Consider the following 288293-nt stretch of genomic DNA (forward strand, 5'->3'; position numbering starts at 1 on the left):
TACATTTAATACCTGCTTTTTATTCCCATTGCGATTTGAAAAAGGGTCCTTTCTTGGTGCTAGCTTTTTAATCTCTTAGTTGTTGTTGTTGTTGTTGTTGTTATTATTATTATTATTATTATACAATTGTATCACAGCGGCCAGTTGTTTCGCCGGATTTGGCATTGGTTACTAGTCGGGCCCCACCCAGGGGCCTAGGACGTCGTAACGTATTTTCGTAATATGCGTGCAGATCCAAGCAGTGCGGCTTTTTGCATTTGACTGATGGTGATTTTGTCAATTTTTAACTGTTTTAAATGTAAATCCAGTGCTTTTGGAATAGCACCCAGTGTGCCAATTACCACTGGAATTACCACTGCTGGTTTGTGCCATAGTCGTTGAATTTCGATTTTTAAGTCCTGGTATCTTGCGATTTTTTTCATGTTCCTTCTCGGCGACCCTGCTATCACCTGATATTGCGATGTCTATGATTGTAACTTTATTTTTCTTAACCTGTGTGATGTCTGGTGTATTATGCGCCAGTATTTTGTCCGTTTGTATGCGGAAATCCCACAAGATCTTGACCATCTGATTTTCGGTGACTTTTTCAGGCTGATGTTCCCAACATCATCATCATCATCATCATCATCATCATCATCATCATCATCATTATTATTATTATTATTATTATACAATTGTATCACAGCGGCCAGTTGTTTTGCCGGATTTGGCATTGGTTACTAGTCAGGCCCCACCCAGGAGCCTAGGACGTCATAACGTATTTTCGTAATATGCGTGCAGATCCAAGCAGTGCAGCTTTTTGCATTTGACTGATGGTGATTTTGTCAATTTTTAACTTTTTAAATGTAATTCCAGTGCTTTTGGAATAGCACCCAGTGTGCCAATTACCACTGGAATTATCACTGCTGGTTTGTGCCATAGTCGTTGAATAATAATAATAATAATAATAATAATAATAATAATAATAATAATAATAATAGTTGTTGTTGTTATTATTATTATTATTATTATTATTATTATTATTTAAATTTATAGGCTGCCCAATCCCGAAGGACTCCGGAAGGAATCGTACTTTTCCTTACTTGGCATTAACTCCATTAAACCTGATGGGGAGTTATTTTTGAAGAGGGGAATTTACATTGCATAATTTTTCTAGGAATATTCTCGCCTTCATGGAATTGCTTTGCCATGTTGTGTGACTAAAAATTGGAATGAAAGTCAACAAGGCCGACCTTTGTATAGAAACAAGAGCTGCCTAACATCCAAAACAGATTATGGAGAAGCTTATTTGAGATGTTGGCTGCTAACTAGTAACTGCGAAGTACAGGACGAGAGATCAGTAGAAACATAGCTAAATAAAAATAAATCAAATCTTAAGTGTTCAGGTCCTCTAGCATTTACACCACACAGTACTAAAAAAAAGTAAAACTCTCCAAGATCTACTGCAGCAGTAATTTGAAGAAAAATCCTGGGATTTATATCATATCCTATCTAGTCAACCTATGATGAAATGCTTTTTTTTTTTTAACCTTCTTAATACATTTGCATCATTTAGATATTCCAATATTCATAGCATTGGTAACAGTGGTGGGTTTCAAAAATTGTTCGAACCTACTCTGTGGGTGTGGCCTCCTTTGTGGGAGTGGCTTGCCGCCCATGTGACCGGATATGAAGATGCTGACGACACTTGTCAGAACCACCTTAAATTACCTCACACATAGCACTGGCATGCATAAGAATAGGATGTAAACTTGTTTTTTAAAAGGCATCTTTGGTTTGCGTTAAAACAACTTCAACACACGCAATGTTCTGATTGCACCACAAACGCAGTAGTCATCCTTACCTTTCACAGAGGCACTGAGTTTTATAAATATGAGCATGATAGTGTAGAATAATCATAACCGAGGACCAGTGGGGGGGGGGTTCAAAAATTTTTGGAACCTCTTCTGTAGGTTTGGCCTGCTTTCGGGGTCCACTGGTGGAACCTCTTCTAACCGGTTCGGTAGATTTGACGAACCGGTTCTACTGAATAGGTGCGAACTGGTAGGAATCCACCTCTGATTGGTAATATTGTTTTATTTCTAAGACTACAAACCACAAAGAGAAAACTTGAAGAAATAAGGAAAAATAAATATTATTTTCTCTCCTCCCACTACATAATACATCATGTTTCATTAAGAAACTCAAGGTGGAGTACACTACATCGTTTTCCCTAAATTTTCCCCAGAATCATATATTGTTCATCTTGAAAATCTTGGAAAAACCGAGAAAGCCAGATGAATATAGGCTAGACAGGGAGATTTAAAAAATACCAACCCATATCCTGAAGAGCCGAGGTGCCGCAGTGGTTAGGGTGCAGTACTGCAGGCCACTTCAGCTGACTGTTATCTGCAGTTCAGCGGTTCTAATCTCACCAGCTCAAGGTTGACTCAGCCTTCCATCCTTCCGAGGTGGGTGAAATGAGGACCCAGACTGTGGGGGCGATATGCTGACTCTGTAAACCGCTTAGAGAAGCGGTATATAAGTCTAACTGCTATTGCTATTTGCTATCCTTGAAGAAGATAGTGGCAAACCATTTCAAATGATTGCCAAGAAAACAACTCAGAATATGTTCATGAGATCATCTGGAACCATATTCAACTCGTAAGGGATTTTATATTGATTCATTGGAGTCCTTTGCTGATCAGGTATTTTTATAGGAAAAATCTAACATATAAATGGAATAGCTAGCAGTCTAGTTAGCAGTTTCTGTGACTGTAGTCTTGTTTTGTTTAGTTTTGTTTTGTTAGCTAAAAGATGTAGTTATCAACTGATCTTAAATGATGTTTTTCTTTCATCTTTATTAAAACATTTTATATTTATTAAAAACATTTATGCCATGAATTTTATATTCTGTACATATTTGCTGTGTCCATTGCTGCAACCTATGGTTACGATCTGTAGTGACTTCAGCATGAAGAACATTGAAGGAAAGGAGATGATCATTCGAGCCGAGGTGGCGCAGTGGTTAGGGTGCAGTACTGAAGGCCACTACAGCTGACTGTTATCTGCAGTTCAGCGGTTCTAATCTCACTGGCTCAAGGTTAACTCAGCCTTCCATCCTTCCGAGGTGGGTGAAATGAGGAACCCAGACTGTGGGGGCGATATGCTGACTCTGTAAACTGCTTACCGTATATACTCGAGTATAAGCCGACCCGAATATAAGCCGAGGCACCTAATTTTACCCCAAAAAGCTGGAAAAGTTATTGACTCGAGTATAAGCCTAGGGTGGGAAATGCAGCAGCTAAATTTCAAAATTTCAAAATAAATTTGAAATTAAAAATTTCAAAAATAAAAATAGATACCAATAATGTTTTTGAATATTTATTTCAAAGAAAAAATAGTAAACTAGCTCTGTATGATAAATAAAGATATGAAATTAATCAAGTATTGCATTTATTTTTCAAAATGAATGTACAATTTTTTTATTATTTAAGTTTTGTACCCCATCAAGGTATTCAAAGCAGTTAACAGATTTTTTTAAAATTGAAATCTACTTAAAAACTGGTGTTAATTTAATTCAAAAAGCCTGGCTAAAAAGGGAATTATCCTTTTCTAAAACCAAAAAAGAAAGAAGAACTGCCACAGGATTGTATTCCATAGTATTTAATCAATGCATAGCTTTCAAATGTAATCCAAATTATATATCTAAACAACATTATAAATCATTTAAATATCAGAAGATTCGAGCATTGTTTTTTCTGATCTCTTGGCAGAAAGAATTTGTACTGGCATTTTATGGAATTTAAAATGATTAAGTCCATGACACAAATTGCACAATAGGAAATCCAGGCCAGAATGCATTTAACTCATTGTATCACCAGGGACTAGAATTTAGCAGGCCCAGGAAAAAAAAGTACCGTAGGTAAAGCCACTTTATAGCTAAATTTGATACCATTCAAAATTAAATAGGATTAAAATCTGTGGTTTATAATTTACCAGTTGTGTCCACCCCACTCCTTTCACCGGCGTTAGCCCGCTGCACCAAGGGGGGCACGTAAGAGGAAGGGGAAAATACAAGAGTGGCCACAGCTAAGCACGCGGCAACCTCGATGTCTAAGTGGGCAAGTTCACAGCATGCGCGCCCGCACGTCTGAGACAGGGCATAAAAAGGGAAAAAAAGGCTGATTGGACCCAGCTCTGTTTGGGGCGCAGGCGTGGCGCGGAGGACTTTCTTCCAACCAGCGGAACCCCCTGGCGCAATTGGGCTACGATCGGCGGCCGTCCCTGCTACAATCCACGCCGCCTGCCGCATCAGCGGAATCTACCGTACGTAATTCAAGAGATCTTAATTTTGACAGCGTTGTTGGGATATGCGGTGAAGAAATTACTTTAATCAGTGAGGCAAAGTTCTTTCTTTCGCTCGCCCGAGCTCTGATGAGGGGGAAAGAGAGGACTTTTCTTACGCCTGCATCAGAGCTGCGGGGGGGGGGGGGAAGAAAGGACTTTACCTCACTGATTAAAGTAATTTCTTCACCGCAGATCCCAACAATGCTGTCAAGATTAAGATTTCTTGAATTACGGTAGATTCTGCTGATGCGGCAGGCGGCGTGGATTGTAGCAGGGACAGCCGCCGATCGCAGCCTGGCTGGGCTGGCAGGGACGGGCGGAGGGGATGCCCAGCAGTTTTTCAGGCTGCTCCCAGATGGGAAGGGAGGGGGATTGTAAACCCCTTCTATACCCTGGCTCCTCCTCTTCCAGAGTTCAGGCTCTCTTTCTTTCTTTCTTTTTTTCTTTCTTTGAAAGAGAAGCCCAAATTAGCCAAAGGGGAGAAAGCGAGCGAGCAAGGGACCCCAGGAAACTAGACTCGCTTGGCTGGACTACGTACGCTCCTTGGCTTAGTTGCTTTCCACGCGCCTGTTAATATATTCACGGAAACAAACCGTGGCAGTTTTCCCCAAGGGCAATGCCGAAGAGCAGAGCCCGGAGAGAAACCAAGGAAGTCACAGAGGGCATTTGCCACTTTCTCTAGAAGGTGATACGAGCTTCCCTTTCAAATGGGAAGGGACGGGGGGTTGGCTGGGCTCTTCCCAGCAGGAAAGGGGGTTGTTTGAAACATTGGGACCGGGGGAGGGGTTGGTTTTGTTTTGTTTTGAAAGGAAATCTCGACCTGTTACAATCGTCCTTCCCAAATGAGCCGAGGACAGCGGCGAAAAGTTTTCTCCAACATTTAGGGGAAAGTCGCGAGCAGCATTGCCCTCACAACTGAGGGGAATAACGCCTTTCCACTGGGGATCGTGGCCACCTTTCAGAAACTGAGCGCAGTTTTGCGCCCGGTATTCTTGGAAGAGGTCCCGTTGGAGCCAGAGGGGTTTTTATACAAAGAAAGGAACTGCAAACAGTAAACGTGATGGCCCCAAGGAAAGGAGAGGCTGAGCCACGGGAACGAAAAGAAAACCCGCCCTCTTCCCCTTCCAGGTTTTCTTAAAAAGCAGGCAGCGCTCCTTGGCCGCAGGGCTTCACAGGGACCTTTCCCCCTCCCACTGCTTCGCTCGCTCGCTCGCTTTCCCCCCTTTGGCTAATTTGGGCTTCTCTTTCAAAGAAAGAAAGAAAGAGAGCCTGAACTCTGGAAGAGGAGAAGCCAGGGTGTGGAAGGGGTTTACAATCCCCCTCCCTTCCCATCTGGGAGCAGCCTGAAAAAACTGCTGGGAGGTATGTGGTCAGCGGCGCGTGGGATCAAACTAGGAAGAAACTGGAGGTGGGGGGGAGCAGTTCGAGAGACTATGGAGAATATGGACTTCAGAGGCGGACCAGAAAGAGGTCCCGACAAAGATCCGAGGCTGAATTCGGCAGTGTTTATGGATCAGGGTCAGCCCCACCAGCTGGCGACAGGAGAGCAGAGAGGAGCGGACGGAGCAGAAGCAGCCCCAGGGCTCCGCTGCCGCTCCCCGCATTTTCTGGACGGGGATCCCTTGGAGAGGGGATTCCTTCCTGCGAGACCCCGTCCAGAAAATGCAGGGAGCAGCAGCGGAGCCCCGGGGCTGCTTCTGCTGCGTCCGCTGGACTGTGGGGCTTGGAAGGGGGCGGGAAGAGCGGCGGGGCTGGCGGTGGCCGGCGGTGGCAGGCTGGTTCGCCTCCTCCTCCTCCAACAGGCAACAGCACTGCCGGATCCAGTTGTAGACTCGAGTATAAGCCGAGGCGGCTTTTTTCAGCCCAAAAAGTGGGCTGAAAAACTCGGCTTATACTCGAGTATATACGGTAGAGAGAGCTGAAAGCCCTATGAAACGGTATATAAGTCTAACTTATATAATAGCTATTGCTATTGCTATTGACAAGGCTGTTGCTATGAATGAACTCTGTGAACTGGAGTATACTGTACATATATAATGAGCACCTAATTAAATCTAATGATCGTTTTCATTGTAGCTGATTAAATTTAGAAGTAGAGAATGTTAAATATTGGGTGGGTTTTGATATTTTTATTATTTTGTTATTGTATTGTTTTTGGCAAACTGCGGCTTTCAATGTAGTTCAAACAATGACACTGTGAAATCCTCTAATAAAGATTTAAGGCTTTTCATATCCATGAATTTCTCATGATCCTTGCATACTTCCTATGACTGGCTGCTATAATTACAACCATATTTCAACAGAAAGTAGCTTCTTATAGTACCTAACAAGATCATGTCCTACCAGTCATTGCTATGCATCAACTAAATAACTTAATAAATCAGTTATTAAGGAAACTTAATTATCAGGAGGATATCAGAATCTACGACAAGGTAGTGGTAAAGAATGTAATCTGTCACTCACAAAGAAAGTTTAATTGTTAAGAGAATATTAAAATCCATAACTAGGTTACTCAAATAGCATATTTCAAAATTATGGTGGCAGTAATTATGCCATTTCTAAAATATTACAGATTTTGTAATATTTAGTTCCGTTCATAGAATCGCAAAAAAATGTTAGACTCTTATGGAAAAAATCTTTATAGAATGAACATTAGTAAAAAAAAGTATTGTAAGAAATGGATTTATAATTCTACATCCATGCTTAATCCATAATTGATAATCTAATATGTACACCCTTAATCTTGTTTTGTTTAGAATGTCATGATTCTTGGCAATTCTTTCTTCACAAGAGATGGAGCAAAACATGAACAAAATCCTGTTGTTGCACTCCTATCTAGTTGTTTACATCATGTGGAACCATTCCTGCAATAATTTACTCTACTTTTAAATTTAGCCAAATTTGCAATTCTTTGAAACATATTGCTACCGACAATAATTTCTAAATTATGATACCTTTATGCGGATATATAGTATGTTTAATATGAAAGTTTTGACTTAACTGAATAAGGATTTATAAAGTAGTTGGCTTACAACAAGGCATCAAAATTATTTACTTCTATTTTAGGGAGTAAGTACATTGATCAATTTTACCTGTCATGTTTCTATTACGTAATCATTTTTGCTTATTTTCTAATGCACCAGCATTATCGTACAGAACATGGTCTTCCCAAAATTATATTAGCACTCTGAGATTAGGAAGAAGATTCTTCCATTCTTAGTGTTGGTATCGACAACAGTTTTTTTTAGAATTGTTGAAGTAATATTGTAGAGCGATGTTGTAAAATTTTGGCCAGAAAGCAGACACAAAAACAACTATACACATTGTCATTTTTGTGTCTCCTTTCTGGCCAAAATTTTACAATTCATATAATCTTGATGTTTGATATTTGATGTTTAATAAATTTATATAATCTTAAATTATAGTTTTGAAAACCAGCAAATTAAGATCTGCTTTAAGTATTTATGCCATGTATATTCAGCAAATGTATCTGTAGTAGTTATTTATAATGAACATTGTAGAACATACATACATACATATATATATATATATATATATATATATATATATATATATATATATATATATATATATTTCATGTGCAAGAAATTCTTTTTAAAAAATCTTTTCTTTAGGAGTGAAATGACCAGACTTCTAAATGCTTAAATTGTATTGAAGACATTTAAATACTTAATTGACTTAATCTGTAGTTGTAACTACTTATTAATAAATTCTGAAAATATTTTTCCTATCACACTCCCTCGCAATATTTTTCATATACAGTAGTTATAATGGAAGCTTAGTGTCATGGTAGAAGTAAGAAAGAAATTTAGGTTATTACTACTCAGAAGCAATAATCTTTATTCATTAATATTTAGGGCATGTTATTAGTAAATATTTAAAAAGGGTGTTTGTGAATTTTTTTGGGTGTAGAAGATATCAGTGTGCCTTTACTATTAAGAGTGGACTGAGGTGGAATAATCTGTTGAAAAACTCAAAAATTCTTCCTGGTTGAGAATTATGTTCTGGCCCTTGAAAAGATAATGATGCCTTTGAATCTTTAGTGAATGTATTCATGATGTCAACTCATAATGACATGAATATATTCATCCATTCTTGGCAACAGTAAAGAAGTTGTTTTTCATTTCCATTTTCTATGACAAGTTTTATAATTATCCAATCTAGCCTCCTATTTAAGTATCAAGTCCAACATGGATTAGATTTTGAGGCCAATCAGGTACTATCCAGCTACTAAGACCTACCTACCTTCTTTGCTTCCTTAATATTTGTTTAACTGCCTGTTTGTCAGAGGATCTCAGGGTAGCAAACAGGAAAAAAAAAACCTCTTAGTAAGTTGTGTAACTAATTTTTATACCATTCAGCCAACGTAAGATATTCTAGATCCCTTTTCTTTAAAGTTCATTTCAGGCAAGAAAGAAAGCTGAATTCTTTCTTCTCTTCTAATCCAAATGTGATTAGTTCATTTATTATGCATTTTGCCTTTGGGCTCATACTTCTTCATTAAACTGAACCCAGTCCAAGTACTATGTTAATTTTCAAACTCACCTTTTTCAGTATTACATTAACCACCACAACAGTTTCTAAAATGGTGTATGCTTTACTATGATGTCACTTGAATACTTCCAGCTGCAGGGGGAGCAAATAAATTTAGCTTTTTTTTTTGCGTGTCAGTATTTGAAAATTATTATACCTAAAGCAATGCATAGGTCACACTTTTAACAGAAGTAGACCCAGAGACCCATTTCATGCCTCATCTGAGAACCTTTTTTTTTTTTTTTTGGTAAAAGAAGTTTTCCAAAGTTTGTTTTTAAATACTAACTCACTCCTTTCTGGCTTGCCATATTTCAAGCTTCACTTGTAAGTATAAATGTAGAGGGAGTGGTAGTATGCTCTGAATTGCAGTTCTTGAATGAAATATAAAGTATGTGCTTTGAGCAAAAATTCTAAATAAGAAATGTCAGAAATATAATAGTTCTGGGGGGGGGACCCTAATTAAGGTATAGTAAGGTCTAAGATATAGGCCTACTCACACTACCATATTCTCCCAAGTATGTGCAAAACTGCTAACATAGTTAATCTGGTTTGTTTCTTCTTACTAGGTATTGGTGCAGGTCAGTGGTGGGATTCAAAAATGTTTACTACTGTGATATGGGGTGTATCTAGATACACCCATGTTACACCTATCCTCCGCGAGCTGCACTGGCTCCCTATTGGTCTCCGGACGCGCTTCAAGGTGCTAGTCGTTACTTTTAAAGCCCTACATGGTTTAGGACCTGGTTACCTGAGAGACCGCCTCCTGCCACGTACCTCCCAACGACCAACAAGATCGCACAGGTTGGGCCTCCTCCGGGTGCCGTCAACCGGACAATGCCGGCTGGCGGCTCCCCGGGGGTGGGCCTTCTCTGTTGCTGCGCTGGCCCTGTGGAACGATCTACCTGCAGAGATCTGGACCCTTACCACTCTCCTGGCCTTCCGTAAAGCCGTCAAGACCTGGCTGTTCCGGCAGGCTTGGGGCTGTTGATTGATATCCAGCCCCGCTTAGATGGAATGGGTGATGTGAATTTTAATATTGTATTTTTATTTCTATTTTTTAAACTTTAAGTGCTTCTTGTTTTGTTGTGATCCGCCCAGAGCCCCAATGGGAGTGGGCGGCATACAAATTCTGTTAAACTTGGAAACCTACTACTGGTTCTGTCGCGTGGCTTGGTGGGCATGGCTTGATGGGTGAGGCAGGGGAAGGACACTGTAAAAGTCTCCATCCCCACCCACTCTAGCGGAAGGTTACTGCAAAATCACCATTTCTTCCCAATCAGCTGGGACTCAGGAGGCAAAGAATAGATGGGGGCGGGGTCAGTCAGAGGTAGTATTTACTGGTTCTCCGAACTACTCAAAATTTCCGCTACCGGTTCTCCAGAACTGGTCAGAACCTGAGGTGTGTGCATACCACCTCTGGTGCACGTTAAATTGAAATGAGATAAGTTTGTTGTGAATTATTTTCCTTTACCATGGTGTAAATTACATTCTTGTCATATGCAAAAATTGAAACTATATCCCATTAAGCACTAGCATTTCTCATAGATTCATGGTGATTTCAAATTTCAGAAGGGATGCATTGTTATCCTTTTGATCAAGGTATTTATCTGTGCTTATTTGAGTGGTACTTTTTGAATTTCCCAATAATAGTTTTTACAAGAGTCCTTTTCCTATGATTCAACAACATGCCGACACAATTATATACAGTATACCTCTATATTCTGAAGTGCAAATATTAACAAAACAAGAACACTCACATAAAATTGTAATTTTCAGATAATACTTTTAGTGTTTCTAGAAATAAAAACTTGGGCAATCATGCTTATCTGGCTTTGAATTTCTACCGAGAGTCTTGAGATATTTTTAAATCAAGGAACTCTTTTTCTCATACTCTCAAGAAATGTTCTTTTTTACAATTACAGTCTCCGTTGTGCTCCATTGTACATGCATGGTCTAATTCTGTCAGCTGCCTGGTGGGACATAAGACTCATCCTTGTTGGGAGAAGATTCCATTGTGATGGAGAATATTTTTCATGAAAGACATGTCATTCTCCTGTTACTTAAACTCCCTTAGTGTGAGTAAAAGTTCTCCATGGAGTACTGGCAGCACCTCATAGCCTCCTACTCTGACATATGAGCTCCCTCTGCTAGTGCATATTTGTAAGCTTTCGGCTTGTGTGATATTCAAGTCTATTTATATTTACTTTGGTCACGGTCTGTGATCTGTAACCTCCTTCCCCCCCATCCTTTTTTTTTGGGACTTTTTTCTTGTTTTAAATGTTCTCATTTAATAGCTGAAACTCTCTCTAGCAAAATAAGGAAATCTAATAGCATTCTACTTCTTATCTCTAGATCCACATTTTTATCAGGTATATTCATTTTTTAAAATGTATTTAGGGACAGAAATAATATGCAGAAAAGCATTCAGTTGTTACAAGGAACTTAGTTTGCTATCACATTTATTGTGTATTTCAAATTTTCATGCATTTCCCTGAAAGAAACAAATAAGTTTGTTTCCTGGAGCAGTAACAACTTTATTATAAACCACTTGTACTAAACAATATTCCAAGAAATGAATTTCCTGATCCAGAGGCTTTACCATTGGCCTATCTAGATTACTGTTGTCTCTAGCAAGAGCAGACTATGTGAGATCCTTCAAATGTGGTTGGATTCCAAGTTTTTAATGAGCTCTAGCAGCTTGAATAATAGTAAGGGATGATGAAAATGGGAATTCAACATCTGGAAGAACTTACTCTGGCTGTTCAGTGACTGACCATGGGTCTTCAAATACATGAGGGGATTTTTTTTTTCATAACTTATCTAGAAATGCCAAAATCCAAGTCTCAAAAGTTTTGCAGATGAATAACTTTGCAGTTGAATGTTATATCATATAAACTAAGGTATTTTTTTTCCAAGAATGACACGTTATTTACCTAATAATAGTGTATTGATCATTATTAGTTTATTAAACATATGCTATCAGACTCTCAGAAACTAGTATTGATTTTTGACCGTTGCCGTTTATTTTCAGTTTGAAAAAAGGACTGTTATATAATGAAAACCTAAGAATATTTATTTTTCTAGCTCTCTGATTATTATTACTTAATAGCCCAGAGGTACAGATGAAGGTACAGATGAGGTACAGATGAAAAGCAGTGTTGCTTGCAAACTCAATTCTTGATAAAGGTGTTTCTTGATACATATTTATAAGTTTTAAAATATCTCCGTAATCCTACTATTAACTTTTAAAATCTCTGTAAAGGCTGCATCTCAACATTAACTTATCATATTATTCTGTAACTAAATTGGAATCCATGCAACCAGAGCAATCAGATGATCAATCTATTTGCCATTCCTCTTATGCAGGGGTGGGTTCCGCCAGACACTACTGCCAATTTGCGCATGTGCATGCTTCACCCGCATGCACAGTGCAATTAAAATTGTTCTGCGTATGTGTAGAACTGAAAAACAAGATGGCGCCGCCCACGGTACTGCCCAGGGAACCAATTTGGGGGCGTGGCAGGCCTGGATCGCTGCGGGTGCCAGCAACCCAGGCCGCCAAACCACTGCCGGTTCATCCGAACCAGTATAAACCAGTAGGAACCCACCCCTGTTCTTATGACAATAATTCCATCCTATCTGATTTGCACCAGTTTATATTTTAATTTTCTGTAATCGGGGATATGACCACTGACCTTTTATAAAATAGCTTGTGGATGAAGCTATGTGTTTGACTATTTGTTTATCCTAACAAGAGAATTAATTCTCTGGTTGTGTTAGGTATAAATTATGTTATAACCCACTCTCTTGTGGGCAGTGTAATGCTGTGCCAGTGGCAAAAGGGTATGATCGTTAAATTCTGCATTCATAAGAAAATAATAATGATAAGGCATATTGATTTCAGTTTCTTGAAATACTTCTAGCATCCTCCTACAGTTTCCTGGATTGAAGTAGCTATGATATTAGCATGACAGGTGCAGTTTAATAGCCTGGTTATTCTGAACCCTCCTTCACATGGTCAATATAATCTCTTTTAATTTTGTAAGAGCAGTGTGTACCAAGCAAACTCTCAAAAAATTATTATCTGTAACACAAATAAGCCTGTTAAGATATCCGCCATGTCGTGGCCAAAGACAGTCTTACGTAGTGAGGCTGGTACCCTCCCTTTTGGAAACAGTTCTAAAACTTCAAAGAATTCAGAAAGATCCAATTAGGTGGTTAATTGGAGTCAGCTGATACAATCATATTATACCAATCTTTCTTACCTACTAGCTCTCTTTCTGAGACCAATTCAGATTGCTTGAGGCTTATCTATCTATCTATCTATCATCTATCTATCTATCTATCTATCTATCTATCTATCTATCTATCTATCTATCTATCTATCTATCTATCTATAAAATTTATATGCCGCCCAATCCCGGAGGACTCCGGGCGCCTTACAAAAAAGAGAAAGAGAAAGAAAAAGAAAGAAAGAAAAAACGGTTTAAAATCGCAACACCCCACATGCATTCATTCTAATCGGGGCTGGACCTCAACAGTGAGGTCAACAGACCCAGGCCTGCTGGAACAGCCAGGTTTTTACAGCTTTCCTGAAGGCCATGAGAGTGGGTATGGTCCGGATCTCGGGGGGTAGCTGATTCCAAAGAGTCGGAGCAGCCACAGAGGAGGCTCTCCTCCGGGGGGGGGGGCGCCAGCCGACACTGTCTGGCTGATGGCATCTGAAGGAGGCCCAATCTGTGGGATCTTATCGGCCGCTGGGAGCTATGTGGCAGTAGGCAGTCTCGAAGGTACGCTGGCCCTAAGCCATGTAGGGCTTTAAAGTCCTTGAATTGCGTCTGGAGACCAATTGGTAGCCAGTGCAGCTCGCGGAGGACAGGTGTAACGTGGGTGTACCTCGGTGTACCCAATATCGCTCGCGCGGCCGCATTCTGGACTAACTGCAGTCTCCGAACGCTTTTCAAGGATAGCCCCATGTAGAGCGCACTACTTGGACTACTTGTAGAAACATCTTTTCCCATGTTTATGTAATAGATCTCTAAGATCTTCAGCTTCTTTAGTTTCTCCTCCCAGTGACACATGCAGTAGCATCCACTTCCTTGGGTGATCTTGGCTATAGAGCAGGGATGGCGAACCCTTTCGGCACTGAGTGCCCAAACCGGGATGCGCGTGCATGAGCCGGAGCACAGGAAAACCAAAGACCAGTTAACTGGTGCACATATGCCAGTTTTGGGACCGTTTTGGGGCAATTTTTGGTCCAAAAAAATGGCCTGAAAATGCCCCCCCAAAACCACCCCGTTTTGGGGCGGTTTTGAGGGAGTTTTCTGGCACTTCAGCGTTCATAAAGACCACATGTGCATCAAAACCAGAACAGCAGCTGGCGATGGCGCGTGTACCCACAGAGAGGGCTCCGTATGTCACCTCTATGCCATAGGTTCTCCATCATGGCTATAGAGCTTTAAGAGAGTTCGAACCTTGTGCATGTAATTTTGTCTGCTAAGCAGTGTCCAAAATCTTGTAGCCTTTCTCCTAGGTAAGGCCTTTAAGATATCTTATCATTCTGCTGAAATTGCTTGTTTTTTTTCTTACTAGTTCTGCTGTTTTCTGGATTGGATTTTATGCTCTTTTATAGGGCATAAACTATATTAAAACAATATAGTTTTATTGTATTTTATAAGATTGTAATCAAATATGTATATAATTTAAAATAAATTAGTACCCTATGCACAGCATTCAGAGAATTCTTGCAATTGACGGCATTAAAGTACAAAGAAAGAGAAGGTAGGACGGAGAAGAAAAAGGGTAGGAGTAGGGAAGAGATAAGGGGAAGAAGAAGGGGATGGAGACAAGGAAGGAAGGAAGTAGAGAAGGAAGGGAGGGAGAAAGGAAAAGAAAGAGAAAACAAGGTGGTATCTTAGCAGGTGCAAAGGATGGTAAACAAAGCATTCTAAACTATACCTTATAACCTTCCAAATGGGATAATAATAATATAAGAATGGCAAAGAAAAAGAATAATTATGTTAATGTATATCTATAATCTGCATGTAAGAGAACAAATGACAGTAAAAATATAAAGCATAATATAGGTAAATAATATCTGGTCATAAGTAGCTAAGTTTAAATAAATAAAGAAATGGATAACGAATAAGGAGATTATGAATGAAAGATAGAAATGTATAGTAGGGAAAACACTAACTCCAAAGAAACCGATTCGGAACTGCGGTATGATATACGATGGAAATTATTGTTCCTATGTTGTTTTTAAGTTATGTGTTTGTTTTCGTTGATGTGTTTATGTGTTTAAAATAAAAAAAAAATTATCTAAGAAAAAAATAAAGTACAAAGAAAGCGACTGATGGGAAATTAAATATTCATACCATTTGTTTGGGAGCACTAACTAGTCCTTGCTTCATTTAGAAACTGTTTGAAGTTACAACAGTGCTGAAAAAAAGTGACTTAAGACTGGTGCCCACATTTATGACTACCAATAGCATTCCTGCAGTCATGTGATAGGCATTGCAACCTTCCCAGCCAGCTTCCAACAAGCAAAGTCAATGGGGAGGCTGGAAGGAGATTATAATTAACAGTAACATTGCTTAATGAGCGCAGGTGACTCATTTAACAACTGCAACCAGGATTGCTGGAGCTGCCGTTACTAAGCAGGGCAGTCATGTGAGGTTTTGCTTAATAACCACATCACTTAGTGATGGTGTTGCTCCCAATGATGGTCATTAAACAAGGACTACCTATATGACATTAATTGCAGCAAGGCTTTTTGCCCAGTGTTCATCTTTAAATTAAAACAATATCCCAATTATTTTGTCCCAGCTTATTTGCCACAGTTGTTAAGTGAATCACTGCAGTTATTTGAGTAACACTGGTGTTACGTGACCCGACAAATGCGCGCACGACAAAAGCGTGCCAACAAAACAACGGCGAGAAAACCGTGATGTCAAATTTGCGCCCACAATAGCGCGGTGAGAAAACCGCGCCCACAAAAGCACGATTAGGGTTAGGGTTATTACCTTGTTTTCGCGTTGTTTGTTGATGGCACTCTTTTGTTGGCGCGCTGTTGTGGGCGCGATTTTGACATCGCGGTTATCTCGCTCTGGTTTTGTCGTCCGCGTATTTGTCGGTGAACCCTGTTGTTAAATGAAGCTGGCTTCCACATTGATTTTGTTTGTCAGAAAGTTACAAAAGGAGATTACATGATCCCAGGATGTGACCATGGGGATTCTGCAATGGTCATAATTGTGAAAAATTGCCAAAAAAAGTCAGTTTTTTTCAGTGCTATTGTAAATTGAACAATCACTAAATGAACCGTTGAAAGTAAAGAACTACCTGTAGTAGCTAAAGTATGGAGGTTTATTTGCCCCCCCCAATGCATGTATGATCAGTGGTCAACAATAGTTAAGTATTTTGTGTATAATCAGACTGTATGTATGCATGGATGTATATATTCATTTGATTTATATAGCCATCCATTTCGTATTCATGAGTCTGGGCAGCTTACTATTAAAACATAACATAACAACAAAAAACAAAGAATAAATTAACCCTACTAACAAAACAAAGCATTAAAACAATTAAATAACATGTTGTAACATGCGGGAGAGGCCTTCTTCCTGCTGTGGATAGACAGTGGCTAAAATGATGCTGATGATGATATACGTTTTAGAACTGCTATGGATATCTGGAGTTAGATGGTTCATGAAAAGTAATTTTCCAAAATTCATATTCATCTCTTTAAATGGTTTTCTATATTACTAGCATTCCCTACTTTGACGTGGTTTATAATGATCCTTTTAAATTTTAACCAGTGAGGACTCACAATCCTATCAACTTAAAAAGTGGTTTGTGCAGTACTGTAATGATGCTTCTTTTTTAAATTAACATTGAGATTCTTAAGATTTTGTTAAACAACTGGATCTGTAACTGATTTTATAGTAGTTAATTTTTTTTTAAAGACTACATTAGTCACCACTAACAAAATAAATGCTAGATTGTTCAGTAGTACATGCTTTAATTATTTTGATCTGATCTCTTGTACATTTTCATGGTTAATTAGCATTGGTCTAAACTGAAAATTGTTCAGCTGAGATAAAACTGATAAAACTTCAGCTATTATATTTTGAAATTCAGCTAGCCAGTATTAAATATTAAATTCATTATTCAGTATTAAACTTTTGTTCACTCTGGTTCAGAAAGTAAATGGATCTGAAATTGTTAACTTAGTTGACTTAGAATATCACATAGTTTAATAGCAATTTTTTTTAAAAAAAAAAAAGAAGGTCATTTTTATGGCCCTTGATGAATCCAAGGTTATGAAACCAGTCTTAAATCAAGCTTTGATCTACCTTTAAAATTACAGACCATTAGTTTTTTTTTTTAATTTTAGGAGAATCTATTTTGAACTGAACAGTCACCGTGAAATTATAATGTATTTGTTTATTAAGAGGAAAGCCTGCATAAATGTAATTCACTTCAGGCTATGTTTGTTTTTTTATGAGGATAGAATGTGCTAACAACTCTCTTTGATTTCCATTCCCTAATAGAGGAGGCTTTATTATTAATAAAATTAATAATAAAACAATACTCCCAAAATTGTTCTTCAATACAAAACACAGGTAGTCCTTGATTTACAATGTTAAACCCTGAATTATGTTCATAAGTGGTTGTGATTTTTAAGTTACAACATTTTTCATGGCAGTCATTAAATGAATGCCATGGCCATTAAGTGAACATGGAATGGAGGTCATTAAGCAATTTTACCCAATGGGAGGTTTTTTTTTTTTTTTTTTTTTTGCTGAAAATTAGAAGTAGATATCAGAATCCTGCAAAAAGATGTCAAAAATCACAGTCATCAAACAGCTATAAAGGGGAGACAATTGCCAAATGCCCAAAATGTGATTTCATGACCACAGGGTGTGGCCATCTTCACTTCAAAATTGGGTCATAAATAGGTTTTTTGAGATGTGTTGTGACTTTGAATGTAACTCGGAGGTGGGTTCCTACCACTTCGCACCTATTCGGTAGAACCGGTTCGTCAAATCTACCGAACCGGTTAGAAGAGGTTCCACCAGTGGCCACACCTACAGAAGAGGTTCCAAAAATTTTTGAAACCCATCACTGGTCCTTGGATATGATTATTCTACACTATCATGCTCCTATTTATAAAACTCAGTGCCTCTGTGAAAGGTAAGGATGACTCCTGCGTTTGTGGTGCAATCAGAACATTGCGTGTGTTGAAGTTGTTTTAACGCAAACCAAAGATGCCTTTTAAAAAACAATTTTACATCATATTCTTATGCATGCCAGTGCTGTGTGTGAGGTAATTTAAGGTGGTTCTGACAAGTGTCATCGGCATCTTCATATCCGGTCACATGGGCGGCAAGCCACTCCCACAAAGGAGGCCACACCCACAGAGTAGGTTCAAACAATTTTTGAAACCCACCACTGGTTGGGGGTCACCACAACATGAGGAACTGTATGAAATTTTGGTTTTTATTAAAGGACAGCGGTTGACAAGCGGTTGTTTCCTAAAAATGGTAGGAAGAAAAGAAGAATTCTAGACAGAGGTGGGTTCCTACCTGTTCGCACCTATTCGGTAGAACCAGTTCATCAAATCTACCGAACCGGTTAGAAGAGATTCCACCAGTGGACCCGGAAAGCAGGCCACAGCTACAGAAGAGGTTCCAAAATTTTTTGAAACCCACCACTGGCAAGGATCTTGTAACTTGACAGCTTTAAGACTTGCATGCTTCAATGCCAGAGTTTCTGAATAGCTACTTGGACTGACCTAAGTACTAATTCATAATTTCATATCCGGTCACATGGGCGGCAAGCCACTCCCATCCGGTCACATGGGTGGCAAGCCACTCCCACAAAGGAGGCCACACCCACAGAGTAGGTTCCAACAATTTTTGAAACCCACCACTGATTCTAGAGTAGGTAGCTGAAATGCACAAATGAAAGTGAACCGTACCCGCCAGCTGCCTCTATTTTAAGCACAAATACTGTATAGTCTCTTTGCTGAGTTGGTATGAAGAAGAGTGGCCAATTCTTGAGAGCCGCTGCCAGATGCCTGACATACTGACATACTGTAAAGTGGCAGCCAAAAAGCATTTGTTCGTGATAGCTTAAGAAGTTTTCTAGAAATCCTTGGCTGTTCCCTTGACTTGAGACCTTCATCTGTCTTCATTTCAAGCCAAACCAAAAACAGTGTAGAAACAGTAATAAGTTCAACCCGCTCTTCCTCTTTTAATAGTTGTCTCTTTGTTTTTGGTTTGGGGTTGATGAAGAATGCTTTAAAGGAAAGGAAAATAGACAAAACAGGGACGGCATCCAAACAAGATGCATGACAGGACAATGCCATTTCAGCTCCATTGCCAATTTTAGTTTTGCTGTGATGAATAGATTCTTTGGGCTTGTTACTCTGAATACCTGGAGTAAATTGCATCTTCTTTTGCTGAAGATATTTTTTCTTCACTAGGCCAATAAGATCCCATAGATTAGGCCTCCTCCGAATTCCATCAGCCGGTCAATGTCGACTGGCAACTACCCGGAGGAGAGCCTTCTCGGTGGCTGCTCCGACCCTATGGAACGAACTCCCCGTAGAGATTCGTATCCTCACCACCCTCCAGACCTTCCGCATAGCCCTTAAAACCTGGCTGTCCCGACAAGCCTGGGGCTAAGATTTCAACCCCACCCGAATAGTATGACTGTTGCATTTTTTTAACGATGTACTGTTTTATGTGTGTATTTTTGTTTTGTACTCCCCTCCCCCTTGGATTGTGAGCCACCCTGAGTCCCCCCAGGGAAAAGGGCGGCATATAAATAAAGTAAAATCCTAAATCCTTACTAATTGTAGCAATTATTATGATACAGTGTAGCAATAGTTAATTACCTTTTCAACGTGACCCGACAAATGCGCGCCCAACAAAACCGCGCCGAGAAAACCACGATGTCGAAATCGCGCCAACAACACCGTGCCGACAAAAGCGCGATTACTGTTAAGGTAAGGGTTAGGGTTAGAGTTAGGGATAGGGTTATTACGTTGTTTTCGCGTTGTTTGTTGATGGCACGCTTTTCTCAGCGCGCTATTGTAGGCGCGCTGTTGTAGGCGCGATTTCGACATCATGGTTTTCTCGCCGCGGTTTTGTCGGCGCGGTTTTGTCGTGCGCGCATTTGTCAGTGAACCCCTTTTCAAAACTATTGGAGCAATTAACATTGCAAACTTTGGCTATAATATTAGACTATAAAGATACCTGCAAGTACTGTATTGCAGGTACAAGAATCGTGGCCTAGCCAGTCATAAATATTTGTGGAAGTGCGTTTTTCCTGTGCGTTTATATGCTTTTTACATCTGCCTGTCTATCTATCCCTCTGTCTCTGCATGCTTTTTTCTCTTTTCCTGTGCTCTTCCTTCTTTGGCCCTTTGCTTTCTCTTGACAGATTCCTGCTGGTTGTAATGAATCCTACAAGGTCTCATGGTTACTGTAAAATATTTGCTGTGAAATGTTACAAGAACTCATGGTGACTGTATCTTTCCTTGTACACAAGATAGGGGAGTTAGAATAAAAAAGTCTCTCAGTAAAAGAACTCCAAAGCATGAGTTTCCAATCTTTTGGCTTGTCTTGTCTGCATTGAGTGAAGAGGAATTGTCTTGGGCCGCATAATAAAATATATAACATAGTTAACGTGCATACAGTACATAATAATGCTAAAAGTTTGCAAACCTGTGGGGCTGCATTACTATTTTCCAGAGCCACATCCGGCCTGTGGGCCAAGAGTTGGACATGCCCACTCTAAACATATAAGTATTGTGCTTCTTTTTATTGCTGTATTTGAAATAAGGGTTCTAATAATGGTTGATAATATATTCAACTCATAGATTAATAGATTGTAATGATAGGAAGAATCTTTGGAGATCGTATAATTCATCCCTCTGCTTAGTGTAGGAATTTACTACTCTGCAGGTGGCCATCTAGGCTCTATTTAAATTGTTGTACTATGGAAGAGTCCATCATCTCCTGAGATATATGCTTCGCAGGATATTCATGTGTCCACTTAAAATCTCCCTCCTTGTAATTTAAACCCATTGTTTCCTGTTGTGACTCAGCAGAAGTTTGCTGTGAGTTGAGTCGGGATGCAGGAATAACAATGCAGCTGGGTCTCGTTAGTGTGGTCTTCTGAAGATAAAAGGACTGATGGTGCCACGCTCTGGTTGCAGAAGTCAACGTTCATCGTTCATCGGTCGTGGTTTGTTTGTGAGAGGCACTTGGATAAGTGATTTGCTTTCTGTAACCCTGATTCAAAGAGACACTTGGAGAAGTGATTTGTTTTCTTTCTGTACACCTGTTGTTGCCGTAAGAGATCTTTGTTTTTGCATTCTGTTATCTACTTGCCCGAGACTTTATTTCTGTTCATTTTTGGGCTCGCAGCCAGCGGAAGCCATGACTGATAAAGTTATTTCCTTTTAAGTCTGTCTGCCTGTTGTCTTTGAACGAGTGAAGAAGGGGGGACAGAACAGTTTCCTATCTACTATTTTGGAACAATACTTCAACAAATGTTCTTCATCAACACAACATTATTTCATATTGAAGATAGCCGTCATATTTCTCCTTATATTTCTCTTTTCCCAGTTAAATGAAGGCAGTGTTTCCAACTTTTTCATCATCATCATCATTAGTATTATTAAGGTTTCTTAGGATTCTGTGCCTTTCCTTTGGAACTGATTCAGTTTGTCAACGTCCTTAAAATACAGCATGCATAACGATGTTAAATATTTTCTATCTTCATCCTGAAATGCCTTTTCAAAAAAACTATGCTTATATGAAAAACTGATTTTTGTTCTGTGTAACTTCTCTGTGTCCAAAATGTAGAGCCGAGGAGCCGAGGTGGCGCAGTGGTTAAATGCAGCACTGCAGGCTACTTCAGCTGACTGCAGTTCTGCAGTTCAGCTGTTCAAATCTCACCGGCTCAGGGTTGACTCAGCCTTCCATCCTTCCGAGGTGGGTAAAATGAGGACCCGGATTGTTGTTGGGGGCAATATGCTGACTCTGTAAACCGCTTAGAGAGGGCTGAAAGCCCTATGAAGCGGTATATAAGTCTAACTGCTATTGCTATGTATGATTGGTCTTATACATTAATTCTTTGCAAGATATTTTAACATCTATTTTGAAGGACATCCTTCTTTCAAATAACTGCTATTTGTCTTCCTGAAATTGTCTGTCTTTTCATGGAACATAATAAATATCTGATAAGTAGAGAGCTTTTATTTGACATTTGTATTCAAAGGGCCTATATAATGGTTTTATAATGCATTGCTGTTGAGAACTGAAAATCACTTAGAAATAAATTTAATTTTAATCTATAGGGAGACATGTTTATTTATAGAGTCGGTGAGATACTTATGTAAGAAATCTGTGTGGCCTAAAATAGAAGCTATCCTTGCTAGAGCAAACTATATTTATATAGCGAACAAGACATCTCATGACCCAATATTTCAAACACATTTCCTTTCCTAAACAGAGAAACAGAATGGTTGCAGGCAATAAAAAAGGAAGTGTAAGAGGGAATTACCGTATTTATCGGCGTATAACACGCAGTTTTAAAACTAAAATTGCAAGCTTAAACCCTGCCTGCGTGTTATACGCCGATACTGCGTGTTATACGCCGGGTCCCAAACTGCCTGCTCCAGCTGATTCACCGGCGCCCATGATACTCATAGAAGTGCAGCATCCATTTCATGGCAGCGTCGGCGGCTCTCCAGCTACCCTGCCTGATATAACCCCTACCTTGCAGCAGTGGCGGCAGCTCTCCAGCCACCTGCTGTTCGCTTTAACCCCATCATTGAACAAGCAGCGGCTGGAGAGCCGCCCGCTGCCTGATTTAACCCCATCCTAGCAGCAGCGGCTCGCAGCGGCCAGAGAGCCGCCCGCTGCCTGTATTTTTTCTCCATCATTGCGGGTGCTTACCTTCCCGCCCGCCTGCTCTCTGGTCCCAAGTGTACGCGCCGGCATTCTCCCAATCAGCTGTGAGTCCGCAGCCGCCCGCGCTGCTGTTACTTCTGCCGTACTTCTGACGAGTGACGTCCCTGACGTTACGCTGAGGACGTTACTCGTCAGCGCAATTAAAGGGGGAAATGAACCGCATGTCTGACGGTAACTTTTATTGTTTAAACAGCCATAGGTAAAATACTGTATATCCCTGATGGAATCAAGACAGAAGCGTTCAGCATATACAGCTGCTTTCAAGTTAAAAGTTGTAGAATATGCCAAGCAACATGGGAATAGGGCTGCAGCAAGGCATTTTGGAGAGCCACCAACAGAATGCACAATACGAGAGTGGCGAAAAAATGTCGAAAAAATCAAGATGTTACCAAAATCAAAATGTGCTTTGCGCAGTGGCATAACGAAATGGCCACAACTAGAAAGTAAAGTGAAGGAATTCGTCCTGAACCAAAGAAAAGCAGGCATTGCTTTATCAACAAAAATGCTGACTTTTGAAGCTGTGAAAATCAGCAAAGAGCTGCAAATCCAGGATTTTAAAGGGACAACGTCATGGTGCCAAAGATTTATGAAGAGGCATGACCTTCGGATGCGAACAAGAACAAGGATTGCCCAGCGTATGCCAGATGATTATGAGGAAAAGATAATACATTTTCATAGATTTATTATCAATGCAAGAAAAAGACAAAATTTTGAAATGGGTCAAATCGGCAACATGGACGAAGTTCCCCTCACTTTCGATGTTCCTTCAAATAAAACTGTGGATTCAAAAGGTACTAAAACAGTAACAATTAAAACTTCAGGGCATGAAAAAAATCGTTACACTCTTGTTCTTGCCTGCACTGCAGATGGAAATAAGCTGCCTCCATTGGTAATTTTTAAAAGAAAAACGTTACCAAAGGAGAGAATTCCTAGTGGCGTACAAGTGCATGTTCATCCAAAAGGATGGATAGATGAAGAAGGCATGAAGCTTTGGATTAAAAATGTGTGGGGGAAGCGCCCAGGTGCTTTGTTAAAGAAGCCATGCTTATTGGTATTGGACGCATTTAGATCTCATCTTACAGAAAGAACAAAGGCGGAGTTTCAAAAGTTCAAAACTGATATAGCAGTTATTCCAGGCGGACTGACCTCACAATTACAGCCATTAGATGTTTGCATTAACAAGCCCTTCAAAGCTTTTATGCGTGAAGAGTGGAATAAATACATGTGTGATGAAACTCAATATGAAGTTACAAATTCTGGGCGAATGAAAAGACCTAGCATTTCAAAAGTGTGTCAGTGGGTGAAAACATCATGGGACGCAGTCAAAGAAGATATTGTTATCAACTCTTTTAAGAAATGTGGCATAAGCAATGCTTTGGATGGGGAAGAAGACGAACTGATCTATGAAGACAGTGAAAGCAGTGCTCAGTTTGATTTTGAGGATACAAGTGAAGATGAGGAAGAGTTTTTTGGTTTTCCAAAAAGCAGTGATTCTGATTAAGTTTTTTTGCTCAAAGAGGTGTTTTTTCATTTCATATTTGCCTTTTAAGAGGAGTTAATGTTATAATTCATGTTCTAATGTTATAAATTTTAATCCAACATTAAGTTCCGAGCTTCCAAGTCATTTATTTTTAATGAAAAAAATTTTTACTCAAATTTTTGTGTTAAAATGGGGGATGCGTGTTATACGCCGGTGCGTGTTATACGCCGATAAATACGGTACTTCTGACTTCATGCTGGTTTTTCCATTGACTTTGCTTGTGAGAAGCTGGCAGGGAAGCTGGAAGTAACAATCATGTGACTATGGGCTGACCACAACAATATTGTATTGACCACAAGTTTGCAAATACAACTGGTGTGAAGATCTTTGAAATTTCAGTTAGATAGAAAGATACATCCTTGCTGGAAGCTACATAGAGCATAATCTAATGTATAAATGAATTGGAATTAGTGAATTAACCCAATATTCCTTTGATTTCTGTGCAAAAAAAAAAGCCAGCACAAGGAAACATTTCTGTAATCAGAAATTAGCACAGGAGGAACATTTTTATATTATTTGTGCACAATCACCACTACCTGATTCAGACAGAGGCTGTAAATGGTCTCAATATTAATTGAGAGGAGAGTGTTTCTACTTGATAGCAGTAGATACCCAGATACTGTGTTTCCCCAAAAATAAGACAGGGTCCCCGGAAATAAGCAGTTGGCCTTATTTTGGGGGAGGTCTTATTATTTTTGAGGTGTAGGAGGCAGCAAGCGTGGTGACCTCATGGCTGCTGCTGTGTTGCAATATTTTCAGGGAAGGCTTATTTTAGGGTGAGGGCTTATTTGAGCGCATGCGCTCAAAAGCCTGATTGGCCTTATTATTGGGGAAGGTCTTATTTTCAGGGAAACCAGGTAGTCCTGAGGTAGATGGCGTAATATTTTGACTTATATAATGTTCTGACTAATTTTATGATTTGATTTTATTCTTAACTCAAAATTTTATTTGTTTCTAAAAACAAAGAAAATTTGGGGGGGGGGAAAGCTAATTAGTAATAATTACCTGGTGCCTGCTTCTGTTTGATCTTAAGGAATTGTTCTAATTTCAAAATGATTTTTTTGTGCAATGGACATAACGAAAAAAAATAAAATGAACTCTTCTCTCCTCAAATTCAAATAATAATGTATTTCCTGAAAATGGCAGGTGTGATAATGTAATATTTGCAGGCTAGAAATCTGCAGGTAAATTGTATAGCTGTTATTTATGTCCTTAATTTGCTTTGTAGATTTCCATATCTTTATATGTATTCATAATCTGTATGAGATTTTTCAATCTCTGATTCTGATAGCGCTAACGGTGTTTTTTATGACAAAGAACAAGACAATATGTGGAGCTACACCACGGGGATAATTTGTGGTCTGGGGAAAGATTAAAAAATATTATATGATATTAATTTGAATGCTTCCCTCCCTCCCCCCTTCCCCCATCTCCCATTTTTGGGATTCTAATGCAATATGCAATTTTCCCATTTTACCTGCTAATATTGATAAGAGCAATTTGTTTCCTGTTTCACCTTGAATGAAGGTGGAATTACTCACACTGTGCTGCTTTTTAAGCCCATTAGTAGATGCTGATTTGAAGCATGCCTAGCACTGATCACGTACCCATTAGATTAACTTTCCTGCTTTCCTCTTCCTACAGCCGAGGTGGCGCAGTGGCTAGGGTGCAGTACTGCAGGCCACTTCAGCTGACTGTTATCTGCAGTTCAGCGGTTCAAATCTCACCGGCTCAGGGTTGACTCAGCCTTCCATCCTTCCGAGGTGGGTGAAATGAGGACCCAGACTGTGGGGGCGATATGCTGACTCTGTAAACCGCTTAGAGAGGGCTGAAAGCCCCACGAAGCGGTATATAAGTCTAACTGCTATTGCTATTGCTATTTTTTCATTGCTATAAACCAGTGATGGCACCATGTCCAAACAGGAACATACATGCGCGCATGCGCCGGAGCACTGGAAACCTGAAGACCAGCTGGCCAGTGCACATAGACCGGTCTTTGGGTTTCCAGTGCACACATGGACGCTAGTCAGTTGGTTTTGTGGTTTCCGCACTCTGGCGTGCGCAAAGACCAGCTGACCAGCATGCATGCTGATCTTTGGGTTTCTGATTCTCTGGTGCGCAAGAAGACCGGTGTAAGAGCCGAAGTGGCGCAGTGGTTAGAGTGCTGTACTGCAACCACTTCAGCTGACTGTTATATGCAGTTCGGCGGTTCAAATCTCACTGACTCAAGGTTGACTCAGCCTTCCATCCTTCCGAGGTGGGTAAAATGAGGACCCGGATTGTTGCGGGCAATATGCTGACTCTGTAAACCGCTTAGAGAGGGGCTGAAAGCCCTATGAAGTGGTATATAAGTCTAATTGCTATTGCATCCCAAACCTGCAGCATTTCCTAAGTATTATGATTGTAGCACAACCAAGAAAAGTAGCTCATTTTTGGATTAAACCAAATATGTTATTCAATTTTAGACAAACAAATTAAGGCATTTGTGGATGTTCAAATGTTACTGTTTACTATTAGATGTATGTGAAAGAGTGAATGTAGAATAATTCCAGAACTGATTAATGGAATACATAGTGTGACATGAGTGGTGTGGTGGCCTAGTGGTAAAGATGCTTGCCTTCCACTCAGAAGGTTGAAAGTTCAATCCTAGGTACCAGATGTTTCTCCCTGAGGGTGCAAAGAAAAATATTTGCTGTGAACTCAACATAGTCATCAGGCAAGTAAATGTTCAGCTCCATCCAGTCGTCCTGATTCTACACGAATTGGGACTATAAAGTCATAAAAATAAAAAAATAAAGGGCTTTTATTAAAAAAATAAAACCATTTATGACTAAAGTATGTTCTTGCAATAATTCTTAGATAGCGATAGCGATAGCACTTAGACTTATACACCGCTTCATAGTGCTTTGTAGTACTCTCTAAGCAGTTTACAGAGTTAGCATATTGCTCCCAATCTGGATCATTATCAATAACCCTTAAATATCATTTCCAAACTGTATTCTATCAGTCCATATATCTTAGTGTGTTCCAATAATTTCCCAGTGGGCAGATAGTTTCAGATTATCCAATACAATGATTTTGCATTGTATTTAAACAGACTTAAAATATAAAAGAAATTTACCTTATTTTAGATCAGATTTGGATAAATTTAAACTACTCCTAACTGGTAACAGGCTATAAAAGAAGATTAAGCAACAAAGAAAAGCAGGATTGTAACAGGATGGACAGAGAAAAGAATCAGTGCTGTATAGATATAATTTTATTTCATCTGGTTATGTAGCCATTGATTGTCAGATTATCCAAGCTATACTTAACTATACTTCCTAATCACTGTCATGATGTAAGATATGTTCTGACTACAGCATTCCCAGCATCTGTTAAGGAAGTTATACAGTTGAAAAAGACGACAGTTAATCTGGCAAGACTCGTTTTTGACAAACCCAGTGACCCAGTGGTGGGTTTCAAAAATTGTTCGAACCTACCCTGTGAGTGTGGCCTCCTTTGTGGGAGTGGCTTGCCACCCATGTGACCAGATGGGAGTGGCTTGCCGCCCATGTGACCGGATATGAAGATGCCGACGACACTTGTCAGAACTACCTTAAATTACCTCACACACAGCACTGGCATGCAGAAGAATAGGATGTAAACTTGTTTTTTAAAAGGCATCTTTGGTTTGCGTTAAAACAACTTCAACACACGCAATGTTCTGATTGCACCACAAACGCAGTAGTCATCCTTACCTTTCACAGAGGCACTGAGTTTTATACATATGAGCATGATAGTGTAGAATAATCATATCCAAGGACCAGTGGTGGGTTTCAACAAATTTTGGAACCTCTTCTGTAGGTGTGGCCTGCTTTCCGGGTCCACTGGTGGAACCTCTTCTAACCGGTTCAGTAGATTTGACGAACTGGTTTTACCGAATAGGTGCGAACTGGTAGGAACCCACCTCTGCAGTGACCACAAATGCTTCCAAGATATTTACAGACCCAACAGCTTTGTTATTTTATCCTAGAATCTTTCCAAGTATTAATAGAAAACTAAATAATCTCAGACTCCTCATTCTTCTTTTTTTCTTATTTTTGAAATAAAAGACATTTGTGTGACTCCCACAAATACACCTGGACCCTTGGGGTCACAAAATCACCTCTTTTCTTTGTCACAGAATGAATTTCAAATGGAATGCTACAGAGCATGTCCCTTATTTTGTCATCTTGTGCCATTTTGTTTGGAGAAATGCATTTTCTATATATTTTATACAAACATTAAAAATAAACTGGGGATGCTTCTCTGCATTAACTGGCCTAAGCAAGTCATCTCTCTACTTCCCTGATGCACAGTTGATGATCTGAGGACAAAGTTTAATGGAGAAGATGACGGGGTATTAAGGGTTTGGCTCCCAGGCCAAATCCAGTCATCATCTTCCTAGGGTATCTTATCTTCCATTCTTGTTGTTTTTTTAATCTAATTTTTTATTTATTTATTTATTTATTTATTTTCAAAACAAGCATATATTGTAAAAAGTATATCAGCTGGTTACAAAAAGCTTTTGTGCATCTCTTCCACCGTCATCAAATATAATTCATATTAATTCAAATATCTTAACTCAAATATTTACTATATTAACATCATCATACCTCCACTTTTATTTGACTACAGTTATTTAAACATCCTTCATCCTTAAGTATACCAAGATTCAATACATAACCACATACTGGCATTTCATTTACTTATTTGTAAAATCCTCCATTAACATTAAATCCTCATATCCTGTTTTAGCTAAACATTCATAATATTTATTACCAAAATTTTCTAATCCTCCATGTATATAATTTATTATCATTATCCTTTATTTAACTATATCCTATATCATAACATTTTCCCCCTATTAGTTAAAATTTAACTGTATATAGTTTTGTTTTTTTATTATAATTATTATTGTTATTAATAATCTTTATATATAGTCCAAAAATATTTCTAACCTTCCCTTCTCATATCCAATTATTACTTATCATAACAGCTCAACATTGTACACATTACTATCGTTATCAATTTTTATTTAACTATACCTATTACCAATGGATTTAACTAAGTTTAGCTAATTTTGAATTATACTCTTCCATCTATCGTTCTGTTCTTGTTTTGAGACTCTATAGCAGGGGTGTCCAACCTTAGCAACTTTTAAGACCTCTGGACTCCAACTCCCAGAATTCCCAAACAGCATGGGAGTTGAATTCCATAAGTCTTAAAAGTTGCCAAGTTGGACACCTCTATTATACAGCTTAGAAGATCATTCTAATTTCTGTACCCATAGCAATTCTGAGTTGCATATTAGATGTTGTATATTCTGAAATTACTTAAAGCAAGTTTCCTCCGTCTCGTGCCATATCAATACGTTGGTCACATTTTTCAGCTTTGAAATGGAAAGAGATCAATATGGTTTGGGACCCTGATAAAGCTCCGCTGGCTCGTGAAATCTTTTTTTCATTCTATAAAAGTAGCCAGGAGGCTGATAATTTCCCCACAGTGAATGCTATCTTATGCTAAGTTTCAGTTTTCATTGCATGGGAGGCTGATATATACATACATACATACATACATACATACATACATACATACATACATACATATATATATATATATATATATACACACACACACACATATATATATATATATATATACACACACACATACATACATACATACACACACACACACACACACACACAGACACAGACATATATATATTAGATTTGGCTTGGCTGATAACGGATAAGAGCCTGTGGCCTAATGGCTAAGATGTCTGCCTAGTATGTAATATAGCCCAGGTTCAAATCCCAGTAAGGGTATGGCTAGCTGATGAGAGCTAAATATAGCCTGACTGAACCGCTGAGAAAATAATAGTGGGAAACAGGCTGCTTTGTGTGATTGTTTAAGAACCTCGTGTTGCATTGTCGACTTGCAAATTGCATCTGCTATCGGATAAAGCTTTTTGGCAGTGGGAGGGTGGGTGGGAAGAAATCGCCTTTATTAGCTCATATGCTTTCTTAATCTATATGATTTTAATCTTGAAGAGCAAATATAAATTTTAAAAAGTTCTAGACCCAAATCAGTCACAACGTTTATGTCATCTTTTTCACATCACGGGGAAGATTGCAACTCTTCAAGGGATGGTGTTAAGAAAAGTTTGTGCATTGTTGTTTTTTTTTTGCAGAATCGTCCCATTTTCACAACAGATATCATCTGTCTTTCAGTTTAAACACAACTATAATAAAACAGCAAGGGTGTATATGTCTTATACCAGCTTGCTTTGAAATTAACATGTTTTAGTTTGCGTGATTTTCAGTAGTGACAGCTGAAACATGGTACCTCGAGGGACCAGTTCTGTCTCATACTGCTGGCTTGTTCTTTATCCATGCTCTACAAATAAAGCTGGTTTTGTGTAGCATACGAGGGAGCTTTATGTGGGGGGTAGCAATTATTTATTGGCAGCTGTTGAAATAAAACGAGGCCTTCCTTGTTCATTAGGGCTGGCCCCACTTATATTTGTGATACAATTGTTTCCTTGTTTTGCCATTGACTCTCAGGGCATAACATTTGCTTACTGGCAAAGCACAACAGTGAATTAATAGTCATATGTACTCTCCGGATATTTTTTACTAACAATAGGTTGTATCTGTGGTATCACCCAGAATGAGTCAAATAGGATATTTGTGTCCTGACGATCTCTCTCTGTTAAAATAGAGGTTTTTAAGCTCTTGTCTATAGACTAACTCAGTGGCTAAGATGTTGAGCTTGTCGATCGTTCGGATCGGCAGTTCGGCAGTTCGAATCCCTAGCATCACGTAACGGAGTAAGCTCCCGTTACTTATCCTAGCTTCTGCCAACCTAGCAGTTTGAAAGCACGTAAAAAAATGCAAGTAGAAAAATAGGGACCACTTTGGTGGGAAGGTAATAGCACTCCGTGCACTTTCGGCATTGAGTCATGCCGGCCGGTTCACTGACAAATGCACGCTTGACAAAAGCGCGCCTACGAAACCGCGGGGAGAAAACCACGAGTTCGAAATCGCACCGACAAATGAGCGCAGAAGCGCGCCGACAACAGCACACCGACAGAAGCGCGCTCTAACCCTAAACCTAACCCTTACCCTAACCCTTACCTTAACCATAATCGCGCTTCTGTCGGTGCTCTTTTGTCGGCGCTCCTTTGTTGGCGCGCTGTCAACATCGCGGTTTTGTCGGCGCGCTGTTGTCGGGCGTGCATTTGTCGGGTCATGATGCTGGCCACAAGAACACATCTTCACACAGCGCTAGCTCTTCGGCTTAGAAACGGAGATGAGCACTGCCCCTAGAACTGGAAACAACTACCACATATGTGCGGGGGAACCTTTACCTTTACCTTATAGACTAACTGGTAGAGATTTTTCAGGACCAAGTGAAACAGTTAAATCACGGGGTTGGGACATGGGTTCCTGCATTGCTATATTCCTCCCTCTTCAATGACTCACAATCAGGATGAATTACACAAAATAAGATAAATTATGCCAGGTTGCTAAATCAGTATAAATCTAGTCAATTTATACAGATCACAGGGTTTGGAATTTCTTGGTGCAGAAGCTGATAGCCTGCAGCAGAGTAGATAAATTGTTTCACCTGATTCATTAGAGATAAACTTGTTCTATACCATACATACAGCTAAAAGAAACTCTCAGTATTAATGAATGGAAATACTGAACTTTTCATCCTGTGAATGTGTATATAACACACAAAAAATTGGTTAAATAAATTATTAAATTTAATTAATGCAAGAAGAATTATTCCAGAAAACATGAGTTAAAAATGAGTTTGTTTTATGAAGACACAGGAATTTACTGAAAAACAAATGCAGCTCTTTAATCTTTATTTTGCTCATGTTTAGGATTCTTTTTTGGTCCAAGGCCTGCCCTCAATATTTGTGAGTACTTGAGCCTAGGATAAAAGCTAAGTTTGGTGTACATGAATGTGATTAAATTTAATTTGATCTAATGGGATTAATCTGATTCTCTGTTTATATGACACCATCCTTTCTTGCATTAAAAACTCTTGGTAACATTTGGAACAGCTCTGAGGGAGGTTTAGGAGCTACAAATAATGTCTTATTGCCTTAAGATAAGAGCATGCGGGCTGCCTCGTTCATTCAGGCCAAATTCAGCTTCTGGCCTGATGTAAATCAGCTTTCCTCAAATTAATACCACCAGGTGTTGCTTGAGAAGTTAGGAATAAAGAGTGGGAATTGTAATCCTAAAACCTTGGAAGACTATTGTAACAGTTTGTTTTCATATCTGTTTCATCATTGTTTTTATCCGTGACCCGACAAATGCGCGCATGACAAAAGCGTGCTGACAAAACTGCGGTGAGATAACCACGACTTTGAAATCGCGCCGACAACAGCGCGCCGACAACAGCGCGATTAGGGTTAAGGTAAGGGTTAGGTTTAGGGTTAGGGTTATTATGTTGTTTCCCCGTTGTTTGTTGAAGGCGCGCTGTTGTCGGCGCGCTGTTGTGGGCGTGATTTCAAAGTCGCGGTTATCTCACCGTGGTTTTGTTGCCGCGCTTTTGTTGTGCGCGCATTTGTCGGTGAACTGTTTTTATCAGTTATACAAACCTGCCAGTAGAAATCCTTGGTATAAAATAATGAATTTCCCTGAACTGTTTCTGGCAGTATCTGATCTGTTTGCTGGTATACAGGTAGTCCTCAATGTATGACCATAATTACAGTCATAATTTTATCCATGTTGAATGATGATGTTCGTGTGCACTTCAAAAAAAAAATCCTTACGGGACTCTTCAAATGTTTGCGACTGAAATTTGTGCCATATCTTTATCAAGAAAGAAAATAATGCTCAAATAGAAACATATCAACTATGAGGATAGTGATATTCCGTGTTTATGCTGGCTGAGCCCCAATTTATACATTTTTCTGATCAAAGAAAGCAGAGTGACGGATGTAGCAATAGTTGATGAAATAATTAGTTAAATACCATAAACTATTCATATGCAGCCAAAACAAGACTGGTCAGGTAGAATTCACTGGCACAGTAACATTGGCAAGAACCTGTTTCCTTAGTTTATAACCCAATTCAGAATTTCTGCCAGACATACAGTATTCTGTTTATCTTTCATGCAACTTATAACTCACTTTCTGTGTCGGTTTTTTCCCCTCAGCATTGCTGTCATATGTTTTCCTGACACTTCATTCATCACTTGAGAAGTTCAAGCCAGGGGGAAAATTTGCCAGAGTTATAGTTGCCCCTTTTCTCTATGTAGATGTTGATCTTGGAATTCTTTGGTTTTTCCTTTACTGCTTTAGTGTATACTGGCAAAGTTGACCAAGTGCTGCTGGGAGCATTAAAACAGCCGTATCTTTCAACATCTTTTGGAGCTAAGCTCAGGTCAGGATACAAATTAAAAACCCAAAGTAATTAACATAGAATATTAGGTGTCTACACTGACATTAGGACAGACCTTCCGTGTATTTCATTTTAATGCTTGAATGTCATGGAATGTCAGAAAAAATTCAGTCTCAAATATCCGGACATCTTATTCCAACAACTTGAGGAACAACTTAGAAATGCTAGTTTTGGCTTTGAATTAGAAATACTTTCTCAGAACTGTAGTTAATTTCATAGATGATTTGTTTGATAGGAGATTCATTCATTCATTCATTCATTCATTCATTCATTCATTCATATTTTCAGTTTTGCCTTTGTTTCTTCCTAGGGCTAAGAGCAAGTGACTGCCCCAGAGTCACCTACAGGTAGTCCTTGACTTATTGGAAGTTTGGAAGTTTATTGACATTTGTATGCCGCCCACTCCCTAAGGACTCTGGGTGGCTTACAGACAAACAAGGGAATATATAAAAATTAAAAATAGAAATACAATTGTTTAAAATTACACAACATACATACTAATTAAAGTGGGGCTGGATACTAATCAACAGCCCCAGGCCTGCCGGAACAGCCAGGTCTTAGTGGCTTTACGGAAGGCCGGAAGAGTAGTGAGGGTCCGGATCTCAACGGGGAGATCATTCCATAGGGCCGGGGCAGCAACAGAGAAGGCCCTCCCCTGGGCGGTCGCCAGTCGACATTGACCGCCCGATGGTACCCGGAGGAGGCCCAATCTGTGTGATCTTATCGGTCTTTGGGAGGTAAATGGCAGGAGGCGGTCTCCCAGGTAGCCAGGCCCTAAACCATGTAGGGCTTTAAAAGTAATGACTAGCCCCTTGAAGCGTGTCCAGAGACCAATGGGCAGCCAGTGCAGCTCGCGGAGGATAGGTGTAACATGGGTGTATCTAGGTACACCCATTATCGCTCATGCGGCTGCATTCTGGACCAACTGCAGTCTTCAAGTACTCTTCAGGGGCAGCCCCATGTAGAGCGTGTTACAGTAATCCAATTGTATGACTATAATTGAGCCCAAAAATGTCTGTTGCTAAGTGAAAAATTGGTTAAGTGAAGTTTGTCCCATTTTATGACCTTTCTTGCCACAGTTGCTAAGTGGATCATTGGAGTTGTTAAGTTAATAGCATGATTAAGTGAATATGGCTTCCCCATTGATTTTGCTTATCAGAAGATCACAAAACATGACCACATGACCCTTGGACTCTGCAAGTGTCATAAATATGAACCAGTTGCCAAGCATCCAAATTTTGACCACATGGCGAAGTGGGATGCTGCAAATGTTAAGTGTGAAAAGTGGTCGTAAGTCACTTTTTTCAATGCTGTTGTAACTTTGAAGTCACTGTTGTAAGTTGAGGACTACCTGTATTTGGCTTCAAATGTACAGTCTCCCATTTTCTAACCCAGTCCCTTTAACCTTTACCACTACACAAAAACGTGGTCTTAGATTGTTTTTATACTGTGATTAAAATGAAAGAGATTCTTCTAACTTTGCAGCTGTATCCCAGGAATAACATAAGCATAGAAGCACAAGGAAAGCTTCTTTATATCATTAATAACATCTATCCACAGTCAACCTTTTTTTTAAAAACCTTGTTTAAAATTGGCTGCTAAAGAATAATAATGATGATGCATACTTTTCCTTTAAGTACCTAAGTATAATTATTCTAAGAATTGTTAAAGCACACATGAACAATAACAATGGAACATTGTCCTTTTAGCCTCCACCTTGTTGACAAAGAGTTGGTTTAAATGATTAACTGGACAAATTTTGAACAAAATATTTCAGTACTCATTTCACCTTATCAAATCAGGTGATGTTTGAAGTCAGTTAATGAAAATACCATTTCAGCCTAACCCAAGCTCCGTAAAGAATAAAGAGTTGGTTGTATGGCATAAAACCAGTCAATGGATTCATTGTAATTGATTTGGGAAAACATTGGCTATTACAGTACTTTGCAGCAGTTTGTTAGTTTGTATTTGACAGCGAGTTTCTACTCAACAGTAATTATTGATTTTTTTCAGAAATCTGTTACAGTGTTAGTTACCTCCTTAATATAGAGATGGAAAAATTATTTCCTTGTTGAAACAGTGCAACCAATTTTTGCCTAGATTTGAATTGGAATGCATTTGTATGTCCCAAAATAAAACATTTTAGAATATTTTAATGCAATTACCACCACCACCACCACCCAAATTACAGAAATATCCCAATATTAAGTACTGGTTTCCAAGAATGTATACATTAAAGGAAATGGAAATACACTTAAATGACTTTTTATGAAAGTTAAGAATGTTTGACAGATTGCTAACAAGAATCTAAAAAGGTACTTATAGTCAAGAAAATCAGGAATTAAATAAAACCAATTGGCAAATTTATATTTCTCCTTTCACCTTTCAAGTGCCTTTTTAAGTCCTACTAGGACTCCTTATTTAAGAGATGAGCAATTTAAGATGGAAAGACATGTCATTAGAATAAAAACCACTTGCAGAGCACATACATGGTTTTAACTCTAATCTTTTAATGTTGAAGTCATTTAGACTATTAAAAGGTTTCCTAAGAATCTCAAAGAGATTATTTGCCTGTGCAAAGCATTTCCCGTCTTGTTAATTACTTTGGAAAAGAAAGCTGATGTTCCCTGCAATTTAAAGGTTTTTGGAGTAACATCTATAAGGTCCCAGTTGATAATTATATAACATATGTAAATGAAGACATCCTTATGTGCACATTGGGGGGGGAACCAAATTCATAGAGAAACGAGCTTCGTTTTTTTTTTTTGTAAAAATGTTTTTTTTATTTTCAAAACAAGCATACAAATCCTCCTTCTTTACATACTGTAGCTGGTTACAAAAGGCTTTTGTGCATCTCTTCCACCGTCATCAAATATAATTCGTATTAATTCAAATATCTTAACTCAGATATTTATTATATTACCATCATCATGCCTCCACTTTTATTTGACTATAGTTATTTAAACGTCTTTCATCCTAAAATATACCAAGATTTAATACATAACCACATGCTGGCATTTCATTTACTTATTTATAAAATCCTCCATTAACATTAAATCCTCATATCCTGTTTTAGCTAAACATCCATAACATTTAATACCAAAATTTTCTAATCCTCCATGTATATAATTTATAATTTCTTATGTCTACTGCCATTTGTGGATCCAATTCTCCAAACATCTTTTTAAACAAGTCTGTATGGAGTCCTCTTTGCACCTTCTTGAGAAACCAGCTTCTTAAAGGAGACTCAATAACATGTTTGTATTTCCTTCTTAGAAGCTGGTTGGTTTTTTCCAGCTCTGTGGGGAAAAAAAACACATTTTAGCAAAGTAGTAAATGACAGATGGTAATAGATGAATAGGTAAGACTGATATTGTTTAGAGCTGGTAACAAGGAAACTTTTTGAATATTTAGTGAGGGAGGGAACTGATTAATAATTCTTCTAGAATAGTTGCTTCAAGGTAAAGGTTCCTTCGCACATATGTGCTAGTCATTCCTGGCTCTAGGTTGGCAGAAGCTGGGACAAGTAATGGGAACTCACTGCTGAACTGCCGACCTTCTGATCGACAAGCTCAGTGTCTTAGCCACTTAGCCACTGAGTCCTTAAGAGTCGAGATGGCGCAGTGGTTAAATGCAGCACTGCAGGCTACTTCAGCTGACTGCAGTTCTGCATTTCGGCTGTTCAAATCTCACCGGCTCAGGGTTGACTCAGCCTACCATCCTTCCGAGGTGGGTAAAATGAGAACCCGGATTGTTGTTGGGGGCAATATGCTGACTCTGTAAACCGCTTAGAGAGGGCTGAAAGCCCTATGAAGCGGTATATAAGTCTAACTGCTATTGCTATTGCTATAGTTGCTTAGGGATTCTTTATTTTAATGAAAATTTTTATAGGATTTGAAGGTTTCTGACTATATAGCGTATAAAGACTGCTGAGCCCGAGAAATAGTTTGAAAACTGATATTCTGGATATTTATTGTATATATCTTTAACTGAAAAAATGGACTGTATAAGGTTACATTGATAAGCCATGATAATTTATTGTCTATCTCATAGTCCCAGTTCACAGATATTCCACTACATGCAGTTCTGTTATAGTACGGATGTCAAACTCGATTGCGTCACGGGCCAGATGGTGACATTTTTTTTGTGGGCATGATGATGTATCCGGCCCGTGGGCTGCCAGTTTGACAGGCCTATGTTGTAGCAATAGCAATAGCAGTTAGACTTATATACCGCTTCATAGGGCTTTCAGCCCTCTCTAAGCGGTTTACAGAGTCAGCATATCACCCCCACAGTCTGGGTCCTCATTTCACCCACCTCGGAAGGATGGAAGGCTGAGTCAACCTTGAGCCGGTGAGATTAGAACCGCTGAACTGCAGATAACAGTCAGCTGAAGTGGCCTGCAGTACTGCACCCCAACCACTGCGCACCTCGGCTCCGTTGTAGGTTTTTCACCATATGTATCAAAATAATTATCCTAGGTTGCTTTATCAACTTTCTCTAACCTGGTGCCTTTCTTGATTTATTAGACCAAATTCTAAAATCCTCAGCTTTTAGGCACTCTGGGAATTGGGGAAAAGATGGCCTCAGTTAAATCTCATTACATAAGTTGAAGGCCTCGCACTGTGATTTTCCTTGCTTACAATCCATGTTTATTTGTCGTTATTAATTGCTATTGTTGCTGCTGTGAATTCTCCCAGGTACTTGCGTGATCAGGGAAGCTGGGAAATTCTCTTTGGGAGTTCCAATCCTTGTAAAGAAATATGATCTCAATTGGCCTTCGTTGCCTGGGGATGTTTGAGGATTGAAGGCGCTTATGGAAAATGGGGCGCACACCATCCCATGGCAAGAAGCCACTTGCTCTGCATTAAGTGAAATAAGCTGTAAATTCAATTACGAGCAGGTTGTAGGCAGTTAGGGCTGGTAGTAATGGCCTCTGTGCTGATTTCACCTTTGAATGAAAAAAAAACCCTATTGATTTAGGAGCAGATCAATTATTGGATTGAGAGCTCTTAAATAGCAAAGCTATTAAATCACAAAGTTACAGATAACACAGAGAATTTTGGATTTTTGTAATACTGATTTTAAAAAAAATGTCTTTGGCTATCAAAGCGTTCCATTTCTTTCCAAGCATATGTTCAATTTTTTCCTAGATTGATGTGGGATGAACGGAGCTATATGGGCAATATTGTGCGGTGTGCTACAGAAAACCCACAGGATTCATTTGAAAAGTAAACAGAAATATTTTTATTCCTTGTGGTTGGAAAGCGATGCCTATAAATATGAAGACAATACTCGAAGAAATGCTAGAAGCCAGATGAGTGTATTTCCAATTGATGGAGATATTCTTTCAAGTGGACAATACATTATTTATTTCTCTCACTGACAGTCAGCAATAGAAAAACAACAACAAAAAAGAAATTAGTTCTTTTCTGTCAATTATAACTTTACAGTTTCTTGATTGGAGTATTTGTTTCATTTGCAGAGCACACACAAGATTACAAGATCACACTAAAATTTAATTAACATTGACAGCTTGCTTGGCTAAAACAATGACTCACCGAGCAAGTAACATGGAAAAAGCCATTTTTAAGCTGAGAATATATAAGAAAAGTTTGGAAAATAAAAGTGCCAGTATCACAATGCCGTTATAGAAATTTAATTGTGTGAGCTTGGTATTCCATACCTTCTGGCCTCAAACTCTCACATACAATATTGACAAAAACTGGGGGACAGAAAGAAGAGTGCTCTCCAAATGTTGAAGGGGCTACAGGAAAAGCTGTAACGCTCTGCTCTACATGACTTAGAAAGAGGCAATAGTGTGCATACTATAAAGCAGGGGGGTCAAACTTGTGACCCGTGGGCATCATGCACTGGCCACGCCCATCCCCGGTTTAGAGAGGGGGGGGAAAGTTGCAATACATCAAGTGACAACAACGTGTCATCATGAGTTTGACACCCCTGCTCTAGACAAAAAAATTTTACAGACATTTTTTCCTTCTCTCTTATTAGAATCTGAAATTATTGGTAGTCCTTAACTTGCAACCAAAATGGAGCCAAAAATTTCCATTGCTAAGCAAGACAGTTCTTAAGTGAGTTTTGCCCCATTTGAGGACCTTTCCTGCCACATTTGTTAAGTGAATCACTGCAGTTGTTAAGTTAGTAACACTGTTGTTAAATGAATTTGTCTTCCATATTGACTTTAGCAATAGCAATAGCAGTTAGACTTATATACCGCTTCAAAGGGCTTTCAGCCCTCTCTAAGCGGTTTATACAGAGTCAGCATATCACCCCCACAGTCTGGGTCCTCATTTCACCCACCTCGGAAGGATGGAAGGCTGAGTCAACCTTGAGCCGGTGAGATTAGAACCGCTGAACTGCAGATAACAGTCAGCTGAAGTGGCCTGCAGTACTGCACCCTAACCACTGCGCCACCTGCGCCACCTCTGACTTTGCTTGCCAGAAGGTCCTAACAAGTGATCACATGACCCTGGGACACTGCAACTGTCACAAATACATGCCAGTTGCCAAGTATCTGAATTTTGACCACATGACCAACAACAATTGTTGCAACAATTGTAAGTATGTTGTATGTGTAAGTGTCATAAGTCACTTTTTCCAGTCCCTTGTAACTTCAAACGGCCATGAAACAAATGGTTGTAAGATAAAGACTATCTGTATGTGGTGAAACTGCATGGAAAGAGGGGAAAAAAGAGATTCAGAGATTAAAAGAAGTATTTCTTCATGCAGCAGGCATATTAATACATTTACTATTTCAAAGTTCTAATAATGACAGCCGGTCATGGTCAGCATTAAAGGAGGAATAAGCTGTTTTATGGAAAATAAGGCTAATTACTGGGTCCAAATTATTGTGCATTTCTTTTTACATTGGAGGGAGAATGCCTCTTGATATCAGTTGCTTAGTGAAATGATTGTGAGGGTGCTATTGTGTCCATGATCTTGTTGTGAACTTCTTATAGGTGTCTGACTAATCATTATAGCATAATCTGTTGTTCCATTCAATGTGATGATTTTTATCTTTTTAAAAGATTGAATAAATCTTGAGAGACTGCCTGCTGCCAATTACCTCCCACAGACCCATTAGATCTCACAGGCCTCCTCCGGGTTCCATCTACTAGCCAATGCCATCTGGCTACTACCCGGGGGAGGGCCTTCTCTGTGGCAGCTCCGGCCCTCTGGAACGAACTCCCCGCAGGGATTCGGACCCTCACCTCTCTCCAGGCCTTCCGAAAAGCCGTCAAAACCTGGCTTTGCCGGCAGGCCTGGGGGTGATGAGTTCCCTCCCCTCTCGACTTGTATGGTTGTGTTACTCTTGCTTATTTTAATTATCTGTATTTCGTTTTATGTTCCCCTTTTTCCCCTTTTGAATTGTTCGCCGCCCTGAGTCCTCCCGGAGAAGGGCAGCATACAAATAATAAAATTCTATTCTATTCTATTCTATTCTATTCTAAAACAATCCAAGTAAGCATTACCTTCTTTTTTCTTGAATGTCGTATAAAGGTATGCCTGGGAAGATATCCTTCCTTATAATCAGAAAAGCAATGTTTATTTTGGTGTTGAATTTCTTGAGCATAATTGATTTTTATCTGGGCATTCAATTGAAAGTTTGGCTGTAGACCCAACATTTTAAGTCTCCTAGTGAGTTAGTCCTTCAGTCAAAAGCCCTTTCAAAAACCTGGTTTCAGAATGCTAAAGAATAAAATAAAAATACATGCTGAAACATGTATATAAACCCACTCCCCCAAACCATGGTTTTTAAAAATAACATTCCCAGCCTTTTCAAACTAATGACATAAGGAGATGCCAAGCTAAGGCTTGTATTGGCATGACAAGGCATGTTTGCAGAATCTTAGTCCTGTGTATGCTGATAAACCAAACCTTTTTTTTTTCTCAGGACCAAACATATAGTGCTTATTCCCAAGTAGTCAGCTGAGAATCAGCTCTGGAATTTAAGGAATGTTGGACCAAGCAAACAGACCATGGAATCTAGATCTTTGTGTAGAGACACAATTTGATAGATGATGTGTCAACACTTTTTCTCCCCTCTTACACTGCGGTATTTTTCTCTGCATCTGTCTATATCAAGATTAGCTAACCTATGGTGGCAGATACCAGGCTGCAGCTAGAATATCTGTCTCCCAGTTTTCCCTGTCCTTCCGTCACATTTACCGTATTTTTCGGACTATAAGATGCACCGGAGTATAAGATGCACCATGATTTTGAAGAGGTAAATTAAAAAAAAAAGGTTTTTGCACTCTTGCCTCCCAAACCATCTGCAGGCCATGGAGAGTTTTGGGAGGCTTGTAGAGTGCTCCTGAGGGCTGGGAGGGGGAGCAAAAAAAAAAAAGGGCAATTTTTCACAAAAATGGGCTGTTTTTTTGCAAGAGGGCATGTAGAGACTTTGGGAGGCTTGTAGAGTGCTCCTGGGGGCTGGGGAGCAAAAATGGCCCATTTTTTTTGCTCATTTTTGCTCTCCCCAGCCCCCAGGAGTACTTTGCAGGCCTTCCAAATCCTCTGCACATCCATTTTTGCAAAGGGGGTGGGGTTTCGGTAGGCCAAAAATGCTGTATTTAGTGTATAAGACGCACCCAGATTTTCACCCTCTTTTTGGGGGGGGGTGCGTCTTATACTCCGAAAAATACGGTACCCTGTGTTTGGATGAAATGATTCTGCTACGTTTCCCTGGCAATGTGCCAACCAATGGAAATGGAAAATTCATGACATCAGATTGTAAAGTATAGAAAACTACAGGTAGACCTCGACTTATGATTAGAGTTGAGCTCCCGATTTCTGTTGTTAAGTGAGAGAGTTGTTCAGTATCATGGTTGTTAAGTGAATCTGGTTTCTGCATTGACTTTGCTTCTCAGAAGGTTACAAAAGGAGAATCACATGACCCCAAGACACTGCAACCGTCATAAATAGGAACCCGCTGCCAAGCGTCCAAAGTTTGATCACGTGACCTGAGGATGTTGCAATGGCTGTAAATGATTGAAAAAACAGCCATCATTCACTTTTTTCAATACTGTTGTGGCTTTGAATGGTTACTAAATGAAGTTGAGGACTGCCTGTGTGACTCATTGTGATGGTCCCTTTACTCCTTGAAGTACCAATATCTGGGATCACATAATGAACAGAACGTGTCTGCTTCTACTTCATGGGAAACATGAAGTAGAAGCAGTGAAAAACAGTGCCTGATTTAAGGGGTTGGCTATAAATGAGGTTGGCATGCACATAATTGGACAAAACTGGGTACAATTTGGAATATACTATCAGGACCCGTGCCATGAAATTATGGATGAATTACATAATTAGATAAGATAGCTCTGATTTATAATGTTTAAATATAAGCATTTTTGCATAGAACGTGCAACTTCACCTTTAGAGATTTGGTAAGGTTGAAAGTTCTATATTTATGTTGTTATTATTTTAAAATCAGATTGAATAAGCTCTACTTTGTACTCCTTCATATGCTAATAGCAATATATTTATATACTTTCTTTTAAAATGTTGACTGTTGGATGTCTTTATTACTTTAATTGTCTCTTGTATCTCCGCATTGGGAGCTTTTTCATCTACCAGAAAATAAGTCAATTATTGGATATGGATTTCATTAATGCAAATAAGAGTAAAGCTTGGTATCCATAACTAAAAATAAACAAGTCTAGAGTTGCCTATTAAGTTTTCTTTCCTTGCATTGCACCTATTAAAGATCATAACCTTATCTTCATAGCTTATTGTCACCTTCTCTTTTATCTGAGCCATGTTGATCTCTGCCCTGGCTCTAAAAACGCTGGTAGCTTTGATCTTTCATCTGTTTCAGTTGCAGCTGTCTTTGTGCTTTCCTCCATAAGATTATATAAGGGCAAAGCTTATAGTAGTTATCCACAAAACCCCAAGCCAATTAATTTGGTTAAAAATCTACGGAAGCATTTTAAAGTTGATCATTTGGTATCTCATTTCATTTCATTTATTGAATTTCTATGCAGCCCAATCCTGGAAGACTCCGGGCGGCTTACAGAAATGAAAAAGAATTAAAAAGAATTATTAAAACAATGGGACACAACAAGTTAAAAAGGAACACAACAGACACCCAATCAGACGGGGCTGGACCACCATCAAGGGGTCAACGGCCCCAGGCCTGCCTGCCGGAAAAGCCAGGTTTTAATGGCTTTGCGAAAGGCCATGAGAGTGGGTAGGGCCCGGATCTCAGGGGGCAGCTCATTCCATATGGCTGGAGTGGCAACAGAGAAGGCCCTACTCCTAGGCATCGCCAGCCGGCATTGTCCCGCTGAAGGTACCCGGAGGAGGCCCATCCTGTGTGATCTTATTGGTCTGAGGGTATACTGCAGATTTTTGCAAAAGAATTGTTTGTTCATTCGTTCAATTTCTATAGCTGCCCGATTCAACCGAGCTTATATAGTGATTTCTATCTCAGAAAGAGCCATAGAGATCCAATCAGGTCACTTCATGATTCCTCCAAAAAACTAATACAAGTAGCCTCAACTTACAACAATTTGTTTAATGACTGGTTCAGAGTTACAAGGGCCCTGGAAAAAGTGACTTACGATCATTTTTCACACTTATGACCATTGCAGCATCCCCATGGTCACACATGATCAAAATTCAGACGCTTGGCAACTCATATTTATGATGGTTACACTGCCCCATAGTTGTGTGATCCCCTTTTGCGACCTTCTGGCAAGCAAAGTCAATGGGGGAAGCCAGATTCATTCACTCAACGACCATGTTACTAACTTCACAACTGCAGAGTTCCACTTAACAATTGTGGCAGGAAAGGTTATAAAATGGGTCAAAACTCACTTAACTACTGTCTCGCTTAGCAATAGAAACGTTGGGCTCAATTGTGTGGTGGTAAGTCAAGGGGTTCACCGACAAAAGGGCAAATGACAAAACCGCGCCCGACTAAACTGTGGTGACAAAACCGCGTGTTCTAAAGCGCTCCGATGAATGAGCACTGAATCGCGCCGACAACAGTGCGGCGACAGAAGCGCGCTGTAAAACTAAACCTAACCCTAAACATAACCCTAAACCTAACCCTAAACCTAACCCTAAATCTAACCCTTACCTTAAGTTAAATCGGCTTTCTGTCGACCCACTGTTGTAAAGCGCCCTTCTGTCTCCACGCTGTTGTCGCCGCGCTGTTGATGACGTCACGGTTTTAGCGACGTGGTTTAGTCGAGCGCGGTTTTGTCGTTCGCCCTTTTGTCGGGTCACGAGTCAAGGACTACCTATATTTAGATTTTTCATTTCTGGAATTGTAACAAGCTACTTTAGGGTGCCTACCCAATGATGAAACCCAATTTTAGGGAATCTTAGCAAGTACACATTCAGTGGATTTGAGAGAAGCATTCAAGGCATCTTGCATTATGATTTCAGTAGGTGGAACCGCGAGCGCCTGGTCAGGTTTTGCAGCTGCCTTATCCAGATGCTGTGGAGTTGAGTAGCTTCGGCACAGATACATTTTCCCTGTGTTTGGGGTCTTCTTTCTGCATAATGAAACAAGCTCTATTTTCTGCCTCTTGTTACACTGAAGAACCATACAGAATGGGACATCAAAGACCGCATGTTATTATCCCATATCTTAAATCAGTATACAATGACTCTCGCCTGGAGTATCACTTCATCTTTTTTTAATCCCTTGTAACGTTATTGATGATTCCTTATTTCAAGGAAGGGGAAAATTTCAGATTTTGGGGGGAATAGTTTTTTTTTTTAATGCATTCTAGAAGATCTAACATGTGCAAAAGACGTGCACGCTGAACTGAAGATCTTAAAGCTCAGAATTTTTCTTTTTTTGGGGGGGGGGGGGAGCATCAGAATTCAAAATGTTCCACTCCTGATCTCTCTTGTCTCTGAAACACATTGTGATGATATGGTGGAAACCAGTTATCTCTACAGGAGCCGAGGTGGCGCAGTGGTTAGGGTGCAGTACTGCAGGCCACTTCAGCTGACTGTTAGCTGCAGTTCGGCAGTTCAAATCTCACCGGCTCAAGGTTGACTCAGCCTTCCATCCTTCCGAGGTGGGTGAAATGAGGACCCAGACTGTGGGGGCGATATGCTGACTCTGTAAACCGCTTAGAGAGGGCTGAAAGCCCTATGAAGCGGTATATAAGTCTAACTGCTACTATTGCTACATGGTTTAGGACCTGGCTACCCAAGAGCCCTACATGGTTTAGGACCTGGCTACCTGAGAGACCGCCTCCTGCCACATACCTCCCAACGACCAACAAGATCCCACAGGTTGGGCCTCCTCCGGGTGCCGTCAGCCGGACAATGCCGGCTGGCGGCTTCCCGGGGGAGGGCCTTCTCTGTAGCTGCGCCGACCCTGTGGAATGATCTACCCGTAGAGATCCAGACCCTTTCCACTCTCTCGGCCTTCCGAAAAGCCACCAAAACCTGGCTGTTCCGGCAGGCCTGGGGCTGTTGATCAATGTCCAGCCCCACCTAAACAGAATGGATGGTGTGTAATTTTAATAACTGTATTTTTATTCTTAAATTTTTAAATGTTTTTTTATCTTGTTTCTGTAAGCCGCCCAGAGTCCTACGGGATTGGGCGGCATACAAATTTTATTAAATTAATTAAATTAAAATTTTAAAAAAATTAAATTAAATCTCTGCCATTTGTTAATCAGTTTGGAAGCGGGAATCCTTGTTGACCGAGTCACCCAGGATCTAGTAAAGTATGCATCAGTTTGGGCTTCTGATCAGTCCAGTCCTCATTTCCATTCCCCTTTTCACAAGCTGAGACATCTTCTCCCCCCCATGTCATTATGTGAACGTCTTTATTTAAAGGCAGTATTTTATTGCGGCAATAAATTCGTTAAAAGGGAAGCCCTGCTCCCACTCTGTGCAACCAAGAACCCCCTCTTTGCTCCATCTTGTAGCTTGTAGATTTCCAACCAACTTTTTATAGTACGAAACAATGGATGGAGGAAGAAGAGCTAGATGGTGGCTCACATCAATGCAGGGAAGTTATTTTGCAAGACGGCTTATAAAAGGGAGATTGAGGTGGGTAGTAGCTGCATAGGCTGTTCCCAGAGCACTTATTTTCAGAGGTGGCATGACCTTGAAACAATAGAATTACAATGGGAACTACTATTTGCTGGTTCCACCACAAAACCGCGGTAGACAAAAGTGCGGTCGACGAAAGCGCGTATGTGACGTCATCACAGCGCGACGAAAAAGATCGAAAAATGTAAAAATAAAGCGAAAACCTTACCCTAACCCCCCCAAACCTAACCCTAAACCTAACCCTTAACCTAACCCTAAACCTAAACCTAAACCTAACCCTTAACCTAACGAAAAACCTAACGCTAACCCTTAACCTAACGCTAAATGTAACGCTAACGCTCTAAACCTAACCCTAACCCTTAACCTAACCCTAACCCTAAACCTAACCCTTACCTTTATGTGAATCGGCTTGCTGTGATTTAATTTTTATTTCAATTTTTCGATCTTTTTCGTCGCACTGTGATGACGTCACATACGCGCTTTCGTCGACCGCGCTTTTGTGGAACGCGGTTTTGACGGGTCACGCTATTTGCTACCTAACTTGGTATCTCTCGTCTTTGGAGATGATGTGTTGTTGGTTTTTTTGGAGAGAAGATCTGTTCCCATAACTTCATGTTTACTCAGGGCCTACCCAAAAAAAAATCAGTAAACCTGCCCTGCCCTCTCCTAATATTTGATAATTACAATAAAACCACAAGCTGTTCGAACTTGTGTCTGGGAACCGGCCCTGAGCTTAGCACCCCAGGAATGGGCAAATCATCTGCTTGTCACTTGAATTTTGCAAACGGGTGCAGAATTCAGCGGGATATTATCTTTTGTCTCTGCGAACTTTGGAACATCACCTGGGGCTTCTCGGGATAAAACTGGCAAGGCCGGTGGATTGCTGTTTAAGGCAGTGCTGTGTTTGATTTCGAAAAGCTCCAGCAGAATTGTGCTTCCCCCTCTCATCTAGTCCACAGCAATTATACAATGGTTCAGGCTAACCAATTAATTAGTTAGGTTTCTCTGTCTCGCAAACGACGAATGTTTTAGAGTTTGGTGCTCCTGAATTTTATTTATCATAAAGAGGAGACGAAGGAAGGCTGCCCCACAAAATCTTGGAGGGCTCCTCCAATGATGGACTATAATCAACAGAACTGCTATTAAAAAACTGAAAAGATCCCTTTCAGTGCAAGATAGCATACACCTTTAATCCCGGCACACAAGAGAACAGGTGTTGACACAATTGCTTCTGAGCAGAGGGGAGTGAAAAGTGCCATTCGGAGAGCTAAGCCACTTCATTTGCAGCACTGTTTGCAAACGAAATGTTTTTTTGGTAGTTACCAGGTAACTGGAAACCAAAGTCCTGAGTCAGATTGCTGGGACCTCATTATTAACAAATGCTTCCTCTGCTAATAAGCTTACATCTGCAACAAAGTCATAATTTATTTATTTATTAGACTTATATACCGCTTCATAGGGCTTTCAGCCCTCTCTAAGCGGTTTACAGAGTCAGCATATCGCCCCCACAGTCTGGGTCATCATTTCACCCACCTCGGAAGGATGGAAGGCTGAGTCAACCTTTGAGCCGGTGAGACTTGAACCGCCGAACTGCAGATAACAGTCACCTGAAGTGGCCTGCAGTACTGCACCCTAACCACTGCTCCAACCTCTGCTCAATTCCTCCCTCCCAACAGAGCCATCCTTTCCCCCAAACTCTAGGAAAACTTTTGTCAGGGTTTTAACACCCCCAACAAAAGAAGACCCCAAGGCTTGAATTTCCTTAAAGTTCCTTTTTATTAGAGATGTCATATCGACACATATGGGAAAATCTGAGTCTGAAAGCTTCCAGGTTTCCAAAAAAATAAACTTCAGGTTCCTTCCCAGCACCTACATGTCCATCACATGATCCAATCAGGTACCATCCAAAACAGGAGATTCCTCCCAGTCACCTCATCATGGCTGGAGGGCCAGATGACCTTGACTTTCTGAGAAATAATGTTGTTATGGCTATGTATCACCCACACTCTGTATAATCCCCCCTCCCATTTTCCCACAGTCACGTAGAATTAGGCTTTATACTTCGATTGTCTATACTCCCTGCAGTAGTTTTATACTACAAATAGAATTGAATTCAATTCTTTATTGGCCAAGTGTGATTAGACACATAAGTAATTTGTCTTTGGTGCAGATGCTCTCAGTGTACACAAAGAAAAATAAAATAGAATATATTCATCAAGAATCATAAAATACAACATTTAGTGAAAGTCATAAGTAACTTGTGACTCAGCAGAAGTTTGCTGTGAGTTGAGTTGGGATGCAGGAATAATGAGCAGCTGTTGCTCGTTAGGGTCGTCTTCTGCAGATTAAAAGACGGATGGTGCCATGCCTTAGTTGCAGAAGTCAACGTTCGTTCGTGGTTCGTCGTTCATCGGTCGTGGTTTGTTGTTCGTGAGAGGCACTTGGATAAGTGATTTTGCTTTCTTTCTGTAAACCTGGTTTTGCTGTAAGAGCTTTTTGTTTTTGCTTTTGCTGTGTACCTTTTTGCCAGAGACTTTATCTACATTTATTTTGGGGCTCGCAGCCAGCTTGAGCCAGGACTGATAAAGATATTTCCTTTGAAGTTCTGCTGTCTGTTGTCTGTGAACGAGCGAAGAAGGGGGGTCAGAACAGGTAACTAGTAAGCAATCAAATTATACTAGGAAACAAATAAAACAATATAAATTTTAAAGATACAAGCAACATGGTTAAGTGGGAAGAGATAGGTACTAGGAAGAAAGAGAAGAATAATAGTAATACAGGCTTATTAAGTAATATCACAGTGTTGTAATTGTTTAGCAGAGTGATGACATTCAGGGGGAAAAACTGCCCTTGTGTCTAGTTGTTCTGGTGTGCAGTGCCGTATTGTGTCGTTTTGAGGGTAGGAGTTGAAACAATTTATGTCCAGGATGTGAAGGGTCTGTAGTTATTTTCACAGCTCTCTTTTTGACCTATGCAGTATACAGGTCTTTGATGGAAGGCAGGTTGGTAGTAATTGCTTTTTCTGCAGTTCTAATTATCCATTGAAGTCTGTGTCTGTCATCTGCACTCCAGTTCTCCAATTGTTGGGTTGAAGAAACGAACCAGACAATTGGAGAATTGCAGATGACAGACTCAATAATTCCTCTGTAGAACAGAATCAGCAGCTCTTTGGGCAGTTTATACTATAATAATAATAATAATAATAATAATAATAATAATAATAATAATAATAATAATAATAATAATAATAATATACTAATATAATATACTATAATATTTTATACTATATATTATTATTAACATATATCAATATATTAATTATTAATATATTATAATATATAATACCATAGGATAGCAAAGCATAGCATAGCATAAAGCAGTGGTTCTCAACCTTCCCAATGCCGCGACCCTTTAAGGTGCTCCTTCGTTTAATAATCAAGAAAGAAACCACTCAACTCCACGCTTAGAATTAAGTGTACTTTTACTAATTACAAACGATGAGTAGCAAAGCAAAGCTGAGTCTGAGTAAATTGGCGCGAAAGCAATAGATATCATGTATAATTCAATCCCCTCCCCTTGGCACCCCATTTCATAGTCCAATAATAATTCACCCAACCATCAGGTGGGAGATGTCTTCAAAAAGCATCATCAGGGTGGAATTCTGGACAGTTGGCCTTGGCGGGAAACTCCCTTCTTCCACATGCGCAGATAGATAGTCAGGGCAGCTCCTAATAACAATCCTCCAGTACATAATGATTCCCCTCCCAAATACCATGCCCCCCCTCCCCGTTTCAATGGCAGCCGAAAAGCAGCAGCGAAGCAGAGGCTGGCAAGTTCCTCATGTTGTGGTGACCCCCAACCATAACATTGGTGTCTCTGTTCCTAAGATATGTGTTTTCCGATGGTATTAGGCGACCCTTGTGAAAGGGTCGTTCGACACCCCCCCCCTCCAAAGGGGTCCCGACCCACAGGTTGAGAACCACTGGTATATAAAGCCTCAACCACTCCTGCGGGGAGTATGCACAATCAATTTTAATCAGGTCTGCTAAAATTTCAATAAAATGTAATTAACGTCTCTCACTGTTCATATTCTTGGGATAAGGCTGGTTTCTTGGCACCACTCATGTTTTGTACGTATTTCTTTATGGCAGTGAATAAAAAAAAAATCTTATTTAAGCTTTGGAAAGTCATCCTAAAATGATGAAGATGACGATGCAATAGAAGAAATAATGGAATCCTAAGAGGGAAAGACTTGTGTTCATGTATATCAGTGAGCCGAGGTGGCGCAGTGGTTAGAGTGCAGCACTGCAGGCTACTTCAGCTGACTGCAGTTCTGCAGTTCGGCTGTTCAAATCTCACCGGCTCAAGGTTGACTCAGCCTTCCATCCTTCCGAGGTGGGTAAAATGAGGACCCGGATTGTTGTTGGGGGCAATATGCTGACTCTGTAAACCGCTTAGAGAGGGCTGAAAGCTCTATGAAGCGGTATATAAGTCTAACTGCTATTGCTATGTATTGATTGCTGCACATTCAGTCGCCTTCTTTCTTTTATCTTTTTGCAGAACTGTCAAACTTTCAACAGTCTTAGCACCACAGTTGATGACTGCCCTCAGCAGAACCAGTTCTCCCTTGGCACCAGCAGCAATAACTCATGGGCCACCAACGTGGATGTCATGCCTGGCCGGACACCAGCCTGCACCCCTGTGCCAGAGCCTCACTCAAATTCAGAAGAACATCACCCTAGCCAGGAAGAAGACTTCTCCTACGAAGACTCAGATTTCTGTGCGACAGAAGATGAGAATAGTAGGAAAGAAGTTGAGCACTCCTCATGGAGGAACAGTGGGACTGGTGGGGATAACATCTTTCAGTTGGGGGGTGAATTAGATATTGAGCAAATAGAAAACAACTGAGAGCACTAAGGGGGAAGGATTTGCCTGCACCAAGGCTTTTAGCAGTGGCAAACTCACACATGTTAACGCAAACCAGAGGAGAAAATTCCACATTTTCCCCTCTCCTTGGCAGGTCAACCAGTACAAAAAGCTTTGCCAAAATGTGTTTAGCTTTTTTGGGGGGAACTTATTAGAACTACTGTAGCTCTTCATAGGGAAAACTCCCAATGTTAACATCAACGTATTTAAAAGAAAAAGCTCTGTGGATGTATCAAAACTTGAAAGGAAAGACCAAAAATTCCTGGTCATTATTTTTTTTTTTCAAAATAGGCTAATTTGCCGCCTAGAGAGTCAACAGGTCCATCTTTTGATGGGAATGGCATTTGGTAATATAAATAAGCTTTTTTTTTTTTTTGCTGTTGGCTGATATAAATTGCACCTCCGCTATCCTTATCAAAGGAGCAAAAAGTGGAGATTATCATTATGATTTGAATTCATTTTCTGTCGTTCTTTTTAGATCACCTATTCATAGATCTTACAGAATCTCACAAATCAAATTTCTCATGCTATATGTAAAGTCATAATTCCAAGAATCACAGTGGTTTGTTATGATTTACTAAACACACACACACACACACACACACAAACACCAATAATATGAAAAGAAAGCACAGTGGATTTTCATCCATATTAGTAAAAGAGATCTGTGCTTATTAAGAGGCCTCCTGATACAAATCAAACATACAGGTATCATTCGCAATCCGCTCTTCCCCATCTTCACCTGGACCAGATTTAATGGGTTGGATGCACTCTTTGACTGCTAGTTCATGGTTGCAAGAAGAGGGCAGAGGCTTTGTCTAGAAAAGTAAAAATATTGAGAACATTTTTGCACTCTTGATATTTTAGTGAAATCTCAAGGAATAATGAAATTAAATTGGTGATACTATAACCTGCGAAGAACTGCTGATTTCAGGTATATGGTTTAATATGGGGGAGAGAGAGATAATTTAGTTGTTGGCATCTGAAAAGGGATCATGGCTCTTATCCGGGGTGAAGTCTCTTAAACCTGCGTTTTGCACCATTTCTCGTCCTTGATATATAGTCTATCACATTCATCAGTATAAAAAAAATTAAAGATAAATCTCGTTTTTCAGCCATTACTCAGTATTTAGGTATTTTCATCAAGTGAAAAAATAGAAATAATATAGAGTATATACAGCATTGTGTTACTTCTATCTTAGGTGAAAAGCAATAGCCCAATAGTTGAGCACACATGACACATGTCAGATTACAGATGACACTTTCTGCCACTGCTACCATGGGAGATAAGCATGAATATAATAACGAAGAGAAAAATAAAAGACATCCAACAGAAACCCACTTCCCTGTTTCCTTAATTTGCCGTAGAAGAAATTAAACCTAGTACAAAATACAACCAAATCTTGAAAAGTGTATTATTGTCAAAAAAGGAAAAGAAAAAATTGAGTGCATCATTCAGCATTTCCATTGACTTATGTCACATCGGACCCTGCTGTATATGAGCATTGGCAAGCTTTAGATTCTAAAAGATACCTCCACTAGTTTCCTTATATTCCCCTTCCTTTTTAATAACCCCCAAAAAGTCTTGATTAATGTTTAATTTAAAGAAGACTTTCCCATCCACCGTGCTGGGATTGAAGTCCATGCATCTTCAAATTGCTGAGGTTGATAAATTCTTGTCTGGGGCAAATAGCTCTGTTTTATTTTAGGATTGGTTTGCTTTGACTTTATGATGGTTTAGTGTTTCACTGCAGAAGCAGTTTACACCGCCTGACTTATGATAGTTACATTAAGTCCTGTGAGAAAGATGTCATCACTCACTTCCTGTTGTGGTTATTTATAGATTTTTCTCACCCTTTCGTTTTATGCCCACCCTGATTTTGCTAGCCTCATTCTCGGCTTTCAGTTCTGCAATGTATTAAATCATATTACATGTAGCATCCCCAAATTCACTAGCCATTTTAATACGCATCTTCCAAAGACAGTGCAAATAATCAAGCAGAACCAGGCTTTGTTTCCAAACACTGGAAATTCTGCTCAGCCACAGCTCCGGATTCTGTTTTTTCAAAGTACATCTAGTTTATTTCTAGAAACAAATGAATGTGCACAGGTGTGTGTGTGCGTGCATGTGGTGTGGCTTTTGTAAAATAAGTCTTGATATTCAGGAGGCTAAACTTTGTGCTCAGCATAAAAACCCAGGAAACCACAGCCATGCTAAATGAATGTTCACACAAATGTGACAGAAATGTACTCGTCTAAACTTGGTGCAGTTTTGACTTGATTGTCAAGATATCTAAAGTAACAGAAGGTTGTATTCAATTGTAACACCAAGCCATGCTTTAGTAAAGGCAAACAAGCCTTCATTGTCAAAGGATGCAAATTGCCAAAAATAGTGTTTGCATTTCTCTTCTAAAATAAGATTATAATCCATGATCAACCTATTCCTTACAATTGTTATTTGGTTGGCAAGCATAAATCATAGTTTGCAGATTATGAAACAGTGGTTTCAAGATACATTATGAAGGAGAATGGAATTCAGTTTTCCTTATGAATTGAGTGGTTGTTGCATTTTATATTTCATTCTAAGGAAACTTGATCATATAGCTATATAAACAGGGACAGATGAATCACAATAGATAATGAGAAGAGTTTTAGACCGCAACTATTCAGTTGATTTTTCCATTATATTGCTGGAACATGTGTTTAACCACCATGATGTTCAATGCATATTTTAAAATAGCCTTTCTCACTTGAGTATCCTCTAATACATTGTGATTATAATCCCATGAATTCACAGCAGGCTTAGTTTAAATTATGTGGGTGGCAAAGGCTTGGGGTTTTGCTATAACAAAAGTAATACAAAATGCTGTTTTGAGATCCTAATATTCACTTGACACTCCAATAGTTTATCTTCCACCTCTTAACTCCTTACGTTTGGGCATAATTTAGCATGTAATGACACAATCAAGTTATTCAGTTATGAATGAAATCCAGTTTATGAAAGGAAAAACAAGAGGTTATTTCTTTAAAATGGTATCCTAGTTTTAAGTTTTCCCATAATGGCATTAATCCGAATGGCATCTAAAATCACAGAAGATCTCATCTAAGCTACAGCTTTACAATTCCTCATTTAAACTTTCATAGTAAGCTTTATTTCTTCACATGTTCATTTTTATTATTTTCCCTCTGAAGCTTATGTGACGTATAAGCCATATGTGGATGTGTGTATGCGCAATAACAGATATGCAAGTGAAAATAAAAATAGTACTAAGCTGGAATATCTATTTACATTTTGGTGCCACGGAGTAACTTGTTGGTCTTTATGAAAAGACTCGATTTTCATGCTTGCAAAATCTGTGTTAACATAGAAAAGTTATAAGGGGCAAGTTTTCATAGATTTGAGTTGGAATTGGGATTTGTTTTGTTATGATAATTTGGTTTGAATTAATTATTTTTAGATCTCACTGGGTTATCAGGATCACGAGAGATCTGGAAGTCTTCCTTCTGTCTCTCTCTTGTAAAACTTTTGTCCCTTCCCCATCAATTTTACCAGGTAATGGTAGTGGCTGTAATTAGGTAGCAATGTTATTATGAACACTGAATGTTAGGAGCTCAGAGAAAATCTCTTACCTTGGCAATAGTATCAATTCCACTGCTCCAGGTGCATTGCACTCACGTAAATTGTGTCTGGATTCGTCATGGGCATTGAGCTCCTAAAAATTGTACTTATACCAACATTCTGTAATTCCTGTAGCTCTTGGAGGGTTTTTTTGCCCCACAAAAAGATATATTCCAGTCCTTCCATCCGTTTTTGGTGTAAGGATAAAACAGTGGTTGGTGTGTATGTGTCTAGCTGACTCTAAGACAAATCCCAGCTTTGAGTTGATATTGATCATCTGAAAGTTAAGATTACCATTTTCCCCGCAAGGCAAAATTATCCACTTTTAGACTTCAGGCTCCATTAGTACTGCTAAAGTTAATCCTTCCTGATCAAAAGAAAGCTTATACGGCAGGGGTGTCAAACTCACGGGGTCACGTTGTCGTCACGTGGCATATCACGACTTCTCCCCCCCTTCGCTAAAATAAGGGAGGCCGTGGGCAGCGCGTGATGTATTTGGTCTGCGGGCCGCAAGTTTGAGACCTTTTCTAAGGCACACTAGGAGGAAGATGCTTGGCGATCACGCACACCGAAAAGAAAATTGTGTTTTTCTTTTTCCTGAAGTTTGCTGCGCTACAAAAGTGTTAAGATAGTTTAGTGTGCTGCTTTAGAGATAGGAGCTTCTGCAGCCTGAACACAAAGCCCTTCGCAACACCACTCTAAGGAAATCATATTTTCTTCTTGAGGATTTCTTCCTACATGGAAGAACCTGGAGAAAGAGTAGGTGAAATGAATGGCAGAGGGGTTGGATAATACAGTATTTTGTGATAAAGGAGAAAGAATAAAATATATCATTTTTAACCATACAAGTTGCTGAGGACAGCACCAGAGTCAAATGGTGCTATAAAATTTGCCTTTGTTCAAGGGATATCCAATAATTAAATACATTCATGCTGACTAACGAAGCCTGTTGTTTATCAACTGGATGTCACTATGAGCAAAAATCATAATGGCAAATGAATCATCTTTAATTATTGATATGAACAGAGTGCAGCCTGTAAGGCGTGATGTGCAAGTATGCATATCATGTTATTAGATATAGGTTTTGGTTATATAACATCTGGACAACCAATCAGGTGGCTTATGGCTTACTCAAAGAGCATTCTCAATGCAAACTTTGAATAATAGATTTGATATTCAGGCTATACATGTGTACCATCAGAGATCTGTTGAGCAATGCTTGAAAATTCCTACCATGGCATAATGGAACAAGCACTCAAATGGATCATTACTTAGGCTATTAACAATGTCGCATATGGCACATTGATCCATATTTCTGTTCCTGTTTTTTTCTTTGGGAAAAAAAATAGCACGCTGTGCAAATATAACACGCTGCATTTAGCTGTGGTACTGTTAAAATAATTGCAATTTTTGGATCAGATCCATATCATGATTGTAGTTGTATATATATATATATTTACATCAAAGTAACTGAGTTTGGTGTGACTTACTTCTGAGTAAATGTGTAGGGTTGTGCGGTAAGTTACCGAAGACTCATTAATTTCAGTAAGTGGTATCTTCATTTCATTTAATCTGGATCCAACCCACTGGATTTATTTTCCATTATATTGCATGGTTCGGTCAAAATTCTCCCCACCAACTTGAATTACATTGATTATTTTTTTTTTAACTAAACATGTCCTATCCTCAGAGAAATGGTTACCCCGTCTGCTGTGCACAAATATAGCATGTTCTTTGCTATCACATTTTCACTTGGAATTAATGATTGCTAATCATAGCATTTTTATGTGGGCTTGCCAACAAGAGAGTACATCTTATGCCATTAACCTTATGCTTTTTGAGATAGTGTTATCCGCTTTTACTTAACATACATCTTGATTAATGAGAGTTTGCTTTGTCTTTAGTGCTGTAGAGGCAGCCTTTTCTTATTTGGGGTTTTCATGCATAAGGGCTTTCTAAAAACAAAAAAGGGCTACAAGCTATGAGAAGCTAAGTACATGGAGTAGGAAAGTGCCCCCCCCCCAGGATCACTACCCAACTCGCCTAGCTGTAGCTTAATTTATATAGCTGCAAACTTTCTTTGCCTTAGCAATGATGCTTCACTAGCAAATGGCCTTACAATGAACACATCTGCATACTTAACAATATAGCGTTTGCCTAAGATTAATCCCAGGTGGCGTTTCATTGGATTGCATTGGGTTTGGTGGTGTTGTATGATTTATGTATTGAAACCGAGTCTTTAAAGCCTTACTTTTTTTTTTTTAAATAGAAGCAAAATGTTATGGGATGTAAGGATATGTGTGTATACGTATGTATGGGTGTATATATAGAGGGAGACGTATGTGCATATATGTACATTCACACAAAATGTAGACATCTGAAATATAAGTTTATGTTTACGGAAAATACTTTTGATGATAACATACAGGGGTGCTGTTCAGAAAAAAAATAATGATGTTCAGCTGCATCTGTGCTTGGTCATATCCACTGAAAAAAAAAATCCTTTGGATTCCTCTACTGGGGATCCTATGCTCCTGCCGGATTGGTTAGTTTACTGGCGTGGCACGACAAAACTGCGCTCGACTAAAGCGCGCCCGATTAAACTGCGTCGCTGATGTCATCAACAGGGCGACAACAGCAAGCCGATTCAATTTAAGGTAAGGCTTAGGTTTAGGGTTAGGTTTAGGGTTAGGTTAAGGGTTAGGGTTAGGTTAAGGGTTAGGGTTAGGGTTAGGTTAAGGGTTAGGATTAGGTTTAGGGTTAGGTTTAGTGTTAGGTTTAGGGTTAGGGTTAGGTTTAGGATTAGGTTTAAGGGGGTTAGGTTTAGGGTTAGGGGTTAATTTTAGGTTTAGCGTTTACAGCGTGCTTCTGTCTCCGCGCTGTTGTCGCCCTATGATGACATCAGCTACGCGATTTCGTCGAACACGCTTTAGTCAAACACTGTTTTGTGGTGGAACCATTTACTGGAACTAGGTTCGGTAGCAGGTTTTGATCAGGTATATTGACTTTTTTTTGTGTGTGTGAACATTTACTACCATCGCAACAAATATTTTTATTTGCCAAGCAGTACACATTCAAATCAACAGGGAGACGGACAACATCTTAGTTGGCACATGGATCAATCTGTACTGTGGAAATGTAACGACAACAGCAATAAATGTCGATCATTTTCCCTTTTTTTTTTAAAAAAAAAGTTTTTAAATGCAACTTTTAGGGAAGGGTTTTGTCCTATTAGCACTGATGAATGTTCTTATAGGGAATGTATTGTAGATCTACAGTCATGGCTATTTAGAACTGGTTTTCACGAAAGTTTATATTTAATGACACACTGAAAGAAAATAAGGTGAAATGGAACATATTTCTAGATCTTACTGTTAACTTTCCACAAGTAGCATAGTTTCTTTGGCCCAATAATAATTGTATAATAAATACATTTTAGATACTCCTTGTTGAAACAGGGCTAGAAAATATTTTTAGAATGATAGCAGTCTTTTTTCAGAATTTTATATTTTCAGTGTCTAAAGAATAATGAATCAGAACATGATGATGGCCAAACAGCCTTTGAAAATCCATGAAGTCTAGGGATGTTTAGTTCCAAGAGTGTGTGGGTATGTATGTGTCTTTTTGTTCATGGTAATTGCACAGATGCAAACATATTGACATGTATACGAAGTCAGCTCTGTAGTTGGTGTTTGTTCAAAATCTAATGTTGGTGAAGACTGTTCCCTGACATGAAAAATTAAGAAAACTGCTGATTTGTACTCTCTCAAATGACTTTATTGCACTATAGAACAGCGCAGTCTCAGGAATTTACTTGTTACTCTGTGTAAATAAAGCTTTTCTGATTCTGTAACTGCTACTCAGCTCTATTTTTTTTTCTTGTATTATGCCATTGTTAAATATATTCAGCTGCTGAAAAATTGTGCCTCTTCAGTTGCAGGAGTATATCTGTATTCTGAATATATTCATTATTTAGCATATTTTTAAATTGGTCACGTTAGCTCAAAGCACAAGGAGATTCCAGCCAGTCCTCCATAAAATTATACAGGTAGTCCTTAATTTACAACAGTTTGTTAAGTGACTGTTTGAAGTTATGACACTGGAAAAAGTGACTTATGACCATTTTTCACACTTAACGACCATTGCAGCATCTCCATGGTCACATAATTTACATTCGGATGCTTGACTCACTTTTATGACGGTTGTAGTGTTGTGATCACCTTTTGCAACCTTCTGACAAGCAAAGTTAATGGAGAAATCGGGTTTGGTTATCAACCATGTTACTAATTTCACAACTGCTGTGATTCAGTCAAATAAATGTGATAAGAAAAGTCGCAAAATGGGCCAAAACTAACTTAACAAATTTCTCAGCAACATAAATTTTGGGCTCAGTTATGGTCGTAAGTCGAGGACTACCTGTAATGAGATGAAGCATATTCTTTTTAAACAACTATTACTGTGCAGCAGTGGTGGGTTGCTAACTTGTGCACGCGCGCAGTTCACGCAAGCGTCTTGGCGCCTGCGTGATGCTCCAGCTGCTCATGGAGAATCGCGCAGGTGCTGTATGTGCCATCCAGCTGCTCGCGGAGAATCGCGCAGGCGCTATATGTGCCATGCGCCTGTGTGGAAGCGCAGAAGCCTTCAAAGACAGGTAAGGAGCGCGGGTGGGCGGGTGGGTTTTTCGCCGTTCCCGGAAGTTACTTGCTTCCGGGTTCGCCAAACAACCGGTTCGCAGGGACCACCACGGACCGGTTGAAACCCACCCCTGCTGTGCAGAAAAATGTTCAGAACTGCCAAAAGAAGCATCACGATGGCAGAATACTAGTATAATGTTAGAATTACAGTAAAGCATTTGCTGTATATAATGGGGGTGTCAAACACGTATCCCGCAGGCTGGATGTGTCACACGCTGGCCGTGCACACAGTGACTAGAAGTCAACACTGAGTCCAAGGTACAGTCAACCAATCAAATAGTGGAAGGGAACTGGATAGGGGGTGTTTTGTCTACACTTTTTGCTTCCTTCCATTATTAGCAGATTCTCCTAGGCAAATCACTGTATTTTTCAGACTATAAGATGCATTGGTGTATAAGGCGCACCAAGATTTCAAATAGGTAAGTAAGGAAAAAAAAGGTTTTTGTCCTTCCCCGCCCACAGGAGCATTCTGCAGACTTCAGCAGGGCTGGGGGAAGGGGAAAATCCCCCAATTTTTGCAAAAAAAAAATGGGCCATTTTTTGCAAAAAGAGAGGCTTTCCCCCTTCCTCCAGCCCCCAGAAGCACTCTGCAGGCTTCAGCAAGGCTGGAGGAAGGGGAAAATGCCTGAGGTTTTGTGAAAAACGGCCCATTTTTCACAAAAATGGGATGCAGGGACGGGGCTTCGGGAGGCCAAAAATGGCTGTATTCAGTATATAAGACGCACCAATATTTCCATGCTCTTTTAGGGGGGGGGGGAAGGTGCATCTTATAGTCCAAAAAATATGGTAGATCAATCCAATTGTTGTCCACTGGAGTTGAGTCACCATGGGACAATGCAATAAGTGATGATTCAGTTACCCAGAAGTTACCTTGCCTTGAAACATAATTAGTAAAAGATGGAAGAAACAGATCTTGAGTTGGATAATCATGTCTTTTGCAGTGTCCCTACCTTCTGACCAGAATAAAATATGCTTTCATTTATGTGGAATCTCTGCATTTTTGGAAGAAAACTTTCCCAAAAGTTTATGCCTGTTCTAAACATGTAAACCGCCTTGGCTCAAATGCACATCTAGTTACCACTGCTGGCGATTTCCCGCCTACTAGCATGATACTACCAGCATTAGAGTGAATGGCAGCTATATCTCAGAGTAATTTTAGAGTACGGGAGCATCATATGACCTGATGCATTTGCATTCTGAATCCAACTCAGCTGGAGAACACAAGGTTGGAGAAGAGTAACTTAGATAAATTCCAGAAAATGTAAAGATTTACACAGCAATTGCTAGCAAGATGGAAAGACCCTGGTGGTCCTCGACTTACAACCACGATTGAGCCCAACATTTCCGTTGCTAAGTGAGACACATTCAGTGAATTCTGCCCCACTTTATGATCTTTCTTGCCACAGTTGTGAAGTTAGTAAAAATGGTTGTTAAGTGAATCAGTCTCCTCCATTCACTTTGCCTGTCAGGGGGTTGCAAAATAAATCACACGACCCCAGGACACTGCAACCGTCATAAATACAAGTCAGTTACCAAGCATGTGAATTTTGATTACGTGACCATGAAAATGCTGCAACGGTTACCCGTGTAAAAATGTTCATGTTTTTTTCAGTGCTGTTGTAACTTCAAATGGTCATAAATGAACTGTTGTAAGTTGAGGACTACCTGTAGCTGAATCTGCAATTTTTTTTTAACACAGCTGAGTATAGTTGCCTGTATACTTAGCTTATCAAAAGCCTCTCAGTTTATCTGAAAATTGAAAGTCAAGTACCCATCTGATTTGGGAAGAGATCATGGCACCAAACTCACTATGCTACCCATCAATAGGAGGGAGAGGCAAATTAATGTTTTAGTGAGCAAACATTGCAACATTTGAAAACCCCTGATTTAGCAGAATAAAATGGTACATCTTTAGGCATGAAATCATCTAAAAGTAATTTCCTTGCTCTTCAGTGACCATCTAAGCTGCTAATTTAATTTCTTTGCAATAAACAGCCATAGATTTCATGCTCTGTAGTGTAAGCAGTCAACGAAATATTTTCTTTCATTTGCATCCATCTCCCTTCCTCTCACAAGTCTACTCAAGCTTTACAGAAACAAAATTTGGTATCCTAGTCCTAGAAGGAAATATTGAATAATTTTGGCCATACACAGACGGTAACAAGAGTAAAATTTGAGCCAAGGACCAATGAGAATAATGACACAAGGATTATATTTCTGGGCTCAGGTGTTCATAAAGCTCACAGTGGTAACCTCTGAATTCACTAGGGGCTTTCAATTAATATAAATTGTCCATCAAGTTTTTCAGAAGGATTTTTTCTAAATCCAACCTTGCTTATGTGATTTGTCAGTCCACTTAATCATGGTGATCCCTTTATCAAGAGAATAAAAAGAGAAGGTTCTCCTAAGTCTGATTCCCCGGAAATCTGATAGGATGGGCTCTAGAAGAAATTTTGGTAGGATCAGAGGATTTCCATCCTACCAACCAGTGGTGGGTTTCAAAAATAGTTCGAACCTACTCTGTGGGTGTGGCCTCCTTTGTGGAAGTGGCTTGCCACCCATGTGACCGGATGGGAGTGGCTTGCCGCCCATGTGACCGGATATGAAGATGCCGACGACACTTGTCAGAACCACCTTAAATTACCTCACACACAGCACTGGCTTGCATAAGAATATGATGTCAACTTGTTTTTTAAAAGGCCTCTTTGGTTTGCGTTAAAACAACTTCAACACACGCAATGTTCTCCTTGCACCACAAACGCAGTAGTCATCCTTACCTTTCACAGAGGCACTGAGTTTTATAAATATGAGCATGATAGTGTAGAATAATCATATCCAAGGACCAGTGGTGGGTTTCAAAATTTTTTGGAACCTCTTCTGTAGGTGTGGCCTGCTTTCCGGGTCCACTGGTGGAACCTCTTCTAACCGGTTCGGTAGATTTGATGAACCGGTTCGACCGAATAGGTGCAAACTGGTAGGAACCCACCTCTGGTACCAACAGTTCAGTTATTTTATTTAGTGTATTGCAGCACCCAGGACCTCTAGTTGCTTCTAGCAAATACTATCGCCTACAATGTGTATCTCCAGACATAATATTTTCCAAGCCAATTTTGTGTGGCAGCAAAACCAGCACAAAATGGTGATGTTTTTGGATACTAACATGAGGACTTTTATTCAATCAATTGATTCCCCAGCTCAAGTCTTTCAGCTGAGTTTTGACTCAGGAAATCTGTTGCCACCCCACATATGCCTTTTCCCATGGAGTTAATGTTATTCCTTGGAAAAAGGAGTGTTTTGGAGGAAAAAATGCAGAATAAAAATATTTTTGGTAAAATAAAAGATTAAAAAACATGTTTAAGAAGCATTGAACCATGAAAATGCCTATGAGAAAACAATTTAAGGAACATAAATATGAAAATATGCAGATGTTAGAGTGACCTCTCACATTGAGTAAACAGTTGCCAAAAAAGGATTTGATAATGACTAATCAGATTCTTTTTTTCATTAGCATCTGTTAACATTGTGCACTGAAAGGAATAGTGAATATTTACAAATTGTTTTGGCATTAACTATCAGTGTGCCCATGTGTTTCATACAACGCAATGTTTCAAATCAAAAATGTCCTTTCAATAGCACATAAACATATATGAATAGATGTGGTAGTTGTCAGATCAGTTAAAGCTAAGATTCAGCTTAGTCAGAGATAAATGTTATAAAACACTTCCGCACAGGAATTAGTATATCATTTATAGTAACACATGTATAGCTAATGCTTTCTCTTCCAATTTGGGCAACATCTAGTCGTATCTATAAATGAAGCATAAAACCAACGTTGATCACATCCACTTTTTTCCAACTTTTATGACTCTGGAGAGTTTTGAATTCTAGGTAAACCTTCTAAAATACTGTTCTGGTGTGGCACCAAATCAAAAATGTTTCTGAGGTAACAGATCCAAACAAGAATATATGTATTTATGCAGGAAAGAGATCTGGTTACAACAGCTTAGCATTGATAGTGCAAACTGAACAATTTTGCAAAGATATTTGTGTAGATTTAGGGGTGCTCAACCTTGGAAACTTTAAGACCTGTCAACTTCAACTCCCAGCATTCTCCAGACAGACAGCCATCATCAGAGAGACTTAGATATTTTGCTAAGTTAAAACAATATAGAAAACTCTACAAAAGTACATTTTCTCTGCTCTGCCCCGCTCTTATCAAGCCCCCAACTATTGCAAGTCTATCTCATTATTTTTAGATTTGCAAAGATACTTTTGATGAAGAATTTGGAAGCCACCAAGTGAAATTCCAAGTAATAATTAACATTCATTAATGTCTTAATTCCTTCCTTTATGGAATATTATAAATGGAAACGTCAATCCATACCCAGCCAAGAAAGACTGTCACTGCAAAACGCATGCCCTCATGAAGCCTGGGATCTTGAATGCCAGTTTGATGAGAAGCCAATTGTGTATTGGGTATGATTCGCAACCAGGTTGTAATTAAATTTGACAGAACAATCCATGTAATTAGATGGTGTTAAGAGGGGGTTTATTTTTAATTGTGAAGGACTTGATCTGAAGGAGAGGTGGCTTTAAGTAGAAGGATATGCCTTTGTGCCTTTAAGTAGAAGGATATGCCTTTGTGCCTGACCCCTGAGCCGAGGTGGCGCAGTGGTTAAATGCAGCACTGCAGGCTACTTCAGCTGACTGAAGTTCTGCAGTTCAAATCTCACCGGCTCAGGGTTGACTCAGCCTTCCATCCTTCCGAGGTGGGTAAAATGAGGACCCGGATTGTTGTTGGGGGCAATATGCTGACTCTGTAAACCGCTTAGAGAGGGCTGAAAGCCCTATGAAGCGGTATATGAGTCGAACTGCTATTGCTATGTGCACATGAGATATTACAGAGTGGGAAAGGGCATGGGTGGGGGGCGGCTAGTGATGGAACAGGCCACCTGCTTAAGGCCTCCCCGACCTGCTGAAATACCTCATGCTCCCCACAATCGCTCACTCCAACTTGCTGCGTCAAGTCAGTTACCGTGTGAAGATCTAACAAGCTGCCCCCCTCTCCAGCCTCTCAGCCAGGTGGCCCTCGGTAGCTCCATTATGGCCTGTGCAGGGCTTGCCCACACTTTGCTGGCCAAAACGGAGCTTCGGAGGGGCAGGCGTGCCCCTCCAATGCTGTGTTTTGGCCTGCGCAGGCCTCATCTGGCAATTTGCCTACCAAAATGGAGCTTCAGAGGGGTAGGCCCGCCACTCCAATGCTCCATTTTGGCTGGCAAAATGCAGGATGGTTGGTTGGTTTTGGTTTGGTTTTATTAGTTTTGTATGCCGCCCACTCCCAAAGGACTCCGGGCGGCTTACAATAAAAAGGGGAAGGGGATAAATAAGGCAATACAACAATTTAAAATACAACAGCATTCATAGTTACAGTGGGGCTGGATACTTCAACAGCCCCCGGCCTGCCGGAACAGCAGGGCTTAGTGGCTTTACGGAAGGCTGGGAGGGTAGTAAGGGTCCGGATTTCCACGGGGAGCTCGTTCCAGAGGGCCGGAGCTGCAACAGAGAAGGCTCTCCCCCGGGGGGTCGCCAGCCGGCATTGGCTGGCAGATGGAATCCGGAGAAGGCCAAGTCTGTGCGATCGAATCGGTCTTTGGGAGGTAATTGGCAAGAGGCGGTCTCTCAGGTACCCAGGTCCGATGCCATGTAGGGCTTTATAAGTAACGACTAGCACTTTGAAGCAAGTCCGGAAACCAATGGGCAGCCAGTGCAGCTCGCGGAGGATAGGTGTAACATGGGTGTACCTAGGTGCACCCACAATCGCTCGCGCGGCTGCGTTCTGGACTAACTGAAGTCTTCGAACACTCTTCAAGGGCAGCCCCTTGTAGAGCGCGTTACAGTAATCAATGAATGTTGAGGATGAATGTTGCAGAGCCTCTATGGTTGTTTGTAAGGGCCAACAACTGCCATGGGGCTGCAAGGGGTTTGTTCATAAAAACTAGGGAGTCCTTATCATGTAACTTCGGCTAAGGGAATGCTCCTAATCCGGGGATTACCTGTACGCAAAATATCAAACTGATTGTCAGCCTCTGCTTTGCTGCTGCTTCAGCTGCCATGAAACGGGGAGGGAGGGCATGGTATTTGGGAGGGGTTACTAATTGTGCTGGAGGAAGATTCTGGAGTTCTGCTGCCTGTCGGACTACACATGCGGAGGAGGTTCCCGCCAAGGCTAACGGCACCGACATTCTATCTTGGTGATGCCTTTCGAAGTTATCTCACACCTGACACTTGGGAGAATTATGATTGGACTGTAACTGGGATGCCAAGGGGTGGGGAATGGGTTATTTTATATATCACTCGCTTTCGCGCCTAAATAATCAGTCTTCGCTTTGCTACGCTTCTAATCATTTATAATTAGTAAAAGTACACTTGATTTCTACCTATGGAGTCTCGTGGTCTTCTTTCCTCATTACTCAATGAAGAGGTGCTGACACTGATGAGCTCTTATTTAATTTGGGTTTCATCAGGAGGTCACAATAACTGAAGGTCAAGTATTTTTTGAAACTACATAGGGATAGTCCAGATTCCTGTAAAAAAAAAAACAGTCATAAGACATTTCTTTCAGTGCTGTTGCAACTTTGAATAGTCACTAAATGGACGATTGTAAGTCAAGGGCTATCTGTAATAATGTTCAAGTTTCAAAGGAGAATTGTAATGTATAAACATAATAAAAAATAGCACCCACCGTATGTGGATTTTCAATCCAGGTTTAAAACTAAAGTAGGAGATTTACGCTCACCCGTGATTCAAACGCTGGTTCAGAATCTGTGGTTCCTCCTTTAATATTTCAGGAAGGCTGCATGCATCTTAAAACCATCTACATGTTCTGAATTATGTCCATTCATCTTCTTGTTAAAACAGATTAAAAGAAAGCAAAATTGCTTCAGGGACTGAGTGTGTGGAAAGTTTTGTTTTGATGCTACAGGATGCCACCCTCAGAACACTGGAAAAGCAGCCTCTATTGAAAACTTGGAAGATCCGTCCCGCCCCAGAGGAAGGAGAAGGAAACATTTGGGCCAGCTGAAGTATGGAAGCTGATCAACACTCTGACTGTTGCATAAACATCTGTCTATATTCCTTAGCATCATCCTTTCCTTTCTCCTACTGAATGGGTGGAGACAATGAAAATGAAAAATTATCCGAAGATGTCATCTTACTTGTGTCTGCTGAGGCAATTCTGCACAAAACTCTTTAGAATAGCAATAGCAATTAGACTTATATACCGCTTCATAGGGCTTTCAGCCCTCTCTAAGCGGTTTACAGAGTCAGCATATCGCCCCCACAGTCTGGGTCCTCATTTCACCCACCTCGGAAGGATGGAAGGCTGAGTCAACCTTGAGCCGGTGAGATTTGAACCGCCGAACTGCAGATAGCAGTCAGCTGAAGTGGCCTGCAGTACTGCACTCTAACCACTGTGCCACCTCGGCTCTTGACTGTGCAATACCATAGAATCTGCAGTGATTGCTTTCTGTAGGGCAGGGGTGTCCAACCCAAGGTCCACGGGCCATATCCAACCCGGGGGAGGCTTGTGGTGACTCTGCAAGTGAAAACGGAGGTTGGGAGGGCTACAAGCGGTCCTCCCGAGCTCCGTTTTCACTGGTAGAGGGTTGCAGGAGGCAACCAAACATGGAGCTCGGGAGCCTGTTTTTGCTGGCAGAGTGCTTGGGCCAGCATAGGTGCTCCCGACACGAGTGATGCTGAGCTGGCCATGCCTACCCTAGCCACACGCACCCTGGCCCCCTGAAATCAAACACAACCTTAGCAGTTAGACTTATATACCGCTTCATAGGGCTTTCAGCCCTCTCTAAGCGGTTTACAGAGTCAGCATATCGCCCCCACAGTCTGGGTCCTCATTTCACCCACCTCGGAAGGCTGGAAGGCTGAGTCAACCTTGAGCCGGTGAGATTAGAACCGCTGAACTGCAGATAACAGTCAGCTGAAGTGGCCTGCAGTACTGCACCCTAACCACTGCACCACCTCGGCTCATTGATGTGGACCTCAATGAAATTGAGTTTGACACCCCTGCCTATAGGGTTCTTTTTTGCAAGAAATAAGTATATATACACATCATGTATTATGTGTTTCTTTTAATGTTGTACGCCGCCCTGAGTCCTTGGGAGAAGGGCGGCATATGAATCTAATAAACCTAAACCTAAACCTAATGATAAAAAATGGCCAACACAAAAAACAGTTCACATGGCACAGAGGTTTATTCAGTTATGTGTTACAGGATCCCCAAATCAGACAGACAAAATTCAAATGATTCCCAGAGCAGAGTAACAAGGATGCATTGAACTTTGCTTTTGGGGTATTTTTTTGTGGTTAATACAGTACATCACTTTAGCTGGATACAATGGCAAATTAAACTAGACTCCTGGAGGCATCTATGTGGGACTGTAAATAGCTTCCCAATTAGTCCGTAAACAATGGAGGAAGGCTTGAAGATTGCTAGAAGTGTTGCAGCTATGCCAAAGATCTCACATTAACATCTGCCTAGAATGGACTCCTGCAGCATTTTTATTTAGGCAAATACTTGAGAATTGTATCGACAGCTTCTGCCAGGTTGTTCACATAGAGGTCGGCTTTGACTTCTGGATGCTGCTCATCACAAGGTCTGCAAAGGGGATAAAAGCACAAAACAGCGAGAGGATGAATTGGGCCACGTAAACAATAGCAAGTTACACATTTTCATTTCCGCGGAGTCTAATTTCCTAGTGCTACTTCACACGGTGCCTTCTGTCTCTTTTAGCCATGAGTCAATGTTTAAACAAAGATGTAATGAACATGGCCCACAGCAAATTTTGAATTTTATCTCCCCCCCCCCTACTCCCACCCCAGCTTTGTGATGTGTTTGTCCGTGCACTTATTGTAGGGGTTGCTTACCCCTAGAGCCGAGGTGGCGCAGAGGTTAAATGCAGTACTGCAGGCTACTTGGGTAAAATGGTGGGTAAAATGAGGACCCGGATTGTTGTTGTGGGCAATATGCTGATTCTGTAAACCGCTTAGAGAGGGCTGAAAGCCCTATGAAGCGGTATATAAGTCTAACTGCTATTGCTATTGCTATTGCTTGTACGGACATGGTTTTGAGCAGAATTAGGCAAATACCAGCCCTGAATTCCGTTTTTTTTTTTCTTTTGGCAATCCCTGGAACCACTTCAGAGGTGGGTTCCTACCAGTTCGCACCTATTCGGTAGAACCGGTTCGTCAAATCTACCGAACCGGTTAGAAGAGGTTCCACCAGTGGACCCGGAAAGCAGGCCAGACCTACAGAAGAGGTTCCAAAATGTTTTGAAACCCACCACTGGTCCTTGGATATGATTATTCTACACTATCATGCTCCTATTTGTAAGGTAAGGACGACTACTGCGTTTGTGGTGCAATCAGAACATTGCGTGTGTTGAAGTTGTTTTAACGCAAACCAAAGATGCCTTTTAAAAAACAAGTTTACATCATATTCTTATGCAGGCCAGTGCGGTGTGTGAGGTAATTTAAGGTGGTTCTGACAAGTGTCGTCGGCACCTTCATATCCGGTCACATGGGTGGCAAGCCACTCCCATCCAGTCACATGGGCGGCAAGCCACTCCCACAAAGGAGGCCACACCCACAGAGTTGGTTCAAACAATTTTTGAAACCCACCACTGAACCACTTCCAAACACACCATCCACATGTTGGCAGTGCAAGTCCTAACAATCTGTAGTGGGCTTTTCCTACCATTATGGGACAGTAAACCACAAACATTGTTCAAAGAATCCCTGAAATTCCTACATGTTATATTTTACATTTAAACTGTAAAACCCAGCGTCTATAAAATCAGGCCATCATTCACCTTAATAGGACTTAAATAGGAGTACTGCCCCCTTTGTGTCATCAAACTGGTCACTGTCACCTTCCTTCTTCCTACCAAAACCAATAAATTATGAACCATATCTACAAATGGACTGTTCTGTTGTATGACAAAGGAGACACTAATTCATCCTATCCACTAAGTTGTTATTTATGTAATTTTATGTTAATTTACCCACAAAATACCCACAAATTTTAAGGTTTTGAACATGTTGTTCAGTACCAGTGATGAAGTTACAAAAACAAACACCCATCCTTCTTAATACTTAGGAAATTAAAGGAGGATCCCACTTCTACTCACATTATAATTATTGAATGGGTCATGGTTAGTATGCAGAGAAACTTGCCAAATGCTCCCTTTACTAATTACACTAAATCACTTCTTGTTAAGCACTGCAAAATGGTGATCAATTTCACATATATTTTGTTCGTAACATCTTGAAATAAGGGCTAGTCCCATAGTCCCGTATAACATGATATTTGGGTTTCAAATAGCATCCTCAATAAAGTAAGAATGCGAGGCAAGAGATTCCTCAAAACACCAAGAAGAGCCATATTGGCACAATTGGGAAGACCTGAATCTGAAAGCCTCCAGGTTTCCCCCATCTAATTGTAAGTTCAAGACCCTGCCCCAGCCCCCACAAGTCCATCACTTGATCCAATCCAATGAAAATTCCTCCCATCCCCATCCGTCCAGGTATAGGGACAAGGCGACCTTGATTTTCTGAGAAGGAATGTTATTTTGGCTACACATCTCCCAAGCTCCATACCATCCAGTGATGGGTTTCAAAAATTGTTGGAACCTACTCTCTGACGAGATGGGAGTGGCTTGCCGCCCATGTGACCGGATATGAAATTATGAATTAGTACTTAGGTCGGTCCAAGTAGCTATTCAGAAACTCTGGCATTGAAGCATGCAAGTCTTAAAGCTGTTAAGTTACAAGATCCTTGTCAATGGTCGGTTTCCAAATTTTTTGGAACCTCTTCTGTAGGTGTGGCCTGCTTTCCGGGTCCACTGGTGGAGCCTCTTCTAACCGGTTCGGTAGATTTGATGAACCGGTTCTACCGAATAGGTGCGAACTGGTAGGAACCCACCTCTGATACTGTCCCTCCTCCCACGTTCCCATAGTTACTACGTTTGAATATGTGGCAGGCTTGAGGCCCTATACCCTCAGGCTTCCAAGCCTGACACACGATTTATTAAATACATTACATTAAACGTTCAAATTGGCTGCCAGTTTGTTCTAAATACTTCCTGATTCCTTTAACTCATGACCTATGAATACACAGTAATATTTCCTCTAATGTGAGTTCTAATGGGAAGGTCTCTTTTACATCATCTATTGGCTTAGGGAGTCTGACTTTTGGTATATTTTATATATTTCGATTGCAGATTTGACTGCAGCTGCAGTCTTCAATGAGCTTCTTTTTGGAATGATCCAAGGTGATATCTTGAAGTGATATTTTGGAATGAAGGTGATATCTTGAGATATCTTAAGACCAGGGGTGGGTTTCTCGCCCCGTTCCAACCGGTTCGGTTGGAATGGGGCCGGTGGCGTCCTCGTGCACGCGCACGGTGCATGCATGCGTACTAGCATCTGTGCGATGCTCCAGCTGCTCCTGGAGGATCACGCAGGCGCTGTATGCGTCCTGCGCATGCGTGGAAGCGCAGAACTCGTCAAAACAGGGTAAGGAGCGCGGGCGGCAGGTGGGCCCTTCGCCGTTCCTGGAAGTTACTTACTTCCGGGTTCGCCGACCAACCGGTTCGCAGGGACCGCCGCGAACCGGTTGAAACCTACCCCTGCTTAAGACCATCTGATGAAATCATCTTGGTTCTCTGGGCTTCAAAGACAGGAATCAGAATCAGTGCAGCTTCAGCCTATTCAGGATTCAACACATGCTTGTCAGCCCAAATCATATATTTGATTCGGGGTGAGGCTTCCGGGGAGTTTTCCCTTTTGATAATGCTCTGAAATTGTCTTTGTTCCTCAAATGGATGAAAGTCCTCATTTATACTGTTTAGACTGACTCTTCACTGTTAGTCCACTGATCAAACATCTCTAATTTGCCACACAGCCAGTGTATGAAATTAAAACTTCCTTCTATTTATTCAGAGAATTTCACTTTTGTGAAAACTGAATTGAATTGAATTTATTGCATTTATATGCCACCCTTTTCCCCCGAAGGGGACTCAGGGCGGCTCACAATCCAAGTCAGGGAAGGGGGTACAGATAAGGGATAAAAAAGACGAACAGAACAATACACAATTTAAAAGCACACAACAACCATACCATTCGAGGTGGGGGCAAAAGCTCTTTAGCCCCAGGGCTGTCTGAACAGCCAGGTTTTAAGGGCTCTGCGGAAGGCCTGGAGGGTGGTGAGGGTTTGAATCTCCACGGGGAGCTCATTCCAGAGGGTCGGAGCAGCCACAGAGAAGGCTCTCCTCCGCGTGGTCGCCAGTCGGCATTGGCCGGCGGATGGAATTCGGAGGAGGCCTAATCTGTGGGATCTGATCGGTCTATTGGAGGTAATTGGCAGCAGGCGGTCTCTCAAGTACCCAGGTCACTATAGAACACAACACTATAGAAGAATTAAAAAAACAACCACCAGAAATCGATAGGATAATGAAATGTCCAAGTAGTGATGTAGTCATTAGCAATAATTAAAAAAATAAAACGATTAAGTGGTACTTATAATGAGATTGCTTTTTATTATTTATGTATTTATTTATTTAGCTGCCTATTCGCACACGGTGACTCAAGTCAGCTTCTAAGAATATAAAAACATCATACAAAAACAATAAAACTAATAAAAGAATCGTATATAATAAAATACCCCCCCCCCTTCCAGGCGACAACACATCACACAAGCCATTTAATGGGCTCCTTCCCACTCTGGGTTCCCCAGGCCCGCTGGCAGAACCAGGTCTTCAGGGCCTTCTGGAAGAGTGTCAGAGTGGGGCCCATTCTAATCTCTGGGGGAATGATGTTGCAGAAAGGGGGAGCCAAAGTTCGTTCTTGAACTTCTGGTTGGGCCGCTTTTCACCTTCCCCAGGCTCTGGAGGCTTTCCTGAAGCCTGGGGGGGGGGGCCGAAAAGCAGACCAATGGCCCGACCGGAAGTTTGGGAACAAACTTCCGATTGGCCCGTTGGGCCTGTTTTTCACCCTCCCCAGGCTCTGGAGGCTTTCCTGAAGCCTAGGGAGGGCGAAAAACAGATCCAATGGGCAAAACAGAAGTTTGTTCCTGAACTTCCAGTTGTGGACCACTTTTTGACTTCCCCCAGCCCTCCCCCGACCCTCTGGGGAGGCCATTTCTGCCCTCCCCAGGCTTCAGGAAAGCCTCCGTAGCCTGGGGAGGGTGAAAACTCCCTCCGCAGGGGCGCATGTGCAGGGGGAGCGTGCACGCATGCACAGGCAGTGGTGGTTGTGCATACATGCACATGGATGGGAATGTGCATGCATGCAATAGCGCATATGTGCAATTTTGGCACACCTTTAGAAAAAGGTTAGCCCTAGGGGATGGGACCCACAACAATTCTTGACTCCTTGCTCTGGTGGGTTAAGTAGATGTGACCAGCAAGAGATGGTCTCTCAGATAACCTAGCCCTAAGTCATGAAGGGCTTTAAAGGTGACAACCAGCACCTTGAATTGCACCCAGAAGCAAATCGGCAACCAATGCAGAGCCGAGGTGACGCAGTGGTTAGAGTGCAGTGCTGCAGGCCACTTCAGCTGACTGCTATCTGCAGTTCGGCGGTTCAAATCTCACCGGCTGAAGGTTGACTCAGCCTTCCATCCTTCCGAGGTGGGTGAAAATGAGGACCCAGACTGTGGGGGGCGATATGCTGACTCTGTAAACCGCTTAGAGAGGGCTGAAAGCCCTATGAAGCGGTATATAAGTCTAACTGCTATTGCTATTGCAGGCGAGGTGATACATGTAGACAGTAAGGTGTGCACTAAACCATTCGGGACGCTGCATTTTGTATCAACTGGAGCTTCCGGATGCTCTTCAAGTTCTGCTCCTTGATGCTCTTTATTTATATTCTTTGTATGGACAAAGAATACAGAGATTAATGACAGCGTCACAAATAAGGCAAGAGTCTTAAAAAAAACAAACGCTATTTATGTTGCTTCCAAACTCTGGAGGGTAGTCCCTTTTGTCCTGAAAAATTATTATAGCAATAGCAATAGCAGTTAGACTTATATACCGCTTCATAGGGCTTTCAGCCCTCTCTAAGAGGTTTACAGAGTCAGCATATTGCCCCCAACAACAATCCGGGTCCTCATTTCACCCCCCTCGGAAGGATGGAAGGCTGAGTCAACCCTGAGCCGGTGAGATTTGAACAGCCGAACTGCAGAACTGCAGTCAGCTGAAGTAGCCCGCAGTGCTGCATTTAACCACTGCGCCACCTCGGCTCTGTTCCATAATGTTCTGTTCTGTTATCCATAATAACAGAAATGCTTTACTCTGCAGATAACCAATTTAAAAGCATTCAGGGTGTTAAATCTTAAAACAAGCCTCTCGAATTAAGGCTGTGAAAAAGCTTGTAACTAGTGCTAGATTTTCAATATAGAATTGATGCAGTTATTTATACTATGTCCAGTTTGGCAAACCCAGACCTGTTCTTTGGGTAAATAGAAATATATAGTTGTAAAATCTCTCCAGTCACTCACTGTGCCCAAGGCCACATGAGTAATGGAATATAACAGCTTGTTTATAGGCAGATCAGAAGTGGGTTGCAAATTGCGGCGCTATCGGTTCATTCGTGCTCTCATGTGCACACACTACGCTTCTGCACATATGCGGGTGGGTGGGCGGAGCCTCCCGCTGCTGCCACTTCCGGTTCGCCCGATCCGGGCCAAACCGGGAGCAACCCACCTCTGGGGCAGATCCATCTCTTTAATGGTTACCCATTAGTCTCCGGATCCGCTTCAAGGCGCTGGTCGTTACCTATAAAGCCCTTCATGGCATCGGACCTGGGTACCCGAGAGACCGCCTCCTGCCGATCACCTCCCATAGGCCGATTAGATCACACAGGTTAGGTCTCCTCCGGATTCCATCTGCCAGCCAATGTCGGCTGGCGACTCCCCGGGGGAGAGCCTTCTCTGTTGCAGCTCCAGCCCTCTGGAACGATCTCCCCGTGGAGATCCGGACCCTTACTACCCTCCCGGCCTTCCGCAAAGCCGTTAAGCTCTCGAAATATCCAGCCCCTCGGAAATTGTGACTGTTGTTTATTTTAATATGTTGTTTGTGTATTATCCCCCCTCCCTTGTTTTATTGTAAGCCGCCCGGAGTCCTTCGGGAGTGGGCGGCATACAAATCAATAAAACTCTAACTCTAACTCTTTAATCTGCTGATTGTGGTACTGAAAACCACTTGGCTCTGATTCGACCCTTTCCCTATTCTTTCTAATCCTGTTTTGTTCTATGTTTTTAAATCTGTAATTTCTGCAAGAAGGGATTGTTTCACTTATGATATTTGTAAGCTATATTTTCAGATGAGGAATGGTGTAAAATGCATCCTTTAATGCAGAAAATTAAAGCTTTCAGTGTATGCATTACACGCCCATCATTTTCTGGGTTTGTACACTGTAATTATAGCAGTAGCAATAGCAATATAGCAGTAGACTTATATACCGCTTCATAGGCCTTTCAGGCCTCTCTAAGCGGTTTACAGAGAGTCAGCATATTGCCCCCAACAATCTGGGTCCTCATTTTACCCACCTCGGAAGGATGGAAGGCTGAGTCAACCCTGAGCCGGTGAGATTTGAACCGCTGAACTGCTGATCTAGCAGTAGCCTGCAGTGCTGCATTTAACCACTGCGCCACCTAATTAGAAACAGTGCTGTCTTTCTTTATTAAAGCAGTAACTTCAGAGTTAGTGCATTACAGCAGATAATCATATCCTAATATCTTGTAACCTTGAGCTTAGAAATTTTTATTATTGTTGATACATCAGACCATCTGGTAATCTGCTGTTTATTTTGCAGTTTCCTTTGTAGAGCTCAAAAATAAAGTCCAATGTTCAAAGGAATGTGTTTTCTTTCCTTTTCACACATGAGCATTTAGTGAGATGCCAGAATCTATGAGCAAATGCTTCTTATGGTAATGCATTTCACTTTTTAATAGACAAGAAAACTATTGCTGACACATGGAAAGTTTTATTTCACTGGATAATTTCAAGCCTTGACGCTGATTTGGAAAATATTTCATATTTTCCCAATACAATTTTCAAATTGTATTTTTTTTTTACAATTAATTTTGAGCATATGTAAGGTGCACACATTTTTCAATAGGGCCGCTTAGCCGAGGAGCAAATTGAATATAAGAATTGAAAAAATAATATTTCAATTTAATAAGCTGTTAAGGACATTGCCTATTAAATCAAAGTGTATTAGAGGAATATGGACTTTCAAGAGAGTTAATAAGACACAGGATTCATTGATTATTTTTTTATTTTTTTATTTGTTTGTTTGTTTATTTATTTATTATTTATTTATTTGTTTGTTTAGCAGTGAAAGATTTCAAGCCAAATCAATGAAATATTATTGTATTGTATTGTATTGTATTTGGTTTATTTGTATGCCGCCCTTCTCCAGGAGGGACTCAGGACGGTGAGCAACTCAGGGGGGAAAGGGGACATAAACACAATACACATAATTAAAATACACGAAAATCACACAGCCATACCAGTCGAGAGGGGAGGGGAACTCATCAACCCCAGGCCTGCCGGCACAGCCAGGTTTTGACGGCTTTCCGGAAGGCCTGGAGAGAGGTGAGGGTCCGGATCTCCGCGGGGAGTTCATTCCAAAGGGCCAGAACTGCTACAGAGAAGGCCCTCCCCCGGGTAGTAGCCAGATGGCATTGGCTGGTGGACGGAACCCGGAGGAGGCCTAATCTGTGTGATCTAATGGGTCTTTGGGAGGTAATTGGCAGCAGGCGGTCTCTCAAGTACCCAGGTCCAATACCATGAAGGGCTTTATATGTTATGACTAGCACTTTGAAGCGTATCCGGAGATCGATCGGTAGCCAGTGCAGCTCGCGGAGGATAGGTGTAACGTGGGTGTACCGAGGTGCACCCACAATCGCTCGCGCGGCTGCATTCTGGACGAGTTGAAGTCTCCGAATACTCTTCAAAGGCTGCCCCATGTAGAGCACCCCATTTAGCATTCTGCAGGAATGCTAGGTTGGAAATATGTGAAGAATTTCGACCATTGCAAAATGAAGAGTTACATGCTGGTATGCATTTGGCTAATGCAGACAAGGACAATTCTTTAATTCACTGTTAGATGATTTTGGAATATTGTGACTTTTATGTGGTCCAGGCCTATCTGCAGCAAGCCAAGATTTTCTCAAAATGACAACGGAGTGTGCCATGACATTGCAATGCAAGTTATGCCCATTACATACTGTAAAATATGAAATATATTTGAATATAAGTAACTCGGGTTGGTAGTTAAGTTGTTGGTTTGAGCTCTGAGCTTGGCAATTTGGTTGCAAATGTTTCGTCACCATTCAGGGAGACATCGTCAGTGTACTTTGAGTTGTGCTTGTCTGTCAGAGCACAACAACCAGCCAATCAAACAGCCCAAAATCAGACCACGACTCAGAAGTAGCCAAACAAACAACATCCACACTAATTTGCATCACATAAAAAGGTATTTAAAGGCCAGCGCTCGGACAGATGAGCAAAATTAAAAGCGCACTAACAAGGTCTCCTTGAATGGTGATGAAACGTTTGCAAATGAATTGCCAAGCTCGGAGCTCACGCCAACAGCCCATGCTGTAAAGTATCATCGTGACCCGTCAAAACTGCGGTCCACAAAAGCGCACTCGACGAAAGCGCGCATTTGACGTCATCACAGCGCGACGAAAAAAATTAAAAATTGAAATAAAAATAAAATTAAAGCAAGCCGATTCACATAAAGGTAAGGGTTAGGTTAAGGGTTAGGGTTAGGTTTAGAGCGTTAGGGTTACGTTTAGCGTTAGGTTAAGGGTTAGCGTTAGGTTTAGGGTTAGGTTAAGGGTTAGGTTTAGGGTTAGATTTAGGGTTAGGTTAAGGGTTAGGTTTAGGGTTAGGTTTGGGGGGGTTAGGGTAAGGTTTTCGCTTTATTTTTACATTTATCGATCACAGCGCGATGTTTTCGTCGCGCTGTGATGACGTCACGTACGCGCTTTCGTCGAGCGCGATTTTGTCATCCGCGGTTTTGTGGTGGAACCAAGTATCATAATGCATGGTTCTTCTTTTGCTCATCTGCCCAAATTGTGGTTAGCTGAAAAAAAGATAACTCTTGTTTTTAACATCCCTAGGCAATTACATTTATCAACTCTGTATTAATTTAAATAGCAGAATTGTGCCTTGTTGTTGATGACATCCAAGGTTTGTGAACCTAAAATGCTGGATCATCGGTAGTCTTCAACTTACAACAGTTCATTGAGCGACCATTCAAAATTATAATGGCACTGAAAAAAGTGACTGAGGGCCACTTTTCAGGCTTACAACTGTTGCAGCATGATCACGTGATCAAAATTCAGATGCTAGGAAACTGACTTGTATTTATGACAGTTGCAGTGTCCCCGGATCATGTGATCACCTTTTGCGACCTCTGGCAAGCAAAGTCAATGGGGAAGCCAGATTCACTTAACAACTGTGTTACTAACTTAACAACTGCAGGGATTCACTTAACAACTGCGGCAAGAAAGGTCATCAAATGGGACAAAATTCATTTAAGAAATGTCTCGCTTAGCAACAGAAATGTGGGGTTCAATTGTGGTCTTAAGTCGAGGACTCCCTGTAGTTCCATTCATTTTCTGAAATATTTTTCTACACGAAGACCAACCTTTCCCTTCCCAATCTGATGTTTCCCAGATGTGTTGGCTCCAACTCCTGTGCATCCTGCCCAGTGGTGGGTTTCAAAAATTGTTCGAACCTACTCTGTGGGTGTGGCCTCCTTTGTGGGAGTGGCTTGCCGCCCATGTGACCAGGTGGGAGTGGCTTGCCACCCATGTGACCGGATATGAAGATGCCGACGACACTTGTCAGAAGCACCTTAAATTACCTCACACCCAGCACTGGCATGCATAAGAATATGATGTAAACTAGTTTTTTAAAAGGCATCTTTGGTTTGCATTAAAGCAACTTCAACACACGCAATGTTCTGATTGCACCACAAACGCAGTAGTCATCCTTACCTTTCACAGAGGCACTGAGTTTTATAAATAGGAGCATGATAGTGTAGAATAATCATATCCAAGGACCAGTGGTGGGTTTCAAAAAATGTTGGAACCTCTTCTGTAGGTGTGGCCTGCTTTCTGGGTCCACTTGTGGAACCTCTTCTAACCGGTTCGGTAGATTTGACGAACCGGTTCTACCAAATAGGTGCGAAATGGTAGGAACCCACCTCTGATCCTGCCCAGATTGATCAACGCCTATATTGAAATTGTGGAGACTAAACTCCAACTCAAGTGGATTGGAGGAAGTTGCCTCCATCCTAAATTTAGAGGGATAAATCTAGATGGAGTATAGTTATATTACACTTGTTGAAGTTCCACCAGGTGCTATGTCCTGAAACAACTAGCATCTTGAATTGCATCCAAAAGATAACTGGTAGGGTGTTTAAAAGTTTATTAATAAAAATATTGAGACTTTTGTCTTGAGGCATCGGTCAGGTTTCTTTGCATCCAGAATATAAAGGAAAGAATGGAGGGCAACCAATAAAGATAATCCTAAAAAAATATTGCAAATTTGTCTTCCTCAACTCTCACTTGACATTAGCAGAAACTGCTTTTGGGGAGGGAGTTTCAAAAGAATGTCATTGTTTTAAAAATAATATATAATTATATTTATTATTAATGACGTTACTTAAGAAGGATTTGTATCTTAAAAGACAAGATACTTGAAATTAATCAAATAAGAGTCAATAAATGTACAAGCACATGCTATTGTATCTCTCTGAAGCAAGTTCCATCAGCCGAGGTGGCGCAGTGGTTAGAGTGCAGCACTGCAGGCTACTTCAGCTGACTGCAGTTCTGCAGTTCGGCGGTTCAAATCTCACCGGCTCAAGGTTGACTCAGCCTTCCATCCTTCCGAGGTGGGTAAAATGAGGACCCGGATTGTTGGGGGTGATATGCTGACTCTGTAAACTGCTTAGAGAGGGCTGAAAGCCCTATGAAGCGGTATATAAGTCTAACTGCTATTGCTATTTCTAATTACCGTATTTTCACCCATATAACCCGCGGGTTATATGCGGTTTTTACATGCACAGCGCCCCCCTGCGGGTTATATGCGTGGGCGGGGTATACAGAAAATATTTTACACGATCGGAGGCTTACACGATCGGAGGCTTGCTTCTTTCTCCGTTTCTTCCCCCACCCCGATCTCAGCTGTTTCCTTCTCCTCCGTTCCTTTCCTCTTCCCCAGCGTGCGCAGGGTTCTTTCTCCGTTTCTTCCCCCACCCCGATCTCAGCTGTTTCCTTCTCCTTCGTTCCTTTCCTCTTCCCCAGCGTGCGCAGGCTTCTTTCTTTCTCCGTTTCTTCCCCCCCCATCTCAGCTGTTTCCCTTCTCTTTTACTCGCCGCGGGTTATATGCGTGTGCGGGTTATCTGCGTGTGCGGGTTATCTGCGTGGGCGGGTTATATGCGTGGGCGGGGTATACGGGAAACATTTTACACGATCCAGAAAACCCGCGGGTTATATGCGTGTGCGGGTTATCTGCGTGGGCGGGTTATATGGGTGAAAATACGGTAATATTGAGACCATTTACAGCCTCTGTCTGAATCAGGTACTGGTGATTGAAAGCTCTATGAAGCGGTATATAAGTCTTAACTGCTATTGCTATTGCTATCATATATTCTATGTTGGAGCCAAGATTTAAGCATACACTCCTCCCAAATATCCTAATGTAAAATTAATAAATCAGTATTTTAAGCTGGGCTGATACTCCACAATTCTTTGGGTACATTGGATCAAAAAAAATAATCTAAATGAATATAAATATGCATACACACTATATTACCAAAAGATGTAAAGGAATATATTGTAACACCACACAGACAGTATTCACATACTGAACTGTGCCCCCTACAGCTTTGGTCTTTAGAGATTTGTGAACTATGGCTGACTGTGATGTGGGAACTCAGATAATGACTTTGTTCACATCTCATGCTAAGCCATAAATCTTGTGGCAAGCATGCCCACGCAGACTAATTGATTCCATTTCCGAATAAGCCTGAATAACAAGTGATCCACCCTTGATTATCTTAATCTAGTCCCATGCACAAATACAGGACTCAGGAGTTGCCTGCGCAGAAGACACTGTTATACAAAGCCATGGTTTGGTTTGTTTTTAAAGTTTCAATAGTTTTGTTCTTTGACTTTCAGAGACATTAGCTGCAGCCACCCACCATTTTTCCATGGCTAGGATTGCATTATTTCTTCAGGGCCAAGAACCAAGTTCTTTTAAATGGAAGATTTTGTCAGCTTAATTTAAAGCACATAATCTGCTATTTGTTTCTTTTAGGTGATTAAAAAAAATTACGCGCTCTCTTTTAATTTCTAAATACTATCAAAAGGAGAGATGCAACGTACAATATTTAAAACGGCAACGACATTCAGCTAATGAAATTATTCCCTGCACAGTTTTAATAAGGAGGGAGGGAGTAAAATAAAGACATTAGAGCTCATCATGTAAAATGCTCATCACATTAATATTATTTATCATGGACAGACCAGATAGCTGACCATAGATTATATTTTTCTTCACTGCACAGGAAAGGACCAATCCGTAGCGGGAATCAGCGAACCCTGGCATAACGCGGGAATAACACTGGGAAGAAGACTGCACATAATCAGGAAGGTAAAATAATTATTTCCATAAATAAATAGGTAAATTGAATAATGTCAGGAAACACCAGTCTTTGTCTTGTGTTTCCTGCTACTGTTTTTTTCCAGCAAGTCTGCATGCTGATAAAATAAAAGAGCTGGCCAAGGAGATTTACCTCAGAGACCAACAAGTTTGCATTTTGATACAGGAACCTCATGTTTTTTTCTCTCCTCTTCAATATCCTTGATGCCTGAAGATCATAGGTTGCAGTGGTGGGTTTCAAAAATTGTTGGAAACTACTCTGTGGGTGTGGCCTCCTTTGTGGGAGTGGCTTGCCGCCCACGTGACCGGATGGGAGTGGCTTGCCGCCCATGTGACCAGATATGAAATTTTGAATTACTTAGGTCGGTCCAAGTAGCTATTCAGAAACTCTGGCATTGGATGTTTGGATGTTTATTATACTTGTATGTTACCCTATTCCCGAGGGACTCAGGGCAGCTAACAAACAAGTGGGGAAGGGAGAAATACAAAAAACAAACAAGACAGAAACAAGATACACAAAACAGATTAAAAACAACACAACAGTCACAGCAATTCAAGTGGGGCTGGGAACTCATCAGCCCCAGGCCTGCCGGAATAGCCAGGTCTTGACGGCTTTGTGGAAAGCTAGAAGGGTGGTGAGGGTCCGAATCTCCACGGGGAGATCGTTCCAGAGGGCCGGAGCAGCCACAGAAAAGGCCCTCCCCCGAGGGGTCGACAGTCAACATTGACTAACTGATGGTATTCGGAGGAGGCCTAATCTGTGGGATCTAATTGGTCGTAGGGAGGTAATTGGCAGGAGGCGGTCTCTCAAGTACCCAGGTCCGATACCTTGAAGCATGCAAGTCTTAAAGCTGTCAAGTTACAAGATCCTTGCCAGTGGTGGGTTTCAAAACTTTTTGGAACCTCTTCTGTAGGTGTGGCCTGCTTTCTGGGTCCACTGGTGGAACCTCTTTTAACCGGTTCGGTAGATTTGACGAACTGGTTCTACCGAATAGGTGCGAACTGGTAGGAACCCACCTCTGATAGGTTGGCACTGTAAAATACTGCATGAGGATGCTGGGAAGATTTGGCAGGAAGCATTAGAGAGAGAATTAGAGAGAACGGACTTGTCACCTTGCTCCAAGTCCTTTGTTTTGGTTCACAATTGTCAGATGACTTAACAATACGAATAAATAATTAACAATATGGCTCCATCATATTCCTGATGAACAGAGAAGGAAAGCTAACAAAGTGAAGATAAAGATCACTAGGGAAGAATTCCTGCGCAACTTTGGTGCGTAGAAAATGGAAGCATAGTATGATTTTTCAAAAGTGATTCTATGCCCCTGGAGCAAAGCCAGTTTCCTACAGCAACTACAATTTTCCATTATTCCAAAGCAATCCCATGTGCTACAGAATAAATACGTACAACTTCATAGTTCAAACACCAACTTATCAAGTTCTTCTTTTCCTGTATCACCTTAGCATTGTTACTAAAGATACAGGCCCATGCCTCCACATTTAGAACGAAAATCCCATTAAATTTCATAGGATAAGAGCGCATACTGAATCAAAATGAATAAAAATAGCGGGAAGCTTTCTGCTTTATGATAGCATTTAGGTTTCTAGTTTTTTTATGCTTTTCCTCTGCCACCCAAGAGCAAATTTCAGTGATTTAATTAAAATAAAGTTTCAGAGCAGTGTTTCTCAGCCTTGGCATGAAGTTAGCGCCCAGAATTTCCTAGCCAGCATTGAGCTGGGGAATTCTGGGAGCTGAAGTCCACACATCTCAAAGTTGACAAGGTTGAGAATCGTTGCGGAGTACGGTAAAATCTCGTATTAGAATGCTGGAGTTTTGTTAATGAGAATAAATAACTGCAGATAATTGCATTCATTTTACATGTATTCCACAATACACTTCTAAAGACAAATATGTACAGTTAAGAAAGAGAAACGATAAACAAAACAAGGGAAAATAAGATTGAAAGAACTCATACTGTGAGAATGATCACTGGCTGTGCAACTGATTGAAAACCAGGGATATTTTTACAAATCTACTTTCTCAACCACTTCTGGCCGAGTGACTGCAGTCTGCTTTCTGGCGGGCAAGAATTATTGATGAAAATAAGACTCTAGTTCCAGTATAAACAAGTTTCACATTAAGCAGTTCTTCCAACTCTAATCTGCTTCTTATGTGCGTTAGGCATCTTAATTATATCAATGTCTGTCAAACATTACAATAGCTGTTCTTGATGCATCTCTGCTTTCTAAACACCTCTGGCTCTCAAAGATGAAGTAAGAAGGCAGCAAATAGACAATGCATTAGCTAATCTACTGTCAACCATGTAATCAAGAATCCCTTGTTTACTGATTTTAATTGTATGTTGCATGACTGGGAGCTAAATGCTCCCAGTCTCTTCTCAGGATATCAGGGATCGGACTCAAATCCCTGAATAAGAAGGAGCTTTGGAGAATATGACAGTTGAGTACACACTCCTTCTGCTATTGGTATTTATATTTTTATTTATTTATGTAGCAAATCTGTTTGCTGCCTTTGAAGCCCTTGAAGAGCATTCGGAGACTCCAGCTCGTCCAGAACGCAGCCGCGCGAGCGATTGTGGGTGCACCTCGGTACACCCACGTTACACCTATCCTCCGCGAGCTGCACTGGTTACCGATTGGTCTCCGGATACGCTTCAAGGTGCTAGTCGTCACTTATAAAGCCCTTCATGGTATTGGACCTGGGTACTTGAGAGACTGCCTGCTGCCAATTACCTCCCAAAGACCCATTAGATCACACAGATTAGGCCTTCTCCGGGTTCCGTCTACTAGCCAATGTCATCTGGCTACTACCCGGGGGAGGGCCTTCTCTGTGGCGGCTCCGGCCCTTTGGAACGAGCTCCCCGCAGAGATCCGGACCCTCACCTCTCTCCAGGCCTTCCGAAAAGCCGTTAAAACCTGGCTGTGTCGGCAGGCCTGGGGTCGATGAGTTCCCTTCCCCTCTCGAATCGTGTGGCTGTTGATTGTTTTTAAATGCCCTGTACTTTTTGTTGTAGTTCTTGTGTTTCCCTTCCCCTCCTTGGGTTTGTGCGCTGCCCTGAGTCCCCCCGGGAATAGGGTGGCCTATAAATAAAATGAACCTTGAACCATGTTGCCATGGGTTATATCCCATCATCACTTTCTGGAAATGTAAGAAAGAAGGATTCTAGACAGTCATAGCCTAATTATGAAATATTGTCAATCTCTCTCTCTCTCCCCCACTCTCTCTGTTCCCCCTTCCCTCCCTCCCTCTTATACCAGGGTAGATGCTGCTTCAAACATACGAATTTAAGAAGCAAAATTTCAATTTTGCCACTTCTTTGAGGTAATATGCTACTGTATACCCATAGTTTTCACTAAGATCACTGCTGTAAAATTTACTTTTACATAAATAATTATACAATGATAATCTAATTATCATCATATTAAATGAAGTTTTTCTTTAGAAATAGGTATTTGCTATGCATTTATAAGGTTCCACCACAAATGTGCGAACGACAAAAGCGCGCCTTACTAAACCGCGGTGACAAAACCGCACCAACAAAACCGCGCTGACAAATGAGCACTGAAGCGCGCCGACAACAGCGCGCCGACAGAAGCGCGCTGTAACCTAACCCTAAAAATAACCCTAAACCTAACCCTAACTCTAACCCTAAACCTAACCCTAACCCTAAACCTAACCCTAAACCTTACCTTAACTTAAATCGCGCTTCTGTCGGCACGCTGTTGTCGGCGCGCTGTTGTCGGCGTGCTTTTGACATCGCGGTTTTAGCGCCGCGGTTTTGACGTTCGCGCTTTTGTCGGGTCACGCATTTATAAACTACTTCAAAGAAACTCTATAGTTTACAGAAGCAACAGATAAATCAATGTACAACAACAAAATACAGTGATATACAGTAAGAGCAAAACAATATATAATTACAGTTAAACAGTAATTTTAATAGTAATGAGATCTGTTTAGCTGGTTCTTTCAACTCTTCAGCTTCAAATAATTTCAGTTAAATACACCCCCAAGGACAGTAAATATATATTCGCACAAAAGGGGGAATAAATCTCCTAGAACTATTCAGTGTCTCTCATAGATGAAATAAAGTTTATTTTTATTATTTTGAAGAGTAAATTATTTATTTATTTATGTATTTATTTATTTATTTATTAGACTTATATACCGCTTCATAGGGCTTTTAGCCCTCTCTAAGCGGTTTACAAATTTTTTAGCAAATTGAGTCAGCAACTTGCCCCCACAGTCCGGGTCCTCATTTCGCCCACCTCGGAAGGATGGAAGGCTGAGTCGACCTTGAGCCGGTGAGATTTGAACCGCTGAACTGCAGATCACAATCAGCTAAACTGGCCTGCAGTACTGCACCCTAACCACTGCACCACCTCGGCTCTCAACATCTATAAAATAACACATGCTAGTAGCATTTATCCTAAGTCCAGACAACATCAAATTTTACAAAATACAAAGGTACATAGGAAGCAAAATCATTTTTCCATAATTCCTAAGGAAGATTCACACAATCCTTTTTGCCTTAGGGAACAAATTCCCCCATTCCAGGAGGTGAATCCCTTTCAGCCCTGTAATTACTTTCATTAATGCGCAGACTTACATTGTGATCACAATTAACCTGGTGAGCTATGGTTTCTTAACATGTGGTAATTTGCAAATGTCATCTAATCACATCCTCAATCAAACCAATCACCACATCCCCATGAAGGTCAAAAGTCTCACAACCACATAAAACTGATCGGCAGAACTGCGGCGTGTGTGTCTTGGTGAGATGCATACATATAGAACATGCATATTTCTCTTTATAAATCTTCTCCCCAACCAGTGATGGGGATGTGAAAAGGAGAACCGCAACAGATATTGTCCCAGCTCCCCATTCTATAAAACTGTTAATTATATGGATGGAATTCTTAAAGGATGTTCATTTTCTTTGTGAATATGAATCAATAGTCCTGCCTGGTTTAAAAAAAGGATTTTTTTTTTTTATCACTGGCCTTTCCTTTCCCAGAGCAATTTGTACTGCTCAAGACATCTGTTAATCATTTCAGCCTAGTCACTCTCTAGGACTTTGAATAGAGGTCTTTCTCACTGCTAATTAAATATGACAGGGATTAAATCTGGATCAAATGTATGCAAAGCATGTGTTCCAACACCATCCTTTTAGACTTTATTGTCATTGGAACGTTCCCCCTGCAAAGTTATTGGTTTCATCATATTTCCCCTTCCCTTTAAAACAATAATTATGGGAAGAATATGTATGGCAGTAAAAGAAAGATAATCATGCTATTTCCTATTACAACTAGTTATAGATTCAATTCATCAATTTTCACTCACTCATTTTCCTGATCGCGAGTTTAACTCCAACTTTCTAAATTCTGTCACAAGAAGTTGCATTTTGTGCACAATATTCCTAAAATGGTCCATTTAGTGCACAGTTCTTATCATGCCCTTAATGCTTGTTTCTGCATTGCCCCCGGCATGCATATTTTGTGCAAAAAATCAAAAAACGAACACAGAAAAGTGTTGTCACATTTCAAAACTTTGTAAATGCATTTGATTCATGTACATTTGATGTGCGCTTTGTATAAACAATATGTAAAGGCACATTCTTTGTTATTACATAATTAAAAGGAAAGAAGGAATCTTTTACATCGTGCCGTAAATGGAGCGTTGAATGTTGCCTACCAATATATTCACATTATATATTGCTCAGGGCCTGGTCACCCAACTGCAGGAAAAGCTTCTTGGTCTGCTTATCTGTGCTGAGAGACGCTCTTGCCAGCTGCTCTGGGCAATGCTCAGAATGTATACTTCAATATCAGACAACTCCTTGGCTGGAAAGAATGAAAAAGCTACAATACCCTCTAGTGGTTTTCTCTAATCCTGGGGATGATATTTGAAACTTGCTACTTTGCTTTTAAGCAACAAGCGTCCACCCTTTCAGTGATAATTCTTATCTACTCTTTTCTTCCTTTTGGTTCACCTGCTAACTTTAAAAACCTTTCCGGGCTAATAAGTCACGCATTTGGGGAATATATTGATGCTAAATTATCATATGGAAAAGAATGATAGGACTGTAGGCTTAGAGGTGATAGATAGATAGATAGATAGATAGATAGATAGATAGATAGATAGATAGATAGATAGATAGATAGATAGATAAATAGATAAATAGATAAATAGATAGAGATAAATAGACATACATACATACATACATACATACATACATACATACATACATAAAAAATTATACAGCCCCTCTAATATTGTGACCCAACAAATGGGCGCACGACAAAGCGCGCCGACAAAACCGTGGTGAGAAAACCACGATGTCATAAACGCGCCCACAACAACGCGCCGACAAAACTGCGCCCACAAAAGCGTGATTTAAGTTAAGGTTAGGTTTAGGGTTAGGTTTAGGGTTAGGTTTAGGGTTAGGTTTAGGGTTAGGTTTAGGGTTAGGTTTAGGGTTAGGTTTAGGGTTAGGTTTAGGGTTAGGTTTAGGGTTAGGTTTAAGGTTAGGGTTAGGGTTAGGGTTAGGATTAGGTTTAGGGTTAGGTTTAGGGTTATTAGGTTGTTATTAGTTGTTTGTTGAAGCCGCGCTTTTGTCAGCACGCTGTTGTCGGCGCGCTTCTGCGCTCATTCGTCGGCGTCATTTCGACCTCGTGGTTTTCTCAGCGCGGTTTCGTCGGCGCGCTTTTGTAGAGTGCACGTTTGTCGGTGAAGCCTCTAATATATACTACTACCAGTAATAATATATCTAATAATATACATACACTAAGAAAAACTTTTTTGGGACTGGAACACAGCTGTTTTCAATAAATCGGGGCCTCTTTCCCCTCCCCTCATCCGAAACAGTAACTATTCCCATTTTATCCCCTTACACCAATTTATTGAGAAAATTGTGAAAAGAGCTTTCAGTTCAATGATTAAAATCTGGGCTAATATCCCTGTAATTCGGTTTTATTAATTGTGAGCTACATTGTTGATTCCTCTCCATCTCTTCCCCCCCCCCCCCAAAGTGGCCTGTTCTGTATCATGGTAATTCGATATTATCATGAAAAGTAATCTTTCATGGAAAAAAAACAGGCTTCCAAATATAAAAAAGAAACTTGAAATTAGGCTACAGAATTACATAGGGTGTATTTGAGATGTTCACGTTTTGGTTTCTCTCAAGCTGCCTAAAAAACTGGAATCCAGTATTTTAGTTTCTAACGACATTGATCAATCCAGATATAAATCTGTATATTAAATATGCTAACAATAACTTAGGAAGGCAATCCTTACACATGAGGTGACCCTGTACAAGAGGACTCAATGCACAATCCTACCAAAATATCATTTAATCTGTCTCAAGTAAAATTTGGTTTATTTATTTATACCCCACCTTTTTTATTTTTACAAATAACTCAAGGCAGGAAACATACCTAACACGCCTTCCACCTCTTATTTTCCCTGTAACAACAACCCTTTGAGGTGGGCTCAGAGGTGGGTTCCTACCAGTTCGCACCTATTCGGTAGGTGACCGGATATGAAATTTTGAATTACTTAGGTCGATCTAAGTAGCTATTCAGAAACTCTGGCATTGAAGCATGCAAGTCTAAAAGCTGTCAAGTTACAAGATCCTTGCCAGTGGTGGGTTTCAAAAATTTTTGGAACCTCTTCTGTAGGTGTGGCCTGCTTTCCGGGTCCACTGGTGGAACCTCTTCTAACCCGTTCGGTAGATTTGACGAACCAGTTCTACCGAATAGGTGCGAACTGATAGGAACCCACCTCCGATAGGTTGGCACCAGAGGTGGGTTCCTACCAGTTCACACCTATTCGGTAGAACCGGTTCGTCAAATCTACCAAACCGGTTAGAAGAGGTCCCACCAGTGGACCCGGAAAGCAGGCCACACCTACAGAAGAGGCTCCAAAATTTTTTGAAACCCACCACTGGTCCTTGGATATGATTATTCTACACTATCATGCTCATATTTATAAAACTCAGTGCCTCTGTGAAAGGTAAGGATGACTACTGCATTTGTGGTGCAACCAGAACATTGCGTGTGTTGAAGTTGTTTTAACGCAAACCAAAGATGCCTTTTAAAAAACAAGTTTACATCCTATTCTTATGCATGCCAGTGCTATGTGTGAGGTAATTTCAGGTGGTTCTGACAAGTGTCATCGGCATCTTCATATCCGGTCACATGGGCGGCAAGCCACTCCCATCCGGTCACATGGGTGGCAAGCCACTCCCACAAAGGAGTCCACACCCACAGAGTAGGTTCGAACAATTTTTGAAACCCACCACCGGGTGGGCTAGACTGAGAAAGAGTAACTGGCTCAAAGTCACCCCTCCAACTTTCATAGTACTAGAATTCATGGTGTCCTAACCACTTGACCAAACAAATTCTATTTGACTTTTAGATACAGATTTCCACTTTTATAATATAAAAAGGATGTTTATCTGAAGCAATATTAATGAAAACCTATGCCTATTATGTGGATTAGATAGTAGCCTCAGAAAATAACATTTTTTAAATAGGTAGGTTTTCTTTAGAAATGCCTGGATTGGTAATAACACTTCTATCAACAAAGCATTACTTCTATGCTTCCTGTATAGTAATTTGCTAGTAACGCAGGAACTTTAATGGTCATTGAGGAGGTTGGTTCAATCTGCCCACCAAGACTGAAAACAAACATTGATGTCTCCCTCCACTGATGCAAAAGGATCAACCTAACAAACAGGAAAGGAAAAACCTGTGTGTGTCTTTTATGCACAGATAATAGAGAAAGAGTATGTACTGTATATTCATTCCTTCATAGGAAAACTATACAAATCCAGGCATTTATGTAGAGTTAATTACACCACAGATCAAAGAAACAGAAACAAGTTGGCTTATCATGCAATCTATCTCTCATTATTACTTTATGACCTTTCAGTAAAATATAAGATGTAAAAATGAAATTTGATTCTATTCCTGTAATTGAGAGATGACACAGCTCTGGCAAGCTAATTATAGAGTTTTAGTGACACAGAAAATCCTTCTTGCTCAAGAACGAGAAGGATAACTCAGTCAAACATCTTTTCACATTTATCTGACTCCCTGTTTGATGTTTCCAATACCATTTACCACTCTTTTTCTAAATCACAAAGATTAAATTTAACATACTGAAGCATGTGTTGAACATCTGCTTCAGGAAATCCAATTCTACATACTTCTAATGTTTCAATATTGCTTGGTCAGCAATGATAAAAAGAAAAAAATATAATAATGGAATACAGTTCAATCAACATAAGTTTATAAAACATCTAAGGCCCAAAATGAGGCAGGCAGGCAGGCATCCGTCTGTCCATCCATCCATCCATCCATCCATCCATCCATCTATCCTTCCATCCATCCAAACTACCTAACTATCCAAAAGTCACAAAATTTAAAATACAGCACACCAATACATACAGACATAGCAAGACAACATATATATGAGGAAGAAACACTATAAAATTAGCAATTCATTGGAGGCAACAAACAATTTCTACAAGCTAAGGCTATAAATAAAGATTTTGCATTCAAAACACCCAGTATTTATCGTTTAGTATTAATAATCTCATAATGAGTGGAGTCTATCAGGCTCAAGAAGGGGTGCATTACTTCTGAGAAATAATCTTAAATGGGTCAAAATACACTTTGAAAATGCCCATACCAGGCATTAGGGGAGGGGGTTGAATTAATATTGTTTTCTGTTCTTGTGAGAACTTCAGATTTTTTATATAAGAAGCCAAAATAATCTTATGATTTTTGTTTGTCTGTTGACTCTCTGCCAAGCATTCCTTGGCATATTTGTTCTTTTTTTTTCTTTAATAGGTTCTTTTATCTCCTTTTGTTCTCATAAAATATTTTATGGAAGCAGAAATTATTGGTTAAACATGCCTTCTTAAATCTCTGCATTACCTGGAATTTAATCAGGACACTTTTTTTTTAATTGAACCATGGATTTAAATATCCTAAATGATTGATATAAAGATGGGATAGTTGTAGATTGGACAAAATTTTGAATCAAATTAATAAAACTTTGAAAAACAGAAAAAGTTTCGTTAGAGATGCTCAAAGCCAATAGAGGCTGGGGTAAAAGGGCAACTTGGGGACCATTAAAGAACAGCGCTCTATATGGGGCTGCCTTTGAAAAGTGTTCGGAGACTACAATTGGTCCAGAATGCAGCCGCGCGAGGGATACTGGGTGTACCTAGATATACCCATGTTACACCTATCCTCCATGAGCTGCACTGGCTCTCTATTGGTCTCCGTACACGCTTCAAGGTGCTGGTTATCACCTTTAAAGCCCTACATGGCTTAGGACCTGGATATCTCTGTGATCGCCTCCTGCCACATACCTCCCAGCGCCCAATAAGATCGCACAGGGCGGGCCTTCTCTGGGTGCCATCGGCTACACAATGTCATCTGGCGGCTCCTCGGGGGAGAGCCTTCTCTGTAGCTGCCCCGGCCCTATGGAACGATCTACCCCCTGAGATCCGGACCCTCCCCACTCTCTCGGCCTTCCGAAAGTCTGTTAAGACCTGGCTGTTCCGGCAGGCCTGGGGCTGCTGATCTCTGATTGAGCTTCAGCCCCATTAACATCGAGTGTATGTTGTGTCCCTTTTTAATCTGCTGTTTGGTATTTTAACTTTTTTAGTATTTGTTTTTAAACTGTTTTTATGTAAGCTGCCCGGAGTCCTTCGGGATTGGGCGGCATACAAATCTATTAAAACTTAAACTTAAACAGGGAGGCAGCCAAGATTAACGTATTCATTTCAACCTGATATAACTTCCGTTGGCAGATAACAGCTTATGGTCTTGTTGTCCGTTCTGCCTGATACCAGCCAGGGTAACAAGGCCCTGTATGGGGAGATCATCACTCACCTTATGGAGTACCACTCTGATATCTTGACCCAAAGACATGTACTCCATGTCAGCTCCTCTCCATTAGTTAATTAGGAAAGAAAGACCATGAGACTCCATGCGTAGAAATCAAATGTACTTTTACTAATTAAAAATGGTTAAAGGCAATGCATAGCGAAGTCTGATTAATTAGGCGCGAAAGCAGTTGATATATAGAATAGCCCATTCCCCACCCCTTGGCATCACAGTCCCAGCCCAATCATAAGTCTTCCAAATGTCAGGTGCAAGATAACTTCAAAAGACATCATGAAGATGGAATGTCAGTGCCGTTAGACCTGGCGGGAAACACCCACGCATGCGCAGTCCGATCAGTCGGTGAACTCCAGAACCTTCCACCAGCACAATGAGTAACCCCTCCCAAATACCATGCCCTCCCTCCCCGTTTCATGGCAGCTGAAGCGATAGCAAAGCAGAAGCTGACACTCCAGAGTACATATTGCCAACAAAACTATAAGAAAATATATTGCTGTAATTCTTAAAAATTGGGTTTATAACTATTACTTCTTGGCATACAAGTATCACTATTTCAATGACTCAAGTGCAATAGAAAATGGAAAAGTAAAACCACAACAAATAGCGCAGAAGAAAAATGTCCAAAAGTAGTTCTAACGCCAAATATGCCTATGAAATACATGGTTTACTCTTTCTTTAGATTCCTCAGGTTCCTGTTGTTGTATCTGCCCTGTGGAACCTCATCTTTCTGTAGATCAGATAGGTCCTGACCCTCTTGGTTTTTTGGAAGGCTCTGAAGACATGGTTCTTTGAATTGGTTTGGGAACCAGAATGTCTATTGGAATCTGGAAAAATAGTTGTCTTGAAATATTTGCATTGTATCTCCATGGGTTTTCTTTTTTATCCTAGCTATCAATTATCTACAGTAGTATTTTTCAACCTTGGAAACTTTTAAGACACGTGGAATTCCCAAAATTCTCCAACCAGCCTATGATGGCTGGGGAGTTTGGGGAGTTGAAGTCCACACATCTTAAAGTTGTCAAGGTTGAGAAACACTCATCAACAGTATTCGACTTGTATTTCTGTTTTCATGCTTCGTTTTTCTTTTTAAATTGTGGTTATAGCAATAGCAGTAGACTTATATACCGCTTCATAGGCCTTTCAGGCCTCTCTAAGCGGTTTACAGAGAGTCAGCATATTGCCCCCAACAATCTGGGTCCTCATTTTACCCACCTCGGAAGGATGGAAGGCTGAGTCAACCCTGAGCCGGTGAGATTTGAACCGCTGACCTGCTGATCTAGCAGTAGCCTGCAGTGCTGCATTTAACCACTGCGCCACCTTGGCTCTTGGTTAGATGAACATTCATTTAAGTTGTTTGCCAATTGACTGACTGACTCAATGAATGAATAAAATCTTGCTCAATATTTGGAATTGGAATTAGCCTAACAAATGTAATTCTGAGTAGACAAAAGTACCCCTGACTACTTAGGCAACAAGTCAGTTTTGGATCTGGTAGGTTACTACAAAAACAATGGACAGGTTTTGTGTATAATCAATGCCTACCCCAGGTGTGTCTGTTAGATAAAGGAAGATTTATTTGCAGTTGCTTTAAGAAGCTCATTGTTGCTTCACTGGAATGCTAAGTATCCTACAACATTGATATATTTTTTTACTGAAAGACAATGGAGATCAATCAAATCTATAAACCAAAATGCTTGCTGTTGACATCAAAGATCATCATATAAGAATTCCAAATTTTTTGAAGTTTCAAGATGCAAATGGCAAGATCTCAAAGATGAGGACATTGAATTTTTCTGAGATATGATGATTCTTCGAAAGATTCTGTACACTAGAAGGATTGACTTTATGAAAGATCCTCCAATGGTATTCAGTACCTGAAAAAGATGCCCATTTTACCTAAACAAGTTTAGGTTTTGCTTATTTTTATATGCCATTGATTTTTAATTTAACTTTTGCTCTCTTTTTTTTTTTTTTTACTATTCCTTTGCTGATTTTGCTCACATTTAACTGATGTTTGTTTTTGCCATTGCTCAACTCCTTGAGTTCCTCCTTAATTTTGAATAAGAAGGATGTAATCACCATAAATATCCTGGCCATAATACTTCTATATATATATGTCTCTATTTTAAAGCCCACAATGAAGAGCTGTAAGATGCATTGCATGTTCAACAATTTGACACACAGTTTAAATATCTGGGCTACATTTCCTGTCATGTGATGGGACTGGCCTTGAATAAAATTAAGAAATATGCTTGCCTTTTCTATTATCTTGAGTGAGGGTTAAAAGAGGCCAATATAATTATCTGTTTACATATAGCATATGCAATATGAAAAGAGCCATTACAGAAGTGAATAAGCTTACAGTTTCACAATCAGTTTTAATGCTTACTCTCATATGTTATTAAAGGTCTTCAAAAGAATTTCAGTTTCATGCTCATATATATGCCTATACTTTAAACAAAAGTCTTCTTTAGGCTGAGATCCACTTCTGATGTCTCCCTGGATATGTAGACTTCTGTTATGGTTGGAGAGTTGGGTGAAACAAGAATACAGAAAAGAAACAGTTTGGGTGAGGAAATACCTATATGGTAAAGCGTGACCTGACAAATGCGGGCCCGACAACAGCGCGCCAACAAAACCGCGGCGCTAAAACCGCGATGTCGACAGCGTGCCACAAAGGCGCGCCGACAAGAGCGCTGACAGAAGCACCATTACAGTTAAGGTAAGGGTTAGGGTTAGGGTTACGTTTAGGTTTAGGGTTAGGTTTAGGGTTAGGTTAGGGTTAGGTTTAGGGTTACCTTTAGGGTTAGGTTTAGAGTGCGCTTCTGTCGGCGCGCTGTTGTCGGAGTGCTTCTCTGCTCATTCGTCAGCGCAATTTCAAACTCGCGCTTTTCTCCCCGCGGTTTTGTCCGCGCGGTTTTGTCGAGCACGCATTTGTCGGTGAACCATGGTAAAGAACCTCCTCTATTTCTAGAGTGCTAATACTTCAAGTTTGCATCTAATAAACTGAAATGCTTAAGTGAGTTGGAAAAATCCTAACCCTAGAGAGACTAAATTCTCTCTATATATAAATAGTGAACACAGACCAACATACTAATGTTCCTGTTCATTTAAGGTTCCACCTCTCTCATAATGTTTTGTAATGAGGGCAGATGGCAAATACGGTAAATACAAATATATATTTTAAGCAACTCTCAGGTATAAAGAACAAAAGAGAATTATTTTATGAACTTTTGTTTACCTTTCCCAGCATTTGAATGTAAAGCTTTTAAAGAGGTAGATTTTAAGAAGTTGTGCAATACAATTCTAGATAAATCCATGATTAGTAATTTATTCTATTAAAATAAAAATACATGCATTTTTTCTATCTACATGGAAGCTCCATGAGTAACAAGAAAAAGGAATTTTGCCACCTGCGATTCTCAGTTACATATCCAGCATTGAGATCAGTTAAGTATTTATTTGTGGCCTGCAGCTTTTGCCATGATAATTAATCTCATGTGGAAATTGCAGTGTTTGCTAGGCTCACAGAATGTTAAAAAAATAAAATAACCCACAAACCTGAGTGACAAGTAAGATTAATAAGAAAATTCAAGCTCACTTGAGACAATTAAAAGACATAGTTTGATCTAATGGTTAAGGTGCTGACCGAGGAAGGAATATTAGATATGTTCACTCCCTTGAGTTATTTATAAATCAATAATAAGGGGGGGGAGATAAAAATTAATAAAATAAATATATATTTTTTAAAATCATATAACAGCAGAAAGAAGGATACTGTTGAGCATTTCTGAAATGGTTCTTAGGCTCTTCCACATGTCCTCCTTGTTATATAGCCATCATGGCGAACCCATGGCATGTGTGCTTTTGTGTATTGTGAGGGAAGACGCAGGATTCAGAGAACAGGTTCTTTATTAATTACAAGATGACAGCGATTCGCTTCCCCTGCAACTGTCAGGGTATTTATACTCGAACCCAAAGCAACTGTCACGAACCCAAAGCAACTGTCAAATGATCAGCCAATCAGAGAGCTGGTAGGGAACATTTGCATATATAATTTACATATTCCACATTTACATATTCAACATGTGCCACAGGTGGCACGCAGAGCCATATCTGCCGAGCACATGAGCCGTCAACTCCAGCACGCATTTTCAGCCTTCTGCCACGCTACCAGCCCCCTCTACCCCAAAGATCCCGCAAGAGAAGAGCAGTCTGGACAACTGTGGGATCTGGCAAGGTGAGAACTGTGAACCATAAACACAAAGCTTTTGCTGTGTCCCAGCATGACAGATATGGTGCCCTTGCTGACATTAATGGGGACACTAAAGTGACAGGTCAAGGTAGCGATAATGATGACTCAAATAAGCAGGGGATCGTGGTCCAAAGCGAAGAACTTACTTCAGAAAGGCAAAAGTGTGAATCAGGTATCACACATCAGCCGCACAAGAAGAGCAAGATATCCAAAAAGAGAAGTCACCTTCTGGTTGGTGATTCAATCGTAAGGGATGTAAATTCAGGAAAGGATATGGAGGTTTCGAAAGAGGTCAGGTGTCTGCCAGGTGCTACTGCCAGTAGAGACAAGAGGCGTATTCTTAAGACAGTCGAGAATGCAAGTAAGGACTGTGATGTTGATACTATTTTACATCTGGGCACAAATGATCTGTCCCAAAAAGATGTACTTTCTGTGCAAAATGATTTCCAGAGCTTGGGGTATGAACTTAGTAGTATAGGTTGTAGGCTTATCTTCTCAGAGGTTATACCAGTATATAAGGAACAAAAAGGGAAGGGCCAGCGTGTAGCAGAGTTTAATGTGCAGCTAAAGGAGTGGTGTAAAAAGTCGTTGTTTTTATTAGTCATGATGCCTACAGCTGGTCCAATGAAAAACTGTATAAAAGAGATGGTTTGCACTCATCCAAGAAAGGGACTGAGTTACTTGGCATTAAATTCACAGATTTTCTGGATAAATATTTAAACTGAACAGCGGGGAGAGAGAATTAATTGATACAGAACATTTCTGTCCCCCAGCAATCTAAAATTCATAGGGTTATCAGGGCATGTAACATAGATGTTTGTGCGGGTAAGATTATCAGTCCTGCTGTCAAGCAAAACCAAGCATTTAATAGTGAATGCCATACCATGTGCACAAATCATACAAGTGGCAAGAAAATAGGGGCAATCAGGCATAACACAGGTTATGTAGACAGTAAACACAGGGTCAATCAAAATGGACTCAAATGTCTATACACCAATGCACAGTATGAGGAATAAACAGAATGAATTAGAAATTCAAGTAAATGAAGGCAGATATGATATTGTTGCCATTACAGAAACTTGGTGGGATGAAACCCACAATTGGAACAAACAGCTAGAAGGATTTAAATTATTTAAAAGAAATATACCAAATAAAAGAGGAGGTGGAGTTGCACTATATATAAGAAATAACTACATATCTACAGAAATAGAGCACAACATTGATGAGAACTATCTTGAATGCATTTGGATCAATATTAAAGGGGGTGGGATGACATTGCCGTAGGTCTATACTACAGGCCACCAAACCAAGCAGAGGAAGTAGATGAACTTTTTGCTAGTCAGCTAACTAAGGTATGTAGGAAGCATACCACAATAGTAATGAGGAATTTTAACTACCCTGACATCAACTGGGAAACAAACTCTGCACCAAGTGGAAGATACAAAAAGTTCCTAACAAACCTAGCAGACAACTTTGTTTCCCAAAAGATAGAGAAGGGAACAAGGGGATCGGCCATATTGGACTTAATTCTCACTAACAGAGAGGAAATGATAGAAGGTGTTGAAGCTACAGGAACCTTGTGGGCAAGTGATCAAGCAATACTGGAATTCAACATTACGCAAACACAAGTAGTAGAACAAAGTCAAACTAGAGTATTGGACTTTAAGAGAGCTAATTTCAATGAACTTAGAGAGAGCTTGGGAAGGATTCCATGGATGAGAATCCTCAAGGGGAAGACAACTCAAGAAGCTTGGGAAATTTTGAAAAATGAGATTATAAAAGCCCAGTCTAGCACAATACCAATGAAGAAGAAAAATAACAGCTCCCAAAAGAAACCAGCATGGCTGCACAAAGAACTCTCTGACAAATTGAAAGACAAAAAGGATAAATATAAAAAGTGGAAAGAGGGGGATATAAGTAAGGCAGAATAACAGCAAATAGCCCGAGCCTGTAAAGATGAAGTGAGGAAAGCTAAGGCTCACAATGAAGAAAGGCTTGCCACAAAAGTAAAAAATAACAAAAAAGCTTCTTCCAACATGTTAAAAACAAGAAAAAGTTAAGGAAACAATTGGTCCATTGCTGGGAGAAAATGGCAAGAAGGTAACAAGCAACAGGGAGAAAGCAGAACTCTTTAACTCATTTTTTGCATCTGTCTTTACACAAAGGGGGAAAAACAGTCCAACCTACCAAAAACAGCACCACAAAAATCAGATTAGGAACACAAGTTGAAATAGGGAAGAAAATGGTAAGTGATCCCCTGTCTACCCTAGACGAGTTCAAATCACCAGGACTGGATGGATTACAACCCAGGGTTCTGAATGAACTGGCAAACAAGATCCCAGAACCACTGAACTATATCTTTCAGAGATCCCAGAGCACTGGGGAACTGCCAGAGGACTGGAAAAGAGCTGATGTGGTTCTCATCTTCAAAAAAGGAAAAAAAATAGATCCAGGAAACTATAGACCTATCAGCCTGACCTCAATACCAGGAAAGATTCTGGAAAAGATAATCAAGCAACGAATTAGCAAAGACCTAGAAGTAAACAAAGTAATAGCCAAAAGCCAACATGGGTTTGTCAAAAACAGATCATGCCAGACTAATCTTATTGCATTCTTCGACAAAGTGACAAAATTAGTGGACCAGAGGAATGCCATCGATATAGTTTACTTGGACTTCAGCAAGGCATTTGATAAAGTAGGCCAAAACCTACTACTACACAAAGTAGAAAAATTTGGATTAGACACCATCACCACCAGATGGATTCGTAACTGGCTGACCAACCGCACTCAATGTGTAGTCCACAATGGAACTGCATCTACATGGAGGGAAGTATGCAGTGGAGTACCCCAAGGCTCTGTTTTAGGCCCAGGACTCTTCAACATCTTCATCAATGATCTGGATGAGGGGATAAATGGGGAACTCATCAAATTTTCAGATGACACCAAGATGGCAGGAATAGCCAACACTCCAGAAGACAGGCTAAAGATACAGAAGGATCTTGACAAACTTGAACATTGGGCACTATTTAACAAAATGAAATTCAGTGGTGAAAAGAGTAAGGTTCTACATTTAGGCAAGAAAAACCAAATGCACAGGTACAAAATAGGTGGTACCTTGCTCAATAGTATTAACTGTGAAAGGGATCTCGGAATCCTAGTGAACACCCATTTAAATATGAGCCAGCCATGTGCAGCAGCTGCCAAAAAAGTTAATACAGTTCTAGGCTGCATAAACAGAGGGATAGAATCAAGATCACGTGAAGTGTTAATACCACTTTATAATGCCTTGGTAAGGCCACACTTGGAATACTGCATTCAGTTTTGGTCACCACCATGTACAAAAGATGTGGAGACTATAGAAATAGTGCAGAGAAGAGCAACAAAGATGATTAGGGGACTGGAGACTAAAACATATGAAGAACGGTTGCAGGAACTGGGTATGTCTAGTTTAATGAAAAGAAGGACTAGGGGAGACACGATAGCAGTGTTCCAATATCTCAGGGGCTGCCACAAAGAAGAGGGAGTCCAACTATTCTCCAAGGCACCTGAGGGCAGAACAAGAAGCAATGGATGGAAACAAATCAAGGAGAGAAACAACTTAGAACTGAGGAGAAATTTCCTGACAGTTAGAACAATTAATCAGTGGAACAGCTTGCCTCCAGAAGTTGTGAATGCCCCAACACTGGAAGTCTTTAAGAAGATGCTGGATAGCCATTTGTCTGAAATGGTATAGGGTTTCCTGCCTAGGCAGGGGGTTGGACTAGAAGACCTCCAAGGTCCCTTCCAACTCTGCTATTGTATTGTATTCCACAGTGAAAATGTCAAATTATGCTTCCAGTGTAACCTATAGGATGGTTCATATGCTCAATTCCTGATTACTAATATGCTGAGGCTGAATGTTGACCCATTTCACTTTCCTGCTTCATCATTATTTAATGTGGCTTATAATGTTGCTTCGGTTCCTGTTCTGAACCCCCTCCTTTGCTCGTTCAAAGACGACAGGCAGACAGACTTAAAAGGAAATAACTTTATCAGTCCTTGGCTCAGACTGGCTGCGAGCCCAAAATGAACATAAATAAAGTCTCTGGCAAGAAGATAACAGAATGCAAAAACAAAGATCTCTTACGGCCAAACCAGGTATACAGAAAGAAAGCAAATCACTCCTCCAAGTGTCTCTCACAAACAAACCACGACCGATGAACGATGAACGAACGACAAACGTTGACTTCTGCAACCAGGGCATGGCACCATCAGTCCTTTTATCTCCAGAAGACCACACTAACAAGCCCCAGTTGAGTCGGGATGTTGTTCCTGCATCCCGACTCAACTCACAGCAAACTTCTGCTGAGTCACAACAGGTTCCTATCTTGTAAACTAACATTAAACCACAGATCCTTGTTTTGGATGGAACAAGTAAGTGTTTTAGACCTCAATCAGAATGTAGGGACTGTGAAAAGGGAAGGAAAAGGTGCGTAGAAATAGCTAGGAAGAAAAAAAGAGGAGAGGAGAAGCGTGCATGTAACTCTATTCCAATTCCATCAATGAAGCACAGAGTAAACTGAAACATTCTGTTATCATATCCATCCCAAGTCAAGTGGAACTCGGGTAATTCAAACAGCCTAATATTCAGAGCAAATAATAATAGTAATAAAAATTCCTACACTTTTGCAGCTCTGGAAAGATCAAAGATACAATGGCTTAGATAAAGAATACTTGGCTTAAGAAATCAAGCAACCATTTAAAAAAACAGGAATTTAGGAATTATGCTGGCCAGACTAAAGCAACAGAAAATGGATTAATGAGTATGTTCAATACACATATTTAAAACTTTCTAAAAAAAATCTTTCGATTACTTTAATACCCTCCACCAGGATGTTCTTTGTAAAAATGTTTCACTTCCCTGTTAAGTAACCTTGAAGCAATTTTCTCCTTTACAAATTACAGAGCTGGACTGTTTTTAGACAAATCTCAAAAAGATCTGCAGAGAATTTAAGGAAACCTACAGAAAACCTATTGAACCCAGAGATAAACTCTTGTAGAGAAGGCCTTGTGTCAAGAAAAAAAGACTGTTTTTTCTGTCATACAACCTAATCTTGTTTCTGCATAGTGACATGCGGTGAAGTTTATGGCTGGTGAGGCAGTCCTCTCCCTCGGCACCCCACTGATTAAAGCGCTTTCTTTCGCCCGCAGCAGAGCTCAGGCGGGCGAAAGGAAGCGCTTCAATCAGCGGGATGCCGGGGGAGAGGACAGAATGCCTGAGCATTCCCTCCTCTCTCCCAGCGCCCCACTGATTAAAGCGCTTTCTTTCGCCCACAGCAGAGCTTTCAAGAGGCAAAAGCCACTCTGCCGCCCCGGCACTATGTCCGACATAGAGGCGTCCCGCCTCTATGGCGGACACAGCACCAAAAGCCCTGCCGCTGTGTCCGACATAAAAAAAGTGCCAGCCCACGCGCCAGCAAAGGCAGGTAAAACACACACACACACGGACACAAATTACTTACAATAATAAAATTACTTACAAATTACGTTAATTTTGAATTCCTCCCCCTCCCTCCGAACCACATACCTTTTCCAGCTGTTTCACAGAGGATTTCAACTCTGCTCTTGTCTGCCATGATGAAAATGTAAAAATGTAAAAGGAAAAAGGCAAGAGCTGCTGAGGTCAGGCTGGGCTAGTTGCTGCCAGGGTCTCCAATGGATGACTCTGCTTAACTGTTTAAAAAAGCCTCTAAAAAAACGCCCTCTACAGGAGGAGGCGAGAGAACCACGTGCCTCATCTACATAAGGAATTTTTCGCCTTTTAACCCTTGCTCAACCCTGCTCGAGTGATCATAAAGATAGACTAAATGAGGCACGTGGTTCTCCCGCCTCCTCCTGTAGAGGGAACTTTTTTAGAGGCTTTTTTAAACAGTTAAGCACTAAGCAGAGTCATCCACTGTGACTCTGGCAGCAACTACTTCAGCCTTTTTCCTTTTAATTTTTTTTTCTTTTCATGATGACAATGGTGAGACCCTGCCCCCCCTAACTGCACGTCACTGTTTCTGCATCCAAACCAACCAACCAACCAAACATATTTTAGGGTCCATACAGGTTTATCTGTAGCAGCACATTTAAATATAACCTTTTAGATGATGGACTTCTACAATTCTTAGTTTACTGGACTCCAGCAATGTTTAATTCCTCTGAGGCGAACTATGGATTATATACAGTGCACATTCTGTATTTAAATGGAAATTTAAATTTAAAAACAGTACTGGAAGAGAGAATGACATTTTTTTAATCATTATTTATTGATTTATTTCTTCCTCAAAGCAATGGGTGGAAACTAATCAAGGAGAGAAGCAACTTAGAACTAAGGAGAAATTTCCTGACAGTTAGAACAATTAATCAGTGGAACAGAAGTTGCCTCCAGAAGCTGTGAATGCCCCAACACTGGAAGTCTTTAAGAAGATGTTGGATAGCCATTTGTCTTGAAAGGGTATAGGGTTTCCTGCCTAGGCAGGGGGTTGGACTAGAAGACCTCCAAGGTCCCTTCCAACTCTGCTCTTATATTGTATATGCAAAGAAAAATAAGCCGAATTGCTTTATTCTTGTTAAGAGAAAACTTCTGGAAACATTTAGAAGAGAAAGGTTTTGAACAGAAAAGGAACATAAAGCAAAAAATAAAATAAAAAATCCCCACCTGGTTTTTTCGCTTCTAGGATTTCTGTGTCTGGTTTTCACAAAAAGTTGGAGAGGATAAATTACATATAACTGAAACAAGCCATGTTTACATCCAGGCCTCTGAAAACTTTCTCAGGCCTTAATGCATAATATCTTCCAATTTCCTATTGCTTTAAAAGGTGAAAATCTTCACACCCCTGAACTATTCATAGAATTTTTTCTGAACTAATTAATGAACTGAGAACTGTCACTGTGTCAGGGAAAAAAAATTGAGTCGAACTCAGATATTTCTTTTCTTTTAGCTTTCAAAGAAAATCTGAGTGGACGGATTCATTCCAAACTTTGCTCTGCTTTAATGATAATTTTTGCAAACTTTATAAAAAGAAACCAACCATCAATCAATTTAACTGGCTTTTTCTGAGTTGGAATCAATGGTCGTTTTGCTTTTCCATAAAAGCAAATAAAAAGTTGAAGTATTACATGTAGATGCATTAAATTGGGAGAAGTCATCGTTAAGTAATAAAAGCAATGTATCTTTTCAAAGCAGCATAGAGGAGAATTAATTTATAGGATTGTGCAACGCTTTGGAGTTGAAGGCAAAGTGGCATTTCAAATCAGTGGGGGCACAAATACATTCGTTTGCAAGTTTTAAACTAGCCGTGTGTTTTCTCCAAAAAAAAATGTGCACCCCATGCTTCAGAAAAAAAAACATCCTTAATTTCAGAATTGGTTCATACAACACATTAAGCCATAATATACTTTTTTTGGCTCAGCATGTAATGTGATAGTATAGTATAAAATGCTATATAATCCTTAATGTCCAACCTACCAAAAACAGCACCACAAAAATCAGATTAGGAACACAAGTTGAAATAGGGAAGAAAATGGTAAGTGATCCCCTGTCTACCCTAGACGAGTTCAAATCACCAGGACTGGATGGATTACAACCCAGGGTTCTGAATGAACTGGCAAACAAGATCCCAGAACCACTGAACTATATCTTTCAGAGATCCCAGAGCACTGGGGAACTGCCAGAGGACTGGAAAAGAGCTGATGTGGTTCTCATCTTCAAAAAAGGAAAAAAAATAGATCCAGGAAACTATAGACCTATCAGCCTGACCTTAATACCAGGAAAGATTCTGGAAAAGATAATCAAGCAACGAATTAGCAAAGACCTAGAAGTAAACAAAGTAATAGCCAAAAGCCAACATGGGTTTGTCAAAAACAGATCATGCCAGACTAATCTTATTGCATTCTTCGACAAAGTGACAAAATTAGTGGACCAGAGGAATGCCATCGATATAATTTACTTGGACTTCAGCAAGGCATTTGATAAAGTAGGCCAAAACCTACTACTACACAAAGTAGAAAAATTTGGGTTAGACACCATCACCACCAGATGGATTCGTAACTGGCTGACCAACTGCACTCAATGTGTAGTCCACAATGGAACTGCATCTACATGGAGGGAGGTATGCAGTGGAGTATCCCAAGGCTCTGTTTTGGGCCCAGTACTCTTCAACATCTTCATCCATGATCGGGATAAATGAGGAATTCATCAAATTTGCAGATGACACCAAGATGGCAGGAATAGCCAACACTCCAGAATGATAGGCTTAAGATACAGAAGGATCTTGACAAACTTGAACATTGGGCACTATTTAACAAAATGAAAATCAATGGTGAAAAAAGTAAGGTTCTACATTTAGGCAAGAAAAACCAAATGCACAGGTACAAGATAGGTGGTACCTTGCTCAATAGTATTAACTGTGAAAAGGATCTCAGAATCCTAGTGAACAACCATTTAAATATGAGCCAGCCATGTGCAGCAGCTGCCAAAAAAGTTAATACAGTTCTAGGCTGCATAAACAGAGGGATAGAATCAAGATCACATGAAGTGTTAATATCACTTTATAATGCCTTGGTAAGGCCACACTTGGAATACTGCATTCAGTTTTGGTCGCCACCATGTACAAAAGATGTTGAGACTCTAGAAAGAGTGCAGAGAAGAGCAACAAAGATGATCAGGGGACTGGAGACTAAAACATATGAACAACGGTTGCAGGAACTGGGCATGTCTAGTTTAAATGAAAAGAAGGACTAGGGGAGACACGATAGCAGTGTTCCAATATCTCAGGGGTTGCCACAAAGAACAGGGAGCCAAACTATTCTCCAAGGCACCTGACGGTAGAACAAGAAGCAATGGATGGAAACTGATCAAGGAGAGAAGCAACTTAGAACTGAGGAGAAATTTCCTGACAGTTAGAACAATCAATCAGTGGAACAGAAGTTGCCTCCAGAAGTTGTGAATGCTCCAACACTGGAAGTCTTTCTTTCCCAGCGCCCCACTGATTAAAGCGCTTTCTTTCACCCACAGCAGAGCTTTCAAGAGCTTTCAAGAGGCAAAAGCCCCCCTGCCGTCCCGGCGCTATGTCCGACATAGAGGCATCCCGCCTCTATGGCGGACACAGCACCAGGGCATCCAAAAGCCCTGCCACTGTGTCTGACATAAAAAAAGTGCCAGCCCACGGACCAGCAAAGGCGGGTAAAACACACACACACACACAAATTACTTACAATAATACAATTACTTACAAATTACGCTAATTTTGAATTCCTCCCCCTCCCTCTAACCCACATATCTTTTCCAGCTGTTTCACAGAGGATTTCAACTCTGCTCTTGCCTGCCATGATGAAAATGTAAAAATGTAAAAGGGAAAAGGCAAGAGCTGCTGAGGTCAGGCTGGGTTAGCTGCTGACAGAGTCTCCAATGGATGACTCTGCTTAACTGTTTAAAAAAGCCTCTAAAAAAGTGCCCTCTACAGGAGGAGGCGAGAGAAACAGGTGCCTCATCTACATAAGGAATTTTTTGCCTTTTAACCCTTGCTTAACTCTGCTCGAGTGATCATAAAGATAGACTAAATGAGGCACGTGGTTCTCCTGCCTCCTCCTGTAGAGGGAACTTTTTTAGAGGCTTTTTTAAACAGTTAAGCACTAAGTAAAGTCATCCACTGTGACTCTGACAGCAACTACCTCAGCCTTTTTCCTTTTACATTTTTTTTCCTTTTCATGCGTCCCCTAACTGCACGTCACTGTTTCTGCATCCAAACCAACCAACCAACCAAATATATTTTAGGGTCCATACAGATTTATCAGTAGCAGCACATTTAAATATAGCCTTTTAGATGATGGACTTCTACAATTCTTAGTTTACTGGTCTCCAGCAATGTTTAATTCCTCTGAGGCGAACTATGGATTATACACAGTGCACATTCTGTATTTAAATGGAAATTTAAATTTAAAAACAGTACTGGAAGAGAGAATGACATTTTTTAAAAATCATTATTTATTGATTTATTTCTTCCTCAAAGCAATGGGTGGAAACTAATCAAGGAGAGAAGCAACTTAGAACTGAGGAGAAATTTCCTGACAGTTAGAACAATCAATCAGTGGAACAGAACTTGCCTCCAGAAGCTGTGAATGCCCCAACACTGGAAGTCTTTAAGAAGATGTTGGATAGCTATTTGTCTTGAAAGGGTATAGGGTTTCCTGCCTAGGCAGGGGGTTGGACTAGAAGACCTCCAAGGTCCCTTCCAACTCTGCTCTTATATTGTATATGCAAAGAAAAATAAGCCGAATTGCTTTATTCTTGTTAAGAGAAAACTTCTGGAAACATTTAGAAGAGAAAGGTTTTGAACAGAAAAGGAACATAAAGCAAAAAATAAAATAAAAAATCCCCACCTGGTTTTTTCGCTTCTAGGATTTCTGTGTCTGGTTTTCACAAAAAGTTGGAGAGGATAAATTACATATAACTGAAACAAGCCATGTTTACATCCAGGCCTCTGAAAACTTTCTCAGGCCTTAATGCATAATATCTTCCAATTTCCTATTGCTTTAAAAGGTGAAAATCTTCACACCTCTGAACTATTCATAGAATTTTTTCTGAACTAATTAATGAACTGAGAACTGTCACTGTGTCAGGGAAAAAAAATTGAGTCTAACTCAGATATTTCTTTTCTTTTAGCTTTCAAAGAAAATCTGAGTGGATGGATTCATTCCAAACTTTGCTCTGCTTTAATGATAATTTTTGCAAACTTTATAAAAAGAAACCAACCATCAATCAGTTTAACTGGCTTTTTCTGAGTTGGAATCAATGGTCGTTTTGCTTTTCCATAAAAGCAAATAAAAAGTTGAAGTATTACATGTAGATGCATTAAATTGGGAGAAGTCATCGTTAAGTAATAAAAGCAATGTATCTTTTCAAAGCAGCATAGAGGAGAATTAATTTATAGGATTGTGCAACGCTTTGGAGTTGAAGGCAAAGTGGCATTTCAAATCAGTGGGGGCACAAATACATTCGTTTGCAAGTTTTAAACTAGCCGTGTGTTTTCTCCAAAAAAAAATGTGCACCCCATGCTTCAGAAAAAAAAACATCCTTAATTTCAGAATTGGTTCATACAACACATTAAGCCATAATATACTTTTTTTGGCTCAGCATGTAATGTGATAGTATAGTATAAAATGCTATATAATCCTTACAGAGTTGGAAGGAATCTTGTAGGTTATATAGTCCAACATCAGTGCTGGGTTTCAAAAATTGTTCGAACCTACTCTGTGGGTGTGGCCTCCTTTGTGGGAGTGGCTTGCTGCCCATGTGACCGGATGGGAGTGGCTTGCCGCCCATGTGACCGGATGGGAGTGGCTTGCCCCCCATGTGACCAGATATGAAGATGCCGACGACACTTGTCAGAACCACCTTAAATGACCTCACACACAGCACTGGCATGCATAAGAATATGATGTAAAGTTGTTTTTTAAAAGGCATCTTTGGTTTGCGTTAAAACAACTTCAACACACGCAATGTTTTGATTGCACCACAAACGCAGTAGTCATCCTTACCTTTCACAGAGGCACTGAGTTTTATAAATAGGAGCATGATAGTGTAGAACAATCATATCCAAGGACCAGTGGTAGGTTTCAAAAAATTTTGGAACCTCTTCTGTAGGTGTGGCCTGCTTTCCGGGTCCACTGGTGGAACCTCTTCTAACCGGTTCGGTAGATTTGACGAACCGGTTCTACCGAATAGGTGCGAACTGGTAGGAACCCACCTCTGTCCCAGTCCAAGACCTTTACTATGATACCACACTGGGTCTATATTTCATATGGAAATATAAGGTCAACACCTTTGTAACTTCCCAAAGATGAGTTTGGGAGTTCAAAATACATGTTTTACTCTTTTTTTTTAAATTTCTGTTTCTTTTACTTCCTTTTCTGAGGTGTCCTTCTGATCCTTTCAATGCCAAAGTAAAGAATATGTTCTCCATTTGCCTACAGCTGCTAATTATTCCCACTCGTGACCTCCCCTTATAAGTCTGGATCAAGCAAAATTGTAAACTGTACTCAATTGAATGTGGTGTGTGAATTGGGTTTTTATATTTTATGAAGCAGTGTAACTGCGTTTAGCTAGATCACATGAATATAGGCTTTTTCCATCTTCTACCTATGCTTACATTTTTTTTATAAAACCCAATCAAGGTTTATTTCCATTGTAGCTCTTTTGAACTTGCCTTCCAAACACATTCCTCATCATAGATTTAAAAATTGTTAGTCTTGAAAGTGCTGTTTTGTTTCAGAGCCTGTCTTTAACCATCTTCAGGGCATCAGTAAATCCTAACTTTTGTGCTATACAATTTCATTTCAGGGCGTTTCTTAACTGTTTTTATGATCTTCTTTGCTATTAAAAAAAAATTATTTACTTCATAACTTCATTGACCTCTGTGTGAAATAGCTAGACCACAAAAAGTGATTAACAATAGTTGGCTAGAGATCCATCAGATTTTATTCCTTATTTAAGTAGAGATTCTGTTTTGCCAAAAAGCACATTGTGCAAACTCGTTTTCTGAATCTACTTTCAAGTATAATTCCTGTGTTGCCTAAAGAGGCTTCTTTTTCTCCTATTCTTTTTGTTCTCTCAGCAAATGCATTCCTGAGTAAAAGCTTTTGCTTCCCCAGCCCCCACCCCCCAAGAAAATTAGGCAGCAAAACAATTCCTGAAATCTTTTCTTCCATTGAAAGTAGCTGTTGCTGTACAACAGTGATTTATATTAATGTAAACAAAGTTTTATATTTCATTTAGTTAGCAATTTGAATGTATACAATACCATTCAATAGCATCACATTACAGAACTTAATGTTCCACTGGAGTTTGATGGCCAATACATTTAAATTAATCATTATCATCATTTGAAAAATATTTGTAAAATACTTTAAAGCTGATTTGTAATATTTCATCCAAGTTTATTGCACTCAAGATGGGTTCTGCCTGATTTATTTATTTATTTAATTTTATCAATTTCATATATACATTCACAATTATATGATCTCATAACTGTTATTAATAATACGTATTTATAACATTTTTTCCCTACTGTTGACAATATACTTGAAGATTGCTTTTTTAACATCCCATAGATCCATTTTATCTTACAACGGTCCTACTTCTTCTTCCCTCCCTCCCTCTTTCCTTTCCTCGTTTCTTCTCTCCTACTCCCGTTCCTTCCCTCCCTCCTTCCCCTTCCCTCCTTCTCTCCTTCCCTCCCTCCTTCCTTCCCTCCTTTCTTTTCTCCTTCTCTCCTTCCTTTCCCCCTTCCTTTCCTCCTTCCTTCCCCCTTCCTTCTCTCCTACATTCCCTCCTTCCTTCCCTCCTTTCTTCTCTCCTTCTCTCCTTCCTTCCTTCCTTCCTTCCCTCCTTCCTTCCCTCCTTTCTTCTCTCCTTCCTTCCCTCCTTCCTTCCCTCCCTCCTTCCCTCCCTCCTTCCTACCCCCCTTTCTTCTCTTTCTTCTCTCCTTCCTTCCTTCCTCCTCTCCTTTCCCTTCTCTCCTTCCCCTTCCTCCCCTTTACCCTTCCCCTCTTCTTCCCATTCCTCCCCTCTTTCCTACTCTTACATTCCCTGCCTGATTTAAATGTCTAGTACTATACTGTAATACTGTAGACTTTGGTTCAATCCAGGCAGGCATTTTTCTTCTACCTTAATTTAATACATTTTTTTTAAATTTGGAAGTTTCAAGAGTTATACACAAGTAAGCATTGTAGCATTTTTTCCTGATACACATAGAAGGCGGGCTGATGCTTGCAAAAAAGAAATTCTAGCAAGAAGTTAAACCTCTGATAAAGGCTAATGTGCAAAGCTATGGCTTCCATCTTCAGCACTATCAAAGCTTTTACAAGTACTTCTTGGGTACAGTCTATGATTTTCCTGAGAAAAACCAGCTAAATATGCATTAAGCCTCACCATAGTAGCAGAGGAAGAGAATGTACAAAGGTTACAGAAAACAAAACATTAATTTTCTTGACCAGCTGCATTGGAAGGAAAATACAGTTTATTTATAACCATGGCATGCAGTTCATAAATCAAGTTTTTTCTTCTAAAGGAGAACTATTAAATGTTTTCATGTTATATTCATCATTGCCATCTGATTTATTTTTTTGTATGTGTTTGCTTTTTTTGGGGGGGGGGAGAAACACTCCTGGTGGTGCTTTTTCATGAAAGCTTTTTGTACACGGACAAGACCAAAAAGCTGTTTTGCAAATCTTTAGCATAACTTTGTGGTTCAGGGAAAAGCAGCTTGTAAATTACACATAACTTCCACCCCAACTTCGTGTTGCCGTAAACTTCTCCCTGTATTGGTCAAACCTGAAAGTTCTTGAGGCTAATTTAATGATATATTAATAAGTAAAGTGATTGTGTGAGTGGGTACCATGGAAACCAATTGATAACAAGCGCAGAGCTTATTTTGGTAAAACCACAGTTGTAACCTCACTCGGATTTTACATGTTGCAACCTGATTGCCTGTTTCCAGCTGGTTTTGAGAAGGTTTTCAAATTTGCCCTCAAATGGGATAAATATTATACTAGCCCTATTTGAAATGTGATGTTCCTGCAGGATGAGGGGGAAGGAATTGGTTCAGATATATTTGCCTGTTAAAACGGTTGCCAATTACCTCCAATAGACCAATTAGATCCCACAGATTAGGCCTCCTCCGAATTCCATCCGCCGGCCAATGCCGACTGGCGACCACCCAGAGGAGGGCCTTCTCTGTGGCTGCTCCGACCCTCTGGAACGAGCTCCCCGTGGAGATTCGAACCCTCACCACCCTCCAGGCCTTCCGCAAAGCCCTTAAAACCTGGCTGTTCCGACAAGCCTGGGGCTAAAGAGCTTTTGCCCCCCCCCCTCGAATGGTATGGTTGCCGTGTGCTTTTAAATTGTGTATTGTTCTGTTCGTCTTTTTATTTCTTATTTGTACCCCTTCCCTGACTTGGATTGTGAGCCGCCCTGAGTCCCCTTTGGGGAAAAGGGTGGCATATAAATGAAATAAATTCAATTCAATTCACTTTTTGATCTAGGTTTTAGTGACTAACATAAATTCTTCAAACATGCTAAAACTCCTCAATGAACACATCTGTTTGTTTGCTCATCTGTTAGTATCCCACCTTTATTATTTTAACAAGTAACTCAATGCGATGAACATATCCAACACACCTTCCTCCTCCTATTTTTCTGGCAACCACAATCATGCGAGGTGAATTGGGCTGAGAATTAACAGCCCAAGATCATCCAGCAGGCTTTCATGACTAAGGCAACACTCAAATGAACAGTCCCTACTTTTTAGCCTGATGTCTTTACCAGTAAAGTGTAGAATTTGGGGCATTCTGGAAAAAAAAATGCACAGAAGGGACAAGGGTGTGATGTTCCCGTGGTTCGTCCATGAGGCCAATGTGGAGAAAAGACAGGACACGATCTTTCTCGGGATGGAGCGACCCAGATTGGGGGTCTAAGAGCCCCTTTTATTGAGATAGGACAAAGGTAGGAGGGGCAATAGCATGTGCTTAAAAACAGCCTGTAAAAGTACAATTTCTATTCTACTGCTCAGGGAAGTTCTGTCTATATATGGTCAAATCCTGGGCGTCATTGGTAGGGCACATCTCAGGATGTTATGTTATGAACTATCAGGATGTTATGGAGTTTTAGGAGTTTGTTTTCTCCTGTGTGGTTCAGCGTGGCTCTGCATGCCTCGTTATGAACTGGGCCATGGGTGACCCACACCTACACAAGGAACTATATTACAACACAAGGGAACTGTGCAAATGTACAATATAAGATATTTCCAGAGATCACCCTCAAATCACTGTATCCCATATCCTTGTCAGGCAATGATGTTTTAAAAATCACCATGGTTATTACTATTTATTTAAGCATCCATGTCTGTGAGAGATAGAAAGATTTGATATTCAGACTATAACTGCAACTTGCGCTACTATAACTGTACCAGAGGTGGGTTCCTACCAGTTCGCACCTATTCGGTAGAACCGGTTCGTCAAATCTACTGAACCGGTTAAAAGAGGTTCCACCAGTGGACCCGGAAAGCAGGCCACACCTACAGAAGAGGTTCCAAAACTTTTTGAAACCCACCACTGGTCCTTGGATATAATTATTCTACACTATCAAGCTCATATTTATAAAACTCAGTGCCTCTGTGAAAGGTAAGGATGACTACTGCGTTTGTGGGGCAATCAGAACATTGCGTGTGTTGAAGTTGTTTTAACGCAAACCAAAGATGCCTTTCAAAAAACAAGTTTACATCCTATTCTTATGCATGCCAGTGATGGTGTGTGAGGTAATTTAAGGTGGTTCTGACAAGTGTCGTTGGCATCTTCATATCCGGTCACATGGGCGGCAAGCCACTCCCATCTGGTCACATGGGTGGCAAGCCACTCCCACAAAGGAGGCCACACCCACAGAGAAAGTTCGAACAATTTTTGAAACCCACCACTGAACTGTACTATTTTCAAACTTATATAAATACACAATTCTTATTGCTGCCATGTTTGGCTTGGCCAAGGCAACTAAATACATTATTATCAGCAGCTCCCTGAGATTAAATCAAATGTCATTCTTCCTGGTTTTGTTAGTTGAGCAATATCCTACGTTCAGTTAAGGTATTATCTTTTTGTTCTAAGGGCTTCTGTGGCGCTGAACAATGTTTGCTTCTTCCTAGATTTGTTAGTACTCATCTCTGTTCTGCTTTGGCTGGGATTTCCAGTTTTCATGTCTTTATTCTGAAGTTTTTGACCAGACTGACAGTTATTCAAAATGCATGATTCAGTTGTGTCACTCCATGGCAGCTTAAATGCACAATAGATTATAGTGCCAGATGTACACAATTCTGTATATTGCTTAGAGTGGAATCTCTATGGCTCATGCCTCATACTCTGCTTGGAATAAATCCATGTATTCAAGAGATCAGCTCACTCTCCAAGGAAGAATATAATGATTTATCCAGCCCTTGCATTCTATGTAACAACTTTTGACAGGAAAAAAAATTATTTAGCAATGGAATAACCCTAAGAAAGCTATAATTGTCTGGCTCTCTACCAGATTTGGGAGGTGGGGAAGGGAAGGCGACGCAGTATTCAGTTGCTATCCAGTTCCCAACAAATACTATCCCTTTGTCAAATGCACATTGGTGCATTGAAATTTGGGGCTGTTGGTTGATTTATGGGACAAGACTTTCAAAAAAGCAATGAAACCCCAAGCTTTTAAAAAAGCTTGCTTTTTTTTTTTTTTGCAACTGCTGATCAGAAGTGTTGGATTCAGGGATTGCGAAGATCTTATGTTAACTTTTTCCCCCCGTCCAGAGTTATTTAATAATGCAATTGTTTATTTGTAATGTGTCTGTAGAAAGTGCTAAAATGCTACCATTTCACATTATTTTATTTTTATGAATAGGGAACACGCCAATATTTCATTTTACTTCAGCATTTTCAATGTACCAATTCACAGGAGGCCAGATTCTGCCCTCTATTTATTCGGACTTTTCTTACAGCTCTCTTTTGAATTTATTTCTTTGGGACTACTATACATTTATAGCTCTTTAATCTAAACTGAAAATATTGTATTGCGATAGCTGTCACAGGCTTGCAAGCCTCTTGTATGTGCCAACTCTTCTTGATTTACGTGACCGTTCTGAATGAATTTATTATTTTTAGCCTTTCGAATCATGGCTAGGTTATGATATCCCCTGTTTGAGGTAGTCTGTGAGCCAACTCAAGTAATTTAATTTCCAAGGCCAAAGATTTTCAATGAAACTTCATTTTAATCCAGAAAATAAGGACAGTATTCAGTGGAGGTTCATTGTTGAAAGTCCTAAAATAATTCCTGCAGAAAACCTAATCCTTTGGGAAGAAATGATGTGATTACAGCTCTTAAAGAAAGCAATTATAATTTAATTATTTACTCCATCTAAGGACTTACATATTGCATTTTAAAAAGAAAAGTATTCCTTCCTTTATAAGCATTTTCCATCAGTGTCATAGAAGACTGTTCTATGACAAACAGAAGGAAGATGTCCCAGTGATTGGGAATCAGTCATAAGCATGAATTATATAACATATTTGCTTGCTTGTCTGCCTGCCTAATTACTTACTTGATTTTTTTTTTTGCCTCCTATCTCATTTCAACCTACTTTGGGAGGCCTACAGCATAATTAATAATAAAACAATAAGAACAAATTAACAACTAAACATTCTAAAATGGGGTGGGGGGGAAACCCAATCATGCCAACTTATCTCAGATTTATTTCAGAAAAAATATGTTTTTACTCACTCCAGGAAGAACAATCAGGGTGGGCATTACCATGGGTGCTGCAGTAACAACATTGTTTGAGCCCCTATCTTCTTTACGTTTCAAGAACTGAGAACTGTTAATAGATTTTTGCCAAGGAGCATGAACTGGGTTAGTCTATTCTTACGTGACCCGACAAATGCGCACACGACAAAAGCGTGCCGACAAAACCACAGCAAAAAAACCGTGATGTCATAAACGCACCCACAACAACGCGCCGACAAAACCGCGCCCACAAAAGCGCGATTTAAGTTAAGGTAAGGGTTAGGGTTAGGTTCAGGGTTAGGTTTAGAGTTAGGTTTAGGGTTAGGTTTAGGATTAGGGTTAGGGTTATTAGGTTGTTATTAGTTGTTTGTTGAAGTCGCGCTTTTGTCGGTGCAAAAGCGCGATTTAAGTTAAGGTAAGGGTTAGGGTTAGGTTCAGGGTTAGGTTGAGTTAGGTTTAGGGTTAGGTTTAGGATTAGGGTTATTAGGTTGTTATTAGTTGTTTGTTGAAGTCGCGCTTTTGTCGGTGCAAAAGCGCGATTTAAGTTAAGGTAAGGGTTAGGGTTAGGGTTAGGTTCAGGGTTAGGTTTAGAGTTAGGTTTAGGGTTAGGTTTAGGATTAGGGTTATTAGGTTGTTATTAGTTGTTTGTTGAAGTCGCGCTTTTGTCGGTGCAAAAGCGCGATTTAAGTTAAGGTAAGGGTTAGGGTTAGGGTTAGGTTCAGGGTTAGGTTGAGTTAGGTTTAGGGTTAGGTTTAGGATTAGGGTTATTAGGTTGTTATTAGTTGTTTGTTGAAGTCGCGCTTTTGTCGGTGCAAAAGCGCGATTTAAGTTAAGGTAAGGGTTAGGGTTAGGGTTAGGTTCAGGGTTAGGTTTAGAGTTAGGTTTAGGGTTAGGTTTAGGATTAGGGTTAGGGTTATTAGGTTGTTATTAGTTGTTTGTTGAAGTCGCGCTTTTGTCGGTGCGCTGTTGTCAGCGCGCTTCTGCGCGCATTCGTCGGCACAATTTCGACCTCGCGGTTTTCTCACCGCGGTTTCGTCAGTGAGCTTTTGTCGAGCACGCTTTTGTCGGTGAACCCTATTCTATATAGGGAAGATAGTGCTAAAAATACCTAGGAACGAACAAAGCCATATACAGCTTTAAAAATTAAATAATCTGCTGAAAGTCTCCAGGTGCGGTCTGAAGGTAGCATAAAAATTTTGTAAATAAACATATTCTTAAATGTACTCAGAAACACTTTTTGATTGCTTAGTATAATGGACAGATTGTGTCCTAAGTGCTCTCTGACTTTGGGCTGTTAATGCACTTATCATTTTTCCCATTTTAGTTTTAGGCAAAACAATGTATATTATAGGAGCTTTTGTGTGGGTGGGAAAAACCCACACAAAAATAGAATAAAGCAGCCATCCAATTTATTTTGTCCTTGTAGATTTATCAGATGAATGTATTCATTATGGGTTTTATTTACCCTTAAATTTCATTTTTTTTTCTTTGTAATTTTTTTTCTACAGAGCTGACTTGAGAGGTCTCTCTGAAAATTTCTGGTTACAAAGCAGTGGGGGGGGGTCTTCTTGTTTCATTTTAGCGACGTCACTAATTTAGTTACTATCATTATCAAAGGAAAAATGTAAAAATCGTAGAAGGCAGAATAAAAACAAGAAGAGAACCAGGCAGGTTAAAGGGAGACTATGCGAGCTAGAAAGAGGAAATGGAACATTTCAGAGAAAACATGGAGGTGTTGATAGAAATGTCAGGACTGGTATGTTTGTAAGGAACTAGTTATCATCTTGAGCAGTACTGTATGACAGAAAAAGAAAGCCTGTAATTTAATTTTTGTGGTCCAGGACACCCATAAATTGCATTTTTTTAAACAACGACAACCCTGAGCTTAGTTTAAAATGGCCCTCAGGATTACTGTGCCGCTGAAGCTTAGAGTTGTCAGCATTTCCATACAGCCCTCTAATTTTCAGGTTAGTGATTTAACCAAACGATGTGGTTTGGATAGAAATGTAAATGATAGAAAACCAGCTGCAAGTTTTCATGCTTGGGTTGTCTTAAACAATTAACGCCTTGTGTAATTCTTCTGTATTAATACTGAATTTCAAACATCTTCTTGGTTTTTAGGCCTTCTCAAAGATACTGAGATGGCAATGAGTCTTTTCCATAAGCCACGTACCAAAGGAAGCCCATGATCCTCCAAGTGTAATTTCTATTTGAACCCTAGGTACGTTAGAGCAGTGTTTCTCAACCTTGGCAACTTGAAGTCCTGTGGACTTCAAGTTGTCAAGGTTGAGAAACACTGCATTAGAGGAGCTTAAACAAATTGGGGCAGGATTGGTGAGGACAGTAAATTATGTCCCACAATAAACTAGACTATCAATTAAATCTACTCTTATGCTGCCAGGGTAAGACATCTGTGATGCCTTCCATGAATTTAAGAGCTGAATTCCTGATGCATAGTTGGATGGGATCCTATATAACCGTGGAACAATTTACAATTACCCAAACCTACTAACAACATATGAAACCTGAAACAAAACATACACATACCTCCCTACCACCAATTAGATCCCACAGATTGGGCCTCCTCCGAATACCATCCGCTAGCCAATGTCGACTGTCGACCACTCGGGGGAGGGCCTTCTCTGTGGCTGCCCCGGCCCTCTGGAACGATCTCCCCGTGGAGATCCGGACCCTCACCACCCTTCAGGCTTTCCGCAAAGCTATTAAGACCTGGCTATTTCGGCAGGCCTGGGGCTGATGAGTTCCCAGCCCCACTCGAATTTGTTGCGACTGTTGTTTATCTTTTAACTTGTTTTTTGTCTCGTCTGTTGTTTGTATTCCCTCCCCCCCCAATCTGGGTTTGTTAGCCGCCCTGAGTCCCTCGGGAATAGGGCGGCATACAAGTGTAATAAACATTTCCAAACATTTCCAAACCAAACGAGGAAGCAAATTCTAAATAAAAATTAGCACTTGAAGATCATGGGCAATTTAGATTTTTACATATAGCTGTTAATATTCAAGATCAGGGGAAAGGTGACATCTCAAGCTTGAAGTCTTCCTTCTCCTTATGATACTCCTGTTTATCGTGCTGATACCTCTGGTTACCGTGATGCTTGTTTATCAGCTACATTTAAGGAGACTTAAATAGCTGCACATACAAGATCAAAATTTCCCAGATATTTTATCAGGTGGGGAGTTATGAAATGAATCCATGATCTTTATGCAGAGTACAATATAGCAAAACATGGGTTCACCGACAAATGCGCGCCCGACAAATGCGCACCGACAAAACCGCACCCACAAAAGCACGCCCACAAAGGCACACCATCAACAAACAACATAGTGGGATGCGAAAACAACGTTATAACCTTAACCAACCCTGTATAACGTTGTTTTCGCGTCCAACTATGTTGTTTGTTGATGGTGTGCTTTTGTGGGCGCGGTTTTGTGGGCGCGCATTTGTCGGGCGCGCATTTGTCGGGTCACGCAAGAACATGAGTTGTGGTTTCAAAGAGAGTCAGCATATCGCCCCCAACAATCTGGGTCCTCATTTCACCCACCTCGGAAGGATGGAAGGCTGAGTCAACCTTGAGCCGGTGAGATTTGAACCGCTGAACTGCAGATAACAGTCAGCTGAAGTGGCCTGCAGTACTGCACCCTAACCACTGCGCCACCTCGGCTCTTAGGGGCTCAATCTCAGCTCATATGGGACTTTTTTCTATTAGCCCTCCAGAACTGCTGTGGGAAGAGAGTTAGTGCCCCCCCAAAAGTTTAGAAACCATTATATAAGCATCTTGCTGGTTTATGGAGGGGGTTATCTCCCCAATTCTTGTGACATCCTTATCATCTTATTCTGCCTTCTACCCCTGAGAACAATGTCACAATTAAAACCAGCCAAATTAACACCTTTACTTTCTAAATAAGATTGCAAACATGCTGTTCCTTGGATATTTGTGTATTTCAGCTTATTAATACACCTTGCCCAGTATCAGAGGCTTCACTATCGAATTGGAATATCAATCACATAGTCAATTTAAAAATAATGCAGATATGTAGCCCAGTTCACATCAGGGGTGGTATTCAGCAAGTTCCGACCAGTTCTTGAGAACTGGTAGCAGAAATTCTGTGTAGTTCGGAGAACTGGTAAAGACCTCTGACTCGCCTCGTCTCCATCTATCTCTGCCTCCCGAGTTCCATCAGATTGGGAGGCAATGAGGATTTTGCAGTAACCTTCCCCTGAAGTGGGTAGGAATGGAGATGTTGCAATATCCTTCCCCTTGGTCATGCCCGTGACCCGTCAAAACCGCACTCGACTAAGCTGCGCCCGATTAAACCGCGTCGCTGACGTCATCAACAGGGCGACAACAGCCAGCGCAGAGAAAGAAGGGCACTTTAAATAGCGCTTTGAAAGCAAGCCGATTCAACTTAAGGTAAGGGTTAGGTTTAGGGTTAGCTTTAGGGTTAGGTTAAGGGTTAGGGTTAGGTTTAGGGTTAGGTTAAGGGTTAGGATTAGGTTTAGGGTTAGGTTAAGGGTTAGGTTTAGGGTTAGGTTTAGGGGGGTTAGGTTTAGGTTTAGGGGTTAATTTTAGGTTTAGGGTTTACAGCGTGCTTCTTTCTCCGTGCTGTTGTCGCCCTGTTGATGACGTCAGCGACGCGGTTTAGTCGGGCGCAGTTTAGTCGAGTGCGGTTTTGTGGTGGAACCGGTCATGCCCACCAAGCCACATCCACCAAGCAATGCCATGCCCACCAAGCCACGCCCACAGAACCAGTAGTAAAAATTTTGAATTCCACCACTGGTTCGCATCATATATTACATTTTTTTAATGTAATTAAAAAAAATTAATTCTGGTGTTCCTCCACAAATTTCAGATTAGCATATGCATTCTTTCATCCATTTTCCCTTTTATCCTCATAACCTCATAGTGAGCAAAGTACTGTAGATTTGAATATGGCTTGGATTAGACCCTAATCTTTGAACTTGGTTTTGATTGATCTTAACTGAAGAATTAGCCTTTCACAAACTTAAATTGTGCAAAATGGATAAGGACTAGAATTCACTGTTCTATCTAGGATTTACAATCCAGGATATTTTTAGGTCCCAGGTGAGGGTTCCACCACAAAACCGTGGTAGAATAAAGCGCGCTCGACGAAAGCGCGTATGTGACGTCATCACAGCGCGACGAAAACAGCACGCTGTGAGCGGGAAACTTAAAATTAACGCGTAAATCTAAACCTAACCCCCCCAAACCTAACCCTAAACCTAACCCTAAGCCTAACCCTTAACTGAACCCTAAACCTAACCCTAAACCTAACCCTTAACCTAACGCTAAACCTAACGCTAACCCTTAACCTAACCCTAAACCTAACCCTAACGCTTAACCTAACCCTAAACCTAACCCTAACGCTTAACGTAACCCTAAACCTAACCCTAACCTTTATGTGAATCGGCTTGCTTTAATTTTATTTTAATTTTAATTTAATTTATTTTTAATTTTATTTGTCGCGCTGCTGATGACGTCAGGTACGCGCTTTAATCGGGCGCGCTTTAGTGGACCGCGGTTTTGACGGGTCATGCCAGGTGAGTAGGTCTGCTCTGAACACATCACCATAGTAGCTCTCTTGGGAGCCTTGAATTTTTCAGCAATATTTCTTTTCACTTGATCAGAAGTTGCATTTTAATATTTATTTTTCCTCATATACTTTCTGCATTTTAATTTTAGTTTTGTTTCAGTTTAAATATTGACTCTTTCTTTTCTGAAAGATGACTTAGGTCCAAAAGCCACACAAGAACCGTGCATCCAGTAAATTAATTTTCAACATTACTGCAAGTCCACACTTGGAAAAATCTTTATTTGGCCAAGTTAACAATATTTAGCTAAGATTTTTTTTTTTAACGCACTTTTCGGAATGAGTTAGAAGAGAGCACAGACAAGAAAAAAAAATCATGCTGTTTCCTGTTTATCAAATATCTCTTCTAACGATATTTGTATTGGATCAATAAACTGGAACCACTGTTGAAAACAGTACTTATTTTCTGGAACCCCCCACAGTATGCTAAGGTAGTTTGTCAAAAGAAGCAAATTTTTTTTCATAACCCATAGCATCTAAGAGGTTCTTACAAAATTGTGAATCGTGATGACCTTTGACGTACAATTTACTTATTTCAACATCTGTTTCAATATTTTTTCATTTCAGTAATTTGTGTTAATACACAAATTCCTTGTGTGTCCAATCACAATTGGCCAATAAAAAATATTTATTTATATCCATCTTCTTTCTTTCTTTCTTTTTCTTTCTTTCTTTCTTTCTTTCTCTCTCTCTCTCTCTCTCTGTCTGTCTGTCTGTCTGTCTGTCTGTCTATCATCTATGATTATCTTTGACAAGGGCCTTCATCAGTGACCCTCCAGAACCAAGAAATTAAATTGGCATCAAAAGAGGTACCCTTTAAGACAGTGTTTCTCAACCTTGGCAACTTGAAGAGGTCCGGACTTCAACTCCCAGAATTCCCCAGCCAGCATTCGCTGGCTGGGGAATTCTGGAAGTTGAAGTCCGGACCTCTTCAAGTTGCTAAGGTTGAGAAACACTGCTTTAAGAGATTAGCAGTTGGTTAAGAAATTAAGCAAGGTAAATAGTTAATACAGGGAAAAGTAATTAGTGGAATTCTCTATATTAAGTTTTATTCATTCTTTTTTTTTCTTCCATTAATTCACGTCCAATTCTAGGAGTCTGCAATTTTTTTGGCAAGGTATTTCTAAAGTGGTTTGCCATGGTGTCTTTCCTGGGGCTAAGAGAAAGTCGAAAGCCGTTCAGCTGATTTTGTGCCTAAGGCGAGATTAAAACTCTCAGTCTTTTAGTCTGATGCTTTACTACTACACGCAAATTTGCTCTTTAAAATGTACTACTCAACTAGAAATGAAAGAGAGGGAAGAACGTACAGACATTTGAATTGAATAACTCAGTCTTCCAGTCAACCCAAAGATGCCTTTTCAAAAAGCCACTCGACTTTGTTTCTTCCTTGAAGACTTTTCATTTCTCATCCAAGATGCTTCTTCAGTTCTTAATGTCTGTGGAGATTCTCAGTCATCCAGGTCATGGTTGTTCCAAAGGGTTCCACCACAAATGCGCGCACAACAAAAGCGCGCCTGACTAAACCGCGGTGACTAAAGCGCGGTGACAAAACCGCGCGACGAATGAGCGACGAATGAGCCCTAAAGCGCACTGACAAAAGCGCGCCGACAGAAGCGCGCTGTAACGTAACCCTAAACCTAACCCTAAACCTAACCCTAACCCTAAACCTAACCCTAACCCTAAATCTAACCCTAAACCTAACCCTAAACCTTACCTTAAATTAAATCGCGCTTCTGTTGGCGCACTGTTGTCGGCGCGCTTTTGACATCGCGGTTTTAGCGCCGCGGTGTTGTCGGCGCGCTTATGACGTTCGCGCTTTTGTCGGGTCACGGTTCCAAAGGTGCTTTTCCAAGAAGCAAATGGACTTTTTTGGTTTTTCCTTCAAGACATTTTGCTTCTCATCCAAGCATTGAAGACGCTTCTTGAACGAGAAGTTAAATGACTTGAAGGAAAAAAACAAAGTCCAGTGACCTTTTGAAAAAGCATCTTTGGAGCAACCATAACCTGGATGATTGAGAATCTCTATAGATATCTTCCAGTTAACTTTGAAGCAGACCGTGGAAACCTTCAGATAGTTCTTATAATGAATAACAACATACATTGTTAAGTAGGAAATTATGAACGTTGACTAGAACTGAACCTTATCATGGCTGTAAGCCACAACTGGGCACAATTAACGTTTAGAAAAATGTTCTTTTTTGAATTGAATTGAATTGAATTTTATTATTTGTATGCCGCCCTTCTCCGGGAGAGACTCAGGGCAGCGAACAACTCAAAAGGGGAAAAGGGGAACATAGAACAGAATACGAATAATTAAAATAGGCAAGAATCACACAGCCACACAAGTCGAGAGGGGAGGGGAACTCATCAACCCCAGGCCTGCCGGCAAAGCCAGGTTTTGACGGCTTTTCGGAAGGCCTGAAGAGAGATGAGGGTTCGAATCCCTGCGGGGAGTTTGTTCCAGAGGGCCGGAGCTGCCACAGAGAAGGCCCTCCCCCGGGTAGTAGCCAGGTGGCATTGGCTAGTAGACGGAAGCCGGAGGAGGCCAACCCTGTGTGATCTAATGGGTCTTTGGGAGGTAATTGGCAGCAGGCGGTCTCTCAAGTCTCTTTTGTGCTGTGCGCTACAGTAGCCATTGAATTATGAAGAGATGCAGCCTTGATTGAAACAGCTGCAGTCAAGCTGGGGTAGTAGATAGTAAAAGTTGTTAAATGAATAAAAGCCAACGGTTTAAAAATGGAGTTGTGCTCACATTGTGGGTTATTAATTGAGGAATCAAGAATCACATTTTCTTCAAAGAAAGGCTACAATTGGGTTTTCCAGGTGATCTTACAACTGTAGTTGTTAACATAACACATCTTTGGTTGGATGGAACTGTCCAGTCAGTCCATTTGCTGGTTCTGATTTTGTGGAAAGAGTTGTACAGATCCGTGACCTGACAAATGCGTGCCCAACAACAGTGCGCCAACAAAACTGCGGCGCTAAAACTGCGACGTCGACAGCACGCCCACAAAGGCGCGCCGACAAAAGAGCGGCGACAGAAGTGCGATTACGGTTAAGGTAAGGGTTAGGTTTAGGGTTAGGTTTAGGGTTAGGGTTAGGTTTAGGGTTAAGTTTAGGGTTACCTTTAGGGTTAGGTTTAGAGCGCGCTTCTGTCGGCGCGCTGTTGTCGGCGCGCTTCTGCGCTCATTCGTCGGTGCGATTTCGAACTTGCAGGTTTTTTTACCGTGGTTTTGTCAGCGCGCTTTTGTCGAGCGCGCATTTGTCGGTGAACCGTACAGATTGCCCAGGGTGATCACTTGGGGAAGTCTGATCCTGCATGTCATCCTTTCCTTTTAAGATAGTCTCTATATCATTGCCACTAATTGTTTTGGTTTTGTTTAATTTTATCTGGCAACTCTTAATTAGTTTCCTCTGTTGAGGTGGTGGTATTCCTCCGTCTGCAATACACATCAGTAAAGGTCAGTACAAGCATATAAAGGCATAGAAGGAAGTAGACAGCTTCCAAATGTCAGCCTCGGGCACTGACTTGGTTTGATTTATTCACAACGACCTGCCTTGCTTGAGTGACCAGGTTAATTGCAGCCCAATGCATTACCCTCCACATTATCCAAGCAGCCCTCATGATATGCAGAGTTTTTATGACTACAGAGGAAAATAAACGGGAAGGGACTTGGCATGGGGTCCTTTTGACAGGACGAAAAATTTGAAATAGTTGTTCAAGATTGTTATATTTCACAGCAAGCCCACGATTTTCTTTGGACGTACATAAAATATGTGCTTTACGAGCTTTGACCTCTTTGCACAATTTGTAAAGCATTCAATGGGCCTTGTTCACGTCTTCTGCTTCTTCACTTTTGTAATTTCTATGTTTTGAAAATAAAGAATGGATCTTGTGTTTTTCCACTGCCAATGGTGGTAGAGTGACCTATGCTACTTAAAACCTTACATGGAACTAATGGTTTAAGTAAAGTTCCATAGCTGAGTATTAAATAAATAAAAATCCTTCACATGGAAAATGCTAAGTCAGGCATAATTGTTTCAGCCAAACTTTCTTCCTGCTAAATTAATAAACTAGTCTATGTAGATTTTTTTTTTTTTAGAATTTAAAATGACATGAATTTTTACCAATAGTGTAAAATGATATAAACAAATCACAGATTCAACCTATTTATTCAATGGAAGAAAAGAATATTTCTTCCCTTTATTTGTATGCCGCCCTTTTCCCTGGGGGGGACTCAGGGCGGCTCACAGTTCGAAAAGGGGGGGGGGGAAGGACAAACAATTTCCAACATAAAGACAATACATCATATTAAAAAAAAAACACAACGGTCACACAATTCGAGTGGGGTTAGGATCTTAACCCCAGGCCAGCCGGGACAGCCAGATCTTTAGGGCGGCGCGGAAGGACTGGAGGGTGGTGAGGGTCCGGATCTCCACGGGGAGTTCGTTCCAGAGGGTCGGAGCAGCCACCGAGAAGGCTCTCCTCCGAGTAGTTGCCAGTCTACACTGGCTGGATGATGGAATTCGGAGGAGGCCTAATCTATGCGATCGTATCGGTCTAGTGGAGGTAATTGGCAGTAGGCGGCCTCTCAATTTGAAGCAGAATGTTAGTTTAATTGTCAAATTAGAAAGGAATATTAATATAACAATTAATGTAGAATAGTGGCTAAGGTGGAGGAATGAATCAAATCTCCATTTAGTCCTGAAACAAAAAAGCTGTACAACAGAGGATGTACTACAGCTATTAAATACTCTGCTTTTCTTATTGTTCATAGCTACTAGTCTACAAGTTGGGACATGCCAGAAATTGGAGCCAGGTTTAGTTTTCTGCTACACACCACTTCCTCTTGGCTGCAGTCTCCCGACCTTCATCTTAATCTTGCACTGCAAACAATATTTCTAGAAGCAAATAGAAGCAAATTAAGATACCATTGCATTGGAAAAAGAAGTAGAACTGTATTCAATGTGTAGTTTTACATGTCTCAAAAACCCTGAACTTTCTCTCTGTTTGCTTCCTTTACCTCCCAGGGTTTTTTATGAAGTTAAGTGAAGGAGGTGGTATTAAATCATATTTAAGAAGAATGATTTTACTAAAACAATGTTCTGAAAAGATAAATACTAGGGCGCATGAAGAAAAAAGAATCTTATTTACAGTGATGAAAGAAATATCCTTCTGGGTTCGGCTCCAAGTGGGGAAAAAGACATGGAGGCTGCTTGGAAAGATGGTTTATTGGTGGTCAGGACCACATGGCTTGAGTCCTGAACAGAAAAGGTGATCACATGCTTCAGTGTTGGTGAAGAAGAAGAGAAGGAAGGGCTGAGATGCTGAGACCCTGGTTTTATGCCCTCTCTGGCCTTTGATCTTGAGCTTGTATTCTGATTGGTTGTCAGACTCCCATAGGGCTATGCAGGGGCAACTCTCTAGGCTGCGTTTTGAATCCAGGTTTGGTTGAGTTCTCAGATGCCATGTGGTGAGTTGGGTATCGTGCCAATATTATCATGCCTTAATCCCATCCCCTGGAGCTGGAGGGGAGAACTCTTTATTATGTAAAGGGACTGGCTTAATGGCCCATTGACAAACCGGGTGGGGGCAGGAAGCTACAGGGAGCTATTCTGTCTTTAAAATCTTTCTCCCTTTTCACACCCAGAGAAATATCCTGCCTTTTCAATATTTCCTAGGATATTTCATTTTTCTGGGAGAGGGCTGGGTGATAACTTTCCACAACAGTGAATAATTGTTGAGAATTGGGGTTCGGTAGTTAGAGAGTTTTCTGTAGCTATGGGAGGAACTAGATAAGATTCGGAGATAAATTGTCTCTGGGGACAATCACAAGTGGATGATTTACACAGCTGATAACTCAAAATAGAAAATACAGGATGTAAGCGTTTCACTTTTTAGGAGTGACTGGTAAATAATGCCATGGTTTCAAGGAAAATAGAGGTCAAGCTTTTTCATGTTAAATTGTTAAGACCAAGATGCTAAAATATATGAAGGATTGTTGCAAGACCGGGGCATGGCTAGTCTAATGAAGAGAAGGACCAGGGGCGACATGCTAGCAGTATTCCATTATCTGAGGGACTGTTGCAGAGAGTAGAGGGACAGCCTATTTTCTATAGCACCGGAAGGCCAGACAAAGAACAATGGATGGAAATTGATCCAGGAGAGATTCAATCTAGAAATAAGGAGAAATTTTATGACAGGGAGAACAATTAACCAGTGGAACAGCTTGCCTTCAGAAGTTGTGGGTGCTTCACTACTGGAGGATTTCAAGAAGAGACTGGACAGAAATGGTGTAGGATCTTCTGCTTGAGCAGAGTGTTGGACAGAGGTGGGTTCCTACCAGTTCGCAACTATTCGGTAGAACCGGTTCGTCAAATCTACCGAACCGGTTAGAAGAGGTTCCACCAGTGGACCCAGAAAGCCGGCTACACGTACAGAAGAGGTTCCAAATTTTTTTCAAACCCACCACTGGTCCTTGGATAGGATTATTCTACACTATCATGCTCATATTTATAAAACTCAGTGCCTCTGTGAAAGGTAAGGATGACTACTGCGTTTGTGGTGCAATCAGAACATTGCGTGTGTTGAAGTTGTTTTAACGCAAACCAAAGATGCCTTTTAAAAAACAAGTTGACATCCTATTCTTATGCATGCCAGTGCTGTGTGTGAGGTAATTTAAGGTGGTTCTGACAAGTGTTGTAGGCATCTTCATATCCGGTCACATGGGCAAGCCACTCCCATCCGGTCACATGGGTGGCAAGCCACTCCCACAAAGGAGGCCACACCCACAGAGTAGGTTTGAACAATTTTTGAAACCCACCACTGGACTGGGACCAGCATTTTCCAGGTTCAAGTCCGCCATCAGGCTTAGAAGCTCATTGAATGACTTGGGGGTAATTCACTCCCTCTCTCTCCAACAATAGGGTTGTTTTGGGGGGGTGGGGAGCGGAATTACAAGAAGGAATGCTATGTACTTGTAACTGTACCAAATATATAAATAAAAATTCAAAACACAAGTCTTTCTAGATCTTTTGATACATCAAACCAGCTTTGTATGTTCTAGCTAATGAAGGACTTTGATTGAGTTAATACTTTTTCTAAGCTATAATATGGTTTTGTTTTGATTTTGGCCTAATGTTTTTATGTGAGTCCAATCACTTCATATATGGAATATGTTATGGGTTTGTGAAATGTGCAAACATAGTTTATGCACTCTTTTAATGCTGATAAAGCTGCAGAGTAAATTAAAAAAAGATCCCATAATTGCCAATCTCTTTCCCTTATTCTATTAAAATAAATCAAGTTTCTTTAGAGGTTTTATTAATAGCAATAGCAATAGCAGTAGACTTATATACCGCTTCATAGGCCTTTCAGGCCTCTCTAAGCGGTTTACAGAGAGTCAGCATATTGCCCCCAACAATCTGGGTCCTCATTTTACCCACCTCGGAAGGATGGAAGGCTGAGTCAACCCTGAGCCGGTGAGATTTGAACCGCTGACCTGCTGATCTAGCAGTAGCCTGCAGTGCTGCATTTAACCACTGCGCCACCTTGGCTCTATCCCATAATTGCCAATCTCTTTCCCTTATTCTATTAAAATAAATCAAGTTTCTTTAGAGGTTTTATTAATGTAAAAATACCTTTTTTTCTCCTCGCTTAGTATGTGGAATTTACAAAATAATGGCTGTATTTTCAGACATTCATTTTCAATAAAGTTCATTCATTACATAAATCACTATACTCTGTCCTAAATTCAGTCACAGAGCTTTATGAAAATGAATGGGTAAAAGTACTTCCATAATCTTGTAAGGGCTGAGCTCCAAGCTCAATTATTCCAGATGCTTCAAAATAACTTTCCCACAGGGTAATATTGGCTGACACCCTATATAGTAATAATGAAATCCCTAAAATAAGATACAGGGGTTTTTTCTGTGGTTACTTAACACCGATTAAAACACATGGGTAGCAATCACAAGAGAAAAGCTAGTAACTATACTGCAATTTTGATATAATATCCTGATGTGCTAATGTAGTGTAAAAGAGTATTAAGTGGGACCTCGTAGTGACAACAGTGGGCATTATTTGTTTCTCATAAATTAATAGGATAGGCTATTTATTCAGTCTTACCGGACACCCTTTTATGCAAGTAACTATTACCTCCTAATCTACAATTTTAGAAAGGTTATGTATAGAAATTCTGCCTCTTCTATCCTAATCTTTGGGAGAGGTGGAAATTTGGCTCCATGTTCCTATGGCATTAGTACAAAAGTACAAGAAAAGAGAATTCATTTTCTGTAATAAAAATACAAATATATCATCATGGTTTTAAAATTATAAGAGCTGGTGTGTACCTGGGAGGGAGTTTAACTGTTTAATAAATTTATAGGCCGCCCAATCCCGAAGGACTCCAGGCGGCTTACAGAAATACATTTCAAAAATAAAAAAATAAAAATATAGAGAGTAAAAACAGATTAAAAGATCACTTCATACACTCAATCTAGGCGGGGCTGGACCTCGTACATGAGGTCAACAGCCCCAGGCCTGCCGGAATAGCCAGGTTTTAGTAGCCTTTCAGAAGGCCGCGAGATTGGGAAGGGTCCGGATCTCCGGCGGTAGATCGTTCCATAGGGTCGGAGCGGCTACAGAGAAGGCCCTCCCCCCGGGGGTCACCAGATGACATTGTCCGGTCGACGGTACCCGGAGAAGGCCCACCCTGTGTGATCTTATCGGCCGTTGGGAGGTATGCAGCAGAAGACGGTCTCGCAGTTATCCGGGTCCTAGGCCATGTAGGGCTTTACAGGTAATAACCAGCACCTTGAAACGCGTTCGAAGACCGATAGGAAGCCAGTGCAGCTCACGGAGGATAGGTGTGACATGGGTGTATCTTGGTACACCCAATATCGCTCACGTGGCAGCATTCTGGACCAATTGTAGTCTCCGAACACTCCTCAGGGAGACGGAGATGGAGAAAGAGAATGAAAGAATTTTCAAATCCATTTTATAGCAATAATCCTTTTCCAGCTATTTCTGTACAGAAGAACATATTCATAAATATTCTGACCATTAAGAGCCTTAACCGGGGCACAGCTATTTTTGTAGTTTATTAGAAATTAGAGCATCCTCATGGGACTGCCTCCTACCTATATAAGGAAAAAAATAATGCTTTCCTCTTATATTTTGGCGAGCCAAAATATTTCTTATAAGCCTCCAGGGAAAAAATTGTCTTCAGTTATTGGCTGTGGATCTAGCTGAAAGCAACGTGTGTTTTTCTGGACAGGAAAAAAGTAAAGAATTACGAATTATATATAATATTGAAAAGCAAGGGTGTTTTTTGGTTTTTTTGCATGGCATCTGTAGCATTCTTGAAACATTCAAGTATTGCAGATACACCCCAATTTTTGCGTATTATCTGATGTCAAAAACATTTTGTTCATGCTTCCTTCTGTTTTAACTTCGGTGGAGTACAGAGATAATAAGCTATGAAATGCTTTCCAAATGCTAGCAACAAGGCTGGAAACTCATCTAAGGATGAAGTTGATTTTTGATTGCATAGAAAGCAAGCCTAAAGCTCAAGGAAAAGGAAGGGAAGCGTGTTTCAGTTTATTTAAACAAATCCAGAATGACAACAATTACCTGAAGCAACAACATATTTGTGTTAATGTAGCCGTTTAATAAGAACACTGAGTCATACTGTGCAGGAATAACTAAAGAAGGAGAGACACGATGTCCTGTCAGCAGTTCTCTGGTATTGTTTCAGGCCCTTACATTAAAAGATACTAATAGTCCTGTTATGCTTAGCAAATGGATATTTTCTATAGATGCACAGGATGAGGCAGGTTAGTTATCTGATTGGCTGACTGCCTCTGAAACATGATGAACAATTAAGATATGTCATGTGACAGCAATGTGACATGGTGAGTATGACATCCATGCTCTGAAAGATGCGATTGCCCAAATTCAAGATGAGATTGTTTTGAGTGATGGAAATAAACCCTTTCCTACCTCGATAAAACTGAAGTATCTTGTACTTATCTCCCCCCCCCCCCTTTCATCATATAGGGATGCAGTGGCTCAGCTAAGATGCTGAGATTGTCGATCAGAAAGTCGGAAGCTCAGCAGTTCGAATCCCTAGCGCCACATAACGGGGCGAGCTCCCGTACTTGTCCCAGCTTCTGCCAACCTAGCAGTTCGAAAATATGTAAAAATACAAGTAGAAAAAATAGGAACCACCTTTGGTGGGAAGGGAACAACGTTCCGTGCGCCTTCGGCATTTAGTCATGCCGGCCACATGACCATGGAGATGTCTTCGGACAGCGCTGGCTCTTCGGCTTTGAAACTGAGATGAGCACTGCCCCCTAGAGTCGGAAATGACTAGCATATATGTGCGAGGGAAACCTTTACCTTTAATCATATGGCTAGATTGAGGGGAATACCTAAGTGTCTATAGCCATATTTCTATACAGTTGATCATATGATACACCTTAGTGTGGATAGATTTGAGGTGACAGGAGAATAAAACTCTGTCCTTCTATCATTTTTAATTATCAACTGGATTATTGTAATGCGCTCTACATGGGGCTGCCCTTGAAGAGTGTTCGAAGACTCCAATTAGTCCAGAATGCAGCCGCGCGAGCAATTGTGGGTGCACCAAGGTACACCCACGTTACACCTATCCTCCACGAGCTGCACTGGCTACCTATTAGTCTCCGAATCCGCTTCAAGGTGCTGGTCGCTACCTATAAAGCCCTACATGGCATCGGACCTGGGTACCTGAGAGACCGCCTCCTGCCGATTACCTCTCTCAGACCAATTAGATCGCACAGGTTAGGTCTCCTCCGGATTCCATCTGCCAGCCAATGTCAGCTGATGACTCCCCGGGGGAGAGCCTTCTCTGTTGCAGCTCCGGCCCTCTGGAACGAGCTCCCTGTTGAGATCCGGACCCTTACCACCCTTCCGGCCTTCCGCAAAGCCACCAAGTCTTGGCTGTTCCAGCAGGCTGGGGGGAGCTGAGAAGCATCTACCTCCACGGAAATTGTGAATGTTGTCTTTGTCTCGTTCCCCCCTTTCCCTTGTCTTTTGTGAGCCGCCCGGAGTCCTCCGGGAGTGGGCGGCATACAAGACAAATAAATAAAATAAATAATAATAAAATAATAAATCATTTCCAAGAGTTAAATTTGATTTCACACTGCTCTTTCTGCTGCTAAATGATGCACAGGAGTAATCTACTAAACACAAGTGATCTTGAATCTGACAATGTTTTTCATTGACTTAGAACGGGTCAGTTCAAAGCAACAGAATGAATTGAACTTCTCATTATTATGGAAATCATTAACATAAGTTTTATAGTCCTTAAGTACGTTAAAATGGTTAGTTATTGTACATATTTGGTAAAGTTTGTATTGCTTTATTGCAGGGGTGTCAAACTCGCAATGGCATATCATCACATGACAAATCACAGCTTTTTCCTTCGCTAAACCAGGGGTGGGTGTGGCCAGCCCGTGACACATCTGCCCCACATCCCTCCTTTATTAGATTAGCTGCATTTAGAGTGAGATTAGAAGATTAGAAGATATAATTTTCCACAAAGAGAAGTCATAACACAGGTGGCTTAATATTAAAAATGCGGTTGGCAATTTTTGAATAGTTTCAAAAAGTGTGAATGCATAAGGGATTCTATCACAATTTATGACTGGAGATGCTTAGTAGAGTACAATATTTAGTGCATCATAATTTACGTTTTTATCCAACTCGCAATGGTGCTTTATGTACTTTATACAAAGTGTTGGGCTATGGGTGGATGGGGGATTGATTTTTATCTCTTGCTGCTTTTTCTCCATCCGCACAGCTGCTTCCTCCACTTGATCCCTTTCCTTGCTTTCTTCAATACTTTCCTCCTTGGAATTCAAAGCAATCTTTGAAACCGCAGACCTGATAATTCGTCTCTTCCAAGCATTGTGCAGTTAACAAACATCTGTTCTAGTTCTTTTCAAGTACAGATTGCATTTCTCCAAAGACAATAAAGCTTTGCTTTTTGTCAACTGAACATAATTTCGGAATTTCCTAATTTTGTTGTCTTGGATGCAGATTTAAGAAGTTAAACAAACAAAGTCTGGGTTATAAGGGAGGACTGCTACAAGGAAATAAATAATTGGCCTGGATTTCATTAGGAAAAGAGGGGAAACTGTTCCTTATTCTTTTAAATTGTTCTTTTCATTCAGTCACTTTTGACAGTTGATGGACAAGAGTTTGCCAATAGCTCCCTCTTTTGAACTCAATTGTACAGGTGAAACTCAAAAAATTAGAATATCGTGCAAAAGTTCATTTATTTCAGTAATGCAACTTAAAAGGTGAAACTAATATATGAGATAGACTCATTACATGCAAAGCAAGATAGTTTAAGCTGTGATTTGTCTAAGTGTGATGATTATGGCTTACAGCTCATGAAAACCCCAAATCCACAATCTCAGAAAATTAGAATATTACATGCAATCAATAAAACAAGGATTGTATATAGAACAATATCGGACCTCTGAAATGTATAAGCATGCATATGTACTCAGTACTTGGTTTGGGCCCCTTTTGCAGCAATTACTGCCCCAATGCGGCGTGGCATGGAAGCTACCAGCCTGTGGCACTGCTGAGGAGTTATGGAAGACTAGGATGTTTCAATAGCGGCCTTCAGCTCTTCTGCATTGTTCAATCTCATGTCTCTCATCTTTCTCTTGGCAATGCCCCATAGATTCTCTATGGGGTTCAGGTCAGGTGAGTTTGCTGGTCAATCAAGCACAGTAATCCCATGGTCATTGAACCAGGTTTTGGTGCTTTTGGCAGTGTGGGGAGGTGCCAAGTCCTGCTGGAAAATGAAGTCAGCATCCCTAAAAGTTCGTCTGCGGAAGGAAGAAGTGCTCCAAAATCTCCTGGTAGATGGCTGCATTGACCCTGGACTTAATGAAGCACAGTGGACGAACACCAGCAGATGACATGGCTCCCCAAATCAACACAGACTGTGGAAACTTCACACTGGACTTCAAGCATCTTGCAGTGTGTGCCTCTCCATTCTTCCTCCATACTCTGGGTCCTTGGTTTCCAAATGAGATGCAAAAGTTGCTCTCATCAGAAAAGAGGACTTTGGACCACTGAGCAACAGACCAGGTCTGCTTTTCTTTAGCCCATGTAAGACGCTTCTGACGTTGTTTGTTGTTCAGGAGCAGCTTGACAAGAGGAATACGACATTTGAAGCCCATGTCCAGGATCTGTCTGTGTGTGGTGGCTCTTGATGCACTGACTCCAGCCTCAGTCCACTCCTTGTGAAAGTCCCCAACACTTTTGAATGGCCTTTTCCTGACAATCCTCTCCAGGCTGCGGTCATCCCTGCTGCTTGTGCACCTTTTTCTTCCACACTTTTCCCTTCCACATAACTTTCTATTAATGTGCTTTGATACAGGACTTTGGGAACATCCAACTTCTTTTGCAATGACCTTTTGAGGCTTTCCCTCCTTATGGAGGGTGTCAATGATGGTTTTCTGCACAACTGTCAGGTCAGCAGTCTTTCCCATGATTGTGATTCCTACTGAACCAGACTGAGAGACCATTTAAAGGCTCAGGAACCCTTTGCAGGTGTTATGGCTTAATTAGCTGATTAGAGTGGGACACTTTGAGCCTAGAATATTGCACCTTTTCACAATATTCTAATTTTCTGAGATTGTGGATTTGGGGTTTTCATGAGCTGTAAGCCATAATCATCACAATTAAGACAAATCATGGCTTGAACTATCTTGCTTTGCATGTAATGAGTCTATGTCATATCTTAGTTTCACCTTTTAAGTTGCATTACTGAAATAAATGAACTTTTGCACAATATTCTAATTTTTCGAGTTTCACCTGTAAGCTAAAGCTCATGAAATCAGTGAGGTTGACTAATCTTATCTATTGCCTTTGATTTTTTTTTCAAGCATTAGTATCTTCTCCAAAGACTGTTGGTTCCCCATTATAACAGCTATTATTAAATCTTATATTTAACACTTAGTACTTATTAGCATTTCCAGTGAACTCTCTGGTTTTACAACTATTACTGAATGATTTTTTTCTTTTTGCTGTCCAAGGTATTCTAAAGACATTTCTTTTCAGCACCACAGTTGAAAAACACTGATTTTTCTGTGAGCATCTTTTCCAGTGAACCAGCATTTACATTATGACTGGGTCAGAGGTGGGTTCCTACCAGTTCACAAGAACCGGTTCGCCAAATCTACCGAACCGGTTAGAGGAGGTTCCGCCAGTGGACCCAGAAAGCAGGCCACACCTACAGAAGAGGTTACAAAAAATTTTGAAACCCACCACTGCCACACACACACACATAGACAGACAGACAGACAGACAGAGAGAGAGAGAGAAAGAAAGAAAGGAAGAAATAAATAAAGAAAAAAGAAAAAAAGAAAGAAAAAGAGTGAGAGATGAAAGAAAAAAAGAAAAAAGGGACAGAGAGACAAAAGGAAGGAAAGAGGGAGGGAGAGAGAGAGAGAGAGAGAGAGAGAGAGAGAGAGAGAGAGAGAGAGAGAGAGAACACATGGCCGGCAAGCCACTCCCACCAGGTCACATGGCTGGCAAGCCACTCCCACAAAGGAGGCCACACCCACAGAGTAGGTTCCAAAAATTTTTGAAACCCACCACTGGACTGGGAACACCATACCCATGCCTTTTCTGAAGCCTGATATTTCTGTACTTTAGTATTTTGTTGAGATTTGCTACAAGTTTTTCCCCAGAGTAGCAGATGTCTATTTATGTCAAAATTACAAGCAACATCCCTGTGGAGTTTTGAGCATAGGAACATAAAGTCTGTTACTATTTCCATTACTTCATCTTCATCTATTTGCATTCAGTTACCTCTAACAGCTGACATCCTTTTTTTAAAAAAAAATTAAGAATCGGTATGACTGTTACCCTTGTACTTCACCTTCCTCAGGAGATTCTCTAAGTCTTTCTCACTTCCAGCCACCGAAATGCCATTATTAGCATATCAGAGATTGTCAATCTTTTCTTCAGCAACTTTAATTCCTGAACCTCTCTCCTTCCCTCCCACATCCATCCATCCAGGCATCCATGCATCCATCTTCTTTTTTTAATTTTTTAAAAATATTTTAAACACATAAGCACATCAACAAAAACAAACACGTAACTTAAAAACAACATAGGAACAATAAGTTCCATCGTATATCATACCGCAGTTCCGAATCGGTTTCTTTGCAGTTAGTGTTTTTCCTACTATACATTTCTATCTTGCGTTCATAATCTCCTTGTTCGTTATCCATTTTTATGTACAATTCTTTATTTAGTTAAACTTAGCTACTTATGACCAAATATTATTTACCTATATTATGCTTTATATTTTTATTGTCATTTATTCTCTTACATACAGATTATACATTCACATAATTATTCTTTTTCTTTGCCATTCTTATATTATTATTATTCCATTTGAAAGGTTATAAGGTATAGTTTAAAATGCTTTGTTTACCATCCTTCGTACCTGCTAAGACACCACTTCGTATTCTCTTTCTTTTCTCCCTCCCTTCCTTCTCTACTTCCTTCCTTCCTCATCTCTGTCCCCTTCTTCCTTCCCTTACCTCTTCCCTACTCCTACCCTTTTTCTTCTCCTTCCTATCTTCTCTCCTTCTCTTTCTTTCTCTTCCTCCCTCCTCTTCTTCTTTTTCTCTCCCTGCTACCCACCTTCCCTTACCTCTTTCTTCTTCCCTTACGTCTCCTCCACACTTCTTCTTCCTCTCCTACTTTCCCTCCTTCTCTTCCTCTCTCTTCTACCCTCCACTCCTTTCCTTTCCTTCGTCCCTCCATTCCCATGCATCCATCTTCTTATTTAGATGGCTGTCCATTTCAAAGAAGCAACTCCACGTACAATAATGAAAATCAAAATAAGCTAGCAAGCAAATAAACTGATAAATTTCTAATCATCTGCTCCGTGAGTTCACGCTTGTGGCAGAATAAAAATAGAATAAATAAATGCACAAGGCAACAATATGCAACTCCTTTCCTACTTGTGAACCACCATGTGGTCCCATATTCCGTTCTGATTGTCTTTTCTTCATCAAGGCGTAAAAACTTAAATATGCAGATGAAGTGGCTGGGTATGCTCTTATCTTTGAATGCTAGCCATCTAAAATTGATCTGCCGAGATGGCGCAGTGGTTAAATGCAGCACTGCAGGCTACTTCAGCTGACTGCAGTTCTGTAGTTCGGCTGTTCAAATCTCACCGGCTCAGGGTTGACTCAGCCTTCCATCCTTCCGAGGTGGGTAAAATGAGGACCTGGATTGTTGTTGGGGGAAATATGCTGACTCTGTAAACCGCTTAGAGAGGGCTGAAAGCCCTATGAAGTGGTATATAAGTCTAACTGCTATTGCTATTGCTATCTGTGGAATCAAGAGTTTAAGTTAGCAATAAATAAGTGTTAAAGCAAAACTAAATGTATTTTTGAAACACTTTGTGCCTTTTTCACTATCTCCTGGAAATCTGTGCCTTGCTGGTTTTTATTTTTTTTAAATGAGCTGGTACTTCTAGAAGCTTTTGTTGCCTGTTTTATTGAAGTTTAGATTGCAAAATCTTGAGTATTATCTTACAAGTGTTCAGGAAAATTGTAAATGTTCAATAAATTGAACATTATTATTACCAGTGATCTTTCTGAAAGATAGCTTGATCTTTTCCCCCACAATCTTCTGGCCACAGTCTTATAAAACTGGTTTTAAGAGAGAGACAGGGAAGTAAGTTTGTAAGTAAGTTTAAGTTTGTAAGTTTAATTTTATTTAAAGGCCGCCCAATCCCAAAGGACTCTGGGCGGCTTACAGAAGGGAAAAGAAAGAAAATAAAAAAATAAAAATAAAATAAGACAAGTTAAAATGACACAGATACATTCATTTCAGTTGGGGCTGGACCTCAATAATGAGGTCAACAGCCCCAGGCCTGCCAGAAAAGCCAGGTCTTGACAGCTTTTCTGAATGCCATGAGAGTGGGTGAGGTCTGGATTTCTGGGGGTAGTTAGTTCCAAAGGGTCGGAGCAGCCACAGAGAAGGCTCTCCTCCGGGGAGCCACCAGCCGACATTGTCTGGCTGACGGCATCTGAAGGAGGCCAACCCTGTGGGATCTTACCGGCCACTGGGAGGAGTGTGACAGTAGGCGGTCTCGCAGGTATGCTGGTCCTAGGCCATGTAGGGCTTTAAAGGTAATAACCAACACATTGAATTGCGTCCGGAGACCAATGGGTAGCCAGTGCAGCTCGCGGAGGATAGGCGGCTGCATCCTGGACTAGTTGCAGTCTCCGAACGCTTTTCAAGTTGAGGTAATAGATGTATAAGGTAAAGAAACTGCAGAACACTTAAGTGTTATGAGAAGTGAGGCCACCTACGCTATTAGATTTTCTTCTGGGAATAAGGAGAGCAGTCCCAGTGGGAACTGAAAGGCAACCTTCACATAATTAAATGCACAAGTAGTCCTTGAGTTACAATCCTAATTAGGACTGGAATTTCTATCACTAAGGGAAGCACTCATTAAGCAAAAATCATATGACTACGCCCCTTAGTGACAGTAGCCCCAGCAGTCTAAATTTAAGTCAGGGCTGCATTGTTGTTAGCAAGGACTTCAAGCTTCTCTTGCCGTTCTCAGCTCCCCTTCACTTTAACTCTCTTGACTTGCCCATCTCCCTCATCACATAGCACAGTGAACTGTGTCTCTGGGACAAGCAATGCAGCTCTTTAGGTGAAAGTAGCAGCTCTGTGGGAGGTGCACAGGGAGGTTCCACCACAAATCCGTGGAAACATAAGCGTGAAGACTAATTTGCGCTGTTCAAAGCGCTAAGGAAAAACGCGACCCTACCGCGATGACATAATCACGGAGGGCAAATCCGCGCATTCCCAAGCACTCAGTACCCTAAACCTAAACCTAACCCTAACCCTAACCCTAACCCTAAAACAAACCCCTAAACCTAATCCTAACCCTTACCTTAATGGAAATCAGCTTTCTGCCGCGGCGCCGTTTTAAAGCGCCCTTCTGTTGCCGCGCTGTTGTCGCGGCGGTGATGATGCGCGATGATGACGTTGTGGCATTAGCGACGCGCTTATGTCTCCGCGGTTAAGGGCTTTGTAGTTTTGTCGTGCCACGGCACAGGGATACAGCACACTCTGCAGCTCATGTTGGAAGTATTATGAAGAATTGGACTGTGGACTTCAGCAAGGGTTGGGAGCAAACCCAGTGCCAACAGAGCCTACTGCAGGCCCTCTACTCAACTGTCCCAGACTTCCTCCTGCACCTCCATCCTTGTGAACGGTTAGCCATTTCCAATGTGTTCCTGAAGACCTGGCCTGCCAGCATCAGGAGGAAGAAGGCAAGGTCAGATGAGAATGGGAAGGCAGAAGAGGTTAGAGGTGAATTGCGGGGCAATCTAAAAGGCAAAGATGAGAGAGATAGGCAAGAAAGGAATTGAAGCATACAGATTTGTACTTCAACTCCTTTCAGCAGAATGTGACCGTGGGATTCTGTGACAGGTCGTAAACGCAGGCCACTCCCCAAGTGCCCAAATTTTGATCACATGACTGGAGGAGCGCTGCAATGGCCGGAACTTGGTTGGTTAGAACCAGAAGGACTGGTTAGAACTACCACTCATTCTGTGCCACTATAATTTTGAACAGATGCTGAACCAGTGGTTGTCACCTGATAATCACAGCACCTGTGCTTTTACTGCAATCTTTTTCCTTAGTAGAAATAATCTTTGGCTACATTACTTAATTTGTTGCAGAGGAATACAGAGATGTCCTTAAAGAAGTAGTTAACTAGCCATTGGGCAAACCCAACAGAAGGGAAGGAGGGAGTAACTCCCTGCCTTTGTTGCATTTCATATAAGATGAGGAGAGAAAAACAAGATCAGCCTTTCAAGATCCTATTATTATACCCTGCATCAATACTGTAGAGTTTTAATAGTCCCTGTGGAATCTGATCATTGTTCTGGCCTACCTCCAAGAATTGACACTTGTCCTATTCAGGATTTTAATACTTCTCATTTTTCGTTTGCATAAGATACACTTTGCTATTTATTTCTTTGTTATATTGTTATATGATATCGATGATTGCAATTGCCAAGCCTCGGCAGCAAACATAAAAGCCAACAAAATGAAACTAATGAATAAACAGCAATAACACAATAACAACACAGCAGCGCTTGAGAGAAATTAAGTCAGACAGATAACCACGGTCATGCTAACAAAATTACATGATGGGTCATCCATCCTATAGGCCTCAGACTTGGGGGAACATCCAGGTCTTCAAGGATTTCTAAAATGCCAGCAGTGTTGGGGCCAGAAGTGGGTTCCTACCAGTTCGCACCTATTCGGTAGAACCAAAGTTTGACATGTGAACATAGCCAAAGTTTAGGATACTGCAAACATTATGTTTTGACTTAGCCAATGTAGCTTTCTAAACTATGATCAAGATTTTTATGATTCAATAAACCATTGTTAATGATTGCTTAGCATGATAACATAACCTACGTCAGAGGTGGGTTCCTACCAGTTCGCACCTATTCGGTAGAACCGGTTCGTCAAATCTACCGAACCGGTTAGAAGAGGTTCCACCAGTGGACCCGGAAAGCAGGCCACACCTACAGAAGAGGTTCCAAAATTTCTTGAAACCCACCATTGACAGACAGACAGACAGACACACACACACACACACAAACACACAGACTCACACAGAGAGAGAAAGAGAAAGAAAGGAAGAAATAAATAAAAAAGAAAGAAAAAGTGAGAGATGAAAGGAAAAAGGGACAGAGAGACAAAAGGAAGGCGAGAGACACAGAGAGAGAGAGAGAGAGAGAGAGAGAGAGAACACGTGGCCAGCAAGCCACTCCCACCAGGTCACATGGCTGGCAAGCCACTCCCACAAAGGAGGCCACACCCACAGAGTAGGTTCGAAAATTTTTTGAAACCCACCACTGGTTGCGGCTTAATAAAGCTGAGAGGGTACGTTATCCAAAGTGTAGGTACTACAACAGGGAAGGTTTAGTACACCAAATATAAACAACATCAAAAGAGAAGCAGTTCTCAGACAATAGAAAGTAACTGTCTTCTCTACTAGAGGTAAAATATAACCGCTTCATAGTTACTAATAGCTTGTCGTTCAAAACTCTTGTGGATATTTTTGCCAAAATTCTCAATGCATATTTTGTTATACACTCCGTCTCTAAAGGAATTGCGCCACTTTTAAAACCCAGAGACACAATATGTTTTTTTTTAAATAAAAAAACTGAACATTTTAAAATAGTATTTCCAAGAACGAATATTTCTGATTTCCCCAGAGAAAATGACAATGACTTAACTGTTATTGGATGTTCATATATCCTGATCTGTGACGGTAATGATGAATTTTATTTTGTTTTATGTTCTTATATAGAAAAAAAAAGACTTATAAAAAGAATTCCTTTGCGGAAATAGAACAGATGGAGGATGCAACACATGAGCCACAAGTCAGCTATCACATAGTTCTATCTTCAAAGAAATTTTGGAAAAAAGAAAGGTAATAAGACAGAAAACAGACATCCTGAAACAGTTGGGGATGAGTGTAGATATTTGGAAACCAAGCATTGCGCATTTCACAAGAGACTGATTGATGTGCTCTGAAGGAACATCTGTGTAAATAATTTTGTTTGGGTTTGCGAGAGGAAAACATGGAAGGTAAAGGTCTCAATGAGATTTGCAGGTATCCAAACTGTGCTCACCTTTTCTAGTCTCATTTGTATGGTTTTAACTAATGGAAGAGAAACATAAAACATTTTAAAAGGATAGGTTTCAACTTCCTGTAGTTGCTCTGGTGAGAATAAAAAAAATAGCTTAAGAATGGGAATTTTGCCATTTCCCTTTTTGGACAAAACTCTTTATTTTACTGAGCAGACTGTTTGGACTTATTCATGTATTCTGCTTTGAAAAAAAGAGAACACTTTTCAAAAGTTTGCAGAGCATCTTTCATAGTTGGTGGGTTTGTTTTTTTAACGCTGAAAAGAGGATTAAATATTTATAAATACATACATAACTTTTGTGCATACATTCCATAAACAACTTTAAATGCTAAACACAGTCTTATCTGCGTTTTCCTTTTTCAAAATCTTTTTTTGCTTTACTTTTCTTTTTCTGAAACACAATTGGAAAATTATGGGAAAGTGCACATTTCAGTAAGCATTTACAATTCATGTATCTTTTTGCCCAATAAATGTATACAAATTCCCATAAATTCTCTAGATGAACACTTAGTCAAAGTCTGTAAAAGTTTAAGTACTGAGCTGTTTTCAACAAAGTTGCTCAAAACAGCACTTCAGAATATTATGAGAGATAAAAAGAATTCTATTAACTTCCTGAAATGCCATTCTTGAGAAGGAGAAGGAAATATTTTGCACTTGTGAACTCTAGAAATTCCTACAAGAACACGACATTTCTAAAACAGCCCAGTTCCTTCCACAGTTAGAATCACAAATAATTCTTCGCTTTTGAATCTTCTGAACTGAAGAAGCTTCTTGGATGAGAAGCGAAACGTCTTCAAGGAAACACAAAGAAAAATCCAGTTGCCTCTTGAAAAACACCTTTGGGATAATCCATCTCACACATGATACGGTGCATACTATTTCCTTCAGCGTACATGACAAAATGCTGCTAACATGGCCTGATATTGGGCAAATGTTATTTAGTTTTAATCCTATTTACTTTATATACTTTTAAACGTGCTATATTTTTGTCACCTATTTAATGCCTGTTTTATTTGCTCAGTGTTGAACATTATATGTCTATAGTTTGTAGGTGCTTCTGACACAAATAAACACAACCTGGAATGAACAATGGATGCTACTGTAGCTAATTAATGACAAGCATATATATTCCTTTCCACAATTTATTTAATTATATGTTCATTTAAATAAATTTAGGGGGCTGCACAATTGATTCAAGGAGGTTTGCAAAGAACTGAATAAATATAGATTATTGAATTAATATTAAAACAGTTAAAGAGATTCCATGCTAGGAAAAGATAAAAACTTAAATTTACCATATTACATTTAGAAACCATCTCAGATGACTCCTGCTAGGGGAGCAAGATTTTTAAGGCCTTCAAAAAGGATTGCAGGATGGGAACAAGATGGATCTCAAGGAAAGAGCCGAGGTGGCGCAGTGGTTAGGGTGCAGTACTGCAGGCCACTTCAGCTGACCGTTATCTGCAGTTCAGCGGTTCTAATCTCACCGGCTCAAGGTTGACTCAGCCTTCCATCCTTCCGAGGTGGGTGAAATGAGGACCCAGACTGTGGGGGAGATATGCTGACTCTGTAAACCGCTTAGAGAGGGCTGAAAGCCCTATGAAGTGGTATATAAGTCTAACTGCTATTGCTATTGCTAAACTACTCTTCCAGACGGCAAGTATGGTGATAGGATTTTAGTTTTTCTAAAAAAGAAAAAGAGGTGCCTAAATATAGTTGCCTTTTCTACACATAACAAGCGCTAAGGGGACATTCACATCATGGAGCCCTGGTGGCGCAGTGGTTAGAATGCAGTATTGTGGGCTAATTCTGCCCGCAGCCGGGAATTCAGTCCTGACCTGCTCAAGGTTGACTCTGCCTTCCATTCTTCTGAGATTGGTAAATGAAACCCCAGATTGTTGGGGGTAATATGTTGACATTGTAAACTACCCAGAGAGTTTGGTAAAGCACTATGGGGCAATATATGTGTCTAATTGCTATTGCTATTTTTGAAGAAACAAAAGAATTAGTTTTGGAGTTAATGAAACATAAATTGGTAAATTCAAATTCTCATATAATAACTCAAAATACAAATAACCGAAGTAATTTTCTTAAAAGAAGGATAATTTTTAGATTCCCGGAGTGATAATTTCAAGATAAATAGCAACTGCTTTTACAGAACAGATCAATTAGCATTTGTAATAGAAACGTCATCTTTTTTTCATACCACCATTATACAGAAGAAAAACTAAAACCCCATTTCAAAACAGATTAAAGTTGGTTACGTCATAAAATCAAAATTACAAATTCAGAATAGAAGGATCAAGCAACATATAATAGCCTTTAAATATTATTAAATAATAATGCTATCTTCTAAGCTTCCAATGAAAAGAATTCAAAAATACACAGTGGAGTAGAACATAAATTTCAATATTCATTTAGAGCCTCACTGCCTCCATTCTGCAACATTCTGCAGTTAAAAGCATAATGCCTCTTAACATCTATGGAAAATAGTATATTTGCTAAATCTTTTCACCAGCTACTGCTCTTGGCTATACTCTGAAGGTAGTCAAGGGAAACACGTAAAAAAACAACAGAAACAGGCTATGCATCCCTTCCTCTAATTATTTCACCTTTACACACCTGCTTAACTCCACCTATAGCAATAGCAAGAGCAGTTAGACTTATATACCACTTCATAGGGCTTTCAGCCCTCTCTAAGCGGTTTACAGAGTCAGCAACTTGCCCCCACAGTCTGGGTCCTCATTTCACCCAACTCGGAAGGATGGAAGGCTGAGTCAACCTTGAGCCGGTGAGATTAGAACCGCTGAACTGCAGATAACAGTCAGCTGAAGTGGCCTGCAGTACTGCACCCTAACCACTGCGCCACCTCGGCTGTTGGTAAGACAAGGGATTTTCAAAACTGCTTGGTCATCATTTTATGTCAAATTGATATGATTTGCAATCATAAGACAGGCATTCTCCATTTATGAACTTTTCCTAATTTTTGCAACTCAGTTCCAAGCAGATAAGAGGCACAACTTTAAAAAGCATGCATTAGATATATTTTAGGGAAAATGCAGGCATCTGCATTTTATGCTAACATATGTTCAGTGTACAGAAAAATAAGAGTAGATTTAGGGTACAGGACTATAATAGGTGACTTAAGTATTCATTTCTCAATAAGTTCCATCAAAATAACTTCATGGATATATAAGGCAGGATGTGCCAAACACAAGCTTCCTTAAATAAAATCTTTAAGAAAATGATTACAATGGACTATTTGACTGAATGGTGGGGAGAGAAAGAGTTTCCCTTCTTACAAAGGCAAGGCATGAATATTTAACATGTAGCCAATTTAGTCTGATAGCTTTGTTTGGAAGCCTTAAGCTATAGTTGCATTGAAAGCACATGATGTGAAACACATGTTTAGTAAAAAGGATAAAATACCTGAATTAGAAAGTGAACTGCCTCTTTCCATTTTGCTGCCTAGAAACTGTTTGGTTGAAGCTTATTACCGCCAGAGTTATAACCAGATAAAACAGATGGGACTGACACATTAGCATGTTCATATTCTCTATTTGCTTTGTAAAGTCACAAGTGAAATGTTAGTGAAACATACAATCCCTCCTTAACATTCTGAGGTTCAGCAAGATGCCTTCGAGACCGCCTACTGCCACATACCTCCCAGTGGCCAGTAAGATCCCACAGATTGGGCCTCCTTCAGATGCCGTCAGCCAAACAGTGTCAGCTGGCGGGCCCTCGGAGGAGAGCCTTCTCTGTGGCTGCTCCGACTCTTTGGAATCAGCTACCCCCAGAGATCCGGACCATACCCACTCTAATGGCCTTCAGGAAAGCTGTAAAAACTTGGGTGTTCCGGCAGGCCTGGGGCTGTTGACCTCACTGTTGAGGTCCAGCCCCGATTAGAATGAATGCATGTGATGTTGCGATTTTAAACCGTTTTTTTTCTCGTTATGTGTTCGTTATGTGTCTTTTTCCCCCCTCTTTTTTGTAAGCTGCCCGGAGTCCTTCGGGATTGGGTGGCATATAAATTTTATAAATAATAATAATAATAATAATAATAATTATAATAAGTGATAATAAGTGATAATTCCAGTGGTAATTGGCACACTGGGTGCTATACCAAAAGCACTGGAATTACATTTAAAACAGTTAAAATTTGACAAAATCACCATCAGTCAAATGCAAAATGCCGCACTGCTTGGATCTGCATGCATATTACGAAAATACGTTACGACGTCCTAGACCCCTGGGTGGGGCCCGACTAGTAACCAATGCCAAATCCGGCGAAACAACTGGCCGCTGTGATACAATTGTATAATAATAATGATGATGATGATGATGATGATGATGATGATGATGATGCCTTGGCCTGATTCAACAACATTTTATCACATTTTTCTTTGTTCCCATAAAAAATATTATTTATGAACTATGTAGTATACGGGCATTGCGATGGCTCAGCGGTTAAGATGCTGGACTTGTCAGCTGAAAAGCCAGCAGCCCAGATTTGAGACCCGAGCGCCATACAATGGGGTGGCTCTTGTCCTTACGCCAGCTCCTGCCAACCTAGCAGTTGAAAGTATGCAAATGCTAGTAGATAAATAGGTACCACTTTGGTAGGAAGGTAATAGTGTTTTGTGATGTGATGCTGGCAGGTGGAGCGTTGCGCAGGTGCCATATGCTGTGTGCGCAGAAGCACCAAAGAGCTCAAGTACCGATAAGGAGCACGGGCGGGCGGATGGGCCTTCTGGAGTACCGTATCAGAACGGTTCCCGGTGCTCCTGGCAGGCACCAATACGCCTGTACCGGGGTGTACCGGTTGTAACCCACATATATAATGACAATACCTACATAGTAATTTGATATTGCTCAAGGTAGAACATGTATTTGCTGTCTCTGCCAAGTAAAGTGCGAATTGTCTGTAAAGATTCTCTGTCATCCAGGTCATGGCTGTCCCAAAGGTGCTTTTTCAGAAGACAACTGGACTGGGAAAAAAAACTGGGGGAAAAACCTACAAGAAAGTCCAGTTGCCTCCTGAAAAAGCACCTTTAAGACAACCATGACCTGGATGACTGAGAATTGCTACAGATTTTAGCTATGCCACTTGGGATAAACGCCCTTTGAACCGTGTAGGACAGGGGTAGGTTTCAACAGGTTCGCGGCGGTCCCTGCAAACTGGTTGGTCGCCGAACCCGGAAGTAAGTAACTTCCGGGAACGGCGAAGGGCGCGCCCACCCGCCCGCGGTCCTTACCTGGTTTTGATGAGTTCTGCGCTTCCACGCATGCGCAGGACGCATACAGCACCTGCACGATCGTCCAGGAGCAGCTGGAGTGTCGTGCAGATGCTAGTACGCATGCGTGCACCGCCCGCGTGCACGAGGACGCTGCCAGCCCCGTTCCAACTGAACCAGTTGGAACGGGGCGAGAAACCCACCCCTGGTGTAGGAGTAGGAAGGTTGCAGGCTACAGGAACCAGGAGCACTACTCAGGTGACCCTGAGGACACAGATAAACCTCCAAGTGCTTCAATGACCTCCTAGAAGGATGCAAATGACCAGCTGTCTGCAAGGAATATAAATCCTCTCCAGTCCAGATATAGTATGCCTAAAATAGTGACATTTTATAATGTTAGGCACTTTTTCAAGTATTTTACAGCTATGATTTACCCAGGAGGAAACAAATTTTTAACTTTTGGAGACGGGGAGGGGGTATCAGTTAAACTGAAGACAGTCTTGAGGCATTATGATATATAATGATTAAAAAACAAATCCTTCAACACAAAGGCAATTAAAGCAGAAAGTATTTTAACATGAATGAACTATTGATATAATACAATTTTCTGTGCTATGAACAGGTCTGTAAAAGCCATCTGCCTTAAGGGAAATAGCAAGTATTGTTCCCTTATGCATGTCAACTGATTCAGATTTGATCAGTCCGTGGTAAGTATTTCCCAACTTCATGTTTATAAAATGTCATCATAATAAAAGAATAATTTTAATTTAAGAGCAATCATTTTTTTCAGAAGCTAAATGGCTTAGACTTTAAGAAACCTGGTCCATCATAACTCTGAAATTGTATTTGTGTCTGTAATCCTCAATAAATTTGCCTAAACCCTTTTTAAAGTTATATAAACTAGTAGCTATCATCATTGCCAAGGAATGCAATAAGAAATTCTTTCAGCTTATAGTGTACTTGAAATTCTTTCAGTTTATGTATTCTATGACATGTTGTTTCCTTTTATTTATCCTAGAGCCACTGCCAATCAATTTAATGGGGAAAAACCATTTCCTTAAAAAAGTGAAAAGATGTACTTTTCCCATAATATAAATAATAGCATTTGTACCTATTATATTCCTCCTATGCAGCTTTTTCCATTTTAAAATGTTGAATGCTTTTTATAAATATTGTGCTTTAACATCTTAATTATCTTGCTACCATTTCCTGAATCTTTTCCATTTGTACAGCAAAGATAAGGAGAAGTGAGTATCTATGAAGTATGAGCATTCATATCATTGCTCTAGTCAGTCACAGGATACCTATTTATCAGAAAACAGATAAGGTTGTTCTGGGCTATCTGATCCTTATGAACTCTCTCTCATGTGACATGCAGGAATAACAATGCGGCTGGGGCTCATTAGTGTGGTCTTCTGGAGATCAAAGGACTGATGGTGCCATGCCCTGGTTGCAGAAGTCAATGTTCATCGTTCATCGGTCGTGGTTTGTTTGTGAGAGGCACTTGGATAAGTGATTTGCTTTCTGTAACCCTGATTCAAAGAGACACTTGGAGAAGTGATTTGCTTTCTTTCTGGACACCTGGTTTGGCCGTAAGAGATCTTTGTTTTTGCATTCTGTTATCTTCTTGCCAGAGACTTTATTTATGTTTATTTTGGGCTCGCAGCCAGCGGAAGCCAGGACTGATAAAGTTATTTCCTTGTAAGTCTGTCTGACTGTCGTCTTTGAACGAGCGAAGAAGGGGGGGGGGGTCAGAACAGTTATGTTTAATTAGTTTTAATAAACAATTGCACTTAAATAAATTTAAATGGATTAAATACAGCTATAAAGAGTAAACAGATTTATTAACAAGTCAGCAAGAGAAGAAAAAAAATATTTGCAGCTCAGGGTTAAATTGTGGAGACCTTGAAGCCCTATGAGCTTGGTTGTTTTCTTGCAGACATTTCATTACCCAACCATCTGTGCACTGATGATGTTACCCAGTTGGGTAATGAAACATTTGCAAGAAAACACCCAAGGTCAGAGAGCACAAAGGATTCGCCTTTTAAGAGTTAAGCAAGGGTTAACAAGCAAAAAAATTCCTTATGCAAATGAGGCACGTGTTCTCTCGCTTCCTGTAGAGGGCATTTTTAGAGGCTTTTTAGAGTTCTCTGGGAGCAATTAGCTCAGTCTGACAGAGCTCTGGCCTTTCATGAGGGGAGGGCAGGGCAGGGCAGGCAGAAGAAGAGTTGAAATCATATCTGAAACAGCTGGAAAAGGTGCGTGTGTGGGGAGGGGGGAGGAATTCAAACAGTTTGAACGGAAGGCAGCAGGGGAAGTGGGGGTGGTATGGCAGAGGAGCTGCTTTCAAGCCTTTAGAAAATATATCCAATCCAACTTCTGTGTTTGTGTTTGAGAGTGAGTGAATGAGAGAGGGATCGAAGTTCTCTGTGTGTGTGTGTCTGTTTGAGAGAGGGGGGAGGGAGAGAGGGAGGAAGGAGGGAGAGGGAGAAGAAAAAGAATGGGAAAACTTATTTTGCAAGGGGGGAAAATGCTGTCGCTTTAAATCGGAACTGAGCATGCCTGGCTGTGGAATTCTGGGAGTTGAAGTCCACAAGTCTAAAAAGTGCCTCACCAGCCCTAAAGCTGACCGCACGTCACTGCCAAGGGTGGACAGTCCTGCTGTACATAGTATCCTTGATACAGGACAATAGTTTTCTATTAAATATGTTAATACTGAAAGTCCCTAACAATTTTCAATAATACTATTAGTTTTTCTGATGCTACACATTAGCCCTAATTTTAAAATTTCTACTCACTGTATTTTTCGGACTATAAGAAGCACTGGTATATAAGACGCACCAAGATTTTGAAGAGGTAAGTTAAGAAAAAAAAGTTTTTGTCCTCCCTGGCCCACAGGAACACCCTACAGGCAGGGGTTTGGCAAAAACGCCCCCGTTTTTGTGGAAATTGGGCAGTTTTTCACAAAAACGGGGGCATTTTTGCCTTCCCCCAGCCCTGCTGAAGCCTGCAGAATGCAGAGTGCTTTTGCAAAAAAAGGCCCACAAAAATGGGATGCAGGGAAGGGGCTTCAGGAGGCCAAAAATGGCTGTATTCGGTGTATAAGACACACCAACATTTCCACGCTCTTTTAGGGAAGAAAAAGGTGTGTCTTATACTCTGAAAAATACGGTATGTATTCAATGAAACAAATACAAACCCATCTACTCTGTTACTGTGTGTACAAATATCCCCCAAAGAGATTCCACTGTTTGGAACAACCAAAATTTATCCTAGTGTGCTATCACTGTCCTAACAATTAATCCATTATAGACTTCTGCAAAGTAATTCATACTGTGTTTTTCCAAAAATAAGACAGGGCCTTATTTTCTTTTGACCCCCGAAATAAGTGCTTGGCCTTGTTTTCAGGGAGGTCTTATTATTTTTGAGGTGCAGGAGGCGGCGAGAGTGATCACCTCATGACTGTCGTTGTGTTGCAATATTTTCGGGGAGGGCTTATTTTAGTGCATGGACTTAAAAGCCCGATTATTATTATTACCCAGGGAGATCTTATTTTTGGGGAAACAGGGTATATGATGATATAGCTTATGTATTTAAAAAATGGCTTTCGCTGCATATGTTTTGACACACTGTACGATGTTTTCTTAGTGATATTTCAACCCATAACGTTAATACCATGTATTCTTATAAATGATTTAGTCTAGATTGTTGCTGTCACATTTCAGTCCAATATACATAGACTTCTGAATGTTATGATTTAATGAAGGCTTTGAGTAGTGATACACAAGGAAGTATTAAGTTAAAAGAAAAACTTTAAAATATGGTTCTAGCCATATTTGAATAATTTATCCAGTTTATGAAAATGGAGCCAAGGTTCTGTTATATTTATAACATTTCCTTCCTGGAGGAAGAAATGAACAAAAGACAGATCACAATTTGACATCTCTTTCAGGTTTCTTCTGGAATCACATTTGGCAGACAACTCCAAGTGTCCTGCGAATGCCTAAGAAAATATTTTGCAAAAATATTTTCAGGTTTAACTTGTTTTTGCTTTTTTAAGACACCAGTCTTAGTGCTCCATATGTATGTATGTGTTGTGGCCTGGCAGGAGCCATTGGAGCTGCCGCCAGACTCCGACAGCGAGGGGTCTTATGAGTCGGCCCTGGAGGAGGTGGAGGACCCTGGACAGGGTGTCGACTCCGAGCAGGGCGAGGAGAGACTGGTCGGCCATCAGGTGGCGGCAGAGCATTGGATCAAAGGGAATGTTCAGGAAAACATTTAGGAGTTGTTTCAGGATGCACGCCGTCGAAGGGCTACTCGAAGGAAGGAACAACTGTGTAATTATAGGAGATGATTACGCTCAGTTGATGCTTATTAAGATCCTCTCCTGATTATAAAAGAGACTGATTGTGCCACGCCCTTTTGCAGAAGTCAACGTTCATGTTAAGGACTAACCAGAAACAAACTTGGCAGGCTGGATTGCTGCCAGAGTTTGTGTGTATTGCTGCCAAGCTTTGTAGGACTTGCTGCCTGAGTGCTTATCTCTTTGTTTACGTGGCTTGCAGCCAAAGAGAGTCTTGACTGATTAAAAGAAACCTTTTTAGTTACGTTGGTTTCGGCTTTCATTCCTGGATGGAGAAGTGGGGTCAGAACAGGTTAATTACAGGATTTCCCAAGATTAATAACATGTCACGTAGCATTGAAGTCATCCCCAACACAAGCTGTCCATTATCTCAATTTTAAGCTCTAGTGGGGGGCAGGGGACGATATAATATTTGGGAAATGGAAACAATAGCCCAGTCAACTAATTGTGGCTCAAGGCAGCTGCCTATAACCACAGAGACCAAAGGTAATAACCAAAATCACACATGCCTGTTGCTCATGCAAGTGAAGTTGCGCGCACTCTCGCTGGCTGCTTCCGTGACCCAGTTCCGACTGGGTCACAGCCCAGAGTGAGCTGCAGTCCTGGGGTTGAGGACTCCCGAGGGAGCCCATTTCTCTATTTAAAGAAAAAATTACTCTTGAGACCTGATGTTTGATAATTGCTTTGGAGTTTGAGGACTACACTGAGAATTTACATAGAACATTGTAAGTCGGTTGTCTGAGACTTGACATGCCACACACATATAGAATTACAATGGCTACAAGAATATATAAATGGCTTAACTGCATTTATTAAAATGAGGACAATTCCACAATAACTTTAATATAATTCTTCTACTCCTATTTTTAGATGAATGTGATCTATGATCCAACCACCCTGCAGCCCTTCCACCACCTGCCCAACTTCCGCAAGCCCGGCTCGGGCTTCTCGGCCAGCGCCTATGTGACCAACAAGCGGCTCGGGGAGAAGGTGCCTGCCCGCACCGCCGGCCTGAGCAGCGCCTTGCCCAGCCTCTCCAAGCAAGTCCACTCCCTCTACAGCATGACGCCCTGCCCGTGATGCGCCCACCCCATGCCTGGGCCGCTCGCAGTGGCAGCCCGGCCCGTCCACCCGGGGCAGTGCTCGGCCCGATGCCCGGGACCCCCGTCGCCGGACGAGCCCATTAAAGCTTATTCAGAGTCGCCCCGGGGTTCCGCCTGCTGCGATGCGTGTGCCCCGCGGCGGCCCCAATAAAGGAACTGGTCAAATATTAAAACTTATTTCATTTATAAAACTTCCATGTAACCAAAGCTTTTTAAGTCAAAGCTTTTTAAACCAATAAAAACAATAATAAATGGATAAACTAACTAAATGAAGATATAAAATTTATGACATTCTAAAAGCAGAACATAACCAGCCAAACAATCCAGAATTAGTCTAGCAAATTATAGCATTGATTTGGAATTTTAAAAAATAACAATCTTTTGTTTAAAAATAAGCATTCAAATCTCATGATACCCCAAGATTGACAGCATCCAACAGATTCACCTAGGACAGGGGTGTCAAATTGGGGGGCCTAGGGGCCGAATGCGTCATGTGCAGGCGACACCCAACCCAGCTCCGGGAAGGGAAAAAACATCATGAAACGTCATGTGACAACAACGCGATGTCGCAAGTTTGCCACCTGTGATCTACGAAAAGATCCTCCGAGAAAAGCTGCATGCACTATTAGTTTCTACTGATCCTGAATATGAATGGGACTAGAGCAGGATGTTATTTGATTATTTCTAGATAAGGATAAAAATATATGAACAAAAGAAGTTCTTACATACAATGGCTTTCGTAGAGTGAAAATCAGTATTTTTTTAAATAAACTAGATGGCACCAGGAATAATACAATCTGAGTCAGCCAAATCGGCACCGGCCTAGGGTACTAAAAACTCATGGATGTGAATGCCACCTTTCCTTCCAATCATTCTAAAAATGCAAATTTTTATATCGGTTGAAGGTGATGCAATCAATTATTGGGGCCCAGAGAACTGTATATACTATACCCTTGCACTGGATACAACATTAAGATAAAATGAATGATATAACATTGGGATAAAATGATTATAGTACAGGTAGCCCTCGACCTATGACCATAACTGAGCCCAAAATTTATGTTGCTAAGTGAAACATTTGTTAAGTGTCCCATTTTACAACGTTCCTTGCCACAGTTGTCAAGTGAATCACTACGTGTATTAAGTTAGTAATACAGTCGTTAAGTGAATCTGGCTTTTCCATTGATTTTGCTTGTCGGAAGATCACAAAAGGTGATCACATGACCTTGGGACACATCCACCATCGTCAATATGAGTCAGTTGCCAAGCACCTGAATTTTGATCACATGGCCTTGGAGACGCCGCAATGGTTGCAAGTGTGAAAACCGGTCAGAAGTCACTTTTTTCAGGGCCGTTGTAACTTTGAGTGGTCATGAAATGAACTGTCGTAAGTCGAGGAATACACCTGTATTCTCCAACAGTTAGTACTTCAACAACCATAATCTAAGCAAGACATTATCAATACACGGCCTGCTCTTTTAGAGAACTGACTAATCAAATGATGGAGTCACGGCCTTATCAGCCTCACCCAGAGGTGGGTTCCTACCAGTTCGCACCTATTCGGTAGAACCGGTTCGTCAAATCTACTGAACCGGTTAGAAGAGGTTCCACCAGTGGACCCGGAAAGCAGGCCACACCTACAGAAGAGGTTCCAAATTTTTTTGAAACCCACCACTGGTCCTTGGATATGATTATTCTACACTATCATGCTCATATTTATAAAACTCGGTGCCTCTGTGAAAGGTAAGGACGACTACTGCGTTTGTGGTGCAATCAGAACATTGCGTGTGTTGAAGTTGTTTTAACGCAAACCAAAGATGCCTTTTAAAAAACAAGTTTATATCATATTCTTATGCATGCCAGTGCTGTGTGTGAGGTAATTTAAGGAGGTTCTGACAAGTGTGGTCGGCATCTTCATATCCGGTCACATGGGCGGCAAGCCACTCCCATCAGGTCACATGGGCGGCAAGCCACTCCCACAAAGGAGGCCACACCCACAGAGTAGGTTCGAACAATTTTTGAAACCCACCACTGGCCTCACCCAATCTTTTCTCAAGAGCTTACATTGCTTAAGTATTTTCAATGCATCTTCTTGCCGAACAAAAAGAGAAGCAGAATCGTGCAGCATCATATACTACTATTAATGTGCAATCATATTCTCATTCTGTTGCCAAATGCCTTGAAGGGGAAAAAAAAACATTGTTTAAGAAGCAGATATAATTCAAGAATAAGAACACGACGTGGCCAGTCTGAACAGAAGAAACTGGAAGAAGTCGTGCTCAGACAAGCATTGTTAAGTAGACATCAACAGAAATCTGGGCAAGGTCAAACGCTGTATCTCCTTTGGTTTGTAAAGACCTCTTTGCATAAAAGGTCACTTGAAGGATAGCAATAGCAATAGCAGTTAGACTTATATACCACTTCATAGGGCTTTTAGCCCTCTCTAAGCGGTTTACAGAGTCAGCATATCGCCCCCACAGTCCGGGTCCTCATTTCACCCACCTCGGAAGGATGGAAGGCTGAGTCAACCCTGAGCCGGTGAGATTTGAACAGCCGAACTGCAGAACTGCAGTCAGCTGAAGTAGCCTGCAGTGCTGCATTTAACCACTGCGCCACCTCGGCTCTCGGATTAATAAGCAGGGGATAAGACTAGGATTTGCACATAGGTACAGAAGAAAAGAAAACTGGGAATGATTAAAAGAGTGATAGTCTTCTGAGGATATTTTCTTTTTTCTTTTTGTTCCTAGATATATATATGGAAAGTATAGCTGTATATTATATATACATGTTTATATACATGTGCCAGAGGTGGCACATAGAGCGCTCTCTGTGGGCATGCGTGCCGTCGCCAGCTGTTCTTCTGGTTTCCGGCACAATAGCAGTTAGACTTATATACCGCTTCATAGGGCTTTCAGCCCTCTCTAAGCGGTTTACAGAGTCAGCATATCGCCCCCACAGTCTGGGTCCTCATTTCACCCACCTCGGAAGGATGGAAGGCTGAGTCAACCTTGAGTCGGTGAGATTTGAACCGCCGAACTGCAGATAACAGTCAGCTGAAGTGGTTGTAGTACAGCACTCTAACCACTGCGCCACTTCGGCTCTTACACCGGCCAGAGAATCGGAAACCCAAAGATCAGCATGTACGCTGGTCAGCTGGTCTTTGCGCACGCCAGAGCGCGGCAACCCCAAAACCAACTGACTAGCGTCCATGTGCACACTGGAAACCCAAAGACCGGTCTATGCGCACTGGCCAGCTGGTCTTCAGGTTTCCAGTGCTCCGGCGCATGCGCACATGTGTGTTCCTGTTTGGACATGGTGCCATCACTGGTTTATAGCAATGAAAAAATAGCAATAGCAATAGCAATAGCACTTAGACTTAGTTTTGTTGGCGCGCTGTTGTCGGGCACGCATTTGTCAGGTCACGGATCTGTACAACTCTTTCCACAAAATCAGAACCAGCAAATGGACTGACTGGACAGTTCAATCCAACCAAAGATGTGTTATGTTAGTTAGCTAGTTAGTTAGTTAGCAGTTAGACTTATATACCGCTTCATAGGGCTTTCAGCCCTCTCTAAGCGGCTTACAGAGTCAGCATATTGCCCCCAACAACAATCCGGGTCCTCATTTTACCCACCTCGGAAGGATGGAAGGCTGAGTCAACCCTGAGCTGGTGAGATTTGAACAGCCGGACTGCTGAACTGCAGTCAGCTGAAGTAGCCTGCAGTGCTGTATTTAACCACTGCGCCACCTCGGCTCTTAGTAGTTGGAGATGGGGCACAACATTGCTTTCATCAGACAGATACAATTGACACACACACATATACAGTATCCTTCCCCAAAGGCTGCTCTGTTTATGAGTAAATACTAATATGAATAACAATAATACTAATAATTGATCTGCGATAGCGGGTGATGCACGAATTGAAGAGAAACTAGAAAAAAATAACGAAATATCGGGATCTGCAAATTGGAGTTGAGGGATTGTGGAAGGAAAAAAAATCAATACCAATATTAACAGGAGCCTTTGTAGCAATACCCAAAGGGCTGCCTAGATACGCAGAGATCCGGACCCTTCCCACTCTCGCGGTCTTCCGTAAGGCCACTAAAACCTGGCTGTTCCGGCAGGCCTGGGGCTGTTGACCCCAAAATATGGTCCAGCCCCACTTGGAATGGAGTGCATGGTGTGTTTTTAAATCTATCTCTTCTTTTTTCTATTCCTTTTGATTTATTTGTATTGTTAGCCGCCCGGAGTCCTACGGGATTGGGCGGAATACAAATGCTATTAAACTTTGAAACTTTGAAACATGGAACTTTTGAACTTATCAGGCCTGAATATTCTGACTTTGCAAAAAAACCACCTTACTTGGAACTGCCTTTATGCTCAGATGTTACCTTAACAGCTCTAAGGTTCTTGGTTATGACTTGAACTGTTAGGTTTTTACCAGTCCCAGACTGAAAATCAAATTGAAGATTACATCTTAAATAATAATAACAATAATATAAAATAAAAATAAAGAAATATTGTCATTTGCAAATTGAAGTTGATTGTATTTCCCCCAAAATAAGAAAATCCAATTAAAAGGAAAGGAAAAAACCCCATCTTTTTTAGAAAAGAAAAAATATTTTAATTATACTGATGGGTAAAAGGTCTGTATGCCCCATGATTTTTTCCACTTCAGCATTAGAAATCTAATATACCAGAATCTGAAAACTGATACATTTAAATAGTTTTAAATTAATCTGATGAAACTTCTATTTGAGAGACCGCCTGCTGCCAATTACCTCCAATAGGCCGATTAGATCCCACAGATTAGGCCTCCTCCCAATTCCATCCGCCGGCCAGTGTCGACTGGCGACTACCCGGAGGAGAGCCTTCTCTGTGGCTGCTCCGACCCTCTGGAACGAACTCCCCGTGGAGATTCGAACCCTCACCACCCTCCAGGCCTTCCGCAAAGCCCTTAAAACCTGGCTGTTCCGACAGGCCTGGGGCTAAAGAGCTGTTGCCCCCGTCTCGAATGGTATGACTGTTGTGTGTTTTAAATTATGCATTGTTATGTGTCGTTTTTTAATTTTTTGTCTGTATTCCCCTTCCCTGGTTTGAGTTGTGAGCTGCCCTGAGTCCCCTTCGGGGGAAAAGGGCGGTATATAAATATAATAAATAAACAAACAAACAAACGAACAAACACTATTCAGCAGAAAACTATTAAAACTATTTTCCTAATAATTTAGGCACTTATGCTTACCTCCATAACTTCTGGAGCTACTAAGGAAGAAACAAATGCAGCTACGGATTTTGCACTAGCAAATTGTCATTCGGACCAGCCGAGTTTTGATGGAATCTAAAAAGAGGGATTTTCACAAATCTTCCTAAATAGGCTGGCACTCATTAAATGCTTATATTTATTCTGGCACAGGTTTCTCTCAGTGAAGGAAGTTGCCGTTCTTCATTAACTTGTGCTCTACTCCAGAAAATTGCCTACCTGGAAGAAGTGAAGCCAACATCTAGTCTTGGAGAATTATAGCCAAAGGCAAATAAATTCCATGACTTCATTCACACACACACATATACAGTATCCTTCCTCAAAGGCTGCTCTATTTATGAGTAAATACTAATATGAATAACAATAATACTAATAATTGACCTGCGATAGCGGGTGATGCATGAATTGAAGAGAAACTAGAAAAAAATAACGAAATATCGGCATCTGAAAATTGGAGTTGAGGGATTGTGGAAGAAAAAAAAATCAATACCAATATTAACAGGAGCCTTTGTAGCAATACCCAAAGGGCTGCCTAGATATGGGTACTTGAGAGACCGCCTGCTGCCAATTACCTCCAATAGACTGATTAGATCCCACAGATTGGGCCTCCTCCGAATTCCATCCGCCCGACAATGCCAACTGGCGACTACCCAGAGGAGAGACTTCTCTGTGGCTGCTCCGACCCTTTGGAACGAACTCCCCATGGAGATTCGAACCCTCACCACCCTCCAGGCCTTCCGCAAAGCCCTTAAAACCTGGCTGTTCCGACAGGCCTGGGGTTAAAGAGCTGTTGCCCCCGTCTTGAATGGTATGACTGTTGTGTGTTTTTAAATTATGTATTGTTATGTATCGTTTATTTTTTATTTTTTGTCTGTACCCCACCCTTCCCTGATTTGATTTGTTAGCCGCCCTGAGTCCCCTTCGGGGGAAAAGGGCAGCATATAAATATAATAAATGAAATGAATGAATGAATGAAATTCATTGCAGATTCCCCTACATTTTAATGAGCTTCTCACACATAGATTTGCTCTAGTGCAGCAACGTCATGGTTTTCATTAAGTTGCAGCCTGTGTCTGTTTTCTGGCACTGAAGATTTTCAATCACCCACATTATCTAATTTCTATTCTGCAGCATGCAATCTGATAAGGTTCTGAAAATATAACAGAAAACCATCTCCCAGGAAGATTATATGCCCCCGATAGCATATCAAAAGTACAGGGCGGGGCATAACCTTTTCCTAGGGGGTCACAGCAAGATCGACAGCAGTTTACAACTTCCGCGACACCTCATTTTAAAGCCCATAAAAAACTGAATTGAATGAGCTATTAAATGTTAAATTTGCTTTAAGAATGGCTGGAAAATTCGATTCGGAAGAACAAAGGATCATTGACAGAATAAAATGCATTGCCTTTCGAGAGGCTCGCGATGCTGGAGCAACAACAATGTCGAATTTTGGGGCAATGACGTCTGGCCGGGAAATTCGCCAGATCTCAATCCGGCAGAGAACATTGGGGCCATAATTAAGGATGAAGTGGAAGCTCTGATGATTCAGGAGCAAGGTCAAAATCGATATTCGGTTGAAACTTTGAGAATGAATTTGGAAACTGTGTTGAAAATCTGGAAAATCGAACGGAACTGTTTGAAGATTTGTTGTGTTCTTATCTACCTCGTTTGAATGCTGTTCGAAGGGCTAATGGTGGTCATACTGACTATTAAATCGTGTCAATAAACTCAGTTTTTGATGGGCTTTCGAATGGTGTATGAATTATTTGTGTTGTTATTACAAGTGTTGCTGTGACCCCCTAGGAAAAGGTTATGCCCCGCCCTGTATGAATCACAAAAATATGAGAGATGGGCTTTAATAGGTAAGTCATGTCAAGTTATATATTTCATTAAACTTACATGTTCGCTAGGATGTTTCATACAAATTAACCTGATGAATAATAATTGAATTATAATATTAACTGGGAAAAAACACTACTTTAAGATAGTAATCTACATGTATACTTTATTGTCCTAGTTAATATGCATGCTGTTACATCTTCAGTTTTCACATTTTCACATTTTCATTTTACAGATAACTAAATGAGAGCTACTTTTTCTATCCCTAAAAACGTGATGAAAGGGTGATAAAATATAATCCTCCAAAATATTTTTCTACACTGTTGAGTCTTCTCAAAGAAACAGAGCAGATTAATCTTTGTATCTCTATGTACAATATTTATAACATTTTGACGATTTCTGTTCTATACATAAATTTTGCTATAAACTATTTGCATGTTACCTAACCCTAACGCTAATGCTAGTTCCCCAATTCTTTGTACAGGAAAGCAAAAATATTAACTAAATGTAGTTAATGTGTATCTACCGTGTTTGATTTCCATATTCAATATAATGTTGAGTAGACTTATTCCCAAACATTTCATAATCAGTATGGCTGATGGCAACATGCTCATATGAGAATCAATATGACGAGATGACTTCATACCAGTTACATTGGTGAAGGCTTTAGGCATATGTACAAATCTGTTTTATGTGCAGGATAATTACCATAGAAGTATGCGACAAGGCAACTTAAAGTGTGTGTAAGTCCATAAAGCTTCAGGAAAAGAATAGAGTCCTTTTTAGCATATGAATTGCTTTGGGTCTGGGACTAAAGTTACAATTGCAAGTCAATTTAAAAGATTTTTTAAATCTCCCAGATGGCAATTGCTCTAAGAAAATCGAACTATAACGGCCTGCTACATTACTATAAATGGTGAATTGCTTAGGCCAAGAAAGATTATTTATTTATTTGTTTGTTTGTTTGTTTATTTATTTGTTTGTTTATTTATCCATCCATCCATCCATCCATCCATCCATCCATCCATCCATCCATCCATCCATCCATGAAGTACCAGACTTAGCCTGTCTTACTCAAGAATATTTATTATAGTGGTACTCCTTGTGACCGAGACAAGAAGTTTTTGTCCTAAAAGAAGAAAATACACACGTAGTAATAAATTTTCTTGGAAGTTTTCTCTAAAAAGTAACATAACCGTTTTACCAATAATAAAACAGATAACATATCAATATATCAACAGTTAACATATCACTGTATCAACCTAAAACACATTTTAGATTTGTTTTGGATTGATATGTTAGATTTTACTCTATCAAAGGATGGTTTTATATATGAACTATCTGAAAAAGAATCATGGAAGCATAATAGACTTTCCTCACATGCTTTCTCTTATAGGCCCCCAATCAGACTTCCTTACCGAATTCTCCAAATGTGTGAAGTTCAGTTTTAGAATTTTTAGCAAAGGCTGATTAAGGAACTACTGGGAATTAAAGTCTATTTCTGGCTGGGAAAGCTGATCCCTTTTTACAGCAGCTATGATTTGAGCCGAGGTGGCACAGTGGTTAAATGCAGCACTGCAGGCTACTTCAGCTGACTGTAATTCTACAGTTCGGCTGTTCAAATCTCACCAGCTCAGGGTTGACTCAGCCTTCCATCCTTCCGAGGTGGGTAAAATGAGGACCCGGATTGTTGTTGGGGGCAATATGCTGACTCTGTAAACAGCTTAGAGAGGGTTGAAAGCCCTATGAAGCGGTATATAAGTCTAACTGCTATTGCTATTGCTATCTTATATATGAAAAGTACAATCCAGTTAAGTAATGGGAAATAAGAACATGAAAAGGAACTGGAATGGACTTGAAATTGTTCACATGTTTTAAGAAGCTAGAAAGCCAAGGTACTCAGGTACTTGCCCATATGCTCCCAATGCATCTAACCATTGTTTTTGCATACAGAATAATAACCATATGTAACAGCAATCTGAAGTTTGTTAAGTCCATAAAACTTCAGATAAACTACAGAGATAGTGTGCTCTTGGTCGAAGCTTACAATTTCAAGTCAATTTAAAAGATTTCTAAAATCTTTCAGATAGTTAAGTGTTGTGACTCAGCAGAAGCTTGCTGTGAGTTGCGTCGGGATGCAGGAATAATGAGCAGCTGTTGCTCGTTAGGGTCGTCTTCTGCAGTTAAAAGACGGATGGTGCCACGCCTTCGTGGGAGAAGTCAACGTCGTTCGTCGTGTGTGGTTCATCGTTTCAAGATTCAAAGAGGCACTTGGATAAGTGATTTGCTTTCTGTAAACCTGGTTTGCTGTAAGAGCTTTTTGTTTTTGCTTTTGCTGTGTAACTTTTTGCCAGAGACTTTATCTACGTTTATTTTTGGGCTCGCAGCCAGCTTGAGCCAGGACTGATAAAGATATTTCCTTTTAAGTTCTGTCTGACTGTCATTTGTGAACGAGCGAAGAGGGGAGTCAGAACAGTTAAGTATTTAGCAATTATATTATGGAGAGTGAATTTTTTTTTAAGTAATTCTTTTATTAAGTAATCACATTCTACGTGTTCAATTTATTTAGTTCAATTTATTTAAATTGAACTTTTTGATGAGGTTGAGAACTGAAGTGAAAACAGGTAGTACTGGATTCCTTATGCACAAAAGTATCTTTACATTGTCAAAGGTATAACAAGAGTTTGTAGATGGCAACATGGGTAAAGGAAGCAATTAGCTACGGGTGAAAAATCAGGTATAGACAAAAGCCCATTATGCAAGTAATGTTATAAAATACTGACAGTGTTCCTTTAAGCAAAAAAAAATAGGCCTGCCTTTTGAGTTTATACCTTCCTAGTTTCAGTCCTGAACAAATATCATTGCATGGAATGTTGAATAATGCATCTTGATTTGAGTATCTGAGTTACTTCAGTGGAATTTGCTTTTAAGAGTACTTAAAAGTCCGGTTCCTGCTTGTTTATTCAGAGATAAGTCCCACTAAATTCATTAAGATTTATTCCCAAATAAGCATGTAAAGGAATTGAACTTTTGTTAACTATATTTTTATTTATTTTAAAAATTGATAGGCCTGTTTCAGTGTAAAACTGCAAGAGCTAGCTTAGCTTCAAACATGCACTGTAGCTTGATTCCAATATACAGAAAAATTCTAAAACAGCATTTTTCAATTTTTGGCTATTTTAAGATGAGTGAACTCCCATAATTTCCCAGCCAGCATATTGGCCTATAGAATTCTGTGAGTTGAAATCCACAGTTTTAAAACGGCCAAGTCGAAAAACACTGTGCTAAACCATAAAATATCTAAGATTAGCAAAAAACAGCAATAACAGTAAAACAGGAAACACATAATTCAAATAGTACAGCCAAATAGATAACTAAAGCTATAAACATTATATGTGAAAGTGTATGTAAGTAATAGTACGCTCGGGAGTCTTTATCACATAAAGAGCTGCAGTGAAGGACTTGACATGCATCTCTAAAATCACGAGCAAATAAATTTTTTCTCTCTTAATAATTTATTCTGCTAGGTTTCAAAGACTAAACTCACAATTACTAACTTAATTTCAGTTATTTTCTTACTTCCTCTTTATGACAGAACAAACTCAATGTTCTGTTCTACCTGATAGTATTAGTAATATTTTTTTAGTCTATATCAAAGATGTTAAGGAACTTGATGTCTTAATGATCAACAATATATGGATGTGGTCTAAAGTCCTAAACCTTCTTTCAATAGAAGAAAGCCCTTAAATCGGAGGTGGTATTCTGGCGGTATTCTATCTACGAGACCGTCTTCTGCCACATACCTCCCTTAGACCGATAAGGTCGCACAGGATGGGCCTCCTCCAGGTGCCATCAGCTGGACAATGCCAGCTGGCGACGCCTCGGAGTAGGGCCTTCTCCGTTGCCGCTCCGGCGCTATGGAATGAGCTACCCCCAGAGATCCGGACCCTACCCACTCTCATGGCCTTCCGAAAAGCCATTAAAACCTGGCTGTTCCGGCAGGCCTGGGGCTATTGATCTCTTGACTGAGGTCCAGCCCCGCTTAGACTGGGTGCAAGTTGTGTTTTTTTAATTTGTTGTGTCTTCTTCATTTTAATCTTTTACTATTTCTTATTTCTGTAAGCCGCCTGGAGTCCTCTGGGATTGGGCGGCCTATAAATTCAATAAATGGAAATGGAAATGGTTCACCCCAGTTTGGGCAAACTGGTAGCAGAAGCGACGGGAGACTCCGCCCACCCGCCCAGACGTCATCACGGATGCTCTGCACATGTGCAGAAGCACTGTGCACGAGCGCTCCCGGTTCCAAATCGGTAGCGAAGAGGAAACCATTACTGCCTTAAATATAGTGGGGCTTACTTCCATGCAAAACATTGATTTCATGGGCTGTGCAATATTTTGGATTTAGGATAAGTAATTTGGAGCATCTATCTGCATCTCTCTGCAATTTAGACCAGCCACATTTTTTGTGCAATCATATAGCCATTTCGGAGGACAGCTATATGATCTTGGGAAAAGATGCAGTTGCTTTAACGAGCTGCAGATGGATACCAGGGGTGGGTTTCTCGCCCAGTTCCAACCGGTTCGGTTGGAACGGGGTCGGCGGCGTCCTCGTGCACGCGCGCAGTGCACGCATGCGTACTAGCGCCTGTGCAATGCTCTAGCTGCTCCTGGTGGATCGCGCAGGCGCTGTATGCGTTCTGCGCATGCGTGGAAGCACAGAACTAGTCAAAACCAGGTAAGAAACACGGGCGGGAGGGTGGATCCTTCGGCGTTCCCGGAAGTTACTTACTTCCGGGTTTGCCGACCAACCGGTTCGCGGGGACTGCCGCGAACTGCCTGAAACCCACCCCTGATGGATACTATAGTCATGCTGTGGAATATCTTTTCTAAATTACATTTCAAACACCATACAGTCCTTACTGGATTGTATTTACAGAAAGAATTGATTCCAAAGGCTTCTCAATGTTTTTACAACTATAATTCCATCTTTCTCTTACAAACACTGTTCCCCCAGGTTGCTATGGATTGCTTTCTGTTGTGTCTAGTATCTTACATACCTTTAATTTAGAGATACGTTTAGGCCTCCCTGTGAAGAAATTCTCAAGACAAACAATATGAACTTCACAGCTTCTAAATGTTTTCAAACCTGTACTCCCCCATCAGCAAGAAACAGATTGACAAAAACAGGATCTAAAAACTTGGGAATTGCTTCGATGCTTTCTTGTACAGAGATTGAGATGAAAATTTCCCATGTGTTTCAGGAACCTCAAGGGTATTCTAAGATCCTGACCTCCTTTTTTTTGTCGGTCCTAACAACAAACACAAGCAAAATGTTCCATATGACTATCCCCTGGGTTTGTCTTTTGTCATCTTGACATACTTACTTAATCCTGTTTTCCAATCTATGCTTTTAAACAAACACATTACACATGTTAGTTTTTAACGCACTCCTCCCAAACCTGACCCTTTAATACGGCATTTTTCACTGCCTTCTGTTCTTTAAATTAGAAACATAATTATTTAACAGAAAGCCTTTTTTTTTTCACAAGGCCAAATCACACCGTCACAACCAGTATGTCTACTGAAAATATTACCATTGTCACTAGATAAAAGTACTTTTTTTGGTGACATAATATATTATATGTTCCGTATCTTTTAAATTGCAATCCTATGCAAATCTATTTTGGAGATATTCCTACAGAACCCGGAATAAACACATAAAATACTGTACTATTATTAGAATTTATCTTATTCACAGCTATTATTTGTTACCCTAACAATTATGTACAAACTTCTAAAACCCTGCCTGAAATTTTAATAAGTGTAATAATAAATGTTTTACAAGTCATGCTATTTGAAAATGCAAAATATATTTTGAATTATCCACTCAGCAACAGTAATATAAAGACATTTTTTAAAGGACCTGAATCTCACGCTCACATTTCATTGTTTGGGATTTTATAGTATTCTCCGCCAAATAATATGCTTGCTATGTTCTTTCATAGGATTTCTTCAGAAAATAGCTGGTAATTTTGTTGCCAAATATAAATTCCCCAAACCCTTGGACAGAATCAACAAAGTATTCTGTCCCAGCTCTGTAGGAACCTCCACTCTGGTAATGATCCATGAAGGATTGCTCAAACCAAATCCCTTTGATAATCTGTATAGCCAGATGTCATATTCTCTACAACAATTGGTTAATTTCTATTATAATACAGAATAGAATACAGAATAAGAGTGATAAATACCTTGGAGGTCTTCTAGTCTAACCCCTTGCTCAAGCAGGAGACCCTATTACCATTCTGGACAAATGGGTTTCCAATGTTTTTCTTAAAATCCTCTAATAATAGGAGCATCCATAACTTCCATAACTCAGTGGTGGGTTTCAAAAATTTTTCGAACCTACTCTGTGGGTGTGGCCTCCTTTGTGGGAGTGGCTTGCCGGCCATGTGACCTGGTGGGAGTGGCTTGCCGGCCATGTGTTCTCTCTCTCTCTCTCTCTCTCTCTCTCTCTCTCTCTCTCCTTCCTTTTGTCTCTCTCTCCCTTTTTCCTTTTTTTCTTTCATCTCTCTCTCACTTTTTCTTTCTTTTTTCTTTTTTTATTTCTTTCTTTCTTCCTTTCTTTCTCTTTCTCTCTCTGTGTGAATGTGTGTGTGTGTGTGTGTGTGTGTGTGTGTCAGTGGTGGGTTTCAAAAATTTTTGGAACCTCTTCTGTAGGTGTGGCCTGCTTTCTGGTGGAACCTCTTCTAACCGGTTCGGTAGATTTGACGAACCGGTTCTACCGAACTGGTGCAAACTGGTAGGAACCCACCTCTGACTTAACTATTCTCCCTAACAGGAAATTTCTCCTTAATTCTAGGTTGGATCTCTCTTTGATAAGCTTCCATCTGTTATTTCTTGTCCTGCCCTCGGGTGTTCTGAATAATAGGTCAACTTCCTGTTCTCTCAAGTATTGGAAAACTGCTGACTTGTCATCCCTAGTTCTTCCCCTTCTGTTCTGTGCTTGTAACCCAGAACCAACCGTCTGCCAGCCGATTTGTTAGTGGTGGGATCTTACCACTAACAACCCCAACAGAAATGAACACAGGCAGTCCTCGACTTACAACAGTTCATTTAGTGACCATTCAAAGTTACAACTCTGAAAAAAGTGACTTATGACAATTTCCCACCCTTACAACCACTGCCGCATTCCCAGGGTCACATGATCAAAATTCATATGCTTGGCAATTGGTCAGTTGCAGTGTCCTTGGGTCATGTGATCAGCTTTTGCAACCTTCCGACAAGGAAAATCAATGGGGAAGTCAGCTTCACTTAAGAACCATGTTTATAGCAACCGCAATGATTCTCTTAACAACTGTGACAAGAAAGGTTGTAAACTGATTTAACAAATGTCTCACTTTTTATGCAAAATGTACTTTAAAAAAGGATAAAGTTTACCCCTCAGTTATTCCTGTTAGATATAACTACTGATTGTACTGTTATAGAGACTAACTTGATTTTGTACTTAATAACGGCAGCAAGACTGTTGGTGGCGCAATACTGGAAGAAGGAAGATTTGCCTACTATTCAAGAATGGACATTAAAAGTCACAAACCCAGCAGAGACGGCTAAAATATCAGCATATCTCAAGGACCACTCAAATGAGAGATATAAACTGGAGTGGAGAAGATGGATTGACTATATTCAAAATAAATACGGGACTAAGAAATTCCAGATAGTTTATGACTGAAGAAGCAAGGAATGATATAATCTGTTTAGAGTCAGCCTAACAAAAGAGGAGTTAAAGCTCAAATGAAAGATGATACTAACTTTTTTTAAGCTTATTTTAGAACATCTTTGTTAAAGATTTATACCCTGTATTTGTTCTGAGAAGTCGGGGGGGGGGAGGTTGGGGGGGGTTCGATGGGGAAGATGGGGGAGGGGAGGTAAATATTTGTAAAAGCCTTTTTTTCCCAAAAAAATTTCAATTAAAAAAAAAAGTCTCACTTTATCAACATAAATTTTAGGTTCAGTTGTGGTTGTAAGGCCAGGACAATCTGGTCTACTGTCTCCCAATTACCTTTCATGCTTCGCTTTTGCCTTATCACACCCTGGCAAGATGATATTATTACCTATCTCCTATTTTTCATTATGTCAGCCTAACCATGAAGAACATGAACAAGCCACTAAAAGATCTACACGCTGTAGCAAACAGCTACTCCCTCAAAAATCAGGGCTGTACAGACTAGATTACTTTCTTTTTTAAAACATGTTAAGTTTGTTCAGGCTTCTGCCCATTCAGGGTTATGGAAGCAGGGTGGAGATCTGTTGCTTTAAGGCTAAAATCCACTGCATCCAGCTGTGAAGAAAAACATCTCGTTTAACCCTTGACCTCCGGGTCATCACATGCAGCGTGAACCATGAACTGGTTTCCAAGCATTCTGTGCTGCAGAAATCCAAGGAGCACCAAACCATTTAGACCTGAACATTAAGGAAGATACCTTAAGTCCACTATACTTTTACTCTTTGTTTCAGTAATTGATTTCATATTATTTCTTTCTTCAGATGTACTTGGGTTTCAATTACCGCCCAAAGACCCATTAGATCGCACAGGGCCGGCCTCCTCCGGGTTCCATCCACCAGCCAATGCCATCTGGCTACGACCTGGGGGAGGGCCTTCTCTGTTGCAGCTCCGGACCTTTGGAACGAACTCCCCACGGAGATTCGGACCTTCACCTCTCTCCCTGCTTTCCGAAAAGCCGTTAAAACCTGGCTGTGTCGGCAGGCCTGGGGTTGATGAGCTCCCTTCCCCTCTCAACAGGTGTGGTTGTTGGTCATTTTAATATGTTTATTTTGTACTTGTATGTTTCCCCTTCCCGTTTAAGTTGTTCGCCGCCCTGAGTCCCTTTTAGGGAATAGGGCGGCATATAAATAAAATAAAACTTAAACTTAAACTTAAACTTCAAACAAATTAGAAAGGGGTGCTGTAAGACATGTGTGTTGTTGTTATGAGCTTCTCTAGAGATTTTGAGTGCTGCAGTGTACTGTACTAGTTGTAACGTACATGGAATATTCAGTAATGATAATGAAGCTAAATTCTGAGAAGATCCTTGAATGGTAACATCTTATAATGCATCCTTTCTATATCATGGCACTAGCTAGAAATTGAGCTAAGAATCCATTCCCTCCAATCGACAAAATCCCAGGCATCCTAGAGAAGTATTATAAAAATCGTAAGTCCTATAATGGCACCATTCTCACTTCTTAAACTTCCAAACTATTTTAGGCTAATCTATGGTTACCCTCATTGCTGTCAACACTCAGACACCGAGGTCATCTATTCAATTTATTAAAACAATATAAAATTATGGCATAAAGTAACCTAATCTTACTGTGCAGGAGGAAGAGTCCAGAAAGAGGTTAGTAGGAGGAGACAAATCAACCATTTGTCCCCAAGCTTCAGAATTCCTGCACTTCTAAAGTTAAAACTGGACTCTTTTCTTATCTTGAGGGGAGATGGAGAATCGTGTGAGTGTGAAGCTAATAAGAAAGTGCAAACACTACATGTAAACGTGCTCATAGATCAACTCATTTGGAAGTGAAATTAGAGAAAATTGTTCTAGTTCACCCTATTTTTTTACCAAAGTTATTGCCTTCTAAGAATTCTATCCTTCTGTTTTAATGCCATCGCTTGTGGCAAAGTACAGAAGGTCAAAAAATTATATATTATATTTAAGTATGTATGCATGCATGTATGTATGTATGTATGCATGCATGCATGCAGGGGGGGGGGTCCGGTTCGTTCAGGGGTGCACCACACGGGCAGGTGCAGTACCACTAAAATTGCTCTGCGCATGCTCAGAAGCAAAAACAAGATGGTGGCACTTACGGCGCTGCTGGGAGAACCGGTTCAGGGATATGGCAGGCTTGGGTCGCTGTGGTTCCAATGATCCAGGCCAAGTTACTATCAGTTCAGCTGAACCGATCCAAACTAGTAGGAACCCACCTCTGTATGTATGTATATGTGTGTGTGTATGTCAGGGGTGGGTTTCAACCGGTTCGCAGCGGTCCCCGCGAACCAGTTGGTCAACGAACCCGGAAGTAAGTAACTTCCGGGAATGGTGAAGGGCCCGCCCGCCCGCGCACGCTCGCTCCTTACCAGTCTTTGAAGGCTTCTGCTGCACATACAGCGCCTGCGCGATTCTTCGCGAGCAGCCGGATGGCACATACAGCGTCTGCACAAGTCTCCGCGAGCAGCTGGAGCATCGCGCAGGCGCTAAGATGCATGCGTGAACTGCACGCGTGCACGAGGACGCCGCCGGCCCCGTTCCAACCGAACCGGTTGGAACGGGATTAGCAACCCAGCACTGGTGTGTGTGTGTGTGCATACTTACATAAATACATACATACATACATAATATAATAATCTGAAAGTTGCAGAAATCCTTTCTGCTATCCCTTCTACCCTCCAATTTTTCTAACGCCTTAAATTTCTAAGTTAGCACCAACCTTCGTTAAATGAGCACAGCCCATTCTTTATTCTTGCACTGGAAGAAAGCTTTCATTTCATTTATTAAATTTATAGGCCGCCCAATCCCGGAGGACTTCGGGCGGCTTACAATGAAAGAAGAAAAAAGAAAAGCAAAATAAGTAAAAAAAAATAGTTTAAAATTCACAACACACATACGTTCTAATCGGGGCTGGACCTTAACACTAAGGTCAACAGCCCCAGCCCCCATTTGTTCATTTAACAAATCCACAAATAAAATGGAGAACCTCTGAGAGGTACTCTGGGGATTGTGGAAACTGTTCTTTTATCTACTCATGATGAGAAATTATGCTAATAAAACTGTGGTGAAGAGACTAGGGTTACATTATTCTAGGCAGGAAAAAAAAATACCAACAGGTTTATTCTATCACCCTGTTATAAGCTTAAACAGCTTTTGCAGCAGCAGAAAAGTGAGTGTCTCTTATTTCTTGTTACCAATTTCTGTCTCAATAATGCTACTATGAAAAGCAAATTCATGAGATGCTGTCAACTTCACCGGAAAGTCCCCGATTCTTGATAAATCTCACTTTGTATATAATGCCACCTAATGGGCATATGGATGTATAACCATTAAACTTTCCAACATAAAGATATTTACTCTGTTAAAACTTGTTTAGCAATTATAAAACATTCAGGGACAATATTCAACAGGATAGTTACTGTAAAATATATCCTGTGTCACTACAAATTACAATGAAGAATGTTGTTGGTTTTCAAACAAAGGTTTTGTTGGGGATATGGACACCATTCAGAATCAGAATGGTGATAGGCCTATGGTGATTAGCCTATGCTTAAGATCAAATTGTTTAAAGTTGGTTCAGCAAGAAGAAGCTAAGGTCAATGTAGAATGTTATTTTGATATACAAGAAATTGTACTTCAATGTCTTACTGATTGAGGAATGATGAAATGTTTGCCTCAAAAGAAATAAAACTTTTGAAACAGAATCAGAATGGTGATGTGGTTTACTTTGGCAGTACTATGTTAGTAATTTCTCATTGCCAGCCCTTTCCCCCCCTTTTTTTTTACTACTAGTGGCAAAAATGTGTGACTCAGAGTTGAAATATTGGGATCTTGGTGTTTGCTGAATTTGCTTGACTTCTTGCAAACATTTTATCATTAACAGTGTCAGGGCTGTGATAGAAAGGAGTGTTGTTTGCTGGCCTAGATGATTACAAATTCAGGTTTTCTTTGAAAACTGACTTAGTTTCTCAACCCAGGGAGCATAATTATTTTTATTAAAGTTTACAAATAGCAATAGCAATAGCAGTTAGACTTATATACCGCTTCATAGGGCTTTCAGCCCTCTCTAAGCGGTTTACAGAGTCAGCATATTGCCCCCAACAACAATCCGGGTCCTCATTTCACCCACCTCGGAAGGATGGAAGGCTGAGTCAACCTTGAGCCGGTGAGATTTGAACAGCCGAACTGCCGAACTGCAGTCAGCTGAAGTAGCCTGCAGTGCTGCATTTAACCACTGCGCCACCTCGGCTCTATATAAAGATAAGAGACTAATACAAACTAAGGAAAATATTGATAAGAAAATAAACAAAGAGCAAAGAAATAGAAAAAAAGAAAATTAACAATTAAGAAAAAAGATATAACAAAGATTACTTCCCTATCACCAGGCAAGTATAAGCTTCAGTAACATAACACCTTTATAAAATCATCTCAGCTCTTATCATCAAACTGCAGAAACCTATCATTTAGCATTAATCAGCAAAAGTCTATTAAGAGCTACCAAAGATAGTAACATATATATTTAACCTTAATTAAACAAATCTATGTTATAATCCAATTTATCATTTTCTCTATGAGGGAAAGAATCAAAGAAATCTCTCCTTACTTATCAACAGTCCTTTAAAACCTCATCATTCAATTCTGATCAACACTTAATACTGGAAGTGAGACTTGGGAGTACTATTTAGAATGATCTGGGGCAGTGGAGAGATTCGAAGAGCCGAGGTGGCGCAGTGGTTAGGGTACAGTACTGCAGGCCACTTCAGCTGACTGTTAGCTGCAGTTCAGCGGTTCAAATCTCACCGGCTCAGGGTTGACTCAGCCTTCCATCCTTCCGAGGTGGGTTGACTCAGCCTTCCATCCTTCCGAGGTGGGTGAAATGAGGACCCAGATTGTGGGGGCGATATGCTGACTCTGTAAACCACTTAGAGAGGGCTGAAAGCCCTATGAAGCGGTATATAAGTCTAACTGCTATTGCTCTTGCTATACTACCGGTTCGGGCGAACTGGTAGCTCCAACGATCAGATGGGAGCGAACCGATTTATCCTGGCAGTCAGATGGGCCCACCCACCCGCCTGCACTATTTTCCTACCTATATCTTCTCAGTTGAGTCGCACGGAATAGTAGATTGCTGTGCGAATCAGCTATGTTATTCCTCCGAAGAAACCCGGAAGCGAAGATTTCTTCAAACTGCACACACATGCACAGTTGAAATCATGCAATCATCGAACCGGTTGTTAAACTGGGAGGATCCCACCACTGGATCTGGGGAGTAAAAAGTGAGGGTGTTGAGGGTTTTTTTTTGTTCTGCACTGAAAAATTGTAATGCCATAATCCAGTGGTGGGTTTCAATTATTTTTAGAAACTATTCTGTGGGTGTGGCCTATTTTGTGGGCGTGGCTTGGCAGTCATGTGACTGGGCAGGTATGGCCAACTTGACATCACTCATGCACACTCAGTCACATGACTACCCACCCCCCAAGCCATGTGGCAAAAGTTTTTGGAACTCCTATGAAGGGGGGGGGAAGACAATCGTTAGACTTAGACTTATATATACTGCTTCATAGGGCTTTCAGCCCTCTCTAAGCGGTTTACAGAGTAAGCATATTGCCCCCAACAACAATCTGGGTCCTCAGTTTACCCACCTCGGAAGGATGGAAGGCTGAGTCAACCTTGAGCCTGGTGGGATTTGAACAGCCGAACTGCTGAACTGCAGTCAGCTGAAGTAGCCTGCAGTGCTGCAGGGGAGAGGGGAAAGAGAGGGGAAAACCTCCCCAAAATAGACAACTGGGGGATTAAGGGCCGAAATTAGGGAGATTGGAGGAGCAAGACAGAGGGGAATCCAGTAGAAAGCTATCACACGCTGGGGAAATAACTTTGGGAGATAGGTGGAGGCATGACAGAGAGGAATCCAGGAGAAAACTCCTGAGCTTGCCTCTGCTGTCTGGTGGATTGTGCCGCTGGACCTCTCCATGCTTCTCCATTCACCACCTCCACTCCCAGGTATGGGACTTGACACCGAATTGGGCTAGGATAGTGGCGGGGGGAGCGAGCGATGGAGCGGCTTCCGGACGGGCGGGGGTGAGCGAGGAGCGACAGGGCCGGGGCAGGCGTTCCAGAAGTTACTTCCAGGTCCACCGGTCGAACCTCCTCTCACCGGATCGGTAAATTTCACCATCCGGTTCTCCCGATCCGGTGCGAACCGGCAGAAACCCACCACTGCCATAATCCCATATCCAACTGGCTTGTTTATCAGGGTTTCTTTTTTTAGACAAAAAAGCTTGCGTTATAAGTTTAGCAGAAATGTCAAGTATACAAATATATTTTTAAAGTACTGGACTCTGGACATAATTTATACCCAGCTGCAAATTGTTGCTAAGCATGATTTTTCCATAGGGACATTTTCTGGAGAACATTTAATCTGCTGCTAGTGATTTAATGCTCATTTGCACTTGATTTCTAAAAATATACTACCATCTATTTTTTTTTAATTTAGAAAAACTTTAATTACTTAACTTTAAGTAAACATTATATCACGGTGGTGGTTTTTTTCCTACACTAGGCCTTCCTCGTATTCTCCCACCTCTGAGTTACCCCATGCTCTACTTATGTACGACCTGTACATTTGTTTAATGAATGCATTGGGGAAAGCAGGACAGGGAGGTTGTTAGTTAGGTGCTTCATTTAACATAGTCCCCGAGTTCCAACATGAAGGGGCAGACTCCATTAATGCCGTATGTTGGGGACTACCTGCATAGCATACAGATATTCCTCATCTACAACTGGAACTGGAATTTAGGTCACAAGCAGAGGCATTCTTATGATTAGACCCAATTCTACATCAATTTTTAAAGTTGTTGTTACCTGAATCATATCGTTGTAAGTTTGAATCACTTGGTCATTAAGCAAATTATCTGGTTGAAAGTCTGAATCCGTTCTCCTCAATGCCTGTTTTTATGCTGGGGAAAAAAACCATCACAAATTGTGATGGCATGTGGGATGCTGCAACCAGTTGTAAATGTGAGTCAGGTATCAAGTGTCCAAAATAGTTGTGTCTCTGTCTCTCTCTCTCTCTCTCTGTCTCTCTCTCTCTCTCTGTGTGTGTGAGTGACATTTTACAAGAGCTGGGATGCTTTATAGGCCATAAGGCACCCAAATGACCAATTGTAAGATAAGGACTATTTGTAAATCCTTTGTTAATGTGTAAAACAGCAAATCCGCTATTATTGCGATCAAGTGCCATTAACCAGAAAAAGAAAATAAAGCAAAAACGAACACAAAGAAGTGCTTACAAAGAGATACTCCTATATCTGAAATGGTCGTACAAGAGAAAGAGAATGCCGAGGTGGTTAAATGCAGCACTGCAGACTACTTCAGCTGACTGCAGTTCTGCAGTTCGGCTGTTCAAATCTCACCGGCTCAGGGTTGACTCAGCCTTCCATCCTTCTGAGGTGGGTAAAATGAGGACCCGGATTGTTGTTGGGGGCAATATGCTGACTCTGTAAACCGCTTAGAGAGGGCTGAAAGCCCTATGAAGCGGTATATAAGTCTAACTGCTATTGCTATAATACATACTAAGAAAGTAAAAATGGGAAACAAAAACATACCATTTAAAAGTATTTCTTTTGAAAATAATATTATGACAAAACAGAAGCCCGTGAGAACTGATAGAAGTCTATCTAATGCTATCAAAAATTCTAAAAGTTGGATTGAATGGTTCAGAAAGGGAGAAAGAGAGGGAGGAGCAGGAGATGAGGACTTGGAAAAGTATCAAACTATATTCACAATGGCCTGCTATATCTGTTATGGTGGAAAGTTTATTATTTCTGTCAGTTCTGTAAATGTAAATTGCTCCTGGAAATGGTGAACTTACAACAACACAGTTGACCTACGGCTGAGCTGCTTTGTGCTGCTGGTATTAAAAAGAAGATTTATTTCATCCACAAAGGTTTGCATCCACACTCTTCACACAATTACTCATGAAATGGTACCCTAACAAAAGTTAGTGAGCAATAAAAGGTGAAATAATGCCTAAACCCCCTTTTCCTTCTGTTGTAAAAGCAAGATTCATGTGCCATCTGCAGTACTAGGAAAACTCACCATCTCCCATAACCTAAATGATAGTAATTCACTAAGCTCCAGTATTTAGCTCTGGCTGACTTCAGACTGTTTTAAAATATTTTGGAATATTCAACCTCCTACCTATGTAGCAGGAATAATCTTAACCTGCTCTTTCACAGCAGCAGTTTTAAACGTATTCTGAAGGAATATTTGAAATTGTGAGGCTTATCCAAAGTTCATCCATAAATATTAAATTAGTGCCAAATATGCATGAAGTTTAAAGCATACACTATATAGCAGGGGTAGTCAACCTTTTTATACCTACCGCCCACTTTTGTATCTCTGTTAGTAATAAAATTTTCTAACCGCCCACCGGTTCCACAGTAATGGTGATTTATAAAGTAGGGAAGTAACTTATTTATTTATTTATTTATTTATTTATTTATTAGACTTCTATACCGCTTAATAGGGCTTTCAGCCCTCTCTAAGCGGTTTACAATTTTTTTTTAGCAAATTGAGTCAGCAACTTGCCCCCACAGTCTGGGTCCTCATTTCACCCACCTCGGAAGGATGGAAGGCTGAGTCGACCTTGAGCCGGTGAGATTTGAACCGCCGAACTGCAGATCACAGTCAGCTGAAGTGGCCTGCAGTACTGCACCCTAACCACTGCGCCACCTCGGCTCCTCAAATTTATAAAGCAGAGTTACAGCAAACACCTACTGCCCTCCATGAAAGCTGGAACGCCCACTAGTGGGCGGTAGGGACCAGGTTGACTACCACTGTTCTATATAGCAATAGTCTTCATCTGTTTCATCTTGGTGTCCAACTGTTTCTCTAAAGTAAAAATTACTTTGCATACACCAGGAAAATACGCTGCTGGGTGTATTGGTTATGTGAGGAAAAAGCATGGTCTAGGAATAGGTTCCCCACTCTTGGTGATGGTCAGTGCTGTGCTTTAAACCGGCATAAATTGCCCATCTCGACATCAATCCATTTCTAACATTTTTATTATGTATCCTGCCTTTATTATTATTTTTTATAAATAACTCAAGACAAACGGACACACCTAATACTCCTTCCTCTTATTTTTCCCACAACCACAATCCTGTGAGGACCAATAATGTTGGGTACATGGGAAAAGATTTGGGTGAGAAATGTAAAATTTACACCAGCCCAAAATTTGAGTAGAAAACTTTTATAAGATGTTTTATATATGGCATTTAGATCCTAAAAAAAACCTGGCCTGTATGTATCCGAATTTACAACCTAAATGCTGGAGATGTGATTGTGCTGATGCTACATACTATCATATATGGTGGACTTGTAAAAAGGTTAAAGAATTTTGGATAAAATATGGTGGATTACGCAAAATGTTCTTTAAAAAAAAAGATAAAGTTTACCCCTTAGTTATTTTTGTTAGGTATAATTACTGATTGTACTGTTATAGAGACGAATCTGATTTTGTATTTAATAACGGCAGCAAGACTGTTGGCGCAATACTGGAAGAAGGAAGATTTGCCTACTATTCAAGAATGGACATTAAAAGTCACAAACTTAGCAGAGATGGCTAAATATCAGCATATCTGAAGGACCACTCAGATGAGAGATATAAACTGGAGGTGAGAAGATGGATTGACTATATTCAAAATAAATCGTGGCACGACAAAACCGCGCTCGTCAAAATAGCGGTGATTAAACCGCGTCGCTAAAGCCGCGATGTCATCACCGCGCGTCATCACCGCCACGACAACAGCGTGGCGACAGAAGGGCGTTCTACATGCTGCGTTCTTTGCCTCTGTACCTCCAAAGGTAGCCCTCTTCCTCCAGCTGACAGCGGCAGCGGGCACGGGGCAAAGCGGGCTGCCCAGCAGCAGCAGCCCGCGGGAAGGGTCCAGCTCATGCCGCCCGCCCTGCCTCTTCCTCCGGAGGAGGCACCGGCGGTGGTGGAGGACGCGGCAGCGGCGCTTAGCGCTTTGGATGCCGCGGATTTGCCTCCGCACTTATGTTGGCACGGATAAGGGCTTCGCGGTTTTGTGGTGGAACCAAAATAAATACAGGACTAAGAAATTCCAGATAGTTTATGACTGAAGAAACAAGCAATGATATAATCTGTTTAGAACTAGCCTAGCAAAGAGGAGTTAAAGCTCAAATGAAAGATGATACTAACTTTTTTTTAAGTTTATCTTAGAATATCTTTGTTAAAGATTTATTCCCTGTATTGGTTCTGGGAAGCCGGGGGGGGGGGGAAGGTTGGGTGGGTGGGTGGGTGGGGAGGGTAGGGGGAGGGAGGTAAACATTTGTAAAAGTTTTTTTTCCAAAATTTTCAATAAATAAAAAAAAACAAAACAATCCTGTGAGGCAAGTTGAGCCGAGAGAGAGAGAGAGTGACAGGCCCAAATATACCCAGCCAGCTTCCATGCCTAAGGCAGGATTAGAACCCAGTCTCCTGGTTTCTAGCCAGGACTGATAAAGATATTTCCTTTGAAGTTCTGTCTGACTGTCATTTGTGAACGAGCAAAGAGGAGGGTCAGAACAGTTTTCCCAACTTCATTCCTTCATTCCTTTCTCAAAGATCTTATGTCGGTCACTGTTTCTTTACTGGTATTAATGTAAGAAGACGACAATCTTGAACACAGTAGCTGGGATTAGTCCCTTCCATTTTACCAATCCTGTTTCAATTTATTTTTTATCTTCTGCCTTTAGCAGTGAGGAAAACGTATCTCAGCCCTATTGGCAGTTGATGACCAATCTATTGTGAAAGAAGAAAAATGAGAACAATTCCTGGAAGCTTCAGAGATCAGAAAAGATGGCAGGAGCCATATGTACCCTCCATTGGCAATGACTGGTATCTCCTGACACATCCATTCATAATTTCAAAGTTGGCCACTTTGCATTAGTTCCAAAGGAAGTAAGTGTGAGAAGTTGTTCTCTGAATGCTGAATTCCCAAAAAAAACCCGCAATCACTTCTTGAATACCATCTCCAAAACATGTGTGGGCATTAGCAGCAAACACTTACATATTAAGTTATATGGGAAAAAGAAAATATGTTCATAGCAATAGCAAAATATTGCTAAAATATGTTAATAATTAATTGAATATATTTTAAATGGAAACATCAAATTTACAAATGTTCAAGGAAGAGAATAGGGTTTCTTATTTCTTTTACTGTCAAAGGAACACATTGTCTTAATTTAGCAACAGCACTTAAACTTATATACCGCTTCACAGTGCTTTACAACCCTTTCTAATCGGTTTACAGAGTCAGCCTATTGCCCCCAACAATCTGGGTCCTCATTTTATCGATCTCGGAAGGATGGCTGAGTCAGGCTGGTGAGATTCGAGCTGCCAAATTGCAGTCAGCTGGCAGTCAGCAGAATAGCCTGTAGTACCACATTCTAACCACTGCGCCACGCCACCACGGCTCCTAATTTGCCTAACATCTGCCATTTCAAAGAAATCAAAGCCAATTCCTCTTCTTATCATGATAATTGGGAACAGAGTAAGAAAAGGACCGCCTAGGAAAAGGTTCACAAGATTATGTTCCAGCCAAATATAATATCAGGGTAAACCTCAGAAAATTATTATTGTATGAGATACCAACTTCTAATCTTTCAAATGAGTTGGACTATCTATAGATCTTACCTGTCTGTTATGAATAAAAGGAATAGTGGATTGATTATAGCAATAATTACAGGATTATAATTGCTAGAAATATGACAATTTCATCCAAGTCCATTAGTGAATTTCATGGCAAAGCAAACGTGTTTTATCATGCTCTATAATATTGGAATGGAATTAATTGTACACTACTTTATGCTAATTCAATTTTTCTAAGGCAGGATTTGTTTTGAAGATCAGATGTCATGTATGCTGGCTTGGTTTAAATCAGATTTTACATAGTAATTTTACCTTCACTATTTCACAAGAGAGGTTCTTTTAAGTATTCCTGGAATAAGAGTAATAAGAGAGATGCTATATACTGTACAGATTACTGTTTATCACTGCTTTTCTTTGGAATTAAAAGTTTCCTTTTCTATAATGTTTCCCCGTTTCACAAAGCAGTGCTTATTAAGTATACCATGCATATTATATGCAGCTTAATCTCAAAATTTGGCAGATAAGAGAAGCCGACAAAAGTGTACCAATTTTATATAATATCACCCTTTCAGAAGAGACATTGCTTGATGATAAAGCTCATGGTCTTCACGCCGGACGTCCAAAATTCAATTCTAATTTCCCCATCTAATGTTTAATATTTAGGTGACAAACCTATGCAAATTATAAACAATCAATTTCTGGTCAAGCAGAAAATGACCTCTCTGAGGCCCTAGAGGATTATAGGCACTCGGGAAAGACAATGGTGTACTATAGAGATCAATGTTATTATTTGACATAAAACTCTATATTTATGTCACTGCAAGCAGCTACTGTAGCATAGTAAAACATGTGAGTAATTATAGGGAAATAGAGCTGAAATATAGTTCTGATAAAAATGGAAAGCTCTGTTGACTTGTCTCGTGAAAAGATCACTCATTCAGATTAGGTTGAAATAAAATAACAACATACAAAAATAACTTAATAGCAATAGCAATAGCAGTTAGACTTATATACCGCTTCATAGGGCTTTCAGCCCTCTCTAAGCGGTTTACAGAGTCAGCATATTTCCCCCAACAACAATCCAGGTCCTCATTTTACCCACCTCGGAAGGATGGAAGGCTGAGTCAACCTTCAGCCGGTGAGATTTGAACTGCCGAACTGCAGAACTGCAGTCAGCTGAAGTAGCCTGCAGTGCTGCATTTAACCACTGCGCCACCTCGGCTCTCTATAATCAGGACCTCACCTTTAACAAAGAGGTGTATAATCCTCAGATTTATTGCTCCTGTTCCTGGAAACTCTGTAAAATTTCCATCACTGATATTTCATAGGAAACCACCTTTTCTTAGTTGAACAATTTGAGTTTACTAGGTTTCATGCATGCGTTTGAGCAAGCATTGACACAGGTAGGTTCAGTGTTTCTAGATGCCTTAACGTATTGTTTAGCAATGATTCAAGTCTTTTAAAATGGAAAGTTCTGCTCTAGACTATTTGGTGATCACCGAGGATCCATTGTATAGATCTTGAAAATAAATAAAATCTTTCTAAATTATGCATACTCTGTGTGCAAAACAGCGGTCTGCTATATCCACCTTTAATAATTTGAGGAAGGAAGGGACTTACATGGTGAGATTTGTATATTAGCAATTGTTTTAAATCTTTATTTGAGGCCTTTCATGAGATTGATGACCAGATAAATAAGTGAAGGAATGTAGCCTGAAAATTTTTTGAGAACCCAAAAAGATTAGGAGAAATTGGTTCCTTTCTTTCTGGATCCTTTCAAAATCTTAAGTAATGGAATAATAAATGTATTCTAACGGAGCGTCTGAAGTTATTCTAGCTCAAACCGATTCCTTTTCCCTATCTCAGGGACCATAATAAGAAAGCCTATTAAGTTATTTTCCTTTCCTTTCATAGAAATGTATACTCTGTGGAATATTTTAGTTGATCATTAGGTCAAAATCTAAATCTATCCATGCAAGCAGTCTCTTTAAAAAAAAAAAGACAAGTCCCTTATTCCCTAGCAATTTCCTGTTGCCTTTTTATGCTTAAAAATACTGCTAACCACAGGAACATTAGACATTTATTAGCCGACACTAACTGATTAAGGACTTTTAAAGAAAAGCATCATTGTAGAAGCTTTTTCCAAATTTCCTCTCCAGATGATGTAATCTGCAGTCAAATGTTAAGATTGGTTACATCTACAATTTTTTTTTAGTGTCAGAGCTGGACAGATTTTTTTTAAACGTATTCCTATGTTTAGATTTTAATCCTAGCCTCTGTAGCCTATACGGTAGTGTTTTTCCCACTTTGTCAATTTCAGATGTATAGACTTTTGCTGAGCTAGCTGGGGAATTCTGGGAGTTGAAGTCCAACACATCTTAAAAAGTTGCCAAGGCTGAAAAACACTGGCCTATGGTTTAGCAGAAGTTAATGTTATTCAACTACAAAATGCCTTTCACAGTTGTGAACAAAGATCCGCTTTATAACAGGTTACAGCCCTCAAAGCAGCTGCCTCAGTTAGTTTCGTGGTAAGACCCCCACTGTCTACAAACTGCATTTTCCGGATAAACAAGGACTTGCATTTAAAATATCATGCACAAATTTTTAAATGGAAGCATTATGTTCAGCTGCCATTCTGCAGGCTCATAGAAAAAGACAGGGTTAAAGAGAAGAATGTAGTAATTTGTGTTTAGCCAATCTAACCAACAAACAAAACGAAACCTCAGTGAGAGGTTTGCCAGAATGAGCTTGCCAGAAAACTAAGGCTGCTAAAAATAATGGGGTTTTTGCTATTATGGTTGTTATTACTATTAGAAAATAAACTAGGACAACCTTAATCTGGGATGAAACAAAATCTAGACAACCACCAGATGACAGCGAAGGGTTAGAGTATTTTTAATCATTTTGGCTGTCATTTTTGTGTTTGTGTGTGGTGGAAGCCCAGAATTTAAATAGGATGGTTGACTACATTCTAAGCCCAGTAATAGGTATTCAGCTGACCATCTTCTCCCACAAAGATTCATTCCTGGCCATCCCAAATTTTCTTCAGTTCAGATTTCCTATATAAAATATGAAATAAAAAAATGAAATAAAAATCCACCATCACAGGACTTTTCAGACTTTATATCAGACATAGTAATAAATGTAAGCTCCCCGGGAACTTAAGTCATCTTGGGTAACTGTTGTGACTCAGCAGAAGTTTGCTGTGAGTTGAGTCGGGATGCAGGATTAACAATGCAGCTGGGGCTCGTTAGTGTGGTCTTCTGGAGACAAAAGGACGGATGGTGCCACACCCTGGTTGCAGGAGTCAACGTTCATTCGTTCATTCAACGTTCATTGATCATCGGTCGTGGTTTGTTTGTGAGAGACACTTGGATAAGTGATTTGCTTTCTGTAACCCTGATTCAAAGAGACACTTGGAGAAGTGAATTGCTTCGTAAGAGATCTTTGTTTTTGCATTCTGTTATCTTCTTGCCAGAGACTTTATTTATGTTTATTTTTGGGCTCGCAGCCAGCGTGAGTCGAGGCTGATAAAGTTCTTTCCTTTTAAGTCTGTCTGCCTGTCGTCTTTGAACGAGTGGAGAAGGGAGGTCAGAACAGGTAACTAACTAAAGCAAAAATTTCAGTCTTAATATGATATAGAGAAACTGTTTCACTGTGGACAAGAAATAAATACAGAGAGAGGGGGGGAAGGAAGGGAGGGAGGGGGGAAGAGGGAGAAAAATAATGGAATATATGGAGTGTTTGATAAATTGTAGAAGTCAACAGAGTATCATAAAAATGATGGTTCTTCCAGGAGTAATTGTGGGACCTGTCTATAGCAGCCTAAATATTTAAAATTGCATTTCCCAACCTAAAACCCCAATGGTTTGAACTACAAACCCAGCTATTACAAATGGTAATAGCTGACCATTTCCAATGCTGTCTCAGAGGTTATGACGAAGGCAGCACCTCAAACTGGGAAAGTCTTCCTTAAAAAAGAAGGCATACATTAAGAAATAAAAGTGAAATGTGGATTATAAATTCTCTGTATAGCTGAATGTCATTTTTCTCACAAATTTAAAAAAAAAGTTTGCAAGATTCAACAAGAATATCATTTACATTAAAATAGATCTGCTAATTGAACTGAATTAAAGGAACAGGCAATAAAGTAAGCCTCAACAAACATTTACGCCACAGAAACAATATGGACCAACGGTTTTCAGTAGTGGGAATAAACTAAATTGTAATGCATATCAGTCTCCAGGAAGGCAGTAAGAACAAATCGGCAGAGGTTGGATATAATAGCCTCTGGTTCACAATGATAATATCCAGTGGTGGGTTTCAAAAATTATTCGAACCTACTCTGTGGGTGTGGCCTCCTTTGTGGGAGTGGCTTACTGCCAATGTGACCGGATGGGAGTGGCTTGCCGCCCATGTGACCGGATATGAAGATGCCGATGACACTTGTCAGAACCACCTTAAATTACCTCACACACAGCACTGGCATGCATAAGAATATGATGTAAGCTTGTTTTTTAAAAGGCATCTTTAGTTTGCGTTAAAACAACTTCAACACACGCAATGTTCTGATTGCACCGCAAACACAGTAGTCATCCTTACCTTTCACAGAGGCACAGAGTTTTATAAATATGAGCATGATAGTGTAGAATAATCATATCCAAGGACCAGTGGTGGGTTTCAAAAAATTTTGGAGCCTCTTCTGTAGGTGTGGCCTGCTTTCCGGGTCCACTGGTGGAACCTCTTCTAACCGGCTTGGTAGATTTGACGAACCGGTTCTACTGAATAGGTGCGAACTGGTAGGAACCCACCTCTGATGGCAGTTCTGTTGTACAATTTCTAACCCCTTGTTATTATTATTTTTTTTTAAATACATCTTGTCACATTGGGAATGCTTGCCTGGCTCCTATAGATTTATTTCATCCAACCTTCTAGGCTCCTGCATGTGGTTCCTGAATGTACGGCTCCTATGTAGTTATATTCTCTATAATTCACAGTGGCAATTTCCTGATCCTTCAAATGTTGAATTCCAAATTCCAAATCCTATTTATCCAGCCATTCTGGCCATTTTTTTAAGTGTGGTAATCCAAAAGGGTAATCTAGGTTCCCTCTCCTTGATATATACACTTCTTTTCCTTCATCACTTCATTTCGAGGTTTGTACTAAATAACTGTTTCATGCCTCAATTCTTTCAACGTTTTAGGTATTGGGACCCATATGCATTGCAAACCATTTAGCGTGCCTAGCTGGAAAAGAGTTCCGCAGCGTTAAAACGCATTCAAAAGACCAATGAAAGGTGCCAAGAGCTTATTTGATCTGAAATAAGTTCCGAAACGTTGAAATCTCTAATCCAGTGTTTCCTCAACCTTGGCAACTTGAAGATGTCTGGACTTCAACTCCCAGAATTCCCCAGCCAGCATTCGCTGGCTGGGGAATTCTGGGAGTTGAAGTCCAGACATCTTCAAGTTCCCAAGGTTGAGAAACACTGCTCTAATCAGTAAAGAATCTGAAAAAAGATCAATTATGCTGGCAATTTTCTTCAGAGGTAACAGTGATTGGCAAATCTGCCAAAACAGCCAGGAGAGATCAGTCAGAGCTGCAGTAATTGTACAAATAGCACCATCTAAGGGAACTAGAATGTAATACACACCTCTTGATTCAAAGGCAGAATTTTCTGCAAGCAGTCATTCACTAAAACACAAGAGACCAGCTTGGATTTCAAATACTGTAAATTATGCACGGCACTTCATATTTTTCACGCTGCATTAAGGTTCCTTTTGATTTTAAGGCACAAACTACTTAGAGAAAGAAATTGGGTTTTGATGCATTTTTCTCTACAAATGAATACATGTATGCTCTACCAAATTACCAGGATTCATAAAATAATGCATCGTTATTAAAAATGGGCTTGATGGTATGATTTAGACACGCGGGCCATGTAAAGCTGAGTCCTAGGACAAAATTCAGACCATGCCAGACCCTGTATTCCACAACTATGCTAGACAAAAAATTAAAAGGTATCTTTTTCATCACCACCCTCCAGGCCTTCCGCAAAGCCCTTAAAACCTGGCTGTTCCAACAGGCCTGGGGCTAAAGAGCTGTTGCCCCCGTCTCGAATGGTATGACTGTCGTGTGTTTTTAAATTATGCATTGTTATGTGTCGTTTTTTAATTTTTTTGTCTGTATCCCCCTTCCCTGGTTTGAGTTGTGAGCCGCCCCGAGTCCCCTTCGGGGGAAAAGGGCGGCATATAAATATAATAAACAAACAAACAAATTATAAATCAATGCATGAATAGTTACACCAAAGAGCCATAAAGGAAAAAGTAAGGGAAGCCAATGACTAACTATGGGAGATAAAAGGCTTATTGCATATGCACTGACCTGTACTTTCCCGTCCGTACTTGAACAGCTCTCATTCCACATTGCTGGGCTCCTCCGACATCATTTACAATATCGTCTCCAACCATGATGGCCTGTCACCGCAATGAAATACAGACAGAGATTAAGTCAAAAGCATTTGAGTCCCACCCTACTTCATCTTCCTTGAAATAATAAACTGCTTGATTTGATATTTAATATAGCCATCTGTTGTGGCCCGGCAGGAACCATTGGAGCTAAAACCAGACTCCAACTGCGAGGGGTCTTATGAGTCGGCCCTGGAGGAGGTGGAGGACCCTGGACAGTTCCGACTTCGAGCAGGGTGCAGGGAGACTGGTTGGCCACCAGGTGGCGCCTGAGCCTTGGATCAGTGGGGAGGAGACAAGAGTGAGTGATCCAGAAAACACCTGTGAGTTGTTCCGGGATGCACGCCGTCGAAGGGCTACTCGGCGTCAAGAACAACTGCAGGAGGTGATTACGCTCAGCTGATGCTCATTAAGATCCTCTCCTGATTATAAAAGAGACTGCTTGTGCCATGCCTTTATGCAGAAGTCAACGTTAATGATTAACAAGAAACAAACTTGGCAGGCTGGATTGCTGCCAGAGTTTGTTTGCATTGCTGCCAAGTTTTGTAGGACTTGCTGCCAGAGTGCTTATCTCTTTGTTTATGTGGCTTGCAGCCAACGAGAGTCTGGACTGATTAAAAAACATTCTCCTTTACGTTGGTTTCAGCGTTCGTTTCTGGACGGAGAAGGGGGGTCAGAACAGCCATCATACAAATTAAACAAGTTAGTATTGTCAAAGTACTGATTTAAAGCTAACCCATCTGGATTATAATTCAATCTCTACCCACAAGGCTATAGAGTTGAGCACTGATATTTAAAGCAGTCTGAAAGCCATCAGAAAAACTCAGTATATATTGACATATTGCAAGGAGGAAGTTAATACTTCAAAAAAATCCCTCCATTTCAAACTATAAAGGCGTGACCCGTCAAAACCGCGCTCGACTAAACCGCGCCCGATTAAACCGCGTCGCTGACGTCATCAACAGGGTGACAACAGCCAGCGCGGAGAAAGAAGGGCCCTTTAAATAGCGCTTTGAAAGCAAGCCGATTCAACTTAAGGTAAGGGTTAGGTTTAGGGTTAGGTTTAGGGTTAGGTTAAGGGTTAGAGTTAGGTTAAGGGTTAGGTTAAGGGTTAGGGTTAGGTTTAGGGTTAGGTTAAGGGTTAGGATTAGGTTTAGGGTTAGGTTAAGGGTTAGGTTTAGGGGGGTTAGGTTTAGGTTTAGGGGTTAATTTTAGGTTTAGGGTTTACAGCGTGCTTCTGTCTCCGCGCTGTTGTCACCCTGTTGATGACGTCAGCGACGCGGTTTAGTCGAGCGCGGTTTTGTGGTGGAACCCTATAAAGGGTAAATTCCATAGCTTACTCTAATGCATTTCTTCCCTTCCTCTACACTCTCCTTTAATCTTCTGAGTTTGTTGTCAGTCTAGATATATAATTTAGATACTACATGCATTGTCTTACCATCTAATGTTGTTCACCTTGTAACAAATACCAACTAATTACATATTGACTTGGCCATGCATTAAATGTATTGGGATTCCAACAGTTTTTTTCTTACCTTTTTTAAAATTTAAGATGTAATCAAAAGTTAAGTAAGAAATTATACTTCACAAAGCCATTAAAGCGAAGTGCATTCAAGTTCAGCATGATTTCATACTGACACTACAGTATGCTAAAATCAAAACTGAATGTATCAGTTAATCCCAAATCAGGCTGGATTTTTTTTATATTATTATTGATCCTAATCGTGAAGTTTTAGCTCCCAGAAGAATCCTAGGCTAGAAAGATGATAGAAGAAACAAAGTCTAATCAGCTTCTTCTCTTTCCTCACTTTTTTTAAACATTCTAGGTATTTGGTGGTCTTGGCATTTTCTTGTTCTTGTTCTTTTCTATAGCAAAAAAATCGATATTGGGTGCACCGAGGTACACCCACGTTGCACCTGTCCTCTGCGAGCTGCACTGGCTACCAATTGGTCTCCGGATGCAATTCAAGGTGTTGGTTATTACCTTTAAAGCCCTACATGGCTTAGGGCCAGCGTACCTGCGAGACCGCCTACTGCCACATTCCTCCCAACGGCCAGTAAGATCCCACAGATTGGGCCTCCTTCAGATGCCGTCAGCCAGACAGTGTCGGCTGGTGGGCCCCCGGAGGAGAGCCTTCTCTGTGGCTGCTCCGACTCTTTGGAATCAGCTACCCCCAGAGATCCGGACCATACCCACCCTAATGGCCTTCAGGAAAGCTGTAAAAACCTGGCTGTTCTGGCAGGCCTGGGGCTGTTGACCTCACTGTTGAGGACCAGCCCCGATTAGAATGAATGTATGTGGTGTTGTGATTTTAAACTGTCTTTTTCTCTCTTTTTCCCCCCTCTTTTTTGTAAGCCGCCCGGAGTCCTTCAGGATTGGGCGGCATATAAATTTTGATAATAAATAAAATAAGTAAATAATAAAATCCCAACTCAAAGTTATTTCTGAGAGTCTTATTGTCCTATACAGCATTTTCTAGGTGGGCCAGGTATCCATAAGACATTACCTAATCATTCCAGAATTAGCTGCAAAGTACAGTATGAGGGCATTTTAAACAAACAAAATAAAATAAAAATATCATAAAATAGCCTCATATTAACACATGCATTTTCACAATTAAATACTCCTCGCATTTATGTCCATACATTATCTGAACAAAAATGAGGCAAAGAGAAAAACATAGTTTGCCTCTAAAGCAGAAAGACAGACTAGCTCTATACTATCTGTAAATCCAACAGTTAAATATAGATATTTAACTATTAAGTATGTCTTTCTTAACAACCTATGAAAGCATTCTCTCTCCTAATAACATTACCTATTTGTTAGCTTGAAATATGAATACATTCTCTTCGAATTTCCATTCCTCTACCAACAAATTCCTGTAGGCTTCTGAATGTGCTATGTAGGTTTCAGGGGTGGGTTGTTAATCCCGTTCCAACCGGTTCGGTTGGAATGGGACCGGCGGCGTCCTCTTGCACGCGCGCAGTTCACGCATGCGTCTTAGCGCCTGCGCGATGCTCCAGCTGCTCGCGGAGACTCACGCAGGCGCTGTATGTGCCATCCAGCTGCTCGCAGAGAATCACGCAGGCGCTGTATGTGCCATGCGCCTGCGTGGAAGCGCAGAAGCCTTCAAAGACCAGTAAGGAGCGTGGGTGGGCGGGTGGGCCCTTCGCCGTTCCCGGAAGTTACTTACTTCAGGGTTCGCCGACCAACCGGTTCGCAGGGACCACCGCAAACTGGTTGAAACCCACCACTGGTAGGTTTATGTAGGTGGAAGGCTACTGGAAAGATGACAGTCCAGGTTCTATACGCTAGCGTCACACAATGGGATAAGCTCTGATTCCTGCCCAATTCCTGCCCATCTAGCAGTTCGAAAGCATGCAAATGTGAGATTAATAGGTACCACTTTGGTGGGAAGTTTAATAGTGCTCATGTGCCTTTGATGTATAGCCATGCTCCTCAGGATGATGAAGAAAAGGAACCAAAATAGAACCAGCCATCCTTCAGGAAGAAGTTATGTGCACAATGAGCCAACTCTCAAACAACAAGGCCCCAGGTGTTAACACTGTTGCTGCAGAATCGTTAAGGCCTGTAGAACCAACATAAAGGACTTATCAGATGTTCAAACTAGCTTCAGAAAGGGACATGTCACTCACGACCATACTGTAAATCTGTACATCTGCTTTATTGACTATAACCTTTGAGTCTATCAATCATGAAAAGCTATGTAGAACTCAAGATACCAACACATCTAATCAAGTTGGTGTAGTTGATGTACACAAATAAGAAAGACACCGTGTGAGCATCATATGGTGACACTGATTGGTTCAAGATACGGAAAGGAGTGTGTCAAGGTTACATTTTGTCATCATTCTTATTCAACCTATATGCCGGCGTGATCGCAAGGAAGTGGAACTTGAAGAATCAAAACTGGTGGAGATTGGAGGCAGGAATGTCAACAATTTTTGATACGCTGATGACATAATTTTCAGAAACCAAAGAAAGCCTGAAACATCTCATCAAAAGAATTAAAGAAGTTAGCGAGAAATTCGCCTCTTCTTAAAGAACAAAAAGACCAAACTTATGACCACTGCAAGGAATGGAAATATCAGAATAACAATTGACGGTGAAGAAATCAAATGTGTGCAACAAGTGATTTTCCTAGTTCTGCAATTCACTCGCAGACTGACCAAAACAGTGAATGAAGTCCAAAATGTCGAATCGCACTGGATTACCTAGAAAAGATGTGCATGAACCAAGGGAAAGCAAAGACATCAACCTGGCAACTAAATGAAGATTAGTCCACCCTATCATGTTTCCCATAGCTTACCACAGAGGTGGGTTCCTACCAGTTCGCACCTATTCGGTAGAACCGGTTCATCAAATCTACTGAACCGGTTAGAAGAGGTTCCACCAGTGGACCCGGAAAGCAGGCCACACCTACAGAAGAGGTTCCAAAATTTTTTGAAACCCACCACTGGCAAGGATCTTGTAACTTGACAGCTTTAAGACTTGCATGCTTCAATGCCAGAGTTTCTGAATAGCTACTTGGACCGACCTAAGTACTAATTCATAATTTCATATCCGGTCACATGGGCGGCAAGCCACTCCCATCCGGTCACATGGGTGGCAAGTCACTCCCACAAAGGAGGCCACACCCACAGGGTAGGTTCCAACAATTTTTGAAACCCACCACTGGCTTACCATCATATTTACAAAAACCAAGCGTGGGTGGTAGCTAAAGGACTTTCATGTAGATATCCCGCCTAAATCAACTGATATTTAAGCCACCTACATGTAGTCCTCGACTTATGACAATTGGGAATTTCCACTGCTAAGATAATTGTTAAGTGATTTTGAGATCTTTTTCGCCACATTTGTTAAGCAATGCCGTTATTAAGCAAAGCTGGCTTCCTCAATTGACTTTGCTTGTTGGAAGCTGGCAGGGAAGGTTGCAAATAACAATCATCTGACTCTGGAACAATACAACCAATTTTAAAGCATCCAGATTTTTGACAACATAACTGTGGGATGCAGCAAAAGTTGTAAGTACAAGAACCAGTTATATCATGAGTCCCTTTTTCTAGAGAGGTTGTAACTTTAAATAATTAGTTGTATACTCTGGTTTCTCTTCAGATCGTATAAAATTCACACCAGCCCAAAATTTGAGAGAAAACTTTTATAAGATGTTTTATAGATGGCATTTAGATCCTAAAAAACTGGCCTGTATATGTATCCGAATTTACAACCTAAATGCTGGAGATGTGATTGTGTTGATGCTACATATTACCATATATGGTGGACTTGTAAAAAGATTAAAGCATTTTGGATAAAAAATATGGTGGATTATGCAAAATGTTCTTAAAAAAAGGATAAAGTTTACCCCTCAGTTATTCCTGTTAGGTATAACTACTGATTGTACTGTTATAGAGACTAACTTGATTTTGCATTTAATAACCACAGCAAGACTGTTGGTGGCGCAATACTGGAAGAAGGAAGATTTGCCTACTATTCAAGAATGGACGTTAAAAGTCACAAACCTAGCAGAGATGGCTAAAATATCAGCATATCTCAAGGACCACTCAAATGAGAGATATAAACTGGAGTGGAGAAGATGGATTGACTATATTCAAAATAAATACGGGACTAAGAAATTCCAGATAGTTTATGGCTGAAGAAACAAGGAATGATATAATCTGTTTAGAGTTAGCCTAACAAAAGAGGAGTTAAAGCTCAAATGAAAGATGATGCTAACTTTCTTTAAGTTTATTTTAGAACATCTTTGTTAAAGACTTATACCCTGCATTTGTTCTGGGAAGTCGGGGGGGGGGGGGAAAGGTCGGGGGGGTTGGGTTCGGGTGGGGGAGGGGAGGTAAATATTTGTAAAAGCCTTTTTTCCCCCAAAAATTTTCAATAAAAAAATAATTAGTTGTAAGTCAAGGACTTCCTGTATTAACTTGATTTCTTTGAGTAGGTTTTAAAGTGACTTGAAAAATAACAGGTTTCTAAAACAATAAATGAAAAGCTTCAGTAAGTTCCCTTTTATTCATTGCCTCTTAAGCAAACCAACTTCTAAGTATATAAATCTGTTGAAGCTGCAGTACAGACATTTCAAATTCAATTAATTCTGGAAGCCAAGTTAGATTTGTGTGGTCCACTGAATTGACTTAGCGGGATCCGCTAATATTCCTTTATGGCTTTTCTATTAAGGGTTTATAGAAATAGTTTTCTCCTAATTTATAAAAAAAAACCCGTGGAAGATTTAATACGAGACAGGGAAGCAGATAAGGAGGCTTCCAGGGGAATCAAGTCTTTCATGCTGCAATTAAGAAGGTGCTGGCATAAGAGTAAAATGCTTCATTTTGTTTATAGAGAAGTTTTTGTGTAAGAAGGCCATCCGTAGCTGCAGTTGAGCAGTGGTGCCTATCCAAGCCAGCTTGTGGTAGACGCATACATACATGTCTTCCAGCCTCCTGGGATTTCACAGATTTACTATCGGTGAAGGGCAATAATCACTAAAGGAGCAGCAATTATTCCCAAATCATTTAGGATTTAAAAAAATCATTGGCAAGAAGATGGAGGTCAAGAGGTGGACTGTCAGGGGAAATAAAATAAAAAAACTCTACCTGTCAAACCTAGGTTTAACTTCTTCTCTGGCGGCAAGATAGGAAAGCAAAAATCAGAGAAAGGACGGGAAGAGAAGCAGAGAAGATGCAACTGAAAAGGTCACCTACTTGCTGAAGGCCAAAACGAGAATTCAAGTTTGTCAACACATTTTGCACAAAGACCACGGTGGTTTCCGACAAACTTAAGTCATTCTGAAATTGTGAAAAAGTGGAATGTGAGCTGATCAACCGTAAAGAAATAATTTACTTCCCGAAACCTGTTATTGTGAGGAAAACTGTTCTGAAAACAGAAGAACTAAAAGGTGTATTACAAAATAAATAGTATATGCGTCTACTCAAAAGTTAAGTCTCCCCGAGTTCACTGGGGCATATATGTAAGGCTGAACCCTAAGTCACAGACATGCATTATCTTTAAGACTGTGGCCATTATAAAACCACTAGATTCTTCTTTCTCTTTTTTCTTCTTACACCAAAATAGTCTCACTTAGACAAAGGAAGAGGTGAAAAAAGCAATAGCAATAGCAGTTAGACTTATATACCGCTTCATAGGGCTTTCAGCCCTCTCTAAGCGGTTTACAGAGTCAGCATATTGCCCCCAACAACAATCCCGGTCCTCATTTTACCCACCTCGGAAGGATGGAAGGCTGAGTCAACCTTGAGCCGGTGAAATTTGAACCGCCGAACTGCAGTCAGCTGAAGTAGCCTGCAGTGCTGCATTTAACCACTGTGACACCTCGGCTCAGTCCTCAGGCTTCTGATATTACAAACCGAAAAGGATACTGACTGATAGGATCAGTAGGTTTGGTCTAGTGATTAAGGCACAAGGCTAGAAAGTGGGAGATCATCAGTGGTGGGTTTCAAAAATTGTTCGAACCTACTCTGGGTGTGGCCTCCTTTGTGGGAGTGGCTTGCCGCCCATGTGACCAGATATGAAGATGCCAATGACACTTGTCAGAACCACCTTAAATTACCTGTTGCAGCTCCAACCCTGTGGAACGATCTCCCTGTCGAGATACGCACCCTCACCACCGTCCAGGCCTTCCGCGCAGCCCTCAAGACCTGGCTCTCCCAACAGGCCTGGGGATAAGTCTCTAATTTGCCCCACCCGAGTGTTGAATGTTGTATGCAAGTTGTGTTTTTATTACTTTATTTGTTTGTATATTGTTTATTTTGATTTGCACCCCCTCCCTGGTGATTGTAAGCCGCCCTGAGTCCCCTTAGGGAAAAGGGCGGCCTATAAACCCTAATAAAATGAAAATGAAAAATGAAACCTCACACACAGCACTGGCATGCATAAGAATAGGATGTAAACTTGTTTTTTCAAAGGCATCTTTGGTTTGCGTTAAAACAACTTCAACACACGCAATGTTCTGATTCAGTGGTGGGTTTCAAAAAATTTTCGAACCTACTCTGTGGGTGTGACCTCCTTTGTGGGAGTGGCCTGCTGGCCATGTGACCTGGTGGGAGTGGCTTGCCGGCCATGTGTTTTCTTTCTTTCCTTCTTTCTTTCTTTCTTTCTTTCTTTCTTTCTTTCTTCTTTCTTTCTTTCTTTCTTTCTCTCTTTCTCTCTTTCGTTCTTTCTTTTCCTTCCTTTTGTCTCTGTCCCTTTTTCCTTTTTTCTTTCATCTCTCTCTCACACTTTTTCTTTCTTTTTTTTCTTTATTTCTTTCTTCCTTTCTTTGTCTTTCTCTTTTTCTCTCTGTGTTAGAGAGTGTGTGTGTGTGTGTGTGTGTGTGTGTGTGTGTGTGTGTGTGTGTGTGTAGTGGATTTCAAAAAATTTTGGAACCTCTTCTGTAGGTGTGGCCTGCTTTCTGGTGGAACCTCTTCTAACCGGTTCGGTAGATTTGACGAACCGATTCTACCGAACTGGTGCGAACTGGTAGGAACCCACCTCTGTTCTGATTGCACCACAAACGCAGTAGTCATCCTTATCTTTCACAGAGGCATTGAATTTTATAAATATGAGCATGATAGTGTAGAATAATCATATCCAAGGACCAGTGGTGGGTTTCAAAAAATCTTGGGACCTCTTCTGTAGGTGTGGCCTGCTTTCCGGGTCCACTGGTGGAACCACTTCTAACCGGTTCGGTAGATTTGACGAACCGGTTCTACCGAATAGGTGCGAACTTGTAGGAACCCACCTCTGGAGATCATGAGTTAACGTCTTGCCTTAGCCACAAAAGCCAGCTAGGTGACTTTGGGCCAGTCATTCTTTCTCAGCCCACCTCACAGGGTTGTCGTTGTGGAGAAATAGAAGGGAGACAATATGTTTGATATGTTCACTGTTTTGAACTAGGAGGGAGGGAGGGAGGAAGACTGGAATAAGCAGTTAAAAATTATGTGTTGTTCAGAAACTTCCTATTGCTTAGCTAAGCACCCTTTCTCAGCCTGGGCTGTTTTATATACACGTCATCGTTCCTCTGAATCAATGTTGACCATTGGCAACTGCCTGGATAAATCCTTGCAGTTTTCTTGGCAGGATTTTGAAAGAGGTTTGCCAATGCCTTCTTCCTAGGGCTGAGAAAAAGGTTTTCGTGCTCAAAGCAGAATTAGAACTCATAGACTACTGATTTCTAACCCGATGCCTCGAATATTACCCCAAATTGGCTTTCCTTTAAATTTAACAGCAATTGCAAAAATTGCAAGCTAGCTCAGGAGGGGAAAAAAGAATGGGAAAAATTATTCTATGGCATCTTCTTTAACATCTCAAATCCTTTATCAATGCAGAAGAGCTCCATTTTTGTGTATACAAAATGGATGCCCAAATGGGAGAGGAGGGGGATATAGGTTGACTAATTTTTCTCCTTCAACTATTGTGATGCAATATTTATTTTCTATGACAATTAAGTCCAATTAAGTTTTATCCAAGGTGACTGAAAATGACTTTCATCCTCACAATCGTTCTGTGAGAAAGGATAAAGATAAGATATGGAAGAAAGAGCATTAAGAACTGTATTGCTACACGGTATTGTCAAGGCGAGTTTCCCATGCTCTAGCCCAGGGGTGTCAAACTCAAGGGCCGGGGGCCAGATCCAGCCCATAGGGTGCTTAGATCTGGTCCAGCTGGGTGCCCTAGAAACTGCGAAGGCCCGGCCCGTGGTACCTCTGCAAGTGAAAACGGAGCTCGGGAGGGCCGTGGGTGGCCTTCCTGAGCTCCGTTTTCACTGGCAGAGGGTTGCAGGAGGCCATCGCAGCCAGAAACAGAGCCTGGGAATCCGTTTTCACTGGCAGAGTGTTCGGGCCACTACAGGCACCCCCAACACGAGTGATATAAAGCTGGCCATGCCCCTGGCCACGTCCCCACCCCCAAGTCAAACACAATCTGATGCGGCCCTCAATGAAATTGAGTTTGACACCCCTGCTCTATAGCCCAAACAGTAACATGCAGAGATATTTTAAAATTTGGTCATATAAACGCTCAAGTAGCAGAGCTGTTTTATGTATTAATTAGGCATTTCCAGAAACCACATGGACAGCATATGATAACCCCTGGGAAGAAATAACATACTTATGAAATATACACAGGGGTGGGTTTCAACCGGTTCACGGCGGTCCCCGTGAACCAGTTAGTCGGCGAACCCAGAGGTAAGTAACTTCCAGGAACGGCGAAGGGCCCACCTGCCCGCCCGCGCTCCTTACTGGTCTTTGAAGGCTTCTGCGCTTCCACGCAGGCGCATGGCACATACAGCACCTGCGCGATTCTCCGCGAGCAGCTGGATGGCACATACAGCGCCTACGCGAGTCTCCGTGAGCAGCCGGAGCATCGCGCAGGCGCTAAGACGCATGCGTGAACTGCGCGCATGCACGAGAATGCCGCCAGCCACCAAACTGGTTGGAACGGGATTAGCAACCCACCCCTGAATATATACATACACACATACATACATACATACATACATACAATAACCTGAAGTTATCGCCCTGCCCAGTAGATGAAATATTATTTTCTTTCCTCTATTTTGCTCTGAAACACTTTTCCTTATCTGCCTGTGTATGAATGAACCCTAACATCATCTGTCAGAGATTAGGTCAATGGATCTAATGCTTATGACAGAATTTCAAGGAGGCTACAGCTTGAGGCAACAAGAGAAAAAAATGAGAGCTCACAACCCCGACACATGCTTTATATACAACTCTCAAGCTCAGTCCAACACCTTGCTATGATGTAGTATGAAGAGAGATCTCTGCAAAAGCAGAGAAACAATAAAAAGATGGATGGATCAATGGCCAAACACTAATTCCTTTTCTCTTTAGGCTGCTTTCTATGATCATTTATGCAATTGTAGTTGTGGCAACTTCTCATATATATTTTTTAAAATGCTATTTTTCTAAAAAAAAAAAAAAAAAAAGTTAGCATTCAAGAGTTAAAAATCAGCTGCTTTGCTTTTAATGGGAAAAAAAACAAGAAGTAAAATATGGAATGACATCATTTACAGAAGGAGAGGCAACATTCCAGAATTAGAGGGTACTTTTACAATGGAGTCTAAGCACTTTTCCAGAAACTGCCGTCCATCATTATGATTTCATAGTATTATCCGTCTTTGGCAGATGAACCAATTTGTTTCGGGTTTGGTTTATTAAAAAAAAAAAGGCATCTATCCAGAGGTGGGTTCCTACCAGTTCGCACCTATTCGGTAGAACCGGTTCATCAAATCTACCGAACCGGTTAGAAGAGGTTCCACCAGTGGACCCGGAAAGCAGGCCACACCTACAGAAGAGGTTCCAAAATTTTTTGAAACCCACCACTGGTCCTTGGATATGATTATTCTACACTATCATGCTCATATTTATAAAACTCAGTGCCTCTGGGAAAGGTAAGGATGGCTACCGCGTTTGTGGTGCAATCAGAACATTGTGTGTGTTGAAGTTGTTTTGACACAAACCAAAGATGCCTTTTAAAAAACAAGTTTACATCCTATTCTTATGCATGCCAGTGCTGTGTGTGAGGTAATTTAAGGTTATTCTGACAAGTGTCGTCGGCATCTTCATATCCAGTCACATGTGTGGCAAGCCACTCCCACCCGGTCACATGGGTGGCAAGCCACTCCCACAAAGGGGGCCACACCCACAGAGTAGGTTCGAACAATTTTTGAAACCCACCACTGCATCTATCCCACTGCAACTCAAAAGCTCAGCAGAACCAGGCCGTGTTCGCCTGTCCCTCATCCCACTTCCCCAATTCTGGGATCAGAATAGAAGTAGTGATCTCGACGCTTTGCATCACTCCTTAAAATCATCTTTTTGGTTCATTCTTATTTTTAGAAATCAATGAGCCTATGAAGTAAATGAAAGCGATGGAGAAGAATGGTACAATGGCGTTCTTTCTTACTTCTCAATCGGTTCGCTGAAAAGAAAGAGCCTTCTTGGTTTGCGTTGTCTTCAGTTATCTAAGGCTGGGAGTGGTAAATTGCTTTTGAGGAATTAAGAGAATAAAACTATTAGTGGTATGGAAGATCTGCAGAAGCAAATTTAGATTTCCCTCCTTGCTAGTTAACCCAGATCCTATAGGTATTCCTGGTCAAGTTAGGTCTCCTGAAATCTCACAAATGCAAATCTTGAATTGCCTGTTGTTTAGAAGATTCAGGATGTGTTGTGTCGTGTTGTGTTGTATCTACGAGACTGCCTCCTGCCACATACCTCCCAGCGTCCGGTAAGATCTCACAGGATGGGCCTTTTCCGGGTGCCGTCGACTAGACAAAGTCGTCTGGCGGCTTCTCGGGGGAGAGCCTTCTCTGTAGCTGCCCCGGCCCTATGGAACGATCTACCCCCTGAGATCCGGACCCTCCCCACTCTCTCGGCCTTCCGAAAGTCTACTAAGACCTGGCTATTCCGGCAGGCCTGGGGCTGTTGACCCTTGATTGAGTTCCAGCCCCACTAAGGTTGAGTGCATGTTGTGTTCTTTTAACTTGCTTTGTCTTTGTATTTTAAAGTTTTTAGTATTTTTAAAACTGTTTTTATGTAAGCCGCCCGGAGTCCTTCGGGATTGGGCAGCATACAAATTCATTAAATCTTGAATCTTGTGTCAAACAGATGGCTCAGACAATGCAAATGATATTCTTGATTTCAATTTAGCACAGTGACGTTAGAAAAAGTGAATTACCTTGATTACTACTGTAGCTGCATTCTTACATTTTCTTGTCTATTTTTAGCACTATCAGAAATTTGCAAGTAGCAAACTACAGGCAGGCACATACTTGTGTAACCTATTATAATTCTCATTAGACTAGGACAATTTACAACCAAAAGACGCTATTTATTATGATATGAAGCTATTGGAACCTTAACATTATTTTGGTATTATCGCAATGCAGTAAAAATCAATTAACAACTACTTTAAAAATAACCGGCATTAGGCTATTTCTGTAACCTTTAAAGGTGGGTAACTCTCTGTCATATTACTGAATCATAAGAAGAGCTTGGTTACCTTTAAGAGTTTTAAATTTCCCATTAAAGTAATTCCAGCAATCTTTTTTCCCTAAAGCTATTCAGGAAAGGTTAAAATGAAAATTGGACTTCAGGGAGTCCCTTCCATTCCACCAGTCGGTTGAAAACATCTCAGCTGAAGCAAGCAAAGGCAGGATCACTTTACAAAGCAGTTATCAAGGGAAATGATTGGTGATAACTTTATTGATTAAAGTAATTCCAAAAATTTCAAACTTTAGCCACTACAGAGGCAAGACAATCGAAAATGATGCAGGGGCAAAATGAAGACAGATGAAGACTATTACAAGTTTAACAAAGCACAGATGGAAATTTACAGTGATTTAATGATGCAGTTAATGTCATATTTAAGTGCAACACATAAATGGACCTGAACATTTTATGATGAAAGTCATCACTCTAGTCTTTATTTTATTACCCTACTGACATGCACATAAAGTGTCTTTTCCAAGTATCACTCAGATACATTTTTGCAGGAGATAATATTTTCACTTCCAGCAGCACCTGGATCCAAATGAACAAAAATGGTATTTGTGCTTTTTCACATTCTGAATTGCATTATCTGTAACAAGTAGGATGGAATGGTGTAACTAAATCAGGGTGAGAGTAAAGATATACTTTTTGATTTTAAGAGGGGTAGATGCTATATATAGATTGGAGAGAAACAAAGCTGCAAAGGTCCAGGTCCCCAAATTCAGTAGGAACAATAAATAAATGGTACCCAAGCACTCAAAAAGTGAGCATTAAAAAATTTGATATAAAACATCAAATGTATTAATTTTGATCTAAACTTGTAAAAAAAATACCTCTAACAGATAATGACCATAGTGTTATAAAGCGTGACCCGACAAATGCGTGCATGACAAAAGCGCGCTGATGAAACCACGGCGAAAAAACCGCGACGTCATCAACAACGCGCCGACAACAGCGCGCCGACAAAAGCGTGATTTAAGTTAAGGTAACGGTTAGGTTCAGGGTTAGGTTCAGGGTTAGATTTAGGGTTAGGTTTAGGGTTAGGGTCACTGACAAAAGCGCGATTTAAGTTAAGGTAAGGGTTAGGTTCAGGGTTAGGTTCAGGGTTAGGTTTAGGGTTAGGTTCAGGGTTAGGTTTAGGGTTAGGGTTATTAGTTCTTTGTTGAAGGCATGCTTTTGTCGGCGCGCTGTTGTCGGCGCGCTTCTGTGCTCATTTGTCGGCGCGATTACAACCTCGCGGTTTTCTCGCCGCAGTTTCGTCAGCGTGCTTTTGTCGAGCGCGCATTTGTCGGTGAACCGTTATAAAGTAGCCATTATCAACCTTCTGCATTCCATTTAGTTTGGACTACAAACGGAAAAGTAGTATTGATGCACTGACTTAAAGAAATATGTAACATTTTAGGTAAACACATAAATTTTTTTTAAAAAAATATACTGTTATCCAAAATCCAGAAAAGCCAATATATACCTTTAATTGGACAAAACGATGTATCACAGGGCAACCTTTTTTTGTATCTCAAATGCAAATAATATTCTAATGGGCCAATTTACAGAATGTGTCCAAAATCTGGGACCCATGACCCAGAAATGACATTTGAGAATGGTAGGGCTGCTTCAGTGCTGCTGCTGCATTTCTGGGCTGCTGCTGTGGTCATATTATCGTCATTATGTTCCTTATCAATATTCTCTGAATATTCTCTGACAGTTTCCAAGCCAGTCTTGCAATCCCTTCTCCACTCAGAAGCAGCCGTTTACCTACCTGCTGGGAACAGAGGGAGGGGGGAACAGGGAGGAAGGAATCCCTGTGCATCCTCCCCAGTCTATGCCACCATCCAGCACACTTCACCTACCTGTGCTGCGTTGTCACATAGTTTCCCAACCCATCCCCAAGTGCCATTCCCAAACAACAAAGCACTTCTTGCACATACACCCTAATCTGTGCTGCCCTCCCCCCATGTGCCATCTCTGATCTGCATTAATATCCCCAAGCTACCTTCCTAGCCCACACCTGCATAGCACCTTGTTGTGGCTCGGTAGAAGCCTTTGGAGCTGCTATCAGACTCTGACACAGAAACCTCCTGTGAGTGGTTTCAGGATGCTCACAGGAGAAGATAACAAGCAGCTGTGGCTCGTTAAGGATCTCCTCCTGCGGATCAAAGACTGATGGTGCCACGCCCCAGTTGCAGAGGTCAACATTCATTCCATTCCATGCCTGTCCTAGTCAAGTGTCTGTTTGTTTACAATCATTGAGAAGAAGCACTTGGATAAGTGATTTGCTTTATATAAACCTGTTTTGCTGTTTAACTTTTTGCCAGAGAATTTATCTATGTTTATTTTGGGTTTGCAGCCAGCAAAAGCCGGGACTGATAAAACATTCCTTTGCAAGTTGTGTGTGGCTGTCATTTCTGAACGAGCAAGGTGGGGGTCAGAACAGTATCCCTACTTGACAAGGTATGTCTCACACACCCCTGCAACGTCCATGCATTCTTCTTGATCTGTGCCAAATCTGAGTACCCTGTTTGACCCACGCAGCATCTCTTACACGTATCCATTATCCCTCACACACACCCTTGAACAAGCAGCAAATTATCTGTAATTTCTGAGAAATTCTGAGACATACGTAAATACAAAAATATTTTAAGCAAGTTAGAGAACCTATATAATTACCCATTCCAATCTCCCCAATTCAACAAGATTTCAATTGGAGAATAAAAATGAAACCCACATCTAGCTTCAGGCAGTGCAGGCACACACAGCTGGCTTGAAGTTTGAACATCTACATTTTATTTAACTTGTAAGTCAGTCATTCTATCAAGCTAGCATCTGTTAAAACACCCTGAAACAAACCTTGCTTCTAAGTTTTGGAAGCCAAGCACAGAAAAGACAGTTTGTTCTTATGAAGGCAAGAATCCAAAGGAAGCAACCATGGTGTGTTTGAGTTTCCTTTCTATATCTTTACCATGTCTACATTCTGGTTTTGTTGCACAGTTTCTCAATTATATTGCTTTTTAAAGCAATCACTCTACAGAATTCTTTCAAAATCTTTCCACTTTTTTTTTTTTAACCAATACATTTTACTGATATATTTTTTTTAAAGATTTTGTCTTGTCAGGTTTTCAGAGTTGGGATTAATGGATTAGTACAAGTGGAAACTGTGTTCAGACTTAGCCAACTCATTGCCAGAAAGATAGCAACAAATTGGAAAATGTCTAGAGAAGCACAACAAAAACTGTTAAGAATGTTGAAGGGTTGAACCGAGAAGGAAGATTACACCAAGCAAAACAAATAGCTTAGCCGAGAGATAGCTAGAAAGAAAGAACAAGAGAATGGGCTTGAAATAGCTGACTGGTTGAAAATATCACAGGACAAGTGCCATTTTCAGGAAGAATGTTATCTCACAAAATTTAGAGATATCTAGATTTTAAACAATCTAATTGTCCAATTAAACTTACTTTCAGAAAAAGATGCTAAGTTGTATCAATACTTAAAAAGAACCCCTGGGGTCATTTTTAGGGAAAAGCCATATGACATACTCTAGTAGCTACCTGCCAATTACCTCCCTACGACCAATTAGATTGATTTATTTATTTATTTATTTATTTATTTATTTATTTATTTATTTGTCTTGTATGCCGCCCACTCCCGGAGGACTCCGGGCGGCTCACAAAAGACAAGGGAAAGGGGGAAAACGAGACAAAGACAACATATTAAAAACAAAACCAACATTTACAATTTCCGTGGAGGTAAATGCTTCTCAGCCCCCCACCCCGCAGCCTGCTGAAACAGCCAGGACTTGGTGGCTTTGCGGAAGGCCGGGAGGGTAGTAAGGGTCCGGATCTCAACAGGGAGCTCGTTCCAGAGGGTCGGAGCTGCAACAGAGAAGGCTCTCCCCCGGGGAGTCGCCAGCCAACACTGGCTGGCAAATGGAATCCGGAGGAGACCTAACCTGTGCGATCTAATTGGTCTGAGAAAGGTAATCGGCTACTTGGAAAAGACACTTTATGTGCATGTCAGTAGGGTAATAAAATAAAGACTAGATCCCACAGATTGGGCCTCCTCCAAATACCATCCGCTAGCCAATGTCGACTGTCGACCCCTCGGGGGAGGGCCTTCTCTGTGGCTGCTCCGGCCCTTTGGAACGATCTCCCCGTGGAGATTCGGACCCTCACCACCCTTCTGGCTTTCCGCAAAGCCGTCAAGACCTGGCTGTTCCGGCAGGCCTGGGGCTGATGAGTTCCCAGCCCCACTTGAATTGCTGTGACTGTTGTGTTGTTTTTAATCTGTTTTGTGCATCTTGTTTTTGTCTTGTTTGTTTTTTGTATCTCCCCCTTCCCCACTTGTTTGTTAGCCGCCCTGAGTCCCTCGGGAATAGGGCGGCATACAAGTATAATAAACAAACAAACAAACAATACCTGTGTGACATGAACTGAATTTACAATTTGATACATACCTTTTCGTGCAACCTGGTGATGCTAGGACAATGAGCTTCTCAACACCATTGGCAAACATTTAGGAATATGCCACATTTAGACAATTTTCGACACAAAAATCTTTACTTGACTTACAATATTGGCCTTAATTAGGTCAGGCAGGAAAAAAAAATCCCTGTGATGCTCTATGGATTGAAAAGGTAGATATTGGAAGAAACAGGATACAAACATCACCAACGTTATGGCACTATGGAAAACTTTGAAGGGTATCCTACACGGCTTAGGACCTGGATACCTACGGGACCGCCTCTTGCCACATACTTTCCAACGACCTATAAGATCTCACAGATTGGGCCTCCTTCGGGTACCGTTCACCGGGCAATGCCGGTTGGCGACCACTCGGGGGCGGTCTTTCTCTGTAGCTGCCCCGGTCCTGTGGAATGATCTCTCCGCAGAGATCCGGACCCTTCCCACTCTCTCGGCCTTCTGTAAAGCCACTAAAACCTGGCTGTTCCGGCAGGCCTGGGGCTGTTGACCCCAAAATATGGTCCAGCCCCACTTGGAATGGAGTGCATGGTGTGTTTTTAAATCTATCTTTTCTTTCCTTCCCTTCTTTTTGATTTATTTATATTGTTAGCCGCCCGGGACTGATAAAACATTCCTTTGCAAGCTGTGTGTGGCTGTAATTTCTGAACAAGCAAGGTGGGGGTCAGAACAGTATCCCTACTTGACAAGGTATGTCTCACACACCCTCTCTAAGCGGTTTACAGAGTCAGCATATCGCCCCCACAGTCTGGGTCCTCATTTCACCCACCTCGGAAGGATGGAAGGCTGAGTCAACCTTGAGCCGGTGAGATTAGAACCGCTGAACTGCAGATAACAGTCAGCTGTAGTGGCCTTCAGTACTGCACCCTAACCACTGCGCCACCTCGGCTCTGTTTAATAATTCTGCTGAATATTTGAAGTAAGTACTTGAATATTAATTCAGGATTAATTCAGAATTCATGGGACAGCTTACATTATAAAGGACAATAAAAACAGAAAGAAAAATAATAAATGTCCTTAGATTATTACTTATTTAAAGATATCTCTTTGGTTTTGTTTACCTTATAAAATAGATTTTTAAAAAGGAAAAAAAAAATAAAAAATATCCTAAGATTTTTGCTTATTTAATGATGTCGCTTTAGTCTATTACTTATTAATAATTTAAATGAATGTACATGCTACCGAATAACTATATTCAGTAGTTTTGGAGGGAGCATTCTTCATAATTTTCATCAATAGCAATAGCAATAGCAATGGCAGTTAGACTTATATACCGCTTCATAGGGCTTTCAGCCCTCTCTAAGCGGTTTACAGAGTCAGCATATCGCCCCCACAGTCTGGATCCTCATTTCACCCACCTCGGAAGGATGGAAGGCTGAGTCAACCTTGAGCCGGTGAGATTAGAACCACTGAACTGCAGACAACAGTCAGCTGAAGTGGCCTGCAGTACTGCACCTTAACCACTGCGCCACCTCGGCTCTTTATAATCAAGTAAATTATTACTGCTTCTTGGGAGAGAGGATATAACTTTTCATTATAGCTACCCTATCACTGAGCATTAATTTTATCTCTGGCCACTGGTTAGAACAAAGATTTCAGCTTCACATAATATTCCAGTGCCAATGGGAAACCTTTAGAAACCTTTCTACATGTTATTATCTGCCTGTATGAACAATTTAACATGAGGGAAGTGAACTGAAGCAAGTTTTATTTTCAAAGCTGTTTCCTGCAAATTCAATACATTTTTGTGCAACTAAATTGGTTTCATATTTCTTCCCCAATGAATTATTTTATCCTCCCATTTCCATCCTGGGAAAAGTAAAATCAACTCTGACAATGTTCGGAAATCTTACCTGGTGAGGTTCAATGCCCATTTCCGTCAAAGCTGACTGGAAAAACATTTTGGCTGGTTTTCCCACCACCTCAGCTTGAATATCACAGGCGTACTAGGCAATAGGACAAAAATAATACTGTTACTTTCAAAACAAAAGTGTCTGATTTACACACATTACTTGCTTCCAAGCTATTGACATTCAAATGATGCTAACATTCTAAAACACATCTTAAGGGAGGAATACTATTTTTAGAAATATCAAAAATAATCTCCAGGGATTATGTCCAATTTTTTGAAGATGCATTTTTGAAGATACAAGGGAATGCATAGGGAATTTATTAGAGGGAGAAAGATTCTGCTGTTCTTTCATATAGCCCCCCTCCTCCATCCAGTAACGAAAGCCGAGACAAGCATAAAATGGAATGTCCTTTAATAACAAGACCAGACTCTCGGTGGCTGAAAGCCAAATAAACAAACAGATAAGGACCTTGGCAGCAAGTCCGACATCTTGGCAGCAATGCAAACAAACTCTGGCAGCAATCCAGCCTGCCAAGTTCGTTTCTCTTTAGTCCAAGCGTTGACTTCTGCAAGAAGGGCGTGGCACAAGCAGTCTCTTTTATAGTCTGGAGAGGATCTTAATGAGCATCAGCTGAGTGTAATTACATCCTGTAATTACGTAGTTGTTCTTGACGCCGAGTAGCCCTTCGACGGCGTGCATCCCAGAACAACTCACTGTTGCTTTCTGGATCACTCTCTCTTGTCTCCTCCCCACTGATCCAAGGCTCAGGCGCCACCTGGTGGCCAACCAGTCTCTCTGCGCCCTGCTCGGAGTCGGAACCCTGTCCAGGGTCCTCCACATCCTCCAGGGCCAACTCATAGGGCCCCTCGCTGTCGGAGTCTGGTGGCAGCTCCAACGGCTCCTGCCGGGCCACAACAGCCTAGTATGTTCAACAACCTTGGTCTAAGCAGAAGACCAGAAGAACAATTCTGGGAACAAGTAGAGCCATTTAAATATTTCAAATTAAGCATCAAAGTTCCGATCCTAATTGAGGTCATAAGCTCCAAATGCTCCGTTCATGTTATATGTACACAACCAATCCCATTTGGAAAAAGGTTTGATGTAAGCATCAGCACTCTGAACTGTGGTTGGCTACACACATCCATGTCTGGTTTGTTTCTGCAACCAAACAAGACAGACACAGACTTCAGAGCCGAGGTGGCGCAGTGGTTAGGGTGCAGTACTGCAGGCCACTTCAGCTGACTGTTATCTGCAGTTCAGCGGTTCTAATCTCACCGGCTCAAGGTTGACTCAGCCTTCCATCCTTCCGAGGTGGGTGAAATGAGGACCCAGACTGTGGGGGCGATATGCTGACTCTGTAAACCGCTTAGAGAGGGCTGAAAGCCCTATGAAGGGGTATATAAGTCTAACTGCTATAGCTATTGCTATTCAGAGGATAATTAGAATTGCAGAAAAAACAATTACTGCCAACCTGTCTTCTGTTGAGGACCTGTATACTGCACAAGTCAAAAAGAAGGCTATGCAAATATTTACAGACATCTCCTGGACATAAATTGTTTCAACTCCTACCCTGAAAACAAAGCTATAGAAGCACTGCACACCAGAACAACTAGACACCAGAACAATTTCTTCCTGAACGCCATCACTCTGCTAAACAAATAATTCCCTCAACACTGTCAAACTATTTACTAAGTCTGCACTACTATTAATCTTCTCATCGTTCCTATCACCCATCTCCTCCCACTTATGACTGCACGACTGTAACTTTGTTGCTTGTATCCTTACAATTTATATTGATTGTTTCCTAATATGATTTGATTGCTTATTTGTACCCTATGACTATCATTAAGTATTTTACCTTATTATTCTTGACAAATGTATCTTTTCTTTTATGTACACCGAGAGCATATGCACCAAAGACAAATTTCTTGTGTGTCCAATCACTCTTGGCCAATAGAGAATTCTATTCTATTCTATCCCATCGAGGAAGATGTTTAAGACCATGAGATCAAAGACTTGTCTTGGCCAAAAAAATTGCCATGTTTTGAATTAGTTGAAAATTCTTGTTTTTTTTTTAAAAGATCCTCTTTTTTCTGGCTAGGTCCTGTATCATACAGTAATATGGTAACATATTTAGTAATATGCACATGTTTAGTGGTATATAAATGTTTTAATAAAATAAACAAATACATTAGGACACTTTTGCTGGACTAAAGCACATTATCTACTAAAAAAAATAAATACCTCCAGGGCTTTCATATATGCTCCGACATCCAGTTTTAGTCCATCTGTTTCTTTATAATAGCGTCTGAAATTGAAAATATGCAGATTTAAAGTGTAATCCAGAGAGTTAGCAATTGTTCCAAATTCCCTGTTACTACTACATATTCTTAGCAATATTATCTTCTCTTATTATAAATGGCTTTGATCATAGCACATATCACTGACAGAATCAAACCAGCATTGCAAAAAGCCTTGGACTCGCTAGCTAAGCTGGCAGGCTCACTTTAATCGCAATTTCTTTGCAAATGCTAAGGGGGGGACTTATTCCAAATAACTATGTTTGGTGATGAAGAAGCTCAGCAGCTGACTTTCTTTAGCAAACATTCAAAATATGACTCAGTAGATCCCTTTCTTTTTTTTCCTTTTATTAGAACAATAAAAAGGGAGAACTGTACAATTCAAGTGTTTTTTAACGTTCCTAAACAAATAGGTAAGGAGCAAAAATGCATAGGATGAGCAGTCAGATAAGATTTTATGCTATATCCTTCTGCCATTTTCGATTAATCAGCAAAGCCGCTCTTTAAAGTGACCGCTTGACCTTTGCTAGAACAGCCATTAACCTTCTATAGTCTAGCATAAACAGCTTAATTTTCTGACAGTGGCATGACAGAGGAAATTACAAAGCCAATTCCCACTTTCAACCCAAAACAGATGCTAAATGTAAATCACTCCATTTTCACAAGGACAGCATTCTGCTTCAGTCAAGTGCATACACTAAAACTTTACAGGAAAGAATTCTGCGTTTTCCCCCCCTAAAGCAAGTTAAAGAAATGAACATTATTAACACTTATACTTTACATAATATTAGTAACTCATGAGAAAAGTGGCTGAGAGGGCATTGAATGGAAGGCAAAATCCACACCATCGGCACTCACAACTCAATCATAGTTCTGATCTGTATAAGATCTTACAAGAGAAAGCTGAATTATGAAATATATTCCACTTAGTATGCTTGACACAATTCACCACCAACATGATTCCTACTTTCTTCTTACATCTCTGTATGAAGCAATAAGTAGAAGTACAGCTGATACATGGTACAGCTAACATAAAGATATAAGGATATCAGTGAGATTTAATATTACTTAGAAATCCTACCAAGTTTAAGAGTGTTTGCAAATGATTATTTTAATTTATTTGGAAATGATTACCCTCTTTGCATTAGATTGCTTTCCGCAGAATTCCTTAATTAGGACTTCTCTTGATTGTATATCAAAACAATATTTTGAGTTTTACAGAATGCAGGATAACTGACATGGAAGGGACGTTGGAGGTCTTCCAGTCCAGCCCCCTGCTAAACAAATTCTAAACAAATTCTAAATATTTGAATGTTTTTATAATAAAAAAATGATGTTTCCAAAAATACGTTCCTGTATATTCTTAAAGATTTGATAAGGATTTCTGAAGAACTCATGACTTCTGCTGTACTTGAACAATTATGGAATTCATATACTTGAATCTCAGAGACAGTGACGAGAAGTTGGATGCAAACTTAGTGACTTTTTAAATTCATTTTCCTACTTAAAAATATTCAAGCTTGGTTCCTTTAATGCTGTATACAAATATAGATAGAGAAATCCAAGTTTACTGTTACTTACTAGTCCTTTTTGTCTAATATAATGATGAAGAGATAGTCCTGCTATTGGATGCAACTAAACAGCAATTCAAGTGATGAGTTAGGAAAGGCAGACAACCCCTTCTCCAACAGCCTCCTGACCCATTGTTTAATGATCACCATTTTGCATCTAGCTCTCAACCATAATCACCAGCTACCGTATTTTTCGGAGTATAAGACGCACCGGAGTATAAGACGCATCAAGATTTTGAAGAGGTAATTTTTTTAAAAAAAGTTTTTTCCCTCCCCTGCTTCCGGGGCACTCTGCAGGCATCCCAAACTATCTGCAACGCCCCATTTTTTGTGAAAAATGGGGCATGCAGAGAGTTTGGGAGGCCTGCAAAGTGCTCCTGGGGGCCGGGGAGGACAAAAATATGATGTGTGGGGGCTTGATCTTAAAGAGTAATGCTTTTATCGATCTCAAATCCACTTTTCTCTTCCCCTCCCACAGCAGAGCAGGACTAAACATCTCTCTCCGTGCTTTATTTCCTCCCCGCTTGCTCCTGAATGGCTACTGCTGTGCTTGGCTGGGAACGGCCCATTGGATGAGGAGGGGTGGGGATCCCTTCCATTTGGATTAATGGTTCCTCATGGAGGCACCTGAGTGGCAAAAGGGAAGCATAAAGGAAACGAGGCTGCCTTGTCACCGTGACCCGACAAATGCGCAGACAACAAAAGTGCGCCGAGAAAACCGCAACGTCATAAATGCACCCACAACAACATGCCAACAAAACCACATCCACAAAAGCGTGATTTAAGTTAAGGTAAGGGTTAGGTTCAGGGTTAGGCTTACCGTTAGGTTTAGGGTTAGGGTTAGGGTTATTAGGTTGTTATTAGTTGTTTGTTGAAGGTGCGCTTTTGTCGGCGCGCTGTTGTCGGCGCGCTTCTGTACTCATTCGTCGGCGCAATTTCGACCTTGCGGTTTTCTTGCCGCAGTTTGTCGCCACGCTTTTGTCGAGCGCGCATTTGTCAGTGAACCCCTTGTCACACAACCCCAAATCCACCCGGATCTGTCATGCAGCAAAGAGATATGGTAGCTGGGCTTAATAGCAGCAGTAGCAATAAGCAAACTGCATGACAGATCCGGAGAGATTGGGGTGGGGGGGTGGGGCAAGGGAAGAGAACCAATCTCCTCTGCACGAAGACTTTTCTCAGGATCCTAGATCTCCACTTTCTCTCCGGAAAAAGCTATTGACATCATTGGGATTTTGGCTAGTGAAAGAAGCGTGGGATGGAAAGGAAACTTCAGGATGCTGCAGCTGCAGGCTCCAGGAATACAGCGCTCCTGTATTCCGAAGTTCCCTTTCCATCCCACGCTTCTTCCATTAGCCAAAATCCCAACGATGCAAATAGCATTTTGCTCCTCCGGATCTGTCATGCAGTGCTTATTGTTACTGCTGCTATTGCGCCCAGCTACTGTATCTCTTTGCTGCATGACAGATCCTGTGTGTGTGTGTGTGTGTGAGTGTGTGTGTGTGTGTGTAGGAAGGGAAGCCTCCACACTTCAAGCTTGATTCAAAAGCTTTGGCTCCTGAGAAAAGCCTTCGTGGATATTGTTTCTCTTCCCTTCCTCCCCCCACCCCGCCAAATCCACCCAGATCAGTCACGCAGCAGAGAGATACGGTAGCTGGGCGCAATAGTAATAAGAAGATCCAGAGAGATGGGGGGGGTGGATGAAGGGAAGGGAAGAGGAACAATCTACGAAGACTTTTCTCAGAACGCTAGATTGGGAAGTTAAAAACTTGGAATGGGATACAGTCAAGCTTGATTCAAAGGCTTTGACTCCTAGGGTTGCTGAGCTGCCACCCGAAAATCCTATTATTGAGATCACTGCCGCCTGGAACCGCCCAAGAAGGGGCAGGTAAAGGGGGCGCTGCAGAGATCGCGATACCAGTATTTTGGGTGGCAACACCACAATCTCAGAAGCCAAAGCCTTTGAATCAAGCTTGATTGTACCCCATTTCAGGTTTTTAACTTCCCAATCTAGTGTTCTGAGAAGTCTACCATCTTGAGGCACCTTTCATTTGCAACAGGAGGAGGAGGGCGGCTTAAAGCAGCACTTCCTTAAACCAAAACCTCTGAGTGACTGGGAAAGGAAGCTTTTCAGGCGGCAGTTTTCGGCAGGTTCCAAGCGCGACTTTCTTTCCGTTATTCAGAGGCTTTGATATACTCCGCCCTCGCCCTCCTCCTGCAAGCAAAAGGTGCTTCAGAGATTCAGCGGGCAGCTCAGGGGAGACAATGGCCACAATGACTTCATTCCCCAGCAATGTGCGGAGCTGCTGCCGCCACCACCACCATCGCCTGAGCCGTCCCGGGAGCCAAGCCGAGCGGGAGCCCTGAAAGCGAAACGTTTCTCCTTTCCAGCCACCATAAGCTCTGCAGCGCCCACTTCACCTGCCCCTTTTCCAGATGAGGCGGCTACATTCGGAGTATAAGACGCACCCAGATTTTCACCCTCTTTTTGGAGTAAAAAGATGCATTTTATACTTCAAAAAATAGGGTATTCATTGTGTTCCTGAAGGCATGACATGACTTTCCCCAGAAAGCCTTGTGATTCTAACAGCCCTCAGTTCCAACAAGGTACTGAGGCAACCCCTGCCCCAAAGAAGCACATTATTCCAAGCTAAAAGTCTAAGAAAGCCTTCAGTGCCCCTTTTAAGGACAATGTGGCCCAAAGAGAACTGTTCTATATCTCTTGGATACCTGCGAGACCGCCTACTGCCACATACCTCCCAACGGCCAGTAAGATCGCACAGGGCGGGCCTCCTTCAGGTGCCGTCAGCCAGGCAATGTCAGCTGGCGGCTCCCCGGAGGAGGGCCTTCTCTGTAGCCGCTCCGACCCTATGGAATGAACTACCCCCAGAGATCCGGACCCTACCCACTCTCATGGCCTTCCGAAAGGCTGTCAAAACCTGGCTATTCCGGCAGGCCTGGGGCTGTTGACCTCATTGCTGAGGTCCAGCCCCGAACAGATTGGGTGCATGGTGATCTTTTAAACTGTTTTTTTTGTCTTTTTTAATTCTTTATATTTTTCTTGACAATTTACTTCTTTTCTGTAAGCCGCCCGGAGTCCTCCGGGATTGGGTGGCCTATCAATCCATTAAATACAAATACAAATATCTTACTCATCCTTTCTCTATTACCAGCGCTGAGCAACTATTCATCCCTCCCATCTCTATCTATTGTTCAACATTCGTTTTTTTAAAAAAAAAAACTGGCCAAATGTGGGAAGTACAACAGAATAGGTAGTCCTTAAATTAGGATCATAATTGAGCCTGGAATGATGATTGTGATGTTGTGATCGTTGTGATTATTGTGCTGTTGTGATCGTTAAGCAGGTCACTGTAAGACCAGATCCTTTTTGCTGTGTTCATTAAGCAAATGCCTCAGTCATTAAGGAAACATTACAGTTATTAAGCAAACATTACAGTTATTAGGCAAACATTACAGTCATTAAGTGAATACATTTGGCCATTTTTTTTCCAGAAACCAGAAATAAACATCAGAAACCAGCAAAAAAAATATTAAAAATTGTGATCACATGACCCCAGGATACCGCAAACAGCTATAAAGGTGAGCCAGTTGCCAAGCACTCTAAATGTGATCAAGTGATTGTGTGTGGGGGGGAATGAGGACCCGGACTGTGGGGGCGATATGCTGACTCTGTAAACCGCTTAGAGAGGGCTGAAAGCCCTATGAAGCGGTATATAAGTCTAACTGCTATTGCTAACTGTTAAAACTTTTAAATTGGATCACAAATAGTTTTTAGGGGGAGTGTCTGTCGTAACTTCAAACAGTTATTAAGCGGGCAGTCATAAGTCCAGATATAGGCACACAATAAAAAAGAGGAAGGAAAAAGATGCTGAGGAAAGTATGACAAAGAACATTAACATCCATAGCAAAAAATAATTTAAATAGGTTCAGAAAAGAAAATTGGCAGTTTATACCACTGTTTTATCTTACTAGCCCTTTTTTAGCCTAACACAAGGACAGCAAGAGTTGCCCTACTATTATAGGACACCATGAAACAACCGTTCAAGTGATGTATCAGAAAGATGGGAAGACTGGGACAAAACTCTTTTGATTGACATACAGATGTCAAAATTGACTAAACGAAGAAAAAAGTCAATTAATCCTTTGCATTTTTCTTCAGAACGCAGTTGAGAGATATCCTTGGACAACTTACAAACTTGCAAGAAGGCAGTTAGGATTTGAAAAGCTTGTGGACATCAAACAAACATTACTATTTTAAAAACATTTTCAGAGCTCTACTTATTAACTTACCCTCTTCCCAAAGACAGCAGAACTGGATTTTCCAGGCTTATGAGAACTCGGAAAGCATCATTCAGATTTTTGTAAGAAAAGTTGTCTGCTGCATCTCCAATTACTACACAATTAGGATTTGTTTTATCAATATCAGCAAATTCAGGAATGAGATCTAAGGAGTAATAATATAATAATATAATATAATAATATAATTAATATAATATAATATAATACAATACAATAAATATAATATAATATAATAAATATAATACAATACAATACAATACAATACAATAATATAATAATATAATATAATATAATATTATAATATAATATAATAATACAATACAATATACATACATACATACATAAATATGTACGTACATATATACGTACATACATACATACATATTTCTTATGCTTATTTCCAAGTTCATATTAATCTAGAACTATTGAGCTAAAAGCAGTTCAAACATTACCAGAATTTCATATTCTCTCCCTCAAAGGGTACAGTATAAATGTTACTTCATAAACCAAAAACTTACTCGATTTTGTCCAGTACAGCTAAAACAGTATTGTCCACTTCCATAGAAAAGAGATATTAACAAACCTCAGAAAATCTAATTTTTTTCTGATAAATAAATGCAAAACAAATGTGCAGAAAGTGTAGAGGGAGCATGTTCAGGAGGATCAAAATACAGGCTAATTGATAAGAAATGAAAAATGCATGCCAGGTATCCTGAATACCTTGTCTATAGGAAACGATCGGGATAAGCCGTCAAACTCATCATCAGTTTGAAATTTCTATGCCCCTGGAGACCTAAGTCCATTGACTCTTATCTGGTGCCAATTCTCCTTGAATGTTAGCAGTGCAGATTCTTGTATACAGGTAGCATGAACTAAACACTTAGTACTTTTTTGGATTCTATCCTGACTTCTCGCACCTGACATTTCCATTTCCAAAAATCTTGCCCAGAAACCAGAAATCTTTTGAAAATGGCTTTGATAGCTTGGAAATCAAATAAATGTGTCTCTAAGACAGTGGTGGACTTCAAAAATTGTTTGAACCTACTCTGTGGGTGTGGCCTCCTTCGTGGGAGTGGCTTGCCACCCATGTGACCGGATGGGAGTGGCTTGCCGCCCATGTGACCGGATATGAAGATGCTGGCGATACTTGTCAGAACCACCTTAAATTACCTCACACACAGCACTGGCATGCATAAGAATAGGATGTAAACTTGTTTTTCAAAAGGCATCTTTGGTTTGCGTTAAAACAACTTCAACACACGCAATGTTCTGATTCCACCACAAACGCAGTAGTCATTCTTATCTTTCACAGAGGCACCGAGTTTTATAAATATGAGCATGATAGTGTAGAATAATCATATCCAAGGACCAGTGGTGGGTTTCAAAAAATTTTGGGACCTCTTCTGTAGGTGTGGCCTGCTTTCCGGTTCCACTGGTGGAACCTCTTCTAACCGGTTCGGTAGATTTGACGAACCGGTTCTACCGAATAGGTGCAAACTGGTAGGAGCCCACCTCTGCTCTAAGAGATGGTAAGGAAACAATTGTCATTTACTGTCAACCTGATATCTTGTGGTTGCAGTTCAATTGACAAGAATGAAGCTTAAACAAAGAGGATAAATCTAACTCCCTCAAGTCATGTTTTGGAATTTCAAGATAACTAATTGCATGTAGTTGCAAAGCAGAAGCCTAAAAAGAAGGCTGTTTTTGTTTTTTTTAATGCTTCAAGTAGAAAACATTTTGGAAGACTTTCTTAGAATGCTTACATTATCCAAGAGTAAGCAGAATAAAATTGCTTGTAAATTACAAGAAATCTGGTGAAGGTTTTTAACTTTATTGTTCTCCAATATGAAAGAACAGAAAACAACCTTAAGTATTTTTCCATATTTGTTTGAAGTAAAAAAGGAAAAGGACCTATTTTATGAATTTAGAAACAATGTTTAGAATGTTTAGAATGTTTATTTTATTTATATGCCGCCCTTTTCCCCGAAGGGGACTCAGGGCGGCTCACAACTCAAACCAGGGAAGGGGTGATACAGACAAAATTAAAAACGACACAAAACAATGCATGATTTAAAACACACAACAGTCATACCATTCGAGACGGGGGCAACGGTTCTTTAGCCCCAGGCCTGTCGGAACAGCCAGGTTTTAAGGGCTTTGCGGAAGGCCTGGAGGGTGGTGAGGGTTCGAATCTCCACGGGGAGTTCGTTCCAGAGGGTCGGAGCAGCCACAGAGAAGGCTCTCCTCCGGGTAGTCGCCAGTCGACACTGGCCGGCAGATGGGATTCGGAGGAGGCCTAATCTGTGGGATCTAATTGGTCAAGTGGAGGTAATTGGCAGCAGGCAGACAAGTGTCAGATATGACAGCAGTACAAGTTTATACATACTGTGTACAAGTTTTGGTGCAAAGATACTAAGGTCAGGTAACCAATTTTACTCCTATCCTGTGCAAGCTCATTCATGAAGATTTTAGAAGACATTAAACCAAAATGCAGATTACTTACTTCAGTTAACAAACCAAGGAATTGGAACACATGCCAAGATCTTCAATGAAAAGTTGGCACAGGATAGGAGGTAGGAACGTTCACCCCATACTCAGCTTCATGACTTCAGAAAACATGGATTATGAAAGGCCAGATGTTCATCCTAAGTGGGCCATTTTATTATCTAGTTACCACCCCATCTGCTCACTTTCATGATTAGTTTTGGGATTTTTGTTCTGTTTTGTTCTGAGCCGAGGTGGCGCAGTGGTTAAATGCAGCACTGCAGGCTACTTCAGCTGACTGCAGTTCAGCAGTTTGGCTGTTCAAATCCCACTAGGCTCAAGGTTGACTCAGCCTTCCATCCTTCCGAGGTGGGTAAAATGAGGACCCGGATTGTTGTTGGGGGCGATGTGCTGACTCTGTAAACCACTTAGAGAGGGCTGAAAGCCCTATGAAGCGGTATATAAGTCTAACTATTGCTATTGCTATTTTGACTTCCAGTTGTCTTAATCTAATCATTAATCCAAAACTAGTAGGAGAATCTAAGAGTTTCATTCCTGAATTATACACATCTAAAGTGAACCTATATTAGATTGAAATTACTTAATTGCAGTCCACTTTATATGAAAAAAAATTAAATATTAGCAAACCGTCATGCACAAGAAGATGAGGCCTCAGATTGCGCTCCTTCAGAATCCGACATACGGCGGGTGCCGGAGCAGTGACTTCATTTACCGCGATGTCAAAACCCAAATGCTGCAACTTTTTCACAAATTTGTCCCGCGTAGCTTGAGTTTCATTAGTGCAAAACCGCAGCTTTAGACCAGATGCCTTGATCCTGTGACAGTAAAATGGTATATTATTAAGCTAATTAGTTATACAGAATGTAGGATTTAAAGGAATATTTCTGTCAAAGCTTATAGTTAAGTACATGTTAAAAAGAATTACAGGAAATGTAAATCACAATACCATGAGCAATTTACATTTATGTTTTATAATTATAACACAAGATTAGCATATTTATAATAAAATATATGCGCTGGTTGTCTGTCACCAATAGTTAGAATTCAAGAAAAAAAAATGTGCTTCCGTACAAACACTATGATTAATGATGCCATTTAAGTGGTGAGATGTCAAATTTTAACAACAAAACCAACCTCGTTAATTCCACTTACTTGTTTTTTTTCTAATAAATTAAATATTTTAATATGTTTACAGTTTGAAGACTCCAGTTCAAACATTACCATTAGTAATTCATTTCCTTTTTGAATTTGATTTTATTCTGCCCTCAGAAAAATGTGCAAATATGTACATTCTTTTCTGTATTACTGAAATTACTGCACATTTTAACCTGTTTTTTTATTTTTTATTTTCATTTTTATTATTCCGTCTTCCTTCGTTGTAAGCCGCCCGGAGTCCTCCGGGATTAGGCGGCCTACAAATCGTACCAATAATAAATAAATAAATAAACATAAAGCAATATTCTGTTTCCCAGGACAGTATCATATTGCCAGATAGATATATAAATCCCAGATGCTGTCCATTTTCAGTTTAGGAACTTCTTCCAGTTTGCCATATATTCATACACACAGTTGCAATTTAGACAACACTAATCCTTAAAGAGCTTGGTTGTCGAAGGCATGAGTCAAAAATAGAAATCAAAATCCATATCCTGTTTTATCTTGTCTCATGCCTTTAATTTAATTTAATTTGTATTTCCACCATAACTCCCTTCATCGAAGCTGAATTTATCCAATGATTTAAAATTATAGAAGTTATGGTCTAATACATTGATCGCGAAACTTTTTTTTCCTCAGGTGCCGAAAGCGCGCACGCCCATGTGTTGACATCTATAATGCAATGCCCCCCACAGGTCCTGCCCCGTGAGCATTCATGTGCTTCCCTGGCACTCCCACTGCCCCCCACACATATGCGTATGATCCTCGTTTTGGTGCTAGGAGGCCTCCCTGAAGCATCCTGGAACAAAAAACGGGGGGTGAGGGGAGTGCGCTTCACCTCCCCACCCCCTATTTTTAGTTCCAGGGGCTTCCAGGAGGCCTGCTAGCACCAAAATTGGGGGTGGGAGCGCCGCACCCCCCCACTCCCCGTTTTAGTGCTAGCAGGCTTCCCTGAAGCCTCCTGGAGCCAGAAATGTGGTGAGCATCCCCCACATACATGTGCACGCAACCCCCCCACCCCACATGCATGCACTCGCACACCCCACCATCCCCACGCATGTGTACACTTCTCCCAGCAGAGACTTGAAAATCAGCTGGCTGCCAGGAGGCGTCTGCGCATGTGCAGTAGAGCTGACCTGGGTGATGGCTCGCATGCCAGCAGATGGCTCTGTGTGCCACCTGTGGAATGAATGCCATAGGTTTGCCATCACGGGTATCATACATCTGGATACTATTCCTGCCTTATTTCTTTGAAATAATCTTAAATATATATTTGTGCTACTAGGGAATTTGTTTCAAAGAAGCACTGCAGTAAGAAAAGGGGAGCAAATTATCAGGGTAATTCAACCAGTAGAGACATACCATCTGAGATAATTTGATTTGGCCCACGTTTCTTTGTGCTCACTTAAGTTTAAAAAATAATCAGGCAATCATAGAATCAGGCAAAGTTTCACATGTAGTAGTTTTTTTCAATATATTAAGTTTAAATTTAAGTTTATTTATAGGCCGCACAATCCCGGAGGACTCCGGGCGGCTTACAAAGAGGGGAAATAAAATAAAATAAAAATAAAATAGACAAGTTAAAAAAGACAACACAGATACATTCATTTCAGTCGGGGCTGGACCTCAACGATGAAGTCAACAGCCCCAGGCCTGCCGGAAAAGCCAGGTCTTGACAGCTTTTCTGAAGGCCATGAGAGTGGGTGAGGTCCGGATTTCTGGGGATAGTTCGTTCCAAAGGGTTGGGGCAGCCACAGAGAAGGCCCTCCTCCGGGGAGCCACCAGCCGACATTGTCTGGCTGACGGCATCTGAAGGAGGCCCACCCTGTGGGATCTTACCTGCCGCTGGGAGGAGTGTGGCAGTAGGCGGTCTCGCAGGTATGCTGGCCCTAAGCCATATAGGGCTTTAAAGGTGATAACCAACACCTTGAATTGCGTCTGGAGACCAATAGGTAGCCAGTGCAGCTCGCGGAGGATAGGTGTGACATGGGTGTATCTAGGTACACCCAATATCGCTCACGCGGCTTGCATTCTGGACTAGTTGCAGTCTCCGAACGCTTTTCAAGGGTAGCCCCATGTAGAGCGCGTTGCAGTAATCCAGCAAATATATGAAAATATAACTGAGATTTGTGAAGTACTTTGAACTGCATATAATTCCACTTAGCATATTTGTTTCGTTTGTGAGTATGTGTGAAGCTGGGCATGTGTATGTTGATTATGCTTATATTCCAGTTTACCCTATATTTGGAATAACAGATGTGAAGTCCTGTCATCTTAACTGTTGCTCCAATTGTTCATTGTTCTGAGAAGGTCACATCATAATTCATTAACAATAATTATTCCCTAGGTACACGTTATCCTTCTTTATCCAATGGCTTCATTAGCTCATGACTAATTCTCACATTCGTTGCTCCAATCAGTGAAGATATATTTATAATATACAAGTGGATGCTATTAGTTATAATATATTAACTGCCTAATTTAAAATAGAATAGCTATCTTTATGAAGGGCAATTAACCACTAACTGTAATTGATAATTCACATACCTGTGATTAGGAAAGGCAAATAATACAAAAAGAAGAAACCAGATGACATCTTTCAGTATTTTAAATGACCATGAACTGTTTTTTTCTACAGTGAAGCTACATTTTTAAAGAAGTACTTGGGGAGGGTTGATTTGATAAGTATCACAAATAGTATAAAATGATAACCACAAATGTTTTTTTAATGTATATTTTGATTTATTTGATAGGGTGTGTGTTGTGACTCAGCAGACGTCTTCTGTGAGTCTTTTCGGGATGCAAGATTGACAATGCAGCTGGGGCTCGTCAGTGGCGTATTCTGGTGATAAAAGGATGGATGGTGCCACGCCCTGGTTGCAGGAATCAACGTTCATTCATTCGTTCAGGATTCATCGGTCATGGTTTGTGAGAGACACTTGGAGAAGTGCATTGCTTTGTAAGAGTTTTTGTTTGGTATTCTGTTATCTCGTCAGAGACTTTAACAGAATACCAAACAAAAACTCTTACAAAGAGTTTTGTCCCCCCTTCTCCGCTCATTAACAGACGACAGGCAGACAACTTAAAAGGAACTCACTTTATCAGTTCTCGGCTCAGACTGGCTGCAAGCCCCAAAATAAACATAAATAGTTTATTATATACAGGTGTGTATCATCATTTTATACAGGTGTGTATCATCATTTTATTCTCAGAAGACATGGTGAAGTACATTGGTCCCTTAAGTTCCCTGGGAAGTAAAAATACAATCCAAATAAACTAAATAATGTTTTCCCCATTCAAAAGGAGGAACATCATTCTGTATAATTAATTAATGCTGCCTGTGACTGCCTTGCCCCTTCTGGGAGGAGAGGAGATGGCACTGCCCTAGAATGATGTTTTATATCAAGACAAGTAAGGTTGAAAATTGCGAGTTGAATCCCTCCAAACCTTTAGTTCACATATAGTCTGTTCAATGTCATTTCTATTTTACATGCATACTTAAGCTTTCAATATACTTTTTCATCTCAGGCTGTTTTGCATTATTCAGGACCTCTTGCCCAGTGGTGGGATTCAAATAATTTAACAACCGGTTCTCTGCCCTAATGATTTCTTCCAATAACCAGTTCACCAAACTGCTCCGAAAGTTAACAACCGGTTCTCCCGAAATGGTGCAAACTGGCTGAATCCCACCACTGCCCTTGCCCCTTTTTAATCTTTTGCCAAACTAGGAATGAACTGACGAAAAAGCAATCCAGGACTCAATCAAGAACATCCGTTATAAGGGTACTCCTTCCTGTTATTGTTTTAGTTGAGCCGCGGTGGTGAAATGGTTAGAATCTAGTATTGCACACTGACTCTGCCCGCAGCCAGGAGTTTAATCCTGATTGGTTCAATGTTAACTAGCTTTCCATCGTCCCGAGGTCTGTAAAATGAAGACCCAGATTGTTGGGGGCAATATGCTGACTGTGTTAATCCTTTAGTGAATGCTGTAAAGGTTGACTCAGCCTTCCATCCTTCCGAGGTGGGTGAAATGAGGACCCAGAATGTGGAGGCGATATGCTGACTCTGTTAATCCTTTAGTGAATGCTGTAAAGCATTATGAAATGGTATATAAGTCTAAGTCTAGAGCCGAGGTGGCGCAGTGGTTAGGGTGCAGTACTGCAGGCCACTTTAGCTGACTGTGATCTGCAGTTCAGTGGTTCAAATCTCACCGGCTCAAGGTTGACTCAGCCTTCCATCTTTCCGAGGTGGGTGAAATGAGGACCCGGACTGTGGGGGCAAGTTGCTGACTCAATTTGCTAAAAAATTTGTAAACCGCTTAAAGAGGGCTGAAAGCCCTATGAAGTGGTATATAAGTCTAATAAATAAATACATAAATAAGTGCCATTACTGTTGCTATTAAGACCAAAGATGTGCATAGGCTAGGGTCACATATCATGATAATCTATAATTATTATTTTTTTAGTCGATTTAGTGAACTTACTCTCAGTGCACAGAATCACATAATGTTTTATTCTTCATGTTTATAGCCATAGATTAGGCCTCCTCCGAATCCCATCAGCCAGCCAATGTCGACTGGCAACTACCCGGAGGAGAGCCTTCTCGGTGGCTGCTCCGACCCTCTGGAACGAACTCCCCGTGGAGATTCGTACCCTCACCACCCTCCAGACCTTCCGCATTGCCCTTAAAGCCTGGCTGTTCCGACAGGCCTGGGGCTAAAGACTTCAACCCCACTCGAATGGTATGACTGTTGCGCTTTTTAACGGTGTATTGTCTTTATGTTTGTAACTTGTTTGTTCTTCCCTTCCCCTTAAATTGCGAGCCGCCCTGAGTCCCCCCAGGGAAAAGGGCGGCATACAAATAAAGTAAACTATTAAACTATGTGTTCTGAAAGTAGCCAACTGTTGCTTATTTAAGCAAATTATGGCAACACAAACTATGACTTAGTATTTGCTCAGCTACAGGGAAATAAAGGCAAATGAAATAAACACAATTTGCCATGCTAATATGAACACAAGCTCTGATGTTCAGTCTCCAAATTTCCAAATAAATTCACCTTAGCTGTTAAGTCTAAATCTTTTCATCCTGCTTTGGCAAAGGAGCCACAAGCAGCAATTTAGAAAGCCGCAGTGCTTTAACATGATCCTTTGCTATCTCTCTTCCCCATCTGCCAATTTTTGTCACAACCTTTATGTCGTGCAGCACGAGAGGGCAAAAACAGGGTTCATATTTAACATGCCCATAAGCTGACCCCCCCAAAAACGTTGGCAAGGGCGGTTGGCTAAGACTGTACAAGGTCACAGAGGATGTCCAATAATTGTCCTAACACTTTACCTGTTATGGTACAATAATGAGAGTTTTTTTTTTCATTATTTTCGGGTGAATGAACCTGGCAGATGCTGACAGCCAGCAGATGTGTAAAGTTCGAGGTGATTTGTAAGGGACCAGCTCATCTGACGCACAGTAATTGCATTGTGGGACACTGTCACTCAAATTCTTGTCCTGTTCTGTCAGAATGAGGTAAAGGTCAGTTCAAAGAACTGGTTTCAGAGACAGCTTCTCGCTGAAATTTAAAATATTTTCATACATCTCCTTCACGCCCAACCCAAAACATTAAGGAAATCAAAACCCCTCTTGCTGGTGAAAATTGTGCTTGGGGAAAAAAAAGAGTGATGTGCAATAGCTTTATTTATTGTTTTCAATGTTGCTTGCAAATGTTTTGCTTTTTAACTAATCTCTCGATTTACTCTCTGAACAGAGACACTTCCATTTCCTTCTTGATAATCTACCTTTTCCCTAAGGATATTCTAAAATACTGGGATTAGGAAGCAGACTTTCAAACGGAGGGGCACCTTCGGTTTAAAAAAAAATCTCACTATCTCCACTTTCCATTTATTTGCTTATTTTTAAAAATGTTATCCTACGTGCATATGCATTACTCAAAGTCCAATATTCCCTCTCGGATGCTAATAGCTTGCATTGACAGACATTCAGAGAAACCCAGCACTCAGGAATCCATGATTAATACATAAAAAACAGGAAGAGAGGGAGGGAGGGAGGGAGGGAGGGAGAGAGAGAGAGGGAGAGAGAGGGGGGGGAAGAGAGAGGGAGAGAGAGGGAGAGAAAGAGAGAGAGGGAGAGAGAGAGAGAGAGAGAGAATGGCTTTTTCGGATTAACATTTTGTGGGTTAACTTCCCAATTTATATGGAATTAGTGGCATCCTGAATCACTCAAAAATTCTGATAATTGAAGAATGTACTTTTTGTGCGGATACCTGCTTTAATATAGAAATAGAAACCAAATCCGCTAGCTTCCCAGGCTTGAGCTGGAAGCAAACTGTAGTAGTAATAATTACTACACAGTGCAACATAGCATAGCATACAGTATAAGTATTACTGTATAAAGATTTCTGAAAGTTTACAGTGTATGGAAATGCTTTCTGAATAGCAATAGCAATAGCAGTTAGACTTATATACCGCTTCATAGGGCTTTCAGCCATCTCTAAGCGGTTTACAGAGTCAGCATATCGCCCCCACAGTCTGGGTCCTCATTTCACCCACCTCGGAAGGATGGAAGGCTGAGTCAACCTTGAGCCGGTGAGATTAGAACCGCTGAACTGCAGATAACAGTCAGCTGAAGTGGCCTGCAGTACTGCACCCTAACCACTGCGCCACCTCGGCTCTTCTGAAGTTTTGACCTCCCAGGAGATTTTATTAGTTTTTTTAAAAAAGTGTAGGAAACTTAAAAAGTACATTCTTCAATTATCAGAATTTTTGAGTGATTCAGGATGCCACTAATTCCATATAAATTGGGAAGTTAACCCACAAAATGTTAATCCGAAAAAGCCATTCTCTCTCTCTCTCCCTCCCTCCCTCCCTCTTTCCCTTCCTGTTTTTTATGTATTAATCTTGATTATGCAGTCATCATCTGAGTCCCTCTAGAATGATGTCACTAAACAACACACACATTTACAAAAGCAGCCAGAAAAAGATAAGCCAGAGTTTGGGTACAGCTGTGACAATATAAACAAATAACTTATTTATCATTTTCACGTCTGAAGCATGCAAATGAAACCAACCATATTTGATTTGGTCATTTTGCTTTTACACCAGCTGAAAATGTGTATGTGTGGGGTTTTTTTTTTCAATTGAATCTCTGCTGCAGCTTCAGGAGATGTTCCACATTCTTTCATGGCCATGTTTCAGATATTTTATGATTTTATCTCGTTTATAATTTTATAAGGTTTTATGCTTCAAATCTTTCTTGCACCTCCGTGTTGGAATTGTTATTTACGTATTTACTAAATCTACTTGTTTAAAAATAGATCTAAATAAAATAAGCAAATATCATGAATTGCTGCCATGAAAGACAGCAAAATCCTGCCAGGTGAAAATCGGTTCACCGACAAATGCGTGCTCGACAAAGGGGCGCCGACGAAACCGCGGTGAGAAAACCGCGAGGTCGAAATCGCGCCGACGAATGTGCGGAGAAGCACGCCGACAACAGCGCGCCGACAAAAGCGCACCTTTAACAAGCAATAACAATCTAATAACCCTAACCCTAACCCCAATCCTAACCCTAAACCTAACCCTAAACCTAACCCTGAACCTAACCCTGAACCTAACCCTGAACCTAACCCTAACCCTTACCTTAACTTAAATCACGCTTTTGTGGGCGTGGTTTTGTCGGTGCATTATTGTGGGCGCATTTATGATGTCACGGTGTTCTCACCGCAGTTTTGTCGGTGTGCTTTTGTCATGCGTGCATTTGTCGGGTCACGGTGAAAAACCAATACGTCAGGGACCATTTTTCACACTTACGACGGTTGCAACATTCCCCACGGTCATGAGATCACCTTCTGCAACATTCTGACAAGCAAAGTCAATGGGAAGACCAGGTTCAGTTAACAACCATGTCACTAACTTAATAACTGCAGTGAATCATTTAACAACGACGGCAAGAAAGGTCATAAAATGGGACAAAATTCATTTAACAAATATCTCACTTAGCAATAGAAATTTTGGGCTCAAAATTTTGGGCTCAATACCTGTATTATAACAAGAAAGGAATAACACTTTCACAATCCCTGCCTTGGAAACTGGATGGTTAGTATAATAAGAAAGGATGTCAGACTAATTAGGCCTTTAATCTGGACCAATATTTGTGGTTTATAAGACCTTACAGGCTCTCCAAATGCCTTCTAAAGTGGTCACCAAATTGTAGTTATTAGATTGTCAATTATTTCCCAATTACCAATGTATAATTGGTGACAGAAGGGAAAAATTAAATACATAGGGGCACAATTATATTAACACCATAATTCATTTGATTTTTAATTACATTTTAATGAAATTAAATCAAATTTTGTTTTTATCCTAGCCTCATGATTATGAGATTACCCAATTCTCCCGGGAAACCATTAGTCCAAAATAATGTGTGCACCCTTCATTTAAAGTGTGTGTTCTGTTACTAAAGTAGACCCAAAAAACTAGTCAACAGAAAATATTACAGATGAAAATTAATATATTTTAAATATTATATTCTAGCTTTTCATGCTTGTGCAAAGCTGACATCTAAACATCCAGCATGGTTGTTTAGAAACCAAAAATAATCAACTACCCTCTTAGGAAGAAGCCAATTACAGCATGAGGTAGAAACTAATTCTACAAGTAGTTTATATTAACAAGTGTAGCCTCTGGCAACTGGAAAACTCACAGATAAATTTTGACAAGGATACACAAATTGTTCCTTTGAACCTATTATTTTCTAATTTAAAGCATGAAAATAGTTGCCCAGTTGCTTAGTTTTATTAGGGATTATTATCTGTGAATAATGCTGAAAAAATCACCAACTAGCCCCCTGATCTTTGAATGTCCAGCATAGTTATGAGGATTTAGCTGTACATTTTATGAAAAAGCTTATTTTTGCAGTCACACAACTTAGAAAGTCTTTCCTTATTTTTCTCTATGAACCTTGACAGTTGAGTTATTATTTTGTGTTAGCAGCCCAGGAAATGAATTTGTCATTTACTACTATTATGAGCTGCCTTAATCACATTTTTATGGATAATATAATCCAGTAATCGTATTACACTGGCCTTTGTTTCATACTGATGGATTGCTGTTTGCCTTTGAAGTCGCTAATTATAATCTATAAAAGCCAGTTGAATTCAATACAACACTTCCACTGTGAAATCATTATTACACTTTGTATATAAAGAGCATCTGTTGGTAAACAATTAACTAGGGACTAACAGAAAAGAAGCAATTCTTTGCCCCATTTTAATCATCACTTAGCTAATGCCTTCCAACAAAAAACAGAGAAAGATTCAATCAACTGTAGTTCTTTTCAACCCAGAGATTATCACAATTAAACAATTCATGATGAAGGTTTTCTGTGTTTATTCCTTTTGGAACAATATCACCAATTTGCTTTTGAATGTGCTTCAAGGGTTGACTTCTTTAAAGTCCTTCTGGGATTAGGATATGAATATCTTCAAGATCATCTATTCCAGTGATGGTGAACCTTTTTGCAATTGCGTGCCAAAAGTGGGGGGAGCGCGGGGAGGCTCGTGTATGCCCACACCCAGAATTCTAAGCGCCCTCCCCTCACGTATGCGTGCATGACCCCTCCCCACACTTTTGCCACGTAATGGCACGGTGGACCCGTTTTTCGGCCTCCTCTTTCTAGGAGTTTGGAGAGGGAGAAAAAGGCCTTTCTCACCACCCCCACCAGGAGGCCGAAAACAGACCATTTGCTGACTTCCGGTCAGACCGGAAGGCCCATTTTTTGCTCTCTCCAGACTCCAGAGGCTTTTTAGGAGCCTGTGGAGGGTGAAAACAGACTTCCCTGCATGCAGGGAGGCTCCCCGGAGGCCAGAAATTGCTCATTTCCTGACTTCCAGGTTGCCCACTGGGCCGTTTTTCTCCCTCCAGAGGCTTCAGGAGGCTTCCCTGAAGCCCCCGGAGAGAGAAAAACGGCCCAATGTACAAACTGGAAGTTCGGGAAGTTCAGGAAAGCCTACAGAGGGCGAAAAACAACCAAAAATCAGCTGGCCAGCGCGTGCATGCGCGCCGGAGCTGACAGGGCAATGCCTCATGTGCCCTCAGAAACTGAGAAAACTCAGAAGGAGGAGCCATGTCACGATGTCACAATGTGCGGTCTCAATACTTCGAGACCGCCATTGACACTTTTGCCACTGGACGGTCCATTGAGACCTAAACCGTCCCGTAGAGACAGTGATCAGGAAGACAAAGCCTTGTTGGTCTCAGGGATATCGCAAAGTCCCTGATTGACCCAAGGGAAGTGCTTCAAGCCGGCGGTAAACAGGCAGCCCCCTGGCTGATGAAATCGGGACACTCCGGAAGGAAGGAAGTGAAAAAAGAAAGTGAGTCCATCTGGTGAGGTATTTTTTCTATTTTGCGAAAAACTGCCCAAAGGAATTTTTCTTTAAAGCCAAATTAGATCCCTAAGCAAAAGAACTGAGTGGTGAAATTAACCCTAATTGGAATGCTGTGGAAAGCTTTTTTTTTCTTTGTAACTATTCTTTGTGGATTGAAGTGCTCGCAATGTTTCTCATTTCTCCTCTTAAAGTGAATGGATTGATTTTTTTTCTTCTGCTTTTTGTTGCTTTATTTTTTGACTTCTGGATTAAAACCTTCCTTCTTATTTTAACAATTCTTCCTATTACTTGTTATTAAATTTCACTAAAAGAAATCTAAAGAAATCCTTTAAGCCAGAGATAAATATTAGAAAGTGAAAAGTAGCACACTGCCACTCGGAGATCAGAGGCTGGGGTTTTTGAAACAACGTATCTCTTTTATTTCCTTTTTTGATTTCACTGACTTTGTAGCTGAAGGGTTTGAAACTTGTTTACAGAAACTGATAAAGAGCCAAGGGCATGAATTGTTTTCACAGGTGCCTTTGAGAACTATTTTGGCAGGGAAAAGAAAGTGGGGGGGAACAGAACCCTTCTCCTTTGAAGAGCATAAAATAACTTGTGTTCAAGTCAATCTAAAATAAAAAATAAAAGAGGCCTGGAAGGCTAGAGTGGCAGTGGCTATTGGGTTTTTTTTTCTTTATTTCTTCTGTTTTGGAAACATGGATCAATATTCAGATGAGAAAACCCTAAAATTCCTAATATCTTGGCTGAAATTCAAAATCTATTGGAAGGATATGGGAGAATTGAGAAGAAGTTGGAAAGACTAGTCTTTCTCACAGCAAAAGATGATGGGGTTGGAGCCCCAAAAATTAAAGGGGAGAATGAAGATATAGAAGATAAATATAAGACAATAGATGAATTTATTAATGGAGCAAATGTGGGTGAAAGTGGAAAGAAGGGAATATGGAAAAGGGAATTCGACGAATTGGACCTCTACCCCAGATTCCAGGACACAGGAGAAAAAATAATAATGATGATGGACTTAAGAAGAGAAATTTTTCCAGAAGCAAGATTGACAACCGAAGACAAGCTAATTTTAGTAGCAGCTGGTGGGCAACCAGATTATCTGAAAGATCCTTCAAGTAACAAAGTGCGGAGAGAAGTCTATAAAAACCTTATAAAGGAGATAAAAAGAAGACTGACACCACAATTGGCAAGAGAGATAAGACTGTTTTGTTCCTGGAAAGATGCAGGTTGACAATGAAAGTTGATAATAAAAAATTAGTTGATTTTAGTGATTAATAAGTAGGAATTTTGTAACTCTTTGATTGTTTTAGATTGTTATCAAATGCTTATTTGCTAACAATTAATTAACTATAATAACAATAATGAAATGATAATAGATATAGCTTAATGATATATGCATGTATTGGCAATCTAGTAAAAGAAATTTGGATATAAATTGCAAATTGTGACTTGGGAAAAAGACCTATAAATTTTTTTAAACAAATTTTTATTTAGATCTTGTTATACAGGTGTAAGGGTTTTTTTTGGGGGGGGGTCTGATGAGAGGAGAGGGGACATAAATAGTAAATGATTTTTAGCCAATTATAATAACAATAAGGAAATATCAACGGACATTGTTTAACAATATATACATGCTATGGTATTGGCAAAAGTAACTTGGATGTAAATTCTAAACAGTGAGTTGGGGGAAAGGGGGGGGGGTTAGAAACTTTATTAATTGACTTTTACTTAAAAGATGCTATAAAGGTGTAATGTTATTGGAGGATTTTTTGAAATAGCTAATGAATGCCATTATGTGGTTGTGTCTTTAAGTATGAATGATTTGAGGTAAAAGCACATTCAAATAACTGTACTCAAATGAGAATTGTGGTACATTGATTGTAAGATATACAAAGGTTTTTGATTTAAAGTGCATAATCTAATATGAACTATAAGTAATGACTGTGGAAGAAATGCACGAAGGTTATCTGTAACCAATCGACACGCTTTCTACAAGATGTAATGAAGGATGATTCTTTTTCTGTGTTTTTGTTCAATTAAAATAAAAGAAAATTCAAAAAAAAAGAAGAAAAGAAACTGAGAAAACTACTAACAAAGTTCAATCTAAAAGAATCTACAGTTTTTTTTTAAAAAAGGCCTAACATAAACATGTCAAATTAAAAGAGACATTGATCAAAATCAAAATTTGCTCATAGTCATCCTTTCTGTGTCAACGTTGGCACAGCTCATTCTCAAATGCCTGTAGTAAACTTCCAATTTTGAGTTAATCTGCTGAACTCTTTTAAATATGCACCAAAAATATACTGCTCCTTTCCAATTCCCATTCATATCATGTCTAAATGAAAAGAAGCTTGAAGACAATCCTTTCCCCCAAAATGAAGAATAGAATTACCATATTGACAGCAAATGCAAGGGGAACATGTGAGCTCTCGCCCTCCAATTTTAAAGAGAATTCTTTCAGAAGAAACATAGATTTCTTTCAGTAAATATAGCAATTACTATTCGTTTGTTGTGCCCTGAACACAGAACTGGAACCCTGATCCTTTAGTCATATCCTGTAACCTTTATTAGTTTTATGGAGGAAAGGGTCATGTTTTCCCCATCAGAAGCTATTGAGAACCCAACTATCTGTAGTCTCCAAATGATGATTTGAAGCATAGCGTGAAACATCTGTCTGGTATTAACAAATATCTAGTTTTTTTCAGAGCATTGTCAGATTCTGATGTGAATCCCTCCTGTCCAGGGTAGTATTTTGGACTTCTTTGAAGTGTTATCATTGAGCTAAGATTTTATCTGAACTACACAATCTTCCTAGTTCTTCTGATATGTCAGCCCTAAGGCAGATTTCCTATCCCACAGCTTCCTTTCTAGTTCACTAAGAAAACATCTGCTTGTAATTCAGTATTAATTCTACTCGAAGTCTTACCTACATTTCAACAATCCCCCAAGGTATTGTTTGTATGAGGAATGTACTATGGTTTACGGTTTATTAGGATTTGTATGCCGCCCGCTCTCGAGAGACTCAGGGCGGCTTACAGATAAAGCAGGAAGGGGGAACATATAAAAATTAAAAGGAGCAGACATTAAAATTTCACAACATTCATATAGCTTAGAATGGGGCTGGATAAATCAACAGCCCCAAGCCTGCTGGAACCGCCAGGTCTTAATCGCTTTGCGGAAGGCCGGAAGAGTAGTAAGGGTCCGGATCTCCACGGGGAGATCGTTCCATAGGGCCGGAGCAGCTACAGAGAAGGCCCTCCCTCGGGGAGTCGCCAGCCGACATTGACCGGCAGATGGAATCCGGAGGAGGCCTAGTCTGTGTGATCTTATAGGTCTTTGGGAGGTAAATGGCAGGACGCGGTCTCTCAGGTAGCCAGGTCCTAAACCATGTAGGGCTTTAAAAGTAATGACTAACGCCTTGAAACGTGTCCGGAGACCAATGGGAAGCCAGTGCAGCTCGCGGAGGATAGGTGTAACGTGGGTGTACCTAGGTACACCCACTATCGCTTGCGCGGCTGCATTGTGGACTAACTGAAGTCTTCGAACACTCTTCAAGGGCAGCCCCATGTAGAGCTATGTGACCTAGTCTGGCCACAGGTGTAAAATATAAGTATTCGGAAACAATTCTTAAAATTCTGAAATTTAAAGTGTGTTGACACAGATTTCTGAAACCACTGATTTCTATGGAAGGCCTTGTAGCATGCAAAGTTCCTGATATTGGGGACAGGCATAGCAGAGTTACACAATACCGGCCCTAGTTTTTCTATTAAGTTTAAGTTTAAGTTTTATTTTATTTATATGCCGCCCTATTCCCTAAAAGGGACTCAGGGCGGCGAACAACTTAAACGGGAAGGGGAAACATACAAATACAAAATACACATATTAAAATGACCAACAACCACACCTGTCGAGAGGGGAGGGGAGCTCATCAACCCCAGGCCTGCCGACACAGCCAGGTTTTAATGGCTTTTTGGAAAGCAGGGAGAGAGGTGAGGGTCCGAATCTTCACGGGGAGTTCGTTCCAAAGGGCCGGAGCTGCAACAGAGAAGGCCCTCCCCTGGGTCGTAGCCAGATGACATTGGCTGGTGGATGGAACCCGGAGGAGGCTGGCCCTGTGTGATCTAATGGGTCTTTGGGAGGTAATTGGCAGCAGGCGGTCTCTCAAGTACCCAGGTCCAATACCATGAAGGGCTTTATAAGTAATAACTAGCACCTTGAAGCGTATCCGGAGACTGATTGGAAGCCAGTGCAGCTCGCGGAGGATAGGTGTAACGTTGGTGTATCGAGGTACACCCACAATCACTCGTGCGGCCGCATTCTGGACCAGTTGAAGTAATTAACTCAAGAAGGTAAAAAATAATTGTATATGTATGCATGATGACAGGATACAACCAACCAATTAAAATTATGTGCTCAACCACATTCAAACCATGCAAAAATTATAGCAATAGCACAGACTTATATACCACTTTGCAAAGGGTCGGAGCAGCCACAGAGAAGGCCCTCCTCCGGGGAGCCGCCAGCCGACACTGTCTGGCTGACGGCATCTGAAGGAGGCCCACTCTGTGGGATCTCACTTATAGCCCTCTCTAAGCGGTTTACAGAGTCACGTATTACCCCCAACAATTTGGGTCTTCATTTTACCCATCTCGGAAGGATGGAAACCTTGAGCCTGGTGAGATTTGAACTGCCAAATCCCAGACAGCCAGCAGTCAGCAGAAGTGTCCTGCAGTACAGCATTCTAACCACTGCGCCACTATGGCTCATAGTATAACTTACAGTAAGAAAAAGACAGGGAGCTGATGCATAGTTTAAAAAAAATAATATAACAATATTACAGGGATAGCTTGATTGATTATAATGCTGCCATAACTCAGATATATGTTTTTGTACCCAAGAGCTAATGGCTAATTTACCAATTACTGCAAGGACAACAAAGCACAAATAAGGATGATTAACTCTATCCCAATTGTGGAAGAACCGAGATGACTCTCTTGGCAGGTGTAATTGACAATTACTGTGATGCGTTTTAAACAAAAGATCATACATAACTGTTTAATTGGGAGAACAGTGCCATTTTATGAGACTCCACAACAGGAGTCATCCACAGTAAATTCTCAGGCAAGCAATGTTAGAATACCAAAGCTATCGTTCAATGATATTTACCATTTATCTTGGAGTAACTGAAAACAAACATAGTAAATAAGGACTGGATATTATAATTATTATTTTGTTTTGCTGTGTTATTTATTTAAATCTTCCAAGTTTATTTGGTTAACTTCCTTGTATGTATGTATGTATGTATGTATGTATGTATGTATGTATGTATGTATATACATAATGCAACACAAATGTAACAAAGGCAACAGTAAAAAAAAATGGCTTTCTGTTGTGATGGTCTCTTGTGACGAGCCGATAGACAGAGAAAGAGGAAGCAGTAAGCTTCCTCCCATATTTGGGCATACCAGGGGTTGTGACACAATACATACCTATTTCCCTGGCCCAGCTGATAAAGGAAGAGAGCCTGTGGCTTAGTGGTTAATATAACTGCCTGATATGTAACACAGCCCAGGTTTGATTCCCAGTAAGGGTATGGCTAGCTGATGAGAGCTAAATAGCTTGAAATAGATCTATGCTAGTTTCCCTTTATATATAAAGTCACAACCCCTGGTATGCCCCAACTATGGGAGGAAGCTAACTGCTTCCATTCTCTGTCAATCAGCTTGTCACAAGAGTCCATCATGACAGAAACCCAATATTTTTACTATTGCCTTTGTTATATTTGTGTTTTTTTATTTGTGCTGATTTATTTTATTTATTTATTTATCAGCATAAATAAAACACACACACACACACACATATATATACACACACATACATACATACACACACACATACACACACATACATACACACACATATATCCATTTTTACCAGTAGTCCTTTATACACATACACACACACACACACACACACACACATATATCCATTTTTACCAGTAGTCCTTTATACACATAGACACACACACACACACACACACATATATCCATTTTTACCAGTAGTCCTTTATCTAGTTCAGCTAAGATATAACAAAAATGCCTACTTAGACTGAAAGTAAGCTAAGATATAACAAAAATGCCTACTTAGACTGAAAGTAAGCAATAATGGATTCCCATTTAGAAAAACATGAAGTGGCAACATTTATTTGGTGACTATTTAAATTGCCAATTTCCCGGAGCCTTAAGACATTTTATAGTACTGTACATTTAATAATAAATTTTATTGAATAAAACTCTTCATTAAAAAGTCATTAAAATGTACTGCCAATCAAACCAATGGTAAATAAAGCTACCTCTTTGATGCTGCCTTTATTTAGTATGTAAGCAGTGATAAATTGGCTGCCTTTAAATAACCTTAAGTGTAGCAAATTTAATGTTATTTCTATCTATTGAATCCTTTCACCTATATTTTTATTGTCTGCAAACTAACCGGCAGCTTATATAATTACACAACACACTCTTAATATATGTGTGAAGTGGCCCTGTTGTGTTACCCCAAAAACCAATCTAGCAGGCACATTCTATACAAACTGTGGTTTGTCAACTATAAATAATGGCAGGTTTGCTAAGTACAAAGCGACTGTAGTGGTTAAGCCTAGAGATTACTAACATGTTTGATAATTTTGATATTCAAAATTCTGTGCTACATACCCTAAGTAATTCTAATGAGATACCCCAGCAAGGTATGTTACAAAATGGTCAAATCTATGTAAATAAATAACCATTATTATTGAGTCCTCCATAATCACAATTCTACTGCTCTTTCTAAAATAAGAAAATATTTAAAAAGAATACTAAAGGGCTATGTCTTATCTGAAATGCATTACTATCCTTACTAATCCCCTGCTTTGGTTTTTCTTTTCTTCCTTTAAAATATATGTGTGTGTGTGTGTGTGTGTGTGTGTGTGTATATATGTGTGTGTATATATGTGTGTGTGTGTGTGTATGTATGTATATATATAGATAGATAGATAGATAGATAGATAGATAGATAGATAGATAGATAGATAGATTGATTGATTTTACAACCGCCGGTATGCCCAAATATGGGAGGAAGATCACTACTTCCATTCTCTGTCCTTCGGCTCGTCACAAGAGACCATACAGGCAGAAACCCAATATTTTTACTGTTGCCTTTTTGTTACATATGTTGTATTTGTGCTGATAAATAAAATAAATAAATAAAGTCTCCCTTTATTTATCAGCACAAATACAATATATGTGTGTATGTATGTATGTATGTATGTATGTGTGTGTGTGTGTGTGTGTGTGTGTGTATGTATATGTATATGTATATGTATATGTATATTTCTGCCATGTAGCTGTTATTCAATATTTGACTGAATTTGTTATACTTCACAGCACAAGTTAAACATTTGGGTTAGCAGGAAAAATTAGGCTTCATCTCCAATAGGGTCCAATAGTTTGGAAACAAATGTTTGGAAATTGGCAAACACGTTTAAATAGGAAATATTGTAACAAAGCAACCTTAATTTTTTTAAACATGTCAACTATTTCCAACTCTTCCACTTGCAGGAATATCTTTATAAAGAGGTTTCCAAGACTATCCATACCTTCTCCATGAGGTTATTTCTCCCCTTTTTGTACCCCAAATGTTTAAATTGTTTTACAATTGCAATTGGGCTGTCTCTTTTTGCAACCCTGCCCTTGTAAAACTCTGCAGGCATCTTATTCTAACCTGACCATCCAGCTGCTCTACCATGTCATGGTGCTCTAGATTTCCGTTCCGCTTCTAAAGAGTCCCGTTGAAAGTTGCGCCAACAGATGCCGTATGAGGGTCAAACAACAGGATGTTGTAAATGCCCAACTGCTGCGGGCTTTTCAAATGTATATGCTAATAGGTATGCTATCAGCACACAGCTGTAAATGCAAATAACAAGTCTGAAGCAGGGTATTTTTATGGCTCTTTAACCACCTTCTGTATTGCAACTGGGCAACTCCTGGCTGGTTCCAACATGAAAAGCAAATCGCTTACTTCACTAAACCCATCAGAGCAATAATGGCACAGAACAGAGGAGATGCTGTGGCTGATTGAATTGAGGCTTTCAACTAAAGAGGGACTCCTGTGACTGTCACCCTAAAATGTCCATACAATTAACGGCTAGAAAGAGCAAAGCAGACAGAGAGTGTGGCCACGCTTCGTAACAAATTATTGAAAGCTAACACAATCAATATATGTTCCAAAAGAAAAGAAAAAAAAGATTGTCTGTAGCAACTTCGCTACTGAAATTTATTTTTACATATTACCCACTTTGGAAGACATTAAAACAAAGAGGGAAATGACAAAAACCTTTGTTAGTATCAAACAAAAAGAAAGCCCTTTTAATTTAAACAGAACTGTCCATCAAATAAGTCAATGTATGTTTGCCAGCAAAGTATTACATTCATGATATTTAAGCTGAAGATCAGCTGCTTTAAAAATAATTAGATTATCTATGTTAAATTATCAAATTTACTATTTAAAATTCAGCAACTGGTTATTCTCACAACTGCATGCACTCTGTCAAAAACAATAAATGCATATTAAAAAGATTATTTCTCTTGTAATCAATTATAAAGAGAAAAGGCCTTATTTCGACTCCCACTCTGGTTTCTCCTTCCAGCACAAATCACTACATTTTGACGGTTGCTTAAAAATCTGCTTTAATCTGATTTTTAAGAACACTTTCTTATCTGTGTCTTAAGAGGTTTAGTGGAGCTTACGTCCATGGAAGTTTAAAGTGGACCCTGTTATAGTTCAGGAATGATGCTGGGAAGAAGGAGAAGATTTGCATGGAAGCTTATTTGAACACAAAGCAAGAAGAAAAAGAAAGAAATGCTTTTAGTCACAAGGTTCTTTCCTAATAAAATATATACGTTTCAAATGATAGGCTTTAAGCAGATGAGCAAGCTACTATTAAATAATATGCTAATTATATATATTTAATTTACAATGCACTTATTGGAAGATTTTTCTTTTATATAGCTCTTTTCATAAAAACAGTTTTTTATGAGACAGAAGGGAAAAATCATGTGGACTCATGTATGCATATATCATATAGTATTTGTCAACTCAATGTTAAGAAAAAAAAGTTGAATAACTTCTGCTATCATATATTTATAATATATATATATATATATATATATATATATATATATATATATATATATATATATATATATGGCTGTTACAGATCTCAACACATACTTTTTGATGCAAAGGTATTAATAGTGATGCTTTCAGTGGAAAAGACAGCTGATGATAGGCACTTTTAACAAAATTAACCACATAAATTCAAGAGAAATGTTAACAAAACTTCCCAATGTTTGTTTTGTTTCTTCCGGCTGAACAAACACTATTATAAATTCTGATATTCATGTTTTCATATTTAAGCTATAAGAATTACCAAGATAATAGGAGAAAGATTGAGATGGCTTTAGGTAAATTTCAGTTCCAATTCTACCAATGCAGATTTAGTCCATAAGAATTTTACTGTGTCCTGATTTAACTTCTTGGGAGTTAAGAAGTTAATGATTAGTTTAGCATGTGAAAGCAGATTCTAAAGATGCAACAGCATGTGTTCTTCTTGGGTCAAATAAGGGCATAGGACAAATTATTTATTAAATATTAATCCCAAATAAAGAATTAGGATCAGCTAATTTCCAGAATTTCAACATCTTGCATTTAACTGAAAGATTCTAGCCTGTTAAACTTTGAATCAACATAACTTAACACTACTTTTTTTTAAATTTATCTGTAAAGTATGGCTTAATATTTTAGTGCCTGTACTTATAAAATGTAGTACATACAGCACAAACAATAAGCAATATCTTGTATTCAAAATATGGAAGGAAAGGGAAGAAAAATCAAAATTAAAGAAATATGTGAAATAGGCTCCTAAAAAGCCTCACGGTGCTAAAACAAGTCAATTTGGTTTAGATAACTTGCAACATTTGTCCAGTATTAGCAGAGTATACTGATTATACTCTATATAAATAAATGCTAAAAAGGGACAAACATAATTGTTCTTGATGTAATTCATGAGAATTCAATAGTCTTTACATTTTAGTGATTGTTGAAAGAAATGTCCTTCTGGGTTCGGCTCCAAGTGGGGAAAAAGACACTGGAGACATGGAGGCTGCTTGGAAAGATGGTTTATTGTGGGACAGGGCCACATGGCTTGAGCCCTGAACAGAAAAGGGGATCACATGCTTCAATGTTGGTGGAGAAGAAGAGAAGGGCCGAGGGAGGGGCTTGCTAGGCTTTTTATAACCTGTTCAGTCCCACCTCTTTGTTTCCTGTTCCTGTGTAAGAAATGTATTCTGATTGGTTGTCAAGACTCCCATGGGGCCATGCAGGGGCAACTCTCTGGGCTGTGTTTTGAATCCAGGTTTGGTTGAGTTCTCAGATGCCATGAGGTCATTTGAGTAAAGGGCCAATAATATCATGCCTTTACTTCCATCCCCCCTGGGGCTGCAGTGCAGAAGTCTTTATTATGTAAAGTGGACTAGCTTGGCTGTCTTAATGGGCCATTAACAGTGGGGATGGGCAGGAAGCTACAGGCAACTATTCTGTCTTTTAAAACATGTTTCTTTCTTTTCATATCCAGAGAAATATTCTGCCTTTTCAATATTTCCTAGGATATTTCATTTTTCTGGGAGAGGGCTGGATGATAACTTCCCACATGATAAAACAGGAATATATAGTGTTTCTCTGTTAAAAAAAGCCTGGATAATAACACAGGGGGGGGGGGCACGACAATATATTGTCATGTGGACAGCCACCCTAACATGGCTTCTGTAACCATTAGGAAGAATTATTTTAGGATTGAAGTTTTAGCTAATGTATCCAGGGGGCATCAACTTAATTAAATAAAAGCAGCTACTGTATAAGAAAGCAAAAGAAAAGCTACAGTATGAATGTTACTCTTTCCAACCCATCAGATGTTGGAAAAGAAATATGAAACGGGGTCAGGGCTCCATTTATCTGTCAGTATAACCACTCTTTGGATTTGATCAGGGCAAGATCAAATTGGATGTAGTAAGAGAGGCAAAAAAAGAAAAATCAAATTTTAAAATGGACAGAATCTGGCCAGAAAAAGCTCTACCCCAAATTCTGCCAATGCTTCATTAAAAAGGGGTGTGTGTGTGTGTGAATCAATAGATGAGTCAGTTCAAAATATTGACGAGTCCTCCATTCTATGCCTCCCCATCATATGTACAGAGCAGAGATGGTATTTTGCCGTTTCGCGCAGGTTCGGGTGAACCGGTAGTAGCGGTGGCAAGAAGCTCCACCCACCCGTCATCACGGACACTCTGTGCATGCGTAGAACCTTCTGTGCATGCTCAGTAGCGCTGCGTGCATGCGAAGCAAGCACATCGTTGTGCACGTTGTTCCCTGTTTTATTGTGAGCCGCCCGGAGTCCTTCGGGAGTGGGCGGCATACAGAACTACCGTATATACTCGAGTATAGGCCGACCCGAATATAAGCCGAGGCACCTAATTTTACCACAAAAAACTGGAAAAGTTATTGACTCGAGTATAAGCCTAGGGTGGGAAATGCAGCAGCTACCGGTAAATTTCAAAAATAAAAATAGATACCAATAATGTTTTTGAATATTTATTTCAAAGAAAAACAGTAAACTAGCGGTGTATTCAATGAAATACTTCACTCACCTCATGATGCTGATGTCCCGCTGTGATGATGATGTCCCGTGCAGCCGCGGGAGCGATGTCCCGCCTCCTATGACACACGGCACAGTGATTCCTATCATTGGATCACTGTACCAGAGGAGGTGGGACATCGCTATGTGGCTGCTTGCCATAACAAGGAGGAGGTGGGACATCGTTGCAGAGCGGCAGGAGGGGGAGGAAGGGGAATCGTAAGACAGCCCTGCATTACATTAGAACGTGAGGAGGGGGGATGGTGCGGTGCGCGCTGCGCGGCAAACTGACACAGAGGGAGGGGAAACTCACAGGGGCACTGGGCCATTCACGAGTGTCACCCAGCGGCATGGCCCCGCCCCTTTTTCTCCTCCATTTCGGGCAAATTTTTCACTGACTCGAGTATAAGCCGAGGCGGCTTTTTTCAGCCCAAAAAGTGGGCTGAAAAACTAGGCTTATACTCGAGTATATACAGTAATAAAACAATAAAACAAACAAACACGTTTCCAGTTCCGAACCGATAACGAAGGTAAAAGGATTTCATGCCTGATACACAACAAAGAAGTAATATCCATCTTTTCTTTTTCTTCCTGAACATGTATGGATATACACCAACAAAATTAATAGGGGGAAATGCAGGTTTCTCCAATGTTCAGTGTTAATAAAACTGGTTGAGAACTGGGAAAGTTCTCCCCACCTTGCTATTTACTCAAAACCAAGTCCCGCTGTGTCAACGGGCACAAATTGCCAATCAAGACGATCCCGCATTATCCATTTAGAGGGCAACAATAATGCCAACTTAAACTTCAGATTAATCTTAGCAATAGCAATAGCAATAGCAGTTAGACTTATATACCGCTTCATAGGGCTTTCAGCCCCCTCTAAGCAGTTTATACAGAGTCAGCATATCGCCCCCCACAGTCTGGGTCCTCATTTTACCCACCTCGGAAGGATGGAAGGCTGAGTCAACCTTGAGCCGGTGAGATTTGAACCGCTGAACTGCAGATAACAGTCAGCTGAAGTGGCCTGCAGAACTGCACCCTAACCACTGCGCCACCTCGGCTCTTGTAGGTGTTGCTACTTCCGTGGTACATGCTTTGGCATATAGCAGAAAATAATTTATCTTAAACACATCAGGGAGAGATGCGCGCACACAGAACTTGCCTTTAGCTACTGTCTAATGGACTAAAAGATTATTAGCATTTTAATACAGCTAGTCCTTGACTTACAACAGTCCATTTAGTGACCATTCAAAAGTTACAATGGCACTGAAAAAAAGAATGCCAATGGGAGAAGCCCGATTCACTTAACAACCAAGTTATTAACTTATCAACTGCAGTGAGGCACTTAACAACTGTGACAAGATCGTAAAATGGGACAAAACTCACTTAACAACAGAAATTTTAGGCTCAATTGTGATTCGTAAGTCAAGGACTATCTGTAACGGCATTATCTTCTTTGCCATGTGGAAAAACATATATTATTTGATCAGAGCAAAGTAAGTTCCCATTGAAAGAAACTAGAGGTGCAGGATTCCACATTATTATTTTTTAATGTAATTATAATTTATTGGGGAGGGTGGGATATTACCATGTTTTGCTTGTTACCGTGAGCCACCAAGGGTCCGTTTTGCTCGCACCAGGATATAAATCGGATTAATAAAAGCTCTCCATAAAATCATAGTTACTTTGACTTGGTAGAATGAGTTATTAACTAACACCGCAAGAAGGACTTAATTGCAAGGGATTAAAAAAAAAATACTCCCACAGCAAACTATAAAAAAGACTTGAGTTTAAAATGCTATGTAAACCATCCTCACATGTGTCCCAAAGATACTTATTTTTTTACAAAGAGGCAACTGGACTTTCTGGTTTTGCTTTGAAGAAGTTTCGCTTCTCATCCAAGAAGCTTCTTCAACTCATCCAAGAAGAAGCCGAAGGAGCTTCTTGGATAAGAAGTGAAATGTCTTCAAAGGAAAAAAAAACCCAGAAAGTCCAGTTGCCTCTTTGGGGACAACCATGATCTGAATGACTGAGAATCTCCAAAGATATCCTGAGATGTGGTTTGGAGCTCACGGTGTGCAGCTTGGCGCCAATATGCGAATGTAACGCCGAGTGGCTGAGCCCCAATAAACCCCGGTTTACTGAATGATAGTAACAGATCGGCATCTGCAATTGGTGGTACGGGTTCAGAGGTGGGTTCCTACCAGTTTGCACCTATTCAGTGGAACCGGTTCATCAAATCTACCGAACCGGTTAGAAGAGGTTCCACCAGTGGACCCGGAAAGCAGGCCACACCTACAGAAGAGGTCCCGAACTTTTTTGAAACCCACCACTAACACACACACACACAGACACACACACACACACAGACTGACACAGAGAGAAAGAGAGAGAGAGAGAGAGGGAGAAAGGAAGAAAGAAAGAAAGAAAAAAGAAAGAAAGAGAGAGATGAAAGAAAAAAAGAAAAAAGGGACAGAGAGACAAAAGGAAGGAAAGAGAGAGAGAGAGAAAGAGAAAACACATGGCTGGCAAGCCACTCCCACCAGGTCACCTGGCTGGCAAGCCACTCCCATAAAGGAGGCCACACCCAGAGAGTAGGTTCCAAAAATTTTTGAAACCCACCATTGCCACACGCACGCACGCACGCACACACAGAGACTGACACAGAGAGAGAGAAAAAGAAAGAAAGGAAGAAATAAAGAAAGAAAGAAAAAGAAAGAAAAAGAGTGAGAGATGAAAGAAAAAAAGAAAAAAGGGACAGAGAGACAAAAGGAAGGAAAGAGAGAGAGGGAGAGAGGGAGAGAGAGAGAAAGAGAGAGAGAGAGAGAAAACACATGGCTGGCAAGCCACTCCCACCAGGTCACCTGGCCGGCAAGCCACTCCCATAAAGGAGGCCACACCCACAGAGTAGGTTCCAAAAATTTTTGAAACCCACCACTGCCACACGTACGCACGCGCGCACACACAGAGACTAACACAGAGAGAGAGAAAAAGAAACAAAGGAAGAAATAAATAAAAAAAGAAAAAGAAAGAAAAAGTGAGAGAGAGATGAAAGAAAAAAAGAAAAAAGGGACAGAGAGACAAAAGGAAGGAGAGGGGGGGGGAGAGAAAAAACACATGGCCAGCAAGCCACTCCCACCAGGTCACATGGCCGCAAGCCACTCCCACCAGGTCACATGGCCCGCAAGCCACTCCCACCAGGTCACATGGCCGGCAAGCCACTCCCACCAGGTCACATGGCCGCAAGCCACTCCCACCAGGTCACATGGCCCGCAAGCCACTCCCACCAGGTCACATGGCCCGCAAGCCACTCCCACCAGGTCACATGGCCGGCAAGCCACTCCCACCAGGTCACATGGCCGGCAAGCCGCTCCCACCAGGTCACATGGCCGGCAAGCCACTCCCACCAGGTCACATGGCCTGCAAGCCACTCCCACCAGGTCACATGGCCGGCAAGCCACTCCCACCAGGTCACATGGCCCGCAAGCCACTCCCACCAGGTCACATGGCCTGCAAGCCACTCCCACCAGGCCACATGGCCGCAAGCCACTCCCACCAGGTCACATGGCCGGTAAGCCACTCCCACCAGGTCACATGGCCGGCAAGCCACTCCCACCAGGTCACATGGCCGGCAAGCACTTCCACCAGGTCACATGGCCGGCAAGCCACTCCCACCAGGTCACATGGCCGGCAAGCCACTCCCACCAGGTCACATGGCCCGCAAGCCACTCCCAGCAGGCCACATGGCCGGTAAGCCACTCCCACCAGGTCACATGGCCGGCAAGCCATTCCCACCAGGTCACATGGCCTGCAAGCCACTCCCACCAGGTCACATGGCCTGCAAGCCACTCCCACCAGGTCACATGGCCGGCAAGCCGCTCCCACCAGGTCACATGGCCGTCAAGCCACTCCCACCAGGTCACATGGCCTGCAAGCCACTCCCACCAGGTCACATGGCCTGCAAGCCTTTCCCACCAGGTCACATGGCCGGCAAGCCACTCCCACCAGGTCACATGGCCAGCAAGCCATTCCCACCAGATCACATGGCCTGCAAGCCACTCCCACCAGGTCACATGGCTGGCAAGCCACTCCCACCAGGTCACATGGCTGGCAAGCCACTCCCACCAGGTCACATGGCTGGCAAGCAACTTCCCACCAAGTCACATGGCCGGCAAGCCACTCCCATAAAGGAGGCCACACCCACAGAGTATGTTCCAATTTTTTTTGAAACCCACCCCTGTATAGGTTGCACAAACCCCACCCGCGCCCTTTCTGGAAGAGCTCCCAAGCCTGCAGAGAGCGAGGTTACCACTAGCAGGACCTGCTCGGTCGACAGCGTTAAGGAGGAGTTGGTGGGGGGGGGTTGTTGTTGTTGCACCCCCAAAATGCCTCGGAGCCCGTTGCTTGCAGGCCTCCCACTTACTTTTTCACCGCTTCTCTAGATCCAGGAATGGGGACTCCGCCTCCGTCGCCCCCGCTGTCGTAAAGCACCCCGCTAATATCCAACAGCACCCCCTTGGCGCCCGCTAAGACGGCACCCCCACCAGCCATGCCGGATAAGCCCCGCCCCCGCCTCACCTGCCACTTCCCGAGGCCCCGCCCATCCTTACTGGCCGCGAAGGCTCCTGGGAAATGTAGTTGTCGCTCAATGCCGGCGGAGCTTACTGTATACCAGTGTTTCTCAACCTTGACAACTTGAAGTCCTGTGGACTTCAACTCCCAGAATCCCCCAGCCAGCATAGCTGGCTGGGGGAATTCTGGGAGTTGAAGTCCACAGGACTTCAAGTTGTCAAGGTTGAGAAACACTGCTGTATACTGTGTTGCAATGGCTGGCTTCTCGGGAGTCATACGGCGGGCGAAGTGAAACGACGGGGTTGCTCCGGGTTCTGCGGAGGAGAGTCTGCAATGCGACTTTTGGGGGAGATAATTCATCTTCTTCGCTTCTCCGGACAGCCCAGGTCTCCCTTTTGTGAGTCCCGGAGATGCTCCTCTCCACTTCCTTGCGCACCGCTGCAAAGGAGCGGGCGGGGATCCGTCCCAGATGCGGGGCTTCATCCCGTCGGTCGTTCCCCTTTGGGCGGCTGGTGGCAAGCGGCTTCCTTGGCCGGAGAGCGTTGGCGGCACGGCTGGCATCTCCGGACCCTTCGGTCGCCCCTTCAAAGAGAAGCACTTTTGGGACACTATATAAAAAGGTGGTTTAAGTCTAACATATTTTGAGTCCGGTCATCATAACAAACCACGATCATGGCAAACTATGGTTTATCACACGCATATCTATGGAGATTCTCAGTCATCCAGGTCATAGTTGTCACAAAGGTGCTTTTTAAAAAGATAACCAGAGGGTTGTTTTTTCCTCCTTTAAAGACATTTTGCAGTTCTGGAGCTTCTTGGATAAAAAGAAAAAGAAAAAGTTTGATTGCCTTTTGAAAAAGCACTTTTCTGTCACTGTATAAAAAGTGGTTTAAGTCTAACATATTTGAGTCCGGTCATCATAACAAACCACGATCATGGCAAACTATGGTTTATCACACTGATTGACCCTAAAGCTATTATTTGCTATTGGTTGAGGTTCCTTCTTGTTCTCTGCCCCCAACACACCATGCCGTGGCCATTAGGCTAGAAAGGAATAGTCGCCCATCTAAGAATGCCATTGTATCATGATGTCATTGCCCAGATGTGATTTGGGGGTTTATTCCAGATGTTGTATGAAACAGATATAAAGTTACTGACACTTAAGACAGGGCAGATTGAGAAAGTGTCATTTCTCAACTTTGCTAGAAGACAGAATAGTTAGTTGGACCAGCTATGGATCAGTCTTACATTAGGGACAAATTGTGGTTTGGACATTACACAAGCCAGACTGCCACTGTAAAGCATATCTATGGAGATTCTCAGTCATCCAGGTCATAGTTGTCACAAAGGTGCTTTTTAAAAAGGTAACCAGAGGGGTTTTTTCCCCTCCTTTAAAGACATTTTGCAGTTCTGGAGCTTCTTGGATAAAAAGAAAAAGAAAAAGTTTGATTGCCTTTTGAAAAAGCACTTTTCTGTCACTGTATAAAAAGTGGTTTAAGTCTAACATGTTTGAGTCCGGTCATCATAACAAACCACGATCATGGCAAACTATGGTTTATCACACTGATTGACCCTAAAGCTATTATTTGCTATTGGTTGCGGTTCCTTCTTGTTCTCTGCCCCCAACACACCATGCCATGGCCATTAGGCTAGAAAGGAATAGTCCTTTAAAAATGTCTTTAAAGGAGGGGGAAAAAAACCCTCTGGTTACCTTTTTAAAAAGCACCTTTGTGACAACTATGACCTGGATGACTGAGAATCTCCATAGACATCCTTTAGAGCGACAGTATGGCTTGTGTAATGTCCAAATCCCAGTCTGTGCCTAATGTTAAGACTGATCCATAGCTGGTCCAACTAACTATTCTGTCCTACCTGTTGGGCTAGCAAAGTTGAGAAATAACACTTTCTCAATCTGCCCTGTCTTAAGTGTCAGTAACTTTATATCGGTTTCATACAACATCTGGAATAAACCCCCAAATCACATCTGGGCAATGACATCATGATACAATGGCATTCTTAGATGGGTGACATTTTGGCAATTTTGTATGGTTTTTGATTTTGCTATATTGCAAGCCCACGTAGGTCAGTGGTGGGTTTCAAAAATTGTTCGAACCTACTCTGTGGGTGTGGCCTCCTTTGTGGGAGTGGCTTGCCGCCCATGTGACTGGATGGGAGTGGCTTGCCGCCCATGTGACCGGATATGAAGATGCCGATGACACTTGTCAGAACCACCTTAAATTACCTCACACACAGCACTGGCATGCATAAGAATATGATGTCAACTTGTTTTTTAAAAGGCATCTTTGGTTTGCGTTAAAACAACTTCAACACACGCAATGTTCTGATTGCACCACAAACGCAGTAGTCGTCCTTACCTTTCACAGAGGCACTGAGTTTTATAAATAGGAGCATGATAGTGTAGAATAATCATATCCAAGGACCAGTGGTGGGTTTCAAAAAATTTTGGAACCTCTTCTGTAGGTGTGGCCTACTTTCCGGGTCCACTGGTGGAATCTCTTCTAACCGGTTCGGTAGATTTGACGAACCGGTTCTACCGAATAGGTGCGAACTGGTAGGAACCCACCTCTGACGTAGGTTATGTTATCATGCTAAGCAATCATTAACAATGGTTTATTGAATCATAAAAATCTTGATCATAGTTTAGAAAGCTACATTGGCTAAGTCAAAACATAAAGTTTGCAGTATCCTAAACTTTTGGCTATGTTCACATGTCAAATTTAAGTAAAAGAAGAAATACAGACAAAATGAATCAAACCTGTGTGTAACCCTCTACCATAACTATGCATAGGATGGTGGTCTTAATTAGGCTACAGGTGGATTTTTCTCAATTAATACTGACGTCCATTTATAAAAATAACTTAATTCCTAATTGATTTGTCACTGAAAGAACAAAGTAGAGTGAGCCATATCTTGAACAGCTGCAAGAGAGATTTAATCATGTATGTTCAAACTTAGACGATAATGGGATTTTTTTTCACTGTGGTAAAGTGCAGAGGTTTATTTATTACTACTGCAATCACTTTTATACTGCAATTCAAAAATACGTAAGAGGCAGTGTTGGAATTATAGTCTGCTTTAAGAAAAGCCAAGGAGTCTTTGAATCATTGATTTGTTCAGTGCTCCAAGTCACTTCTTCTTAACGATAGTATCTAAATGGTAAAATTCATTATATAGACTGTGAAATGGATCAGGTTATTTAAAACAACACCACTAATGGTACAATATCTCAACTGTCCACACTGATATGGGATATTGTCTTGGATAGTGTTATCAGTTCAGGACACCCGCTATGAATATTGATCCAGAGCTTGTAAGAGCCATCACTTGCCGTCGGGACAGGTCAGGGTTGACACCTACCTAGCTTCAAAGCAATTTAAAGATTACTCCAACAGAATCTTAATGTCTGCCTGAGCTGAAAAACAAAACAGCCCAGGCTTTTGCCAATGTTTGCCTGCATACTGGTGACTTGACTATAATTTTATAAAGCCCCTTGGCCAGTGGTGGGTTTCAAAAATTTTTCGAACCTACTCTGTGGGAGTGGCTTGCCAGCCATGTGACCTGGTGGGAGTGGCTTGCTGGCCACATGTTCTCTCTCTCTCTCTCTCTCTCTCTTTCCTTCATTTTGTCTCTGTGTCCCTTTTTCATTTTTTCTTTCATGTCTCTCTCACTTTTTATTTCTTTTTTTAATTTCTTTTTTTCGTCCTTTCTTTCTCTTTCTCTTTCTCTCTCTGTGTGAGTCTGTCTGTCTATCTGTGTGTGTGTCAGTGGTGGGTTTCAAAAAATTTTGGAACCTCTTCTGTAGGTGTGGCCTGCTTTCCGGGTCCACTGGTGGAACCTCTTCTAACCGGTTCAGTAGATTTGACGAACCGGTTCTACCAAACTGGTGCGAACTGGCAGGAACCCACCTCTGCCCTTGGCCCAAAATCGTCACTACAAAAATGCCATGGATTATACTGCGTGACCCGACAATTGCGCGATAGACATATGCGCGCTGACAAAATAGCGCCGATTAAAATGCGACATCAAAATCGCGACAACAAATTCACGACGACAAAAGCGCAACGACAAAAGCGCAATGACAAGCACAATAAAATCGAAAAAACTTTAGGGTTAGGGTTTTGTCGCAATTTTGTCATCGCGCATTTGTTGTCCCGCTATTGGCGAAAATCAATTAGCGATTTTGACGGCGCTCATTTGTCCGTCGCGGTTTTGTCGGTGCGCATTTGTCCATCGTAGTTTTGTCAGTGAACCTTATACTGTATTAAAAACTAATCAATAACTTTCATATATTCACTGGAACATATTTTGGGATGAACATATGGCCATACTTTTCTTTACCATTATTATATAAATCATAGATAGATAGATAGATAGATAGATAGATAGATAGATAGATAGATGATAGATAGATAGATAGATAGATAGATAGATAGATAGATAGATAGATAGATATAATGAGAATAGGTAGTATTGTGAAAGAAAGGAGAATTCGGACAAATGGATATCTATCTTGTTATTTTTAAATGAACGTGATGTTGTAGGAGCATTCTAAAATACAAAGTGATGTACCGATAGTTAATTTGCAGAGCAAACAGTTATATTTGGTGCCTGACATTTTATGAACTCATAGAATTGTGTAGATAGGTCTTCTATAGATTTGTGTACCTGAGTTATCTAGATATTCTTATTCAGACCAAATTTCTGAAATCTTCCCCTTGTGTGACAAAGTTATGATTTTTTTTCACTTTTTCCCCAGAAAGTATCCATAAATATATATTTCCTCTGTAATTCTAGATAAATTTAATCACAATGGCTCATCAATTAATTGATTAAATGGCTTGTGTTCTTAGGTAAATATGTACAGCTTTGATCTCTAGATCTTGTCATAATAAAAGCATAGCTATTTGTGTCCCTAGCAACACTATAATTCATTTCAATGGGATCTACTGCCATGTAAGGTACTTCTTAAGATGAGTAATAGTGGTAGAAGCTACCTCAGGGAAAAGATTAAGATGTATTGCCAGATAAATAATGGCTTGTGTGATTATTCCCATACAGACAATATTTATGCCATCTCCTGAAATCATACATCAGTAAATCATTATTTTACCTAGTGTCCAGTGAGGTACAGAGTGTATCTTTCTTAGGTTGATTTTTTTCCTGCCCTCCTCATATTTCATTTCAGTGATTTACCTTTATTTCTGTTTTACAATATACGTCATTCCTTCTCCCTGCATTTTTGTGCATCTTGCAGAGATTGCCAAATAAGGACTATTGTTTATTATTTTACATCTCTAAAGGCTGCATTGCAAGCAACCAAAGAAAAAAGGGAAAATACATCAAGGATTTTTTTTAAATATAAAAATTACATAAATGTTTATTGAATTTGAATTTGAATTTGAATTTATTTCATTTATATGCCGCCCTTTTCCCCGAAGGGGACTCAGGGCGGCTCACAATCCAAGTCAAGGGAAGGGGTACAGATAAGGAATAAAAAAGACGAACAGAACAATACACAATTTAAAAAGCACACAACAACCATACCATTCGAGAGGGGGGGCAAAAGCTCTTTAGCCCCAGGCCTGTCGGAACAGCCAGGTTTTAAGGGCTTTGCGAAAGGCCTGGAGGGTGGTGAGGGTTCGAATCTCCACGGGGAGCTCATTCCAGAGGGTCGGAGCAGCCACACAGAAGGCTCTCCTCCGGGTGGTCGCCAGTCGGCATTGGCCGGCGGATGGAATTTGGAGGAGGCCTAATCTGTGGGATCTAATTGGTCTATTAGAGGTAATTGGCAGCAGGCGGTCTCTCAAGTACCCAGGTCCAATACCATGAAGGGCTTTATAAGTGATGACTAGCGCCTTGAAGCGTATCCGAAGACCAATAGGCAGCCAGTGCAGCTCGCGGAGGATAGGTGTTACGTGGGTGAACCGAGGTGCACCCACGATCGCTCGCGCGGCTGCATTCTGGACAAGCTGAAGTCTCCGAATGCTCTTCAAGGGCTGCTCCATGTAGAGCACGTTGCAGTAGTTTATAAATTGTTTTTTTTTTTTAAGGAAAGCATTAAATTGTTATTTTTACAAAGAACTTCAGATTGGAACAAATAAACATATCAGTTTTGACAATTTCAGTATTAATAATAGAACTGAATCTGAAATTTGGCTCTTGCTATTGGAAACATATAGCAGTAAACATATAGCAGTAAGTAAAGGGGTTGAGAGCAGAGGTGGCGCAGTGGTTAGGGTGCAGTACTGGAGGCCACTTCAGCTGACTGTTAGCTGCAGTTCGGCGGTTCAAATCTCGCCGGCTCAAGGTTGACTCAGCCTTCCATCCTTCCGAGGTGGGTGAAATGAGGACCCAGACTGTGGGGGCGATATGCTGACTCTGTAAACCGCTTAGAGAGGGCTGAAAGCCCTATGAAGCGGTATATAAGTCTAACTGCTATTGCTATTGCTAGAGGGGTTCTGCAGGATAGTCGAAAAAGGCAAGATGGGGGTTACCTGTGCACAATCAAAACTTCGCCCTTTGTTAGATTACATCACTTCCTCTTACAGATGCCCATGAGTAAAAAAGTATGGTAAACAAAATGAAATGGTTGCATTAGTAATAATATTCACGAAACAACAAATAAGCCAGTTAAACTACTTGAAATCCAGAAGCTCCACTTGACTCAAAATGCAACGGCCAACATGGTTTTGTACAGACCTCTGTGTGCACAAGTGTCACCTCTCCTACTTCCTGGTGCAAGTCAAGGTGCTGGTTGGTTAAAGCCCTTCATGGCTTGGGACCAGGTTATCTGAGGGACCGTCTCTTGCTGGTCACACGCACATGACCCACTAGAGTGGGGAGGCAAGGAATGTTGCAAGAGCCGAGGTGGTGCAGTGGTTAGGGTGCAGTACTGCAGGCCACTTTAGCTGACTGTGATCTGCAGTTCAGTGGTTCAAATCTCACCGGCTCAAGGTTGACTCAGCCTTCCATCCTTCCGAGGTGGGTGAAATGAGGACCCGGACTGTGTGGGCAAGTTGCTGACTCAATTTGCTAAAAAAAATTGTAAACCGCTTAGAGAGGGCTGAAAGCCCTATGAAGCGGTATATAAGTCTAATAAATAAATAAATAAATAAGGTCCCTTCTCCTAGGGAGGTACATCTTGCGGGGTCCAGAAGAATGGCCTTTTCTGTGGTGGCTCCCTCCGTCTGGAACATCATCCCTCTGAAAATTAGACTGGTCCTCACCAGTGGTGGGTTTCAAAAATTGTTCGAACCTACTCTGTGGGTGTGGCCTCCTTTGTGGGAGTGGCTTGCTGCCCATGTGACCGGATGGGAGTGGCTTGCCGCCCATGTGACCAGATATGAAGATGCCGACGACACTTGTCAGAACCACCTTAAATTACCTCACACACAGCACTGGCATGCATAAGAATATGATGCAAACTTGTTTTTTAAAAGGCATCTTTGGTTTGCGTTAAAACAACTTCAACACACGCAATGTTCTGATTGCACCACAAACGCAGTAGTCATCCTTACCTTTCACAGAGGCACTGAGTTTTATAAATATGAGCATGACAGTATAGAATAATCATATCCAAGGACCAGTGGTGGGTTTCAAAAACTTTTGGAACCTCTTCTGTAGGTGTGGCCTGCTTTCCGGGTCCACTGGTGGAACCTCTTCTAACCGGTTCGGTAGATTTGACGAACCGGTTCTACCGAATAGGTGCGAACTGATAGGAACCCACCTCTGCCCCTTCTGATGAATAAGGAATATTTTCTTTTTTCCTATCATGTCTCCCCTCTCCACTCTCCCCCAGGTGAACGAAATGCTTATAGAAAAAGAGATCATGTACTTTTACAATTGTCTACGACACTTGAGAAATTAAACTCTCTGGTTTGGGCTACCGAACTGAATAGGTGCGAACTGGTAGGAACCCACCTCTGGTCCTCACTCTCTTTTGGAACATCCTGAAGATGTGGTTTTGTCAGTGGCTCTAGGGAACCCAGAGAGGGATGGAGCCCGTTAAATGGCTGATATGAGTGTGTGTTGTCTCCAAGGGGTGGGGGGGTATTATTTATTATTATTTTATCCCTTCTACATTTTTTCTTTTTTCGTACACTGCCTAGAGTCACCATGAGTAGTTGGCTATTTAGATTTTCCAAGATAAAGAAAGTAAAATACATTTCCTACCTCTTGAAATTAAGTACTTCATTTATTTTTTAAGCAAAATTATTTTCTCATACACGACTAACATTGAGATAATAATTAGGCAACCTTCTTGGGACATTACTGTAGTTTCAGTGGCCTTAGACATATATAAGCACACACAGAACCAGTCTGAAATTTTAAAAAAGTCGGATGTACTAATCCAGTGTGCTGGATCAGAGCTTGCCGAATAAGTACTATTGGCTGAGGTTACACAATGGTAAATACACATCTCCTATTAGCTGATTTGTTCCATTCATTGTTAAATAAGAGTTATTTTGATTAGATTCACACCATGTTTCAAATTTGATCCTAATGGATTTAATGCAGTAGCACGCAATGTATACATAATAGCAGTGATTACAGAATTTAGCAACTGATTTTGGATGTTTTCAAGAATAGATTTTCAGGTGGAAGGAATGTGATTTCAGTTTAGTACTGAGGGCCAAAAGAAACTCTTGGGGTCAGAGTTTTAAAAATACCATCCCTGCTCAATAGCCTACACTCAATGGATTTCATCCTTCTATCTTTTTAAACAAAGGAGATTCCAAAAGCTGATGTTTTCCCATCCCTATCTCATGGGGACCAAAGCCTAGTTTCTTTGAAAGTAAAACATCAGAATATGTAGGGGGTATCTGTATAATTTACATAATAATAGGGATGAATGTGGCATACTCTTTGGAGAGGCCAGCTGTTTCTGCCCTCCTCCCATCAACATCTGCTAAATTTATTAGAGTTTTGCTTCTTATCCCTGCCGTATTCGCTAAAGTGTCCAAAATATGTAATAAGATACCATTCATGAAATCCTGTAGCCAAAAAAAGAAGAAAGGATTCAGCACACTGAGGTGTGTGTGTGTGTGTGTGTGTGTGTGTGTGTGTGTGTGTGTTTCACCAAATCTATCAGATAATTCAATGGTTTGGACATGAATGTGGGTTCTAAAATTTCTACCACTTGTAATTGCAAAGGACGTTAAATAATACAGCCACACTGAATTAATACCACACTGAATATATAATAAATAATACCACACTGAAAAAAAAGGGAAATTCAGAACATTTATCAATTATAATCAAAGCTGCATGATTATAATAGATCACATTTAGCTAAACTCAGGATCTGCAGAATGTTTCTTCCATCACCACAAATTTGTTCTGTTTCTGTAAATACTTGCCATGCCTTAATGGGACAAAATGTCCTAAATAAAACATCCTTTCCAAACACAAGAGTGTTTGGAAAAGATCCAGAATAAGAAAGGAGAGGGATTTAGCTGGATTCACACATTATACAATGCCAGAAACCGACAAACCATGTTATAGTTTGAGAAGGGTAAGAACTAAAGGAATACCCACTTTTTAATGGCTCATCAGCTGGGGGCTGAGATTCCTCAAACTCCAGTTTGGTAAATTCCACCCCTTTCTGCTCATGACTGTATTGTCCTTTGATGAAGGAGAGAAGAAAAGCTATTGGCCCCCCAGTGCAATTTTGGGATGAAACATTTTAAGTTTTGAAAACTTTCTATCTTTTGAAAAATGACCAAGAGCTGCCAGAATTACATTATGACACTGCATTGTAATGGGAGATGTGGGTGGGTGGAGCCGATGCAAGAGGTTTTCATGCTCCTTAGTTGTTTCCCGAGATCAGAGGAGTGCTTTGAAATTCCTTAATTTCTTTCAAATTCTGAATGTCTCAGCCCACCAAAGTTTCCCAACTACAGCTCGCATCTGCATTTGCAAAAAAGAAAAATATTTTACTGCTGAAGCTGTTCTACCACACTTTTGAAATGAGTTCTCTTTTTTTATTTTATTTTAAGCAGGTTGATAGACAAGAGGCAGGCTTGTAACCTTTTGGAAAATGAAGAGGAAGACTTGACTCTAAATAAATCTTCACTATCAACAGTAGGATATGTCCTTAATTTCAACTTCGGCTCCATTAAACTCAGCATCAATTAACATGGAATGAATGACTGCAAAACATTGGTGTGGAACTTCTTTACTTTCCTTTTCAATGTATGTGAAAAGAGAATTTTCTTTCCTTCAGGAATCATAAATAATTGAGCAACATGATCTTAAAAGGTGGCTCTTTTCAAGAACTAGATAGAAATTCCTCTTTTTTCTGCCTTGCAGATCAAAATGCATAGCTTGCACTGATTTTAATGATTATAATTCTGAATCTTTGAACCTTTTAAAGACGAATTTATTCTAAAATTTGCATTAATCTTTCTTTTTCCCCTGGAGGGATAGATGGGAGGTTAGAGGATGTGAAAGGTTAACTCACAATCTTGTGTATGGATATGTGTTTTCTTAAAAAAAAAAATCAGTCCTCTTAAATAATCCGTCCTTTCTTTTCCTTCTTTCTTTTTTTAAAAAAAGCCTTCCTTAAGCTACAGTCAGTGTGAATATATTTCCTGCCTCAAATTGATAGAAAACTGTAATTTCATAATACTCTCAGGGAGAACAGGTAATCCAAGAGTTGTAAAAGATTTAGTTGTTGCAGGTTGCCCATCCCTTTTGTACAATGATTAAGAATGGTGAACTACTCTTTAAAAATAAATCAGGGACCATAAATGCTTTTGCCACAGAAAATGATAAATGTGCTGCAGTATACACATTTATTCTAGGAGATAGGTTCCATAGAATTCAGTGAGACACTAATTTCTGTGAGATTTACTTCATAGAATAGTTGTGTGGAGCTGTGTAGGATATGCACTTCCCTAAAGGGTCACAACTTCTTCACTTCTCCTAATGGAGGCTGTGATCTGTAGTACTAGCACTGGTTTAAATGTGATTTAAAAAACAAACTTTTTGAAATGCCCTGCAAGATAACTTAAGCATGGAAATCTTGTATAGGAAACAGTTTTCCAGAATCGAGTTATGTCAGGCTGTATTCAGAGCTTCAGCTATAAAAACATCATGTAGGCCTTGTATTGATGTGCCTATTAGGCACAAGACACACATTTTTTGACCATTTTTTCCTGATCTCACATCACATCAAAGATTATAGTGGAAGCAGATTGTTAACATTCACCTGAAACCAATAAACCATTATCAATGTATATTCCCAGATGTGTACTGCAATCTTTTTTTAAAAAAGAAACCTCGTTATAATCTATCTTTCTTTTTTTTAATTTTTTTTATTTCTCATATATACATTCACAATTATATAATCTCATAACTGTTGTTAATAATATGTATTTATAACAATTTTCCTCCCCTACAATTGACAATATAATTAAGATTACTTTCTTACCATCCCATACACCCATCTTATTTTACAACAATCCTACTTCTTCTTCCTTCCCTCCCTCCCTCCTTTCTTCTCTCCTTCTCTCCTTCCTTCCCTCCTTCCTTCCCTCCTTCCTTCCCCCTTTCTTCTCTCCTTCTCTCCTTCCCTCCTTCCTTCCCTCCTTCCTTCCCTCCTTTCTTCTCTCCTTCTCTCCTTCCTTTCCTCCTTCCTTTCCTCCTTCCTTCCCTCCTTTCTTCTCTCCTTCGTTATAATCTTTCAGTGTGCAGGTACTTTTACCATCCCTTTGAAAAATCAGTTTAGAGTCTCAAACCACCCACTGACAGAGGCCCTTTAAAAATTATACAGCTTAAACCTTTCCTGTGTGTTACCTAACTAAAACCTGTGTTAATCTATGACCCGTTGTTCACCTTAAAATAATGCTTTAATTTTTGAAAATAATTTTGAAAGAGTTTAGTGTCTCAAAACTTATTGGCATCAGTCCCAAGAAAAAGAATGGCTATTATTCTCTTAGCTGTGGGACACATTGGTGCCTTTCCCCCCAACGTCCCAATGCTATTAAAGAAATTGTGGTAGTAATTGGCTGGATTCACACATTGTCTGTGTTACTCAGCCTTGAAAACTGAGGTATGTGAATTTCAACTCCCAGAATCCTCCAGTCAGCATGGCTGACTGGGGAATTTTGGGAGTTGAAGTCCACACACCTTAAAGTTGCTAAGGTTGAAAAATACTGCCCTAGGGTGTAAATTTAGTAATTTGTCTGCCTGAATACATCATGCTAATTTGCCAACCACAAAAAAATTACATCATGACTTACCGTAACATACAAACTAATCTCTCTCTCTCTCTCTCTCTCTCTCTCTCTCTCTCTCCCTCCCTCCCTCCCTCCCTCCCTCTCCCTCTCTCTCTATCTCTCTCTCTTAAGAAGAAAAACATGTGGGAAAAAAGAGAGGAAGGCAAAATCACCTGGATCTTTGTGAATAAGGTAAAGCCAACTGCATGAGGAAAAAAAAAGTCACATGGAAGCATCCCAGGATTTACAGCTTGAACCTCTGCATGTTAATTTTGGAACAAGATTTCAGTGGGACTAAGAATGCACACCTGTATGTCTTCTGAGAAATGCCAGCTCTCAATTTCATCTGGGCTTGCTCCCATAGGGAGCATAAGATTACAGCTTCTGGATACATAATAATCTGAATTACTGAAGAGACAGATTGGGTCTCTTCATTTGTTTCACCTCACCATTAAGTGAACTCACACACAAGTCATAATGCTGGGTGCACCTAAGTACCCCCAAATCGCCAGCCTAAAGGTTTCCATGATAGATCTATTTTAACCCCGAAAGCTTGTTTTTTTCTAGTCCATTTTCCATCTTGTCCATTCTGCATGCGCTGTGAAACTCTTAGAAAAACCAAATCACTCAAAGCGTTTGTCTTTTGTTCCCAGCCCAACAGTAGTTAGATCAGATTAGAATTCTCCATCGCTCCTGCTTTATCCTAAAGAAAAAAAAAAATCAAATACTCTTTTTTTTTGGGGGGGGGGGAAACTTAAATGATTTGAACTGGACTGGAATTTTATATAATCTACCTGGGAATAAACCTTGCTGGATTCAGCTGGATTTAGTTCCCAAACAGAATTACACTATAAACACTTTTTGCTATCATTTCAGGGGAGTTGGGGGGGGGGGGATAGGAGCTGCAATCTGTCCCCAGATCATGCTTTTCTCCGCGAGTTAGGGCAGACACGCAAAACAATAATAATTACAACACCTACCTACTATTTTTAAAGGCGCAGTTCGGCTGACAGCCCCCTCCCTCCAATCGCAGCCCCCTTCCCTTGTCCAGGATGGACCTCCTCCTCCGCCCCGCCTCCTCCCACCACTAACCCCCCCCCCCCGCGACAGAGACTCCCCTTCTTCCTTAGGCGAGCATCTTCCAAGTCCAGGCTCGCTGGCCTCACCCGAAGGCGACCCCCGCCTCTTATGGCCAGCCTCCTCCCCGGAATCCAGCCGCGCGTCCTGGGCCACCGCAGACTTCTTCGGTGCTCGGAGGGGGAATGCCGGACTGTCCGGACAGCGGGGCCAAAGGCCCCCCTCTCCCTCCGAGAATCTCCTTCTCCATCCTCGACATCCTGGATCCGCAGAAATTCAACAGGAGAAGCCCCACGGCGGAGGGAGGACGGGAGGACGAGCCCCTGGCGCGGGGGGACCGAGGGAAAAGTTTGGGAAGAGTTGAACTGGAATCCGAGCGCCGGAGGAGCAAGGTCGAGGCTTCGCGGGGTAGGTGCCCCGTTCCTCTGTTTCAATGAGATCCCTCGTTCCTCTCCTCTCCCTCTCCCTTTTTTCCCTTTCCCCTTTCCCCTTTCCCTTTTCCCCTCTCCCTTCCTTTTCCCCTTCCCTTTCCTTTTCCCTTTCCTCTTCCTTTCCCCTTTCCCTTTCCCCCTCCCCTTCCCTTTCCCCTCCTCTTTCCCTTTTCCCTTTCCCCTTCCTTTCCCCTTTCCTTTCCTCTCTCCTTTCCCCTTTCCCCTTTCACTTCTCATTCCCCTTCCCGTTTCCTCCCTTTACCTTTCCCCTTCTTTCTCCTTCCTTTCCCCTCCCCTTTCCCTTCCCCCTTTCCCTTCCCCTTTCCCTCCCTTGCCCCCTTCCCTTTCCATTCCCCTCCCCTTCCTTTCCCCTTCCCTTTTCACCTCCCTCTCCGCTTTCCCCTTCCCTTTCCCCTTCCTTCCCTTTCCCCTCCCCTTTCCCTTTCCCCTTTCACTTCTCATTCCCCTTCCCGTTTCCCTCCCCTTTCCCTTTTCCCTTTCCCTTTCCATTCCCCTCCCCTTTCCCTTTCCTTTCCCCTTCCCCTCTCCTTTCCCTTTACCCTTTCCCCTTCCTTTCTCCTTCCTTTTCCCCTCCCCTTTCCCTTTCCCCCTTTCCCTTCCCCTTTCCCCTTCCCTTCCCTTTCCCCTCCTCTTTCCCTTCCCCCTCCCTTTTCCTTTCCCCTTCCCTTTTCACCTCCCTCTCCCCTCTCCCCTTCCCTTTCCCCTTCCTTCCCTTTCCCCTCCCCTTTCCCTTTCCCTTCCCATTCCCCTCCCGTTTCCTTCCCCTTTCCCTTTTCCCTTTCCCCTTCCTTCTTCCCCTTCCCTTTCCTTCCCGAGTTTTTTCGTCCCAAGCAACCATTAAACGGGGCTTCCAAAGATCCATTGAGCATCCAAGGCCGGCACCTTCCCAAGGCGCCATAGCAAAGGCCACAGCGGATGGGCAGAACCCAACACCCCCCCCCCCCCAGCAAAGGGCGAAACCTTTCTGTGGCCCAGAGGTGTTGAGGGATTGTCGCTTGCCTCCCGCAATCGCTTCTTGACAACGGGACCCCACGGTGGCGACTGCGGCCGCGGGAGCGGGTGGGGGTGGGTGGGTGGGATGCGAGCCAGAGATGCTGGAGGAACACAGGCAGCCGCCTCGTCCCTTCTCAGCCGCACTTTGGAACCTGCAGGTCGCTTGGCGTATTCTGTGTTTTGGATTAGACCGCCGCCTTCCCCTAATCCGGCGCTCACGGACTCCAAACCCCATCTCCGCAGCCAGCAGGGCTACCGGGGGTGGTGGTGGTGGTGGTGGTTGATAGGAACTGAAGTCCTGCGCCTAACCGGAGGCCGTCCGGTTGGAGGCAGAAGCACGCCAGGGACCCACTTGCTATTTTCCGTAAGGAAATATGAGCGGGGCTTTGAATGAAGTTAAGAAAAGGTGGGGCGCGTGGTGTGTGTGTGTGTGTGAGAGAGAGAGAGGGAGAGATGGAGGGAGGGAGAAAGAGGGAGAGAGAGAGAGAGAGAGAGAGAGAGAGAGAGAGAGAGAGAGAGAGAGAGATGCTTCTTCTGATAAGCAAAAATGGGAGAGACCAGATTGAACCAGATGGATATTTCTTCCCACAGCCCCAGGTAGGGGTGTGTGTGTGTGTGTGTGTGTGTGTGTGTGTGTGTGTGTGAGTGAGAGTGTGTGTGTGTGAGTGAGTGTGTGTGTGTGAGAGAGAGAGAGCTTGGAAGCTGGTCGCAGGGATGATAAACGGGACAGCATGCCACGCGGTAATCCAGCAGGGAAGACTTTTTGAAATCCAGCGCGGTGGATTTCCTCCCGACGAGCAGCGGCTAAACTTTCATTGGGGGGGGGGGGGCGGAAAAAAGACCCCCTGTAACAAACTAAATAAGAACCGGTCGATCTCAATGGCTCTTTTTTTTTCTTAAATAAAAGAAGCACGTTTAAGTGTTACTCGCCAGTTTAGCTTTAACTGAAAGGAGATCCCGTGATTCAAGTTGGCGTGGGAAATCAGCTCCACTCGAAAGCTAATCTCTCTCTCTATCTATCTATCTATCTATCTATCTCTATCTCTATCTCTATCTATCTATCTATCTATCTATCTATCTATCATCTATATCTATCTATCTCTATCTATCTATCTATGCTATCTATGTATCTATCGTATCTATCTATCTTATGTATCTATACTATCATCTACTATCTATCTATCATCTATCTATCTATCTATCTATCTATCTATCTGATCTAGTCGTCTGTCTAATCTATCTATCTATCTATCATCTATCTCTATCTATCTATCTATCTCTATCTATCTATCTCTATCTATCTATCTATCATCTATCTATCTATCTATCTATCTATCTATCTATCTATCTATCTATCTATCTATCTATCTATATCTATCTATTTATCTCTCTCTCTCTCTCTCTCCCTACCTACCTACCTACCTATCTACCCCTCTCTCTCTCCCCCCCTCCCTCCCTCCCCCCCTTCCTCCCTCCCTATCTATCTATCTATCTATCTATCTATCTAATCTGGCCTCCTTCTGCCCTGATCCTCTTCGCGGCCCCCGACCGGGTCTAGCTGTCCTTGACTGAACCGGAGCGCTGCTAATAAGGGCGCTCGACCCGCTTTGCGGAGCCCTCGGAGCCCTTCGCCGCATCTCGGGGAATTGAGGGCCTTGGGCCCGGACGGACCGCGGTCTTCTTTAAGAGACCGCGGGAGAAGGGCGAGCAGAGAATCGGTTCGCGAAAGCTGAGACTTCCAGAGCACTCCCCCCCCCCCCGCCCTCCGCCCCATGCCCGGGCTTGGTAGGCAGAGGCGGCTCTGGGAGCCTGATTGGCATCGGGACGCGCTGGGCGAAGGACAAGCCAGATAATTGTTCCTGCGGTCTCCCCCCACGAGAGGATGCCTTCGCTCCCCCTCCCCCTGTCCTTGATCGATATCCTATTACCGACTCCCGCGTATCTCCTTCCCACAGCTTGCAGGTACCGACTTCAAATCTCTCTGCCGACCCGCTCTGATCCTCATATTGTTCGATTAAAACTTAACTTTAATAGATGACACGTATCGATCTGCCCCTTCACAAATCTGAAACTCTATTAGGTTCGGGGTAGAAGAAGAAAAGGGGGATGGAAAAGAGGGGAGGGGGTGGGGAGCTAAGAGCCAGATTGACTTCTTCTTGAAGCAATCAAGCAATCCAATCAGTTTTTAAAACATTTTGAACAGCCGATGCTTAATGTTATAATATTTAACTGCGGCTTCTCCCAATTTTCTCCAGTTAGATTTCTTATTTCTCTGATTTGAAAAAAAACTAACTACCTAGAATTTCAGAAAGTTTGATGGGGTTGTAAATTTACCTTAAAAATAGCATTCCTTTGGGTTCATATGTCCCCTCCCTCTAAAAAAATCCGCCTTTTACCTTTCATACAACCAAGATTAGATTGATACAACTTGATTGAAATTAACACTTTATGGATTAAAGCCAGCCTTTCCTTCCCATAATATAAATAGCTGCAGAAAAGTTTTGAGATGAAATGAATTGTGTGTATTTTATTTTCAAATTTGGGTCACATTGCCAGAAGATGTATGTGTGACACAGAGAGAGAGAGAGAGAGAGAGGGAGAGAGAGAGAAAGAGAGAGAGGTTGGATGGGGGACATGGGAAAGAGAGATGAGAGACAGAGAGAGAGGGGGGAGAGAGGGAGGGAGGGAAGAGAGAGATGAGAGAAAGAGATGAGAGAGAGAGGGAGGAGAGAGAGGAGAGAGATATGAGAGAAAGATGAGAGAGAGAGGGAAGAGAGAGAGATGAGAGGGGGAGATGAAAGAGAGGGGGGAGATGTGGCAGGGAGAGACAGAAGAGAGAGATGAAAGGAGAGAGAGCGGGAGGAGCGAGAGGAGAGAGAGAGAAGGTGGAAATGAGAGAAAGAGAGGAGAGAGAGAGAAAGAGAGAGATGGGGGAATCAAACAAAGCTGGAAGGTGCATTACTTGAGTTCCTCTGCGCTTTCCTTTTTCTAAATATGGGCAATATGGCCACATCTTTGCTCTGCTTATACTTGGAAGCTCTGATTTTGCTGAGCGTAATTAATATTGACGCTTCAGGTTAATGTCCTATTTCTTCTGGCATATGTTCCAAAGTTTCTGAGCCCTAGAGAAGGACTCTGATTGGCTTTAAAAATGTTATATATCTATATCTATATCTATATATCTATATATCTATATATCTATATATCTATATATCTATATATCTATATAGATATGTCTGTCTGTCTGTCTCTCTGTGTGTGTATTCATTTATGTTTTTTCCAGACTTGTTACTTATCCAATCATCTTTTTCTGCTTGTGTCTGATTCTATTATCTATATCACCTGTCCCACATATTTTTTTCAAAAAAATATAATGAAGAAAAGACTCCCTATCTGAAGCATATTGAAACACATGTATGCATGGACAATTCAGCTTTCAGTCAGAAAGCAATAGTCAGGTGCAACCAAGGACTTCCTAATTGACATCAATGCTGTTTTATGTTTTGTAGACGTAAACATTGATGGAGAAAGAGGAGAAAGTGATACAGCCACGCTGGAGGCATCTGAACAAGAAGAATCAGACCGGGAGAGGAGCCACCTCACTACCGTAGGGAGACCTGCTTCCCTCCATTCCCTTGACTTCCCTCCCTCCTCTTCCTCCTCGGATCTGGATGAACCCACCTCACCAAGGTTGTCCAAACGGCGCCGAGTGGAGCCCAGCTGTGCCAAGCCTCGGCGAGCCAGGACGGCCTTTACATACGAGCAACTTGTGGCCCTGGAGAACAAGTTCAGGGCAACGCGATACCTGTCGGTGTGCGAACGCCTCAATCTAGCTCTGTCGCTCAGCCTGACGGAGACGCAGGTCAAAATCTGGTTTCAGAACCGAAGGACAAAATGGAAGAAACAAAATCCTGGAATTGATGGCCTGGCCCAACCAGGAAACAACAACGTTGTGACCCCGGCGGTAGGAAGTAGCAGTCCCAGCCCAGCAGGGCCCAGTTCCTTGGCCTATCAGACTTTCCCGCCTTATGCCGCGGCCAATCTTCTCTTTCCGACCGCAGCTTCCCTTCCCTTGGTGGCGGCGGCCGCCGCCGCAGCAGCAGGAGGGGCCTTCCCTTCCTTCCTTCGCCCTGCTTATCTGACTCCGTTTTATAACCCTCACCTCTAGAAGGATCAGAACCCAGACCAGCCTTCCTCAATTGGACAGCCTACGGGAACGGCTGAGGATGATGGGAGTAGAGTTGATACAACTGGAAGGTTCCTTAGACGGGGGAACATCTACCACAAATTACGTTTTCTTTGCATCTTACATAAGATCATCTCTTCTAACTGGATAATGCCACCATTACCTAGTTCGAGGTGTTTTGAATGTTGTGATGGCAAAACATTAAGAAAGGGGCCCTCTAATCTCCCCTTCCCCACATTTTTTGAGAAAACACACAACTGCAGTTTAAATAGGTGAAATCCTTTTGGAAGTAGATTAACTTAATTCAGGAATATGGATGTATTAAAAATGGAACCAGAGCTGCTATACAGTCCAGTACTTGGTGTTTATATGACTGTTGGTCAAGTATGAAAGAAGGCACAGATCCTGTGGATTTAATAGTCAACAAGGGTGTCCCATTCCAGTTGTCTTCCTGTAATTTAATGTCCTCTGATGCACTGAATCCAGGGAATGTCTGTTCCCACCTGTGTTAAATGTGCTAGCTAGATGCTAAAGCAGGCTGTTTTTCCTCGTGACCTGTCAAAACCGCACTCGACTAAGCCGCGCCCGATTAAACCGCGTCGCTGACGTCATCAACAGGGCGACAACAGCCAGCGCGGAGAAGGAAGGGCGCTTTAAATAGCGCTTTGAAAGCAAGCCGATTCAACTTAAGGTAAGAGTTAGGTTTAGGGTTAGGTTTAGGGTTAGGTTTAGGGTTAGGTTAAGGGTTAGGGTTAGGGTTAGGTTTAGGGTTAGGGTTAGGGTTAGGGTTAGGGTTAGGGTTAGGTTTAGGGTTAGGTTAAGGGTTAGGGTTACGTTTAGGGTTAGGTTAAGGGTTAGGATTAGGTTTAGGGTTAGGTTAAGGGTTAGGTTAAGGGTTAGGTTTAGGGTTAGGTTTAGGATTAGGTTTAGGGTTAGGTTTAGGATTAGGTTTAGCAGGGTTAGGTTTAGGTTTAGGGGTTAATTTTAGGTTTAGGGTTTACAGCGTGCTTCTGTCTCTGTGCTGTTGTCGCCCTGTTGATGATGTCAGCTACACGGTTTAGTCGGACGCGGTTTAGTCGAGCGCGGTTTTGTGGTGGAACCATTTTTCCTAAGGGCCAATGCTGCATGACTTTGCTTTGCCTCGGAAGTCACTCCAAAAAGAAATACAGGATATGTGTAATTGTGGAATATGCAAAACGAAGATTGGAAATGAAGGCAATATTTTAATAAAATGTGTATTGTACTATATTCTCTTATATTTTAAAGCAGCTGTTCTCATGTGGTGGGAGAAAGGCTATCTAAATCTCAAGAGGTGTGTAATTAAAATAGAGTTAAAACCGGGGAACCTCCTGCAGGTTAATTCACAAAATAAGTCTGGCTTTCAAATGACGCATTAATTTCTTTTTTACTGAAGTTTTCCAATTGCCTGAATTTGCACAGCATGCAAACAAGTCAACTTTATTTTTAAACTAATATGCTGTGTGAACACAGCCTTATAATCTAGGAACTTTGCAGTCTGCCCTGTTAAGTGACTGTATTTACACACTGCACTAAGTGAAAATGTTTTTAATTTGATTTGGCCTGATCAGAGGTGGGTTCCTACCGGTTCGCACCAGTTCGATAGAACCGGTTTATCAAATCTACCGAACCAGTTAGAAGAGGTTCCACCAGTGGACCCGGAAAGCCGGCCACACCTACAGAAGAGGTTCCAAAAATTTTTGAAACCCATCACTGGGCCTGATGATCACTTATGATCACAACATTGTAGTTAATAAATATATTGCGAGACCGCCTACTGCCATATACCTCCCAACGGCCGATAAGATCCCACAGATTGGGCCTCCTTCGGATGCCGTCAGCCAGTCAGTGTCGGCTGGCGGGCCCCCGGAGGAGAGCCTTCTCTGTGGCTGCTCCGACCCTTTGGAATCAGCTACCCCCAGAGGTCCGGATCTTACCCACCCTCATGGCCTTCAGGAAAGCTGTTAAAACCTGGCTGTTCTGGCAGGCCTGGGGCTGTTGACCTTATTGTTAAGGTCCAGCCCCGATTAGAACGAATGCGTGTTGTGAATTTTTAACTATTATTTTATTTTCTTTTTTTCTCCCTTCTTTGTAAGCCGCCCGGAGTCCTTCGGGATTGGGCGACCTATAAATTTAATAAATAAATAAATAAATAAATAAATATTTTATAGCTTAATGTGATATGCTTGCCCAACAAGTCAAACTGGTTAAAATTCATGGCTTAGTGCAATGTATACACCCAGTCATGGTGACAACTAGGTATTCTGAGAATACTATGGGTTTGTTGTTTCTTATAATTACCAGTGCTAATTTGCTCGCATATTGTGCAAAGCAAGGATTGCTTTAACAATAAAGTATTGAATAAGGCAACTGGCTGAGTTTCCCCTCCCCCTTTTTGAACTGTGAGCCGCCCTGAGTCCCCCCAGGGAAAAGGGCGGCATACAAATAAAGGGAAAATGAAAATAAATAAAGGGAAATTGTGCAAGTTCTAGTAAAGCATGGTTTGCAAATCACAATGTCAGAGTTAAACCAAAGCCAGACATACTGTAGATGATTTAATATAGGGATTCACAAACTGGCATATGGCCATAGGAGATAGCAAGCAACTTTGAATTTTGAATTTGAATTTGAAAGTTTATTTATATGCCGCCCTTTTCCCTGGGGGGACTCAGGGCAGCTTACAACTCAAGGGGGGGGGGAAACAAACATTTAACACGTAAGAACAATACATAATTAAAAGCACAACTTTCATACCATTCGGATGGGTTACAGTCTTTAGCCCCAGGCCTGACGGGATAGCCAGATTTTAAGGGCTGTGCGGAAGGTCTGGAGGGTGGTGAGGGTACGAATCTCCACGGGGAGATCGTTCCATAGGGTCGGAGCTGCTACCGAGAAGGCTCTCCTCCGCGTAGTTGCCAGCCGGCATTGACTGGCAGATGGAACTCAGAGGAGGCCTAATCTATGCGATCTAATTGGTCATGTGCAGGTAATTGGCAGCTGGTAACTTTGAGGGAAATCACATTTTTTTTTGAGTATGTGTAGGCATGCAAACCGGAGAACTGTCGAAACTCGTTTCAATGTTGTTGGGCCAAACTGGATTACAAAGCTCGAGAGTGAGCTTTGACTACTGCTTTCTCCAAGATCACACAAAGGGTCTTTCTTCACGGCATCGGCCTGGATTAGGAGACATACCATATATCACTTCTATCTGATTTGGCTGACTGGGAGAAGCAGTAGAAATGCTGCCAGCATCAGAAGACAGGCCTGGGGATAAACGAATGCCAGAGGGGCCCTGTTTTCTTTTTGCAACTGCTACCCAGATTTTTAGACTAGCCTTAGGGCCACCCATATGTTGCTTGAGCCAAGCTTTTGGCAATAAAATCTAGTCGTCCTCAAAACGAATGAGAAGAAAATTGTTCAATTCTCCAAACTCACGAAAAGGTCTTACCTGGGCAGAACTATAGCAATAGCAATAGCAGTTAGACTTATATACCGCTTCGTAGGGCTTTCAGCCCTCTCTAAGCGGTTAACAGAGTCAGCATATTGCCCCCCCACAGTCTGGGTCCTCATTTCACCCACCTCGGAAGGATGGAAGGCTGAGTCAACCTTGAGCCGGTGAGATTAGAACCGCTGAACTGCAGATAACAGTCAGCTGAAGTGGCCTGCAGTACTGCACCCTAACCACTGCGCCACCTCGGCTCTGGAACTGGAATTATTGGGCTGAGGTGACCAGAACCAAAATTATTTATCAGTCTTTTCTGGACTGAGTGCTGCGTACAGAAGTCTGATGACATCCCGCTTGGTGCTCACATTCACCTCTGCATCTCGGTTGGAGGAATTTGGGAAAGATTTGCCATTTGTGGAAATGCATCTTTTACAAGCGGCGATCTAGAAGAATTACAATATGCTTTTAACTTTTCTTTTTTTCATTTATGCAGTTGGCTGGGGAGTTCCTTTTAAGGATAGGGGCTACGGCAGGGGTGTCAAATTCAATTTCATTGAGGGCTGCATCAGGCTTGTGTTTCACCCCGGGAGAGGGGCTGGTGGGCATGGCCAGTTTGATGTCACTTGTGTGAGGGGCACCTGTGGTGCTGTGCCAGCGAAAACAGGCTTCCAATCCCTGTTTTCGGCTGGGACGGCCTCCTGCAGCCCTCTGCTAGTGAAAACCGATGTGGCTCCCCCTGAAGCTCTGTTTTCACTGGCAGAGAGTTGCAGGAGGCTGCTCCAGCCAAAAACGGAGATTGGGAGCCCGTTTTCGCCAGCAGAAGGCACTGCAGATCAGTCCTTTGCTGTTTCCAGGGTAGCCTATCAGGCCAGATCTAAGCACCGCGGGTCGGATCCAGCCTAGTGGGTCTTGAATTTGACACCCCTGGTCTAAGAGATGTTTGCAACTTAAAAAGTAATTGAATTTCTCATATGTGTTGTTTTATTAGAGACTACAACTGGTCCAGAATGCAGCCGCGCGAGCGATATTGGGTGTACCTAGATACACCCATGTTACACCCATCCTCCGCGAGCTGCACTGGTTCCCGATCAGTCTCCGAACGTGCTTCAAGGTGCTGGTCATCACCTTTAAAGCCCTACATGACTTAGGGCCTGGATATCTACGGCACCGTCTTCTGCCACATACCCTCCCCAGCGACCGATAAGATCTCACAGGGTGGGCCTTCTCCGGGTGCCGTCAACTAGACAATATCGTTTGGCAGCTCCTCGGGGGAGGGCCTTCTCTCTAGCTGCTCCTGGCCCTATGGAACGAACTACCCCCAGAGATCCGGACCCTCCCCACTCTCGCGGCCTTCAAAAAGTCTATTAAGACCTGGCTTTTCCGGCAGACCTGGGGCTGTTGACCTCTTGAATGAGGTCCAGCCCCACTACGGTTGAGTGTGTTGTGCTTTAACCTACTTTGTTTTCTTTACTTTTTTATACTTTTTAGTACTTTTTAAATTGTCTTTTATGTAAGCCGCCTGGAGTCCTTCAGGATGGGGCGGCATATAAGTTTATTAAACTTACTTAATTTATTGACAGCAGCAGACGCATGGTAGGGCCAGGCAAAATGAAGGCAAGAGAAAGAAGATGTTTCTTCCACAGGTCAGAGAGACATTGGCACAGCAGACCATCCAAATGTTTCCCAAGTAGTTCTCTGATTAGAAAAAATAATTGAGCTCAGCTCAGGTTTTGGATACCTTATTTGAAGAAGGATTGGAACAAAAGTGGCGCATGGCTGCCCACACGAAGTTTGACATCTGTGTTCCTTCTTTACAGTACCGTATTCCTATATTGGCTTCACAAACCAGTAGCTAGTTTGCTCAAGAAATAAAGCCTTATCAAGTTTGGAGAGAGATTGAACCCACAGCTATCCATCAATATCATCCCGCAACCACAACATATTATTTATCACTTAGTCCTTAGCATATTTATTTACAAATTGACGATCTATCTAACATAGGCAAAGCCAACCATAGGATTAGAGCCGAGGTGGCGCAGTGGTTAGAGGGCAGTACTGCAGCCACTTCAGCTGACTGCTATCTGCAGTTCAGCGGTTCAAATCTCACCGGCTCAAGGTTGACTCAGCCTTCCATCCTTCCGAGGTGGGTGAAATGAGGACCCAGACTGTGGGGGCAATATGCTGACTCTGTAAACCGCTTAGAGAGGGCTGAAAGCCCTATGAAGCGGTATATAAGTCTAACTGCTATTGCTATAACGGGGGAGGCAATGGTGAAGTTGTCTATCATCTTCGACACGGTTAAGAAGAATCCTTCACCAATTTTGATAAAGCCAAGGCAGAAGCTGGGAATGAAGGCACACATATTTTATGGGCTTTATGTATACTAAGAATATAAAAAAAGGAGCAAGGCTCACATGATCAAATCTGCAATCTTCACTTTTTTGTTGCTATAAATCCCACCCTGCTTTCTCTGTCTCTCTCTCTCCGTCAGTCTCTCTTTCTCTCTCTCACACACACACAGATACACACACAAATACACACACACACCAGTGGTGGGTTTCAAAAATAGTTCGAACCTACTCTGTGGGTGTGGCCTCCTTTGAGGGAGTGGCTTGCGCCCATGTGACCGGATATGAAGATGCCGACGACACTTGTCAGAACCACCTTAAATTACCTCTCACACAGCACTGGCATGCATAAGAATAGGATGTAAACTTGTTTTTAAAAGGCATCTTTGGTTTGCGTTAAAACAACTTCAACACACGCAATGTTCTGATTGCACCACAAACGCAGTAGTCATCCTTGCCTTTCACAGAGGCACTGAGTTTTATAAATATGAGCATGATAGTGTAGAATAATCATAGCCAAGGACCAGTGGTGGGTTTCAAAAAATTTTGGAACCTCTTCTGTAGGTGTGGCCTGCTTTCCGGGTCCACTGGTGGAACCTCTTCTAACCGGTTTCTGTAGATTTGACGAACTGGTTCTACCCGAATAGGTGCTGAACTGGTAGGAACCCACCTCTGACACATACACAAATCCACACACACACACACACACAACACACACACACACACACACAACCTTCCTTCCTTCTTTTCTTTCTTTACCAATCAAGGATAAGATTTCATGGGTCTGATATATTGAATCCATGATAAACTGTCTATCAGTCTTCAGGCATCTGTTAATTTTATACTGCCAAAGATTTGCCACCTTCACTGTGATAGATTTTGTCTGTGTGTTATAACTGGAAACTGAATGATTTGAGCCTTTTAAAAGCAACCCATGCCCTCTAGTGGACAGTCCAATAAAGCATTCACATTTTAATTCAACAAATTGCAGAACCTACGTTGCCTGTGATATTTCTTTTTTTAACCAAAACCTTTTGATCAGGAAAAGAGATGATCAGATTAAAATGTATTCAAGCAGGTATATTAACTTTTTGACTGTCTATTCATTTGTGAATATTTCAATATATAAATGAGAAATGTGTGGCATCTGAAAAAGCTAACACGTTTAAGATGGTTCGCCAACAAATGCGCGATTGACAAAAGTGCACTGTTGAAACCGCGGTGAGAAAACCGCGAGTTCAAAACCACGCCGACAAATGAGCGCAGAAGCGCGCCGACAACAGCGCTCCTTCAATGAACAAGAATATCAACCGAATAACCCTAACCCTAACCCTAACCCTAACCCTAAACCCTTCAATGAACAAGTAATATCAACCGAATAACCCTAACCCTAACCCTAACCCTAACCCTTCAATGAACAAGTAATATCAACCTGAATAACCCTACCCTAACCCTACCCCTAACCCTTCAATGAACAAGTAATATCAACCCGAATAACCCTAACCCTAACCCTAACCCTTCAATGAACAAGTAATATCAACCGAATAACCCTAACCACTAACCCTAACCCCTAACCCTAACCCTTCAATGAAACAAGTAATATCAACCGAATAACCCTAACCCTAACCCTAACCCTAACCCTTCAATGAGCAAGTAATATCAACCGAATAACCTAACCCTAACCCCTAACCCTAAACCCTAACCTAACCCTAACCCTAACCCTAACCCTTCAATGAACAAGTAATATCAACGAATAACCCTAACCCTAACCCTAACCCTAACCCTAACCAGAACCCAACCTAACCCTAAACAGAACCCTGAACCTAACACTTACATTAACTTAAATCACGTTTTGTGGCACTGGTTTTGTCGGCGTGTTGTTGGGGCGCGTTGTTGTGGGAATGTTGATGACGTCGCGGTTTTCTCGCCCCGGTTTTGTCAGCGCACTTTTGTCGTGCGCGCATTTGTGGGTTACGGTTTAAGATGCCAGGGATACTCACTAGACTTTATCACACTTTGCTACTGATTTGGAAGTTTTTCCTGTTGAAACAGAAGCATGGTGGTTTTAAATGTGATACCCATGGAATCACTGCCATAATACCTCTCAAGCATGAAGCTGACAGGGGTGACTTTTTTGGCTTGGCTTACTTTGCAGAATAGAGTTAAAGGGACCGGAAAGAGTTTGGCATATCCACTGAAACACCTTGCAAAGAAGACAGGACAGAAGCATAGTAAATAAGGCACAATAACAAATTTTATTTAAATTTGAAGTTTTTCTTTCTCCTCTGATGTTTTGTAAGGACTTTGCCCTTTTTCAGAGAGAAGACACATTCTCAAGGCAACCACAGTGTTATTTGTCCTATTCTGAAGATTTTATGAGACCGTGAGAAATCCACTTATACTCACTTAATCTACTTATAGTTGGGTTCAATGGGAAAAAAAGCATTGCATCAGAATGTCTACTGAGACAACCTCATCTCTTTCCTTACAATTTTAGGACATGAAGTTTAGGAGATTATTGTCTTGCAAAAATGAAGTTCTATGCAGAACCAGAAAATATTTAAAATTCTATATCAGGGGTAGTCAACCTTTTTATACCTACCGCCCACTTTTGTATCTCTGTTAGCAGTAAAATTTTCTAACCGCCCACAGGTTCCACAGTAATGGTGATTTATAAAGTAGGGAAGTAACTTTACTTTATAAAATTTATAAAGCAGAGTTACAGCAAACCCCTACCCGCCCACCATGAAAGCTGGAACGCCCACTAGTGGGCGGTAGGGACCAGGTTTGACTACCACTGTTGTATATACTTTGCTTTCTATAAGCATGTTAACTTAACCACAAAGCTGATTTAATACATTAGCTTTTTCTGGCCTATATTGCCTACCATTGACACAAAATTATAGATCTCTAGGAAAATTGCATAGAAGTTACATGCATTGAATTTGTTTATGTCTGTTTTCTAATGGGACTCACAGTCTGACTTCGCTTTATATAGGTCTATATAAAGGATAGAGACCTACAGAGAATATATGAGAAACTTTTCCTTTATGGGATGGGTATAAGAACACAGACAATTCAGTGGAGATAGCATCTTTTTCTTTGTTTCTTTACAGCAAGAAAAACACAGAGAATGTTGATGGAAGCCCTGAGTTTTGGTATAGGAAAAAATAAATATTTTGTGTTCTAGGGGTAATTACAGAAAATCCTGGCAAGGAGGTAAGAGTTACAAGAACTCAGGAGCTGGAACAGAAATAGCAGCCATGGAGACCAACCAGCGAGCAGAGAGGAAGAACAGCCTACACTTCCTAGCAATCCTCAAATATACCTCCACTCATGTTCTCACTGGACCTCACTTCCAAGATAATGGTAACAACATGTTATTATTGTTGTACCCTTTACTGCTGTGGTGTAGCAGCGGTGGGGGAAAGTGCTATTTTTATTTCTACATCTTAAGTAGCATAAGACTCTGTAAATCACGGGTTAGGGGTGAGCTAAGGCCATTGTTATGTAATCATGAGGGGGGAAGTGCTGACAGGACGTTATGTTGCTCTGTAAATTTCAGGTGAGGAGGGATCTTTGCAGAGGTGGGTTCCTACCAGTTCACACCAGTTCGGTGGAACCGGTTCATCAAATTTACCGAACCGGTTAGAAGAGGTTCCACTAGAAAGCAGGCCACACCTACAGAAGAGGTTCCAAAATTTTTTGAAACCCACCACTGCCCCCCCACATACAACCGAGAGAGAGAGAGAGACAGACAGACTGACACAGAGAGAGAGAGAGAGAAAGAGAAAGAAAGAAAGAAAAAAAGAAAGAAAAAGAGTGAGAGAGAGATGACAGAAAAAAGGGACAGAGAGACAAAAGGAAGGAAAGAGAGAGAGAGAGAGAAGAGAGAGAGAGAGAGAAAGAAGAAAACACATGGCGGGCAAGCCACTCCCACCAGGTCACATGGGTGGCAAGCTACTCCCACAAAGAAGACCACACCTACAGAGTGGGTCAAAATTTTTTTTGAAACCACCACTGGACTTTTGAAAATTAACATTCTATCCTGAAGAAAGTCTTATATCTAAGGTGCTTCCGAATGGAGCTGTGTGCTAAGTCTACTAGTCAAAAAGGTATCTTGTCGTCCTTCTCTTCTCCTGCCTGAGCAATTTTCTTTTCTCGTTTTTTAAAAAAAAGTGGGAAGAAGCCGAAATAGGAAATATGAGAAGGATGTGTCCTAACTCACTAACTCATCCGGCTACCCAACTCCATCAAATTTCACCAATGAACTGCATAATTGTCTCGTATGGGAAGATTCCTAGTTATAAGGAGCTGAGGTGGCGCAGTGGTTAGGGTGCAGTACCGCAGGCCACTTCAGCTGACTGTTATCTGCAGTTCAGCGGTTCTAATCTCACTGGCTCAAGGTTTACTCAGCCTTCCATCCTTCCGAGGTGGGTGAAATGAGGACCCGACTATGGGGGCGATATGCTGACTCTGTAAACCGCTTAGAGAGGGCTGAAAGCCCTATGAAGCGGTATATAAGTCTAACTGCTATTGCTATTCTATCATTGATTCTTCCTTGGAACTGCTTTAGCTAACTGTTACATTCTCATACTTTAGAACAGGGCTGGATGAGTCACGCGCTGGCATGGCCACTCCCAGTTTTCGTGAAGGGGGGGGGGAAGTCCCTGATACGTCACATAATGCCCGCCCTGACGCCCTGACGCCTCTGCTTTAGAATAATGTTTTCCAAATGCCCAGAAATAGTTTATTTAATCTAATTGAACACACCCACACATCTGGCTGAGTTTTCAACATGGCTTCAAAGAAGACTAGACGATTCCTAGAGAACTGATCTTATCAATTGCTATTACTTTGATGGGTGGATGCTGCCTCCGGGCATAGGGCAAGCCACCAACGTATATGCACAAGAGAAAGGTCTGCTTTGATCTCTTGCTTGTAAACTTCCTAGATGGTAGTGTGCAGGTTAATCTTTAAGAACTGGTTCCGCTGGCTTTACTGCTACTGTAAGCAGCAGCTTCAGAACAGTTGGTCAATGTGTTAGACCAGTGGTAATCAACCTTTTTCTACCTACCGCCCACTAATGGATCTTTCTTGATGGAAAAATTTCTTACTGCCCACCAGTTTTGGGCAAGTGCGGAATATTTTTAAGAAAGGAGGGTGTTCTTTTAAAAAAAGAAATGTACGTTCCTTTATCTTTTTGTTGTATTTATGCTGATAAATAAATAAAGGGAGACTAGTATAGATCTATTTCAAGCTATTTAGCTCTCATTAGCTAGCCATACCCTTACTGGGATTTGAACCTGGGCTATATTACATACTAGGCAGACATCTTAGCCATTAGGCCACAGGCTCTTATCCGTTATCAGCCAAGCCAGGGTGAAAGGTATCTATTAGATTTTTACAACCCCCGGTATGCCCAAATTGGGAGGAAGATCACTACTTCCATTCTCTGTCCTTTGGCTCGTCACAAGAGACCATCCAGGCAGAAACCCAATATTTTTACTGTTGCCTTTTTGTTACATTTGTGTTGTATTTGTGCTGATAAATAAATAAAGGGAGACTAGTATAGATCTATTTCAAGCTATTTAGCTCTCATCAGCTAGTCATACCCTTACTTTATCTTTTATTTCTACTTTGTGCATGTTTATAATGTTTTTAACTTTATAAAGTTTAATTAGAAAACAATAAAGTAAATTGAAATTAGCTTTACTAGGGATTAATATGATCTTGAGGCGATGCTGTGAGACTAAATATTGATATCTGGTTCCATTTTCGTAAGGAACACTGTATTAGGTGCCAATTTTTATTAAGTGTCACCATAAAAAAATTCCTTTTCCTGCCTTCTTCTTCTTACCTTTCTTATAGTATTTCACTATATCAAGGATCTCTTTTTCTCTCTTTTTTATTTTCTCCTTCTCCTTCCTTTACTTATTTCTTTCTTTCATTTTATAAGATAACAAAACTTAATTTATGAGCCAGACTAAACACTGCTTACTCTCCTCCTTTATTTTATCCCCCTTTCTCTATTTTTCTTCCCTTTTTGTTATTTTTTAAAATCTTTTCTTTTTTATCTCCTTTTTTTTTACCTTCCTTAGGGCAATGTACAAAAGTAAGGCTGAGCTAGTTAGCCCACTTATATTATTAGCCAACAACAATTCTCTCCTGCCTATAACTATTCTTTCTCCTATTTTGCAACTGCTCTGCTCCGCTTATTTTATAAGATAACAAAACTTATCTGCCTGTCCCTGCTATCAGTTTCCACTCCTCCCCTCCTCTTCCCAATGAACTGACAGCAACCAGGTCTGACACACTCCCGAACCGTTTCCCCAGTCACCGCCACCACCATCTTGTTTTTGAGTTTTGCACATGCACAGAACAATTTTAATTGAACTGTGCATGCGCGCCGCGCACGAGCGAACTGGCAATAAAGCCGGTCAGAACCCATCCTTGGTCCTGTAGCTTGTTGGTTATAATGCCTTGATAGAACTTCCCATGTTGTGGGAAGCAGCTTATTGATGAATAGTTGACTGTTACTGTTCCCTTGAGGGGGTCTTTCAGGATCAGCTGTCCTTTCTTTTTAGGACAGTGATATATGATTTTGAAGACAAGTATGAGCATCCTGTTCAATTAATGGAAAACATGGCAATATCAACCTTTTAAAAAAGCTATTTTACTACCAAACTAAATTAAGTTTGGTTACGTACTTTCCCTCTATCTTCAGACTTTGAAACATTTTATAATGGAGAGAATTGAGCCTTTTTGTCAAAAGACAATGAACTTCACTTTGTTTACCAAATCCAGTATTGTGTGTAGCAATTAAAACTAGAGTCAATTTCATCGATTTAATTTAAATTTAAATCCCATTTCTTTTCAATGTAATTCTATTAACATTAAAATGTAGCATGTTTTGATTGACGTTTCAAAGAAATGTCATTTTCTTAATTGAAATATGTCTCTTTAATGTTTTAAGGATTTAATTTCATTGCCTTCAATTTAATATAATTCAGTTTAGACTAAATGGGATTTTTGTTGTCCCTAATTTACATCCTCATGTTCAATATGTATCTAAGGCTCACATGCTTATAAGGTAGGGAGGAGCAGCAGTAATGAAAAGAAATCCTTTATTATTATTTGGAATCCAGCTTTAGTGTTGAAGGATTCATCTTTTTAGATTTTTTTTTTAAAACCCTGCCAAGATGAAGAATATTTGGAAATTTGGCATTTTTGTGTGGAATAACAGAAATGGAGACAAGTTCTCTTACCACTTCAGTGATAGTTGGGGAATGTGCTCATCTCAGTTATTTTTGTGCAACAATGGTTAGAGAAAATATGACCCCTTCTCAGTGGTGGGTTTCAAAAATTGTTTGAACCTACTCTGTGGGTGTGGTCTCTTTTGTGGGAGTGGCTTGCCACCCATGAGACCGGATGGGTGTGGCTTGCTGCCCATGTGACCGGATGGGAGTGGCTTGCCCCCCATGTGACCAGATATGAAGATGCCGACGACACTTGTCAGAACCACCTTAAATGACCTCACACACACTGGCATGCATAAGAATAGGATGTAAACTTGTTTTTTAAAAGGCATCTTTGGTTTGCGTTAAAACAACTTCAGCACACGCAATGTTCTGATTGCACCACAAACGCAGTAGTCATCCTTACCTTTCACAGAGGCACTGAGTTTTATAAATATGAGCATGATAGTGTAGAATAATCATATCCAAGGACTAGTGGTGGGTTTCAAAAAATTTTGGAACCTCTTCTGCAGGTGTGGCCTGCTTTCCAGGTCCACTGGTAGAACCTCTTCTAACCGGTTCGGTAAATTTGACGAACCGGTCCTACCGAATAGGTGCGAACTGATAGGAACCCACCTCTGCCCCTTCTGATGAATAAGGAATATTTTCTTTTTTAAGAATATAATTAATAGCCTGGACTACTAGAGTATCATTAGATCTTGGAGAAGACAATCAGAGGGAGACTTAATTCTTTCACTGTCCTGCTCTGTTCTTAATAAACATCTCTCTCTCCACATCTTCCCATTGTTATTTTTTGACAGAAAAAGCCTAATATTTTAGAAAATTCCAGGCTTGGTGAATGTGGAGGCTGTGGGAGAGAATGAGATTATGCTTGAGCTGTTCTGAAGAAGATCATATATTTTTGTTTTTAAAAATATTACATTGATTTCTCCATTACAAATTAATAAATATAGAGAAGTAAACAGCAGACTGCATGTGCATGAGTAATTATGGCTATTGATTGGGGAAATTTAGAGTATTAGTACCATAAAAACAATTACTAGGTTGCAAAAATTATGTCTGGATACTACACACCAAGTAGGAAAAAAGACTCCTTGTATGTATGGCTGTCCTTAATAAGTTACAGCTCCTTTGTGGTAACAGCTACTGAAATAGAAATGCAAAAAATAAAATTTAATCCATGCATCAGTTGCACAATCCTACAAAGTATTGACCAGTGTTTTTAACTCTGTCCTATCATGACCATTTAACTGCATGTAAGTAAATTGACTTTTGGTTAATGTTCAGACATTCTTGCACAAAAGCTGTCAAAAAGTGTTTGCGACAGAGCTCCGTCGAGATAATCACACTGACATCCATAGGATGTTGCTTTTGTAAATGGGACACAGAAACTACCCCTGGTATCTGAGGTCTGGCTGGTTGTTGGCTATACACTTAGTTGTGTTATCTTATCTGTTTACTTAAACATAGAGCATATCGTCAAGTCTGGAACACTTCCAAACAGAATGTAATATACTGGATTCTAAAAAGTAAAGCACAAACATATGTGACATTAGAAACTCTGGATAGCATTCTTTGTATTATAATAAATCAATCCAGCTCTGTTTCAGGGTCCCCTTACTCATTCCCATACTGCAGTGGTGGTATTCAGCAGATTCTGACCAGAGAACTGGTAGCAGAAATTATGAGTAGTTTGGAGAACTGGTCAATACCACTTGACTGGCCATGTCCTCATCTATTCTCTGCCACCTGAGTCCCAGCTGATTGGGAGGAAATGGAGATTTTACAGTATCCTTCCCCTGGAGTGGGTAGGGAATGGGGATTTTGCGATAACCTTCCCTGCCATGCCCACTAAGCCGCCTGTCAAGCCATGCCACACCCACCAAGCCACACCCATGGAGCCGGTAGTAAAAAAATGAGCCGAGGTGGCGCAGTGGTTAGGGTGCAGTACTGCAGGCCACTTCAGCTGACTGTTATCTGCAGTTCAGCAGTTCTAATCTCACCGCCCAAGGTTGACTCAGCTTCCATCCTTCCGAGGTGGGTGAAATGAGGCCCAGATTGTGGGGGCGATATGCTGACTCTGTAAACCGCTTAGAGAGGGCTGAAAGCCCTATGAAGCGGTATATAAGTCTAACTGAGAAGAAGAGAAGAAGAAGAAGAAGAAAGGAATCCCACCACTTCCATACTCATATGTGGGATGGGACACTGAAACTCTGTGCTAAAAGTCTTCTCTGATAACATCATCAAATAAGCCAAACGTAGTTGGTTAAGGAGATGACTTCACTGCTATCAACAGCAAAACAAGAAATCCATCGGGTTCATCTGTGAGGTAACAATAGCACTACTGCGCCAAACTATCCTATTTAGATATTACTCTCTAAAGTTCAATTGCAATTGTTTAAAAGTTTAGACGAATTAGTGCCAGGTAGCATATCCCAATGGAACATAGTTTCAGCAGAACAAATAAATACTGTAGATCTGGTCCCATTTACCGGTACGTCTCTTGGATGGCTGGGAGACATATTTTTTGGTTTGGACACAGTACAGTATATGTCCTTCAACTAGAGGAGAGGAAAGCACATTGGGATCTCATTCCATGCTCTTGGATATATCAGAATGATATTGCAGAGTTATTTTGGTCTCTTTGAATATGCCCCATGTTTGCTCAGAATTAAGCTTCACTGCATTCAATGGTTTTTATCAGATAATGGCCATAGGCAGGACTATAACCTAAATTGCAAAAAGGCAGTGCTATTTAAAATTTCTTCATTAGTAATCATACCAATATTTCAGAAACATATTTTCGTGGAGAATGTTTTCCTTAAATGGTACAGTTAATTACTGTTTTTTTTTTATGGCAAGATTTAGGCTCAATTTTTAAAGTAGAGATTCTATCATCAGAAAACTGAGTTTCCCAGCTGTCAATACGTTATACCATGGTACACATCAGGAATACCTCTTAGATAATTCCTGAATTTCTAAATGTCTAAAACTGATTTGTCTGTTTTTTATTAAATTCCTTTATTGTTGTGTTCCCGGGATCTGTGGGTTATGTGTATGAATTGGAATATAGTTTGAAATCATGATTTGAAGTCATGATATACACTCCCAATTATATCCTGACACATGCATTCATTTTTGTTTTTACTAGACATCAGTGGCGATATCAGAGTCTGATTTCTGATGATATACATAAAAAACAAACATACCATGTCATAAATTATTTTAAAATAAATTATTTGTTTATTTGAGAGGTCCTTGGTGCTTTTTGAGCTTGGTTGGTTTCTTGCACAGAATTCATTACACAACTAAGTAACATCATCATCAGGAGCCGAGGTGGCAGTGGTTAAATGCAGCACTGCAGGCTACTTCAGCTGACTGCAGTTCAGCTGTTCAAATCCCCTAGGCTCAAGGTTGACTCAGGCTTCCATCCTTCCGAGGTGGGTAAAGAGGACCCGGATTGTTGTTGGGGGCGATATGCTGACTCTGTAAACCGCTTAGAGAGGCTGAAAGCCTATGAAGCGGTATATAAGTCTAACTATTGCTATTGCTATTTCCTCTGGAAAAGAAAAGGCTTGCTTTCTAGTTGCAGTACTGTTTCTACACACAATCCAGTGGTGGGTTTCAAAAAATTTCGAACCTACTCTATGGGTGTGGCCTCCTTTGTGGGAGTGGCTTGCCGGCCATGTGACCTGGTGGGAGTGTCTTGCCGGCCATGTGTTTCTTTCTTTCTTTCTCTCTTTCTTTCCTTCCTTTTGTCTGTCTCCCTTTTTCCTTTTTTTCTTTCATCTCTCTTTCACTTTCTTTCTTTTTTTTCTTTCTTTCTTCCTTTCTCTTTCTCTCTCTGTGTGAGTCTGTCTGTCTCTCTCTCTGTGTGTGTGTGTGTGAGTGGTGGGTTTCAAAATTTTTTGGAACCTCTTCTGTAGGTGTGGCCTGCTTTCCGGGTCCACTGGTGGAACCTCTTCTAACCGGTTCGGTAGATTTGACAAACCGGTTCTACCGAATAGGTGCGAACTGGTAGGAACCCACCTCTGACCCAATCTCTGTAATATAGACTTAAAATAGAAAAACTAGTAAGGTTTTTCTTGCTACCTTTCGTATTTCCATGCTTTCTTCCCTTCCAGTGGCTGAGCTTTATGTGGTTATTATGATTACTGTAAATTATGAGTTCAGTCTTTTCCTGTAGCCAAGACACTCCTCATCCTTTGTGAGAAGCTATACTGTGATATTTTACCTTCAGAACATTTATAGGTTTGCTAGGCTGTCAAATACCAGTACTTTACAGTGGGAAGCTATCCTAAGGATTACAGAAATTTATTTAGATTTGTAGGAATCAGGCCAGATGTAGAAACTATTTCTTTTGAAAGGAAGATTAGGTTATGCTTCACTGTATATTTACTTGCTTGGAAATAAATCCAATTAAACTCAGTGGAAGTAATTTGCAATCCATTGGGTCTTCAAGGGGAGATTTACTTGAGATTTTTCACAGATGTTTCCAAAAGTATTTTTTTATGGTGGTGGTGAGATCTGAGGATATTTTATCAGCAAAGTCTCTGGTGTTGTAATTTATTTCTGAGCCATGAAACATAGCCAGGTTGGCAAAAACTAGGTAAGCAAATGCTAAGAAGTCAGTTAAGGTCAGGACCTCAAAAGGACAAAATGTACAAAATTAAAGAAGAGAGATAGGTGGAAGGGAATATACAGCGCAACTGAGTGACAGAAAGTAGGCATGAAGGAAATTGCTGCAAGGAAAAATTAGGAAATAAAAGAAGTCTTTATGCACAAATAGGTCTCTCATAAAAACCTCTAGGTTATTACATGAATTGATCTTCCAGGTCTACATCACTGTGAAATGAAATATTAAGGCTAAGTACTTTACAAAACCTGCTAAAGCCAAATAAACCATATTGCTGTAACTTATTGAGTGATGCCCTGTGGGATGTTATATGAGCATGGTTTACATACAACGAGAGGCATCTCTTTTGCCTTAACATATACATATGCACCAGTGGTGGGTTTCAAAAAATTGTTCGAACCTACTCTGTGGGTGTGGCCTCCTTTGTGGGAGTGGCTTGCCGCCCATGTGACCGGATATGAAGATGCCGACGACACTTGTCAGAACCACCTTAAATTACCTCACACGCAGCCCTGGCATGCATAAGAATAGGATGTAAACTTGTTTTTTAAAAGCCATCTTTGGCTTGCGTTAAAACAACTTCACACACGCAATGTTCTGATTGCACCACAAACGCAGTAGTCATCCTTACCTTTCACACAGGCACTGAGTTTTATAAATATGAGCATGATATTGTAGAATAATCATATCCAAGGACCAGTGGTGGGTTTCAAAGATTTTTGGAACCTCTTCTGTAGGTGTGGCCTGCTTTCCGGGTCCACTGGTGGAACCTCTTCTAACCAGTTCGGTATTTGACGAACCGGTTCTACCGAATAGGTGCGAACTGGTAGGAACCCATCTCTGATATGCACCAAAGACAAATTCCTTGTATGTCCAATCACATTCGGCCAATAAAGAATTCTATTCTATTCTATTCTATTCTATTCTATTCTATTCTAATAACATTAAAAAGTATATAGGAATGACATTGTTAGTATTAATTCAACAGAGAACATTGGCGTATGCAGAAAGAGGAAACAAAATATAAATCAGGAATTTTACAGTAGTCTCCAACAAAAACTACAGATAATTTCAAAACATGACTAATTTTGTAAAGGACGAACTGTACAACCTGTGTGTATTCCGATCTGTTAGGATTACAACTTGCTACCAGTTTCACCTGACTGATAACCAAAGAAACTGCTGACTTGGAACTCTCGGATTCGGGAAACAAATTAGATAAAGAACAAATTAGTGAATATAATTTTCCTCTACATTCCTTAATGCCTACCTACTGTCTTCAATGTAGACCTTTGAGAGAGAGATGTCATCAAATTGTATTAATTTATGCACAGACTTTAACAAAAATTTGCAGTGTTATTACAGGTGAATAATATACAAAAAATGGCTCCAGAGAACATTTTCAGGGAAGACAGCACAGGGAAATATGGGGTCATGTAAGCTGTTGGCCTAGAAAGCAGAAGACCATGAGTTCTGGTCCTGCTTTAATCATAGAAACCAGCTGAGATGTCTTTGGGCAAGTCCCTATCTGTTAGACCAGCTTATCTCACAGCATTGGTTGTGGTGGAGAAAATAGAGATGGGAACATTTTGCAAAGTGCCTTAATTGTACAAATAAAAGCATGACATAAATCAAATAAATAGCTAAATAAATATCTGATTCAACCCACCTCAGAGTTGACATGGGGGAAATAGTAGACAAGAGTTTTAGTTATTTTGCTGCCTTGAATTAGGGTATATATAAAAAGGGTAGGATAAAAATCAAATAGTAGTAATAGGATATCTTTTTTTTTAAAGTGTTGTACGGCATCCAGAGTTACTGTATTTTTAGTTACAAATCTAAATAAAATATTAAATTAATCCGTGCTAGAGAAAACAGGATAACCATTAGCCAATGGCAACAGTAGAGGCAAACACTCCTGCCATCTAGTGATGCTTTGGAGTTTTAACAGTCCAGATCTGGAAGAACCACTCGAACCTTTAGGTAATGTTGCAGTTCTCTTAAGACAGAATGGATTGTGGCCACATCCACATCTTTTGGAGGGACTAGGTAAGTTACGAAGAAATGGCTTAGCTCTTTCATCACGCAGTATTTCCACAGAAGAATAGAATTGGAAGGGACCTTAGAGGTCTTCTACTCCAACCCCTTTCTGAAGCGGGAAACCCTATACCATTTCAGACAAAGGGTTGCCCAATCTCTTTTTTTTTTAATTGAAAATTTTTGAAAAAAAAAAGGCTTTTACAAATATTTATCTCCCCTCCCCCACCCTTCCCTCCCGAACCCAACCTCCCCCCCCCCCGACTTCCCAGAACAAATACAGGGTATAAATCTTTAACAAAGATGTTCTAAAATAAACTTAAAAAAAAAGTTAGTATCATCTTTCATTTGAGCTTTAACTCCTCTTTTGTTAGGCTAACTCTAAACAGATTATATCATTCCTTGCTTCTTCAGTCATAAACTATCTGGAATTTCTTAGTTTCGATTTATTTTGAATATAGTCAATCCATCTTCTCCACTCTAGTTTATATCTCTCATCTGAGTGGTCCTTGAGATATGCTGATATTTTAGCCATCTCTGCTAAGTTTGTGACTTTTAACGTCCATTCTTGAATAGTAGGCAAATCTTCCTTCTTCCAGTATTGCGCCACCAACAGTCTTGCTGCCGTTATTAAATGCAAAATCAAGTTAGTCTCTATAACAGTACAATCAGTAGTTATGCCTAACAGGAATAACTGAAGGGGTAAACTTTATCCATTTTTAAAGAACATTTTGCATAATCCACCATATTTTTATCCAAAATGCGTTAACCATTTTTGCAAGTTCCACCATATATGGTAATATGTAGCATCAACACAATCACATCTCCAGCATTTAGGTTTGTAAATTCGGGTACATACAGGCCAGTTTTTTAGGGATCTAAATGCCATCTATAAAACATCTTATAAAAGTTCTCTCTCAAATTTTGGGGCTTCTTAAAAACCTCCAGTGTTGGAGCACCCACAACTTCTGGGGGGGCAAGTCGTTCCGCTGATTAACTGTTCGGACTGTCAGGAAAATTTCTCTTTATTTCTAGATTGGTTTCTCTCCTTGATTTATTTCCAACCATTGCTTCTTGTTCTGCTATGGAGAATAAGTTAATTTCCTCTTCTTTGAGGCAGCCCCTTAAATATCCTAACACTGCTGTCATGCCCCCTCTAGCTCTTCAGTTCTCTCCTTTCCAGATTCCACAGAAGAACAGAATTGGAAGGGACCTTAGAGGTCTTCTACTCCAACCCCTTGCTGAAGCGGGGAAACCCTGTACCATTTCAGACAAAGGGTTGCCCAATCTCTTCTTAAAAACCTCCAGGGTTGGAGCACCCACAACTTCTGGTGGGGGGCAAGTCGTTCCACTGATTAACTGTTCGGACTGTCAAGTAAATTTCTCTTTATTTCTAGATTGGTTTCTCTCCTTGATTAATTTTCCATCCATTGCTTCTTTGTCCTGCTTTGGAGAATAAGTTGACCTCCTCTTCTTTGAGGCAGCCCCTTAAATATCCTAACGGGAGAGAGATGCTATCATGTCACCTCTAGCTCTTCAGTTCTTTCCTTTCCAGATTCCTTTCTTAAATTAGAAAGCCATTCCCCCCATGCACAGCAACCAGAGCTAGTGGATTACTTTACAAGGGGTGGGGGGGGAAGTCCCAGTGGTTCCAAACGGGAGGAGACCCTGCCAGCCTATCGAATATTCCCACCCAAGGTACAGTCTTTTTTTTTTTTAAACTGGCACAGGCTGATTGGTTAGGACAGTGTTTCTCAACCTTGGCAACTTGAAGATGTTCGGACTTCAACTCCCAGAATTCCCCAGCCAGCATTCGCTGGCTGGGGAATTCTGGGAGTTGAAGTCCGGACATCTTCAAGTTGCCAAGGTGAGAAACACTGGGTTAGGAGCGGAGTTAAGATCTAAAAAAAAAAAAGGTCAAGGACAGCGGAGCCAACCAATAGAAAACGGAAGCTAGGGGGGGGGGAGAGGCGGGCACCAAAGCCGCGCCGGGATTGGCGCGATTCGGGGAAGCGGAACCAATGAGGCGCCTCGCAGGCGGCGAGCCTTATTCGTAGAGTTTGTGACGCGATCGGCCTCTTTTTCGCTCCGACGGGCACCGGGATAAGCCGCGCTGACGTTTCCCTCGAAGGGGTTTTCGGAAAGGGAAGCCGGATCTCGGAGGTACAGCGGAGGGGATCGGGCTCCGGTGATGGGATCTGGGGAAGGGATGCTGGCTTTCCCAAAGTCCCATTCCCCGGGTGTTTCTGGGTGGTGAGAAAGGAGAGGCGCTCCTTGGAGGAGGATCCGGGTAGATCTTGTTCCTGTTGGGGGGATCCTGCAAAGTCCTTCTCGGTTTTGCCATGTAATTGCATGGCTTCCTCCCAAGCCCTCCAGTTGGATTCCATGCCACCCATGGTTACTCTTCCTTTCCATCTCTATTCTGGTTGGTTGGTTGGTTGGTTGGTTGGTTGGTTGGTTGGTTGGTTGGTGGTTGGTGGTTGGTTGGTTGGTTGGTTGGTTGATTGATTGATGGTCTGGAGTAGATCATACACTATATTGCCAAAAGTTGATTGATTGATGATTGATTGATTGATTGATGGTCTGGAGTAGATCTACACTATATTGCCAAAAGTTGATTGATTGATGGTCTGGAGTAGATCATACACTATATTGCCAAAAGTTGATTGATTGATTGATGATGGTCTGGAGTAGATCATACAACTATATTGCCAAAGTTGATTGATTGATTGATTGATGGTCTGGAGTAGATCATACACTATATTGCCAAAAGTGTTCTCTCCCAACTGGTTCTGATTCTCTGGATGGGTGAGGCGAATACCTTTGGCAATATAGTGTACATCCTGAGCATGTCAGGAGTGTGGTTGGTTGTACAACAGGCTGGGAGGGTTTATTCCTGTTTTACTCAGCTTCAGTGGGTCTTGATAAAATAAAACATAAAACCTGCATAACAGCATCCTTCAGTCCTCTGCATTGCCTTTGCATTGCCTTTGCAATCTTTAGCAAAGAAATAATAATCAAAGGTCTCCAGGGCTGGCTGTGTCTGGAGATTGGGTTGCAGCCCCGTACACTATCGACTGAGGATCTCTTAAAACACAATAACGCTTACCTAAGAATAGAGGTTTCATTGACTGGTTATTCGATATGGCAATCTCTTCTTCCAAGGCAAGCCGTTCCAATATCCAGGGGTGGCGCAGAGAGAGAGACAGAGAGAGAGAGAGAGAATGAGAGAGACAGAGAGAGAGAGACAGAGAGACAGAGAGAGAGACAGAGAGACAGAGAGAGAGAGACAGAGACAGAGAGACAGAGACAGAGAGAGAGACAGAGAGAGAGAGAGACAGAGAGACACAGAGAGAGAGACAGAGAGAGAGACAGAGAGACAGGGAGAGAGAGAGAGAGAGAGAGAGAGAGAGAGAGAGAGAGAGAGAGGAACAATGTTTTTGAGAGCAATTTGATTTAATTAGGTCTGAAACATATACATGCATTTTTGTCCCATGTTAGATAAGCTTTTGAGATTCTGTGAGATATTACACCAGCATGTCCAAAAGGTGCAAGGGAGATACACATCTTAAAACAAAATTTCCACACTGTTTTCCAGTTTTCCAAGAAACAATAGTGTTTGTTTTGTTCTGCCTCATATGTCCTATGCTGGCTGATATGCCGGGACTAAGTTTTGAACATAAAAAAACATCTTTTGCATGTTTTAAAATCAACATCATTTGTTTCCTTTAATATTGGAAGCAATCTTATGTCTTGTATAACTATTTGGCACCAAGGTATGGCTGTTAAAAGGGATTAATTATTCAACCCTATTAATGGACATATCTTGGTTCCAAATAGTTAAGGATTAACTATGACAAGGGATTTTTAAGGTGCTACTTTTAGTGGTTTTACTTTATATTGAAAATGCCTTTTCAACCTTCCAGGTAAAGAGGATTAAAAATTGTCTATATGCTACATGAGTAATATAATTCAGTTTTGATTTTTTTTTAAAGCAAGGGGAAATTTGATTTTTATAGTGGAAGTTTTAGTTGTACAACATACAGTTGTGTATCAGATTTTAATATTAAAACAAATCTTAGTGTCACCTTTCTTACAAAACAAGCTAATTTGAGGAAGTATGAATAGCCAGACTGATGCAACTTTGAATTATGCAGTGTGAATCCGGATCTCATCCAGATCTTATGTGATCTTTTCCTTGAAGTCTCTAGATATTTGGAGGGCGTTAGTATCTTGTGTTAATATTAACAGCAGTACTTACTGATATATACTGAACAACTAGAATAGTAATAGAATCTCCTCGGAAGCTATTAGCACTATCCAGGAATATGGAAATACGGATACCAATGGATAAGGGTGCTGTATTGCATCTTAGGCCAGATGTGTTAACCACTGAGAAAAATCTAAAAAGATACCTTTTCACCCTGGCTTGGCTGATAAGGAGTCGAGCTCTGTAGCTCAGTGGTTAAAACATCTGCCTAAGATGCAGTACAGCACAGGTTCGATTCCCAGTAAGGGTATGGCTAGCTGATGAGAGCTAAATAGCTTGAAATAGATCTATACTAGTCTCCCTTTATACAAATACAACAAATGTACCAAAAAGGCAACAGTAAAATATTGGGTTTCTGTCTGGATGGTCTCTTAGACGAGCTGAAGGACAGAGAATGGAAGTAGTGATCTTCCTCCCATATTTGGGCATACCGGGGGTTGTAAAATCTGTATGTATGTATGTATGTATGTATGTATGTATGTATGTATGTATATATGTCAAAACTGTAACGCAATATAGTGTCTGATCTTCCCTTTCATCTAGGAAGGGTTTTCGATCCGCAGCAGTAATTGTGGAGAGGAGAAAGTTTATAAAATGATTCTATCATGTTGCCCCTTTGCGGATCCCTAGTGCCTGCCAAAAAAGGACGCTTAACAGTGGATAGATTTAGCTAATATTTGATCAGGTAATCCACTTGTGACCTGTCAAGCATATTTGAACCAAAGCTTTGAACATGTAGATAAACTAAAGTATTTCAGCAAAACACTGTGATTTTCCTCTCTCTTGCAACACTGGTGAGAAATTCCAAGGGTAGCTTTATTTATTTAGAATAGATTTATGGTATGTTACTGATATTTTTTTTAACTTAGAATGATACAAAAGGTTAAAAGTACAGACAAATGGATGTTTGTTCAAGGTAAATGTGTGGAATCATGTGACATCTGTGAGAGAATTGTGACACTCAGGAATTGTGTGACCCGAAATGCGCGCATGACAAAAACGCGCCGACAAAACTGCGGCGATAAAACCGTGATGTCATACACGCACCCACAACAATGCGCTGACAAAATCGCGCCCACAAAAGGCGTGATTTCAGTTAAGGTACGGGTTAGGTTCAGGGTTAGGTTCAGGGTTAGGTTTAGGTTTAGGGTTAGGTTCAGGGTAGGGTTAGGGTTAGGGTTAGGGTAGGGGTAGGTTCAGGTTAGGGTTAGGGTTAGGTTCAGGGTTAGGTTAGGGTTAGGTTTAGGGTTAGGTTTAGGGTTAGGTTTAGAACTCGCGGTTATTACTTGTTTGTTGAAGGCGCGCTTTTGTTGGCGTGCTGTTGTCGGCGCACTTCTGCGCTCATTCGTCGGTGCGATTTAGAACTCGCAGTGGTTTTCGCCACGGTTTCGTCGGCGCGCTTTTGTTGAGCGGTGCATTTGTCAGTGAATCCATGAATTGTGACACTCACAATTTATGGCTTTGTCTCATATTAAAATAAACATTTTGTACTGACTACATTTGCATAATGTCACACATTGGGATGGCCACCCAAGAAATATGGCTTGATGGAGATATGAAAGACTCTATTACTAAGGCAACAGGGGCCAAAAACATTTTTTAAGTCGAGATTGTCAGGATAATGTTCAAAAGTGGCTCAATCACCTACCTCATTCATTGAACAATAAGGAGGAGGAGGTCCCGCACAATCAGATGCAAGATTATGTTGTTATAACTCATCTCAGTAAATACAGTTTTAGTTTATTGTCAAGTTGATATCCTGATCTGCTGGACCTACCTAGTGGACAGTAATCCATATGTAGATCCTGTCCCTCCCTCCCCCGAGTCCACTAACATCATACTGCCAAAATTC

At 41.0% G+C, this 288293-nt stretch overlaps 4 protein-coding genes across 6 annotated transcripts in view; 3 read left to right on the forward strand and 1 right to left on the reverse strand.

The window, feature by feature from the left end:
* The window catches only part of FAM53B (family with sequence similarity 53 member B), a 156072-nt gene extending 98170 nt beyond the window's left edge, over positions 1 to 57902 (forward strand). For both annotated transcript variants that reach the window (XM_032225275.1, XM_032225274.1), the window contains one exon: positions 51483 to 57902. In XM_032225275.1, the coding sequence (XP_032081166.1) occupies positions 51483 to 51830 (348 nt within the window). In that variant the 3' untranslated portion in view covers positions 51831 to 57902. The remainder of the gene's footprint in view (positions 1 to 51482) is intronic.
* Positions 57903 to 68409: 10507 nt separating this feature from the next.
* On the reverse strand, positions 68410 to 243496 carry LHPP (phospholysine phosphohistidine inorganic pyrophosphate phosphatase). Of its 2 annotated transcripts, none has more exons than XM_032225636.1 (7): positions 243330 to 243496; positions 216246 to 216433; positions 213105 to 213258; positions 207167 to 207230; positions 204923 to 205015; positions 185471 to 185562; positions 68410 to 68832 (listed from the first exon to the last, which is right to left on the reverse strand). In XM_032225636.1, the coding sequence occupies exons 1-7, from the start codon at positions 243455 to 243457 to the stop codon at positions 68736 to 68738; spliced, it is 816 nt and encodes a 271-aa protein (XP_032081527.1). In that variant the 5' UTR covers positions 243458 to 243496; the 3' UTR covers positions 68410 to 68735. The 2 variants fall into 2 exon arrangements, with proteins under 2 accessions (XP_032081527.1, XP_032081528.1); XM_032225637.1 differs by lacking the exon at positions 68410 to 68832 and adding an exon at positions 182062 to 182148.
* A 17749-nt stretch (positions 243497 to 261245) lies between these two features.
* NKX1-2 (NK1 homeobox 2) lies at positions 261246 to 262410 on the forward strand. The gene is made up of 2 exons (XM_032225583.1): positions 261246 to 261318; positions 261752 to 262410. The coding sequence occupies exons 1-2, from the start codon at positions 261246 to 261248 to the stop codon at positions 262408 to 262410; spliced, it is 732 nt and encodes a 243-aa protein (XP_032081474.1).
* Positions 262411 to 284225: 21815 nt separating this feature from the next.
* LOC116513673 (ornithine aminotransferase, mitochondrial-like) overlaps positions 284226 to 288293 on the forward strand; it is a 32443-nt gene continuing 28375 nt past the window's right edge. Inside the window, 1 exon segment of the mRNA XM_032224841.1 lies at positions 284226 to 284334. The gene's annotated coding sequence lies outside the window, so the exon portion shown is untranslated.

The sequence above is a fragment of the Thamnophis elegans genome, chromosome 10 (genome assembly GCF_009769535.1).
Source record: "Thamnophis elegans isolate rThaEle1 chromosome 10, rThaEle1.pri, whole genome shotgun sequence".
Lineage (NCBI taxonomy): Eukaryota > Metazoa > Chordata > Lepidosauria > Squamata > Colubridae > Thamnophis > Thamnophis elegans.

Excerpts from the sequence above, each read along its gene's own strand:
- NKX1-2 (XM_032225583.1), top strand. The coding sequence starts at position 261,246 with ATGGCCACATCTTTGCTCTGCTTATACTTGGAAGCTCTGATTTTGCTG. Across the intron at positions 261,319-261,751 it reads AATTAATATTGACGCTTCAG|ACGTAAACATTGATGGAGAA; the intron begins GTTAATGTCCTA and ends TATGTTTTGTAG.
- LHPP (XM_032225636.1), bottom strand. The coding sequence starts at position 243,457 with ATGGCTGGTGGGGGTGCCGTCTTAGCGGGCGCCAAGGGGGTGCTGTTG. Across the intron at positions 213,259-216,245 it reads TCATCTTCTTGTGCATGACG|ATCTCATTCCTGAATTTGCT; the intron begins GTTTGCTAATAT and ends ATTACTCCTTAG. Across the intron at positions 205,016-207,166 it reads CATATATGAAAGCCCTGGAG|TACGCCTGTGATATTCAAGC; the intron begins GTATTTATTTTT and ends CCTATTGCCTAG.